Source organism: Rhineura floridana, chromosome 5 (genome assembly GCF_030035675.1).
Source record: "Rhineura floridana isolate rRhiFlo1 chromosome 5, rRhiFlo1.hap2, whole genome shotgun sequence".
Taxonomy (NCBI): domain Eukaryota; kingdom Metazoa; phylum Chordata; class Lepidosauria; order Squamata; family Rhineuridae; genus Rhineura; species Rhineura floridana.
This window is the reverse complement of record NC_084484.1, coordinates 79,897,620-80,185,977: the sequence shown is the minus strand read 5'-3', so window position 1 is coordinate 80,185,977 and position 288,358 is coordinate 79,897,620. Positions and strand designations below refer to the sequence as shown.

Sequence of the window (288,358 nt, the reverse complement as noted above, 5' to 3'; positions counted from 1 at the left end):
ATGTACCAGAAGGGGGGTGACTGAAGAATCTCTACATGTATTTACTCTTAAGCCTCTGGCCTTAATGTCTTTCAATAAAGACTCTTAACATGCTCTGAAGAAGTTTCTTGCTCAACTTAACTCCAACGTAATGCATGCTGTTTCACACAACAACGCACACACGCCAACAGTGGTAGCAGAGGATGGTTGCGCTCCACAGTGCATTACACCGGAGTAAGTTGCTGGTCTGAATGGCAGACGGAGTTCCAGAGAGGGCAGCTTGATTGATTGAACCAGACGGAGGTGAGCAACATGGCTGTAAACCTGTCTGGGGGAGGCTTGCCGATGGAACGGCTTAATGTAAAGAATTATGGCAGCTGGAAGCCGAGGATGCGGGCTTTGCTGATAAAAGAGGATTTATGGGATGTGATTGAAGAAACCCCCCGGCGGTACTGACCGCGGCCTGGAAGCGTCGAGACCAGAGGGCGCAGGTGCTTATAATCTTGGCTCTATCGGATTCTCTACTGATGTGTGTGAGAGATGAGCCGTCGTCTAAACAGACGTGGGACATGTTGCAGGATTTGTCCCAGGAATGGCAGCGGAGGCAGGAGGCGCAGAGAGCCCAGCCGGTGGAAGCTGTCAGAAGCAAGGAGGAGAAATGTGCCGAACCGGAGCAGGCTGCCGAAAGCAGACAGGAAAACAAGCAGGAGCAGCAGCGGCTGAAGTCTTGTTTTGCCAGTGGGGCTCGTGGGCATCTCCGTAAAGATTGTGCAGTCAAGCAAAACTCCAGGGACGGAGGCTTGAAGCAGGGAAGTGTGAACTTTGTTTGTAAACAGAACTCTCAAGATTTGCGACCTGTGAACTGGTTGCTCGACAGCGGAGCAAGCCATATATTAATTAAAGACAGACGTTTGTTTTACATTTCAGAAGAAGTGAAAGACTTTGTTTTACTTGCTGATGGATCATGGAAATCCATAAAAGCTAAAGGTCTGGTGAAATTTGACAAGCTTGGCATAATGTCAGACTGTTTGTTTGTTCTGGAATTGGCTCATAATATTTTATCAGTTAGCAAACTGGTGAGTTGTAATTATTCATTTTTGTTCCACAAAGACCAATGTTTTATAATGAGGGGAGATGAAGTGTGCATGCAGGGAAGCCTTAATGATTCACAGTTTGTAATAAAGGGCAGTCAAGCAGGGTGTGCTGTGTTAAACGCTGAGGCACAGGTACATCAGGGCTGTGTCCATGAATAGCATCAAAGGCTGGGGCATGCAAACCTTGACACGATAAGGAAAACCCCTTTGCACAGTGAAGACATGCGTTTAAAAGATTGCGGACAGTTAATGGATTGTGATTCTTGTAATCAAGCTAAAATGACTATTGCACCAATAAACCGGGAGGCTGAGAGAACCACAACAGCTCCCTACCAGCTAGTACTTGTTGATTTAGCAGGGCCAATAAATGCTTCACGAGGAGGTGCGAAATTCTACATGGTACTGGTAGATGATTTTTCAAGATTTTGTCATGTTTTTCTGTTAAAGCATAAAAGTGAAGCGGAGCAGAAGCTGAAACTGTTCATTAAGAGAATCGAAACTCAACACTTGGTCACGGTGGGGGCTATACGCTCAGACCAAGGTGGGGAGTTTACGAGTAAAGCATTGAGTGACTTTCTGGAGAGTAAGGGAATAAACCAGAATTTCACTGCTCCACACAGCCCGTTTTCCAATGGAACTGCTGAGAGAAAAAATAGGGTGCTTGGGGAAGCAATGAGAGCCATGCTGCTGGATTGCAGTTTAGGGAATTCTTTCTGGGCAGAAGCAATTCTTTATGCGAATTACATTCACAACAGGGTGTTACACAGTGCTATTGGAATGTCTCCTTATGAGAAACTTACTGGCAGAAAGCCTAGAATACAACACATTCAAAAATTGGGGGCAAGGTGCTGGATCCACATTCCACAGAGAAAAAGGAGGGGCAAGCTTGCACCCAGAGCACAGCAAGGTTTTGTTTTGGGATTTCAGAATGCATATTACAGAGTTTGGTGTCCAGGAACACAGCAGTTAATTCTGAGCGGAAGCGTTAAAGTCTCAGAAAAGCCTTGGGATCAAAGGGAGACAGTCCTTCTTACAGGAACAAATGACACACAAACACAAACACGAACGCAATTTAAGCCAGATGTTGACATTAAAGTGGAAGGTACACAAATACCTCTCAGAGATGCTTTGAATGAGCTCATTTGTGCAAAACGCAGATCAAAGAAACGAAAAGCTGAGGAAATGGAAGCTCCTGCGCAGGTTGTGCCAAGCACAAGCACAAATGGGGGGGGCAGAGAGAGCCGAGGCTCTGGTTCCTTTAAGACGCTCCACGAGAGCGAATTTAGGCAAACCGCCTGACAGATTTACTGTGGGATTAATAACAAGTCCTGGCATGAATAAAGTTGTAGACATGGATCCTGAGACACTTTATTTGACATGTGTTGAACCAAAGTTTGAGTGAATAAAGTTTTGAACTGTACTGAGATGTAATTTTGAACTGTACTGAACTGAAATTGTATGATGCAATGTACTGAAATGTATTGCAAGAGGTATTGTAGAAATGTATGACTGTATGATTATGTATTATGGAGATGTATTGCATGTGTATTTTGCAGTCTTAATGGAAAAAGGGGAGACTGTTGGGCTGGTGACCAGTAGGCATTACTGTCTCTAGTTGTTTTCCATGAAGCCTGCAAGTTTGAAGACGTAACTGTGGTTAAGGGGGGAGTTATGTCTATGCCCTGTCTGGGAACGGTCTGCCAGGGCCGTTGCTATGGTAGCCATCTGATAGCGACTGGGAAAGTTCTAACAGAGTCTGTGTGTTGTTTTTCTTCTGAATTATGCCTCTGAGCTGAGAGGCTGTTTTTATGTTTATCTATGGAGAGAGATGTACCAGAAGGGGGGTGACTGAAGAATCTCTACATGTATTTACTCTTAAGCCTCTGGCCTTAATGTCTTTCAATAAAGACTCTTAACATGCTCTGAAGAAGTTTCTTGCTCAACTTAACTCCAACGTAATGCATGCTGTTTCACACAACAACGCACACACGCCAACAGTGGTAGCAGAGGATGGTTGCGCTCCACAGTGCATTACACCGGAGTAAGTTGCTGGTCTGAATGGCAGACGGAGTTCCAGAGAGGGCAGCTTGATTGATTGAACCAGACGGAGGTGAGCAACATGGCTGTAAACCTGTCTGGGGGAGGCTTGCCGATGGAACGGCTTAATGTAAAGAATTATGGCAGCTGGAAGCCGAGGATGCGGGCTTTGCTGATAAAAGAGGATTTATGGGATGTGATTGAAGAAACCCCCCGGCGGTACTGACCGCGGCCTGGAAGCGTCGAGACCAGAGGGCGCAGGTGCTTATAATCTTGGCTCTATCGGATTCTCTACTGATGTGTGTGAGAGATGAGCCGTCGTCTAAACAGACGTGGGACATGTTGCAGGATTTGTCCCAGGAATGGCAGCGGAGGCAGGAGGCGCAGAGAGCCCAGCCGGTGGAAGCTGTCAGAAGCAAGGAGGAGAAATGTGCCGAACCGGAGCAGGCTGCCGAAAGCAGACAGGAAAACAAGCAGGAGCAGCAGCGGCTGAAGTCTTGTTTTGCCAGTGGGGCTCGTGGGCATCTCCGTAAAGATTGTGCAGTCAAGCGAAACTCCAGGGACGGAGGCTTGAAGCAGGGAAGTGTGAACTTTGTTTGTAAACAGAACTCTCAAGATTTGCGACCTGTGAACTGGTTGCTCGACAGCGGAGCAAGCCATATATTAATTAAAGACAGACGTTTGTTTTACATTTCAGAAGAAGTGAAAGACTTTGTTTTACTTGCTGATGGATCATGGAAATCCATAAAAGCTAAAGGTCTGGTGAAATTTGACAAGCTTGGCATAATGTCAGACTGTTTGTTTGTTCTGGAATTGGCTCATAATATTTTATCAGTTAGCAAACTGGTGAGTTGTAATTATTCATTTTTGTTCCACAAAGACCAATGTTTTATAATGAGGGGAGATGAAGTGTGCATGCAGGGAAGCCTTAATGATTCACAGTTTGTAATAAAGGGCAGTCAAGCAGGGTGTGCTGTGTTAAACGCTGAGGCACAGGTACATCAGGGCTGTGTCCATGAATAGCATCAAAGGCTGGGGCATGCAAACCTTGACACGATAAGGAAAACCCCTTTGCACAGTGAAGACATGCGTTTAAAAGATTGCGGACAGTTAATGGATTGTGATTCTTGTAATCAAGCTAAAATGACTATTGCACCAATAAACCGGGAGGCTGAGAGAACCACAACAGCTCCCTACCAGCTAGTACTTGTTGATTTAGCAGGGCCAATAAATGCTTCACGAGGAGGTGCGAAATTCTACATGGTACTGGTAGATGATTTTTCAAGATTTTGTCATGTTTTTCTGTTAAAGCATAAAAGTGAAGCGGAGCAGAAGCTGAAACTGTTCATTAAGAGAATCGAAACTCAACACTTGGTCACGGTGGGGGCTATACGCTCAGACCAAGGTGGGGAGTTTACGAGTAAAGCATTGAGTGACTTTCTGGAGAGTAAGGGAATAAACCAGAATTTCACTGCTCCACACAGCCCGTTTTCCAATGGAACTGCTGAGAGAAAAAATAGGGTGCTTGGGGAAGCAATGAGAGCCATGCTGCTGGATTGCAGTTTAGGGAATTCTTTCTGGGCAGAAGCAATTCTTTATGCGAATTACATTCACAACAGGGTGTTACACAGTGCTATTGGAATGTCTCCTTATGAGAAACTTACTGGCAGAAAGCCTAGAATACAACACATTCAAAAATTGGGGGCAAGGTGCTGGATCCACATTCCACAGAGAAAAAGGAGGGGCAAGCTTGCACCCAGAGCACAGCAAGGTTTTGTTTTGGGATTTCAGAATGCATATTACAGAGTTTGGTGTCCAGGAACACAGCAGTTAATTCTGAGCGGAAGCGTTAAAGTCTCAGAAAAGCCTTGGGATCAAAGGGAGACAGTCCTTCTTACAGGAACAAATGACACACAAACACAAACACGAACGCAATTTAAGCCAGATGTTGACATTAAAGTGGAAGGTACACAAATACCTCTCAGAGATGCTTTGAATGAGCTCATTTGTGCAAAACGCAGATCAAAGAAACGAAAAGCTGAGGAAATGGAAGCTCCTGCGCAGGTTGTGCCAAGCACAAGCACAAATGGGGGGGGCAGAGAGAGCCGAGGCTCTGGTTCCTTTAAGACGCTCCACGAGAGCGAATTTAGGCAAACCGCCTGACAGATTTACTGTGGGATTAATAACAAGTCCTGGCATGAATAAAGTTGTAGACATGGATCCTGAGACACTTTATTTGACATGTGTTGAACCAAAGTTTGAGTGAATAAAGTTTTGAACTGTACTGAGATGTAATTTTGAACTGTACTGAACTGAAATTGTATGATGCAATGTACTGAAATGTATTGCAAGAGGTATTGTAGAAATGTATGACTGTATGATTATGTATTATGGAGATGTATTGCATGTGTATTTTGCAGTCTTAATGGAAAAAGGGGAGACTGTTGGGCTGGTGACCAGTAGGCATTACTGTCTCTAGTTGTTTTCCATGAAGCCTGCAAGTTTGAAGACGTAACTGTGGTTAAGGGGGGAGTTATGTCTATGCCCTGTCTGGGAACGGTCTGCCAGGGCCGTTGCTATGGTAGCCATCTGATAGCGACTGGGAAAGTTCTAACAGAGTCTGTGTGTTGTTTTTCTTCTGAATTATGCCTCTGAGCTGAGAGGCTGTTTTTATGTTTATCTATGGAGAGAGATGTACCAGAAGGGGGGTGACTGAAGAATCTCTACATGTATTTACTCTTAAGCCTCTGGCCTTAATGTCTTTCAATAAAGACTCTTAACATGCTCTGAAGAAGTTTCTTGCTCAACTTAACTCCAACGTAATGTATGCTGTTTCACACAACGCACACATGCCAAAAATAATCACCTAAGGCTAATGCTTTCATGCATAAATATATGGAGGCAATGTGCACCAAATGTGTAAGGGGTTTATGAGAAGATAGCTTCAGAGAACCTGCTGGTACCCTTGTACTCATGGAAGGGCTTTTGATCCAGTGACTGCTAATGGAACAGGAGGGCCTTTGGCCCAGTGGATGCCTCCACTAACATGTTTGCTGGTTTCCCCCTACCCCATGCAACCTCATGTGCCCATGAAAATCAGTCCCAGAGAGTTGAGGGGATCCTTCAGATCAAGTTGAAAGGTGCATGGGGGGGGGATCTGCAGGGCAAAGGGGGAATTGGCAAAAAATACCTCCCCTCCTCTTCTATCCACTGGAACAAGAGACCTTCAGCGATTACAATAGCACCAGATGGATTCCACCTATGAGCATTATATTACAGCATGCTGCCATCATAGAACATTAGAAATAGGCTGAGGGTAAAGAGGGACAATTTCACCCTCAGCTGGAAAAACAAACATCTTGTTGAAATCTGTGCGGTTCTTCATGTTTACAATAAATAAGGAAACTGAGACCTACCTAAGGCTGAGTTTTCGTGAACAGCTGTCTGTGTGTTCTGGGAAAACAGAAGGTCACAGTGAGTCACTACCTATTTAATTTACATTTTGTTAACCGAAACCTTCATGTGGGACCATCCTTCTGACAATTCCCTCATTGGCAATTAGGGAATTCATCTGCAAAACTTAAGGAAAAGATGGTGTACCTGCTGCTAAATCTGATTTCCCATCATGCATGGCACTAAAACACTTCACACTTGGCACAGTGTCAGCACTGCAAGCTGGTAAATGACACCATGATGCATCTTGGAGAATTCAGAGTGTTTTACGCTACAAAAGGAGAAATGTTTTACAGACATTTGAACTATGAGGACCCTTCCAGTCTTCTGAACACTCCCCAGGCAAATGAGTAAGGGCTAGAAGCCTGAACTTTACAGTACTCTGCAGTAATCTCCATTTTTTAAAAAAAATTTCAGTATCTGGGCATGCTTCAGCATTTTAAGGTACTTTAGTATTTTCAGTTTTCCTCTTATCAGTGTCTGATATATTTCATATGGATTTTGGACAAACTATGTCATGCAGAACATTTTTACCCATTTTTTTTTTTGCATTGAGTTGTATTTAACAAAATCATACCCAGAGTAGACCCACAGACATCAACGGACTTAAGTTTTTCAAAATGACAAAGTCCATGATATTTAGAATAGCAGGAAATAATAAATCCATTGATATCTATCTCTTCTACAAAATGTGCCCAGAGTGGTGCACAAGATATGGTACAGTTTCAAAGTTTGCTTTGGAGGAAACCTCAGAATGAGTAGCAAGCAGTACAATCCTATACACACCTGCTCAGGCAGTAAGTCCCATTGAGTTCCATGGGACTTATTCCCAGGTAAGTTTTATATCAGGGGTGGCTAACCAACAGCCCTCCAGATGTTACTCTGGACTACAGTGCCCCTCATCCTAAGTATTGGCTATGCTGGTTGGGGCTGATGGTAGTTGAAGTCCAAGGACATCTGGAAGGCCACAGGTTAGCCACTCCTTATGTATAGAATTGCAGCCTTGCATCCCCCCCATCCCTAGACAGCACGAAAGGAAGGGTGCTCCACTCTAATCATGGTGGAGCTTTTTTATTGCTTTTGTTCCCCACAGAGGATGAGCAGAGAGAGAATCTAGAACATTTTAGGTATATGCAGTTGGTAGAACACTTGTGCAGCAGATACCATATATTTATACTTTGTACCAATGGGGCAAGCTAACATCTGATCTGCTGAGTCTCATGCCGGTGAACAGTTAAGAATTACTGCATGTTAAGGGTTTGGCTCAACCTGTTGCCCAGGTCTGATCTCCCAACCATATTTATCAAACATTTTTTGCTTTGAAAAATTAACAAGTCAGAGAAACAACACTTGGTTTCCCCCCCATAACTTTAAAATACAAAGCGAACTCTATGTTTTGGCAGAGTTCTTACAGCAAGTTGCATTTGTGTGCTGCGAGGGGAGGAATTTTGCTCAGGTCTGAAGTCCATGGGGGCCTTGCAAACCTGTTACTCTGAAGGGGGAAGAAATGGAGGCTAGATCGTGCTTGAAGATCTTTATGGATACATCACCTTCAGGGACAAACAGCAGTGGGGTGTGTGTGTTTCATTCATGCTAAATCAGGGCCCCACAGTTTCTTTTTTCCTTAAAATAGAAGTGGCCAGTTTACACACGCTGTGTATCTTAGGTCTGGGGGAGGAAAGGGAGAGGAGCTTCCCCATCTCTATATGAGAGAGATAAAAGTTGAGAGAGGAAGGAAGGTGGGGGGAGGGGAGCTTGTACAGGAAATTCTAGGACTTGTAGTTTGAGACAGAGGGAGTATGCCTCCATGTTATGGTAAGGAGTGTGGGGAGCTGCTGGAATGAGAAACTTTCTTTTTGTGAAATTTCTTAAGTTGATTTTTCCTTGGATCTGATTTAGGGCAATTCTTTCTTTCCCCAGCAGCTTCCCACCCCCAGATCCCATCCCACATTGTTCAGGAATACTATCCAACTTTCCTTATATTAGGATCCAAGCCATGATTATCCACAAAATCAAAGTCTGGTTGGAGGCTTGGGAGTCTCTTGGCACACATCTGGCCAGAGCTTGGAAAAGTTACTTTTTTTAAACTACAACTCCCATCAGCCCCAGCCAGCATGGCCACTGGATTGGGCTGATGGGAGTTGTAGTTCAAAAAAGTAACTTTTCCAAGCTCTGCATCTGGCACAGTTCCATCGTGCTGAGAGAACCCAGTTGTGCATTAATACACAGGGCTCTTGAACAGGCTGTTGGTTGTCAGGCCCAGTGCCAGCAGTTGCTCAGGTTGGCCACTGGCCAAGGGCCCCCAGAGCTTAGTGCCCTCCCTGCCAGACCCCAGGATGCTTTTCAATGGCTGCTGGTTGTGCCACTTTTGAATGTGAACCAAGGTCATGGTGGATGCTCACCATTCTAAGTTACCCAAGATGCAATGTCAGAGCTCCTAGATCTATGAAATGTATAGATCTGTAGTTTGGCTAGGACTATAAATCTATCAAGTTTAGATTTTATAGATCTATAGGCCAGGACATTGCATTTTGGATGAATTAAGATGGTTGGGAAGGTATCCATTTTTGGCACTGTGCCAAGGGCCTTCTGAAGTCTGGTGCCAGTCCTGTTACTTGTACAATAGAGACTGGGCCCTCCCTACTGCATCTACCTTGGATAACTGCTAGGCAGCAGAAGGGCCCTACCCCCATTAGGCATATGCCAATAATCAACAGCAGGAACATGAACTGCAGGCCTCTGAGCAGGTGAAAGGCCAACTGAATCCTAATTCTGTCTTGTGGTGGATTCTGATAAGTCCCAGATCCCATTCAAAGTTTCAGTTCATTTACATGTTTAAACAATACAGCAGAATGCAGTATATCCAAAACACAAAGAACTCACTAGATCACATGCACTGTACAAAAATAAAAAGTTGCTATTACAGGTAGTGAATGCACCTCTCAAGACTTTAACTGCCCAGCCAGTGATAAGTGAGCAGTCCAAACTGTCTCACAATTTCACCATCTTCTCTGTCTCAGATGATCACCTTTGCTAGATACGGCAATTGTCTGGATATTCTATACCAGGGATAGCAAGCCTGTGGCCCTCCAGATGTTTCCAGACTACATAATCCATCCTCCCTGTCTGTTGGCCACAGTGGCTGAGGCTGATGAAAGATAAAGCCCAACAACATCAGGAGGATCACCCCTATTTTATTTTTTTAACATTTTAAAGAGTTTTGCTTTCTTCTGGATCAGGGCAAATGTGTTTATTTATAAAGCAGCATTATTGTGAAGGATACAACTGTGAATAATGCTGTGTTACAGATAAATGTATTTGCCCTGATCCAAAAGAAGGAGGCCATTAAAGAGCTACACACTTGATAGGGGAAGGGAGTGGTCCCCCAAATTCACTGCTAAAATCTGGGAAAGCACACTTCAGAGTGGTACCACAGTTGTTGTACCAGCTTTTCACAATTTCTCAGTCATGAAAATGATAAATTGGAAGATCCACACTGCCTGTGACAATAGAAGAGTACAGAGAATAGATGTAGAAAAAAATAAGCTCATTAGACCCAGATATCCAAATCCAGCAGCATTGTTTGCGTTTCCTCTGTCAATGGGCAAGCTTATAACAAAGTATGCATGTGTAGACTATCAACATGATGAATGATGATACACAGAGAATATGTGTTATAGACCTCTGAAGTGGGGTGAGAGACAGTTGCACTTCCAGGATTCATACATTTTAATATCCAGAAATACCCTTAGCATCAGGTAACATAAGATAGAGAAACTACATTTGTAGAACCTAGCGATTCCTTAGCAATTATCCCCTGTGATTATTTCCATATATAAAGCTGATGGATTAAATATACTAGAATGCTGCATACATCACACAAATCACCTTAATCTAAACTTTCTGTGCTCCTTGAGCCCAAAGGTGTTAGAATGACTTATTGTCAATTTGTGAGCTAAAAGTAAACATCCTTGACAGCCTGATCTGTATGGAGAAAAATGACACATAAAGAAAGATGGGATTCAAGATCAATGCTGCTGTCAGGCTGATCTGGTTCTCCAGAATAATGCTTGTGTGTTGCAAGAGCACTTTTCTAATGCCTCCTTCCCTCACGCAACAACCTGAAAACAGTATATAGATGAACTATTAAGAAGGGCACAGTTCAGCCACTCAGGGAATGGAGCTCCCAAGAGTAACTAAATTTAGAGTAACTCCCAAGAATAAATAATTTTATTTTTATTTATTAACAATAAACAAACAAACATTTGTCCTGCCTATTTCAATCACTTTTAAGCTAACTGTTACAATGCTGATGCATGGAAAGTGAACAATGTACCTCGAAATAATGGATTATGGAGAATGTTGATTTTTACACCCATCTATGTACTGACTTTATGGCTTTTTTGTTTTTGTACTTCTTATAGTGGTCTTGGTTTTTATGCTAATATTTTGATTTATGATTTTGGTTGGACTGTTTTATGTTTTATCACCGTTTTTGCTTGTTTGCTAGCAGCCTTGCATTTCTTTTGAAAAATAAGTGGGGTATGAGTTTCTAAAAATAAATATTAAAGGATTGTATTCAGCTCAGAGCTTGGAAAAGTTACTTTTTTAAACTACAACTCCCATCAGCCCCAGCCAGCATGGCCACTGGATTGGGCTGGTGGGAGTTGTAGTTCAAAAAAGTAACTTTTCCAAGCTCTGATTCAACTACTTTGAGTAGACCCATTGAAATGAATGAGCCCAAGTTAGTCATGTCTATTAATTTCAGTGGGTCTGCTCTGAGTAGGACAAGCATTGAATACCACCCCAAATAAATAATACTTCAGAATAGAATTATTTGCTTTTTCTTTTGCTAGCAGATGGCTTCTGGCCTGGAAGAGTGGCAAAATATTTTTTCCCCTACAGTAATTTTTTTTCAATTAATGCTCATCTGTATAGTAAATCTTAACAGTGTGGCTCTGTGTCACTCATTGGTGCTCTGTATGATTACAATGTCATAATAGCTACTCCTGTGCAAGATCAATGACCTCTACTTAATTAGTCCTCCTTGTTTGTTGAGTTATGATTATATTGAGCTCATAAGAGAGTGTGGCCAGATTCTTGATCGCTTTTTCATGACAATATCATAAATCCCAAATTGGTTAACAACACTGTCCAATTGGCGGTAAGTCAATAAAAAAGAAGAAGAGAATGCTATGGATTATTTCCCTCTGTGCATCAACTCTAATTTTTTTTAAACAGGACTACTTATACTGCACAATGACAAGTTCAAAAAGGCGAGAAGACCTTGTGTAGATGTTTAGAAATACAATTTGTCAGCAACAAAAGAACATTATGCTGTAAAAGCAATAGATTAAATGAAATGATGTAAGCATCATGTGCAGGGAAATGGACTGAATCCAATAGGCAATGTGCAAACTGATGTTATTGGCATAAAAACCAAACTCCAAATGGTGGGAACCTGAGGATTTGGCCCAGAACAGTCTTGAAAAGAATCATGTTCCCTATAGTTAGTTCTTGTGGATAATGTCAGGAAGCTTCCTTAGAATTTAAATCTATGGTAATGTTAGGAAAAAATAAAAGAAAATTGCACCAAATGTTGGTGTCAAATGAAACAAAAAGGCAATTTCCCTAATTTGTCTAGTGGCTATATACACATGGAAGTAAAGTGGACGATGAGTGATATACACAAATGTGATCTTGTACACATGATTCTGCTCTCCATCCTAAGCCAGAGTTGTATATTTGAAGACTTTAATCCCTCATTAAATCCCCTTTAATTGGCTGAGAGAGGGAGTGGGTTAAATAAAAAAGGATCCCCCTTTCTTACTAAAAAGCCAACTGAAGGAATTTTGTTTTAACCCGTTAAAAATGTTCTGTGTGCACTGTGTTGGATTGGAGCCAAAATCTTTTACAATATTGAAATCAGTTTATGAATCAGGATGACCAGGGCTGTAGTCATCCAGGGTCTCGGGGGTGGTCTTAGACCCCTTAATTTTTTGAGAACAGGGTCCTGCAGGTCCCTTTGTCTCCAGCATCCTGTGAGTCAATAAGCAAGAAAGGGAGTGTGTTGGTCACTGGGAAGAGGCTTCTAACATGCTTCCTTGTCCTTTCCTGCTGATTGGCGTAACTGGTTCTTCTCAGTAGCTAACATACTCCCCTTTCATGCCCATTGAAGGTTGTATGATCTTAGAAGGTGATGTGGCTATGTGGCTTAGAAGGGGATGTGGCTGTGACTATCATAAGTGACCTTGCACTTCTGAATTTGCCACTACGCTACTGAAAATGACTGTTTTGGGGGTCTTACAATTTAGCTGAATTGATCTGGAACACTGAAGCATTGTTCAATGCTTCTCTGGTCATCTACACTGGCCCCTGCTTGGGGCTGGAGAATTTCAGTAGGGCAGAGAACATAGTAGAGGGACCAGAGGATGCTGTGACTGTGAGCTTGAAATTGCTGGGCCTGTCAGTGCCAGTGCATCTTCCTCCAGGTCCAGATCTATTAAACCAATTTAACCTTCATCATGGACTAAATTCATCAGAGTACCAAACCTAATTCTTCCTAGGGATGGAAAGATCTGTCTATTTCAGTTCTCTCAGTTTCTCATTTTGCCAATTCAGTTCTCTACATTTCTGCAACAATCTGCAAATTTTTTAAAAAAAATCCTCATGAAAATTCTCCACCGTTTTAGTGTGATTTTCTCCAAATAAACACATTTTTGTAGGCATTTTTGACAAAGGTACACATTTTTGCAAGCCATTTCTCATAATTGCATGCCTTTTTGCATGTTACTTTCATTCATGTATTCATTTTTATGCACACCTTTCCCTAATATATACATTTTTGTAAATGTTGTTTAGTTGACGAACTGCATCCCAAAATTCTAATAAATGCAAATTTTGAAGGATGGCTGTATTTCAGTTCTCATATTGTTTTGGAAATTGCAAATTTGATAAATTCTGCTTGAAATGTGAACTGAATCAAAATTCTCACCCTTCCCTAATTCTTCCAGACTAGCTTTATGAATAATCTCAGTTAAGTAATAGAATAAAGCAAGTGGAACCTGCAACAAAATGTAGCAGTGTGGAATGTAACTGCTTAGGACACCAGGTATGCCCTTTTCTGGATACTCTGTTCCATTTCCCCTTCCCTCCAGTTTTCCATTTCTCTCTTGTGAAAGTAAGCATTTCATGCTCATTAAGTATGCTCAGTCCTCATTAACCTTTTAGGATTTTTTTGCTAAATAGTTTTTCTACTTCTGCAAATCTGGGGCTCACGTAAGCATGCTGGTATCTTCCTCTTATGCATCAGTGGTGCCAGTTTGGCTCCATAAGCAATGGTACTCAGAGCCTGAAGATAGGAGACACAGAAGAATATTTTAGCCAAGATGTGACATTCTTTACGTCACAAAGATCCTAGTGCAGTTGCCAAAAAGATGACATCATCACCACCTCTATAGTTCACAACAAAAAACTAACCAGGATTTCCTTTTGGTTCTTTTTTTTAAAAAAACACTTTTAAATCAGCCACAGGACTGAAGAAGAAGAAATCAGGCAACTTTCTACACACATTCCTCTCTATTCTCCATCCAGGTGTCACTCTCCAGGGGGTGTCTCAGGGGCTAGGATCTCAGGGTAGAGACACCCTTACAGTTGTGCCAGTTCCAGTGCATATCCACCTTTGTTTTCTGAAAATGGGCACAAAAAGCTAGTCAAACCACCCCTTTTTATTCTAAAACCTAGTTGGATCATTGTGAGTACATTTTTTTTTTGCAAAAATCAGCTTCAGACAGATTTTGCAACTGATTGGTAGATCAGCCAACTCCAGGTGTGGCCTATGGAAACACTTTGTTGTAGGCTCAGGCAGAGAGAGTGATTGGCTAACGCTTTGCTGTGGGCAGTCCTGAAAGACACCTTGCTGACCTGAATCACTGGGTAAGGGAGATGTGTCCAGATGAGGGCAGAGTTGCTTCAAAATGCAGCCAGAAAAACCCTTCTTACTGCTTTTGAGGCAACTAATGTGCCCACAGCCTCAGTCCCAGGAGATATAAGCCTCTTAGGAAAACACCAAGCAGAGCCAGGGTGAAGGTGCAGTACAGGCCATACAAGCCAAGCCTAAGCTCAGGAAATTGGGCTAGGTCCAAAATGTGATCTAGAGGCATGGTCAGGCAACAATCCAAAGTCAATATCGGGGGGGGGGGTTCAGGCAAGCTACAACACTGGAGCCAGTAAAAAATCATTTCACCTAGTGGCTATCACCATATATGGGAACAAGGCTCTTATCTTGTAAAAGAGCTGTGTGCCATGGTCTCTTGACATTCTATACCTGAATTGTGGGAAAGGGAATTAAGGGGATGATTTCACAAAATTTCTTCAGTGAGAGGAGAAAATCCCCAACAGTTTCTCAGAGATGGGGCTGAGCATTAGCAATGGCAGTAAGCACAGTCCCCCTCTCTCCCTCCCTCTCCCTCTTCCTCTCCCTCCCTCTCTCTCTCTCTCACACACACACACACTCACTTTTAAGGGGTTTTGTGTGTGTGTGCCACTTCAAGCAGCAGAGAATGCCCTCATTCCTGGCATTATGGGAGGTGGGAAATGACAACCCCTACACCTCCAAAAATGGTAGAGAATATTAAGAGACAATCTGCAGTGTGGCCTTCTTTGGATCCACAATATAATGTGGATCATATCCACAATATAATGTGCTGGAAAGAGTTAATCTGTTGCTGGGACTTTGTCTTACTTAAAAATGGGTAAAGCAAGAGGATGGGGTGAGTGGGTGGGGTGACTGCCATGGCATTATATTGCCAGGGGTTGACGCTGAGAGTTAAGAAAATAAGCCTTAATCTATAACAAGCCCTGTATATTCATTTTTAAAAAAAAATGTTTAAGGGTAAAACAAGATGTGATTTAGGACATCTATGATCAGGATCTCTCATCGTTATTTTTTTTAAAAATAATACCAGCTGTAGAGAACCAAAATCTGATTGGACAGCAGTGCTGGGGAGCAAGAGGTAGGGACCAGCTCTTCCCATCTCATTGTTTCCCCAGTTGCCCATTAGTTTCAATCAGGCAGCATATGCATTTTATTCAGAGGAAAAAAGTGTAGGAGGAAAGGGTTACATGCCCCCCCCCAGTGCTGTGGTTCTGATCTGATGCCCTCTCACATGGCTGCTATTAACCTTTTTTTTTTTTTGACTACAGGTGGCCCTAATCATGGTTATCCATCTAGCTACATCCTTATTTTCTCTGTGTGTGGTGCACTCCATTTCTCTCTCGCTGCTTCTCCCTTAGCTTTTTCTTGGCTCCTTGAGGGATCTTGCTTAATTTCCCTTGTCTGACTGGCTCTTGGAGAAACACAATGTTTATATTCCTTTCACAATTTTACAGACCTGCTGAAGAGCCAGCCTAAAGAGTACACCCACTGCACAAGTGCTCCATCTTGCTGATGGAAGAGAGTCACTCTTTTTGATGAGCATAGCAATAAGGACTCAAACAATGCTCTTCTATCCCATTTTCTTGGCTCCAGTGAAGTAGAGAATTTGTTGTAAGAGGGAGCATTTGTCTCTGCTCACAATATTGGAGTAGGCATCCCTTGCAATATCTTCCATTTGTGGCATTGTTCTTTCTTCATATATGTGTGCCAAAACCTGTGGAATTGAATTGTGACCAGGGATTTGTTTTGTTCAGTCATAGACACTTTGGCATAAGGCATTAAGATGGATCACAGATAATTTCATGTGGTGAAAGAAGTTGTTGGAAAGACAACATTTTGCCACAAAGTGCATATAGAGATACTGATGGCTAATCAAGAGGTTCTGCTTTCTTCTCTGAATTTTATATTCGGTACGTGGGCAAAACATTTGATCAAGACGTGATTTTAAAAAATATTTCTAGGCCAGAACAACATAGCTAAAATCTGTATTTTCAAATTTGGTGTGTATTTTTTTCTAGAAGGTTTGTAACTTAAATGGAAGTTATGAACTGAAATTTCCAGAAAGAGTATAAACAATGGAATGTGCAATTCATATATAATAGAGTGTCAAACTACAGGTTACACACAGTTGCAAGTTTCTTTTTCCTGTTGTTTTTTTTAATGAAAAGCAGTCTTGGAAGAGCCATTCTTAACTTTTCCCCTTCCTGTTAGTTGTCAACCCCAAATCCATAGCTGTTTTCCTGCCTGTGTAAGAAATGCATAATGTACGCTTAATGTTTTACCTTATTTAATTCCATTAAACAAACAATGAAAATGCCAAGGTGAGTGCAGAATCCAACAAAAATGTTCATCATAACTAATTTCTCATTGAAATTAATGGGACTTCTTTTAGTCATAAATAAGTCTCATTCCAGTGCTTTCAGTGGGACTTGGTTCCAACTAATTTATGCCAGACTCTGTGACTATGCTGCTTACTCACAATACATACAGTAAAAATTGGGATAGTTTTCACTGATAGCTCAGCCATCACTAGGAACATGGGAGAAATTTGGTTCAGTTTGCATTTAAAGCCAAATCGATCAAATTTGGACGTGAGAACTGAAACACAGCCTTCCTTCGAAATTTGCACTTATCCAAATTTTGCAATGCACTTCTCCAACCAATATTTACATACATGCATCTATTAGGGCAACGTGCATAAAAATGAGTATAATAGTGAAAATAATATAAAAATGCATTATATTAGGAGAAATTGCTTGCAAAAATGTGTATATTAGTAAAAACTGCATACAAAAAGGTATATTAAGAGAAATTCACAAGTTGAGGAATTAATATGCTGAAGAATTTTCATGAGTTTCTTTTTTAAAAAACGCAAATTGCTGAAGAAATGTGGAGAACTGAATTTAAGATTGGAAAAATCAGAAAATGACAGAATTGAAATTGTCATGCATGATCCTAAACTCATTACTCTACAATAATTCCTTTTGATTTCAGTGGAACATACACCCATGCAGTTTTATTCCTTTTTAAAAACACTGATGTCCTACAATCATGGCTCAGATAACCACTGGAATTTTCCCATTACATTGATGAACGCTTCCCCAACCTGGGGCTATCAACCCTAGCCAGCTTGGCCAATAGTCAGGGATGATGGGAGCTCTTGTCCAAAACATCTGGAGGGCACCAGTTTGGGGAAGGATGCATGGATGAATTCCTTCTGATGATGACTTTCCCACACCATCTTCATAAATCTCTTTAAGGCACGCATGGGGATGGTAACCAAATTGTCTCACCAAATATGTAAATCTCTTGGAGGCACACACACACATATATACACATGCACAGAACCCTTCCATTTAAAGCTGTGCAAGAGAGATTTTCAGCTGTGGCTATGATGACCTACTGCAATAGATAGCAGGTTTCATCTTCTCTCCTTGTATGCACATTAGGGAATTTTACTAGATGGTTGTCATCATCAGGCTATAATGGTAGGAAACAGTGTATTAGCCAAAATCCTCACTATTAATGTTATATGGACATTCTTCTTTGTTGCATTTTTGTGCACCTCGCGACCTGATTTTTAAACCCATTTAATTGTGACAACACTCCTTTAAAATACTTGGAATAGACTTGCCAGCACAATGATCGGAACAGTATTTCAAATACTCATATCTAGCTTGTTTTCTTACATTTTATTTCTTTATTTATCTGATATATATTACGCCCTTCCTCCCAGTAGCAGCCCAGGGTGGCAAACAAAAGCACTAAAAACACTTTAAAAATCATGAAAACAGATTTTCAAATATATTAAAACAAACATCTTTAAAAACATATTTAAAAAAGCTTAAAAACATATTTTTTAAAAAGGTTTAAAAACATATTAAAAAGAAATTCCAACACAGATGCAGACTGGGATAAGTTCTCTACTTAAAAGGCTTGTTGAAAGAGGAAAGTCTTCAGTAAGCACTGAAAAGATAACAGAGACGGCGCCTGTCTAAAGAGGAGGGAATTCCAAAGGGTAGGTGCCACTAAACTATGTTTTGGAGAATGGACCACCTGATAAGATGGTATCTGCAGGAGGCCCTCACCTGCAGAATGCAGTGATTGACTGGGTATGTAAGAGATAAGACTGTCTTTCATGTATCTTGGTCCCAAGCTGTATAGGGCTTTGTACACCAAAACTATAACCTTGAACTTAGCCAGGTAGCTAATAGGTAGCCAGTGCAATTCTTTTAGCAGTGGGATGACATGTTGGCAATACCCTGCCCCAGTGAGCAGTCTCACCACTGCATTTTGCACCAGCTGCAGCTTCCGGACCAACCTCAAGGGCAGCCCTGCATAGAGCACATTACAGTAATCCATCCTGGAGATTACCAATGCATGGACAATACTGGTCAGGCTATCACGGTTCAGAAACAGCTGTAGCTGTCTTACCAGCCATAGCTGGTAAAAGGCACTCCTAGCCACTGAAGTCACCTGGGCCTCCAGTGACAAAGATGGATCCAGGAGCACCCCCAGACTATGGACCTGCTCTTTCAGAAGGAGTATGACCCCATCTAAAGTAGGCAACGGACCAGTTATCTGAACTTGGGAACCACCAACCCACAGTGTCTCCATCTTGCTAGGATTCAGACTCAGTTTAATTGGCCCTCATTGAGCCCACCACCGAGTCCAGGCACTGGTCCAGGGCTTGCACAACCTCTCCCGATTCAGATGTTACAGAGAAATAGAGCTGGGTATCATCAGCATACGGCTGACACCTTGCCCCAAATCTCCTGATGACTGCTCCCAATGGCTTCATATAGATGTTAAACAGCATGGGGGACAAGATGGTACCTTATGGCACCCACAGCACAATTGTTGTTCATCAGTTGTTCATGCTCTGGTAACCTCGCGTTTGGACTACTGCAACGCGCTCTACGTAGGGCTGCCTTTGAAGACAGTTCGGAAGCTACAGCTAGTGCAAAATGCGGCGGCCAGATTGTTAACAAGGACCAAGCAGTCCGAGCATATAACACCTGTTCTGGCTCACCTGCACTGGCTACCAATATGCTTCCGGGCCAGATTCAAAGTGTTGGTATTAACCTATAAAGCCTTATACGGTGCAGGACCACGATACTTGTCGGAACGCCTCTCCCGATACGAACCGGCCCGTACTCTACGTTCTACTATGAAGGCCCTCCTCCGGGTTCCAACTCATAGGGAAGCCCGGAGGGTGGTGACAAGATCTAGGGCCTTCTCAGTGGTGGCCCCCGAACTGTGGAATAGTCTCCCCGAGGAGGTGTGCTTGGCGCCGACATTGTTATCCTTTCGGCGCCAAGTTAAAACCTTCCTCTTTTCCGAGGCATACTAATTTAAGTTAACTTAACTTTAAAATCTGCTGTGATTGATTTTAGATTATTTTATTTTATATGTTTTTGTTGTATTATACTATGTGATTTTATTGTATTTCTTGTGTTCACCGCCCAGAGAGCTATTGCTAGTCGGGCGGTATAAAAGTCTAATAAATAAATAAAAATAAATAAAATTGGGTTGCCGCCCTGGGCTCCTGCTAGGAGGAAGGAGTCATACAAGTTTAAATTTTTCCTGGGCTGCTGAATAGGGCAGTGTGTCTAATTCATATCCTGTTTGAAAACCTTCCCAAAATGAGGCTTTCATGCTGTACTCACTTTTCTGGGACTAAAACTGCAATCTTAATCCCACAGACCTCTTTCCTCCCCCTGCCCACCAATCATATTTTTAAGGCAATTAGGCTGGGCTTACTTAGGTATCACTGCTGTTATTCAGTAGGAAACTAATACTGATTTTCTATAATAGTTTCTATAAAACTAATACTGAAGTTCTATAATGGCCAGCTGGTTTTGACAATAATCTATTACATAGAGTGTATGTGTTTTTACATCTCCAGTGTGTGCGCATGCATATGTAGTATTTCCACTACCCAGTGAGCACATGCTTAGACTATTTGTGTGTGTTGGCAAGTGGGTGTTGTTGTTTTTTTTTGGTGGTAATTTGGTGTAAAACATCAGGACTGGGGAATGTTGCAGTTAAAGCAATTGGGGGGCTGCCTTTGTGCATGTCTCCCCACCACTGCATGGTTTGTGAATATGCCATGATATATTTGCACCTTGCTTTTCTTCCTGGGTCCTCCCTCCCTCTTTTATCGTTGCAATAACCCGGTGGGAGGGGTTAAACAGAGTTGGATCCGTCAAGTTGCAGACGTTTTTAGCCGTTCCTATTTTTTAAAATGTTCTTTCAAGGTTTAAGTGTTGCTTAACAATTATATGATCATGGTTTTTGAACTATGTATAGCTGTTGTAAAATGCCTTGTGAGGGCAGGAATTCTGAAAGGCAGATTAAAAATGTTCTATAAATGCATCTTAAATCAACACTGTGGAATCAAAATAACTGTTCCTATTGGTAACATATGTGAATAAGTAGCAGTGCTTGCCAGTAGATTGCTGGGATGTACCAGGCCCAGGGAAACCTGTTGGCACCCCTGAGTATTATTTACAATGGCTGACAGCAGCTCTCCAAGGTCTCAGACAGAGGTTGCTCCCAGCCCTACCTGGAGATGCGAGGGATTGAACCCTGGACTTTCCACACGCAAAGCTAATGCTACAGCCAGAATAAACATTCTGTGCTCTGTCAAAAGAATACCAAAATAATATACGCCTATTTGTTCCAAATGTCCAACTATTAATAAATGCATACATCAAATTATACAGTTCTTCCAGGCGTCACTTGTGTAGTATGATAGCCATCCTGACAGAGGAATCGCTGAGATCTTTGTGTGAGTCTCTGGTGTTAGTCCCACATGGCTGATGTGCACGGTTTGTAATTACTAGAAGTGGAGTTGGCACAGGTCTGTGGTACTCCTTCCCAACTGAGATTAAACAGGTACCCTCCTGGCTCAACTTCAGGCCAATGACTAAGACTTCCTTGTTCCAGAAGGCATTTTAAGGTAGTGTTTTGTTTTATAATGAATTTTTATTGTTCCATTTTCCATTTGTTTTGCTTTTATGTACACCGCTTTGAAATGAAGTGATTAGGTGGGATATAACATAAATAAACAAATAAATAAAATTACACAGGTGGAATTCTTTGCCACAACCATACCACCAAAGACATACACAGGGGTCTAAGCCTATCAGTCTGAAATTGGGGATAGGATAGCTATGTGTCCTACTTTATAGGAGACAATCCTCTGCTTGGTTGTCAGAGGAGAGTCCTCTATTTGAAGGAATTCTTTCTTTGAAGGGCTTTCTGGTCCTAGTCTGGTTAAGAAAGGGAGAGTAGGGGCCTTGAAGTTGCCTGTCCCCTGGTCAGCAAGCCAAGCAGGCGCACAGTCTTCCCCACTATGATGAGATGCATTGTCTTTCTATTTACATTATAGCAATTGTTTTAAAATTTGCACCTGGACAAATTTCAGGCAAATCTGTGTCCCCTTTTGCCCTCTTATTTCGTGTTACATAGGAGGTCACTCTGAGACCCAGGCTTCCAGACCAGACGGTGTACCTTGTATATCTTGAGGCCCAAGTTCAGCTTCTTTCCTCTTTGCAAATTAACCATGGTGTGGAACAGTGCCTTTTGATTTTCCTAAAGAGTTGATCTACTTGAAGACAAATGAGCTGTGCAAAAGGTAAGCACTAGGAAACAATTGATATTACTTGCAGAATTTGCAGTCCTTTCTATTTCAAAACACAGTCAGAAACTCCCTTTGGCACAATATAGTACACCTGTTTGTGACAGTGGTGCTTACAGTCTTTGCATTACTCGTGTTGAATGTTTCTTAATATTGAGCGTGAGCCTTAAGTTGGCAGGCTGGGTATCTTGGACCCAATCCAAATTTTAATTTGATGAGCAGGGCTGGAATGAGGCAGTTGAGTCTGTGTCAGTAAAACAAATAAAGCTATTCTCCTGGCACTGTGTTCTTGTTTACAAAAGCATTAAAATCATTTCCCCCTAATGACAGGGAGCCTTACGGCCAATAACACTAAATAATCACTGGATGCTGCTGCCATCACAGTTGAAATCAAAAACAATATCCCATTTGTGTGTGTGTTTATATATATATAATAAATACTTAGTTCTCCTGTCATGGAGGAGAACCAGAGCTTGGAAAAGTTACTTTTTTGAACTACAACTCCCATCAGCCCCAGCCAGCATGGTGCTGGCTGGGGCTGATGGGAGTTGTAGATCAAAAAAGTAACTTTTCCAAGCTCTGAGGAGAACATAATAATCCTTAGTTCTCCTGCCATTGATACCATCTTCAGGGATATTAATATGAAAATACTATAAAATAAGACCAGTATTTTTAACTTCATCACCATTGATGTCTCTTTTACTATTGCTTTTCAAAGACAGGTGACTGGAGAGATGCTGTCATTTATTGGTTCAAATTTATAGATTTCATTTTAAAAGCCTAAACAAAAGCCTTCTCTTTTGCCCCAATATATAGAAAGACAAAATGTCTTTGTGCCGCCAGACCAAATCAGGCTTTCAATACTGCATGTGATTGTGCTGGCATGCACCGAGATTTTTTCCCTCTCAGGCGTTGACTGTATTTGGATCGTGATTTATCATTATGGGAACAAACCGTGCAAGCCTAGGGCTCACACACTGCCTCCTCCTCTTTTCTCCATCTGCACAGACATGAGAAAGAGTTTGGAAACTTCTGCTGTCATTTTTTGATTAATTGCAGTTAATAAAGTCCAAATCTGACTTGTTAATCTTAACAGTGGTTTGTGGTTTTTGCTTTGTTTTAGACAAGATTATCCACAGTTTGTTGGGTTCAGATAACACGACAAACCATGGTTAATAAAAAACAAGCTTCTGAACTGCAGCTGCACCAGATAGAGGAGAAAATCTTGAAAGGCCAAAGCTTGCAGATTCACATCATGATAAGCTATGTTGGTCATGACATACAAACACAGCTATTGATTCAGCATGTCTTTTATTTTGATGGTGATTCCTGGTCTTCTGTGATGCTCACCATTTTAGGCTGATCTCCTAGCCCGAGGGATTTGGCAGCTATTTCTGTACTGGTTGCACTTTAAAGTTTATAATTGCAAGAAGATAGCTGCACTAAAACAACACTTTTCATTTCATTTACAAGCATAAAATAGCTATTCACCATTTTGGCCACAGGAATTTATTTGTGCCAGGAATTCATAATCCTTATTTCTCCTGTCATGGATACCAACTCCTTCTCATCCTCCCTGCCTCCTCTTCCATCCATCCCCAGAAATATTTTGTTGTCGTATCTGTGGAGTGTTAGTTATTGGATAGTTGCCATGGTTTCCAATGGAAGAAGCATGCAATTATTACATACAGCTGGTCTGACAAAATCCTGTATGGTACTTTGTAGTAACGTGATAAACTGAATCCTCTTTGTAGGAGGAAGATGAAAGGGTTTAAAGGAATAACCAACAAAACGACAGAAGCAAGGAGAGTGTGCTGCAGGGATATCGATTAGGGGAAATGAGCCTCTCTCAAGCTCAACATATCTTACTGTAAATTTCAAAGTGAAAGGGATGGAAAGAAGCTTTTGTGCTCCATTTTTAACATGCACGTCAGGGATTCCCGAACAGTGGGTCAGGGCTGACTAAAAAGTCACCTGTGAGCAGGGATGGAGGAGAATTTTGTTCAGTCCACATTTTTGGTGTTCTGATATGTTATTCACATCTCCTGGACTAATACATGGATTGGTGCATAATTACCTTTCAGATTTTACACTTCTCCGAATTTTGCGGTATAGTTCAATATATTTAGTACTGTGTACACTGAGATAAAATACATGTTTATATATTTTGTGATAAATTCATGTTTAAATACATATCTAAGTACACATTTGCATACGGATTAAAAATAAATCACAGATTAATGCAGAAATGGGATGGAATTAACTTGTGAAAGAGCACACGTGAAATTGAAACAGACCAAAAATAGACAGATCCATCCTCCTCACCGGTGAGCCACAGGCAGGGATGGAAGGATTTGTCCATTTCATTTCTGTTTCTCATTTTTTCCAATCTTAGATTAAGTTTTTCACAGTTCTGCAGCAATTTGAGTTTTTTTAAAAGATACTGATGAAAATCCTTCAGCATTTTAGTGCAAATTCCTCCTAATAAACACATTTTGTATGCAGTTTTGACTAATGTACACATTTTTGTGAGCAATTACTCTCCAAATAATGCATTTTGCATATTATTTTCACTCATATATTCATCATCATAATCATTATTATTATTACTATTATTATTATTATTATTATATCCCACCCTTACTCCCAGCAGGAGCCAGGGCAGCATTTTATGCACACTTTGCCCTAATATAGTCATTTTTGCCCTAATATATTCATTGTTTGGTTGGAGAACTGCGTGACAAAATTCAGATAAATGTGAATTTAGAAGGATGCCTTTGTTTTGGTTCTCATATTATTTCAGAAACAGCAAATATGATCGACTGGACTTTAAATGTGAACTGAATCAAATTTCTCCACCATCCTATCCCATAGGAAATTTTGGTATGTGTGCCAGTGAGTGGGGCTTTTTTGAGGTCTTTTATTTTTAAGATGCTTTAAACTGTTTTTGGTGTTTTTGTTTGCTGCCCTAGGCACCTTCTGGGAGGAAGGGTGGGATAAAATAAATAAATGAATAAAAGATAATGCAAAATAAGAGGCTGAAGATAAGCACATTTGTAAAAGACAGGGCTAATGATCTTTGACTGCTATTTTGTTTTGTAGTAACTTCCTATGGTATCTAGCTCTGATATTTGCAATGACATCTCACTTTAGAGAGAGCCACCTGGCTGCCTATATTTTAAAATGTTGTAGAATATCAGCACTGAGAACTCACCATGCATGGATTCCCAGAAAAGTTTCTAAAAGTTAAAGTAAGGTTGCAAAACAAACTCCAAGGAAATCACATGGTTCACAAAGGATTGTTTGAGAACAACATAGCTGTTGGTATTTGTTACTTTTTGAATTTGAATGTTAACATTTTATCTACAAATCTATATTCACTATATCATAATGCAAGACTCACAACCCTGTACTTCGCACCCTGCTTTTCCTATCCTCCATATCCAGTTCTTCCAATTCTGTGATCTGCGTTCTTTCTTGTTGGCCTCTGCAACTTTTTGCGTTCTCTGTCCTTCAAACTTCTGATTCCCTTCCCCTACTATTCACTGAGATTTAGTAGCAGCATGTATTGTGTCATTGATGCTAACGTGGACTGGGCTGGGGTGCAGTAGTGTCTGCACAGTTGTATTGACAGGAATGCCCAACTGGTGGCAGCACTTTTGTCAGTGCAAACTCATGGCTGCAATCTCACAATCGCCCAGCCAGTCCAGGTAAGCAGCAGAGACACTGGCATTGGAAGGATGATTCCATGGCTCACCACCATCATCCATGCCCAGTAGTGGATGACATGGTGGGATGGCAGTGCCCACCTGACCTCCCGACAGCTGAGTTGCTGCTGCTTACTGGGTGAGAAAGGGGGTGGCTGCCAGAAGGTCAACATAGTGCCAATCAAGCACACCTGCCTGTATGTTTGCACCATACTGACCCCCGCTGCCTCTCCCTCCTCCTTTCCAGTAAGCAGCGGCCACTTGGCTATCAGGAGGTCAGGTGCCCCAACATGATGTCTGCTACTGCACATACTATTACGGCTGAGGTTGCTACTGAGAGGGCAGTTTCTACCTGAACATCACTTAGCAGCCCGCCCTCTCACTATCCTAGCACCACTGACAGGAGGATAGGACTGCGATGCTATCCCGCCCCCCTCCTGGCCACTTCTGCTGTATAGTATTCTGACATGTTGGCTATGGTTCATGATGTCTGTATCTATTTATTTACAATTCCAGATAAGATCTGTTATGAATGGAGAATATCAGTACCTTAGGGCATTTCCCTCCTTAGTTCACATATATCTTAATAGGGTCTAAACTGGTGATGACGGACCAAGAATGAGATACACACTGACGATGTCAACTCAGTGTGTGGCAGCTATGAAATCGGTGAAATCCATGTGAGGGATCATTATAAAATGAATTGAAAATAAAACTGCCAGTATCATAATGCCAATATACAAATCTCTGGTTTGACCACACTTGGAATGCAGTGTTCAGTTCTTGTTGCCTCACTTTAAAAAGGATATTGCAGATATGGAAAAAGCTCAGAAAAGGGTAGTCATAATGATCAAGGGTTTGGCACAACTCACCTATCAGGAAAGGTTACATCTTTTGGAGCTTTTTGCTTTAGGAAGAAAATAAGTAAGGGGGAATGCATGATAGAGATGTATAAAATTATACATGACACAGAGAAAGTGGACAGTTTCTTTCTCTCCCCCCCCCCACATAATACTAGAACCTGCAGCCATCCAATGAAGCTGAATGCTGAAGATTCAGGACAGACAAAAGAAAGTACTTTAAGCTCTGGAATGTGCAGTGATAGCCACCAACTTAGATGGCTTTGAAAGAGTATTAGACAAACTCATGGAAGATAAGGCTATCAAATGGCTACCAACCATGATGACTATGTTCTGCCTCCAGAGTCAGTATGCTGGGAATCACAAGGAGGGAGAGTGCTGTTGTACTCTGGTCCTGCTTGGAGGCTTCCCATAGGCATCTAATTGGCCACCGTGAGGACAGGATGTTAGAGCAGATAATACCCATATTATCTCCAAAATTTTAAAACAGCATGGATATGCTTTTAGTCCGAGTGTAGTTTCTCAAGCTGATGACAAAACAAAATGCCCAGATATGGTTTAAATACTGGCCATCAGTACATCCTGAATGTAAGAAATTCTTATATTGAATACATAAACCTTGGAAAGAATGATAAATCATTCCCTTTTACCTGACACCAGTAAGATTCACCTCAGTCCTGAGTCTGCACATGTGAAACAAAATCACACCAACTGATCTCTCACTTTGCCAGTGACAACTTGGGAAAATATTTCCATCTTTAAGTTCAGCAATAACTATCTATATGTATGTAGGGGGAAACAAAGATTTTCTGATAATAAGACAGAATACCTGATGGAACGCCTCTTCCGACACGAACCCACCCATACACTACGCTCAACATCAAAGGCCCTCCTCCGGGTGCCTACTCTGAGGGAAGCTCAGAGGCTGGCAACAAGGGAGAGGGCTTTCTCAGTGGTGGCCCCCAAATTATGGAATGATCTCCTTGATGAGGTGCACCTGGAGGCAACACTGTTGTCTTTTTGGCGCCAGGTCAAGACTTTCCTCTTCTCCCAGGCATTTTAACATGTGTTTTTAAATTGTTTTTTTTAAAATGTGTTTTTAAATTTGTATATTTGCTTTTAATGTTTTTAATGGCTGTAAACCGCCCAGAGAGCTTCAGCTATGGGGCAGTATATAAATGTAACAAATAAATAAATAAATATTGTTTAATGATAACATATTGGATGATATCCAACATTAGTCTTACTCTGAGTAGACTCATTGAAAACAATGGATTTAAGTTACTTGCCCATTCATCTCAATAATTTTACCAACACTTTTTTTTTTTAAATACATTTTAACTATAACATTTGTATTTTCATTTTTTGGTAACAATTAAGTCTTGACAATGAATTGAAACTGAATATTTACAAATACTGTACACTGCACACAGCAATTCTTCTTCGATGAGTTGCATAAGAAACTGGATCTGAGAGCCTCCTATCAAATCTGCCCACTGTTCTTCATCTTATTTATATCTCCGACTTTACTCTAAAAGTTTTAATTTGTCACCTAGAGTTAACTAATTAGGAAGCTGACACTATTTTGGCCTTTCATCAACAGGGCACACTACAGGTAATATGAGCTGAAAGTTTAATTTTTTCATTACATGTAGCAAAACTGCCAACTGTTTCTGTCCTTTGCCAGATTTATTTACTTCTCTCAAAGGCAGTCACCAATCTCCTCCATGAGTGTTAATCTTCTTTGTCCCTTTGATAAACTCACCTCCTAATCAATTAATCACATCTCTTGCTTTCTGTTAACCATGTGATTCAACAGAGGTCAGAAGTAGGTCACCAGATGAAAATGGAGAGAGTTGGCATAAAATACCCAGGAGAAACTATTGAAAACTTTCAAAACACAGTTTGCAACCATTTAGCCTATCTGCCAGATAACTGTGATGAGGCAATAGATGCTGTTCCTACTGCACTAAAGCCAGACTCAAAAAGATTTCTTCCCCTACAAGAGCAGCTTCTGTTTTTCTACCTCATTCACAGGGTGTTTTTCGTCATTTCTTTATAATTTTGGTGGGTGTAGCTTACCTTGTCATTGCAAGTTGCTGAGGATGGTGTATGTCTTTTACATCCCACTACTATTTCTCCAGTGCTGTGCAACCACCTGTGTTTCCGATCTGATAGAGCCTCATGGGACAAGTTATCTCATGACATCTTCCCCAGTTATTTAATCGATGTGTGGGGAGCTGGGGAGGCTGGTTACCAAACACCTGAAATTGGTACATGCACATTTTGTATTTAACGGAAGTCCTTTCTTTTATATCTTTTTTATAAAAAAAATTGAACTGATTTCTTTGAAAGTGAAAAGGTGTCATTAAAAAGAGCAACAACAAACAGGTGCCAGGTGCAGGATAGGCAGCCTTCTCAGCTTTTTGTGCTTACAGAGAAGTCCAGCTGAAGCCATCACAGCATTTTGGGGAAGCGCAGGCACCTGGGAAGGCTGAAGGGTACAGCCCAGCAGAGAGATGATTGGTAGAATGAAAGAAAGGATTCGCACAAAACTCCTCAGTCTCTAAGGTAAGCAGAACAAAACCTTTCATCCCACCTATGAGAATATTTATTTATTTATTATACTTGTATTTCACTGAAATATTATCTTCCCTTTGATAATTTTCAAATGCAGAAGAAATTTTCAGCCCAGTCCTGGCGTTAGTTGGTAAATAATAGAGCTGTGCACTAGCTCTAGACAAATCCCAGATCCTGAACAGAACTGGGCCAATCGGAGTGGGTTAAGTTAGCCTGGATCACCCCAGGTCCATGTGGAACAATCCAGGGCTGTCTAAAGGGGAGAGGCATCAGGCAACTACCCATTTAATCAGGGTTTTAGCTCCAGTTAAACATGTGGTTGGTGGCAAGGGGAGTGAAGAAAACACAGTCAGAGACTCTCACTTGTCCTTCTCACGCCCCACCCCTTGCTGCCATCCACATGATTAATTAGAGTTTAGAACCCTAATTAAACTTTGGGTTGTGCAAGCCCCCAATTCAGTTCTGGGTAGGGTCAGATTGGACCTAATCCTAGGCACTGAACTGGGCTTCAAACCGGATATGAGTGGGGTTGTGCACAGCCCTAGTCAGGGTTGCGAAAAAAGATATAGCGAACCAGACTTCACAGTATACTGAGAAAGAGGAGTGGTGGGACCCCACTAAAGAACATGAGCCCTGGAGGATGAGGACAAAGACCCATCTAGTCCAGCAGTCTATACTCACAGTGGCCAGCCAGTTTCCTATGGGAAGCCCTAAGGAGGACCTAAATGGAACAGCGTTCTCCCCACTTGTGAACCCACCAACTGGCAATTGTGAAATGCTGTCCTTAGAGAGGCTCACAGAGCACCTCCCTTATTGCCTTCTTGGTGCAAGGTGAAGTGGTTTTCCTCAGCTTTTTAGGCAGCAATCGTATTCACACTTACCTGGGATTTACTTCTGAGTAGACAGGATTGCACTGTTAATAATAAGCTTATTAGATTTGTAACAGCAGTATTTTTATTTCCCATGTTGGTCTATGATGAACCACCCCCTCCACTGAAAATCTCCCTGCATCTCATTAAAAAAATAAAAACAGATACCAAAATACATGGACAATCACGGCTATTAGAAACTTTATCACACTATATTATTATACAGCCATGAGAGTCACCCATGGCGGTAAGGTCAAGGGAGAGGAACCAGACAAAAAACGATCCAAGAATGTCCTCAATGGGAGAATAGGCGGAGGATAACAATGTATATGTTACAACGGCTGTGAAGGCGGATGAAGGCTGCAGCAGATAAAAGACTTCCAATCGTTGTGGTATCCATGCCATTGGATCAAAGCCTTTTTCTGTCAAGATTGTGTGTTGATCGTTGTGCACCAATCTCCCCACATAAAACAAATCCACGCAGAGGTGTCTTCCAACCAAACCAAACAAAACCAAAAGTCCCATGGTGATGGGTGAATGGCAACAAGGGCAGGACTGGGAAATCTGGAAGCCCTTAGTCATGGACCGGCACATGGGCGGTGGATGTAGACTAAGTCATCCTGGCTCAAGGATCGAGGCAGTTGAGTAGTTTAGCAACTATATCCATGACTGAGGAGTCCTATTCAGGATCCACTCTGCTCACCCTGTATGGGGAGGGGGCTAGAAAAGGTGCCCTAAACTTGGTCTGCCCCATCTCTCTCCCTGACTGGATTACTGCATCCAGTGGGGTCACCACTTAGCGGTCGCATAAGACAATTGAACTTTGGAACATGGAATATACGGACATTGCTGGACAATACAGATAGTGAATGTCCTGAACGCAGGACTGCCAGTTGGCAGTTGGAGTTGAGACATTTTAATATTGACATAGCAGCACTCCAAGAAACTCGAAGAGCAGGAGGAAGAAAAAGGAGGTTATACCTTCTTCTGGAAAGGACTGCCTGAACAAGAACGACAAATACATGGAGTAGGCTGTCATGGCCCCGTCAGAGGACTCATCAGACGAGGATGACTCAGGAGTAACAGCAGCAGACCCAGAAGGAGAAACGGAGGAAACTCCTGAGAACCCAGCTCCTTCTCCCCCTCAGCTGCAGAGCACCCCAGACACAGCTGAAGCCCTTCAGCCAGATGCAGACAGTGAACAGGAGACTCCCCCCTCACCTGCAGAAGGTCAGGCAGAAGAGGGGCAGGCCTGTCCACTTAAGGCCAAAACGCTGATGGCTCACACTGCAGCCAACTCAGAAGGGACAGGAAGGGGGGAGGCATGAGTTTCAGGCACCTCCGCAGCCAGAAGAAGCAGAGTTGGGGATTGTTGTGTCTGAGCAGGAGCGAACGGGAGGGGGGCAGCCTGCTCTTCAGCCAGTTCCCACGAGTAACGCCCTTCCCAAGGAGCCGAGCCCACCACCCCCAGTTGATGCCGAGAACGGGGGGGGGTGGAAGTTCCAGAGTCAGTGCCAGCTCCTCCTTTTCCAAGCTGTTCCCAGGAGGATTCCAGTGCAGCACCGCCCTCTGACCTCGAGCCTGTTGCTCACGAGCAGGTGTCTTCTGATGAGCAGTTGGATGCGCATCCTCTGTCTCCTCGTTCCTGCCGGCACGAGAAATGGACAGGGCAAAGACAGGAATTACGAAGGAGCCAGAGATTACATTCAAAAACATTTCCTATATAAGCCTGCCGCTCCGAGTGGGGGGGGGGTCATTGAGTCAACTTCCTTCACACGCTGCAGAGCATGTCTAGAGTATAGTCAGGGATTTTAGTGAGTTAGCGTAGGGCTTCCTATGAAGCGCAATGCCTTTGATGTATCCATTACTCTAATAAAACGAGATTTACTCGCACACACACTCCAGCCTCATTCTTTTGGCTCTGGACGGGACAGCTTGACTCAACCACCATCCCTACTCGAACCTGTTCCCATGGCAGATGACATGGACCAGAACGGAGCAAGAGGGGGAGTACCTATCACCATGGAAGCCTTGTATGCCGAGATCCAGAACCTCCGAGTGACTACACAAGCCCTACAAGCCGAGAACCAAACCCTCAGAGCCACAACGCAAGCCTTCCAAGTGGATAACCAGAATCTCCATGCCTTGGTCGCCCAAGTCCAGGCTGCGCCTCCCGGGGCGGCAGCTCCTGTGAAATCTCCAGTGGGGCTCCCCGTGCGATATGGGGGCCAGAGTGAACAGTTTGCCATGTTTCTAGCCCAATGTGAGTTGTACATTCAAGTGCGCAGAGCTGAGTTCCCAACTGACGACGCGAAAGTGGTGTTTATCATCAGTTTATTGGAAGGGGAAGCGGCAAAATGGGCCACCCCGTATTTGATTCGCAATGACCAGATACTGTGCCAGTTTGACGCTTTCAAGAACGCGATGGGGGACATGTTCCGAGACCCCCAGAGGAAGGAGACGGTTGCCCGCCAGTTAGGGACCCTGAGACAGGGAAAGGGGTCTGTAGGGCAATACACGAATGCTTTCCGTGTTTTGTCTCAGGAGATGGAATACAATGACCCAGCCTTGATGTATTTCTACCGAAATGGACTGAGTCCAGAAGTGTTGGATGAACTGGCGCGCTCCACCCCCCCGACTCACTGAGAGGTTTGATTCAACTGAGTTTGCAGATAGACAGCCGCTTAGAAGGAAGAAAGTTGGAGCGGAGAATGGAGCCTTCATGGAGTCAGGTTGCTGCTCCGCCACCCCGTGCGCACCCCGTGCCCAATCCTGGCATCCCTACTGTCTTGGGTGAGGAGCCCATGCAGATTGGGGGGGCTAGACCGCGATTGACAGAGGAGGAGAGGGAAAGGCGCCGGAGAGAAGGACTGTGTCTCTATTGTGGAAAGTCTGGACACCTCGCCAGAAATTGTGCAGCCAAATCAGGAAGATCCCAGCCGCCAGAAAACTTCACATCCCAGCTCTCGTAGAGGCTAGAGAGTTGGGGGGGTGCTACAGACACTGAGCCTCCATTACGACCCCTTCCCTCCCAAGGGGCCCTTCTGTTGCCCATTCGCATCACCCTATCCTCAGGCGAGAGCTTCTTAGCCAAGGCTATAATTGACAGCGCAGCATCCTCTTGTTTCATAGACCGAGAGTTGGTGCTACACCACGTTATTCCCACAAGAGAACTGAGCCAGCCGTTGGCAGTGGAAACTATAGATGGCTGGCCTCTGAAGTCGGGGGGGTAACTCGGGTGACTGAGTCCGTGGAAGTGAAGGTCCCTGGGCATCGGGAAGACCTGTCGTTCTATGTGGCATCCTTGCCGCGTTTCCCGGTGGTGTTGGGTATGCCTTGGCTGGTTAGGCAGAACCCCACAATCTTTTGGGATGAACCTGTGGTGGTTTTTACCTCCAAGTACTGCCATCAACATTGCCAGCCTAAAGAGGAGCCACAGGTGTTGGCAGGGGCGTCTCCCCCAAGGGAGATAACTTTGCCCGCCAAGTATGGGAGTTTTCAGGACGTCTTCAATAAAAAGGAAGAGGAGCAACTCCCTCCTCACTGGCCCTATGATTGTGCCATTGATTTAGTGCCGGGAGCATGCATCCCCGCCGGGCGGATCTCCTCTCTATCTGAACCAGAGTTGGCAGCGTTAAGGGAGTTTCTGGACACCAATTTGAAGAAAGGCTTCATTCGCCCTTCACAGTCCCCTGCTGGTGCGCCCCTGCTGTTTGTGAAGAAAAAAGGGGGGGAGCTCTGTCCCTGTAATGATTATCGGGCCCTAAACCAGCTCACTATCCCCAACAGTTACCCGCTGCCGCTCATTAGGGAATTGTTGGAGAGGTTGCATTCTGCCAAAATTTTCACGAAACTGGACTTGAGAGGAGCTTACAACTTGGTGAGGATTAAGGCAGGCCATGAATGGAAGACTGCGTTTCAGACCCGTTATAGTCAGTTCGAGTACTTAGTAATGCCATATGGGCTGTCGGGAGCATCTGGAGTCTTCCAAAGTTTCATGAATGACATCTTCCGGGACTTTGTGGACCGCTTCATGATAGTTTATCTGGATGATATTTTGATTTACTCAAATACTCCCGAAGAACATGACTCACATGTGCGTGCAGTGCTGCAGAAGTTACGGGAGCACCATCTTTATGCGAAGCTGGAAAAGTGTGGGTTTGACCTAACCACGTTGGACTTTCTGGGGTATCGGATCTCTCCAGCAGGAGTAGAAAAAGTTCGTTGTGTACTCACGTGGCAACCCCCCAAGACCAAGAAGGATTTGCAACGCTTCTTGGGCTTTGCGAATTACTACCATTGTTTCATAGCCAACTACTCCCATCAGACCGCACCGCTCACGGATTCCCTGAAGGGCTCAGGACCTTTCCAATGGACAGAAGCTGTACAAGAGGCTTTCGAGAGCCTGAAACAAAGGTTTGCTACCGAACCCATACTACAACATGCCGACCCAGCGCTCCCTTTTGTGGTAGAGACAGATGCATCGGACTTCGCGATTGGGGGGGTTCTTTTGCAACCGGCCCAAAAAGGGGGAGAACTGATGCCTTGTGCTTACTTTTCCAGAAAGCTAACTGACTCTGAACAAAACTACACTGTGTGGAAAAAGGAGCTATTAGCCATTAGAGATGCCTTTGAAGCCTGGAGACACCATCTGGAAGGGGCGCACCATGAAATTGAGGTGCGCACGGACCATCGTAATCTAGAGAGTCTTCATACCGCCCGTAAACTCAATCAGAGGCAAGTGTCCTGGGCTCAGTTCTTCGCACGGTTCCATTTCAAAATTCATTATATCTCCCAAGCACAGAATAAGCGGGCTGATGCCCTCTCAAGAAAGCCAGAATTTCGGAGGGATCCCACCCCAAGACCGTTACAGTACATAATCCCTTCCGAGCGGGGAGTAGTAGGGGCCTGCCAAGATTCTTGGGAAGCTGAAGTGCGTGAAGCGCAACAACAGGACCCTTTCATGCAGGAGCAGCGGGTCGAAGAGGGCGCGTCACCCCAGGCAGAACAGAAGGACCTTATATGGAAGGATGGCATACTGCACCATCAGGAAGCTGTTTATGTGCCCCCCGGAGAACTGCGAGGGAGAGTACTACGTCAGTGCCATGACGCCCCCACGGCAGGCCACTTTGGGGTTTTTAAGACCATTCAAGCTGTCACTCGGGAGTTCTGGTGGCCCAAGGTGAAGAAGGACATAGAGCATTACGTTCGCTCTTGCCCCACTTGCATGAGGGCTAAACATGCCACTGGGAAGCCACCGGGGCTACTGGAACCCCTCCCTACTCCAGGATGACCTTGGAGAATGATCACTATGGATTTTATAACAGACCTTCCACCTTCGCAGGGGAAAACCACAGTTTTGGTGGTCGTTGATGCCTTCTCGAAAATGGCTCACTTCACTCCGTGCGCAGGGCTCCCAAACGCTCAAGACACCGCCAAGTTGTACGTGCAAAATGTGTATCGGCTGCACAGTCTGCCAGACAGCCTGGTTTCCGATCGGGGCACACAATTCACCTTGCGTTTTTGGCAAGCGTTGTGGAAGTTGCTGCAAAGTGAGTTAAGACTGTCGTCTGCCCATCATCCCCAAACGGATGGGCAGTCCGAGAGGGTCAACGCAGTGTTGCAACAATATTTACGTTGTTTTGTGGGGTATCAGCAGGACAACTGGATGTCCTACCTGCATTTAGCAGAATTTGCCTATAATAATGCTGTGCATTCGCACACGCAACAGACTCCTTTCTTCGCCAATTTTGGCTACCACCCCCGAGCCTTCCCTGTCCCAAAAGACAGTCTCTCAGTCCCAGCTGCTGAGGATTACTTGCAGGAACTTCACGCTATGCAACAGCTACTCCAAGAGCAACTAGAACAGGCCAAAGCGGATTACAAACGTGCAGCTGACCAGCATCGGAGAGAGGGGGACCTCATACAAGTGGGAGACCAGGTCTGGATCTCTACACGTTTCCTATCTATGCTTGGCCGGTGTCGTAAACTGCAGGATCGGCGTATAGGGCCCTTTGAGGTGGAGGCTCAGATTAACCCCGTGGCTTACAGACTAAAACTGCCACCCACCTTCAAGATGCCCCCAGTCTTCCACAGGGCATTGTTGACCAAGGACGCTGTCCCCGACCCTCACCGTCCACGAGTGGAGCCCGCGCCACCGTTGTTGGTGGGGGGGAGGAGGAATACGAAGTAGAACAGATTTTGGACTCGCGAAAACGACGAGGGCGTCTTCAGTACCTAATTCATTGGAAGGGGTACGATCCAACTGAACGTTCCTGGGAAACAGAGGAGAATGTGCACACTCCGACTTTGGTGAGAGAATTCCATGAGGCTTATCCAGAGAAACCTAGACCTCAGGGTGGGAAGGGTTAAAGCATGGAGGTGGGGATGATGTTACACTGCAGCCAACTCAGAAGGGACAGGAAGGGGGAAGGCATGAGTTTCAGGCACCTCTGCAGCCAGAAGAAGCAGAGTTGGGGATTGTTGTGTCTGAGCAGAAGCGAACGGGAGGAGGGCAGCCTGCTCTTCAGCCAGTTCCCACGAGTAACGCCCTTCCCAAGGAGCTGAGTGCACCGCCCCCAGTTGATGCCGAGAACGGGTGGGGGGAAGTTCCAGAGTCAGTGCCAGCTCCTCCTTTTCCAAGCTGTTCCCAGGAGGATTCCAGTGCGGCACCGCCCTCTGACCTCGAGCCTGTTGCTCGCAAGCAGGTGTCTTCTGATGAGCAGTTGGATGCGCGTCCCCTGTCTCCTCGTTCCCGCCGGCGCGAGAAACGGACAGGGCAAAGACAGGAATTACGAAGGAGCCAGAGATTACGTTCAAAAACATTTCCTATATAAGCCTGCCGCTCCGAGTGGGGGGGGTCGTTGAGTCAACTTCCTTCACACGCTGCAGAGCATGTCTAGAGTATAGTCAGGGATTTTAATGAGTTAGCGTAGGGCTTCCTATGAAGCGCAATGCCTTTGATGTATCCATTACTCTAATAAAACGAGATTTACTCACACACACACTCCAGCCTCATTCTTTCGGCTCTGGACGGGACACCTGCTGACAAACCTGCTCCTTAAAAGACAAGCCTTGGCTTCAGCTTGTTGCTGACTACAACGTCAGGTGTGGCTTCATGTGTTTCTAGTTTCCCTGAACCTTATCTTGGACTGACCCCTTGGCAGTTGAACCCGGACCTCTACTGACCTCGCTTCTGGACTCCTGGCTTGGCACGTAAACTTAGGAAGGGCCTTGCCCTTATCATGCTTCATCCTTGTTAGCCTGGCAGATTTACGACCAGACTGCCAGCTAAGGACTTTCCCGCCCTGATAACTACCCAGGAATTTCCAGCCCCCACTGCTGTCTCAGTGCAGAGCTGACATAGGCTTTGCTATTAAAAATAATCTTGTGAAGCTCTTGTCAGAAGTTCCTACTGGCGTTAATGAACGACTCTCAACTCTCTGGTTAAAACTTGCAAAAAACCAGTAGGCAACTATTCTAAGTGCTTATGCACCAACATTAGATGCTGATGAAGACATCAAGGAAATTTTTTATACCCAGCTGGACACCATTTTATCAGAGATACCTGAGGAGGATAAAATTACCCTCTTGGGCAATTTCAATGCAAGAGTTGGGCATGATTTTAATTTATGGCCAGAAACTAATGGGAAAGGAGTTGGCAATAGCAACCTGAATGACATTCTACTTCTGACTAAATGTGCAGAGCATAATCTTGTTATTACAAACACACTCTTTTGCCAGAAAAGTAAATTTAAAACATCATGGAAGCACCCTCGGTCAAAACATTGTCATCTCCTGGATTACATAATTGTCCGTGCCAGAAATCGTCATGACATACTCCTCACTAGGGCCATGACAAGTGCTGATAACTGCTGGACAGATCACCGATTAATTCAATCCACTATGACCATTAATATTGTTCCTCAACGTAGGCTCCAAGGAAGAAAACTAAGGTGTAAATTGAACATCCATGCCCTTCAAGATCCCAGTAAGCGAGCCTGCTTTCAAACAACACTCAAGAAACAACTACCGATGGAACTCCCTGAAAATGTAGAGGAACACTGGATTAAACTGAAGACATCCATTATTGTAGCATGTGAACAAACGATTGGATATCAAACTAAGAAACATCAGGATTGGTTTGATGAGAATTATAGTGAGATTGAACATAGCATTGACAAGAAGAGGAAAACCTTCCAGATATGGCAGAAAGACATAAACTGTGCTGCTAAGAAAAAAATCTATGCCAGTGCAAAGGCTGAGGTCCAAAGAACTAGAGAACTTAAGAACCCCTGGTGGCTACAGAAAGCTCAAGAAATCCAGCACTTTGCAGGTGCTCACGAAGCACAGGACTTTTTTAATGCCACAAAGGCCACCTATGGACCAACAAATTACAGTACAAATCCCTTACGTTCAATGGATGGTACCAAACTTCTTAAGGATAAAGAGTCTATTGCGCTGTGCTGGAAAGAGCATTACCACGACCTCCTTAATCATAACTCTGTTGCGGCTGGTGAGGTCTTCTTGCAAATTCCACAACAAGAACCTAGAGACGAGCTTGCAGTATTCCCTAATTTGGATGAAGTCAGTAAAGCCATCAATCAAATGAAGAACAACAGAGCTAGTGGACATGATGGGATTCCTGCTGAACTCTTTAAAGAAGGTGGGCTTAAACTTACACAACAACTTCATAAGCTCATCAAAAAAATCTAGATCAGGGAGGAGATACCAGAAGACTTTAGGGACACCATAATTATCACCCTTTTAAAAAAGGGTGATAGAAGAGATTGTGGGAATTATCGAGGTACTTCTCTTCTTGCTACTGCAGGTAAAATCCTTGCAAGAATCCTCGCAAATCTCTTCCTGCTGATCCCAGAATCTCAAAATGGTTTCTGCCCTTTCAGGGGGACAGTAGACATGATCTTCACTGCACGACAGCTTCAAGAAAAATGCCAGGAGCAGAATCGACCTTTATATATGGAGTTTATTGATCTGACTAAGGCCTTTGATACTGTGAATCAAACCGCTCTCTGGACCATCATTCTGAAAACTGGATGCCCTGATAAATTTGTGAATATTTTGCGACTCCTTCATGATAACATCAAAGTAACAGTTTTGGATAACAATGGCTTTCAGAGCAATCCATTCAGAGTCAGATTAGGCGTAAAACAGGGATATGTCATTGCTCCTACCTTATTTGCTATCTTCATTCCTATGATTCTACACCTTATTGAGGAGAAACTTCCTACTGGTGTGGAAATCATATATCGAACAGATGGAAAGCTTTTTAATCTCAGTAGGCTGAAAGCAAAAAGTAAGGTAATGTCAACCTCTGTCGTAGAACTTTAATATGCTGATGATAATGTAGTCTCTGCACATTCAGAGAAAGATCTTCAAACTATCCTAAATGTCTTCCCAGAAACATATGGAAAGCTTGGGCTCTCACTTAATATTAAAAAACCTAAAGTGCTTCATCAACAGGTGCAAACTAGTTCCTCTGTAGCACCATCAATCCAGCTTAACGGTGTGACACTGAAGAACATTGATCACTTCCCCTATCATGGCAGCCATATCTCTGTAAAAGCTGACATCGATGCTGAAATTCAACATCGTCTGAGCTCTGCGAGTGCCGCATTCTCCCAAATGAACCGTAGAGTGTTCGAGGATCAGGATATTCGCAGGAAGACCAAAATGCTTATTTACAAAGCCATTGTACTACCAACCTTACTGTGCACCTGTGAAACATGGACCATTTATAAACACCACTCCCAACTTCTTGAAAGATTCCACCAATGCTGCCTCCAGAAAATTCTGCAAATTACTTGGGAAGACAGACAGACTAATGTTAGCATTTTGGAAGAAGCTAAGACTACCAGTGTTGAAACAATGATTTTTCAACCTAAACTTTGCTGGAATGGCCATGTTGTTTGAATGCCTGATCACCGTCTTCCAAAGCAGCTACTTTAGTCCCAACTTAAGGATGGCAAACAGAACATCGGTGGACAGCAAAAGAGGTTTAGAGATGTTCTTAAAGAGAATCTAAAAAAATGTGACCTGAGCATCGAAAACTGGGTAGTCTTGGCCCATGAACATCCCAAATGGAGGTCGGCTATTATCAAAGGTGCTATGGACTTTGAAGAAGCGCGAATACAAGGCGAATGGGACAAACAAGCTAAGTGGAAGGCATGGCAAACAAATCCTCATTGTGACCATCTTCCATCTGGAAACCTATGTCCTCACTGTGGGGGGCTGTGTGGATCCACAACTGGCCTCAACAGTCACTTGTGAACCGACTGTTAAGACCTTATCTTGGAAGACAATCTTACTCAGCCACGAGTGATCGCCAATGAATGAAATGATACTAAAGCCAGCATGGATTTTTCTCATTCCACAATGTTAAATTGAAAATACACCCCATGCCATACTACTGCTTCCCATAAGCTCATTTCAAAACAAAACCTTACAAAACATATAGTCCTGAACTCAGCAGCGCTTGCTTAACAACCCTCTCAATTTTCATGGCAATACACAAAACGGTCAGAGAGAATCGACAGTTCAAAGTGTAAAAAAGAGAAAAAAATTGAGACCTCTGTTGGACTTTTTTCTGTCAGTGGTCTCATAATATGTTGAAAAATCAGCTGTGTTCACAGAGTACCTGTAATCCTATTACTGGCCTTGCCCCATAGTCTGACCTTCATCTTCTGCAGTTTAAAAGTTTAAAAAATGTCTGGCTGATTTTTAATTAATTTAAGAAATTTAGCATTGGAGTCAATAATAAGCTTAGGCATGCTCAGTCAGAACCAACTGCGGGTTTTCTAAAGCCAGACTCACAGCTGTTTGGCTTGGCTAATCAGGTGTCCACACCCACACCAGACCTTTATTTCACTTCAGACAGTCATGGCTTCCCCCAAACAATCCTAGGAAGTGTAGTTTGTGAAGGGTGCTGAGAGTTGTTAGGCGACTCCTATTCCTCTGCTACAGCTCCAATGGCCAGAGTGGTTTAATAGTCAGCTGCTCTGACTGAAGTTCTGTGAGGGGAACAGGGTGTCTCCTAGCAACTCTTAGCACCCTTCACTAACTACACTTCCCAGGATTCTTTGGGGGAAGCCATGACTGTCTAAAGTGAAATAAAGGTCTGGTGTGGATGTGGCCAGGGACAGCTTTGGTTTAAATGTGGATGGGAGACTACATGTGCCTGCTGTAGAATAAAAAGATGGGGGAAACACCGAAAAGCAATATTGTTTACGTTTTCCTTTTTGAAAGGAATGAGGCTTTCCCTCTGTTCAGTGCCCACCCATCCAATCTCCTCCCCTCCCCCTCCCCTCCCCCTCCCTGCCCTTCCCCCAGGTTAGTTTCACCTACCCTTCCCCCAGGTTAGTTTCACCTATCCTAAGCATGATTGCACAGGAGTAAATCCCACTGAACTCAAAAAGCATGCAAATGATCAAACCTGCCCTCCCCTCCTCCATCCTCCTATCCCCTCCCTCTTACCCCTTCCCTGCCCCTCCTTCCTCCTTCCTCTCCCCTCCAATCCCCTCCTCTTCCTTCTCCCCTCCTCTCCCCTCCCCACTCCCTCCCTTCTTCCTTCTCGTCTCCCCTCCTCCCCCCCCATGGTCAGTGTCACCTATCCTAAGCATGATTGCAAGGGAGTAAATCCCATTGAACTCACTAAGCATGATCAAACCTGCCCTCATCCTCCCCTCCCCCCGCTGCCTGCTCCCTCCCCCCTCCTCCCCCCATCCCCTGTGGTCAGTTTCACCTATCCTAAGCATTGCAGGGGAGTAAATCCCATTGAACTCAATAAGCATGCAAATAATCAATCCATTCTCAGCAAACTTGCACAGGATCCCATTTCTTATCTCCCAGATTAAAAAGCAGAGAAATTCACTAATAGGCAAAAACCTTGCAGTTTAAGAATGTACCTATAGCCAACAGATATTTCTATCAAACTTTAAAAAGCAAGGAAATTGGGCAGCTATAGTGAATGCACCAGGGGAGCAGGAGCTGTACTCACCATATGGTTAGAGGCATATGTTACCAAATTCTTCCAAGGAACACGGGAAGTATTTTGTTTGTTCACTGCCCTGAGAGCTATTTCGCTAAGGGCGGTATATAAATTGAAATAATAAAATAAATAATAAATAAATAAATAAACTTACTTCTATTATTTTTATACTCTGTGATAAATATTTGAATTTTGATATATTGGGACTATTTATCTGATGATATTTGATTATTTTAACAAGCATATTTGGTTGTCTTTAAGACAATATCTTAACAGAATGGAATTCTTAGGATCATATTAAATGTTTACATTGATTGCTTGAATGCAATCAACATTATTTTAAAAGAAGAAGTAAATAGCAGCTACAGTGGGACAACAGGAGGTGGACAAGAAGAGTTTGATGCTTTTGACTGGCCGTGCAAACACTACATCCCTGAAGCTGCTATTTGCACTGGAAAGGAAGCCTCCACTGGCATTAATGATGCTTTCCTCCCTGTTCACATCTTTATAGCCTAATCTGTATGAATCAGAGAATCTCAATCAGTGGCCCTGGGCAAGTGAGTGTAGAGAAGATGCATTAAGGCTCCAATCCTAAGTATGCTTACTAACTATGAAATAAGTTCCACAGAACTCAGTGGGACTTGTTTCTGTATAAGCATGCATAGAATTGCACTCTACATTTTTTTAAACAAATTAAGGAAACCAGGCAGTATAGCTGAATACTAAGAGAAGGGGGAGATCTAACTGGGAGGATAAATACGAATTTTGCTGTTACCAACATTCTTCCAAGCTACAGAGGAAGCAGATTGGACTGTGAAAGACCAACCCAAATTGTGTTTGCATTTTTTACAAATTTGTAGGGCTGTACAATATCTCACAGAGGAGGTCAGATTTCCTGCTCCCCTGGTGCATTCACTATAGCTGCCCAATTTCCCTGCTTTTTAAAGTTCGGGAGAAATATCTGTTGGCTATAGGTACATTCCTTAAACTGCAAGGTTTTTTTGCCCATTAGTGAATATTTTTATGAGTCACACTGTCATTACGTCACAGCATGATGGTGGGGGTGGGGTGAGCCGGTGAGCTACATAGCGACTGCAGCCTGGTCCTGGTTCTTGGTGGCCATGTCCTGAGCAAAAGACCAAGCAAGAGGCCAGGCGGGAGGCTTGTAGTGATGGCGGCTGGTGCAGGTGCAGCCTGGATGGAAGGCCGGGCAGGAAGCTGGTGGTGATGGCAGTGATGGTGGCAGCAGCAACACAGAGGTTGGGCGGCAGGTTTGGCAACCCATGGGGAAGGAGCTTTGGTGACCTGTGGGGGAAGTGGGGGGAGCTGCAGAGACCTGTGAGGGAGGGAAGGGGAGAGCTTTGGTGACAAGTGTGGGGCTGAAGGGGGGAGTTTCATTAACCCATGGTGGGAAGGCAAGGAAGGAGGAGAATTGACAATGGTAGGTGGGGTTAGCGAGTGAAGCAAGCAGGGGCAGAGCTTCTAGTAAAATAATAAAAGCTCAGAATCATGATTCTGTTCTGAAACTGTTCGCCAATCTCTTTCCCAGCTCAGTTCAGAGTGCTGGTACTTATCGTTAAAAGCCCTTGACAGCATAGGCCCACTTGGGTTTCTAAAATCTGACCTTTCCCCATTTGTACCTGCCTGCCTTCTTTTGGTATGTGAAGTTAGACAGGTGACAACCTCTGAGGAGGCCTTAGTGGAATACTCCAATCGCAGGGGCTGTCCTGCTCATACATATTTTTGGAGCCAAAGACATTTTTATTGTTTCCCCAGAACTTTTCAAATACTTATTGAGAGCCAAACCACATGTTATTATCATCACATGGTTTGCCTTTTAGTGCTGGATTTTCCTTTCAAAGATAGCTAGTGCAGGGGGCCCAATCTGGTGTGTGTGTGCGCGTGCATTTGTGTAGGTTTTTCTAACCATTTGTCCTCCACTGTGCCATGCCACCACCTGCTCCCGTGTGTGTGTGTGTGTTAAATCATTAAATCACAATTAAAACATAAATAATATGTTTGTATTTGCAGAGTAAATTTTTAGTTCTGAAGGTGCAGGATTTAGTGAGAGCTAGCATGGTGGGTAAAGTGTCAAACTAGGACTAGGCAGACCTGGGTTCAAATCCCCACTCAGCCACAAAGCCTAGAGGGTGACCTTGGGACAGTCCTCCCCCCCTTCCTCAGCCTCATGTACCTTACAAGATTGTTGTGAGAATCAAATTAGAGGATTGGGTGGGTGGAGATAAGAGTGTATGCCACCCTGAACTCTTTAGAGGGATTTTAAAAAAATATAATGAATAAATAAATTAATTAAAGGTATAAACCCCTCCTTTCCCAAACATTATCTCATTCCTTACCTGTGGCTGTTTCTGAGGGGGAAGCATTCAGCAAGGCTCATCATTGTTCTTTATGCTTCAGGCACCCATTATTTTGCTGCTTGGGAGTGCCATATGGGATAAACTTGGCACCCTAAAGATGGCTGCTGCTAAGACACTCTTTCACTATAATAGCACCACAGAATTGGCTAGTCTTGTGCTCAGTTTAAATCCTGCTGCAGCTATAGGGAGACTTTCTGTCACACCACTTCGCTGATTTCACCGACAGATTGGGACTGAAAGAGTCGAGGCACCAATGAGGCAGCTCTTCACTTAGGAAATACCAGGGTTTCCCTAGCAACAGGTTGAAAGCTTGGAATTATAGCTAGGAAACCATGGGGTTTCCCTAGCTACGGACTGCTACTGACGAGCATAAGAGCATCACTTGATTCAGGGTGGCAGTGCAAAAGCACACAGAAGCGTTTGTGTCTCCCCCCCCTCCCTCAATTGCAATATGGGAACAGAGCAAGTAGCAACCCATGTTTCCATGGATTTGGGAAGCATCTGACAGAAGAGGTGTTACTGCGAAGATGTTTCGCTGCAGAATCTGGGCTCCTGGAAACCCAAATGGCATATTTCTGATGAAAACAGCTGACTCAAAGAGCTAGGAGCATGGCTGAGTGGTTAACTCCCCATGCCCATCAAAAGTTACAAGGTAAGGGAAAACTGCATGCATGCTGCAAGGAGGACACTTGCTGAGGGTGTTTCCAAGTAGCCAGCCAATGTTCACCCTGTTGTAACGTGGCCTGCATTGTCTGTGACACCACCACATGGTGAGCTTTTAAAAGGTACTTAAAGTGTTGTTTCTGCACAGACTCCCCGCCCCATCCAGTTTTGGTAATCTTATAATTTTTTTAAACTTTTCCCAAAATTCCTGAACTGGATGTTTTGGATTCACCTCAGATTTTACTTTAGACAAAATTCCGTGGCAATTTGACAATGTACGGATCTGTCTTCAGAAATATCACTTCGAACAGACATTCTTTACAAGGAAAGCCTATGAATATTTATTCAGCATGAAGTCTCACTGTGCTCAGCAGGGCTAAATGCTTATAAGGTGCATGCATACAAGCCATTACCTTGGTGTAAACCAAATCATATTAAATTTTTTCTCATGAGCAGAAATGTATGGGATTGCTCTGTAAATTTCTTTTGAATTATTTACTGGTGTTTAGCCTTAAACCCTTATAATTTACAATGCTCCCTCCTTTGAATCAAAACTTGCTTATCTCTTTACTCTGAGTGGCAGGAGGTTGACCTTGATTTATTCTAGGATAGCTAGGGTGAAGTACAGCCCTGGTCCCTATCCACATATATATCCTGGCTGCAGCTGCTTCCTATAACCCACGAGTGGGAAACCTGTGGCCTGTCAGACAACAACTGTTGGACTACAACTCCAATAATTTCTCACCATTGACCATGGCTGGCTGAGGGTGATGGGAGTCCAGCAAGATCTGGGGTGCTAATGGTTCCCCACCCCTACAATAATCCCATATAAATCAAGCAAATGATAAAATCGACTACATTAGCCAGCAAGCAGGTCCTGGTTGAATAAATTTCACTCTTGAGTTAAGGAGAAAAAAGGATTTGAAACCAGAAATTTGCTGAAACAGAAAAGTAGCCTTTCAAGGTCCCATCCTCCACCTTTTAAAGGGCTCTTTGAGCCCTCATTATTTAATTTAGTTTTTTTAAACAACAACAACAACATTTGCACACCACTCTTCAGCAGTTGATACCAGGGCATTTTACAGCATATGTACTTGTGTGGAATATAGCACTGATATTTTCATTAAAACAAAACAAACAAAACAAAACAAAAACTTTACAAAAAGTTCAAAGACTACTCTGGATGCTGCACGGTGGGGTGACAAGTATGTTACTTATCATGACCATTAGGCTCCAGGCTACATCTCATAATGCTTGTGCATGTACTGTAGTTTGAGGCAAGTTCCACCCTTTCCAGGCTATAGCTTGAAGTGCTAGGGATATAGGCTCTTATGGAAGCTGACTGAAGCAGAGTTAGACCATTGATTCATATAGCTCAGTACTGACTACACTGGCTGGCAGCAGACAGGATTCTTTCCCAGGCCTATCTGAAGATGCTGGGGATTGAAACCTGGAACCTTTTGCAAGCAAAACATGCTGTGTGCTAGTGATGAGATCCGCTTGTTGGTGCCTGTTTGATTACTTTCCACTGAACAATCAGGCAGTTGTTTGGGGTTATTTATTTATCTGCTATCCTTTGTTTTTACTGTTCCGCTTTCCACCCTCCTAAAAAATAATGATATTGTTATCAATGTTTTCCTTTCAAAAAGGAAAAGAAAGTGCCCACCCACACAATCCCTCCCTCTCCCCCTCCCCCTCCCTCTCCCTCTCCCCCTTCCAATGGTAGTGGATCCTTCCCTTCAGCCCTGGGAGAAAGCGAGAGATCTCTTTAATGCAAAGCGAAGACACAGTCTTCTCAGTTTATCCTTACCAAAGCAAACACACAGGTTGGTTGGCACAGGCTGGTTGGTGTATCCTTAGCAAAGCAAACCCGCAGGGAGGTCATATTCACCTTAGCAAAGCAAACACCACAGGCTGCAAAGCAAAGAGCAGGCTGCTGAAAGCAAAGACAGTGCAAAACAAAGACACAGGCTTGTCAGTTTAACATTTAACAAAGCAAACACACAGGCTAGTCAATTTCACCTTAGCAAAGCAAAGACATAAGCTTGTAAATTTCAAATTAGCAAAGCAAAAAAGCAGTCTAATCAGTTTCATGTATACAAAGTAAAGTTTGATGCCTTTGTTTTTTTTAAAATCCAATATCTGGAAAAGCTGGAGAAACTCTCAGTATTCAGGACCAGTCTGCAAAGATGGTGAACCTGTGGACTATCAGGAAATCTGGCGCCAAATTGATTTTAGCAAAATTTTCACCCATCCTTGCTGTGCACCCCCCAAAAATCCTGTAAAACCAGTTTGCTTAGAAAGCATGATGGAAAACACAAAGTGAAGGAGTGTGTACGGGGCAATGAAAACCCTAAAACATCACCTCCAAGGCTGTAATCCTGTGCACACTTCCCTGGGAATAAGCCCCATTTATTATGGTGGGACTTGCTTTTCTCAATGTAAATGATTGGATTGGATTTCGCTGAAAAACTATTTGAACTATTTGAATTTCTAAGGAAGATTAGAAATGAAGCTAGGCTTCTCTTGCTGCTGCAAGCCTGTGAGCAGACAGCTTTTCTAAGAAACAGCCCTTCCACATCCTGAACCCAATATGCAGAAGGTCCCTACAAGGTGCATCTAATGTGAACTAAATTCTCTTCTGTCTGCTGAATTGTCTTTTTGAACGAAAAAGGAAGATTGATGGTGACACTTTAAAATAATCCTTAAAAATATCTGCCATTACTAAGGTGCCTCCTACTTTTCAAAAGAAATAGGTCTGGAGAATTCTTTTTTAAATTCTGCAACATATCAAATCTGTAGAAACATAAAAATGGGAAGGAGAACAGCATATCTGTGGATTGTAAAAATGTTCAATCTGTCAGGTCATTTGTTCATTAAGATGGTGCAATATCTTTGACTTGCTTTGAAGATTCAAGATGTTATATGTGATGGCATTCTGATCAGAAATTATGCGTTGATATTCAAGTTGCATTGCATAATTAATTCCATCAGATGTTCAAATGAAAAATAACTATGAACACTTCTAGTGACAGAATTAGGATCCTCAAATAAAATTATTATGGGTAATACTTTATGGGAAGAAAAGTTTATCATTATAAGACCGTATTGATTTTTGTGCAGAAGTTAGCTATGGAAGCTTGAGGGTAGGTTGGTGGGGACATACTTCTCCCAAATATTTTCATTGTGTTTCTCCAGAATATTTACCTTTGATCCTGTTTAGGACTTTTCCAAACTCACTCCCAGATGCTGTTGCTAAGGAGCAATTTTATTGCTTGTAAAGGTTTTTGTCTCATTCCCACATTATTCACATGTATACTCCCAGTTCATCACAAATAACAAACTGAATGTGATGTCATGACATAGCCAATTAGATTTGGCTAGATGCTGTCATCACTGAGGAGAAACAAAGTAAATAGGAAAATACTTTCAAAGCAATTACAAAATAAGAAGGTGCCTTTCAACATTGCCAAGCACGTTCACAAAAACAATGAACATGTTCAGCTTAGTTATAGCATTTATAAAGAAACAACAGATTGTGAATGATGATAAATTATGATGTGGCCATTGCTTGAAATATGCAGTACACATGCAATCATGTGGAAAATTGTTTTCTGGCTATGGAGACCTATTTTTACCATTCCCCTGGTTTCCTACATCTCAGATTACTTGGAAACACAGTAAAAATGGGTTCATTGTGTGATAAGATAGCAGAGACTATTTGCTATCCATATCATATACTTCAATAACCTTATAAGTGGTGGCTGTTCTTGTTTTATTGCTGGTATTAATTGCATACCACTTTTTTAGTGGCTTTGAAAGTAGTGTACAAAAAAGATATTAGTTTAAAACTAGCTAAAACAAAACAACAAAAGAGATATATATGCAAGCAAGAGATACTTACAGGTCAGGAAGAACAGCAGCTATGAAAGGCTGAACAAGGATAAATCTTTAGTGCCTCAGGACAGACAGCATAACAAAAGCTTCTGCATTTTGGCCATAGTCCACAACCCAAAATATGTTCATCACAATCCAAATACATGAACTAAGACATAAGAATAAGGCCTATTGGATCAGCCCAAAGACCCGTCTAGTCCAGCACTCTGTTCTCACAATGGCCAACCAGGTACCTAAATCTTTTTGGACTAGTGGGTACATGTTGAATTTTGAGAAAGCACTGTGAGCACCAATCACAAAATGGCTGCCATGAGGAGCATGGCATAACACATAATTACAGAGAGTACAGTCATTGCTGCTCCCCACTTGGAACCTCATGTTTACCCATGGGAAGTTACCTATGTCCTGCTGGTCCTGAGTGTGGAACTGCAGCTGTTAAGGCAGAAAACCCTGTTTTCCCCAATGTCAATCCTAAATCAAAGTCTAAGCTCTCATCCTGTACGCACTTACCTGGGAATAAGCCTCATTAGACACAAAAAGGCTTACTTCTGAAGTAGACATGTATACCATTGTACTGTGAGTTAACTATACAGTGAATTCTTAATGAGTGCATGGACATCAACTGCTGCATAGCAGGAAATATGACTAAGTCTCTTTGCAAAGATTTTACATTTTGCATTTGCCATTTGGGGAGGGGATTCTTTAACATTCACTTGCATTCACTGTGTAGTAGTATTTACAGAAAATAACTTATAGGAAGTACCTGATCTCAGATGAACCCATTACAGGAAAGATGCATCCTGGTTGCTAGAAAAAAAGAAAGGGCAAACTATAGAGATTCCAAGGACTACTAGAAAATAAAACTTAAGCAGGGAAAGTGCACTTAATGGGAGTGGAAAACAGTAGCAATTTAGGACCCAGGGATTCCTATTGCCTGGTGTCCAAACAACTCACTTGTCAATCACAGCTCTGACTTCACTCAGCTGAAAACACTGACAGATGCAGCAGCCAGGCTGGCTCATTTCACAGAAATCACTTAGAAGGGTAACCTGCACATTTTGCTTCATAGTTTTCTTACTAGGAGGAATAGAGACTTATTTTTTAAAAAAATGAAAGCTCAGAATCTGGGATTCCTGCTTGATGGTACCAATGAAGGCCTTCATGGATGCCATGGCACACACGGGTTCTGGGTTGGTGCCCCCAGCCTATGGGGAACCCACAACCAGGACCTGAGTGCAAGAGCTCCCCTCTCCTTCTGATTCCCAGCAACTGGTATTCAGAGGCACAGTGCCTTAGACAGTTGAGGTAGACATAGAACACAATTATTATGACAAGTAGCTACTGACAGCCTTATTGTCCATGAATTTGTCTAATTCCTTTTTAAAGCCATCCAACTTGGTAGCCATCATTGGGTCTTATAGGAGCACTGTGTGAACACTCTTTGTCCTGAATCTCTTGTTCTAAGTGTGAAAAACGTCTCCCTGTCCACTTGCTACATACCATGCATAATTTTATACACCACTGTTGTGTCAACTCCTTCCTTGCTGTTTTTCAACACTGAAAAGCTCCAAGTGTTGTAACTTCTCATGGGGGAGTTGCTCCAACCCCTTTATCACTTTGGCTGCCCTTTTCTGAACCCTTTTCACAGTTGCCACACACTGAGTTGACATTTTAATTGAACTATCCATCACAACCCCAAGGTCTCATTCCTGGTCAGCCACTGCTAGTTCAGACTCCATTAGTGTATATGGGAAATTTGCAGTGGCAATACAGTGCTCCTGCCAGTGCAGCACAGCCTCACCCTTGTTGCCAACTTGCCCTCCCTGGTAAGTTGCAGTGACTCTGCTGTTGGGAGGCTATTACTGTCGCTCTGCCCCAATGGGTAAGCCGCTCCTGGACATCTTTCGTGAGGTACTTTATCAAAAGCTTCTTGAAAGTCTGAGTACACATTTCACAATGTCAATTGGATCACCTCTATATATACCCGTGTTGATACTCTCAAAGAACTCTAAAAGGTCAGTGAGACACGACTTATCCTTGCAGAAGTCATGCTGGCTCTGCTTCAGGAAGACGTCTTCTGTATGCTTTGTGATTCTATCTGTAATAATGGTTTTCCCCAGCTTTCCCAGAACAGACATTAAGCTAACCAGCCTGTAATTTCCCAGATCCCGTCAGGATCACTTTTTATTTCCTACTGACTTTAATGGGACTGATACTGAGTAAGAGTTTTAGTACTCTGCTCATAGAAATAGGATGATTACAGCACTATTGTTAGTTTTCAATAGCAATTTTGTTCGGCAAGGTTTTAGCTTCAACAGTGAAAGTAAAGATGTGCACCAACCTAGCATGATGACAAGAGTTTCCACATATTGCCTTCCACAAGTGGTAAAGAAAGACTGTAAAAAGTCAAGTACTTGTATAAAATATCTGTGCAAAATGAAGCCTTTATAATCAGTGTAGTGGCAGATTCAGAAGTGCTGGGTCCCTTCATGTTAGCCACAGCCACACACCCTGCCTTTTTTTTCTTTGGGGTTAAAAATTAGATTCTTGTTAATGACTTCTCCCACAACAGACATCCCTAGGAGCCAACAAGCATGAAAGATGAGAGTGTTAGCTACTGAGAAGAGTCTTCTCAGTGGCTGACTCACCTCCTTTTACTCTGATTGTCTCTGAAAGGACAAGAAACCATGTTACAAGAGTCTTCTTTTATGCTGATTGTCTTGTAGGATGCTGGAGACATTGGGACTTTGCTCCCCAAAAAGTAAGGGGTCTAAGACCCCGATACCCTGGACAACTACACCCCTGTTTAAAATAAAAACAAGTTTGAAATTTTGGGGGAAATAATTCAAAAGATAATCTCTATGCATAGAATCATAGAATAGTAGAGTTGGAAGGGGCCTATAAGGCCATCAAGTCCAACCTCCTGAGCAATGCAGGAATCCACATCAAAGCATTCCCGACAGATGGCTGTCCAGCTGCCTCTTGAATGCTTGCCAGAGAGCCCACTACCTCTCTAGGTAATTGATTGCATTGTCGTATGGCTGTAACAGTTAGGAAGTTTTTCCTGATGTCTAGTCGAAATCTGGCTTCCTGCAACTTGAGCCCATTATTCTGTGTCCTGCACTCTGGGACGATCGAGAAGAGATCCCGGCCTTCCTCTAGGTGACAACCTTTCATGTACTTGAAGAGTGCTATCATATCTCCCCTCAGTCTTCTCTTCTCCAGGCTAAACATGCCCAGTTCTTTCAGTCTCTCCTCATAGGGCTTGGTTTCCAGTCCCTTGATCATCCTTGTTGCCCTCCTCTGAACCTGTTCCAGTTTGTCTGCATTCTTCTTGAAGTGCGGAGACCAGAACTGGATGCAGTATTCAAGATGAGGTCTAACCAGTGCTGAATAGAGGGGAACTAATACTTCATGTGATTTGGAAACTATACTTCTGTTAATGCAGCCTAATATAGCATTTGCCTTTTTTGCAGCCACATCACACTGTTGGCTCATATTCAGCTTGTGATCAACGACAATTTCAAGATCCTTCTCACATGTCATATTGCTGAGCAAAGTATCCCCCATCTTATAACTGTGCATTAGGTTTCTTTTTCCTAAGTGTAGAACTTTGCATTTATCCCTGTTGAATTGCATTCTGTTGTTTTCAGCCCAATGCTCCAGCCTGTCAAGGTCCCTTTGAATTTTGTTTCTGTCTTCCACGGTATTAGCTATGCCCCCCCCAATTTTGTATCATCTGCAAATTTGATAAGCATGCTCTATACCTCCTCATCCAAGTCATTAATAAAATATATGTCAATACACACATAAAGCCACTTTTCATGCATGTATTATGTGCGGATGATGGTGGGGAGGGATGGTCTGCAGGCATGAAAGCATAGGCTAGCCCTGCCTCACTCACTCACTCACTCACTCACTCACACATTCTTTAAACACATTAGGAAACCCACTAGTGGGATCACTGTTGGCTGGTGCCCATTGGGACAGGTGTGGCAGAAGTCAGGGAAATCAATAGTAGGTGGAGCCAGAGATAATGACAGGCAGAGTCAATTAATTCTGGTTTTGTCCCCATCTTCCTTCCTGCTGAGTTCTACAAGGGCAACACGGAGACCAAGGAGGAGGAGGAAGATGACAGGCATTACCACCCCTAGACTGGTTGTAAGTAAGGAGGTAAGCTGGTGGGAACTATCTAAGGGCAGACTGAGCATGGTGGCCCGCCTGCACTGGCTGCCTATTTGTTTCCGAGCCAGATTCAAGGTGCTGGTTTTGACCTATAAAGCCTTACACGGTGTGGGACCACAATACCTTGTGGAACGCCTCTCCCGCTATGAACCTACCCATTCACTTTGTTCAATATCCAAGGCCCTCCTCCGGGTACCAACTCATCAGGATGCCTGGAGGATTGTTATTAGATCTAGGGCCTTTTCTGTAGTGGCCCCCGAACTGTGGAACAGCCTACCTGTGGAGATACACCTGGCGCCTTCGGTACTTTCTTTTAGGCACCAGGTTAAGACCTGGCTATACTCCCAGGCATTTTAATGTTCAATGTGTTTCATTTAATTTTTTTTTTTTGTTTAACTTGTTGCTGATTTTATTGTAATTTTATCGTAATATTGTATTTTAATCTTGTTTTGTTCACCGCCCAGAGAGCTATTCGCTATGGGTGGTTTAAAAATGAAATAAATAAATAAATAAAATAAAAATGCCCCATCTGCCCTAATGGGCCAGCCTCCACTGAATGTGATCCTCATACAGATCTCTTCTTTTTTAAATATTTGTTTCTTAAATAAGGAAAACAAAAACAGGGATGGATGGTGACATAAAGTGACAAGACAAATAGTCCAAAAGCAAATTCCCAGAGTCCCAGATTTCTCAAAAGGCCGATGACTGCTGCTGCTGCATTTGATGTTCAGAGGTATTCAAAATTAAGCCCTACCATGCCACATGAAACGTGTCCAGTTTAGCTCTGCCTTGAACCACTCGCAAAGATCTCTTCCACTCTCATCTAATCACATGAAAGTCATAGAATCATATAACTATTTCCCAGTATAAGATGAAGATGTTATGGTGGCTATCAGTGTGAAAGTCATTCTTGGAAATGCTTCATCCTTCCAGAAAATGTAAAATATAGAATCATATTAAAATATTCTGCTAAAGATATTTTCAGACACTGAGTCCCATTGGTTAGTCAACCTACATTTTAGCTCTAGTTCTGTGTTGTATTAACAAATCCATGTTGTTTTAGTGGTTTTCCAAAAGCTTCTGTGCATATGTGAATTTTAACCCCAACATATACATAATATCTTACCCAGCTCCAATCCTATACACATTTACCTGGGAGTAAATTCCATTGAATTTACTAGATTTTACTTCTGAGTAGACATGCATAGGATTGTGCTGCCTGTTATGTATGTTGACATAGAACTTAATTAAAAATTACAAAGCAGAGGTTAATCTCTTGATTTATTGTTTGAATTGTTTGACATTAATCTGTCACAAATACATCAGGCTTCACTAAGGCTTAACACTGCAGGCTTGCCTTGTTAGTTTAATAATTTAATACCCACTGCCGGGAACAAAGAAGAGAGTTGGCGGTCTGTTTCATAGATCTTTCATTTTAGGCTTTAATCTTGTAGATCACACATTAGCTAGTTGCTGGGGAAATTATGGTGCTGGCTATTAGTAACTGAGTTTTCCATTTTAAAAGCCCATTTAATTGGCAGTTCAGAGCCAGTAAATATGGAGTTTCCTTTTCTCCTTAGCAGTGAAGGAGGCAGTACAATACAATAGATTGCTAAACTATAAAGTGTGCTCTAATCTCTCATTTTGGCTAATGCCTAGGGAGGATAATATGTGCTTTTCAGGCTACATCAGGGTGAGGTTTTGCTAAAAATCTCCAGCTGACTTGTGTAGATACAATTACAGTCCAATCCCATGCATATCTCCTTCTCATGGACTTCAATGGGACTTGCTCCCAGGAGAATGTGCATAGAATTGCAGCTTTAATGGCTCAAATAACTTTATGCCACAGCCACATTTCTGAAATGGAACTCTCAAATGACTCATGAAGCCCTCCATGTCAAAGAAGCATTAGGTTCCATCCTGAATTGTGTAGTATAGAATCTTCCACCCACGTCATAGGTGTTAGGAACATGTAACAAAACCATTGATATAGTCATGTTGGTATGGTCTATAGGGCAGACAGTTTTATAGACTCACTAGTACTATGATCAACATCTAAACAGTGTCTCTGGACACTTCTATTGGATCAGGTCATGTCTTCAAACACTCATTCTTGGCTGTCACCTGAATAGTATCTGTTCCATGACTTGGCAGTGCTACTTGTTTGTATTTGAAGCCACATCTGATATAACTTTCCTTCCTTCACAAGGGCCTCAATTAGGGATAGGGGAGAAATTCAATTCAGTTTCCAAAGAAAACTGAATCTATCAAATCTGCATTTTCCAAAATAATATTCCAAAACAAAACGGTATCTCCAAAACAAACAGCCAAGCTTTAAAACTTGAACATATCCAAGTTTTGTAGTGTAGTTCCCTAATAATCAGTGTTTACAAAAATGCATAAATTAGGGGGAAATGTGCATAAAAATGAATAAGCTAAAATAGAGGTGGGAGATAGATTGCAGGAGCCCACTAACAAGAATAGTGCACTCAGTCTGTCTCTGGCTTCAGGAATGTTATAGTTAATATGTAACTTCTTTTTAAATTTAAAGTATTTATATGCTGTCTTCATGCCTGTAAAATACCTTCTTCCCACACCTTTGGGATGTTTCTGTTGGTGCTCTAACTACAAATTAAGGGCTTTACAATGCCACAGGAAAAAATATCCTTTCTCCAGTCTTTTAATACTTCTGTTAAATCGGCTCTTCAGATGCCCCTGAGAGGCTATCCTAAGGCAGGAATGTTTAAAACATCTAAAAACAATGTAAAACATCTTAATTGCTGTAAACTGCCCAGAGAGCTTCAGCTATGGGGCGGTATATAAATGTAACAAATAAATAAATAAATAATAAGAAAAATCACATACAAAAATGCATTATATTAGGATATATAGCCTGCAAAATGTGTTCTGAAATTTGCCCTAAAATGCTCAAGAATTTCCATGGGGATTTTTTTTTTAAAAAAAAAATTACAAACTGATGCAGAAATGTGGAGAACTGGGTTTAATATTGGGAAAAATTGGAGAACCAAAACTGATCGAGCCATCCATCCCTAATTTCAGTAGAACAGCATGTGCACAGCAGGGGGAGGCAATATGTGCAAGGATGGTTAAAAAAGCTTCATAGATTCATAGATGACATCTCACGCCTTTGCCTCTGGCACATATCACTGGTTCTAAAGGATATACTTGCTGGTGGGGCTGTGGGAGCAGAGGTTCATATATGCATGTGTTGGGATTGTCCCAAAATTGCAGTGTTTTGGACATTCGTTTCTACAGAAATTATTGTTATCGCAAATCAGAATGTCATTTCTACTCCACAATTGGCTCATCTTAATATATGGGAGGAAGGGAATGAAGACTTAACATATAAGTCTTTGATTTCCTTCATGCTTTTGGTGGCAAGGATAGAGATAGCCAGAGGATGGAAATTTGTAGAATGAGGCTGGAACATGCAAAGCATGGACAAGCAGGTTATGCAGTATTGCCATGTCAGAAAATCTGACTTTTGTATTAAAGCTAGTGAAAGGAAAGGCTAAGCCACTGGATTTCTCTGTAGCTTGGCATCTATTTATGGACTATGTTACATTACACAAATCCTTGGAAATGTTGCCAGCTTTTCTTTGACTATCGGGTAAACTTTAATTCTTCCTCTGCAGTTGGATATGTCCGTTTTGCTCTCTCGGCTTTGAATATTTGGATCTAAGAGACTCCATAGATTTCACATAAATTCATTGATGGTGAACCGGGTGGGGAGGATGAGAGTGGGAAGTTATGTACCTTACTTACCTTACTCCTACCTGCAGTGTTTCAATATTGTATACTTCAGCCATTGGTGAGGGATATTCTTTTTGATTTGTTCATTATTTATGACAATTCCAAAACAAAAGCATCTTATATTTTAAAAATCTGGACTCCTACTCTCTTGAACAGCTGCATGTTCTGGCTTTGTTTGTGAGGATATTCATATTTGCACTAGGGAATTATGCCAGCATGTACAAATCCCTATCCAGTGCATGGAAAAGCCTAATTCTGCTCCATATGAATGAGGTGTTGGCATAAATGGCTGGAGGCACATGTTTATACTGTCTAAGGCTATTCTAAAAAAAGAAAAAGAAAGTCAGACTTGCTTCAGCTTACATGTACTTCAGCAGGCATCCATGTTGTTCTGAGAAAAGTATAAAACTGAAAACTGATTTTGCTATATATCCAGGCTGATGATTATCTGGCTATTTAGAAGCACATTGCTCTAGTGCAGACTGCAAAAAAGCAGGTCTTGTTCAGAGACTGCTCAGGTTTTCAAAGGTAATTTCCGAAACAAAATGAGATTAAAAAAAAAACCAACAAGTAAAAATTGATACCAGAAAATAAAGCAGGTCAAACCTCTTTGCACAATGTGGTCTTATGAAATGTTTGTAGGACAGAGAAGAAATAACACGGGATAAAATATTGATAATTGATAACTGATACTTGAAAATATTGATGTGATAAATATTGAAAATAATGGTTTTAATAATTTATAGATTGATTTTAAAAGAATGTTAAGCAGACAATAGATTCAGTGAAATCTAGTGTTTACAAGTGCCACCAAGAAGATTTGATTCTGTGCCTTATAACACAGTCCCATCTCTAAGGCAATTCCATTGCTGTGGATGCTCATCACCCCTTGATACCACCTGTCTGGAATCCTGCATGAATTAAAATGCTCTGGGAGAGGGGGACAATTTGTAGTGCAGAAGGAGCAGGCAAGGAAAGGGTTAAGCATACATACACCCATATGTGTGGAGGTTCTCTGCTCCAATCACCCTTTCCTGAAGGAAGTTTTTGTCATGCTTTTGCTATGCTATGCTGCTGTTGGGCTTTACTTACACATGTATATATACATATACAACACAAAGTAATTGGTTGAGTCTCCTCAGACACAAACATTTCACCCAATTACAGGTGATCATCCATCCTTGTGTCCCCAGGGTTTCTCATGTTACCATGGGTGCTGTGAGCAAAAAAAAAAATCATCTGACATTGGTGTACTAAACGTTTTGGTACCATTTGTCACATTTCATTTGTTGCATGTAGAGATTGAAGGATCTGTCCATTTCAGTTCTCTCAGTTTTTCATTTTTCCAATCTTAAATTGAGTTTTCCACATTTCTGCAGAAATGTGTGGTGTTTTTTTTTAAAAAAATCTCATGAAAATTCTGCACTTCAGTGCAAATTTCTCCCAATACACATATTTTGGCTGCAGTTTTGACTAATGTACACATTTTTATCCTAATGAAGTTTTGTCATTTTCACTGATACTGTCTTTGTGAAGGGACGGTACTTGCCTATACACCCTTGCCTTGTTCTGCATCAAACATGTGGACCGTCAGATGTCGTTGGACTGCAGCTCCTATCCTCCCAGACCACTGGCCATGCTGGATGCAGCTGATGGGAGTTGAGTCCAGCAACATGTGATGGGACACAGGCTACCCAACCCTATCCTACGTGAACCACCCACTACCTATTTAAATAAGAGTATGGATACTTTATGCTCTTTTTTGATGTGTATGTGTCACTTTGTATTCGCTTTTAATATTTGGCAATATCATGTAGGCTCTTTAGATTGAACAGGAAGGATTAAGAACATCCATCTCTTTAAAACAGAGGTGGGGAAGTGTATCAGGCTGGCCATGCCTCCCCAGGCCAAGTTTGACAAGTGGGAGGGGCCACCTTCCTGTCAATCAGCTGACATCACAATGATGGCAGGTCAGCCGTTACTGCAAAAAAAAAGTGTGCAATGCTTCCCATGTGCTGACTATGACCTGATAGTCAGTGCTTGGGAAGTGCTATGCACGGGCTTTGCAAGCACCACTGATCAGCTGTTTGGCAATGCCTACAAAGCTCCTGTCATCCAAGCCCCGCTTTTACCTGCCCTATACCTGATGTCACATCTGATGCAAGGTGTAGGGCAGGTGGGTAAAACAGCCTTGTGGGCCCAATGGGGAGGCCTGCTGGGCCTCATTAGATCCAGGGGGTAGAGGTCCCTGCCCCTGTTTTAAAATGAATAAAGAGATGACTTACCTTTTAAGCCCTTATGCTTAAGTGCTTAGCAAGTCTCCTGACACCAATGCTATCTATCTATTTCCATTTATTTATTTATATACTGCTTAATATTTTTAGGGGGGGGAATCTAAGCACTTTACAAGTATTGTAAAATGTTACAAATAAAAATCAAAAATAACAAATACATTATTTTAATAAGCCATTGATTAAAAACATATCAGCTGTGAGATGGTAGCAATGCAGACTGCATAGCCTTGTGTTGGCCCTTGCAATGTGAATGGACCAGCAGAAACAATTACAAACCATACTGCTCAGGATTCAAAAAGTGCAATTAGAGTTGTCTGCCTGAGTCTGAAGGGTGCCTTAATCCACACTTCTCAGATGTGAGTCGAGCCAGCCTGTTGCTGTTTGACTGACAAGAGCTGCTTGGGTGACAGGGTGCATAAAGTTGAAAATCACCAGACATTTTGCCCAGACCCTGAATTTTTTTTGGGGGGGGGAAGGTGAGTCCTTAGGTGAAAACCATGAGCCCTAACTCCCAATCTCTCCCCCACCCCACTTTTATCCAACTCATGCCCTTCCTATAGCCAAACATCAGCGTCTTTATCCTGGTTGAGTCTGTGTTGAGTTATTAAAAATCTTATTTTGTCCATAACAAATCAAACAAAAGGCAAGAGCCAAATTATTATTATTGTTATTGCTGTTGTTGTTGTTGTTATTTATTACATTTGTATACCGCCCCATAGCCGAAGCTCTCTGGGCGGTTTACAACAATTAAAAACAAATATACAAATATACAAATTTAAAAACACTTAAAAAAAACACAATTTAAAAACACATGCTAAAATGCCTGGGAGAAGAGGAAAGTCTTGACCTGGTGCTGAAAAGATACCAGTGTTGGTGCCAGGCGCACCTCGTCAAGTAAATCATTCCATAATTTGCGGGCCACCACTGAGAAAGCCCTCTCCCTTGTTGCCATCCTCCGAGCTTCCCTCAGAGTAGGCACCCAGAGGAGAGCCTTTGATGTTGAGCGTAGTGGATGGGTGGGTTCATGTCAGGAGAGGCAGGCATTCCATCAGGCATTGTGGTCCCGAGCAGTGTTCATATGCCTATAGGACTGTGGTACTGTAGATTTCCTAGAAACAATGTGTATATATATGTCAATGCATGTTGTGTGCCCTTTGCTTTGTGGAAAATATGCTCTTGTTACATATGTATGCTGAGAATAGTGCAGGTAACTGTATCTCACCCCCATCTCCAATAACTACTCGTTACCAATAATATCACCTAACAAATTATTAAAATAAATAGTTTTTATTTCTGTAAATAATGTATATGTGTATAGTATTATGTACACATAACATTAATCATGATTTTGGCACCCCCTTGAATCAGCCACCCATGACAAGGACCCTGCTCACCCCACCCTACTTCCAGCCCTGGTGAGAACCCCCCTCCCCAGCAAATGCTTTGGAGACGGATTGCTTAGACCAGCCTTTCCCAACCGGTGTGCCTCCAGATGTTGTTGGACCACAACTCCCATCAGCCTCAGCCAGCATTGCCAATGGCTGAGGCTGATGGGAGTTGTGGTCCAACAACATCTGGAGGCACACCGGTTGGGAAAGGCTGGCTTAGACTGTAAAGAAAGGTAGGTGCCCCCATTAGAGGAGATCCACCTCTCACCAGAACCAAAGAGCCCGTTTTGATCCTGGGAAAGATATGAAGATAATTCTGCAACATATTTATTTTTAGCTTGCTTTAGGAAAATAAATAGAACTCTTCTTGGCTTCTGTATTTCCAGCCACATTCATAAATTTCAATTATAGTTCCACTGAAAATCAATGTATAGAAAGGACAGAGAAAATTCTGAAGTTATTTTATGCTCTGACAAACAGCTTGCTTCTAGCCAAAAAGAATACTCTGCAGAGTGAAATAGCATTCTTTATACATAGTTGTACACACCAATATATTCTCGTGCTCTCCACTTTGTTCTACAGAAGTCTTTCCCCATAAGACTTTGTACTAGTAATTGCTGCTTGTAACTATTTGCAAAGGTGGACAAAGTCTTCTCTAAGTATCCAGTACATGGCTCACCACACCACTCTCTTGCCACAATCAAGTCCCTGGAGAAAAATGTTAATTTCCATTGAAGACAACAATTATATGTCCCTCCTTATTCCAATTGTGCCTGAAGCCACCATGACATTCCTGTCATACCACAGCAGAAGTGATGGGAAATCTACAGTGGTCTATCAGTTGCATGCTTCTGGTGAAGGTAAGGCATGTACAACTACCCATCTCAGTGCTTCCCATAAAAATCCTGTTCTTGCCCCCACTTATTTTTCACTCCACTACCAGCATGTTGAGAACATTTCTTCAACATTATTTTCCTTCCTCCATTGTTACAGAATCTGCCACTTTGGACCAGGAAAACAAGACAATGCTCGAACACTGAGGGTGGTTCCACATTAGGGATAAGGGAAAAATTCAGTTAGGTTCTCATTTTAATGCAGACCTACCCTAATTTGCACTGCCCGAAATGCTACATGAGCCAAAATGTACCTCTCTTTCAAAATTCACACATGTTGGAATTTGCGATGCAGTTCTCTAACTAAAAAAAGGTGTACAAAAATGCATATATTAAAGGAGAGTGTGCATAAAAGTGCACATGTTGGTGAAAATAACATACAAAATGCATTATATTAGGGGAAATTGTTTGCAAAAATATGTATAAGGCAAAATTTCATACAAGTAAGGTAGTATTAAGAGAAATGTGTGCTAAAATGTTGATGAATTTTTATGAGAACTTTTTTGGGGGGAGGGGGGAATCACAAACTCAGCAGCAGCACCACCATCATATTTATAACCTGTCCTTCATCAGAGGTCCCAATCTGAAAATGTAGCAAAATGAAATTAAGATGAGAAAAACGGAGAGAAACCACAATGGATGGATTGACAGATTTGTCCATCCCTATTTATTTTACTTATTATTTATTTATTTGATATCCCACCCTTTCCCCCAGTAGGAGCCCAGGGTGGCAGTGGGGGCTTAATATTTTAAACAGGTCACTGAAATACCATAAACGGGGTTTTCAACAGGGTTTTTTTTAACTAATCAGATTTTCGTGGAAAAGGTAACTCTGGATTAAAGGGGGGAATAAGGGTGGAATTTTGATGACAATTTCATTGTGTGGATGCTGCAAAAAACTTGCATACATCCCACAATAAATGACTGCCTGGAAGCATCCCAACAACGACTTGCATCCACAGAACTCTGCACAGTGTTCTGTATATGTGCCAGTCTCTTCTTGTACCCTATCCCACATCAGTCGCTTACTCCCTCTGGAATTATGTGCAGGAATGTCCCACACAATCAAATTAGTACTTTTGTTATTGAAGTCTTTTGCTTTTTGTTTTAATAATTCCAGATTAGTAGAATTAGATTAGAATACTGTGTCATATATTCACAGGGGTGTAGTCGTCCAGGGTCTCAGAGAGTCTTAGACTCTTTACATTTTTGGGAGACAGGTCCCAGCAAGGTCCCTATGTCTCCAGCCCCCTATGAGCCAGTCAGTATGAAAAGAGAGTGCACTTGCCACTGAGAAGAGTCTTCTAATTGGCTTCTTTGTTGTTTCCTTCTGTCTGGAGCCAATCAGGGTGAAATGAATTTCTATTGGTTCCTACTTCAAAAAGCCAAGTTGTGGAGAGTGAAATTCTGTAACCGCAGAAGGAGAGACAGTGAATCCTGATGATGGCACCCCATCTACATCATCAAGCAATTTCATAGCAGCAGGAGATAAACTTTCTTTTCTTATATTAAATTTATATCCTGCCCTTCCTCCCAGAAGAAGCCCCAGGGCGGCAAACAAAAACACTAAAACCATTTTAAAACATCTTAAAAACAAAAAAAACTTTGAAACATATTAAAACAAAACATCTTAAAAACATATTTAAAAAACAACTTTAAAAACAATGTTAAAAACATCTTAAAAAGCAATTCCAGCACAAACACAGACGGGGATAAGGCTAGTAATTCAAGCAATATTTCTGACAGTGAGAAAAGATAGTCATATGGTTACAGTGATGGAGAAGCAGAAAGCTGTATTCAAGTCTGGCCAGATTATTCTATAATCTTAGAAGGCTGTATAATCTTAGAAGGGAGTGTGGATGTGAAGGGGCAGGGCTGTGACTATTATGAAGAGGCCCTGCACTTCTGAATTTGCCACTACACTACAGTAATTTATCTAGGGTTTCTAACTTTTCCTGACAAAATTGAAGTGAAGATAAGGGAGCAGCGAAAGGAAAGACTGAAAAAGAAAAAAGAATAAAACTGTCCCAAGTGGTTTCAAAGCATTAGACAGCCAGAGAGGGGACAGGAAATGCAAATGTGTTGCAGTTCTGTTCTGGGCATTTCAATACACTTCAAAAATAAAATTTTGTCTTTGTCACCGAAGATGTGCCTCAGCAGTGAAAGGTACAAGATTTTTGGAATTCTGGACAATATGGAAAAGCATGGATGACATGAGGCACTTAGGCTTCCCTTTCAACCCATTTCTCTAGAATCTGAAGCCCCTTCTTCAGCTGTGGCCTCAGGGGAGTCTAAAATGTAGTATGGAGTACTACAGGGATGCAAGCCAAAGAAAATTAGGTAAAGGTGTCCCCGCACTTGTAGCGCGAGTCGTTTCTGACTCTTAGGGTGATGTCTAGCACGTTTACAAGGCAGACCGTATATATGGGGTGGGATTGCCTGTTCCTTCCCCGGCCTTTCTTTACCCCCCAGCATATGCCGGGTACTCATTTTACCGACCATGGATGAATGGAAGGCTGAGTGGACCTCGACCCCTTTTACCGGAGATTCGACTTCCTCCTTCCGTTGGAATCGAACTCCAGCCGTGAGCAGAGTTTTGACTGCATTACCGCCGCTTCCCACTCTGCGCCACGGTTAAATTGTGTTTTACTCAATGGAGTTTGGGTGGACAGTTAAGCCCTTAAGTCTTGCTCATTTCAATAGGATTTAAGTGTGCCTAACATTCTCTGGACTGTGCCTAGTGAAAACACTCTTGGAGTCCTGAAAGCTTTAAATAATATGGGCAATGCTGTGGGTTGGATTAGCAGGATCCCATTCATTAAAGTATCTGTTGTATTAAGGCAGCCTCACATAAATAGCTCCTAAACATTTTGTTCTGAAGTCACTGTGCCAGTGATATTTTGACTTTGGGAATGATTTTTAGACTGCATCTCTTTTTCCAGATGCCCTTGTCTCGCCTGTAGAAGCAGTGTGAGTTGGGTCAAGAAGAGCCTGAAGACAACAAAGTCATAATTTTTTTTGTATCAATTTAAAAAGCACACACCATTCCTGCAAATTCCATGCAGGTTTAGTTTAGAAATTGAGGCACGGTTTTTAAAAAAATGATCCTTCTATAAATTAAGAGGAGTAGAATATTCTTTTTTGACATATTCTGAGGTCAAACCCAAAGTGACTGTGAACCATTTCCTGCCAATAGTGGCCAGTGTGCTGGGGGTGAAGATAGTGGTAACAGTAATCAATGGCAGAACATTTCTTGGAAAACTGATTTGAAAATGGTATTTTAATTTGAGTTTGGCATAATTTAATTTTAAAATGGCACTTTAAGACAGGCTCCAATGGTCAGCCAATATTAGCAGTACCGTTCAGAGGCACAAAAATCAGGATAAGGCAACTGGTCTACTGACCTTCCCCTGCTTTTTATGTTTTTGCTGGTTGCTATTAGAGGTTATGATTTGACTGTTAGAGACATCAGAATAAACTGAGGCAAACTGAGACCCTTTGTTGAAGGGTTAACACCAAAATTTAGCCATTGTGGATACATTTACTTACTTTCACATCCAAAATGTTCTGAAGAAAGTGAATGTTATAAACATTTTTGTGCTACTAGCAATCTTTTTCTTGAGGAGCTTCTGAAGAACTCTCCTATGAATAATTTGAAAAGAGGTTGAACAAGGGCAAAAAAGGAATACAATGGGGACAGTCCTCTTACCCCATTTCCTTCACTCTAATTATTTATTTTTATTTATTTATCATCCGATTTACATCCCGCCGTTCCTCCCAGCAGGAGCCCAGGACAGCAAACAAAAGCACTAAAATCACTCCAAAACATCATAAAAAGACTTCAAAAGACATTAAAATAAAATATATTTAAAAACATTTTGTTAAAAAACTTTTAAAACATCTTTTTTTAAAAAAGGGTTTAAAAACATATTAAAAAGCAATTCCAATACAGACGCAGACTGGGATAAGGTCTCAACTTAAAAGGCTTGTTGAAAGAGGAAGGTCTTCAATAGGCACCAAAAAGACAACAGAGATGGTGCCTGTCTAATATTTAAGGGGAATTCCACAGGGTAGGTGCCACAACAGTAAAGGTCCATTTCTTATGTTGTGTGGAATGGACTTCCTGATAAGATGGTATCTGCAGGAGGCTCTCACCTGCAGAGCACAGTGATCAACTGGGTATATAAGGGATAAGACAGTCTTTCAGGTTAATTAGAATAGCCTTCTCCAACCTGGTGCCCTCCAGATGTTTTGGACTACAACTCCCATCAGCTCCAGTGAGCTGGGTCAAGGGTGAGGGATGATGAAGGCTGTAAATAAATTTTTAAAAATCTGGAGGGCACAAAGTTGGAAAAGGCTGCATTAGCCCTTTTCAGGCATTCTTTTCCATGGATAATAAATAAGAACATAAATGTGACCCTTGCACATTCACTGGAAAGTTGGTAGATTGCTCCTGCATATACTTTTGAATGTACATAGATCTACACATGATCTGGAACCCTGCAAAAGCAAGGTTCTCGCCCACAGGGAAGAGCTCTTCATGAGTACAGAGGCCTTTCTACAAAGCCTGCTGCCCCCTTCTACATGGTCAATTTATCAATGGAAAATGAGAAAGTGATTCCAGTCTGAGTGTAGATAATTCTACACTATTATCTCTGACCCTATATTCATGAACAAATATCTGAACAGGGCTTTTTTTTTAAAAAAATGAAATGATACTTTTCTGAAAGCAATGTCTGAAATTTGGTGATGTCAACATTTGCATGCCAAATTTAACAATTTTAGACAAATATTTTCAATGCCTTCATTCATTTATATGTATGTTTCAACTTGTCAGCCACAGTGAATGTTGACAATCTCATTTTTAGGTGACTCACAACATTCACTACAATACCTCTTCAGTCTGGAGACATTTACAAAATTTATCTGAATTCACCACAGTTTGGGCATTGTCTGTAACATAAGGATCCTATTGTAAGAAGACTCCATTTTGTTATTTAGGGGAAACCTTGGCTTCACCTTTCAGAAACAGTGAGAGTGATCCTTTTTTCCCATTGTATTTTCCATTCATCTGGGCAACATACAGTCTCCCAGAATATATAACCATGAAGGTAGTAAGCCATTGCTATAATTCATAGAAAGTATTTGACAATAGTATTCTGTGATGATGTATTTTCATGACAAGCAGCAGAGAAAGCAAGACATGTGACTAATAAATTTTCCTAATGGCTGAACAATTAGATAAAGTAGCTAAATTTTCATGACAACAATTTTCACTGTACAAAAGATAACCTAGAACCTGGACAAAAAGCAAACATGAAATCTGCCTTGTATTAAAACATTATCATCTGAGATGTAACTTTAAAGCTGACAGTGAGGACATTGAACATGTCAAGGATTATCAGTCATTAACCAAAATGGAAATCAGAAGAAGGCTTGGACTGGGAGGGCAGCTATGAGAGAACTAGAAAAGATCCTCAAATGCAAAGATGTATCACTGAACACTAAAGTCAGGATTATTCAGACCATGGTATTCCTGATCTCCATGTACGGTAGGGTTACCAGGTCTCTGGTTTTCAGCCGGAGTCTCTGATTTTTGGGGGGCCCTCCAGCTCTCCGGCTAGCACCCCTTAATCTCCAGACTCTCAGCTTCAATTAAAAAAAAAAGTTTCTAGGTGGTCTGGTTCCCAAGATATACACCAAAACATCAACAGCCCCCACCACGCGACTGTTAAATCTATTTTACAGATGTTTAGAACAGCTCTTAGCTCTAACTACAACTCCCATCAGCCCAATCCAGTGGCCATGCTGGCTGGGGCTGATGGGAGTTGTAGTTTAAAAAAGTAACTTGTTCAAGCTCTGGCTCTAACCCCGCCCTTTCAGGATTGTAGCCAATAAATGAAGCCAGGTTGTGACTTCTTGATCCAGGCATGCCTAAGCTTAATTTCAACATCAGAAAATGGAGGCTTTGTGCAGTGTGTGTAAGTAATATGGCTTAAAGTTTTTTCCCCTCTTCTGTGCAAGAGTCAGATCCTGGGCTATGAAATATGAAAGTATTTAATCCAATACTCCATTAGGATTTACTTTTGAGTAGACATGGTTAGGATTATATGGGGTGTATTTTTACACCTTTCTCTGTGTGTGTGTCCTTTCCAACACCCTGTGAGGTAGGGTTGGTGATTGCAAACCAAGGCAGCTCACAATAAGAAATAAATAACTTTAAAAACCAATAACCATAAAACAAGTATAAACAGTTGCAAAACAGCTTAAAGTGGCATGATTCTGAATTTTGGGTTGAGTGAATGAAGTTTATTTATTTATTTTATTTATTTATTATTTGATTTATATCCCACCCTTCCTCCCAGTAGGAGCTCAGGGCGGCAAACAAAAGCACTAAAAACACTTTAAAAATAATAAAAACAGACTTTAAAATATATTAAAACAAAACATCTTTAAAAACATTTTTAAAAGCTTTAAAAACATTTTTTTTAAAGAAAAGGTTTAAAAACATATTAAAAAGCAATTCTAACACAGACACAGACTGGGATAAGGTCTCAACTTAAAAGGCTTGTTAAAAGAACAAGTTCCTTATCACTTCAGGGTACAGTTTTCGCTGGTTAAGTAAGCCCCATTGAATACATTGGGACTTGCTTCTGAGTAAACAAACATAGGATTGCACTATAAATATCTTCACAGGTTGTATAAATAATAAACATATTTGATAGTCATGCTTATATAAATATTTTGTCATACTGTGTCCCAATAAGTATCTGATTTCACACTATGGTTCTATAATACTTCTTTTACATTTTAAGTATGCCTTGGGGTGGTCATGGTTCTCCATTGTTTTCATCGTGAGGGCAGATAGGCTGAGAGATGGTGAGTAGCCCATGGTCACCCACTACAGTTTACAGCTCATTTCCATTTTGAAAAATTAATTAAAACAATTTACATGCAGGCAAAATTTACTAAGTGGATTCACACAATACGTTTAAAGCACATCCAACTCGCATTTAAAGTGCATGACGTCCCCTAAAGAATCCTGGGAAGTGTTGTTTCCCCCTCACAGTTATAGTTCTCACCACTCTTAACAAACTGCAGTTCCCATGATTCTGTGGTGGGATTCATGTGCTTCAAATGTGTGTTGAATGTGCTTTAAATGAATGGTGTGGATCTGCCCTAGGTATGATGTGCACTCAAGAGTGAATTGAAAAGAACAATTTTAAAAGATACTTCTTACTCTTACTCATTTCTCAGACCTCTTTCTGAAGTGAAGGGTCAAATCTGTAAAGAAGTTTGGAGTAACCATATTAAAAGATAAGGGCAGGGCATTCCAGGCAGGGGGTTGCCAACCCTGCTTGGATATGGATGTCTTGTAGAGGAACCCTAGTCAAGGTTTACCAACAGCACAATCCAAACTATATCTACTAGAAGTCAGTCTTGTTGAGTTCTATGGGGCTTAATCCCTTAGTAAGTGTTTTTAGAATCGCAGCCTTCAGGAGCATCCATCTTTACTCCCCAAAGCTCCCATCAAACATCTCCACAACACTAGGCTTCTTTCTTCCTACAGTGGCCTTCTGGTGACTGGCTTGGCCTGAAGGCACTTAATCCTTCTTGCTGAAAGCAAGTAGGCTGGATTAAATGTTCCCTACCCAGGCTCCATCTTTTAGCTAAGATTTCTATCTTAATTTCCAATCAGATTTTTTTAATTGTATGCTCCAAGTAACTGTGATTGATGCTTAATGTATCATGCTTAATGACATCACTAGGGCCCGCCATGTGACATCACTAGGGCCCACCCCTCAAATCTCAGGTTTTGGTTGCTTCTGACCTGGCAACCCTAATGTACGGATGTGAAAGTTGGACAGTGAAAAAAGCAGATAAGAGAAAAATCAACTCATTTGAAATGTGGTGTTGGAGGAGAGCTTACTTTTTGCATGGACTACCATGAAAAAGACACATAACTGGGTGTTAGAACAAATTAAACCAGAACTATCACTAGAAGCTAAAATGATGAAACTGAGGTTATCATACTTTGGATGATAATGAGAAGACATGGTTCACTAGAAAAGAAAATAATGCTGGGAAAACAGAAGGGAGTAGAAAAAGAGGAACAAAAGATGGATTGACTCCATAAACGAAGCCACGGACCTGAACTTACAATATCTGAACAGGATGGTTTACAACAGATGCTATTGGAGGTCACTGATTCATAGGGTTGCCGTAAGTTGTAATTGACTTGAAGGCACATAACACCCCCCCATACCATACAATAAATGGTAATAACCAGGTATTCTAAAGTTTAGAATAAGCACATTATATTTTGCTTAATAAAACAGAGACATAAACCATTTGGTATTCACTGAAAGTCAAACTCTGATATCTTGCTTCAGTTTCAAAACAGGGTTGGGCTGTTGCCTTTGATTTCAGTTGCAATCATTTCCCAGTGCTAGTAAGTAAATAGTAGACCTTAGTTTTCAGTGATGCCAACAGTTTTCAAATTAAAATAACCATTAGTTGAGGAAGAAAGTGAGAATAAAGCACACAGCAGGGCTGAGTCAAAATGTCCCAGAAGACAATTTTCTGAGAAAATTTGAGATTTTCTGTTTTCCTCACCACCACCCCAGAAAAAGGAGGCAGCTTTCCAGAATGTTCTGCAAGAATTCTCCACCATTTTTATGGCAGCTGCCAATTCCACCCCTGCCACATGACATACAATGCCCCTGAATGTTGCTAACTCTGAGGGATTGTGGAAGTATATGTAGAATTGTAGCCTCACAGCACAATCCTACGTATCTGTCCTCAGAACTAAGCCCCACTGAACTTAATGGGGCTTCCTCCCAGGTAAACGTGTACAGGATTGCAGCCTTAGTGCATTTTTCTATAGTTAAACTATTATTTGACCATGACTGTATTTTGCATTTATGTGGGCTCCTGCTTTGGCTAAATTTAATCAGTATAGGGGTGCCATCTAATAGTAATTTCAAAGCAATGTTTTAAATTTATTTAACCATAGCATTCCCCCTGGGTTATGCTATTGATGAATGTTGAATACAATCCTATAACTTCAGTGTAAGAGTGTTTATAAAGGTGTATGGAAGGAACTTATGGTATATGCATCAATATAGGTGCACATCTGGATACACATTGTCAGCTTCCCTGCCATACTCATCCAAGTCTCACTGGAATAGCTGACTATTTCTTTTGAAATGCATAGAAATTTACCATGTATCTGCATCTGGGACTACTAGTGGTTATTCATAACTATTTGCCTATGATTAAAGAGGGATTTGACTCAATGCTTTTGGCTTTATCTTCACAATATTCAGTCTCTATTCTCTCCAATATTAATATGTTGTTAGTTTTGATCTTGCAAAGTGCTGGGATAGGAGAGCACTGGTAAAATTTGATTAAAAGCTAGACCTGTCAGTCACAACAGAGCATATTGTGGTGCTATGGCAGACTTCAAACATTGCTTTTACTATCAGGAGATGCTTGTGTGTAGCATTATTTTGTTGTCTGGATCTCCAAGGTTCCATGAAGTACTTCAGGGATTACTCTTTGACTCGTGCTACCTCACAGAGACCCACTCTGCTTCTGACAAGACACAAATATCTCTGAGGTATCCCACTTCACTTCTGGATTTGAGATTCATCTGAATCCGATGCACAGCCCTACATAAAACTACATAAAACTCCCTTCCTAGGGAGGCACGAATGGCCCCCTCCTTGCAATCCTTCCGTCGCCAAGTAAAGACTTTTTTTATTCCGACAGGCTTTTGGGATAGAAGGTGTTTAGGATTGGGCTTTATAAGGCTTGTTTTATTGTTTTATATTATTATTTGTATTATTTTAAATTGTTTTTAGATTTTTAAGTGCCTTTTAAGGTTTTAAGGTTGTGCATAGTTTAATTGTATTTTAATTGTATGTTTTTCTATGTTTTTAACTACATGTAGTTCTATTTGTAAGCCGCCCTGAGTTCCAGTTTGGAAAAAGGGCGGGGTAAAAATAAAGTTTCAATCAATTCAATCAATCAATTTTCAACACTTATGTCAATTTTCTCTTGTTGAGTGAAAAAGGGGGAACTCTTAAATGTCACGGAGCTATATCTTGATGTTTATTGATGGAAAATCTGTTATGTGAATTCTTGATTGTAGTTAGATCTGATTTATTATTATTATTATTATTATTATTATTATTATTATTATTATTATTATTATTATTATTATTATTATTATTATTATTATTATTATCTTTATTTATACCCCGCCCTTTTTCCAAACTGGAACTCAAGGCGGCTTCCAGATAAAAACAAGTACACATCATTAAGAACCTATAAAAATATAAAACATATAAACATATAAAATCAGCATTAAAACAGGATTAAACTATTAAGATGTTAAAACCAATTACTCTTAAAATACTGCAACCCAGTTTAGGAGCATACAGGCAAAACAATAACATACAGCATCCTCTTCAGTCACTACCCTTAAAATTCAGTTCCAAAGGCCTGCCGGAAGAAAAAAGTCTTTAGCTGTCGGCGGAAAGACTGCACAGAGGAGGCCATTCTTGCCTCCCTAGGGAGGGAGTTCCAGAGCGCAGGGGCAGCCACCGAAAAGGCCCTATCTCGTGTCCCCACCAGTCGCACTTGTGAAGGTGTTGGGATCGTGAGAAGGGTCTCTCCTGAAAATCTCAGGGCCCGGGCAGGTTCATATAGGGAGATACGGTCTGACAGATTTAGGTGAACATCTTTTGAAAAGTTGGATGGATGACAGAATATAATGTATGTATAGATAGATATCATTCCAAACATTTCCTGTGGATTTATTGGAAGAACCCCATTCTTAATCTACTATTTACTTAAAATAGAAAAAAGGCCACCTTATTTTTCCAGCTTTGATTTATGCCCAATTGTTTTTATAATCATTATTGTACGTCTGTCTTTCCCCTGTTCTACTGGATTAACTGAGTAATGTAATTTATAAGCTAGCACCCACCCACACAAATGAATGTGAAGCATTTGGCATTTGACTAAGGAGCAGTTGGCAACTCTATTTTTGTCACCAGAGCAGCATGTCAAATACAGCAGACTTAATCACTTTCCTTCTTCCTTACTTTTTGATCTATAAAATGAGATCTGCAGGATAGCTTCTGATCATTTTGCCAGGCCACCTGTCCTTTACAGAAGTACCTCAGTCATTGTTTCCAAAAATACTAGTGTAGCATAAGCCAAATACTTGGCTGAAATGGCAGGAAAACCTTAAAAAATTACAATCTTGTGGAGTCACAACAGAAGCTCAAGCTGTATGAATGAATGTGGTTTGGCACTCTAAAACCACACACAGGAAGTAAGGGTTCACAGCCAAAACTGGAATGGTCCGGCTAAATCTAGCTACATTTCATAGGCCTTTGTATAATTAAAGATATTAAATAGGTTCACCTGAGGATCCATTATGATAATATCAGAATGAATCCTGCTCACAAAGATGATTTATTTGCAACTGCTATTTGTTCTTGTGCCTGCCCTTGTTTACTTCCAGCTTTCTGTTTTTGGCTTTTTGGCAGGAATGCTGGTGACACAGCTTCCATTAGTGTTTATGTCAAGTGACCCACACTAGACTCTGAGCTGTTGCAAAATGATGGACAGCTATTCTGGGATCAGAGAGCACATAATGAATTGAAGTCACAAGGCACTGGTGGAAGAGCTGAGATCCTGTTGAAATGAAGAGAAGATCCTCATGTAATTGGTAGTTACTGGAGTGACTTGCCAAGAATGTAACCAAAACAGACTGTAAGAACAAGTAGCTTGTACCACTTCAGTTCTGGGTGATGACATGCATCAGATGAAGTGTGTGTGGGCGCGTGCGTGCATGTGTGTGTCAAATTTTACAGTAGGAAAATATTTTTCCTCTTGACAATAGTATGCTATTCAGTGATGGGGCTTACAGGTCAACATGTTTCTGAAGTGTGCTGCTGTGCTTGTGGCTGAATGCATGGTGGCTTAGGGTCAAGGCTACTGCTGTCGTGAGCAAAATGATAAAGTGCCATTGTGGAAAAAGAAGAAGGACACAATATTCAAAGCAGCAGGAGAATTATTCACTAAATATAGACAGCTTAAATATTTGTTTCAGTAGCAAAGTGCTGGGCAGAACAAGGCAACCTTTCCACACCCACACTCAGCTTTCAAGATTTATCCTTTGAGAAAATGTCTGTAGTGAGATGGTCATGGATGGCATGCCGCTGATTTATAGGGATGGTAAGAAAATTCCTGAAAGGAAAGACATTGTTTTTCTAAAGAAAAACATTAATTTCCAATGGTATTTTCAATTTCAAAAAATTCAGCTTGGTCTGGGTCATAATTTAAATACATTTCAAAAAGGCAGCACTGTAAGGCATTGTGAGAGTTGTGGTTTCAAGTCTTCTGTATTGCAAATTATTTTCCCAGCAACAAACTTTTCATTGATATAGATGCAGTACGATGATGCCTCATGGCAACTAAGATACAGAAAACCTTTGGGGCAACTTGACTGATGTGCATTCTATTGTGACTTCACTATGCCAAAGCAAGATGGCATAAATGCTGGCTCATCCTTAAAAGAGCTCAAAGGATATACAACTCTGAATATGAAGAACTTGTAGCAGTTTAGATAAAAAAGATTGTCAAGAAATTAGAGCTGTGAGTTCTCCTTACCTCAGTATTTCCAAAGTATATGGCTCCACTCCATACATGTGCCTGCTGGACCCTTATTTAAAAAGCTGGAATCCTGCCAATCAGCTGTCTGCTAGGAAAGGAGAAGCAGAGGTGAGAGAGTCTAAATACAGCCTCCAGTTTCACGTTCCAAACAGCATATCAGAGAGATGTTGGCTTCTTTTACAGGGCTATTGGATTAGGCTAGAGCAGGAATGAGGAACCTGTAGCCCTCCAGATGGTTTGGATTATAACTCCCATCACTCCTGACTATTGACCATAAAGACGGGCTAATGGGAGTTGGAGTCCAACAGTATCTGGAGATCTCCATTCCTGAGCCAGAGAAGTATACATGCAAACAATGGATGGCTAAACAGGTTGCATTTGAATAGCCAGGAGAAAGAACAATATTTAAGAATATTAGACTAAGGCTGCAGTCCTAACTATGTTTACTCAAGTAAGTCCTAGGTAAGTGAAAATAACTGGCCTTAACAGTGAAGACTCCACTCAAAAAAGAATGACTTGATTAAGTTGCATATTTTTTCTTTCCACAAGGCAATTCAATTTCAAACCCGAATTCACTTCAGAGGATATGGCTGATGTCAAAATGACCACTTTTCTGTCTTAACATGAAATACAGCTTTATAAAATGATAATCAAATAATAACTTGAGAGTTAGTAGGTTGGAAATTCTGTTGGGCTTCTCCAAGGTTTTACCTTCATAACTATATTTTGTGTGCAGAGAAAGCTTCCATGAACTGGGATGCATGTCCTAATGAGAATCAGGCTGCCAGCCAATATCAAATCATTTGATTGCTGGAGGAAAATGTGTTCTTTCAACAGCTAAGGCATTGATTTTTGTTTGCGTTTTCATCCATCATGAAACTGTGATTTGCCAAGAATCCCATGCTTCATATCAGCCCAAAAGATAAAAGTGATTTGATATCCATTTGGGGGGTGGGGAAGGTGGGAGCTGCTTCTGTGAAAATCAAGATTACAGCTGCAAGTTCTTATCCGCCTCCCTTTTTCTTCTCAGGATCCCTTATGCTTCAAATATGGCCATTTGCTTCATTATTAATTGATTGATTGATTGATTGATTGATATATCTCTGGCTGCATGTGAGAAGTAGCTAGGAATCTGGAGAGAAAGCAGCTCTTTGAAATGAGATGGTATCACTAGAATGCTTTAATTAGAGAAGATCCCCCCCTTTTAAAACAAAATTGTTGTATGATTGAGGGTTTGGACAGGAGAGGGTTTATGCACCTGCAGATTAGCTTAATAGTTCTAGCAAGGTTGCCAACTACTTCTCTTTTGTTGGCTGATTGCTCTCAACAGATGGCCTTGAAATGGCTAGGATATACCTGAAAAGGGGTATTTCCTCAGCTAATGATGACATGATCTAGATGTCTGGGTGAGGAGAGGCTGCTGTTTCATTGACACAAAGAAAAATAATAGAGTTTGGGCCCTGCAAGCATCTTATGGTCTGATGTGGAAGCAGTGGACTTTGGTTGTCTATTGGTTTAAACTGTGCCTCCATCTATACTCAACCTGTAAATTTGTACATGACCGAAAATATAACAAAATGCCATTATGCCTTCAATGACCTCCTTCTAAAGGAATCCCGACACCTGGATTACCACCCCACTTGGAAAAATGGAGAGTGTGTAACAATATTCATGTGGCTGAATGAACATGCTGTTCCTTTATCTTCTAACAGGTTAGGCACCACTCATAATGCTCCGGTAGTACTGTTCATCATGTACTAGCACTGCCCCTATATTCTTCCTGTGGACATCTTTATTAAATGGCCCCATCTGCACTATACATCTAAAGCAGTATCATACTACTTTAAACAGTCATGGCTTCCCCCAATGAATTCTGGGGACTGTAGCTTGCTAAGGCTGCTGACAGGTATTAGTAAACTCCAATTCCCCTCACACAGAGATTTAAACTTGTTGTGGCTCTAAGCTATAACATGAGTGAGACCCTTCCCTCTTCAACAAATAAAAAAATTAAATGCAAAATACGGGCTGTACAATTAAACATAATTTGATGGTCCTGTAATATAGGTATTAAAAAGACAAGTTGTATGTGTGCACATTCTTTATTTAGGAGTTTGTCAAACACATAACACAAACAATTGCTGGTGGCAATATTGTAAACTTTTTCTTTCTTTCTAATGCGAGGCCCCTTGTAATGTGAGGCCTTAAGCTATAGCTTGTTTAGCTTATACGTAAATCTGGCCTCTTGATTTTAAAGTCAATCCAACTTCCTAGGGAACTATGGGAACTGTAGCCCATGTGAGGGAATAGGGGTCTCCTAACAACTCCTAGAGTCCGTAACAAACTACAGTTCTCAGGATTCTTTGGGAGAAGCCATGACTTTTTAAAGTGATATGATACTGCTTTAATTGTATAGTGCAGGTGGGGCCCTTGACCAATAGAAACATACCAAACTCTTTTCTCCAGATTTTGTTGTTACATGCCTTCAAGTCGATTGCGACTTATGGTGACCCTATGAATCAGTGGCCTCTAAAGGCATCTGTTATAAACCACTCTGTTCAGATCGTGTAAGTTCAGGTCTGTGGCTTCCTTTATGGAATCAATCCATCTCTTGTTTGGTCTTCCTCTTTTTCTACTCCCTTCTGTTTTTCCCAGCGTTATGGTCTTTTCTAGTGAATCATGTCTCTCATTATGTGTCCAAAGTATGATAACCTCAGTTTCATTATTTTAGCTTCTAGTGATAGTTCTGGTTTAATTTGTTCTAACACCCAATTATTTGTCTTTATTGCAGTCCATGGTATGCGCAAAGCTCTCCTTCAACATAACATTTCACATGAGTTGATTTTTCTCTTACCCACTTTTTTACTGTCCAACTTTCACATCCATACACAGAGATCAGGAATACCATGGTCTGAATGATCCTGGCTTTAGTGCAGTGATACATCTTTGCATTTGAAGATCTTTTCTAGTTCTCTCATAGCTGCCCTCCCCAGTCCTAGCCTTCTTCTGATTTCTTGACTGTTGTCTCCCTTTTGGTTAATGACTGTGCCGAGGTATTGATAATCCTTGACAAGTTCAATGTTCTCATTGTCAACTTTAAAGTTACAGAAATCTTCTGTTGTCATTACTTTAGTCTTTTTGACGTTCAGCTGCAGTCCTGCTTTTGTGCTTTCCTCTTTAACTTTCATCAGCATTTGTTTCAAATAATTACTGGTTTCTGCTAGCAGTATGGTATTGTCTGCGTATCTTAAATTATTGATATTGCTCCCTCCAATTTTCACACCCTTTCTGATTGGGAACCATTTGGTTTCTCCATATTCTGTCCTTACAGTAGTCTCTTGTCGAGAGTATAGGTTGCGCATCAGGACAATCAGATGCTGTGGCACCCCCATTTCTTTTAAAGCATTCCATAGTTTGTCATGATCTACACAATTATGCTGTAATCTATAAAGCAAAGGGTGATTTTCTTCTGAAATTCCTTGGTCCATTCCATTATCCAACCTATGTTTGCGATATTATCTCTGGTACCTCTTTCCTTTCTAAATGCAGCTTGGACATCTGGCATGTTTCACTCCATATATGGTAAGAGTCTTTGTTGTAGAATCTTGAGGATTACTTTACTTGCATGGGATATTAAGGCAATAGTTTGATAATTACTGCATTCCCTGGGATCCCATTTCTTTGGAATTGGGATGTATATTGAATGCTTTCAATCTGTGGGCTATTGTTTTCTTTTCCATATTTGTTTACAAATTTTTGTCAGAATTTCAACAGATTCATTCTCAGTGGCTTGTAGCAACTCTATTGGTATATGCCATCTATTCCTGGTGATTTGATTCTTCAAAGTATTTTAAGAACAGCTTTCTCCTCACATTCTAAAATTTCTTGTTCTTCATCATACGGTTCTTCCATGAATGAATCTGTCATCCTTGCATCTCCTTTATGGAGTTCTTCAATGTATTGCTTCCATCTTCCTTTTATTTTATCTCGGTCAGTCAGTGTGTTCCCCTGTTGATTATTCAACATCCCTACCCTTGGTTTAAATTTCCCTTTCATTTCTCTAATCTTTTGGAATAGGGCTCTCGTTCTTCCCTTTTTGTTGTCCTCTTCTATTTAAAAGACCAGCACTCTTACTTAACCTGAGCCATTATGTGATTTTGTGTGTCATCGCCCCCCCCCTTCCTTCTTGGTGTAGCTTTTCACTGCTTTTCTTCGTGAAAGCTAATGAAGTGGCTGGGGAAAATTCTGATGTGGAATGCCTAATAAAGAGCTGCATTAAAAGTACCCAGCTAGATGCGCTGCATGATATGGGAGATAAAGCAGCCTTTCTGGCCAGAAGGAACCAAGGCAACCCAAGAGAATTTAATATATTCATAAGACTTTGCAGAAAAAGGTGAATTTCTTTTAAAAGGAGACTGAGGGAAAAATGGACACTAATGGTAACTGAACAGGAAGTTCAGAGTTTATAATCGGTTAAAATGAGGGATGGGGAACCTGTGGCCCTCTGGATGTTGTTGAACTACTCCTCTCACCATCCCTGGCCAGTGGCCATGCTGTCCGGGAGTTACATTTCAGCAACATCTTCAGGGCCACAAATTAGCCATCTCTGAATTAAATATATTGAATTAGGCATGTCTACTCAGTCAGTAAGGTCCAATGAGTTCAACAGGGGTCAGACAGGAAAATAAAAAATTGCAAAAGAATGGACTGTTAAGATAAAATTATTGTTGTTGTTATTATTATCCATAATCATCACAATTAAGATTTTAACTTAGGATGAATCCAATTGAATTGATGAGTTATTAATGAAAATATCCAAATATTTGATTTTATGGTGAACACTCAAATTTCCAGATTTACTGTTGTATAATTCATTGGAATGTAACTAAGAAATATTGATAACTGAATTGTGTAATTGTTTGACAAATGTTTGTTGATGCTATTTGTTATTTTATTAACAATTTTATATATATATATTTAAAAATCCATCTTTAAAAAGTGTCACCTTTGGCTTTACTTTTCATGGATCAATGTAAACAGGACAAGCTTCATCTTGAAGAACAAAATAGGGTGTCAGTGCTCCTGGATCGATGCTTGTCATGATCATCTTGAAAGTGCATAGATAAGCACCATCTCCTTGGAGGGAAAAGGGGGACTATATATAAGCTATGTCTGGCCAGACACCTGGGGGGCAGACCACTTCTGAAGTCTTTGTTAGGGTTAGCATTTTTTTTCCTGTCAGGAAAAGGAAGGAGATTGAAACTAAGGAGATTTGAAGAAGCCAAAAAAGAAAGAAAAGAGGCTAAGAGGGTTGGGGGAGAAATCTGATTCAGTTTGCATCTAAAGCCTAATCTATCAAATTTGAACTTTCTGAAACAATATGAGAAACAAAACACAGCCATCCTTCCAAATTTGCACTTATCCACAATTTGTGAAGTAGTTCTCCAACCAAATAATGCCTATATCAGGAAAATGTGCACAAAAATGAATATATTAGTGAAGATAATATACAAAATGCATTATATTAGGAGAAACTGCTTGCAACAATGTGTATATTAGTCAAAACTACATACAAAAATGTGTTTATTAGGAGAAATTCACACTAAAGAGCTGAAGAATTTTCATGAAGACTTTTTAAAAAAATGCACATTACTGTAGAAATGTGAACTGAATTTGACTGGAAAAATGAGAAAAAGAGAGAATCAAAATTGACAGATCCTTCCATCCCTACTAGCACGGCACTCCCAACCATGTCAGCAGTAAGTCCTATTGAATTCATTGACGCTTACTCCCAGGTAAGTACAGTTAGGATTGCAGCCAAAGCCTCTAAATGATGCCATAATCTTCTGGCATACCACCTTCTTCAAGGGTAAAGAGATTCCAAACTGTGTTGATTCGTTCAAACATGTTGCCTATGAATATGCCAGACACAGGCATTTCATATCTTTGAATGTTTGTTCCACTCTGAGCATAATTTAGAACAGGGTTGTGAAACCTTAGGCCTAGGGGCTAAATGCAGCCTTTCAAGCCTCTCTGTCAGGCTTCAGGACTCTCCCCACACTGTACCCACCTGCAGCCACTCCCTTCTTGTCAGGACCCCTCTTAGTGATTTTGCATGGGTGGAATATGTCCTTGAGCCCTGATGTTGTTGCTTGCTTCCCTGGATAGCAGATAGAGAAATGTGTGTGTAAAAATGAGCCTACTCTACAAAGGTAAAAATTTTGCATTTGTTGCTCTGCCCACTTTTGCCTCTGGCGCCCTCACTGGCTTGTGGCCCCTGGCAGGTTCCCCAGAAGGGAATGTGACTCTTGGGCTGAAAAAGGTTTCCCACTTCTGATGGAGAGGCTTCACTTTTTTTTCTTTTTGCTTCCATTTTTTTTAACTGACTGCATTTCTGTGGCTATGACAGCTGCATGACAACATAAACGTATCAGGTGAAGCTTTCCCACCACCTATATCTATGCCAGGAAAAGCCTTGCCTGAAAAATGCCTGTGTGTTGTGCAACTGCTACAAGCACAGGAGCCTTGCCAGGAAAAAAAAAGTTAGATAACCTAGCCTCTCCCTCATGGTCTGTTAAAATGGCTCTTGGGGCTTGGAAGAAGTTCCTTTCTGCCACTTTTGAGACAGCTCCCTTGTATGGAGTTCTACAGAGTTTTACAGAAAATGAGATGATCCTATTCTCTCTTGGAGACACTACACTCAAGAACTGTGGCTGGATTTCAGTACCCAACACAAACTGACCCCTTTTCGTTTGAGAAGGGGTGGGGGAAAGATGTCTCCTTCTCCTGTTCCCCTCCCACCCATATGTCTGATTAGGATTTTTTAAAACCCTAATTAAACATTGGCCCCACCCCTGACCTTTTTCAGAAGAAGCCACAAGGCGCAGCAGATGGTCCACAGGTTGAGCCAGAATGCATAAACCAGGAGCCACGGTGCAGATTATGGGGCTGTTCACAATACAAACTGGCTTTCCATAACTTTCCCAGCTTGAGTACTGACTGAGACTACTGATAGGCCATCTGATTCATGTTTGCTCAGAAGTAAGTCCCACTGAGTTCAATGGAGCTTATTCCTAAGTAAGTGTGTATAGGATTAGGCTGCAATCCTTTACATACTTACACTGTAGATACCTGGAAGTAGCTTCAATTGAACAATGGGACTTGCGTAAGATTGCACTATACAAAGCAAATATATTCCAATTTAATTCTGTTCTTTGTGATGTTTATATTAATGAAATTTATCATTCCACAACAGCTGTCTCTCTTGATGTTGCAATCTGAATACTGGAACAGCTATGTTGCAATCTTTCCCAGAATATCTGTAGATTTTGCAATCCAAAATTTTAAAAAATGAGAAGAGAAACAGTGTTGATAACTAGCAGATTTTTTTTGTAATGCTATATAAAAGAAATCAAAGAATGTGGAGAATCCTTGACCATTCATATGTCAACTTTGATCCCAATTCTATGTATTCGTAAGTAAGGCTTTTTGAATTTTAATATGATTTACTCCTTTCTTTTTGCATTTGAGTGAAAGACAGTATCATTGTTGCCACCACTGGGATAATTTCAGTTTTGTATTAAAAAAGAAGTCTTGTGGAAAATAGGTGAATCTCTATGCTGGTGCAGCTCCAGACATTCCACAGCCACAGCAGGATGACATCCTTGGGAGGGGGGATGACTCATCACATTTGGGGAGAGAGGCTTTAAGAACATAAGAACATAAGAAGAGCCTGCTGGATCAGGCCAGTGGCCCATCTAGTCCAGCATCCTGTTCTCACAGTGGCCAACCAGGTGCCTGGGGGAAGCCCGCAAGCAGGACCCGAGTGCAAGAACACTCTCCCCTCCTGAGGCTTCCGGCAACTGGTTTTCAGAAGCATGCTGCCTCTGACTAGGGTGGCAGAGCACAGCCATCATGGCTAGTAGCCATTGATAGCCCTGTCCTCCATGAATTTGTCTAATCTTCTTTTAAAGCCGTCCAAGCTGGTGGCCATTACTGCATCTTGTGGGAGCAAATTCCATAGTTTAACTATGCGCTGAGTAAAGAAGTACTTCCTTTTGTCTGTCCTGAATCTTCCAACATTCAGCTTCTTTGAATGTCCATGAGTTCTAGTATTATGAGAGAGGGAGAAGAACTTTTCTCTATCCACTTTCTCAATGCCATGCATAATTTTATACACTTCTATCATGTCTCCTCTGACCCGCCTTTTCTCTAAACTAAAAAGCCCCAAATGCTGCCACCTTTCCTCGTCATAAATGTATCATAAATGCAGGGTGGGAAAAAGGTGCAAATGAACTGAAGGAACTGAAAGCTGCCGCAAATTGCGCATGGTCAATGCTCTGAATGTTGTTAAACATTCAGAAATAAAAATCAAACAATGGAGAATTGCAAATGCTTGAGTTCCACATTGGAAACAAACTAGATAGTTTAGAAGTCCGTCTTCTGTGGATAAATTCAGATCGAAGGTTTGAAAAGATTCCTAGAAAGAAGTAATCAGAGGCATCTTTCATGGTTCAACTTTAGCTTATTTCATTCAATATGAACTATAGTGATGGAGAAAAATGGTATACGAGTGTATTGATGAATTTTGCAAATGATCAGACAATCATGCAAGAAAAACTTATTGAGCTGGAGTAACGGAAATAGAGATGCAAGAGTTCAACATCAGATGTTACCCTTCTGGAATAAATATGGTGAGGAGCTGGTCTGGATTGGGTCCAGCATTTGCTTCCTCCCCAAATCCTTTATGCCCTCTTTCTAGAACACACTTTCGTCACTGGGAGAGTTAAAATCATTGCTGAGAACCACAGAGATGACAGAAGGTTATCTCATCACAACCTCTGTGTCTGCCAGCACAAAATATCAACCATGCTGGCAGCTTCAGGGATTTTGTGTCTTGCACTTTTTCAAGCATCCTGCTGTAGCTGTCTTTTTCCTGGGCTGCTCACTATCAAGTGCATCAACTGAGGAGGTACTTGCTATTAGCACAGCAGATGTCACAGTGACTGACAGGCAGGCGTACCGCTCCACAGGGAATAAGGAGAAGCTCACCTTTTTTTTATTGTAGCTTTTGCTAAGATTACGTTTTCAGCCAGCATCCCATGCTAAGCAGGGGAAATTAAATCAAGGCAGGGTGTAAAGTGGAATTGCATCGTCATCTTAAATTTTGACAGCTTTCTATCTTTGGGGTGGTTGGAAGCTTCTGAGTTAAAGCCAAATTTCCATATTGTTTCAAGCCTTCCAAATGTCAGTTTGTTATGCCTTTTGAGATCATCTTCTTATTCTTAACTTCAATGAAAGCTTTGCTTGTAGCAGCAAGCCCAGGCCTCTGTCACCGATGCATTAAAGTTACCCTAATAATATTTCCCCCTCTGCTCTATCTTTTCCAATGTACTCAGATTGGGGTGTGAATTTGTGCAATACATTTTCACCAATCTTCAAAGGCAAAATAATACATGTGGTATTTGAAAGCTCAAGTAAGACATTCACTTGAGAATTATAGCTCCATGTTATGAGTTCCCAGCATGGAAATATTTCTACAAATAATTCTGCCAAATTGTGGTCCGCATGCTTCATTCAGGTGGTCTGCCGCATGTCCGTGGATTTGTGGTTGAAGACTGGAGATGGCCCATCCATCACATTAAATGTTCATATTGATTTTTAATTGTGCTTTTATTTCCTCTTTCCTTTCAAATATTGTATTACTATATGAATGCTTATGTAATACGGTGTATAAGAAATAAAAGAAGCAATAAAATACAATTAGAAATCATATAGCATATAGCATAGCACATTACAATTGCTAATACTGGCAGAAAAACCATTAACTGCTCCACCAAGACCCTCAGCCATCTTCAAGTTGTCCATGGGGGAAACGTTTGAGAAATGCTAGCACGGACAACGTAATGTACAAACTCAACAAACACTGAGATTTGGAACCCCCTGGGAAACTCACTAAACTAAATCCGCTGTAGCCTGGAACTGGGTGTGTGCAGTGCAGCTGATTGCTGAACGGAGCACAGCAGGAATCAGCCTGAGGAAGCGCCATCCACTTTGGTGCCTGCCCATAAAAACAAGCCTAGAGTAAGAGACTAAGATGCTGTCAGCAGTTTTCAGAAACTCTTTTTGTTGTGAGATTGTGGGGGTGAGCTGTGTTGAGCCCTGGGTCAGAGCCAGGGTGGGTACATGGAGTCCTGGGCGGGAGCCAGGGGGCGCATTGGAAGAAGGAACTGATACTGGGTTTATATTTATTAGTAATTTGTATTAGTGTAACATTTGAATATGCAACATTGTGTATTTTTATAACATTTGTTGTTTAAGTTGTCTTTTGTTGTTTTAGTTTTCTATCAGGATAACTGGGACTGCCCGTAGAGAACAAAATGTCACTGTGAGAACTGGTCCAGAGTGGTTACATTTTTTAAAACAAGTTATGTAACCAATGAATATTGTTTATTTGTCTTTTTTTTTTTCAAATGGTCATGCCTGTTTTTGAAAGAGCTATTACAAATCTAATCACTTTCCATCAGAAAGCCATGGATTTTGCATCTTATTTTAGACTGTACTATCACAAATGCTTTTTAGATAGCAACACCAACAACCAAACATTAGTCAGATATAAATACCTTGACATTCAATAGGTTATTGCACTGACAATAACTACTGATTGAAAAAAAGGTCAGTATCAGTATCTTTCATTTTGTAGTGTAAAAAAAAATCTAAAAGGTTAGGACTGGTATCCTTCAATCTGTGTTGCAAAAATAAATCTAGGATATCTATTTTAGGAAGTCTTATCCTTAAACATCCCTGTTCCCCCATCACAATCCATTTTATGGAGCATCCATGAGCAAGAGTACCACGTCTAAAGACTTTTCAATTATCTATATTTTAGATCAGCAGTAAGCTCTCTGCTCTTAGTTGGCCCACAGAGCCATTTAGGACACAAGCTGGCAATAAATTCCTGTATTCTCTTTCACCCTTTCTATTAGTTATTGTAGTTCCAAGGGGACAAGTGTACACCACTATAATCAATTGCTGTTTCTTAGAAACAGTGCTGAATTGAGTTGATAGCCCTCAAAAACGAGAATAGCTTGTATCCAGCAAAGGTCCTCATTTATTTTGATATCCACACCCAAGCATGGATTCTGTTATGAGTTTTTCTGTAAACAAGTGTAAAGTGATGCACGTCAGGGCAAATAATCTTAATTTCACATATATGCTCATGGGGTCTGAACTGGCAGTGCCTGAGCAGGAAAGAGACCTTGGGGTCATAATGGATAGCTTGATGAAGATGTTGACCCAGTGTGTGGCAGCTGTGAAAAAGGCAAATTCCATGCTAGGGATCATTAAGAAACAAATTGAAAACAAAACTGCCGATATCATAATGCTGTTCTATACAAATCTATGGTGCAACTGCACTTGGAGTACTGTGTATATTTCTGGTCACCTCGCCTCAAAAAGGATGTTGTAGAGGTGGAAAAGGTTCAGAAAAGGGCAACCAAAATTAGCAAAGGGATAGAGCAACTCCCCTATGAGGAAAGATTGCAGCATTGGGAGCTTTTTATTTTGAGAAAAGGCAAATAAGAGGTGACATGACAAAAGTGTATACAATTATGCATTGTGTGGAGAAAGTGGAGAGAAAAATTTCTGTCTTGCATAACACTAGAACTCGTAGACATCTCATGAAGCTGAATGTTAGAAGATTCAGGACAGACAAAAGGAAGTACTTATTTATACAGCACATAGTTAAACTATGAAATTCTCCAAGAAGACGTCATTAAGGCCACCAACTTGGATGGCTTTAAAAGAAGATTAGACAAATTCATGGAGTACAGTGGCTAGCCACTAACCCCAGTGGCTATGTTCTACCTTCACAGTGGGAGGCAGTATGCTTCTGAGTACCAGTTGCTAAAAACCGCAGGAGAATGCTATTGTGCTCAAGCCCCGCAGGTTTTCCATAGGTATCTGGGTGGCCACTGTGAGAACTAGATGGCCCATTGCTCTGATCCAGCAGGCTCTTCATATGTTTTTATGTAAGGAAATATCTTAAATGTTTGATTTAGATTCTGTGTAAGAGAGTAATGGAGATATTTGCCCTTTGTCTGGCAGAACAAGCAACAGAGAATATAAAAAAATCTTTTTATTAACCAATGAAACAGTGTTATGAGTTTTCAAATGTTATGAGAATTTATCTGAAGTTGAGTTGCTCCTGAATTTGCCTGAAATTAAATTTGTGGAGAATTTGGAAGGCTCTCCTCAGGCTAAGTCCAGTTGAAATTTTGAGGAAGCTTTAAATTTTTTTTTGTCTAATACTGTATTAGCAAATCAAGAATCTTATAAGGTTTGATCATTGTTACACTTCACAAAATGCTTCTCTGATCCAATAAAAAGATATCAGAGATATCTGGAACATCATGGGATTAAGTAGGAGCTTTGGAAAACTGGTGTAGTATTTCAGCCTTACAGGATAGTCTTTTAAAGATATGTGTTTAGAGCAAATGTCAAGCTCATGACCTTCTTGAATGAGTATTTCCTTCTATTGGATTATGTCACTGTCAGTTCTGTCTGGCTTGCGTTGGTTTTCCAGTGCTGAACCTTTTGGCAGTAGATTATGAGAGAGAAAAGGACCTAGGCATATTACCAGGATGGCCTGTGGCCCTCCAGATGTTGTTGGAGTACAAATCCTATAATCTCTGGTCATTTGCTGTGCTGTTTGCGGGTGTTGTGAAATAAGAGTCAAACAATATCTGAAGGGCCACAGGTTCCCCAACTGTGGTATATAGCATTTTAAGAACTAACTGAAACATGGTGAGAAAGGCACTCCCCACAGAATGCTGGTGGAAGTGGGTTTGTCCTTGAGAGAGGAAGGCACAAGACCGGTTAGGGGTAGGAAGGCATAGCAGCTGTACCTGGTGCAACAGAGCCGATGGGAAGAGAGTGACATATTTGTATTAGGTGCCCTTCTCTCCTCCAGTGCTTTACAACACAACAACTTCCCACCCCACTAAGACAGTGTAGAACTAGCCAGTCACTACTGGTCATTTTTTGGGATTGTTACTACCAGACTGGCCTTGGGACTGACGCTTTTTCTTTTGCCCACTCTGCACTGCCAAGACGTGGCCCAGCATTGCAGTTTGGCCTACTGCTATTGATTTGACTGGTTAGGCCCTAACTAGAAGTCACACAACTAGCAGACGTTTGAATCATGTCAGTATGAGGCTGCTGAAAAATGTTCAGTGTCTAAGCTGTTATAGAAAGCACTGTAGTGTCATCATCAGTGCAACATTTAAAAGAATTTGTTAGTGCCAAACTGATGTCTGCTTTCACAGGTTACGACATTTTTATGGGAACCTGAGTGGGAGAAATGAAATCCATTGTAGAGGTGAAAACACTTGTGGTTGTGTTGATTTGCAACCGTGCTTTCTCCCCACTTTGGGCCACTTTCTATGCACTATGGTAGATTAGCTCAATTACAATTCAAACTAGAGAGGGATTTGGCTGCTAATGCATAGCAGTGATGTTACTGCTGGGAAGCTATTACTATGGCTCTGCCTGACTCGGCTGTTGGTCTTTCACCAACTGATCTTAGACTGGCAGTACTACATTTAGTGCAAGATCAGGTATGGTATTTCGGTTGTGGGGTGGGGGTGGGCAGAGGTCAAAAGAGAGAAGATTTACAGCGACCAAGCTTCAGATGTCTGTGTTTGGATCAATTCAAGATTAAATTGTGTATTCTAAGAGCATTGGTTGCAGTTATTCATTTATATCTCATAATAACTGCAGCAATGGTATCAGCATGGGTCAAGCAGCCCCCTCTTTATTTCTTTGTTGAGCAAAAAGGATTTGCATGACTATACCCATTTAAGTACTTATACCAGCAGCAAAACCCACCCCCAAGGAATCTTCCTATTCCACTCCACACCATGGGTGGGAAAGCAATCTCTCCCACAGGAGTGCAAGCAGTGAAGTAAGATTCAGCTGCCAGCCGTTCAGCTTCTATACCTGGAATGGATGGATGCCATCATGCCCTTTGCCTCAGACAGCAAAATGTCTTGGGTTGGCCCTGTTTCCCTCCCTCCCCTGGTAGTTGCTGCTACAAACAACTTAATAGCTTCTCTGACTTCATTTCCCTTTGTTAAAACAAGCACACTGAGACTAGATAACAACACTACACTACACCGCACGGTTGTCATATACTCCTTTCTCTTAGGCCTCCTCTCCAGCAATATTACGATAGAAGCGCTGTGCTACTTGCAGGGCTGATGTAGCCCACACTGTGTCAACCACAATATCCAACCTTACTGCATATGAGTATATTTATTTATTTAATTTATATCCCACCTTTCCTCTGAGGAGCTCAAGGAGGCATACAAACATCACAAACTCTCCTGATTTTATGGTTACAACCCTGTGAGGTAAGTTAGGCTGAATGATAATGACTGGCCCCGGTCACCCAGTGAACTTCATCACTGAGCAGAGATTTGAACCCTGGGGTCCCAAGTCCCAGACCAGCACTCTAACCATTATGCTACACTGGCTCTTCATTTGTATTAACAGTAAACTTTCAATAATGACATACTCAGAAACATAACTTTTTTTTGCATGACATTAAGCTTGAGTTAGAAAGAGGATGAACACCTGTCTTTATTGCTACAATTTGCTTTAGGTAGACACTTGACTACCTGGCCACTATTACACTAAAATTCTGAATTTCTCAATTATTTTCTCTGGGTAACAATTACTTCTCTACCAGGAGAGATTAAAAAAAAAAGCTTCAGAACCAGGAAGTCCCTTCAAAATGAAGCAGACCGTCCATCTCCGTTGCTGGAATGTATAAAACAATGTAGAGCGATCCAAGCATCAAGGAAGACTCAAAAAATGAACCAGGAAGTCAAAAGCGGACTTCCTGAGTCATTTTGAAGATCTCATAAGAACATAAGATGAGCCTGCTGGATCAGGCCAGTGGCCCATCCAGTCCAGCATCCTGTCCTCAGAATGGCCAACCAGATGCCTATAGGAAGCCCACAAGCAGGACCTGAGCGCAAGAGCACTCTCTCCTCCTGCAATTTCCAGCAAATGGTAATCAGAAGCATGCTGCCTCCAACAGTGGAGACTTAAATATGGTTGAGTGGAGAATTGAAATATGGGTCTTCTCCAAGTTAGTCTGATATGATAATCACGATGCTACATTGTTGGTTCTTGAAGATGACTCATTCCCCAGCATTCCTGTGTAGTTCCATTTTAGTACACTATTAGAGACTAGTTACCTTTTTAAAAAAATTGCAGAACGTCAGCGCTATCTTATAAAGGTGAATGGGCAATTTGCCTTTACAAATAAGCAAGTTATATAGACCTAGAACTATGGGTCATTATGGCCCATTAAAAAAACCCTTCTTTCAGTCTTTGCTTAAAAACTATGTGGGGTGGTAAAGATAATAGGCTTAGTGCTCATTAAGTATGTCCAGTGGCAAAAATAGGGGTAAAAAAACCATTCAGCTGCAATAGTAGCACACTATTCTAACTGCTTAACTGGGAATCCAATTAAGTAGATTACAAAGGAAAGGAAAAAATGTAATTATTGGTTCACTTAAAGTGATCATCATTAGTATTTTAATACGCTTTTTTGGGTAATTTTTTTTGCTGGTTTGCAAAGAAATTAAAGTTTAGATTAAGCAATTACAGCATAGGTTCTCCACATATTGATTCACTGAAAGCAATGGTACCTCTAATGTTCCATCTCATGGAATTCAGATTATCACCGCTTTTTAAAAAAAATGTAGTGCTGTTTTGAGGTTCCATTAATATGCTTTCAATGGGAGAGTTACAACACAATCCATTGCAGAGATAAGCATGTTTGAAGCCATTGAAATCCAGAGCTTGGAAAATTTACTTTTTTGAACTACAACTCCCATCAGCCCAATCCAGTGGCCATGCTGGCTGGGGCTGATGGGAGTTGTAGTTCAAAAAAGTAACTTTTCCAAGCTCTGTTGAATCAATGAGGCCTGCCTAGCACTACATTAGGATTGGGCTGCAAAGCACATGTTTAAATCTCTCCCATTGAAATAGACTTGAAAGTGCTTAACTGGCTGGAGAGGCTGTAGTTCAGTGGTTTAGCACATGTTTTACATACAAAAAGTTCAATATTTTTGGCATCTCTATAGATAGGGTTGGGAGATGCTCTGATCTAAAAAATGCTTGCCTGTACATCTAAACAACACTGAGCTAGGTGGACCATTGATCTGACTTGGTATCAAGCACCTTCCCAATAGTGAATCATGTTTCTGTAGCAAACAGTATTATTACATGAGGTACACCTCTTGTGATAGGCTATTTGAATGGTACTAAAAATAAAGGAAGACCTTCCACAGGAAGTGTGGCAGTTTCCATGTGCCTCAGTTGGATCACAAAACAAATGGACCAGAAAAAATATTTGTATCATTTTCTGTCTTCAGGATTAAAACCAGGAATACAGTCACAAAGTAAAAGAAACATAGGGCTCTTACAGGCAGAGATCTATTTGTGCTGTCTAATGGTTGCTTTTCCAAATTAGTTGCATCCAGAATTTCAGCAAAGCATCTACAATAGCAGAGCTTGGAAAAGTTACTTTTTTGAAGTACAACTCCCATCAGCCTGATCCAGTGACTATGCTGGCTGGGGCTGATGGGAATTGTAGTTCCAAAAAAGTAACTTTTCCAAGCTTTGTACAATAGCATACATATTTTATCATGCACATTCTGCTATGTTCTGTCCACACCATGAATATGACTCGGCTTCCCTTTTCCCCAGCCCTTAAAGGTTGCTTAATCATTTCCAGAAGTTGTTCCCTCCTTCCAACGTGAGATTGTACAGGAGCTTATGCAGTGTGACTTTCCTCTGGCTGTGCATTCCCTGTGCTAAAATAAAATAGAATTTTGTCTGGCTTGAAACGTCAATTCCTCCCATCTTTGCAGTCAGAGTAATTGAACACACGCACACACGCACGCACACACGCACGCACACACGCACGCACACACACACGCACACTGAACTCTCTAATTAAGGGGCCAATCAGATTAGCATTGGTGAAACAAAAAAACAATTAATCAGGCAGAAAGAATCAGGCAGGAAAAACCACAAAAAAGAAGGGGTAACGGTGATAAGAAAATCCACATCTGTAGAGTTTCTGCTACTGTTCAATAATTGTGTTAAAATTTGAATTTTCCACTGTAGTGGAAAACATGGGATAATCACTGTTTATGGGAAAGCATAGGCTGATTGCACAAGGATGGCAGCAAAGCCATCTGGACCCCATGAAATATGAGTGAATGAGGCATGGCTATTTCAAATCAATGCCTCATCAGGAAAAGCCCATAGTCTTGCACATAGAGGACAGCATCAAGAATATTTTTTTCTAATTATAACACTAGATACATGCTTTGATGGTGAACTTTGAAAATGCCTTATGTATTTGGATTGTTATTAATGTCAGTCATCTGAAATTGTGCTAATTGTGTATTTATGTATTGTGATACACCTGAATTTTCCTTACTGTAAACCGCTGTGAGATCTGTGGATAGGAAGCCATCCTTAAATGGACTAATAAATAAACTTAGAAGCCACCTTGCACAGTAACTGGGTATCATATGTAACTGGCTATCATATAACTGGGAATATATGTTTCTTACAGAATAAACAGGTGCTTTGCAGGAATTATTCATATATTGGTATTCAGTCTTACATGTAATGATCCACAGGCTAACCAGTCTTTTATATGAGGTTATCTTGGATTCTTGCTTGTCAAGTATTCAGCCCTGTAGCCAGGGTGAGACAAATGGGTGCACTGCCCTAGAGCTGTGCTTTGTCCCCCCTCCAGGATTTTTTTTAAATTGCCATTTTAATTTGTGACATGACAGACAATGATAGCCTCCATCTAAATAATGACAGCTTGTTTTAAGAACAGGAGCAATTTAAGAATAGGACCCTCTGAAAAATCCAGTGAATAAAGCTAGGATGAGTGCACAACAAAAGCCTCATCTGGAAGAGCCCCCAAAGGTCTGCTCATTGGATTTGTAATGATCACTCTATAATTACTTTAAGTGATCCTGAAAAACAGCTTGTACAGTAACATGACCCTTGAAGATTTAAATATTAGAAATTTGTATTATGGGCTAGAGTTAGACTCCACCCCTTGGACTTTCCTTTGCTCTGCTTTTCAGTTTCAGTTTTAGTTGTGCTTTCTACCTAGCCAGCAATGTTTGTTTGTGAGCAGTAAGAAGTGAGACTTTCTTTATTCTGCAGTTATTATGATGAGTAGTTCAGTTCAGTTGCTATTTTTTCTTATTCTTGAGTACTTGATGGCAATGGATAATAACAGCCCTAGAGAAATACAAACACTGCTGTGCACACTATAGTTAGTTGGCTGGCTGGCTGACCACCTTAGCTGTAACTCAGGCCTAATTTCAGATTTTCTCAGTGTGTGCAGCTATGCATGAGGCCTGCTTTTCTCTCTCTGAAAAGATGTGAACCTACCATTCAGAAAACTTTCTTGCATGTTAATCAAGCATTTATAAGTTTACAAAAGGAAGTCTATTATGTAATGAATGTGTAGGAGAACATTTGTATTTTAGGGCAAGATATGTTTAGAAATGCATACAATGAGATAAATTACATGTTCAAAAATGTATTTAAATATTAATTTAAATCTTAAACAATTTTTTAATGTTGCAGATTAAAGAGGAAAGGACAAAATGGGCTAATTAATGAATAATATGTGAAATCAGCTGGACCAAAAGTAGACTGCTCTGTCCATCCCTAGGCATTTGCCAGCATCCACTGGGAGCAACGGAGGCTTCTTTTACAGAACAAAACACAATTGGAATTGGAATTAGCATGATCTTCATTGGCTCTTTTATTTGCTGCTGGTTTGCACAGTGGTTCATGTGCGGCTTCTTTCTAATTTATTTAGTGCCAAACCCCACATGACACTAACAGTGCAACCCTATCCATGTCTACTCAGCAGTAAGTCCTACTGAATTCAATGGGACTTACGTGTTAGTATGTATAGGACTGCAGTCGAAGCTGCATATAATTCCCCCTGATTTAAAACAAAACAAAACAAAAAATCCAGCCAAGAAGGAACCTGTATCTTTTTTCCCAGGGAGGAAAAAGGTCTGGAGCTCATTTTCTATAGAAAATTTATTTATTTATTTGATTTATATCCCACCCTTTCAGTAGGAGCCCAGGTGGCAGAGCAGGAAAGGTTTAACATCCTCCCCTCCAGGCACACATTTGCAGGTTTTCTGAGACAGATTGCGATTTCCACACTGCATTTTGTAAAGGGAGTGGCAGTAGCGTAACTAGCTTTTCATGTGCCCTGTGCAAGGTTTTATTTTTGGGCCCTTTAATTTTTTTGGGGAAAAAATAATAATAAAACAAATACGATATAACAATTGTTTATAAATAATTTTCATTTCAGCAAATCCATTTCAGGGCCCCCTTCGTCCTGGGCCCTGGGCCTGTGCACCTGTTGCACCTGCCTAGTTACGGCACTGGGGAGTGGCATGAGGGAACTAGAGGAGATGATATGCAACTCAGGGCTCACTGTAGTTTCACTCTCAGATAAACATTTTCTGTTGTGGTTAGTAAGGCAAAAACATTTCTCTCCTGTTGCCAATGTTACATAAAAGTGCCACGTAGTCTCTGTTCCAGATAATTTCAAGGGCGTGTACTGCAGTACCAGCAGTTTGCAAAGTGCAGTCCAACCTGGCCAGATTTAAAGCTACCATAAGTCATTTTATCAGGCTTGTGTAAAGCAGGAGTGCATAATAAACACTGCTTAGGCAAGACATTTATAAAGATGACTTAAATACAGTCCTTTTTGTGTTCCTACACATAGGCCTCCCAATAAGATTTGTTATGATTATGTGAAGCCATTAGAAAGTGATTGCTTAAATGGAGACAAAACTAATTCTGAGCAACATCATGCAAAAATATTCAAGTTAGCTTTTAAAATAACAGGAATCTGGCTCGCTGCTATATCTTACAACTTAAAATATCACTGGCTATATCCAGGGCGTCCTCACTGAATCCAAGTACATTCTGTGCCAATCCAACACTGTATATCCTTGAAACAGGGCAGCATTTCCTTCACTTCTCACTTAGGATCTTTTGACATGATTGTAGAAGCCACCATTTTGTACATGTTCACTGCTCTTGCAAAATTACTTTTTTAATGGCAATAGTGTGCAGAACTGATGGAGTGAGCAATACTTCCGAATGCACAAGCTGGCTGCAATGGGGTAGTGGTGCTGAAATGCAGCAATGATTTAAATACCAGTTTGGCCACATGTGTTCTCTAACACAGGAAAAGGAAAGTATGTAACTCCAAAGAATAAAACAATTATTGAACAAAATATCCTGAAAACTGTTTAGCATTGTAGATGGTGAAGTGTAAGTAGCTCCCATTTATTCCATTATTTAATTGAAGTAAAACAGCTCAGAGCAATAAGTAATAAGGGCAGCCCAAGATCACCCTGAGCTAGGAGCCAAATCCTGAAAGAACCTATATCTTAGGAGACAGATCCTAGGAGAAGGAAGCCCATAGAAAGCTAGTTTTCAACACCACCCTAGCAGGAAAGCTTCAGGGGACACTGTAAACAAGGCTAAATTCCAGTCGGAGAGAAGGGGGAAAAGGAAACTCCACCGACACATACAGGGAGAGAGTCAGCTCAGTCCTTGCTAAAAAGGGCAGCTTCAGCCTTCCTGAAACACAACCACAAGCTCTGTTTCCCTAGGTTAAAGAAAGGTCAGGCTGTTCTAGGTGGGAAAACAACAAACACAAAAGACTTGCCTGGAAGGCGCAGCCCCTTGATTAGATTAAAAGCAGCCAAAAACTTAAACAGCCCTGCCCCTCGCTCAGGAAGGAAGGAAGCTTGAGAGAATACTAAAGTGTTAAGCCCCAGCTGATAGCCATCAGCCTCAAGTAACACATCATTGGCTGGCAGCAGTAGCTGGGAGGAACCAGCCACACATATAAAGTCAGAGCACCCTAGCGAGGGAGCCTGCTCCACGAGCTAGAGGGAGCCCCAGCTGACGAAGCGTCAAGGCGAGTTAAGCAGCAGAACGAGTTCGGCAGCAGGGCGAGGAGGCCAGGGCCCCCCACTCTGCCCGTCTGTTCCCTGACCTCAACTAAACTGCAGTCTCCAACCCATTGACGTAATAAACCTTAAACAAAACTATGCAGGTAAGAAGCCAGCAGGGGTGTGGGGGCTTTCCAGTGTTTTGCACTGCCTGCAGCATGTACGACTATCTGCCTGTTGGACAGAAGTCGTGGGTGTGCTCTCGGTGCAATGAGCTCCTGGCTCTCCGGGAACGACTTCATTTCCTTGAGGCCAAGGTGGCGGACCTGGAAAAGCTGAGAGAGGCAGAGAGGTGTGTGGAGGAGGCCTTCAGGGACGTTATAGCTGTGTCCCACTCCAATGATGATAGCTCTCCTGCTATCATGGAGAACGATGGTCTCGGGGAAGGAGAGCATCCAGCTGAGGAAGAGGGAAACGATCCCTTAGAAGGGACCCATTCCTTGGGGGATGAGCAGCTATCCTCTCGTGCCGAGGATATATCTCCAGGGGGTGGAGGGATCCTTGTAGTGGGTGATTCGATCATTAGGAACATAGACAGTGGGTGTGTGATGGGCGTGTAGACCGCAAGGTGTTTTGCCTGCCTGGTGCGAAGGTTGCGGATATCGCCCATCGTTTAGATAGTTTGGTAGACAGTGCTGGGAAGGAGTCAGTGGTCGTGGTGCACGTTGGCACCAACGACATGGGGAAATGCAGCCGTGAGGTCCTGGAAACAAAATTTAGGTTGCTAGGTAGGATGCTGAAAGCCAGGACCTCCAAGGTGGCTTTCTCTGAAATGCTACCAGTTCCACGCGCAGGACCAGCCAGACAGGCCCAGCTTCGCAGTCTCAATGCGTGGATGAGACGATGGTGTCGGGTGGAAGGGTTCGGATTTGTTAGGCACTGGGGAACATTTTGGGACAAGCTGGGCCTGTACAAAAGGGACGGGCTCCACTTGAACCAGAATGGAACCAGACTGCTGGCACTTAAAATTAAAAAGGTAGCAGAGCAGCTTTTAAACTGACTGAGGGGGGAAACCCGACAGGAGCTGAGAAAGGTCCGGTTCGGAATAAACCTCCCCCCTGGGATAAAAACCAAAGAAATGATGAAATTTTAAAAGGGGTAGGCCTAGAAGTAGGCATTGTGAGAGCAGGGGCACAGGATATAAATTCAGAAGAGCAAAATTACCACAGGCCTAACCACAAGTGCCAAAGACACTTGAAGAGAGACACTGCTTACAAGTGCCTGTACGCTAATGCTAGGAGCCTCCGAACCAAGATGGGAGAACTGGAGTGCTTGGTCTTAGAGAAGAGCATTGATATAGTGAGCATAACGGAGACCTGGTGGAATGGAGAAAACCAGTGGGATACGGTTATCCCTGGATATAAACTATATCGGAAGGACAGGGAAGGACGTATTGGTGGCGGAGTCGCTCTATACGTGAAAGAAGGCATTGAATCCAGCAAGCTCGAAACCCCAAAAGAGGCAGACTCCTCCACAGAATCGTTGTGGGTGGTGATACCGTGCCCCAGGAGGGACTTAATACTGGGAACGATCTATCGTCCCCCTGATCAAAATGCTCAGGGAGACCTGGAGATGAGATATGAAATTGAGGAAGCATCCAAACTAGGAAATGTGGTAGTAATGGGTGACTTCAACTACCCGGACATAGACTGGCTGCATATGTGTTCCAGTCATGACAAAGAAGCAAAGTTTCTAGATATTCTAAATGACTATTCCCTAGATCAGTTGGTCATGGAACTGACCAGAGGGACGGCAACCCTGGACTTAATCCTCAGTGGGGACCGGGACCTGGTGCGAGATGTAAGTGTTGTTGAACCGATTGGGAGCAGTGACCACAGTGCTTTTAAATTAAACATACATGTAACTGGCCAATTGCCAAGAAAATCCAACACGGTCACATTTGACTTCAAAAGAGGAAACTTCACAAAAATGAGGGGATTGGTAAAAAGAAAGCTGAAAAACAAAGTCCAGAGGGTCACATCACTCGAAAATGCTTGGAAGTTGTTTAAAAACACTATATTAGAAGCTCAACTGGAGTGCATACCGCAGATCAGAAAAGGTACCGCCAGGGCCAAGAAGATGCCAGCATGGTTAACGAGCAAAGTCAAGGAAGCTCTTAGAGGCAAAAAGTCTTCCTTCAGAAAATGGAAGTCTTGTCCGAATGAAGAAAATAAAAAGGAACACAAACTCTGGCAAAAGAAATGCAAGAAGACAATAAGGGATGCTAAAAAAGAATTTGAGGAGCACATTGCTAAGAACATAAAAACCAACAACAAAAAATTCTATAAATACATTCAAAGCAGGAGACCATCTAGGGAGGCGATTGGACCCTTGGATGATAAGGGAGTCAAAGGTGTACTAAAGAACGATAAGGAGATTGCAGAGAAGCTAAATGAATTCTTTGCATCTGTCTTCACAGTGGAAGATATAGGGCAGATCTCTGAACCTGAACTAACATTTGCAGGAAGGGATTCTGAGGAACTGAGACAAATAGTGGTAACGAGAGAGGAAGTTCTAAGCTTAATGGACAATATAAAAACTGACAAATCACCGGGCCCGGATGGCATCCACCCGAGAGTTCTCAAAGAACTCAAATGTGAAATTGCTGATCTGCTAACTAAAATATGTAACTTGTCCCTTGGGTCCTCCTCCATGCCTGAGGACTGGAAAGTGGCAAATGTAACGCCAATCTTCAAAAAGGGATCCAGAGGGGATCCCGGAAATTACAGGCCAGTTAGCTTAACTTCTGTCCCTGGAAAACTGGTAGAAAGTATGATTAAAGCTAGATTAACTAAGCACATAGAAGAACAAGCCTTGCTGAAGCAGAGCCAGCATGGCTTCTGCAAGGGAAAGTCCTGTCTCAGTAACCTATTAGAATTCTTTGAGAGTGTCAACAAGCAAATAGATAGAGGTGATCCAGTGGACATAGTGTACTTAGACTTTCAAAAAGCGTTTGACAAGGTACCTCACCAAAGGCTTCTGAGGAAGCTTAGCAGTCATGGAATAAGAGGAGAGGTCCTCTTGTGGATAAGGAATTGGTTAAGAAGCAGAAAGCAGAGAGTAGGAATAAACGAACAGTTCTCCCAATGGAGGGCTGTAGAAAGTGGAGTCCCTCAAGGATCGGTATTGGGACCTGTACTTTTCAACTTGTTCATTAATGACCTAGAATTAGGAGTGAGCAGTGAAGTGGCCAAGTTTGCTGACGACACTAAATTGTTCAGGGTTGTTAAAACAAAAAGGGATTGCGAAGAGCTGCAAAAAGACCTCTCCAAACTGAGTGAATGGGCGGAAAAATGGCAAATGCAATTCAATATAAACAAGTGTAAAATTATGCATATTGGAGCAAAAAATCTTAATTTCACATATACGCTCATGGGGTCTGAACTGGCGGTGACTGACCAGGAGAGAGACCTCGGGGTTGTAGTGGACAGCACGATGAAAATGTCGACCCAGTGTGCGGCAGCTGTGAAAAAGGCAAATTCCATGCTAGCGATAATTAGGAAAGGTATTGAAAATAAAACAGCCGATATCATAATGCTGTTGTATAAATCTATGGTGCGGCCGCATTTGGAATACTGTGTACAGTTCTGGTCGCCTCATCTCAAAAAGGATATTCTAGAGTTGGAAAAGGTTCAGAAGAGGGCAACCAGAATGATCAAGGGGATGGAGCGACTCCCTTACGAGGAAAGGTTGCAGCATTTGGGGCTTTTTAGTTTAGAGAAAAGGCGGGTCAGAGGAGACATGATAGAAGTGTATAAAATTATGCATGGCATTGAGAAAGTGGATAGAGAAAAGTTCTTCTCCCTCTCTCATAATACTAGAACTCGTGGACATTCAAAGAAGCTGAATGTTGGAAGATTCAGGACAGACAAAAGGAAGTACTTCTTTACTCAGCGTATAGTTAAACTATGGAATTTGCTCCCACAAGATGCAGTAATGGCCACCAGCTTGGATGGCTTTAAAAGAAGATTAGACAAATTCATGGAGGACAGGGCTATCAATGGCTACTAGCCGTGATGGCTGTGCTCTGCCACCCTAGTCAGAGGCAGCATGCTTCTGAAAACCAGTTGCCGGAAGCCTCAGGAGGGGAGAGTGTTCTTGCACTCGGGTCCTGCTTGCGGGCTTCCCCCAGGCACCTGGTTGGCCACTGTGAGAACAGGATGCTGGACTAGATGGGCCACTGGCCTGATCCAGCAGGCTCTTCTTATGTTCTTATGTTTAAGTGTGAGTTGCTGACATTCATCACATTATTCATTTATTTTTAAGTGTTAATTTAGAATAATTTGCAACATGTACACAATACACTTTAACACCTCCAATCCTCTGGTATATTTCCTGATCCTCACACTTACGATTCCATTATTTAGTGTTCAAATATATATAAAAACCTTTCCACAAATCACTTATATACTATACCAATCACAAGCAAAAAGATGGGAGTCAACACTTTTTTATCTGCTGCGGATCTTGTACCTTTAATAGCTGCATAACAGGTAGATATTCAACAGGCAAAACTTTCCCTTACTGCATTTCCATACTGGAAAAAGCTTCTGGGGGAGAGCGAGAGAGAGAGCACCTATTAAAGACAAATTCTACCCACACAAGACAGATCAGGCAGCTTTCCATTCTTGTTCTCTATTAAGAAAAAACACATCATTTTTAACAATCCCTAGAGATCAGAACTATTTTTTTTTTAAATGTGAAATCGTAAATATACTAAACTGGATGTATATTTTATTGAAATGGGTGGTACTTCTGAGTAAATCAGAGCTTTAATGTGAAATGTAGACTTGTTTCCCTTTGGGAAGTTTAAAAGCATGAGACAGAATGAAGTAGATTCAGAGGTGGCAGGCTCTTTCTTCCAGCCCCTAATATTATTTGTTTCTCATTCTGCCACTCATTTCTTTATCTTGTGGCTAGTTAGGATAGATTCCCTTCTGCCTCCCCTCTTCTGGATTAGCCCACCCACCTACTTTTATCTTGAAATCATTTTATCATGGGACAAATGATCATACACTGCAGCCGGCTAAGGTGACTTAGCACCACAGGATCATATTCCGGTTTATGCAGGCTGTTGGGCAGAGCCAATTGGCTTGTAGGAAGGATTCTGCAGGCAAGCAAGTCTGTGTTAAAAGTCAGAAATGGTGGCTGCTAAATTCTCCCATGAAAATTAATAGAACTTGAAAGTGTTTAACTTTGGCTGGAGTATGCCCCCAATTTGGAAGGCACTTGTTGATTTTGATTTCTCTCTGTGTCTTATTCTCTCTCTCCTGTATTCAAAAAGCAAAATCCTCCTCGCTTCTACCTGAAAGTAGGGAAGTTGGTTGCTGCTTTGCTTGATCATGCCCAGTGAAACAACTAATAGAGGCAAACATTCCTTCCAACCCATACTCATCTTACCTCTAGACTAGAGCAATGCAAATCAAATGCTCTTGGTATGATTGATACATTCTTGCCTAAATAGAAATCTGCTCTTATTGTACTATAGGTGGCCAGAATAAGCTGGCAACTGCTTGAGACTGTAGCAAAGATACAAATCAAGCATTAACTTAGAGTTGTGCTGTCCTGATAAAACTGATCCTTGGCACAGAGACACATCCTCTAGACTACTCAGCCATCTGTAAGACTGAAGAATTTCAGCAGCTAATTAATAAGAATAAAAAAGTTCTTACAGTAAATAATACTAGTAATAATGTATCCTCTTAGGCTACAGGAACTTCCACCATTCTCCTGAATGACTGCAGACAAATTAACATCACTGCAATATCTGAAGGACATATGTAGGCTATATAAGAGGCTGGATTGTTTTAAAATATGCTTTGTGGGCCTCTTAAACTATTGTAACATAAGGGTACTTCTAATGAGAAAGCTCAAGTGTTAAAAACTTCTCTGAGGCATCTGTTTGGCAGTGGCTGATACACATTTAATCTAATGGGCCACTAGTCTGGACTGACTTTTCTGGGCAAACTAATGGCCATTAGATTAAATGTGTTTCAGCCGCTGCCAAATAGATGCCTCAGAGAAGGTTCTAACACTAGACCTTTCTCATTAGATGTACCCTTACATTATATGTTTTCTCTGGAAATGCATGGTCTAATCCCATATCAACTAATGGAAATACTGAGGCAGGGAGAGGCACACTTGTAAGACCGTTTAAGAGAAGATTCATGGGCAAGAGAGATGGCCGCCTCAGGTACAGATGCTGTGAGACAGAGAGCAGTGGCAAGCCACTGGAGGACAGAGCTGTGTGTGCCCTGTGCTGGGGTCGGGGAGAAACTTGGTACTGTTCACATTTCTAAATGCAAACCTAATTTGTACTTCCCAAAACAATGTGCAAACCAAAACACAGCTATCCTTCAAACTCCACACTTTTCCACATTTTGTGATACAGTTCTCCAACCAAAACACACATATAAAAATGCATTGTATAGGGGAAATTGCTTGCAGACACATGTATATTATGTGCACTAAAATTCTGACAGATTTTAACAGGGACTACAAATGGATGCAAAAATGTGAACTTAAAATGTGAAACTGAGAGAACCTGAAACTGATAGACTCATACATCCACTGATTTCTGAGGCTCGGTGCTTCCTTATGATTCTGGATTCTTCAGGGTTAGGGTTAGCTTTTGAAGATAAAAGACTTTTTACTGACATTTGGAACTCTTATGGAATGCCTCACACACATGAATTGTAGCTGAAGCCTTTTTTGGGGAGCGCTTGTGGCTGCTGCTAGGCTTGTTTCCTTTGGTGGCAATCCTAGGCCAGACCTATCAAGATCAGGCCATCATTTTTTGGATAAGAGGGTGTTAAAAAGGAAATGATGGGGGACTATGGCAATTCCATTGAGAGGTTGGACATCTTAATGATCAAAACTATTTTTGACAGAACTTTATGAATGGTAAAAAAATAGCTTTTTTGAAAGATAGCTAGCTCTTTTATCTGTTTCAGATGACAGATAGATATGACTTAAGATGCCTTGTATATGAATGTGTGCAATAAAGGCATCATTTTAATGGCATGCTAGTTGAAGGCAACTGACAGGAATAAATTACTTTTCTCTTTTGATGTAAAGAGATTATGACCTCTTGCTAGAAGTCAAATTCCCCATAGCGCTGGGAGGGGGATCATTATTTAAAGATGGGCTTATAACAGTGCTCATAATAATGTGAACTGTTAAGCCTGTGTGAATATTAAAATGCTGTGCACCTTTTTGGCTGATTAACAGCATAATCCTATGCTCACATTATGCCAGGGCCAGATATATGCTGTTGCTACCTTGGCAAAATGGCCACAGTACCAGATGTATTCTCAGCCTGAGAGGGAAGGTGGTAATTAAATATACAACTAGATTATAGGAAAAGGGCATAAAAATGATGGACATGCTGCCGCTGCCATCACTTGGGGACTGGGCTTTGCTTGTGAGTAAGTAATGATAGTAATTGTGGATAAGGCTTCCTTACTCTTTAGATAAATATTCTGCTCCATTCCAGTAAATACAGGAGTGACTCACCTAGTGGGGTGGAGTTCACGGCAATAGCCTCTGGAAGTGGCATCAATGTTGCTTACTGGATGGAGAGGCAAGGTAATGACAAGATCAGGGCTGTGTGGCTGCACTGGTAAGAGCACCAGATTTCAGGACTGACAAAGGAAGGACTTCTTCACAGACCACATAGTTAAATTATGGAATTCACTCCCTCAAGAGGCAGCGATGACCACCAATTTGGATGGCTTTAAAAGAGGATGAGACAAAATCATAGAGGACAAGGCTATCAATGGATACTTGCCATGTTGGCTATGCTCTGCCTCCATAGCTGGAGGTAGTATGCTTCCAAATACCAGTTGCTAGAAACCACAAGAAGGGAGAATGTTCTTTGTAATCAGGTTCTGCTTGCGGGCTTCCCATGGCCAATTGGTTGGCCACTGTGAAAACAGGCTGCTGGACTAGATGGGCCATTGGCCTAATCCATCAGGCTCTTCTTATGTTCTTAAAGGAATATTTTAACTCATATATTTCTCAAATTAAAATAAGTATCCAAAAAATCCATAGCTTCTGAATCTGAATTTTCACTTGGAGCTTCCAAGAGTTCAGAAGGCTTTCATAAATTGAAAAAAACCACCCTAATTCTTTTCATATGTTAGTTTGTTGGTTGATCGTGTATGTGTGTTTTCAAATGTTTGTCAGGTTCACTTACTTAATATAAAAGATGGACAAACCTGAAGCAAGAAAGAAGGTATGCCACAATGTTGCAGGAGTATGCTTGGCTAACTCTCAGATTACACTCCTGCATCAATACTTGATATTCCGTATTCTGCAGCATTTGAAAGTTCTTTCCAACATCAGATCTTGTTGCTTGTTTAGCAGTCATGTCAAAAGCAGTTGCAGTGCTATCATCACTAACATTTACTGCCTTTGAATCTTGGATCTAAAAGATTCACAGCAGTGTGAACTGGCTATATATCAATATTATTTTAAACACTGCTTAAAAATGTATTTCACTTCTTGTTTTCGGAACAGAAAATGTTTCATAAGACCTTTCCATCTCCCATTCCTTTTCCCCCTCTTCATGCCTCAGAAAAAATAGTGAATATGTTTTTGCCCATTTTTCCCCTCCAAAACTTCATATCTATACTTGAACAATAAAAATATCCAAATTATATATGGTGCACACATTCAAGGACACAATTCTATATTTCAAGTGTGAATATGAGTCTGTCCATATACATTTTCAAATAGGGGAAGGAACGTGCAGTATCTGCCTCAGAACTGGAGGCAGGGTAGAGTTTTGTGAAATGTATTTTCTGGCTTAAAATTTCATATGTAAGAAATTTTCAAGTGGGATGGACAATGTATGTGAAATACATGTAATGTAATATCTGAAGCAGGTCCCCTCATACACTGTTTTACTAGTGATAAACCTGAGGAGAAAAGTATTCTAACTGGTGCTGTATGACACCATACAGACCCTGGGTTTAGATTGTATTTTTAATTTTATTATTTATTTATTCAATATATATCCTGCCCTTCCTCCCAGAAGGAGCCCAGGATGGCTATACGTGACAAGGGTGGGAAGTTTACAGTGTGTCAGGGATAATATTCAGATTAATGGGGAAAGGCGCTTCCTCAGACATCCGGATTGAATGTTTGGATAATCACCTATGAAAATTATCACATAAGGGAACAGGTTAAAGTATTCCTCTGGCATGCTAATTGTGTATGCACGGTAAAGGTTTTATTTTTAAAAAGATGGAGAAGCCTTCAAACATGCAGTTGTTGACTTGCAGCACAAAATGATATAGTCCAGGAACAAGCCATACCATTTAATCCTACTCAATCTGTCAAGCAGCTCTTCTTCTGAATTATTGTATTTCAGCTTCACTCCAAAACTCTTCAGATTCAGGCCTCTATATGGAAATAATATCTCCCTTGTGCAAGATGGCCATCACCTGGAGGGCTTCCTTCTTTGTGGAGAGCAGACAGTAGGCATATTGGAGGACTGGCAATGTGAAAAGAGAACATGCAGGCAAGTAAAAAAGGAAAAGGAAAAGAAAATGTTTTTTCCCCCATTGAGGTGTCCTTGATCATGTTTTTCAGTCTGTGTTCTTAGTTCAGGATCTTGGTAAAATAAAGCAGTGCCTCAAGAGTTCTTAATATGCTCCAAGTACTTTCTCTGAAAGCTCCTTCACAAGTACTACCAAATCGCCAGAGAGGCATCCACAGGCTTTTAACATCATGGGTGACTATGTGTTTCAGCTTCACTCTAAATCTCTTCAGACCTGGTTACCTTACATAATACCCTTTCAAGGACATTTTCTTACATGGCAAGCAGAAATCATAATTCATGATTCGTTTTGATGGGAGACCCATGTGACTGGAAGGGAAATTATTACTTATATGTAGTTTTGCTCCTTTGCTTGAGGATGACATGAACATAATTCTTAGTTATTCTTTATTTTTCTGCTCAGTTCTCTCTCCCTCCCCTCTCCCCCCCTCATTTTGTGATAAACAAGCACTGTCAACTGTGGACATAACCAAATAACCTTCTCCATTCATCATACTAATTTGGCTTAATGAGCAAAGGCCTGAAGCTGGAAGAGTTGTTGTCTACTCAGTATATTATTGGAGTGTAGCTCCTTAAGATAATTAGTACAGTCTGCAATTATTAGGTCTGTTAGGTACTGTATTTATCATAAAGATTTAGTGCTACAAAAACTCTTCTTCCTAAAATGGTTGTACTGTTCATAAGGACTGCAGTTTTAAATCTCCACATATCTCGGGAATTAATAAATGCAGCATTTAAAGACCTCTTATTTGATGCCATGCTTAATCAAGATGATGTGAATTATTGGCACATTATATTATAAAGTTAAAAGGTGATTAGAAGCAGCACTATAACATCTTACAGTGGAAATCATAAACTAGATGTTCCAGGGCCAATCTGGTTCCCTGAGCAGTACCAGTCAGGGCCCCCAGTTACCAATCCAGAGTCAGGTGTATAGATAAAGTGGTGGCTTTTGTGAGAGGACTTTCTGAGCGTTCATTTAGATGGGGCGGGGGGAATGGAGGGTATCTTGGCCCATCCACTCCATCTCCTCCTTAAAATGGCCCTGCTATAAAACTAGCTGATGACTAGGACCTTGTGTGTTACTTTAAGCTGATATTTGACTCTTTTTTTAAAAAAGTAAGCCTATGTTCTATTTACAGAGCAGTTTTGCATTAAAACCAAAAGAAGGGCAAAAATTCAGGTTTTGGATTTGCACAGCTGATCTTGACTGATATCCTCTCTTCTCCTAAAAGAAGAAATGTATTTATGGGAACAGCAGAGTATCTGAGATGTGAGAAATGACTTTCTCCCCCAGATGCCATCAACCACCTGCTTGTCCTAAGATAAACATTATTTTGCAACTATTCAGCTCAAAAGCCTCCCCAGTTATGGGAGAAGGCTAACTTTTTTTTTCATTATTAAAGCTATGTAGCCAGTGCAGAGGAATAGCTTGTACCAAAACCCTAATGGATTATAATGTTCATTGGGTGACCCTGGGCAAATCTCAGGGTTATGATAGATGTGAGGTGGTACAAGTAGATTATTTGGGAAGGGAAAGCCTCTCATATATCAATTTAGAAAGGTATAATATGCTTCAGACAGTTTCCCATTGGTTGTAATTCCCAACCTGTGATTTTCCCAGAACATTTTCTAGAGCTGATTCACGAAAGGAATTTTTTGTCAACTTTTTCTTCAGTTTGTTGTTAGGCGTTGTACTCAACATCTATTGAATGCAGTCTAGTGATGACCTATGGGGAAATATTCCATGCAAACCTGCTGTCCTTGTTTGGAAGTGCTTATTAACAATGCAATTGTATCTGTGACTCCTCAGAAGTAAGTTCCACTAGGTTCAGTGGGGCTTACTCCCAGGTAATTGGGTGTATCATTGCAGCCTAAGGAAGCTAAAAATTACAGAGATAATATAGGTTTCTAAAATTTAGCAGGGCTTATTCTTAAATGTTCCATCCATTTTACAGGCAAAATTTGCTTGAAATGCTAACTTTTAAACTATTGTGATTATACATAAAATAGTCAACTACAAGATATCATCAGAATTGGCATTTGCAGAATTTCTTCTGCATCAGAGGTTCCCAAACTGTGCTCTGCGGACTGCCAGTGGTCTGCAAGCTTCCTTCAGGAGGTCTGCAGCATGTCTGCATTAAATATTCATATTGATTCTTAATTGTATTTGTATTGCTCCTTTTATTTCTTATATTTATTGAATTTTATGGAATGCAAATTGTAATTTAATACACTGCTATGTAAGAAATAAAAAGAAGCAATAAAAATACAATTAAAAGTTAAACAGAATCTAGCACAGTGTATTACAATTGCTTTAACAGTCAGAAAAATCTTTTAAGTGGTCCTCCAAAACCATTAGAAATTTTCAGTGGTCTTGGGAAAAAGGTTTGGGAACTAATGCTCTACATTATTGACACATCCATCTCTGTGCCCTTTGCTGGCTTCAGCTGAGCTTAAAAGAGATTCCTAGAAATTCTTCTTTTAAGAAAATAACAGAGGGTAGCCTGAAGGAAACAAAGTTGCTTATATTTATAACAGGAATATTTTTTTCTGAATGCTAACAGAATTTTAAAGACATAATTAGAAGAAAGAGGGGATAATTATATCAATTTTACAATACCAAATTTACAGCACAGTCCTAAACATGTATGTTGTTGTTATGTGCCTTCAAGTGGATTATGACTTATGGCGACCCTATCAATCATTGACCTCCAAGAGCATCTGTCATGAACCACCCTGTTCAGATCTTGTAAGTTCAGGTCTGTGGCTTCCTTGATGGAATCAATCCATCTCTTGTTTGGCCTTCCTTTTTTTCTACTCCCTTCTGTTTTTCCCAGTATTATTATCTTTTCTAGTGAATTATGTCTTCTCATGATGTGTCCAAAGTATGATAACCTCAGTTTCATCATTTTAGCTTCTAGTGACAGTTCTGGTTTAATTTGTTCTAACACCCAATTGTTTGTCTTTTTTGCAGTCCATGGTATGTGCAAAGCTCTCCTCCAACACATTTCAAATGAGTTGATTTTTCTCTTACCCGCTTTTTTCACTGTCCAACTTTCACATCCATAGGTAGAGATTGGGAATCCCATAGTCTGAATGATCCTGACTTTAGTGTTCAGTGATACATCTTTGCATTTGAGGACTTTTTCTAGTTTTCTCATAACACTCCTCCTTAGACCTAGCCTTCTTCTGATTTCTTGACTATTGTCTCCATTTTGGTTAATGACTGTTCCGAGGTATTGATAATCCTTGACAAGTTCAATGTCCTCATTGTCAACTGTAAAGTTACATAAATTTTCTGTTGTCATTACTTTAGTCTTTTTGACGTTCAACTGCAGTCCTGCTTTTGTGCTTTCCTCTTTAACTTTCATCAGCATTTGTTTCAAAGCATTACTGGTTTCTGTTAGTAGTATGGTGTCGTCTGCATATCTTAAATTACTGATATTTCTCCCTCCAGTTTTCACACCTCCTTCATCTTGGTCCAATCTTGCTTTCCATATGATATGTTCTGCATATGGATTAAACAAATAGGGTGATAAAATGCACCCGTCTCACACCCTTTCCTATGGGGAACCGATCAGTTTCTCCATATCCTGTCCTTACTGTAGCCTCCTGTCCAGAGTATAGGTTGTGCATCAGGACAATTAGATGCTGTGGCACCCCCATTCCTTTTAAAGCATTCCATAATTTTTCATGATCAAAGGCTTTGCTGTAATCTGTAAAGCACAGGGTGATTTTCTTCTGAAATTCCTTGGTCCTTTCCATTATCCAACGTATGTTTGTGATATGATCTCTGGTGCCTCTTCTCTTTCTAAATCCAGCTTGGATGTCTGGCATTTCTCGCTCCATATATGGCAAGAGTCTTTGTTGTAGAATCTTGAGCATTACTTTACTTCCATGGGATATTAAGGCAATTGTTCAATAATTACTGCTTTCCCTGGGATCCTCTTTCTTTGGAATTGGGATGTATATTGAACGCTTCCAGTCCATGGGCCATTGTTTAGTTTTCCTTATTTGTTGACACATTTTTGTCAAAATTTGGACAGATTCAGTCTCAGTAGCTTGTAGCAACTCTATTGGTATGCCATCTGTTCCTGGTGATTTGTTTCTTCCAAGTATTTTAAGAGCAGCTTTTATCTCACATTCTAAAATTTCTGGTTCTTCATCATATGGTTCCTCCATGAAGCAATCTGTCATCCTGGCATCTCTTTTATAGCTTATTGCTTCCATCTTCCTTTTATTTCATCTTGGTCAGTCAGTGTGTTCCCCTGTTGATTATTCAACATCCCTACTCTTGGTTTAAATTTCCCTTTCATTTCTCTAATCTTTTGGAATATGGCTCTTGTTCTTCCCTTTTTGTTGTCCTATTTCTATACAATAACTATTGTAATAGTTCTTTTTGTCCCTACGAACTAGTCGCTGTATTGTTGCATATAGGGTTCTGACCGTGTTTCTATCTCCTTTTGCTTTCCTTCTCTTTTTAACCATTTTAAGAGTTTGCTATGACCCTATGAACAGAGTATCCAAACATGTATACTAACAAGTAAATTTCATTGAGGTCAGTGGGCCTTATTTCCTAATAAATGCATCTAGGATTGCAGCCTTCATCAGCAGCAGCTCCGTGTAGGTCATAGATTGCAAACCTTTTAAAACCTGTGGTCACTTTTGGATTTTGCAGTGAATGCTGTGGGTGCTAACCCTTTGGACACTTCTTTCCTCCTCCCCTCAATACCCCTCCCAGAGACACACATTTTGTCTTTCCAAGAAATCTGGGTAAAGGTCGAATCCTGTATAATCCAACTCTTGAAAAACATACAGAGCTGAAAGAGGAAGTGGGAAAAAGCACCACTTTTCCATCTCCTTCCTTCAGCTCTATACACTTTTCAGGGGAGAAAAAGGTAATCACTGTCACCACCAAGGGGACAGTGAGTGGAGTGGGTGAGGTCAAAGGTTTCATGGGTGACAGGGGAACACTTCAAGAGTGTCATTGTACCCACGGGCACCACATTGGCAATCCTGATGTAGGCCATGTCCAATTTAAGTTATTAATCTTTACAAAAAGTATTATGTCATTGCTGTTGTTATTGTTCTGAAAAAATATGTAATAATCTTTACCAAACAGCCACTAAGGACCATCCTGTTATCTTTATGTTCTCCAAATAGCCATTGTTTTGCTGTGTAGCATAATATGGACCACACAGTAGGCCCATTTTGGAGTGATTTAACTTTGAGATACTGAATTATCTATAAATTCAGCTGTTTCCAGATGAATGCTTATTATGGGATCAGTGCTGCCCATGCATGTGTGATTTTTTGCAGTGTCCACATGATGGCATTGTTATCAAAATTCTAGCCCACATCTTCCCCCATTTAATCCAAATTTACACAGTCAAGATCAGATGAGGTTGTGAACATATCATTTGTGGTATCTTAATGACCTGTTTACAATATTAAGTCACTGTTTAGAAGCCAGAGCTTGGAAGATTACTTTTAAAAAGTAATAAATTACAGTTACAATTACACGGCCCAAAAAGTAGTAATTATTATCATTGCAATTATAATTGCTCTGAAAGTAACTGATTGCTTTTTCTCAAAAGTAATCACTACAATTACATTTCAGTTACTTTTTTAAAAAAACGCCTACAAGGTGCTGGTCTTGGCTGCTGCACATCTAAGTAGCCTAAAACAACTTTAAAAATAAACACATACATACAGAGGTAGTAGAACAATTCTTTTTATTCGTAAGATAGCGATGGTGGTCTCTCCGCTGGTAAGAGAGGTGGGGAGGGAGGCTGAGGCCACAGCTCAGATCTTTGCACGTCAAACCAAGTGCAACCCCCCCCACTCAGCCAGCAAGCATAATATCTCTCACTTAACCACCTCCCGGACCCTGCCCTGCCACCAACTAAGGGACGCTCACCCAAGCAAACATTTTCCCGAGATGCAAAAAAGTTAAAATACTGCAAATTCAGCACAGTAGCCAGAGAGGGTGGTGGAGGCCACTTTGTGTGCCAAGTGCAAACACACACACACACACATGTTGTCATCCTTCACCTCCACAGTTCTTTATTTCCATTCTGCTGCTGCCTCCTTCTCCTCTATCAATGTTCTTGCCCTACGGTTCCTTTTCCCCTCCACTCCATTCTTCACCACCATCATCCATTCTTTAAAAAAAAGTTTTCTCCACTCCACCCTGCCTCACTCTCCACCTCCTTCCTCATCGCCTCCTACCCACCCACAGAACTTGAGGGAAGAGCAACGCTGCACAGAAGCCCAGTTTGAGGCACATGATTTTCATCCACAAATCAGAGGAGCAGAAGACTTCCCCTGCTCCCCCCCCCAAAGTAATGCTGGAAACAGTACAATTACTCCACAAAAGTAATAAAATTCTCCTAGTTCTATTGCAATCAAAATGTAAATTACCCACTCATTCCTCAAAAAAGTAATGAATTATAAGTAATTCATTACTTGTAACAAATTACTTCCAAGCTCTGCTAGAAGCACGTCATCTTACGTTTTCACTTTTGTTTCAAACTGAAAACATCTGAGGAATCTTAGGAAAGGAGTTTCTGTAAGAGTAAAGAAATATCATAGAGAGATTCAGCACTTTCCTATTCAAAGTTCATGTTATGCTATAAATCTATTTTCTTTCTTTCTTTCTTTTTCTTTGTTTCTTTGGACCTGATGCTATATTATATTTCTAACCTAATATTTTTGTGAAAACGTTCAAGTGAAACACCTGTGATCTTGTAAACATAAGTGAAATCAATCATTATGAACTATCTATTTTAGGATCATGGATTCTTTTGGGGTGTCGGTGCAGAAAAGATTATGGATAACCAGGTCTAACATAACATGTCAATGAACCTGTGAGCCCAAAAAGATAATTGTTTCCAGTTGTGTGGCTCCATTCACTAAAGGCTCTTTGCTCCAGATGAAGCTTCTGTGAAGAGAAAAGGAGGGAAAATCTGCAAATTTATCCTGCAGCTTCTTGTGTCTTCTCCACCCTCTGGAGTAGATTTGGGGAGCACAGGAGTTTGCAGAGGGAAGGAAAATCAGCAAAATCACATCGAACAGAATATTTCTTCCATTCAAGGAAGCTTCCACTGGATTGACAAGTCTTCCTTTAGTAGAAGGACACAATTGAATACAATCCAATTTCAGAAGAAGCATTTAATCCAAGGTACAGTCTATTTGATTACAAATGCTTCTGCCCTTCTTGGCATTGGAATACAACACCATTCACTGTTATAACCTTCAATTTTCTTTCCCTCTGATTGAAACATCTCATCATAGATATACGAGGTTGTAAGAGGATATACCTTCACCATTGGAGTAATTGATCTGAAGACTACAACAACTTGCTGAGTTTCATAGACCTCTGAGGACCAATGTTCATGTAGTATGTTGCATAGAAATGTTCTGTTGTGTTAAAAACCAAAGCAAAAACTGAGTTCCATAGTTTTATGGAATATCACTATTTGAATGGGTTTCATATTTGTAGAGGACTTATAGAAGTTCATACTAAACATCAAGTCCATTGTGGTGTTGATGGGGAATTTAGGGGTCTGATGGACCGGGGGTCCTGAAGAAATTGAGGAGATAGGCTTGCAGCAAAAAGGTAGGCCTTTATTTAGTAAGGAAACGTACAGGAAGTCAGTTTCTCATGATGTTCGATGAAGCTCTCACATGTTCACAATTTTATACAGTCGAAGGCAAAGAAATTAGCACCTTCCAATCCAAAAGTTACACATAAGTATTACCTAGGGCGCTTTCACACTGCAGTTTATTCCATCATTCTGACAGTTTCTTACTTGTTAATTTCCACATTATATTTGGCTTTTCACATGACGCACAATCTAGCTCCCGAATTCTGGTGGAATGTAGTGGAAGTGTAACGCTATTTTCAGTGACAAATGATACCACAAATAAAATGTTAGCAAGGCTGGGAATACGGAACATTGCAGGAGTTTTCCGCTAGTTACAGTCGCTCATGTGACAGGCATCGCAGCATGCAGTGTGGAACAGAGGGGAAAAATGAGCAGGAGCCACCTTAAAACAGAGGGGGGAAATTAGCAGGAGCCACCTTAAACAGAGAGGGAAAATGAGTAGGAGCTGCCTCTGAGCTGCAGCCAAGCTGCATTAACAGCCACCAAAGGACTGGGGCCAAAGAAGGGTGAAGGGAGATACATCATCAGGCGCTTCCCCACCGCACAGCTGCAGCCGGGAGCTCTGGTATAGTCCAGCTGAGATGGGGAGAGCAAGGATAAAAGGAGCCACCTCCGCGCACTCCCAACAGCCGCTGAAGCTGGCGCCACCACCCGCCGCCCCCAAAATAAAAATTAAGAACAAGGAGAGCCACCTCCATGAGCTCCTGGTGGCCGCAATAGCAGGAGCCCCCCCCAACCTCCAGGGCCGCCTCCAAGAGCCTCAAAAACCAAGTTGCAGGGGAAATACACCAAACCGCCTAAAACGAAGGGGGGGTGGAGAAAAACTGCTCTGTTCATTGTAGCTCTCTCTGTGTGTGAAAGACCGTTGCTTGAAATGCCGGTATAACAGGTACTGCAGTGTGAAAGGGGATTTAGAAATCGGGACAGAAGCGCTTCCTTTTTAATCTGTTAAACTAACGCAATCAGCCCCATGTGTGAAAGCAGCCTTAGACATTATGCTGCTTACATTAAAATCTAGCCAACCGGATAATAGTCAGAAACTCTAATACCAGCCCATCATTTCTCTGAGCTAATACATTCCAAAGCTGACCCTTTGGAGACACTGAGGCTGCTTTAGCAAGGTCTTACCCCCTTTATCTAATTTCCAGGGCCTTCCTATCCTAGCATACTGAACATTCCAAAAAGGGACCTTGGAAGGGACCTCAAAGAAACAGAATCAACAGAGAAGAGATTTTCAACTTTGATTTACCTATTAACATATTGTAACTTCATCATTCCTAAAGAATATATAGTTTATTAGTTTATTATAAAAATTCCACATCAATATAAAGCTGTTGTCACTTCTTGACTAAAAATATATATTTGTTAATAACTGCAAACAGAGCTTATCAAAATTCAGGTGCTTAAACAGGGACATGCAAACTCAACAAACTCCCCCTCCTCCATAGGATATGTTTTGCTTTAAAGACAGCGGTATGGTTTTAGGTTTACAGCTATTTTAAGTGTATGGATGCATGTGCAATGTCTGTTTTCTCCAGATAGGATTTCAATAAATGCAGCATGCTGCCACCTTCTGCTGTATTAATACTGTAGCAAGCTTTTTATTGACAACCTTTGAAACTCTGCAAACAATTGAAGTGATGCACATGTGTTAAATTACAGTTGATTTGCAGTCCTACAAAAACAGCAATTCTCATACTAAAATCAAATAGACCCCACAGGAAAATAAGTATAACTTATTTTACATAGCAGTGAAGTATATGTTATACGTCAGACAGCCATAATACTTCTTTACTATTAGCTTACCTTCTTGGATTTCACAGAAGGTTCCTGAATGAGATGATCAGTTATGGATAGTTGACAAGCTTTCCCCCAAAAAACTAGCCTAATACTACTATTACCATCACCATCACCATTACTGATCTTCCCTTAGCATGTACAAGTTGCTTAAGGTCCATTCTAGGGGTCACCTTTGAGCAATGGTAAGACCCAACAAGTGAGGCCAGTGTACTAACTGAGCTAAAACCATACCCTAGACCGTTTGATTATTTAATTATTATTTTATTATTTCTGCCCCATTTTCCTGTTTAAAATCAAGCAAAGATGAGTATGTGGAGTCTAAAGGCAGAAAAGTATCCAGAACTACTGGATTAGTATATGGATATACATGACAGTGCTTGTGTTTTGCAGCACCTCTTGGGTGGTTGTAAGTAATCAAGGCCTCAGCAAGGGAGAAATTCCACATCGTGACAAATGAGTACGGTTTTCCTTCTCAACTCCTTTTCTTTTTAGGTTCTTTGCAGCTTAAAATCATTGGGTTGGATCCAGATGAATTTAGTTGAACTTCATCTGAAATCCAATTGAATTTATGTCTTAACTAACTTATCCATATTATTTCACACTGTTATCAATGCTCTGACCTGGTATTTCCATATGTGCAATTCAATAGGTATCAGGGAAATGGCAGGAAATAAGAGACAATGTCTGTCAATGGTAGTGTGTTCGTGTGCCTGAATTTCCAAGTCCGTAAATCTTTTTTTGTAAAAACTAGTCAGAACTTGGATTCTGGCCCAGAGCTCTGATCCTGGCCATATGCTCATAGTCACCAAAGCCATATTTGGCACATTTTGTATTCTGTGGCTTGCTTCATCTGATTCCTTAGGTGCAATTTACCTTTCAGCCACTTTGGAGAAGTATAACTATAATGTTCTTTGTGACATACTGTGGTCTGTGCTACATAGAGTTCTGATGTGTGGAAGATGTTTTCAATTAAAACATATTATACAGAACATCATCTAATAAGACTGTGGCACTTGTATAAAGAATAAATAAGTTTGCCATCAGGTTCAATAGCAAGAACACAGCCTCACCCCAGTTTATTTTGAAAGGACTCAAGAGATTTCTGTACAGCAACCCTCCTAGTTCCCTGCTACAAATGCTTATCAGTCCATCAGGTTGACAGGTTGTTTTTTTTTACTAAGCATTGTACTTGTGTAATAAACGGCATCTTATCTACATTTACATCATGGTGAGTACCCTTGATTTTGACCTATGTCAGTGAGGCTGGCTTATCACAAAAGTGTAGATGGTAGCGAAATGTTTTTCTCCCATTTTGACTCTATTAATCAGGCCAGCATTATAACAGGTCAACATAAAGTCACTCAAGTAATATTTCATTCTTCTCTTAGCTGCTCCCCACCCACTGGTTGCTCCTGGTGTTTTTGCAAAGGATGCATTGAACTAATACTAATATTTATAGCTTCATCTTTCATGTAACTGAAATGGCTTGGTTATTATAACATAGACCTTAAATTATGTCTGTGGTGTCACTGTTCTTTCCGCACAAGATAACAAAAATGTCAAGTTTTCAGCATAGATTCCTTAAAAGTGATACTCCCAATAGCAGCTTTTGTCAAAATAAATAATAGAATATTTAGAAATGTAATATATAGGACCCTGCTTCAATAGATTTCAAAGTTCTCACATGCTAAGATGAAAAAACCTCTCTGATGCTTGTTGCAATGACATGTTTATTTTAACAAAGAAATAATTTTTCTTATGCTTTTTTCATTTTTAAGAACAATTCCTTTACACCCAGGGCAGGCCGGTTGTATTCACCTTGACAAAGTTTCCTCTCCAGCCTGTATGTTAGATTCCACAGAAACCTAGGAAAGCCAAAGAAAATGTGGTGAGAGCAAAGCAGAATTTTATTTAAATGATTTTAGTAGAACCCAGTACATACAGCGAGGCCTATTAGAATCTTTTATGCCTACCCAGGCCTGGCTTGTAAACAGAGTCCGAAGTCCTATTCAGTTGTTCCCCTCATGCGCAATTCTAATCATTTGAGGGGACGTGTGGATGTGTGCTTGTTGGTTCTGGTCCCTTTGTCATGTTCCCAACAGTCTGTCTCTGCAGCCTTCCATATATTTGAGCTGAACTTCTGCAGCAGGGAGTTTGTTTTACTTATGCAGAGAGCCATTGAGAACCAAGTTCAACTCGAATGTGTGGAGGACTGCGTGGAAAGGCTGTTGAGGGGGCAGGACCAATGAGCACACCCCCACTCTTCCCCTCACATGATTGGGGACATGACAGATGGGGAAAGGACAACAAGCATACCCTGATCCCCCCCATGAGTAGGGTTGCCATATTCCAGTTCCGCAAATCTGGGCAGGCTAATTTGCACACACACTGCAGATGTATAAATACGTACAGCCCATATAACAGTTTATTGTCAAACCAGTTGGTCATTGCAGAAAAATCAGTATTAGTTTTTAAAAAATCAGTATTAGTTTCCTACAGAATAAAAACTGTAATACCTAAGTAAGCCCTGCCTACTTGCTTTAAAATAGGACTGGAGAGAAGAGAGAAAGAGTTAGAACACAAACACAATTCTTTTTTACATTCACTCCAAAGTCCCATTGATTTTCAGCAGATTCATAACCATGTCTACTCAAAAGTAAGTCCTATTGAATTTAATGGGATTTACTCTGGGCATATGGGATTAGCATTGCTTTTACAAAAGCAAGTATTGGGAAGGTTTTCAAAACACTGCCCAGGATCTGACTCCTGCACACAAGAGGAAAAAAACTGAAATGTATATACTTACCCAATTTATGAGATTTTCAGATAAATGGGGGGAAACCACCATTTTCTGGCATTGCAATGAGGTTTTCTAGACACTGCCTCAGGGCAACCAAATGCAACCCTGGCTTCACTGATTAGCTGCAATCCTGAACGGGCGGGGTTAAAACTACGAAGTGCTATACAGTACTGTTTAAAGAAAGATTTAACAGTCAGGGGCAGCTGACATTTTTATGTATATCTCGAGAACCGGACCATCTAGAAACTTAATTTTTTTTTAAATTAAAGCTGAGAATCCAGGTCACCTGAGGGGCTAAACGGGCGCTGGGTGGCATGCAAAGAATCCGAGTAAAACCCAGCTAACCGGGCAATATGGCAACCCTACCCATGAGTGAAATCTGGGTAAGTCAAACCTGGGTTGGAACTGCTCCAGAGTCTGGTATGTTAGGACTATGGTATTTTAGAACTGCTATGGTAAGATTCTGGTATGTTAGAACCATGAGAAAAGCATGGAGTGGATTTCTAAACATTACACTGCAGCAGTCTACAGAAATTTCTGGGTTGCCACCAGTCATGTCTTTTCATTGAAAGGGTTGTGGTGCTTGCAGCTATCTGTAGAGGTCCTTTTTCTACTACATCAGGGATGGGAAACCTATAGTCCTCCAGAGATTGACTAGCCAGTATGGCCAGGGATGATTGGCATTATAGTCCAGCAACATCTGGAGGGCTACAAGTCTCCCAGTCCTGAACTACATGGGCTCTCTATTGTGGGCAACTCTTTTGGACATACAGTAATTCCTCAGTGAACAAATCCTCCAGGAAAGGGGGCATGGGGGGTGTCCACTCTGACATAGTCAGAATGTGGCTCCTTGTCTACTGGATTATGGCTGCTGCAGGCAGATCTCTCAAGCGTGGCTGGAATGGCACTCCTGCCAGGCGGTGCAGGCACCTGCACATAAACAGTGCTTTGGGTGCCCTGAAAGCGCTGTTTATTGCAGATGCATCTGCTCGAGTGCAGGGGAGGACGGCAGCGAGAGAGAGAAAGAGAGCACAAGCACAGGGTGGTGGTGACAGCTTCCTCTTGCCTGCCTGCTCGAGTGTACAGAGAACTGTGCTCAAAGCTTTAGATGGCTATAGCAAGATGCTACATGATAAAATAAAAAAGGCGAGACATGCATCCCTGGATGCATTTTGGAAAAAGCTTTCAAGTGGTTTGTATGCAAGGCTTACCTGACCTGGTTGTTTCATTTCAGACATGTGTATTGTTAGTTTTGAATAAAAAGTTTGCTGAAATATCATAGAATCATAGAATAGTAGAGTTGGAAGGGGCCTATAAGGCCATCAAGTCCAACCCTCTGTTCAATGCAGGAATCCAAATCAAAGCATTCCCAACAGATGGCTGTCCAGCTGCCTCTTGAATGCCTCCAGCATCAGAGAGTCCACTACCTCTCTAGGTAATTGGTTCCATTGTCGTATGGCTCTAACAGGAAGTTTTTCCTGATGTCCAGTTCAAATCTGGCTTCCTGCAACTTGAGCCCATTATTCCATGTCCTGCACTCTGGGATGATTGAGAAGAGATCCCGTCCCTCCTCTGTGTGACAACCTTTCATGTACTTGAAGAGTGCTATCATTCCTCCCCTCAGTCTTCTCTTCTCCAGGCTAAACATGTCCAGTTCTTTCAGTCTCTCCTCATAGGGCTTGGTTTCTAGTCCCCTGATCATCCTCGTTGCCCTCCTCTGAACCTGTTCCAGTTTGTCTGCATCCTTCTTGAAATGCAGAGACCAGAACTGGATGCAGTACTCAAGATGAGGCCTAACCAGTGCTGAATAGAGGGGAACTAATACTTCATGTGATTTGGAAACTATACTTCTGTTAATGCAGCCTAATATAGCATTTGCCTTTTTTGCAGCCACATCACACTATTGACTCATATTCAGCTTGTGATCAACGACAATTCCAAGATCCTTCTCAAATGTCGTATTGCTGAGCGAAGTATCCCCCATCTTATAACTGTGCATTTGGTTTCTTTTTCCTAAGTGTTGAACTTTGCATTTATCCCTATTGAATTTCATTCTGTTGTTTTCAGCCCAATGCTCCAGCCTATCAAGGTCACTTTGAATTTTGTTTCTATCTTCCACGGTATTAGCTATGCCCCCCAATTTTGTATCATCTGCAAATTTGATAAGCATGCTTTATACCTCCTCATCTAAGTCATTAATAAAAATGTTGAAGAGCACTGTGGCCAGGACTGAGCCCTGTGGTACCCCACTTGTTACTTCTGCCCAGTTTGAGAAGGAACCATTGATAAGCACTCTTTGAGTACGATTCTGGATCCACCTGTGGATCCACCTGATAGTTATTCCATCCAGCCCACATTTAGCTAGCTTGCTAATCAGAATATCATGGAGCACTTTGTCAAAAGCTTTGCTGAAGTCAAGATATATTATGTCCACAGCAGTCCCACAGTCTACAAGGGAGGTTACCCGATCAAAAAATGAGATAAGATTAGTTTGGCAGGATTTATTCTTCATAAATCTGTGTTGGCTCCTAGTAATCACTGCATTGTTTTCAAGGTGCTTACAGATTGCTTTATAATCTGCTCCAGAGTTTTTCCAGGGATTGATGTTAGGTTGATTGGTCTGTAGTTCCCCGGTTCCTCCTTTTTGCCCTTTTTGAAGATAGGGACAACACTAGCTCTCCTCCAGTCATCCGGCACTTCACCAGTCCTCCACGATTTCGCAAAGATAATAGACAGAGGTTCTGAGAGTTCTTCAGCCAGTTCCTTCAATACTCTAGGATGCAGTTTATCGGGCCCTGCTGATTTGAACTCGTTCAAAGTGATTAGGTATTCCTTGACCATTTGTCTGCCAAGCTCAAGCTCCAATCCTGCCCCTTTTACTTCATGTTTCCCAGGAGGGTCATAGACGGTTTTTTGGGAGAAGACTGAGCCAAAGTAGGAATTGAGCACTTCTGCCTTTTCTTTGTCATGTTATCATTTTGCCTTCCTCATTGAGTAGCTGTGCCGCCATTTCTTTTCTCTGTCTATGGTGAACTGCTCTTCTTTTTTGTGGTGTAGAAACCTATCCCTATTCTTTCCAGGTTATCTCTACCTCTGGTACCAACGTTCCTATTAAAGAAGTGATGTCCAGGACCATATGTACTTTGTTAACGGAGGTATTATGGTGTTCAGATAGTAATTGCCAGTGAGAGAAATGTTTGCCCATGTGCCATGAAAATATGTTGTTTTTCTGAACCATCCTTTTATCATCAACTAATATCATATCAACTAACTTTTGTCTGATATTAAGTAATACTGAGCTGGCATCTCTTTCTGCTTGCTTGTGCATAGAGGAGCATAGGAAGCTGCTTTACACTGAGTCAGACCACTGGCCCATCGAGCTCAGTATTGCCTACACTGACTGGCAGCAGCTCTCTAGGATTTAGATGAAAGACATTCCCAAGTCTTACCTGGAGATTCCAGGGATTAAATAATGGGACCTTCTGCATGCAAAGTAGATGAGTTATCAGTGAGCTATGGCCTTTCCCTATGTAGCTTATTTTGTAGCTTTTATTGTACTATTGTCTTTTTATTGTCTACTATTCTGCAGCACAGATGTCTGAATCTTGGCTTGAATGAGAAAAAAATACAGATTATGCAAAAGGAAGATCCCCAGTGCCATTTAGATGAACCCTTTTCTACTGTGACACTCCTTTCTTTGCAGTCACAAAGATCTGCAGAAAATAAATATATGAGGCAGAGGTTTACGTACACAAATTCAAAACAGTCAGATATCTGATTGTGTGTCTTAACAAGAAGTCTAATTAAATGCTTTGTTTAAAAGCAATCAAGAACCCAAGGATGGAGGATTTCTCTCAATCCATACACCATTCAAACTAGAAATCCCAGGGCTTCACCTTCTAAGTAAAAATTAAATCCTTGAACAAGCGTACATTTACTTTCTGAATCAGACAGCTATACAGTTGTTTCCTCAATTAACCCTTCTGCCCTAAAAAATAGGATTATACACATGTACAATCAGTAGATTTGCTGCCATCATATTGTCAACCCTGCCCCCAACTAATAATTGCAAGGGTTTTTTGTTAGTCCTTTTGTAAATTGAGAATGGTTTCCTCTGAGCACAGTGCAGTAATTTTAGAAGCTTTGATTGAAGTGTATTGTTTCCCCAGCCTAATTAATTGGATACAAAACATCAAGGAAGCTAGTTATAGAAACATGACTTTAGAAAATTGTATTCAAATAGGAAAGCATCAAATGTACACTCCTCAGTGTCCTTCCATGAATAGTCTAATCTCTCATTGCCCTCATGCCTAGCCCTCTCCACTCCAAGCACAGTTGTTCAGAAAGTATTTTCAGTATACAGATCTGCTGCATCTCCAGCGAGTTGCTTTCTGTTTTTTTCCATGTACAGAAGACTAGCTTTTATAACTACCATGTGGATCTTGAAACTGGAGGGGTTGTAGTTCATTGGTAGAACACATGCTTTACATGCAAGTGGTGTCAGGATCAATCCCTCACATCTTCAGATAGGACTAGGAAAGACTCCAGTCTGAAACTCAGAGGAGCCACTGCCCAAAAGGGTAGAAAAGAGCAGATAGCATGGTAAGGCAACTGTGCTCACCTAACTCCCCGACAACTAAGTTGCTGATGCTTACGGGGAAGGAGAGGGGGACAAGCAATGCAACAGGCAGGTTGATGCGGTGCAAGCATACCAGTGGAGCCAATCTAACGCCAATGCTGATTCTATTGTGTTTGCACCCCACTGACCTCCCTGGCACCTCCCCACCCCCTCTCCTTCCTAGTAAGCAGCAGCAACTCAGCTGTTAGATCAGGTGAGCTCTTATGGCTGGTACCACCTCACTAGGATGAATGCAGGTATGCCAGCAGAAGAAGATGCTTCTTCAGATAGAAATTTGAGCTCTAGTGATTAGATCTTTGGAGTTGATTTTATTGCATAATAGAAATCTAGGGAGCCATTGGAAGAGGTACTATGGAGCCTCCATCCCTTTTTCTATGAAATTATGTAGAAATTAATTTTTATGTAGAAATGAATTCCACATGCAACAGAAAATCAAAATGGCTAAAAGGGGAAAGATCCATATTTATTATTTTAAACATATGTGATCATTCTTTTTGATATATGTGATGATTCTTCTTGCTGAAATGCATTTTGCTGAATCAGTGCTTTCTTCTTGTCTAGGACAAATTAACTTTGCCTGGGTAGCACATGCTGACTTGTTTTTTAACGCACTTGTCACCTCCTGTTTGAGAAGCAATTGCCACAGACAGGTATCAGTCTGTATCCTCCTTACAGTATATTTCATTCCTTTATGAGCTGCACTCTTAGCCTCAATTCTTCTGAACTACAGTATGTACTGTAACCTCTAGGCTAAGCGTGTCTTCATAACTCACACCCTGAGTGCTAAATCGTTTATGTTCCTCTCAGCTGCAATCTCTTCTGTCTTCACTGTTCTCTCTATGAGAAGCCAAATGGAATGGCAAACAATGTCAGAAATAGGTGACTGTAATTGTAACTCTTGCCTGGCTATAGACTACTATACCTCAGAACCCCCAATGGATTTGCTGAGGGGATCCAATTTTTGCTAAGTCCTGCTGGCCATCATAGACCTATTTATTTATTTTATTTATTTATTATCTTTATTTTTACCCTGCCCTTTTCCCAAAATTGGAACTCAAGGCGGCTTACAGATAAAAGTGGATACATATAATAAAAAGATACAAGTATCTGCATTAAGCTAAAAACAAACTGTTTGCAACGTTAAAACATTAACATGCACTCAAGATACTTAAAAACAATTTAAAAATAGTGCAATTAAAACCGTGAGCAATACCTTTAATGCTAAAATCCATACTCATATTAGCCACAGGGAAAATATTAGCCATCTGGGTACAAGTAATTCCATTAAGCTTTTTCATATTTCAATAAAGCTTCATAACACTGGGCTGGGACAAGTGAGACCTGGTAGCCACTGGCCCTGTGTGGGTTTGTCAAGTGTACAAAATTGATTTATCAAGATTCAGGACAAATCATGGGCCATGATGAGACTAGGAAAGCTGGGTAAAATACTAGAGGAAATCCAAGATCAAAATTTGCATCTGCTGGGTCTTTCCATAGGTATTTTCATTTTATTCCTTTAGGAGTAGGCTAGCAAGGTAATATGTGTATAACATAGACTCTAAATGGTGGCATATGGCATACTTGGGATTTGCGTCAGCTCAGCATGGGGAATGAACAATAAGGAGAAATAGAGTGATTCAGGGATCTCCCCCCACCTCGAGTCAAAGCACAATGTTAATCTCCTCCCAAGTCAGATCAGGACCCCTCCCCCCCAAAGCCTTCCTGTATCCCTATGTTTTTCTAGATCCACAGGCTTTACAAAAAGGAAGCATGTCTAAACTGTTACCTGCAGAGCAGTCTTGTTTGTTTGTGTTAAAGCACAGCAGTGGAAGGTTTGTTTTAAGTTAAAGCATTCATTTAAGTTTTTGAAAAATCCTACACTGCTCTGCAGAAACAAACAAACAAAAACACTGGAGCCCTTCACAATTTTGCAGGCAACATTTTGGAAAGCCTTATGTTGCAAAGCTTATCAGATGCCTGTAAGGCTTATTAGAAAACACAAACAGGTGCCGGAAAGGAAAGGGCAAAGCAGCAAAGCTTTTTCAAAAATGTACAAGTAAGAATACATTCCATCTGGCCACCTCTTAACTATTTTAAGAAAGAGCAAAAGACAAACCCATGCCCCTCAAGCAATCATGGAGGAAAATGAATCCCTTTTACTTCCCCCACAGAAAGCCCCTGGACTTATTTGTCTGCAGTTCAACAGGCTTAATCCTTTCTGGAGAGACTCCTGTGGCTATACATTTCCTCCACTTTGGCCAAAAGGGAAAACGTTACGGCATTTTCCAATTCCCCATTATTGTGAATGAGGACCACAGAGCTTAGTTTAAAGACAGCAGCTCAGAACACAGATCAAAGCAAAAAAAGCACAGAGCATCTAAGAAATGGATCAGAATATTAAAATCAAACAAGTTTGCCCCTGTACGTCTGTTGATGTCGAATCATTGGTCCATATTCTTTTCTCTTCCAATTTCTATAACACTGAACGCTCCAGACTTATTTCTCCTATAATTAAACGTTTCCCAGGAAGATTTACTGACTGGTATTTGCAATACCTAATGTCAGATTCTGACAAACTAATCTCAGAGACAGTTGCAAAGTTTCTTAATCTAGCCCAGTCTTTACATAAGAAGGACACTTTTTAATCTGTTTAGGATAAAATTATTTTGTACCATTGTGCTGTATTATCATATGTTTTATACTGCTTGATCAATCAACTGTATGTTGGGTCTGTGACCGCACAATAAAATTTGATTTGATTTGATATTAAGATCATACACACACACAAATTACAAGACGAATCTTGGGGTTCTTACCCATGTATGCCACTAGTATATATGGTAAAAAGGAGTATAGCTAAAGACATTTCCTTTTAACTGCTAGACATGTGCTCCCTGGGAGTTTAGGAGCATCTGTGTTAATTACTATAATATCTAAGAGCTGTCTATACTTTTTAAATATATATTTATATACATTTTGTGATCTATCTATCTATCTATCATCTATCTATAAGATAGTATCTTACTGTGTTCCGTATTAGCTTTTATTGGTTTGTATTTTTTCTGTTGGTAAATGCACTCCACTATAGGTTGAAAGCAGTTATCTGATTTCTCTCTCATTCTGTTGATTAAAAGCATCTCTTTGCCCTTTAGGAGTGCACAGTTTTCTTTTTAAAATGCCAGAGAAACATACTCATACTCATCCATGTCTTCTAAAGACAGCATGTGATCTAAAATTTTACCTCTCGAGACTATACCAGTCTCCAGAAATAACAGGGCCTTTGTATATATTTTGTGAATCTGGTGCCAGGACCTTTTCAGAATTAGAAGCTATGGAGACCACAAACAGGATAGCCACTTAAACATCACCAAGAAGAGGGTAAAAGTGGGTCCCTATTTGCATGTGTTAATTTATATCTATAATTGCAAACCTATTTAATTACTTTTAAATAGAAATACAGTGTATTTCATCATGGTAAGGAAGACTGTGATCAGATAACTTGTTTGCCTGCTCTTAGGTGCTAATGGTTGAGGGGCAGCTTCAAGAGTCCAGCTCTTTTTTCTTAACTGTACTTGGACCAAACAGCCCTTCAAACAGAAGATGACTTCAAAGAGGGGGCTGTCCTCTGACACCCCATTGTGTCCTCTGTAATGTAGGATACATGGGCACCATAGTCACAGCACACAATCCATCCAGTTTGATTTTGTGAACTTGGTACCAGGACCTTTTCAGTATTAAACACTATGCAGGCGTCAGTGCAAAACCTACATTTAATTTTTGAATTACTGTTATGCAGCATGTGTGCATGTGTATATATGCACTTTGGATATTGTTACAATGTTTGTTTTAGGTAATAGGGAAGTGTAATTTGTGATTGTGCCATTGAAAGCATAGATGCAATCATATTTGCATTAACTCAGGATACAGCCTCAGGACAAATATAATATCTATGGTACCATTCTCATGGTGCATACATGAAGTTCCATTAACCCATAAGGAACTTCAAGCACATAGTAAACATGTGCCGTGAAATAATATCACTATTGACAACATGACACATGTCTAAGAAAGAATAGTCCATTAATAATGGATTTAAACAAACCACATTTCTGAGAGTTATCCTCTGTCTAGTTGCTATGAATGAAGGCTACATCAAATATTTCCCTGCATAGGCTTCCTCCATGGGCAAGGTGTGTAGAAGATTTGCTACAGTATATAGAGGTTTTCAAGTCTGGTGCTGGTTTTTTTAAATGACCATTTTGTCAGAACAGCTGTCCTCATTTTCAAAATCTGCCACTCACTACATATATAGTGGTACAGCTCAAGAGACAGAGATCCAAAATGTCTTTTTAGAATGTGGAAGCAGTTGCATGGTTCTTTGGAGCACTGTTTCAAAGTTTATGATTGTAAATCTGGAAAACAAACATGCATAAATTTCTGCTCTGTCACAAATTGTAGAAAAGTGTTAAGATTGAGCTGTTGAGCTGGACCTTGAATAAAATGTATATAAAAGAAACTACTGTTTACAAGAAATAGGGAAAAGAAAAATGGGACCAAGTTCTTTGAAAATGAGTGAAGGTTTCCAGAATATCACATCAGAACATAGCATGGTTATTGATGGTCACCAATTGTGTCTAAAGTATGGTATTGTCTTCAGAGCATGGACATAGCATGGATATTGATAGTCACCCAATTGTGTCCAAAGGGCAGGAAGGAAGCAGCTTGCTGGTCTTGACTGTCATCACTGACACATTAAAAGCAAATAAATGTGCTGTCTTACCGTAAGCACAACAAGCACATTGTAGTATTCAAGAATTCCCTTTTCATTAACTACAGGCCTATTTTCCCAATCCTCCTTTGGCACTCAGATAATGGTACTCAGAGGGGGGAAATCCATTTGTTGTGAATAAGAGCATGATCTTGATTGTTACCTGTTAAAATGTTTCAGCAAGTAAATAGCAAGATACTTAAATTGCCTCTCAGTATTTCCCCTGACTAGGCAAAACAATTCCTTGCTGAAAAGTGGAGCTCGCTGTCCTGATATATAAATTGCTGTGCCTCAAAGCACAATGGAAAAATCATTCTGTGCTATCTCAGAGGCAATGCAGACAATGCAGCTAAAATTTACCTTCCACAGGTTAAAGAGACACAATTGAAGTTTTTGCAGAGATGAAAGATAAACAGAAATGCATTCTGATGTACAAATCTTATTAAACCCCGAGAAAAAGTAAATACAGGTTTTTCCTTGAATTGCTATTTTCTTTCATCTGCAGTAGCATTTTGCTGATATGCTCTGTGCTTGCTGTTGATATATAGTCAATGTATTTGGCTGCGCAATGGAACGAAGTGCCAAAATGTGGCTATTACTGTGCTTGTACTATAAGCGCAACCAGCAATGAGTGCAATATAACATAAATTAAATGTGTATCACAATTTCTATGCCCTGGGGAAAAGCTGAGCAAAGTTATCCAGTGATTACACTTCCATCACCATGTCATTAACAACTCCAGATGGCAGTACTTTAACTGCAAAGATTGCCAGGTGTAATGAGAGGGCTAAAAATAACTAAATAGCAAAGTGTGACCTGATGACAGGCTGATTTACAAAAGGAGTTGCTTAGTACCAGGTAACACTGGGTCTTTTTTTGAAAGATATGGGGGAAACAGTAACCAAAAACATAATGTTTCATTTATAAACAAGTGATTATAGTGTAATTGTGTGCGTATTTTTTTAACAGAAACATATACAATCCCTCGTATTTTCTCAATGGATCTGCAGACCTTTTCTCCTCCAAATACATGTGTTTTCCCCTCAAGGTGTAGTGCTTAGGAAATAGATGCTGTGCTTGCTTTAGAAATAGCAGTAACTGACATATTTGGCAAATAGAGATTCTACTGAATCTGACTTGCATTTTGATGTCATCATCACCATTTCTTTGCAAAATGGCTTAATGCCTCCAACTAACCATAATCAATTGCAAGAGGGAGCAGGGACCTGGCCATAAACTTAAATGAATTTTCAATTAGTTCATCACTGCCAGCTTTGAATTTGAAGAGTGCACACTATAGGCTATAAGAGAAGGGCTGGATCCTGTCAACCATTCAGTTGCTTGGCATTTCTGGAACCATGACCTATAGTGTTTAGGAAAGCATTCCAAAACAGAGAATACCATTGATTGCAGGTTGGATCCTCATCATTCTTTGGCAGAGTGCCTTATGACACAAAGATTTGCCAGTGGCAGCGAACAGAAAATTAGAGCCCCTTCAATCAGCTGCAGGGAACATTCCAATAATAAGTTGACAACAACACTAAATTTTCATGTTCTAAGTCATACCCAGATATATATCCATGAAAAATGGTAAAATATGTGTCTCTAATGAAAGAATGATTAATTGTAATATTGGGCATTTGTTCATAGCTCCCATCTCTTTTTGTTTTCCTGCAGATTGCTATTTGCTGTTTTGAAGGAACACAGAGATACATCCAATGTTGTTCTCTGTTCCCCCAAGGATCTCCATCGTATTCTGGTCCTCTGCTTGCCCATTTATACTTCAAAGTCTTGATGACTGGAGAGATATTATGTTATAGATATCCAAAAGAAAAGGTATATTTATAGTGTTAACATGCACAATCCAGTTCTCTGAACTCCAGTGTTTACTTAGAACCTGTTTCTTTTGAATGAGGTAACTGGAGAATTGTGATGTTGTTAAATATGCACATAGAGACAGACCGAGCATAGGTTAACTCCAACAAATGTCCCAAAATCACTTCTTCCTATGAGATTTTTGGGGAAATGCCAGCACTATCAGATCTTTACAAAGCACAACTCAGCCACCTCTCCTTTCTTCAGTCTGACCTCAGTCTGAATCCAAAACTCCAGGCTTCCTTCTGGTAAGGCATTGGACAAAAGAATAAATAACTTCCTTCCTTTCTGGCCCATCATCAAAAGTAGAAGTTGATATGATAAACATCTGTTAACACATAGGAACATAGGAAGCTGCTTTATAGTGAGTCAGATCATTGGTCCATCTAGCTCAGTCTAGCTCAGTATTGTCCACACTGACTGACAGTGGCTCTTCAGGGTTTCAGACAGGGCTCTCTCCCAGCCCTACCTGGAGATGCTGGGTACTGAAGACAAGGCAGATGGACTACTACTGAGCTATGCCCGTCCCCTGAGAATATGCCTGAGCCAACTACAGATGTACAGGTTTGGGGAGGAGATCCCTGAGAGAACATTCGGCCAGCCCCATCTCTTTAAAATATTCTGTAGGTATAACCACTGCCTGTGTGGCCTTATGAGGCATAGGCAACAGGGGTCGGAAGGGAAGCACAGACAGGGCAGTGTTGTGCACTTGGCTTCCTGCTGCCAAGCATCGCTGCCACTTAACAAGAGGGAAGGCATGGTATGGGTACGGTGGCAGGAGTGTTGGGTTGGGTCTACCGCTGTACCCACAGTGTGTTGAGCTCCCCGTGCCTCACCTCTCCCTCACTTGGTTAGCGGCAGTGACACTTGGCATCAGGAGGCCAAGTGCACAACACTGCTCTGCTGACTGCTGCTGGGCTTGGGTGAAGTACAACTTTCACAGGAGTTAATATGAACCATTTTTCTTAAGTTCTGTTCCATAGGGAATAGTTTTACTTGTTTTACAATTGTAACAGTTTTATTGAGTTGTATAATTGTGTATTATAATGTTGTAATCTACCCTAGGCCTTCAAGTGAAGGGCAGGTAAGAATTAACAAACAAATAACTTGGAACCATAATTATACAAAAAAAAAAGGTAAAGGTCTCCCCGCACTTATAGTGCGAGTTGTTTCTGACTCTTAGGGTGACATCTTGCGACGTTTACTAGGCAGACCGTATATATGGGGTGGGATTGCCAGTTCCTTCCCTGGCCTTTCTTTACCCCCCAGCATATGCCGGGTACTTATACAAAACAATACAGCAATTGCCCAGCAAGAACTTAATGCATAATTTGTACAACACAAACAATGCAAATCATCACTCCGAGTCCAAAGAAGTAGTTAGATAATTCTGGCTTGCATACTTGGTAATCAGCTAGTCAAAATATCTCTCTAAACCACCAAGGTGCTGGATGCTTCAGAGCTGCTTCTTTGAAAACAGCTTTTGTCCCAAAGCAACAGGACAACCACAGCAAACAGCAAACTTATAATGTGTAGCTTGAAGGACATAGACCTGAAATTATAACAAATAATTCCAGATATATAAAATACAAAAGATTTCCCATCCCCTTCTTAATTAACCATACATGTACATGAATTTAATTTACCTTATACAAGGTAGTGAGAGCCCCAAAATATCATTCAACCCTTCAGCAGAACAAGTCTAATATCCCTCCTTCTAGCTCTCCACCAGAAGCAACTTGTCCAGTGCGGTGGAGCCAAACGAGCAAGGGGCAAATGAGCAAGGGTTTATATTGCTGAATTTTCCATTTGATCTTGTGGTTGTGTGCATACAGTGACACAGAATTGTGTGAACTGAGCTGCCTGCATAGTAAGCAAGCAGCCAGTTGCATGATGGAAAAAGGTAACTGACCTTAGTCATAACTTTCAGCCAGAGCTTGGAAGTAACTAGTTACAAGCAACGAATTACTTGTAATTCATTACTTTTTTGAGTAACTAGTGGGTAATTCCTTTACATTTTGATTGTAATAGAACTAGGAGTACTTTTACTACTTTTGTAAGGTAATTGTAACATTTCCAGAATTACTTTTAGGCATTACTTGGGGGGAGCAGGGGAAGTCTTCTGCTCCTCTGATTTGTGGATGAAAATCATGTGCCTCAAACTGGGCTTCTGTGCAGTATCTCTCTTTCCACATGCTCTGTGGATGGGTAGGAGGCAACGAGGAAGGAGGTGGAGAGTGAGACGGGGTGGAGAGTGGTGGTGAAGAATGGAGTGGAGGGGGAAAGGATCCGGAGGTCAAGAACATGGATAAAGGAGGAGGAGACAGCAGCAGAATGGAGATAAAGAACTGTGGAGGTGAAAGATGACAACTTGTGTGTGTGTGTGTGTGAGAGAGAGAGAGAGAGAGAGTGAATACTGTGTTTGCACTTGGCACACAAAGTGGCCTCCATCACCCTCTCTGGCTACTGTGCTGCGTTTGCAATATTTTAACTTTTGTGCATCTCAGGGAAAAATGTTTGCTTGAGTGAGTGTCCTCTAGTTGGTGGCAGGGCAGGGTCCGGGAGGTGGTTAAGTGAGAGAGATTATGCTTGCTGGCTGAGGGGGGTGTGCACTTGGTTTGACGTGCAAAGATCTGAGTTGTGGCCTCAGCTTCCCTCCCCACCACCCTTACCAGCAGAGAGACCACCATTGCTATCTTATGGATAAAATAATTATTCTACTATCTCTGTATGTGTTTAGGCTACTTAGATGTGCAGCAGCCAAGGCCAGCACCTTGTAGGCGTTTTTTTAAAGTAACTGAAATGTAATTGTAGTGATTACTTTGGAGGAAAAGTAAAGTGATCAGTTACTTTCAGAGCAATTGTAATTGTAACAATAATTACTACTGTTTTGGGCCATGTAACTGTAACTGTAATTTATTACTTTTTAAAAGTAATCTTCCAAACTCTGCTTTCAGCTCCTATTATGTACAGTCTGGTCGAAATCAACCATTCCCTACAGGAGGGGTAGAGAACCTTTGGCTCTCCACATGTTGCTGGACTACAACTCCCATCAGCCCCAGCAAGCATGCCCAGTGTCCAGGGATGAGAGGAGCTGTAGTTCAGCAACATCTGGCAGGCCAAAGGTTCCCCACATCTAACATGCAATTGTATAACTACAGACAAAATCATGTGACAAGTTATACAGTCTGAGCTAAAGTTATCGTGGTTTTCTCTGAGGCTTGATTCTTTCTGGGAGTGGCATGACTGCAGTTGCCCCCTTGGCCCATCCTGCTGCAATTCCTCATTGGAGAAGCTGGGCCACATGACAAGAACCACAGTCTGTGTTGCTAGGATTGATTTGATTTGATTTGTTAGACTTGTCTCAAAGTAATTTATAATATATAAAACAGAATAAAATGTGATAAAACCACATTGAAACAATACACATGATTGGAAAAAGTACAATAAAGAACACTCCCTAAAGCCTGGATTAAGTAACTGTCATTCATTCATTCATTCATTCATTCGTTACTGAGTAACTGTAACAACAATATCATTAAAGCTGCCCATATGCCCAGGAGGGGGGAAAACGTTTTTTCCTGGTGCTGAAAGTAGGTGCCATGTCTCCCTGGGGACCATCAGCAATTTTCAAGTGGTCCATGTGGGGAGGGGGGAGGGAGTTTGGAGCCACTGGTCTAGACCAGGATAGATTTTGTGAGATAACAGGGTGGCATACAAGATTATAATTGGTGAAGCTGTTACTTAGAGTACTTCCAGAAAGACGCTTAGTGTGGGATGATGGTCCTCATGCATGCAGGGGTTTTTGTGTTTTTTTACAGCATGCATACAACACTGTCAGCATCAAAATGCCAGCTTATATTGCCTCCCACTTAATCAGAATTTATCCTTTCTTGGGAAAATCCGATAAGTTAAAAGAACCTGTTTCCAGTTCTTTGTGATATCTGAATGACCTGTTTACAATATTTCTGGAAGCATTCTTTTACAAGGTCTAAAAGCTTAATTCAGCTGTACTCTGATGAAGATTCTTCTGACAAAGATTAAAAAATTCTGATTAGAGAAAAGGCAGGGACCAGCATTTTGATAGGAGAACAGAGATACTGGTGAATATATGGTTTAAATCTGGATAGGTAACTGTGGCAAAGGCCTTTCATTCAAAGCCCTTAAATCTTACAACCTGATCAATTTGGTATACATTTGCTGCAGAGCATGTCTCCTATATTACTAGCACTAAGTCCCAGGCTCCCTTTAAAATACTCTTTCAGCTCATTACAACAGTGATTATCCATCACCTGCTAAGATGTAGAACAATTTATGAGATTGCCAAGTTCCAATTTGGTGTAGCAAATCGTTTTCATTTCTCATTATTGGTAAGCATTTTAAGGAGACTTTCTTCACTGTACTCTCACCTCAGTATTAATTCATTTTACGCAGTGCAGGGGAAAACACCAGAACAATTTCCAAGCAAAGTGCACTGCTATGCACAGAGCTACTAGAATGCTATAGATGGTCACCATAGTGACTGCATATGTTTTCAAAATTTAAAGGAATGATAATTCATAGTTGTCTTCTCTTAGGAGCATGCTGATTAGAATACTTTTACTTGTACCCAAATTTTAGAAATAGGATCAATTGTTAAGAGTACTAACTCAGTGGTATTTCTTTCTCTTTTTTTTTTCAATTAATTTTTATTCAAATTTTCAAAACCAAAACAATACAAAAAAAAACAAATCAATAACTAATACAATAAAAAAAAGAAAAGAAGAGAGGAAAAAATATAAAAATATTGACTTCCAATTTGTCATAGTTCAGCTATAAATCTATAATATATAACAAACCTATCTCTTAATAGATTATAAAATCACCTTCCTCCAGCAGTTATCTTAATTGGTTTCAAATCTCATTAACATCATATCATTTTAATCTTCCACAAAAAGTCAAAGAGAAGTTTCCAATCCTTGAGATATATATCAATCAATTTTTTTCCTAAATAAACATGTCAATTAATCCAACTCATCAAGTCTACTAAATCCAGTAATTTCAAATCGCTCTTCTGTCTTTATCCGTATTAGGTCCATCTTCCATCTTCCATCTCCACACATCCAAAAATCTTGCTGTCATAGTCATATAATAAAAGTCTGATAGGAATTTCCTCCATCACAGATATTTTCTTGCCATGAATTCCGAACATATCACTGAAGTATTGCTGCAAAGCTGCATCTCTGTTCCTCTTTTCCACATGATACACTAGTACATCTCTTGAAGATTTTTCCATTGACACAAAACAGGGATTAATTCTGTTAACTTTCTCCATTTCAAATTCCATCAAATCCTTCCAGTCCAGGAATTTTTTTGAACCGATAATATCTTTATCTCCAATCTCTTCAATTCCTTCAGGGACAGCGCTGAATTCCAAACTATAATATTTGTCTCCAGGATCCGTCAGAGCCAGGAAATCCAAATCTTTTTTCATGTCCATATTTAATCCAATCTCCAAAGTTTGAACCTTGCCTTTAATTTTTCTTTCATCTTTTTTTGGTTTTCCAGATCTATCTTTATTCTCCTTTCTCATAGAATCCTGAATTTCTTTCAGCTCCTGTCTCATTTCGTGAAATTCAATTTTCCACGCTTGTCTATTATTTCTCAGTTCTTGTTTTATTGACTTAATCTCATTCATTATTTTCTGAAACATGTCTAAAGATAAAGTCCCTTCTTGTACATCCATAATCTTCTTAATTGTCATTCTTAAAGCCAAAGGAACAAAACTCCTTCAATTTTCAATGTCCCAAGCAAAGAGCAGTTTATTTCTTTATCCAGTTACAAAGGAGTTAATCTTTCCAACCAACTGACATCACACGCTAGACAGTCCTTATCTCTTATATGCCCAGAAGTGCAAAAACAGCTTTAGTTCACAGCGTCCAAATAACTAGTAGCAGAGAGAATGAGCAGATTCGTCAAAAAAAAAAGTAGATCGGGAAAATAGTCCCATGCATATATTACACAAAAGTCTTATAAATCAAAAAGATTTTTCTTATCTCTTCCAATCAGAAATCCCTCATCCGTTGTAATCTTTAAAATGCTATTTTCCATATCAGCTTTTTGCAATAAAAGAAAAATAGGCTATTTTTGTTTTCTTCCCCCTTAGTTCCATGAGTAAAGAAGGAAAGTCGTAACTCACCTAGGTTATCTTAATTGCTGTTACTTTGACAAATCTCTTTAGCTGTATAGATAAGAAAATGATAAGCATAGACAGGAGGATGTTTGCCTGCTAGTCCGTTGTTCTTTAAAGAAAAAAAAGGGTCACTTATTCAGCTGAGCTAGCATAGAAATCCTCGCTCCGTCTGAGCAGCTGGAAGCCTTTCTTTCGCAGACAATTCTGACGAATTCCAGACTCCCACAGTCACGACAAAGCTATGTGGGAAATCTCACGTTTCTTCCTTATCCGGAAGAAATTATCCCCAGTCAGAAAAGACCCTTCTGACTGAATTTATAGCTGAAAAAGTTTCATCTAAGACGGGAGCCCGTCTCAGAGCTACACAGGCGGAGGGATCCTCCTGGGAAAGTCCCAGTGGTATTTCATTCTCAATATATAAGGTACTTTAGAAACTTCTGTACATCATTATTTGACAAGCATAGCAAAAAACAGGTATAATTTGTTATTGATTGGATACATTGGGTACCTTTGAAAACTTCTGCATGAAATCAGTTATCAGAGTCAACAGAAGGCATAATATTCAATACATAAAATGCATTTGACAAGACTCTGAAGCCTTGCCTACCAAAATAGGCCAAGCATTCTTTAGAATTTTTAAAATTGATGCAGACAGACTTGACACACCTCCCTTATTTATCTAACAAGTTTTTAGACCGTTTCATAACATAAAGTTAATGAAGTGGTGTATAAGATAAAAACAGAACAAAACACAATTTCTGAAAATCTATTGTTTTTAAAACTTGTGTTTTATTCTGTTTCTGGAGGTGCCTGGTCTTAGACCCCTTTTGGAAGGAAGTACAAACCAGAGTCAATTTCTTGGAGTTAGAATTTAATCAGCTGTAATCAGCCACATACGTATCAAATTGGGAGCTGTCAGAAAGGCAGAAAATAGGGTTCTATTAGACCATGCTAGCAGCAAAACAAATAATCCTTAAATGTTGAAAGTCCCGGATCAGACCAGGCATCAACAGTTGGGTACAGGACCTTTTGTCACTGACAGCCCATAGAAAGTCCTATTCAACAAACTACAAAAAAAAGCAAACTTTCAGGAAATTTGGAGTGGATTATTAGAACTTGAAGGCCAAAGAAGTCTATATACACAGTGCAGAAATTGGAACTTTTCAAATTTACCATTTACCAACTGGGATTTCAATTCTTTATAGCTATTTATTTACTTAAATCCTTACTCGACTCATTTACTTATTCATTCACATGACTTGATAAATGGTTGAAGGGCTTGTATAAGACTAGCCTTGTAAAAGAGGTCACTGTATTTGGGGGGGAGGACACAAGTGGGAAGGAGAATTGTTATACTGTATAAAAAGAACGTGAGAAAACTGTAATAACCTATTATTGCAAATTCGCTTTAGAATCAACTGAGGCACAATTTAGAAGCAGTCTGATCCAGGACAGGGAGATTCTTACATTTATGGGTTGTCTCTATACAGGAAAGAGTTTGCTGTTCACAGATAAAGTGTGTGTGGGGGCCAATCTCATGAAACGCTGCCCTCTAAATACAAATGCAGGTTGCTTTAAAGAGAGAGGAATGCAGAGAGGAGAATGAAACCCTCTCTACCTTGCCTTGCTGTACTTTATTGCTTGAAGTCAAGGGTGGGGAACCTTAAGCCTAGGAGCCAAAAATGCAGTAATGCTTCCCAAGCCACACCCTTTCCTCAGGCCATACTCCTTCCTGTGGCTATACTCCTCACCAGCCTTGCTTCAAATCCTCCCTGAGTATTTTTGTCTGGATGGAATATGCCCTCGAACTGAGATAATAACTCTTTTTTGTCTAGATGGAGGATAGAGTGGTGTGTGTGTGTGTGTGTGTGTGTGAAGAAACTAGCCTGCTGTAGAAAGGCAATTATATGTTCATTGTTCTGCCCACGTTTGCTTCTGGCCCTGCCCACCACTATCATGTGGCCCCCAGAAGGTTCCTCAGAAAAGAATGTGGCTCTTGAGCTGAAAAAGATACTCCACCCCTGCTTTAAGCAGTTTTCTTCCAGGCCAGCTTATTTTGAATACAAGTAAGCAGGTAAATATATGAACATAAGAAGAGCCTGATGGTTCAGGCCCTTGGCCCATCTAGTCCAGCATCCTGTTCTCACAGTGGCCAACCAGATGCACACCAGGGAAGCACACAAGCAGGACCTGAATGCAAGAGCACTCTCCACTCCTATGGTTTGTAGCAACTGATATTGGGAAGCAAACTGCCTCTGCCTACGGAGGCAGAGCATACTCATTATGGCAATAAGCCATTGATGGCCTTATCCTCCATGAATTTGTCTAATTCTCTTTTAACAACTGGTATTCAAAGCATACTGCCACCAACAGTGAAGAAGGAACCTTGTCATCGTGATTAGTAGCCATTGATAGCCTTATTGTCCATGAATGAAAAAAAAAACACTTAAAGGGGCCCTCTAGATGTAGCTTGACTTCAGCTCCATCATTTCCAACCAGCATGGTCAATAACACAACAGAAAGTATCAACATAAGATGGGGAGGCGCTTAGCTCCACTTCCCATATGCTCCTTTTCATGTAAAGGAGCTGTTTAGGTGTGAATGAGGCAGATATGGATGGTTGTGTCCTTTGGCCCTCAGACTCTTGACTATGAGGTATAAGCTGGAGAATTTTCATGGTGAAGCACTGTGCTAACATTATTTGCATACATTGTCTGCATATGTCACTAACATCCTCTCATTATAGTGTTCTCCTGCCAAATATAGGTTTCCATTCTTCTCTTTTTTTTTAATGGTCCTTGGTTTTCCTTCTTCTAGTGAACCAAATCAATCCCTTGTCTAACCACAGGAGGACATTATAGCTTATAGTACAGGAGTGGGAAAGTCAGTCATTTGGTAAAGAAAGGTTTGCATAGACTCATGTCATCTAGTTCCAGTCTGAGGCCTTACTTAACCCACAGTGAAGTTTGGCTGGCCTACTCTTGTTTTGTGAGACATCCCAGAGTGATTCTAAGACAAACATACAATGTTGTACACAGCAACTGCACAGCCATGATAGTTACCAGAACCAATTTCTGAACATCTCAAGTAAATTTATTACCATTTTCTATTTCACAAATTCTAGTTAACAATTCCCTTGTATTTGGGAAGAAGGAAGCAGGCTTTACTGTGTCAGCAACTTGGGACCTCTTTGGAGCCTTATAAAATGGCCTCTAAGGGCCATTTTATACCACCTTCTGAGGAGACTATTCTTGTTGACCCAGTTTATTGACTTTTCTTGTTGACCCAATGCACAACAACTAGTCACATCAGTAGTTTTACCATAGATCTTAGTGCACAAATGACACATTACCTTAACTGTGTAGTTCTAGCCTTGAATACAGTTCCCCCACAACTTTCCAGTGTGTGTGGGGGTGATCCAGACTGGGACCTTAGAATGGGGAGTAGGGTGCCATCTACTGCAGTCTTGATCTCGCTCAAGTTGCCCGCACCTGCAATTTACATTGCAAGAAAAGATCTATTGAAATGAACAAGACCTTTCCTTGCCATGCAAACTGCAGGTCTGGAGCTCCCAGTCTGGATTTGGATCACTGTGTGGGGGACTGTGTAGGATGCACACCTCCTCTAGGATGCACACCTTAATGTGGTGAGGGGGTTGAGAGTGTTGAAGAATCTGAGAGCAATGCCATCAGATGTCTAGACTAAGAGGCTAGACTGCTAGCAGGGTCACCCAAGGTGCAATGATCAAAGCTGAGACACAAGACTAAGATGCATCCAGACTCAGAGGAAGGCAATGGTAAACCACCTCTGAATATCTCTTACCATGAAAACCCTATGAACAGAGTATCCAAAATGCAACATGAGATAGTGCTGGAAGATGAGACCCCCAGGTCAGAAGGCACTCACCAAGCTACTGGGGAAGAACAAAGGACAAGTCCGAGTAACGCTGTGACTAATGACACCACTGGGTCAAAGCCGAATGGAACACCAGAGGCTGATGCACACAGATGCGAAAGGAGAGTCTGGAGTTGTACGCCATAAAGGAAGCCACTGATGTAAACTTACCAGATCTGAACAGGGTGATTTATAACAGATGCTATTAGAGGACACTGATTCATAGGGTCGCCATAAGTTGTAATCGACTTGAAGGCACATAACAACAAACAATATGGGGCAAAGGATTAAAGCCCCCCTACCCTTACACTAGATCAGACCAGATCAGACCGTCTGCTCTGGCAATTTATGGAAGGGAAACTCTGCACCCATGGGCAGAAGTGCACAGTTAATATTTGTGGACAATTATGTTCCAATCCTTATGTGTGAAATTATTTATTCCCACAACTAGTTGCCATGTGTGGATGCAAACTCTGTTTCCAAAGCATAAATCAACCAAGTTTGAAATGAACTCCTCAAGAGTCATACAAATTAGCCATTACAGGCCATAGGGTAGAGATGCAAACATGAAGCCTCTGCAGTGCTGAGGATCATTAAGAACTGTTGACATTAAGGCTGTGTACGCATTACTGTTCACTTTGCCTCCAGTGTACTCCCACTGCTGGTTTCTGGAGCCACAAACACACAATGTTATCCACAATCCATAATGATCCTGCTGTTTCTTGAGAAATGCTGCTGTTTGATGTGTTGCCCACAAACTAGCTTCAGTCCATCTAGAAGACTTAAGGCGCATTCACTTTGCAGCTAAGCCAGGTGTGTACGTTTGAGGTAGCTGTTTCACATGAGCAGATGAGCACACATGCACAGATGACAGCTTCATCAATAGGAGTTCTGGGAGGAGGGTTGCAGGGGTGGGGAAACCAAATAGGCAATGTGCATCAGGTGAAGACATCCCCACCCCCTCTCAGCAACATGCAAATGCAACTCAAAACACAGCAGGGGAAATGATGACACTGCATTTTAAGCCACTAGTGTACAATGCCCTAAATCTGTCACAGTCAGCCAGCAGGCACCATATCATTCACATGAGCACCTCATTATTATTATTTTGCTTACCTACCAAAATTCATTTACTCCAGTTGATATTTCTATTTGTTCAACACAGGTGCTATGCTTACTACAGAGGTTGCAAATTATTTCCCTGGGGTTTGTAATGCTTAATCAGAGCTTCAGGTTCAGTATGAGTGGCTTTGCAGCAGTGCATTCATTTAGTTGAAACTGTCTAGCATCTAGCTACATATGTCATCAAAGCAGGGACAAGTTGGAGTTCCAGGTTCCCAGCAAATTCACATGGGGAAAAAAAGTATATTAGGATTCACTTTATCAGGCTGATACAGATAACATAAACCAGGCAATTTGAAACATCCTATATATTAATATGTGTTCTGTTTTAAATGTTTCATTAGCATTTTACCAGGCAGTAGTCTTGAATTCTTGGATCTGTTTTCTTTGACTTTAGACATACTTGGAGGCATTTTAAGAGTACTTTGTGTGCATATAAATAGGATGTATTGCTACAGCTGAGAATAAAAAAATCACTGTAAAAGGCAATGGCTTTTATATAAGTGGCATGTTTAGGCAGTAAATTTAAAAGATGATGTAAGCTGCCATCTGACTGGTGAGAATACATGTTTTATACTGTTCCAAATCTGAATGTGGAACTTCTTTTTAAAATGATGCTTTAATAGGACAAGAAGCTTCTGAGTCCTTTTCTTATACCAACATTATTATGATATGCCACTTCTGATTGCAGGATTCTTCTCCCATCTCCCATCAGCAGCCCCAGATCTGGGGGATAAAATAAAGCTCCTTTCCTATTATTTTGTCACCCACCGTCATCCATTTTTTCAATCTGCTTTTTATTAATTATTTTATTTGCTTGGTCTTATCAATGTTTTTACTGCTCATTTTAAGGCGGTGCAGGTATATATTTTAAATAGTTGATTTTATGTTTTATGGTTGGTTTTGTACACTGCTTTGTGAGGACATGTCCTGAAAAAAAGGGGAGATATAAAACTGTTGATAAAATAAATGCATACATAAAATGTAACAGTTTGATGGTGGATCTTTCATCCAATTAAACAACTTTTTTTATTTTGAAATGAGAACAGCCTGAATTAACTTTGGAGCCTCTTCAGGAGAGACAAGGCCATAAATGCAGAAGGAGTTACAAAAAGTTGTACATAACTCAGTCTTACAAATGAGTCCACAAATGTTACAGTCAGAGATGGAAGGATCTGTCAATTTCTGTTCTCTTTCATTTTTCCAACCTTAAATTCATTTCTCCGCATTTCTGTAGCAATTTGCATCTTTAAAAAATCCTTGTGAAAAATTCTTCAGCATTCTGATTGCAGATTTTTCTCCCGTCTCCCACTGAAGAAATTCCTGCAAATTTCTCCTAATAAACACATTTTATATGCAGTTGCCGTTGAGGGGCGAAATAAAACACTGACACATCAGCTTCGGTTGAACAAGGGCCACTTTATTAAATTACAGCAGACAAACCCAATTTTAAAGTGACCTGCAGAGGGAAAATCTAGGTGCGGGACTATCTATGAGCAAGTAGCTTGCCATACAGCTCTTGGGCGACCAGCCCCTGCTGGGGCAAGGGCAAGCCCATCCGCTTACCCCTTACCCCGGCCACACCTTGTAGGTGAGTAGGGGGGCCTTCCTACGTCATCCCCACCCGGGGTTGAATAACCCTTGGGTAGATGAGATAAGTTGGCCCCAGAGGCAGCCCATATCCTGTCCTCGAGCCTCAAAGCCATGACAGACAGCCCTCCGGAACCGCCAATCACCTCCAAAGGTGCCTAAGGGGGCCACCTAGCTGTCCTTAACTATTTCCCTTCCCGCACCTTGCCGCCACAAAAGGGGGACAAATCTCTATTTAGTCCCCCTTTGCCCCACTGCTGAGAAGCACCTCTTGCAGACACCCCTGCAGGTCCCCAAGAAATATATCATTACCTGTGTCAGACAGGTGAATGCCATCTGCCCTGTAAAGTTCACCCTGCCAGTGCCGAATGCGTGGATGTGGGATGGTTAACCCACCACGTGGAAGAAGAGCCAAGCGAATCCATTGGTTGACCATCTTCCATGCCCAATCTATAGCCCGTGGATCCCAAACCCCACGCCACTCCCTCCGCGGGAGCATGTCTGACCATATCAGACGTATGCCAGGCCACCTTTGCCTGATAAGCTGCATGTCAGTACAGTGGCATCACTAGGGGGGTGTGGGGGGTGCGGACCGCACCAGGTGACACCATCAGAGGGGAGTGACTCTCAGCTTTAATTAAAAAAATATTAAGTTTCTAGGTTGTCCGGTTCTCGAGATATACATAAAAACGTCAGCCGCCCCATTAAATCTTTTTTTAAACTACTGTATAGCACTTCGTAGCATTAACCCCGCCCATTCAGGATTGCAGTCAATCAGTGAAGTGTTTGTTTGACCTGTGGCAGTGTCTAGTAAACCTCATTGCAAGGCCAGAAAATGGTGGTTTCCCCCCCGTTTATCTGAAAATCTCATAAATTGGGTAAGTATATATATTTCAGTTTTTTCCCCTCTTGTGTGTAGGAGTCAGATCCTGGGCAGTGTTTTCAAAACCTTCCCAATACTTGCATTTGTGGGGGTAAAAGCATTGCTAATCCCATATCTCCAGAGTAAATCCCATTGAATTCAATAGGATTTACTTTTGAATAGACATGGTTATGAACATGCTGAAAATCAATGGGACTTTGGAGTGAATGTAAAAAAAGAATTGTGTTTGTGTTCTAACTCTTTCCGTCCCCTTCTCCAGTCCAATTTTAAAGCAAGTAGGCAGGGCTTACTTAGGTATTACAGTTTTTATTCTGTAGGAAAGTAATACTGATTTTTTAAAAACTAATACTGATTTTTCTGCAATGACCAACTGGTTTGACAATAAACTATTATATGGGCTGTATGTATTTATACATCTGCAGTGTGTGTGTGTGTGTAGTCTTTCCAACAACCCTGTGAGGTAGGGTTGGAAACCAAGGCAGCTCACAACAAGAAATAAAGCCATTTAAAATCCAATAACCATAAAGCAAGAATAAACAGTTGGAAAACAGCCTAAAGAGGCATGATTCTGAATTTTGGGTTGGGTGAATGAAGTTTATTTATTTATTATTTGATTTATATCCCGCCCTTCCTCCCAGTAGGAGCCCAGGGCGGCAAACAAAAGCACTAAAAGCACTTTAAAACATCATAAAAACAGACTTTAAAATATATTAAAACATCTTTGAAAATATTTTTTAAAAGCTTTAAAAAAACATTTTTTAAAAAACAAAGAAAAGGCTTAAAAACATATTAAAAAGCAATTCCAACACAGACTCAGACTTTGATAAGGTCTCAACTTAAAAGAACAAGTTGAAAGAACAAGTTCCTTATCACTTGAGGCTGTAGTTCTCTGCACACTTCCCAGTTTGAGTAAGCCCCATTGAATACATTGGGACTTGCTTCTGAGTAAACAAACATCGGATTGCACTATAAATATATTTAAAGATTGTGTAATTCATAAACATATTTGATAGTCATGTTTATATAAATATTTCTTCATACTGTGTCCTAATAAGTATTTGATTTCACACTATGGTTGTAGATGATTTTTTCCTCTACATTTTAAGTGTGCCCTTCTTCCTGGGGGTGGTCATGGTTCTCCGTTGTTTTCATCCTGAGGGGAGGATAGGCTGAGAGATGGTGAGTAGCACATTTAAGGTCTCTTCACCTCCCCCCCTTTTTATTTGTATTTATTTTATATTTCTCCAATATCTTCCCGTGGCTGTTTTTATGTATTTTAAATATTTTTAGATTAATAAATAGGAAATCATAATTGTGAACCTCCCCAAAAGCAATTTACCTATCCTTATGTTTTGGCAAAGTGATGGTGTGAAGGCATGCTGGTAGCACAAGAGACCATGTTTGAGGCATGTTATAAGGTGTTTGAGGACTTTGTCACACATTACTTTTTGAGACCTGTAGATTCATGTTGGAAAGAATACGTGCATGTATTGAATGGTGGCTTGGGTGCTGTTTTTTCAGTCTACCCTGCATGCGTAGGGAAGGTGATACATCATCTGGCAGCTAGCTTCATAACGTGAGAATGAAAAACATTTGGATCACCATTCACTTGTTTACTTTTCTCACTATTGAGACCACTTCATATATTACTTTTTCATACACAGAAATTTAATCTTTGTATAGGAAAAAGTATTTTGTAAAATGTGAAGGACGGTGGCTGCCCAGTCAATATAACCACTGTACAAGATCTACTCAGCCACTGTAATTACCTTTTTGTTTTGCATGCCCTTTTGTCTGGGTCTTGGTTCAGGTGTGTATCCAACTTTGATGTGCTTATGGAAGGGGTGTGCAAGTAGTGCCCCCCCCCAAGTGTGGAGGCTTGGACAAACATTGTGTTATGGAAAACCAACGTCTGTGTGAAAGTACATATTTGGGAATGCCATCAGTGTAATCCTAAACACACTTAATAAATAATGTTGAACTTGCACGTCACAAAATATATTACGGTCATGTCCATAAGCACCAGGAGGGTAGTCGCCCAGGGGATCTTAGTCCCTCTGCTTTTTTGGGAGCAGGGTCCCTATGTCTCCAAGCATCCTACAGTCAGCATGAAAAGGGAGTGTGTTAGTCACTAAGAAGAGTCTTCTAATAGGCTTCCTTGCCTTTTCTGCAGATTGGAGCCAATCAGAGTGAAAAGAGGTGAGCCAGCCACTGAGAAGACTCTTCTCAGTTGCTAACGCTCTCCACTTTCATGCTGATTGGCTCCTAGAGATGTTTGTTGTTGTGAGAGAATGCATTAACAAAGATCTCATTCTTAATCCAGGAGCAAAAAAGGGTGTACGTGGCTATAACTATCATGAAGGGACCCTGCAGCTCTGAATTTTCTACTAAACAACTGATAAATAGCTATGTAACTTTGTGTCTGGAGACTTATTATTAAGAATCACTTTCCATAATTGTAAGGAGGTGTGTCCACATGCATGCATCCCAGGCACCTAAATGAGGGGAGACAGCAGCACAGGGACATAAGCAGGTGTCTTATTCCAGGGGTTCCCAAACCTTTCTTCTACATAGACCACTTGAAAATTGCTGAGGGTCTGAAAGTATCTGAAAATTTACTATGGGCATATGCAAGATAATTAACTCTCATTAGTAATAAGAGCAAGAATTTGAGCTGTGCGTATAATATTGTAATTTAAAGGTGTAATTTTAATTTTGCTAGTTGTTTATGTCACTACTATTGCCATTACATTCAGTGATATATGGGAATTACGATTTATGAGTAACATTAGTACAAAAAACATTACTAAGGATTCTGTATGGTCTGATATGGGAGGAGGTCCATGGGGGTGACACCATGAGTTACCGCACCGGGTGACACCAACCCTAGTGACGCCACTGTGTCAGTACATGCTTGAATGATGAGGGCCTTACCCTGCATCAAGCCAAGGTCATTCCCACCGAGGTGGATGACCAGTACCTACGGAGTAATTCGCATCACACGTTGCTGGAATAGTGTGGGTAGGAGCCCCTCCCAACGCATTCCTCGTCGGCCAAGCCACTGTATCGCCGCCCATCTGCTCAGGCCCAACTGTGAGCCGGCGCTTGAGTTCGCTGCCCTTCGAGCTGCCCAGAACACCATGCTGTGGCCGCAAATAAGGATGCGTGTCTGCTCCGTCCCCGACCAGCAACCTGTCAAAAATGCAAATGTTAAGCTTCCACAGTTCCCATCTTCAGAAGGGGCGAATATAGCCCTTAAAAGCATCAGAAGACCAACGCCCAACCGCCTGCTCCTGTGCCTGGGGAAAACCAAAACCTGCTGCTGTAGAAGCAGCTCCAATTCTAAATGAATGGGTTCCAAACTATGCAGGGTTGTGGCCAATCCCTTGTAAAGCACTTTTAATCAAAGCCCAAAACTGGTAAATAGATAGTGGGTCCTGGTTAGCATGTATAAACAAATATCCATCCATAGACCCCCTGTCACCTAAGAATACCTGCAAAGACCGTACAGGGCAAAGTTCAGGCACCGAAGATGGGGCCAAACGCACGCGTCTTCCCTTACACTTCTGGTCTGTTTTAGACCTTCTCAAGACTATGCAGGCCCCACCTCTGTCTATGGAGACGTCTGAAAACTGGAGAGCACGCCCAGACAGATCTCGCTTAGAGCAGGCCACTACCTCTCCAATCCTGAAAGCCCCAAAAAACAATATAAGGGCCACTGCCTGAAATAGCTTGGTTTCATAGCTGGATGAGCAAATTGCTTCCAATTGCTCAACCATGCCCAGTAACATGTCCAGAGAGATAGGGCGACGGGAATCCTGTGTGACGGGTTGTTCCCTGGCCCACCCTGTCAACATGCGGCGGACCCTAAAGTCCCCCGCATGATCCAGAAAGCCACCTGCCTTGGCTAAAAAGGAAAGCCCAGCCAGCTTACCTTGCAGGGCACTGACTGACAGGCCATGTCTCCTGTCGTCCACCAGGAATTCCATGATGTGACTTACCGGAATAGGCCACTCAGGAGTATAGCCCTTGGTGGCCCAGAATTCTTGCATCGCCCTACCTGCCCTCCGGTAACTGGCGAGCATGCTGGGGGCAATGGAAAGGCTTATGGCCCTCTCCGACTCTGCTCTCCAATCTCCCAGATCACAGAGGGCACGGCTTCTGGCTGAGCCCTGGCCCACGGCGCCAGCTGACGGAAGCGATCCATCTGGTTCCGTAACAGAGCATCAGCAACACCATTATTAATGCCCGGAACATGCCGTGCCCGAAACAGAACATTAAAGCACAGGCATTGGAGAACAAAGGAACGGATGAGACCCATAACCCTGGCATTCCTGGATGTAAGGGAATTGATAACCTGGACTGTAGCCATGTTATCACACCAGAAGTGGACCATGGAGTTCCTCCCCAGCCCACAAATATACTGCAATCACTATTGGGAAAAATTCCAGAAAGGTCAGATCCTTGTTGCACCCATGTCTGTGGCCATTGTCCTTTACACCATGAAGACCCGAAGACTACACCAAAACCATAACCCCCAGATGCGTCAGATTGTACTTGTAATTCTGCCTCTAAAAGTCGGTCCTGCCTCCAAAAGGATATCCCATTGAAATCCTGTAAGAAGGAGGACCACACCGCAAGGTCAGCACGTAATGCCGCTGTAACCCGAAACCTATGGTGGGGTTGTGACAGCCCCACCATGGCGTCATAGACTCGCCTGAGGAATGCTCTGCCGTGTGCTATGACCCGGCATGCAAAATTTAGGTGCCCCGCCAACTCCTGAAGAGTGGAAAGAAAAACTTTCTTGGCCCCCGTGACTTCTCTGATTTTCCTATGTAGCATAAGAAGCTTGTCATGGGGCAGCTTGCAGCATTGTTGGTCAGAGTCAATTTCAATGCCCAAGAAGGTCAAAATGGTGGCGGGACCCTCGGTCTTCTCCATGGCTAAAGGGACCCCGAGTTCCTCTGTTAAGTCATGGAACTGTGGCATTAAATGTTGGCATACACCAGTGCCAACACTACCCGCAATCAAAAAATCATCCAGGTAATGCAACCGAATCAAGCCCAGTCCGTCTTCTAACAGCCCATTCCAAGAAGGTACTAAAACGTTCAAAAAGTGCGCAAGAGATTGAGCATCCCATTGGCAATGCTCAATCCATGTAAAACATTTTTGCAAAGGCAAAACCCAGCAGTTCAAAATCTTCTGGGTGGACTGGTAGAAGGTGGAAGGTGGATTTAATGTCGCACTTGCCCATGGAGGCACTTCGGCCACAAGCGCGCACCATGCGCATTGCAGCATCAAAAGAAGTGTAGTGGACAGTGCATAGGCTGTTAGGAATGAAGTCATTGACTGACTGTCCACGCGGGTATGACAAGTGGTGTATTAATCTAAACTCCCCAGCTGCCTTCTTGGGCACAATACCTAAAGGGGATACCCTAAGATTAGGAAGGGGGGGCAATTGAAATGGGCCAAGCACCTGCCCTGCCTGCACTTCTTCATCAATTTTCGCTTGCACAAGTGCCTCCATGCCCATGATAGATTTTAAATTGGGTGACATGAAGGCGGCTCGTGGGCCGTCATAAGGAATGCGGAAGCCTGACAAAAACCCATGTAATAAAAGGCGGGCATCCCCAACTGCCGAGTAACCAGCTAGTAAGGTTCACAGAACGTGCAACTTAATTGGGGAGGGGCCCTTTTCCTTGAGTAACTCCAGGTGGGGGCTGCTTTCTGCCCCCTTGCTGGTCCTTACTACCTCCCCTGTAGAATCTCTGTCTGGGGCAGGCACTGGAAGGGTGCGCAGCTCCGCAATTGGCACACTCGTGTCGGAAACGACATGGGTTGCGTGCACATACCCCCGGGCATTAAAGTCCCAGCACAACAGCTGTGGTTGAACCCCCTGCCCCGCATTAATGCGGGGAAGGGTAGCAGCCGACTGCCGGCTGAGAAGATGCCCACTGTCGCACCTGTCCCCAGTCATGGCCCTGGCTGCAGACATAAACTGCAGCCATAATTCAGGTTCTTTCTTGTCCCATGGCAGAGACCCATCGCATGCCACCCGCATACGAAAGGCCTCATCATAAGGCAGCCAAGCTGGGCCTGAAAACTCTATATACGCTCTGTATATAATGTCTAACTAAGTACTTCAGGAGAGAGAGCCCCCTCTGGGGCTGCCTCTCTATCAGTACCCCAGCGTAAATCAGGTACGCCGGTAACCAATTGGCTCAAGTCCAGTCAACCTTATGCCATCTGGGCTGCTCCACATCGCCCTCCCCGTCCTTATCTTTATCCCTCTTGGGGTGTTCCCGATACAACAGGGAAAAGACATCGACATACTCCCCCCACCAAATTTTTTCTTTTGTCGCGGGAAGTAGGTGGAATCCGAGGGTGACGGATGTATACCCAAAAGGGATGGCATTCGCTGCTATTGATCCTAAAGGGTCAGTCAGCACATTTGGTGCCCCTGCTGGTTGTTCAGCAGGAGCATGTGTTGCATCCAGCTCACCAGGTGAAGCAACTGATGCAGCCACCTGTCCAGTACCTGCATGCTGCCAGATTTGGGTGCACGCCGCCCGGAGTGGGGGCTGCAACGGGCCAGAAATCATCATCTGGAAGGGAGTAGATGTCATCCCTGACACAGCAGCAACTGGCTCCTGGGGGGGGAACCTAGACCCATCCACCCAGGTGCAGCAGCAGGCCTGACAGACTCACCTGCGCCCACTAGCGGCCCAGCCACGCTCGGGACCTGGCTCGTCACCGTTGCTGTGGATGCAATGCCAGTCTCAAGAGTAGCCAACTTGCCTCCAGTTCCTGTTGCTGCTGTTGGTGCCACAGGAGTCACTTGCCTCTCAGTCCCTGTGTGGTCAGAGTCAGGGCGAGCCTCTAATGCGTCCAGCTGGGCTAGAATTAATGTAAGGACATCCACGTTAGCATCCTGCCGCTGCCCCAGAGTTGTATTACCCCCGGCCATGATTTTAGCCCGTTTTGGCCTAGCAACAACACCCGTGGACGTACCCGGAGTGGCTGCCTGTTCTACTGCAGCCAGAGGTAACCCGGGACCAGGATCCGGCGCCACTCGACCCCGCTGCTCTAAAGCCTCTAGGCGTGCCAAAATAGCAGCCCAAGGTGGCGCCTCCTCCTCATCGGAAGAGCCAGGCCTTCCCCTTACCTTTCACCCCACCTTTCCCTTTTTTGGCATGGCTAATAAATTCAGCTCAGGCTTATGATACTATTTATTATTAGTATTGTATTATTATTATTATCAGTAGTAGTAGTAGTGGTAATAGTAGCAGCAGTATCAATATTATAAGCCTCCAATACAAACTAAAACAATGCAATGCTATCAGCTGCCAACTGTAAGGTACCAACCCTATCTTATGCTAAAAGGGGGAAACGTGTGTATGGCTTGCTTAACTAGATGCTAGATAAGCCTGAATATAAGCAAGCCTTGCAGCTCTGCCACCAGCAGGGGCTTGAGGAACTGAATACAATTAAATGTATGTGCTTGTTGAAACTGGCTACTGCCGCGGAGGGGGGGGCAGTCGCAGCGTCCTGCTGAGCAGGCCCCGTTGAAAAGGCCCACGTCAGCTGCTGCGCTGTTCCTGCACCCCGCCGCTCAGCCGCAATCATAGGGTTGCCATATTCCAGTTCCACAAATCTGGGCAGGTTAATTTGCATATTATGCAAATTATTTGCATATTATTTGCATATTATGCAAATATTTGCATATTAATATTTGGATTGTCCAGTTGTTTTGTTTTTGTGCCTAGGAATTACCACCAAAAACTGGGGAAAAATGTGAGAAATCTTTTTTTTTTAAGCAACATTTTCAGCCTTAAATGCCTAGACTCTAGTTTCCAACACTATGGAGTATTTATTGATTGATTAAGAGAATTTATATCCTGCCCTTTTGCTGTTAAAAACAGAGCTCAGCACAGCTTACAAATATAATAAAAACAATAAAAATACACAATCAATATAAAAACATAATAAAAACACAAAATAGCAACAAACATAAAGTAAGTCAGGGCAGCAGCACGGTTAACCATAACATATACAATATATTTCAGAGATGTGGTGGGTGGAGAAAAACAAGCCAAAATGTTAGGAAAAGGAGTCTTTCACACCACATGCTCAGTTCTAACTTGCAGCAAGTTTTACAAGTTCCTCCAGTATTCCACTGGTGCAGGCACTCAGACATTCAAAGTATCTGTATGTTTCTTAGGTTTTATAAAAGCAGAGCTTTGCTTAACTCAAAATTTCTCAACCACATCTACACAGGTTCCACCTCCATACTCAAAATGAAACTGGGCCTGGAAGTGTGCAACAACCCCACACATACCTTGCTAATTAGATTACCAATGCCAGAATGTCTGTCTTATCGACTACTCTCCTGCTCCCTGGGCATCATGAAAGACCCAGTCCTGGGCTCAGAAAGAAAATAAATATCTGGTCCTCTTCAAAGTATTGATAAGCCCCTTGTTTTAATTGAAATAATAATTATAAATTCTTGTTCTTATCACTAATGGGAGTTAATTACCTTGCTTATGCTGCTGTTGCTTCTATGGCTGTAACGGAGTGAGGTTAAAGATAAGTGAAATGCAAATAGGAAAAAAAAACACAGAAGGCAGTAACACTTTCCTAAATGTAATACCATACCAACCACAACAAGATTCCTATGAGTAAGGCAAAAAACTAAGCATCTCACAACCAGTCAGGATTCCTAACCAAAAACCAAAAATATGATAAATGAAGAAATATGTATATAAGCATGACTATCAAATATATTTATTATTTACACAAACTGTAAAGATATTTATAGTGCAATCCTAGGTTTATTTATTCAGAAGTAAGTCCCAGTGTATTCAGTGGGGCTTACTCAAACAGGGACAGAACTGCAACCTCAAGTGATAAGCAACTTCATTCACACAACCCAAAATTCCGAATCATGCCACTTTACGCTGTTTTGCAACTGTTTATACTTGTTTTTATGGTCATTGGATTTTAAATGGCTTTATCTCTTGTTGTGAGCTGCCTTGGTTTCCAACCCTACCTCACAGGGGTGTTGGAAAGACTCCATACACGCACACACACTGCAGATGTATAAATACATACAGCCCATATAATAGTTTATTGTCAAACCAGTTGGTCATTGCAGAAAAATCAGTATTAGTTTTAAAAAAATCAGTATTACTTTCCTACAGAATAAAAACTGTAATACCTAAGTAAGCCCTGCCTACTTGCTTTAAAATTGGACTGGAGACAGAAAGAGTTAGAACACAAACATAATTCTTTTTTACATTCACTCCAAAGTCCCATTGATTTTCAGCACATTCATAACATGTCTACTAAGTCCTATTGAATTAAATGGGATTTACTTTGGGCATATTAGCATTGCTTTTACAAAAAGCAAGTATTGGGAAGGTTTTCAAAACACTGCCCAAGCTCTGACTCCTGCACACAAGAGGAAAAAAAACTGAAATGTATATACTTACCCAATTTATGAGATTTTCAGATAAACGGGGGGGGTGAAACCACCATTTTGTTTTCTAGACACTGCCTGAGGTCAATGAAACTGAAACACAATCCCTGATTGGCTGCAATGCTGAACGGGCTGGGTTAAAGCTACAAAGTGCTATAGTACAGTACTGTTTAAAGAAAGATTTAACAGTCGAGTGGAGTGGCTGACGTTTTTATGTATATCTCGAGAACCGGACCACCTAGAAACTTATTTTTTTTAAAAATTAAAGCTGAGAATCCAGGCCACGTAAGGGGCTAGCCGGGTGCCAGGTGGCATGCATAGAATCTGGGTAAAACCCGGCTATCCGGGCAATATGGCAACCCTATGCAATCACCACCCCCTCCGGGGTAAACCAGGCCCAACAGGCCAAAGAAAATGGCCTGAGCTGCCCAAGGAGCGCAGAACAACTGCCTAAATGGCCAAAAATTGGCGCCGCAAAATGGCGCCGATCACTCCGACTCGCGGCCGAATAAAATGGCCGCCGCTATCTTCTCTGCATCGTCCTCTTCGTCCCTCGTTGTCAACGCGTGACTTTTGCCCATTTCCAAGATGGACGCGGCCGCTTCGCCCCCGTTGGCAACTATGCCCCGCTCGTCAGCTGTGCGGCGCGCGGGGCGTCATTTTTGACTAATATACCCATTTTCCCAAGCAATTTCTTCTAATGTAATGCATTTTGGTATGTTATTTTCACTTATAAATATTTTATGCACATTTTCCCCTAATATATGCATTTTTATAAGCAATGTTTTATTGTAGCACCGCATCACAAAATTCGAATAAGTGTGAATTTTGACGGCTCTCATCTTGTTTCAGAAACTGCAAATTTGATAGATTCGGCTTTACATGCAAACTGAATCAAATTTCTCCCCCATCCCTAGTTATAAGCCTGAAATGTGTCCATGCTGGCTGTAGAAGAGAGGAAGCACTGTCATCTGTGGCCAGTGTGGAAATGAGGCTGGCTGGTGGAGGAGAGGAGAGAGAGAAGGAGCATACTTTCAGCCTGTCTTTCTTTTACATCAGGGGTGGCTAACCTGTGCCGTGCATGTCACATGCAGCCTCCTAGGAGGTTTATTGGTGGCAGCTCCAGGACATCCCAAAGTTGTCTCTTTTTTTTTTACTGCTCCTATCAGTCCCCAGCTATGATCCCAGGATGCCAAAGGTTTTTTGTAGCTCTATTTTTTAAAAATGTTATTATTATCTTAGTGAGTGCTGTGATAGATTCCCTGACATGATTCTGTGATGAGAAAAGGTTTTCTGGGGCCCTACAAGACCCCCCCATTTGTTAATTTTTAAAAATCATTTTTGGTATGGAGTCTTCCCATAGGTACCCCACTGTGATGACAAAGGGTATGGAGCCCTCCAAAATGTGTCTATTTATATATATATATGTAATTGTTTTACTGACCCCTCCCAGGGGTCCCCTGTTGTGATTCTGTGATGCCAATTTTTTGTGTGTGATGTCTCCCAAGGCCCCTAAGATGTGTCCCTTAAAAGAAGGAATCAAGTAGAGTTGTGGAGGTTTTTTTGGCTATATTCAGTTTTACAGAGCAATCCAGATCATGGGAAGCCAGTGGAGTGGGGGCCGGTGGAGGAGGAGCTGGTGGAAAGCTCAGTCAGGAGCCACGTGTGGGGGCTGGAAAAGCAGAAGCCAGCTCCCGCAAATACCCCTACCAAGGAGTAAGCACTCCCCATTGACCAACATGGAAATAATTTTAATCTGCTGGCCAACAAGATCAGGACCCACAGGAGCACTCTGAACATGAGGAGCATGCTTTAGAACTGCCCCCCTCAGCTCTTCTTCCACCGCACCCCTGGAAAGCCCCATTTTCAGGCCTTCTAACAGCTTCCATCAGCTCTCTGTCCACTGGGCTGGGCTCAGCCAGAGGTACACCACATCCAACTCTCCGCAGCCCAGTACAAATACAAGTTGGATTGTGTCCTTAGTCTTCAGCCACATCCACTTGGACATGTGGCCCGCAGAGGGTAGATCAGCCCTGTGCCTGAAAAAGGATAGCCACCCCTGTTCCACATGGAAACATTGATTACTGTCTGGAGTATGAAATTTCCAGTTGTTTCCCCCAGAAATGAAAAAAACAAATAATGCAATGCAAGATTACCTAAAGGGTCTCCAAGTGACTTACATTTGAAAACATAAACATAAATACATAATACCATAGAAAATGTTAGCAAAACTACTGAGATTCCTAGTGGGTTTAAAAATAAAAAATAAAAGATCCTTGGCTCACCTATGATGAATTTACATGAGTGTTTTTAGGAATGTTTATGTATTTATTTATTAAATATATATCTTGCCCTTCCTTCCAGAAGGAGCCCAGTGCAGCAAACAAAAACTCTAAAAAATCTTAAAAACAGACTTTAAAATATATTAAAATAGAACATCTTTAAAAATATTTTAAAACATCTTTTAATGAAGCTTTAAAAACATCTTAAAAAGCAGTTCTAACACAGATGCAGACTGGGGTAAGATCTCTACTTAAAAGGCTTGTTGAAAGAGGGAGGTCTTCAGTAGACACCAAAATATAACAGAGATGGTGCCTGTCTCATATTTAAGGGGAGGGAATTCCACAGGGTAGGTGCCACAACACTAAAGGTCCACTTCCTATGTTGTGCAGAACGGACCTCCTGATAAGATGGTATCTGCAGGAGACCCTCACCTGCAGAGTGCAGTGATCAACTGGATATATAAGGGGTAAGACGATCTTTTAGGTATCCTGGTCCCAAGCTGTACAGGGCTTTGTACACCAAAACCAGAACCTTGAACTTGACCTGATAGGCAGCCAGGGCAATTCTTTCAGCAGCGGGGTGAAATGTTGGCAATACTCTGCCCCAGTGAGCAGTCGTGGCACTTCATTTTGCACCAGCTGCAGTCTCTGGACCAACCTCAAGGGCAGCCCCACATAGAGTACATTACAGTAATCCAGCCTAGAGGTTACCAGTGCATGGACAACAGTAGTCAGGCTATCCCAGTGCAGAAACAGCAGCAGTTGTCTTACAACCGAAGCTGATAAAAGGCACTCCTAGCCATGGAGGTCACCTGGGCCTCTAGCGACAAGGATTGATCCAGGAGCACCTCCAGACTATGAACCTGCTCTTTCAGTGGGAGTACAACCCCATCCAAAGCAGGCAACCAACCAATTATCTGAACTCAGGAACCATCAACACACAGCACCTCCATCTTGCTAGGATTCAGACTCAGTTTATTGGCCCTCATCCAGTTCAGGCACCGGTCCAGGACTTGCAAGGCCTCTCCTGATTCAGATTTTACAAAGAAATAGAGCTGGGTATCATCAGCTCTGATGTTAAACAGCACTGGGGACAAGGTGATACCCTGCAGAACCCCACAGCACAACTGCCATAGGGCTGAAAGACGATCACCCAATGCTATTCTCTGAAAACGACCTTGGAGATAGGATTGGAACCACTGTAAAACTGTGCCTGACCTATACCCATCCCACTAAGTTGGTTCAGAAGGATACCATGGTCAATGTTATCAAAAGCTGCTGAGAGATCAAGTAAGAATAACAGGGTCACGCTTCCCCTATCCTTCTCCCCCGCAAAAAAAGTTCATCAGAGCAGCCAAGGCCGATTCAGTCCCATAACCAGGCCTGAACCCAGACTGGAATGGGTCAAAATAATCTGTTACATCCAGGAGTACTTGCAATTGCTGCACCACCACTCTCTTGATATTTGTTGTTATGTGCCTTCAAGTCAATTATGACTTATGGCGACCCTATGAATCAATGAACTCCAAGAGCATCTGTCATGAACCACCCTGTTCAGATATTGTAAGTTCAGGTCTGTGGCTTCCTTTATGGAATCCTTTGTTCTTCCCCAGTAGCTCAATGAATGCCTTCTGACCTGGGGATCTCATCTTCCAGCACTATCTCATGTTGCATTTTGGATTCTCTGTTCACAGAATTTTCGTGGTAAGAGATATTCAGGGGTGGTTTACCATTGCCTTCCTCTGAGTTTGGACACATCTTAGTCTGGTGTCTCAGCTTTGACCATTCTGCCTTGGGTGCCCCTGCTAGGAGTCTAGCCTGATGGCATTGCTCTCAGCTTCTTCAGCACTCTCAAACCCCCTCACCCCCTCACCTTAAGGTGTGCATCCTAAAGGAGGACTCTTGATAACCTTCCCTAAAAAGGGAGTATTTGTGACCGGATGGTAATTGTCACAAACCAAGGGCTTTTTCAGGAGTGATTGGATCACTGCCTCTTTCAAGATGGCTGGGATCACCCCTCCCACAAAGACATGTTGACCACACCCTGGATCCACTCGGTCATGCCCCCTCAACAAGCTTTAATAAGCCAAGAAGGACAAGGATTGGGAGGACATGTTGCTGGTTGCATTGTCACAAGCACCTTGTCCACATACTCAGGCTGCAACAACTGAAACTGATCCCATTGGACACCTCACTAGGGACTACAGTTGATGTGGATGGGGCATTAAGATTGCTACGGAGGTGAGCAACTTTACCCTCAAAATGTCTTGCAAACAATTCACTGTGATCCTCTGAAGGGTGTAAACTCCATTTCCTGGAGTTGATGTCAAGAAGAGAAACGTTGCAAGAAGATTCTGAATTATAAAATAATAAAAATGCCTAGTAAGCTGAAGTTACTGGAAATCGACCATTTGGTTGTGTTAGTGATTGATTAGCTTGAGGCTACAATGCTTTAGTCCTGGACGATAAAAACCAGAATTAAATGTAGTGTGTTTGAATGACATAGAATGAGAGAGAGAAGAGACAGGGAGGATGCTTTGAGCTCAATATATATATTTCATAATATTCTGCATTTATATTTTAATTGCATTCATGATATATTCTGTAATAATTGCTCAGCTGCAGCAAACTGCTAAAGTATGGTTTGTCATACACATTCCATACACATCCACATACCCAAGCTCCACATATCTAATACTGAAGTAGCTTCTTTGGGAGAAAGGGGGGGATATTATTATTATTATTATTAATAATAATAATAATAATATAAAAAGAAAAAGAAAAAGAAAAAGAACTTATAGTTATCCAGAACCCATATTTCTATTAAAGCTATTCCTTAAACAAAATCTTTAGTTCAGTGCAGTGTGTGTGTTTTACACCCACACTGGGATCTAAAAATATCTCCTTCACTACTGTGCATGAAACATATGTGATTTGTTTGACTTTAGGGCTGGTGATTCAATTTCACATTCTGTGACCTATGTAATCAAGGTACAGATCCGCAACACATCCAGCATGTGGAATTCTAATGGCATTAACTGATATCATGATATGATAAGCTAAGCAATTTGGTTATATCTCCAGTTTTGTTCTACAGTCTTTGCCCCAGTTTTCACCCCAAAGTTGTGCTGAGTCCAAAGCCAACAGGAGACAATTCATTATTGGTCAGCTTTAGAATGGAGCCCTCCATTCAGGTGAGGCAGGTCTACCATTTGCTTCCTGGTTTGGAGTCTTCTATAGACTGAGCTTGTTTCTAGTAATGTGAACAGATCCACTATCTTCATGGAAATCTGCATGATTTTGCAAGTCTTCAGTGTAGGGGATGAGAACCTCAGGCCCTCCAGGGCTCCCAATGTGGCCCTCAGTTCTCTCCTTAAGCCATGCCTCCCTTGCTGTTCAACACGTTCCGTCCTCCGCTCCTGAGCATGTAGAGAATTGTGACCCAAAGAAGTCTGTCATCTATACAGTCCTGTGCAGACAGCATGCATTAGTTGCACTAATATAATGATAAGAATTAATCAAACTTATTTGGGCAACCACTTGGTATAAAAGAATGAGCCATCCATGCATCACATTAACTAGGTCATTGTGGATAATAAACTGCAGTATTAGAGTAGAGAATGAAAGTTTTATAAAGTGTATGGACCTATTTTGAAGTAATAATAAAAGTCCATTATTCTTGTTATAGAGTAGTCCTGTTAGGGTATTAAAATAAATGCTAATCGAGTCTAAATTAAAGATGGTAACAGGTTAATAGTTCAGGTGTAAGTCTAATTCACAACTGACAGGGGTTCTTGTTATTAGACTTGTTTCATACTACTTTAAAGTTGTGGGAGAAAGTCTTGTCATTGTAAATTAATGCTTATTGAGGAATTATTGTTAATGTAATATTTATGAAATACATATTTCCATGACATGTCATTTTAATTACTGAGCATATGCACATTTTTCTGACTGAGTTTCTGGGTCATGCACAAACTTGTCTTTGAACTTGTGCAGTGAAAAAAGAATTGCATGAGATTATTTTCCTTACCATGTCACCGGTCTTTGGCTTCAGTGACAACTTCCTTTTCTTCATTTAGAAGACACAGATAATCAACCTGATGGCCCTGAAAATGGTTGCAAATAATGAGAAACTCATTTAAATGTGCTGCCACTTCAGATCCTGAGCGAGGAATATTTTCAGTATTAATGGAGTGCATTAAAAAGATGCCTGTCTCTCACCCAACTACCAAACCAATACTTTGCTACCATCTATAAAACTGCACGTATTGACACCTACGTAAGGGGACTATAAAAATACTAAGTACTGCTGTTGCATGCTGTGGATATAAAAGAGCCTCTGTATAGAAATAAATGTTTGCGGCCTATTGCCGAAATAAAACACAAACACCATTCATTGGGTTAAATCATGGGCCACTTTATTAAACGGAATCAATTAGAATAATGAACCTGCAGAGGGGAAATCAAGTGCGGGAGCATTCTGATGATCCAGGCAAAGCCTGCTTGCAGCCATAGGGCGACCAAACCTTGCCTGAGCCCGGGGCTGCCCTGTGCCAGACCCCCAGCTCAGGCCACACCCAGAAGATGTGTAGGGGGTCCAACCCGCATCACCGCCCCCCGGAGCCGTGAAACTCCGAGCGGATGAGGCACGTTGGCCCCAAAGGCGGCCCGTGTTCTGCCCCCCGGGCCGTATAGCCCTGAGCTGCAGGCCCCCGGACCGCCAATCACCCCCAAAGGTGCCTAAAGGTGTCACCTAGCTGCCCTTTCCCTTTAAACCTTTTCCCGCACTTCTTTGCCACAAGTGACCGTTGACATATTGAAGCTAAAAATACACCAATCAGCCTATTAACCCCAAAGGCACCCGTGCTAACCCTTGACCCGTCCCCCCAACCACAGTGTGGAGTAGGCAAAAGAAACCTGCCAGCAAAGCGAGGCAGGCAGGCCAAAAATTCCTAGTCAGCCCCGTAGCGACCAAATGAATCACACTGCAGTAGAGGGAGGGTCGGGCGGGCGCCGCCAAAATTCAAAGGAGGGCGGGAGGCTGGTGGAGTGCCCTTAAATGGCCTTCAGCTGCCCCGCCTCCTTACTGTGCGTCACGACGGCGCGCTGGCGCGCCACGTGCGCACGCACACACCCTTGATGGCGGCCTGGCTTCGGCAGCAGCCGCAAACACGCCCCTTTGCCCGGCAGGTACCGGGCACGGAACGGGATTGCGGCCTATTGCCGAAATAAAACACAAACACCATTCATTGGGTTAAATCATGGGCCACTTTATTAAACGGAATCAATTAGAATAATGAACCTGCAGAGGGGAAATCAAGTGCGGGAGCATTCTGATGATCCAGGCAAAGCCTGCTTGCAGCCATAGGGCGACCAAACCTTGCCTGAGCCCGGGGCTGCCCTGTGCCAGACCCCCAGCTCAGGCCACACCCAGAAGATGTGTAGGGGGTCCAACCCGCATCACCGCCCCCCGGAGCCGTGAAACTCCGAGCGGATGAGGCACGTTGGCCCCAAAGGCGGCCCGTGTTCTGCCCCCCGGGCCGTATAGCCCTGAGCTGCAGGCCCCCGGACCGCCAATCACCCCCAAAGGTGCCTAAAGGTGTCACCTAGCTGCCCTTTCCCTTTAAACCTTTTCCCGCACTTCTTTGCCACAAAAGGGGGACAAGCCTCTGCTTAGTCTCCCTTTACCCCACACCCGATAAGAATCTCATGCAGACCCCTCTGCAGGTCCATCAGGAGGATGGCATCGTTGCCTCCCAAACTGCATGTCCAAGCATGTCTGCCACTGAGGGCCTTGCCCTCCATGTCCGACCACAGCAGACAACCCAAGGCTACCGAGGCCTCAACTGCATGTCCTCACATGCCTGCCACTGAGGGCCTTGCCCTCCATGTCTGACCACAGCAGACGACCCAAGGCTACCGTGGCCTCAACTGCATGTCCTCACATGCCTGCCACTGAGGGCCTTGCCCTCCATGTCTGACCACAGCAGAGGACCCGAGGCTACCAAGGCCTCAGCTGCATGTCCTCACATGCCTGCCACTGAGGGCCTTGCCCTTCCTGTCTGACCATAGCAGACGACCAGAGGCTATTGTGGCCTCAACTGCATGTTCTCACATGTCTTGCCCTTCAGTAACCTTCTGCCCTGAACCCTGCTGGAACGACATGGGTAGGAGACCATTCCAGCGCATACTCTGTCGACCCAGTCACCAAACCATGGCCCACCATCAGAGGCCCAGCTGTGAACCAATGTGCGTTTGCGGCCCCAAGGCCAGCCTATGAGCTCATGCCATGGCTGCAGAGTAGACTGCGCATCTGCTCCATCCCCGTCCAGCAACCTGCCAAAAACAGAAACAATCGTGAACAGTTGGGTCCCAGACCTTCAGACTCGCCCCTGGGGTGAATGTATTCCATGCGCCCCCTACTTCCACCTCCTAACGGCCTGCACCTGCATATACAAAAACCAAATAGACCGTCCCAGGTAGGCAATTCCACTGCCGGGTAGGCAACCCCAATTCTGGAGGGGCATGACCCTCAAACCCCCATGGGTCCGCTCCCAGGCATCGCGACACTAGACCGAAACTTTATGAGGGAAGATCCCTCCCCCTGAATATCAGGCAACCAGGCCTGTAGCTTCAGGCCAAAAACACTATGACGCCGTCATGGGGAAGTGTCCAGTCCAGGGGAGGGTAAAATAATGTGGAATGACTCTTGTACCCCTGGTCTGCCTGGAAACAAACCTTGGACCCCAGGATGGCTCGAAGGGAAGTCTGACCTGGCCCCAAACACCCCCACCCCCCATCCGGAAGGCTCCAAAATTAAGTGTGAGGGGTGCTACATGTAACTGCTGAGCTTTGAAGCATGATGGTCACAGGGCACCTCCCTGATCAACAATCCCTGGCAGGTCAGGTGAACATGGAGGGTGAGGATAAGGGGTATGGGGGTGTGCATGGGCCAGCTGGCCAGCACATGACATATCCCAAGACATGTGAATGGTCCTAAAGGCCCCCTGCAAGCCTACCTTGCGACACACTGACAGACAAGCTTTACTCCTACCATCTGTGATGAATTCCAGGACGTGATTCCTAGGAATAGGCCACACTTTGCATAGCCCCTGCCATCCCCCAACTCCCAGGAATCCCCTCCTGCCCTGACCATCTCTGACTCCCCTCCCCCATCTCCCAGTATGCGGTATGGGACTAGCAGAGTCGGTCCTTCCTCTAACTGAAACACCATTGACGCACTGCAGGAACGGAGGGGGCCACACCGCAGGTTGGCGCATAAGGCAGCCAAAACCCTGAACCTGTGGTAAGGCTGTGAAATCCCTGTTATGGCACTATAAACCCCACCGCAGAAGGCCCCCAATACCTGAAGGGCAGAAAGCAAACACTTTCCCAGCCCCTGAAAACTTCAGGATCTTGATCTGCAACAATTCAAGCTTTTCCCAGGCAGCCTGCAGCCCTGGGTCCAAAAGTCAATTTTAATACCCTGGAAGGTGAACACTGGGGCAGGATCCTCCACTTTCCCAGCTGCCAAAAGAACTCCCCAGTTCATAGCTACGCTATAAACTGTGCCATCAAGCGCTAACATGCACCCAAAGTCTGCCCTACCCGAGAACTGGACATCATGAAAATAGTGCCCCACCGCTTCTGGGGCCTCTCGTCTCCTGGCTGTCCCTTCCAAGAAGGGGCTGAAGTGCTCCATGCAAGAATACAGCAGTCCATAGGTAATGCTCTGCTGCATAGTTGACCTAAAAGGCAAAACTCAGCAGCTCAAAATCCACCATGTGTAACAGCTGGCAACGCAGGCAGATTAGCTGCCACACTTGCCCATAAAGCATCTCTGCCACAGGTGCGCACTATATTGAATGAAGTGTAGTGCACTGTGCATAGACTATCTGGTATGAAGCCATCACTGACTGACCCCACTTGTATGACGGATGGTGAATCAGGTAGACTTTGCCCACTGCCACTTTGGGCACTATACGGGGGGGGCACTGAGAGAGCAGAGGTAGGGGATGATGGGAAGGGGCCAATAACCCTGCCCAACTGTATGTCTTCATCAATTGTCCCCTGGACCAGTGCGTCCATAGGATCCGGAAAACCGCATAATAAAGAAAAACCACATCATAAAATGAGTCTCCCCATAACTGGACAGTCTGCAAGCAAGGTCCATAGCCCTCGAGCGTAGCTGGGAAGGGACACTTTTCTCAAGCAGCCTCTGCTGGGGGCTGCTTCCCACTCCTTTGGGGGGCCCTGGCCCCACATATCCTTCTGGCTTGTTGTTGTGCCTTTAATAGCAGGTTCGTATTCAGCAGTTATTAGATGGCATGGAGTTAAGCAATGTCATCTTCTAATGTCTGCAGATCAAATGACTCTTAAAAGCACAGGACTAGAGGCCTGTAAAAAAGGTGGGCACCTTATCTACAGACCAGTTTGTAAACTAGCTAAAGAGAAGATGCAAGCAAATGTGCAGCCTGCACGTGATTAATTCCATTATGTTTAAATAATTTACTCAGAGAAATATGAATTGGACCAATTCTATGCATACTTACTTATGAGAAAATCCCCGAGTGTATCGTTACTTCTTCCCCCGGAAGGGTGCATGTGATTGCACACATACAGCAGAATCCTATGTGTGTTTACTCAGAATACCACAGATTAAATGGGTTTTAGGACAGAGGGTTATGGGACTTAACTGATGGAAAGGTTCATATATTTTTACCTGGGTTTTGAAGAACGTATTTGGGGGGGGAGAAGCTTGACAGTGAAAAAAGGGGGGATGAGTTCCCTTTGCATTTGGAGTTGAAGTAGTTTTGGAGGTGAGGTTGCAGCACTAACTGGGGGTCCCTACTGGCTCCTGCAGCCTCCTTTCTGTCTCCAGCTGCCCCCCACCCTCATCAAAAAGCCTCTGCTCTTTGTAATTACATTGCATTGCTCCAATCCAAATGGTCGCTACGTTATGACAGAGCATCTTTCTAGGTTATTCTGCAAAAGAAGTGGCGGCCACAGGCAGCAGGAGGGTGTGGGAGTGCAGGCAATTTTTTTTTGGGCCCTCTCATCTCAAGTTCTCCCTAATTGACTAACCCCTTCTCTGAACTTTCCTGGTTTGCAAAACAGTGAGGAAGTGGGATGGCCTTCTCAGTACATCCCTTAATAAAAGCATCCCCTCTCCAGCTGCCCCTGGAATGCCCCCAGTGTCAGATAGCCCACTACCTCTCTAGGTAATTGGTAACTGAAAAGTAACATTTAGTTTAAACTAAAAATACACTTCAGTATCAAGAAAAGGAGTCTATTCCTATTTTGCTTTCTGTAATGGGAAGGGGACCCCAATAGAAGTATCTCCTGGCCCTAACTGGAGGTTTGCCACCCATTACAGCATTGTGAGAGACATGTAGTGAGCAAGCGGCAATGTCAATTGCCACATAAAGTGTGGAACTGGACCTAAATACATAGAAGAGGAGAGAGACAGCTCTTCGTCTATGCATCATCCCTTTACCTGCTGCATTACTATGCTTAGAGAAACAGACAGGAGCTCTCCATGAATACTTGCCTCTATGTTCTGCGCAGAAGCCTGCCTGCATAAATATTTTGTTTAGTTTAAATAGAAAATCCTTAAAATAACCTTTTCCCCTACTGTTCTTTTCAAATTATATTTAATCCATAAAAATGCTGACTGTAATTCACCTTCAGCTAAAGTAAACATTTCTCTCTGCATACTTAAAACACACACACACATGCCCTGGGTTGCAAGACATATTTGGCCTTTTCAATCTCTCTTTTACTATCAGCATAGAATTAAATTTTAAACATTGTCTCTCCCCCTACTCCACATATTCCAGGTTTATGATAGAAAGTCTAGGGTACTATTTAACTAGAAGTAGGTTGTTGTGTTTCCCTTAATCCCAAACATTATTTCTATGATAAATGATGGAATCAGAAGGTGATAGTTTGAAGGAAAGAAACAGGAGAGAGCAGAAGAGAATCAAAGGTGCCCCCATAGCAGTGCAGTTTGTTTAGGCCTGACATGTTCTGAATTAAAGATTCTTCCTCAGGGGTAACTGAAACTGAAACTGTAACTGGAAAGCCACCCGTGCCCCGCCGCGGCTGAAAGTCCTCACGCGTCTCGTCGCAGCCGCAAGGCCGGCCCATCAGAGGCCTCACCGCGGCTGAAAGTCCTCCCGTGCCTCGCCGCCGCTGGAAGTCCCCATGTGCCTCGTCGCAGCCGCGAGGCCGGCCCATCAAAGGCCTCGCCGTGGCCGGAAGGCCTCCCGAGCCTCGCCGCGGCCCGAAGGCCCCTCGCGTCCCGCCGCCGCCACTGCCCCCGCTAGGCCGGCGCACCAAAGGGCCCGCCGCGGCCGGAAGGCTCCCCGCGGCGCGCAGCAGCCGCCGCCACAAGGCCTCCGCCGCCAAAATTCAAAGGAGGTCGGGAGGCTGGTGGAGTGGCCTTAAATGGCCTTCAGCTGCCCCGCCTCCTTACTGTGCGTCACGACGGCGTGCCGGCGCGCCATGTGCGCGCGCACACACCCTTGATGGCGGCCTGGCTTCGGCAGCAGCCGCAAACACGCCCCTTTGCCCGGCAGGTACCGGGCACGGAACGGGATTGTGTTGAATTCAAATACAAGTTGCTGCTGCAGAGAGTATGCTCACCAGACTTCCATGGTAGCCTGGCAATCATGCTATTGCTAGTGTGAGTAATGCAGCAAAGGTGAACAGATGATGGAAGAGAGGATCCATATTGGATCTGATGGTATTTTGTGTCTATTAAGGTCTTGCCTAAACCTGCTGGGTCCAATAGATTAGGACAGTGTGTGAGTGCTGTCTCAAAAAAGGGTCACTGGATGGATTCCATCCAACTATCAAATGAGAATTACCAAGGATGAAATATTCTTTGTGACTAAAACGCCTTGCTGCACACTTACATAACCATGTGGCTCTTTTTAATGTGCTCCACTTTTGGAACAGAACAGAAACAATTAGCTTCTTGTTTAAAAATATCCAGCTCAAAACCGTGGGAGTGTATGCTATGCACAGGAAACAAACTTTTATGGGGAGGGGAGAGAGAGAGGCAATTAAATGAAAATTAGATAGACTTCAGAATATCTGAGAAAACGTTATCTATTTGGGGTAAATTAGTTAGTATATCTGCCTGCATAAAGAGAACATAATATATTTCTTACAGCTGTCTGTGATTTGTCAGAATGCAAATCGGCATCTAGAGGAACCCAAACTGCTTGTTACATGAGAACACAGGCTTTCTGTGCAAGTCAAGCACAAAATGCGTGTCCAAATGAAATACTGAAATCATTTATTTCAGCCTGAGGGAAGGGAAGTTTACCAAGAAAAAGGAACCTTCTGTTCTATAGCAGGAAAATATTTTTCTTTCATTTTTTGATGCCGGAGAATAGAGCCAGTGTGGTGTAGTGGTTAAGGTGCTGGACTACAACTTGGGAGACCAGGGTTCAAATCCCCACACAGCCATGAAGCTCACTGGGTGACCTTGGGCCAGTCACTGCCTCTCAGCCTCAGAGGAAGGCAACAGTAAACCGCCTCTGAATACCACTTACCATAAAAACCCTATCCATAGGGTCGCCATAAGTCGGAATTGACCTGAAGGTAGTCCATTTCCATTTTGTATATGTGAGTTATGATAGCTGAGCAAGAATAGAATTGTTGTTGATTTTCCTCTGTGATGGAGAAATTCACCAAACCATAACAAACCAACGGAGCACTACAAGCACATGGAGCAACAAATGGGGAGAGTGGGAGCATGGAGCACAGCTTAGGAAGAATCCTATGCTTCCTCACTGCTCATTCCTGTCCTCTGTGATGGTGCAATGTTATCCTTCCAGAAGTGGTGGCACTCCCATTAGACAGTCCCACAACTGCTCTCCACCTTTTTCTTTCTGTCTCCAATCATGCATATGAACAAGGTATCAATAATGATATATATGACCTAGCCAGAGAACATAGATTTCTTCCGTGCAATTTGGCATATCATACAGAGATCCATCACTCTGTCCTAGGTAGGGATGTGCTAGAATTCCACCAACAGATTTGGTACCAAATTTTCCATTAATTCACTTATTCTCTATCATTGCTGACCAGATTTTTATGTAGCAATTTTCTGCGACTATTTTCAAAGATGTAAAATATTAATATTATTTATTTATTTATTTCTTATTTCTTTTAAAATTATTGATGCTTCTCTTAAAGTGTCACTATTAATATCAATATTTTTCACAAGGGAAAAAATGGATCAGTAAAAGCAGTGGCTGACGGACAAAGAACAGACTCAAATTGATACCAGTCTGTTAGGTCTACAGAATGCTTTCGAACTGGCACCATCCAATGTATCACACCCCTAATCCTAGGCCCCATCTGTACTATACATTTAAAGCAGTATCTTACCACCTTAAGCAGTCATGGCTTCTCCCAAAGAATCCTGGAAATTAGTATAGGAGACCCCCTATTCTCACAGAGCTACAATTCCCAGAGTTTCCTGGGAAGAGGAATTGACTGTTCAATCACTCTGAGAATTGTAACACTGTAAGGTGAATAGCAGTTTCCTAACAACTCACAGCACCCTTAACAAATGACGGTTCCCAGGATTCTCTGGGGGAAGCCAAGATCATTTAAATACTGCTTTAAATCTATAGTGCAGATGGGTCCTCAATGACAATAGAGCTTAGAGCCTGTTCAAAAAACAGAGTTCCAAATCACACACACAACTATAAATGTACAGGGGGCTATAAAGATGCACAACAGAATGTGTGTAGATCCCTGCCCACACAAGATCACTATATACCACTTGAACATCTGGATAGGGCTTTTGTTATGTGAGTAGCTACATAGCAGGACCACAGGATTGCACTGCCTTGTATAGAAAACCAGCAGCACCACAAGCAAGGTGTGTAGCATTGTACTAGTAATATCAGAAGGGATGTTGAAACCATGTTCATCCTTAAGAAGAACATTTGAATTGGGAGTATGTTTATGGAGTTGGAAATAACCAAAAGAATGAAAATTAAAGGTCTCTTTCACATTGTACCTTGGAAATGCTGAGCTATTGTTGAAACACAGTTCTTCAGTATTTATGATGAGAGCTATTAGATCTGTTTGAAGCTTTTCCCCTCAAGATACCCATCCACACCCACACCCATCCTTTTATTTCAGATTGATTTTTAAAATAAATAGTTGGAAAATTCATTTTGTGATAAGCTTGGAGTCCAATCAATCTTGTGAATGCTTTTAGGGTCCAGATCAGATGCATTAACACAGATGCAGGTGGGTGGATTATACTCTTCTTGGCAGCCTTTGCATGTAATGAATGCATCTTTACAGTCCTCACTGTCCACTGCCAAATTCTGCTGTAACAGCAGAGCTGAGAGGAGTTCAGCACAAGTAATGAAGAGCCCAACATTTTGGAAATGTTCAGTGGTGGCTAACATGGAGCATCAAATAAGCTTATTAGTGAATATTCCATTTTATGGGTTGTCTTGTTTTGGTCTTATCATAATCAACAGTTACAGTTTGTATTCAGATCCCAGATCCTCAAATAAATGGAAATGTAGAAGGTTCTTATCTGCTCTTTTGACTTTAAAAGCTCTCAGGTCACTCAGCACATGATTTTTTTCTTTCATGGAAGTAGTCGTTTTAGTATGTTGCAACCTACAAGATCTTGTTCTGTCCTCGAAACACTGTTTTGGCCAGATAATGTCTGTCTAGTGAATGTACTTGCAATAAAATTAATTCATGATGAATCGTATAGGATGACATACGCATTTTCCCCTATACATATCACACACTGCCACTATACTGAGATCTGCTTTTTAATAAAAAAAAAATTACATCAGTCTCAATGCAGTTAGTATTTACATTTGGGTTATGTGGGGAATTGAGGGGAGTGGACTTTTCCATACTTACAGGCTTTTTGATGTATAAGCGTCCCCCCCACCCAAATAATTATGATACTACCAGACAGGATGAACCTCCTGCCACATCCTAGTCTGTCCAGCTGCTTGGGAAGTTCCAGAAAGCCCTTCCTTCAGCCTAACTCTCCATACAACTAAACAATAAGAGAAGCTTTAGAGTTATATTCCCAAGGCCCAGAGAATCCAGAACCTAACAAAGCCTTGTGAAATAACTTAAGAACACAATATTTAGAATTGTATAGGGAAAAGGGGAAGGCAACAATCCTACACATAGGCTTGCAAGTAACTTTAATAAAGTCAATTTAGTTACATGTTACCACCTTGAGCAGGATTTCAGTGCATGTGCAGAGTCCCTTGGAGAAGAGAGGTTCTGAGAGAGATCATCTTTGGACTCGTGAGCAAATGTTTCCAAGAAAATGCAGACTGAAGGTAAAGCCTCACGTATTTATAAAAATCTGAAAGTAAAAGCCTCCTTCCTAAGACAGTGTTGTTTTGTACAATGTTAAAATTAGCCCCATTTCTGATGTCAGTTGTCTGTGACAAATCAGAATTTTTCCTAGCGGCTAGGTCCACTTCCTTAATTACTTTGAATTTACATTACATAGCCCTGACCAGTTCTGGGTGCAATATTGTGGAAAGAAAGAAAAAAGATTAACTCCTGAATGTTCATTCAGAGACAAAGCACTGGATAGCTGTCATGTTCAGGGTTCACTGCAGGGAGTAAGAAATCCTAGATGCTTCAAGGGCACTGCTGAGTTGTATTTGAATATAGGCACTTGTAATTACAGGGTAATGGTGGCACTGCCGTAGATGGGCTCTTTAGGTCATTAATTGGTGCTCAGCTGTATAAATGGCTTCCAGCAAGTGTTCACTCTGGTGCTCACATTCTGGGCCTTCCCACCTGCTGCTGGGCATCAGTTGTCCCTCCTTACACATTTGAAATCCTATCCTGTTCCAATCACCCCGAGAGCTATGGAATGCTGGACAAGGTCTGATGGAAAACTCATCTGATTGGAAGCTAAAGATGAATCAGCAGTAATCAATCAGAAGCTGAACATGAGTCAGCAGTATATTGGTAAGATTCATGCAATTTTGGGCTGCATTAATAGAAAAAAGATTTAACACACTTTCTCTCTTTCCAGTTCCTACTGCAATTGCCCTCCCTTTCTCCTGAAAGCCTCCTTGGCAGCCTCACCCTCAATTCTCCTGGATGGATTTCAGGAATTAACCCATAAGAGATAAAATTCCATTTCTTGAAAAGTTCTGATCCAAAGTTCTGAAGTTTCCATTGCTCCCTTGAGCGCCTGCACTTTTACTGAAAGTTACACATGCTCTGGTCTTGCGTATATCAATAAACATGCTGGTTCCAGGGTCAGATCTGCTAGACGGATTGCAACCTGTCCACTGGCAGAATAGAGCCAGGTTTGCAGTGGTAAATGCTCCCCCAAGTGCATTGAAACTAAATTTCCCTCAGTCATTCGTGTTTAAGAAGAACTTATTACCTGACCACAGACAAGCAGCTTGCAGACGTGTGTAGAGATGCATGTTCTGAGCATGGTGGTAACATTATGGATAGGACTGCAGCATATCCCAGTTGTATTTTTTTCTACTTAAAATAGTTGGAGAAACTATTCTTAACACCAAATGAAAGTAATCAAGCTAATTTACTAGCATTTAAATGTTTGCTTTGCTTTGAAATAAACATGCATAGTTTTTTTAAATTGTTTTATATTCTGGAGGTGAAGATAATTGTTCCTTGCTTCTGTGACTGATAGAAGTCTTTGATTAGTTGTCAGCCATATCTGTCCATGGGTTGTCAGATTATTATGGAATGAACATAAGCCAGTGACAGGTAGATGGTTGGAAATAAGAGTGTGGAAGCTGAAGCTTTGATAACAGTGGCAGAAAAGTGTCAACAGAAAATGGAGAGAAATCCCAGATGAATTGCCACATCTGATATATAAAGCAGGACTATTAAACTTGCATGTCTCCTCAGTGCACTGACCTAGATAAAGTTTGCCCCCCCTGGGCTCCTACTAGGAGGAAGAGTGGGATATAAATCTAATAAATAAATAAAGTTGTTAATTTTTGCTTCATGGCTACTGGAATTGAAATGTAATCTGTGTTATAAGGAAATACTTCATAGTTTAGGAAGAATTCACTAATAGGCAAAAAAAAACACCTTGTGGTTTAAGACCTATAGCCAAAAAATATTTCTATCAAACTTTAAAAAGCAGGGTAATTGCACAGCTATAGTGAATGCATCAGGGGAGCAACAGACCTGAACTCCTCTCTGAGATATTGTACTACCCTGCAAATTTGTCAAAATGCAAACACAATTTGGGTTAGTCTTTCACAGTCCAATCCACTTCCTGTGTGGCTTGGAAGAATTTGGTAACATTCTTAAACTGCAAGGATGGGGTTTTTTTTTTGCCTATGAGTGAATTTCTCTACTTTTTAATATAGGAGGTAAGAATGCTGAGAATGCATTTGCATGCTTATTGAGATCAATGGGAGTTACTCCCCTGCAATCATGCTTAGGATAGGTGAAACTGACCACAGGGGATGGGGTGTGGAGGAAAAGGGAGGGGAGGAGGAATGGCAGAGGGGAGGAAGGGGATGAGAGCAGGTGAGAGGGGGAGGGAGGAGGAGGACAGATTTGAGCATTTGCATGCTGATTGAATTTAGTGGGATTTAGTCCTGTGCAATCATGCTTAGGATAGGTGAAACTGAAGTGGGGGAGGAGGAGGAGAGGGAGGGAGGGCTGAAGTGGTCAGGGAAGGAGGAGGTAGGAAAAGGAGGGGAGGGGAGGGGAGGAGGAGGGGAGAGGAGAGGGGAAGGAGAGAGGGGGAGTAGAGGGGGAGGAGGAGGGGAGGTAAAGGCAGGTCTGATCATTTGCATGCTTATTGAGTTCAATGGGATTTACTCCCATGCAATCATACTTAGAATAGGTAATACTGACCATAGAGGAGGAGGGGAGGGAGGGGACAGGAGAGGGAAGGTGGGTGAGGGGAAGTAGGGGAGGATTGTAAGGGGAGGGGGAGGGCAGGATCAAAAGGGAAGGGATGGAAGGGGATAGGAGGTAGGATGATGAGAGGGCAGGTTTGATCATTTGCATGCTTTTCAATGGGATTTACTCATGTACAATCATGCTTAGGATGCATGAAACTGACCTGGGGGAGGGGCAGGGGGAAGGGAGAGGGAAGCGGAGGAAGGGGAGAGGGAGGGGCAGGGGATTGGGTGGGTGGGCACTGGATAGAGGAAAAACCCCTTTCCAAAAGGAAAAAAATTGTGAGCAGTTGTTGTTATATGCCTTCAGGGCATATATATATATATATTCATAGAGTTTTCACGGTAAGAAGTATTCAGAGGTGGTTTACCATTGCCTTCCTCTAAGCCTACGGCACCTGGTATTCCCAGGCGGTCTCCCATCCAAGTACTAACCAGGCCTGACCCTACTTAGCTTCCGAGATCAGGCGTGTTCATGGTAGTAGGCCATAGGCTATTGTGAACAGTATCATTGTTTTTCAGGGTTTTCCCCACCTTTTTATTCTACAGTACTCTCCCACCCAAATTTAAACCCAAGCTGTCCCTGGTCACATCCGCACCAGACCTTTATGTCACTTTAGACAGTCATGGCTTCCCCCAAAGAATCCTGGGAAGTGTAGTTTGTGAAGGGTTCTGAGAGTTGCTAGGTGACACCCTATTCCCCTCACAGAGCTACACTCTCCAAAAGTAGGGGCTGACTGTTAAACCACTCTGGCCACTGGAGCTCTTGTCAGCGGAATAGGAGTCTCCTAACAACTCTCAGCACTCTTCACAAACTACACTTCCCAGGATTCTCTGGGAGAAGCTGTAACTGTCTAAAGTGAAATAAATATCTGGTGTGGGTGTGGCCCCATGATTAGCTGAGCCAAACAGCTGTGACTCTGGCTTTTAGAACACTGACGGTTCTTACTGAGCATGCCTGACGTTATAATAGACTTCAATGTTACATTTCTTAAATTAATTAAAAATCAGACATGCTTTTTTAACTTTTAAACTGCAGAAGATGAAGGTCAGAGTATGGGGCAAGGTCAGTAATAGGATTACTGGTACTCTGAACATGGCTGATTTTTAATTAATTTCAACAAGTTATGAGACTACTGACAGAAAAAAGTCCAACAGGTGTCTGGATTTTTTTATCTTGTTTTACACTTTGAACTCTTGATTCTCTCTAACTGTTTTGTGTATCGTCATGAAAATGTAGAGGGTTGTTAAGCAAGCATTTCTGAGTTCAGGACAGTTTTGTAAGGTTTTGTTTTGAAATGACCTTATGGGACGCATCAGAATGTCACCAGGGGTATTTTCAATTTAACACTGTGGAATGTGAAAAATCCATGCTGGCCATAGTATACAACCACTCTCGTGTATAAACAGTCTCATTTTGAAAGGCTGAATGTTCAGAAATACACTTCCTTCCTTCAAAGCACAATGTGAACATTTGTCAAAATGTCATGTTACATTGAATCCTGAGTTTAAGGTTAGATCTGTTCTTAAATCAGCACCAGTTGTGCCCTGTAGAATTATCTGTTTGCTGAAAAGATTTTGTTCCTGTGGTACCAGTGCATGCTTGATGATGAACAGCTTAACTTTGAATGGGAGACAAGTATTTTGTTACACATGGGGATATGGCTGTGGATACACACAGAGTGACACCATTGGCTGCAGATCCCTAACATATATCCACTACCACATATGTGTGCCAACTTGTGTTTCTTCTTCAAATGGTGTAGAGTTTAACATTGTGGCCATATGATGGATACATTAACTACACGTCTGTCATGTTTAATGGTAGGCAATCCTCAACCAATGACTTAAAAGCCTGTGCTTACTGGAGAAAGGCAATGAAAAATACTGATGAACAGCTGCTGGCTGTTGCGTTTGGGAGAAGTGAGGAAATCAAGGTGACACATTTGGGGAGGGACAGTCCATGCGGGGAAAACAGGAAAAGAGGAAGTGCTGTAGAGCAAGAACCCTTTGTGAGGGCAATCTACGTAGGAGAGATTATGTGGCTGAACTGAGCATCTTAAAAGATGTGTTTTTAAATTTTATTTTACCTCTTCAAAACTGATAGCAGTCATAACTGATAGCTCTTCCTTCAATAGGAGTTGGCATTTCTCAGAGGCCTGACAAAGCTGAAACTTCCCCCCTTCTTACTCTCAGCACAGACAGTATTTTAAAATCTGTCTGTCAGGTAAATTATGAGGTAATACTCCTCATCCTTTGAAAGGAGCAAGTTGCTTGCACTGCTAAATATGGGGATGGATCTAGACTAAGACGGCAGTCCTAACCCCACTTATCTGGGAGGAAACCCTATTGAATTAGTAGGACTTACTTCTGAGTAGTACTGAACAAAAACAACAAAAGGAATGGACCCTGACAATACCAAAAATGTGCAGCAAAATGAGTCGAGGGTAACCAACTGCAAAAAAGATGAGTGTATTAATAATAACAAAATGAACTTAATATAAAACAATATAACAAGAAAAGCTGAAAATAGGTTCAGCACTTTGGACAGCTCCTTGAAAGTTTGGACTAAAACCTGGAGCAGATTCAACTGCCCCAATGACATGGAGCCACTGCAGGATAGGATACTATATAGTGAACACATCGTTATTAAGATACATTACTCTGATCTCCGTAGAAGGAAGATCAGGATATGAATTACTTTAAATAAATAAGTATGCACAGGATTGCTGCCCCAGAGAAAGTAGAAAACCTGCACTAAATCACAGCAGAGAGCAGAAGTGTGACCAGGTGCTTGGCAGGGAGCTTAGAAGGAAAATCAGATCCAAAGATTTATAAGGCCACCAGTCATGCTCATATATGGGTGAGTGACAGGTACTATAAAGTAAAAAGGAAGCAGTTATATCTCAGTAGTTGAACTGACATCTTATCCATGGGCCAATACAAAATTGCAGAAGACAAAGCTGTGAGCGATATTCATAGGGCAAGGCAATAATTTTGTTCACAATAATTCTTGAAGTAGCATCCATAGTGCAGCAGAGTGTTTTATACTGGTTTCTGTCCACTTTCAGAGCAACATGGGTGGATAGTTTGTGTGGTTTATACTATAACAATAAATAGCTATGGAAACTTTTCTTGAAAGCTACCTTAGAGTGGAGGCTTGTTTTTCTGCGATATCTGTAGAAGAGAAGCAGCTTTGGTGGCCCTCAGGGACCTGCACAATGGAGCGCCTTCAGGCACAATTGCGGAGCCACAGATCACACTAGTGACACTTGGAAGAGCCACTGAAGGCTTTTCCTCATTTCTTTAGCTTCATCTTGGCTGTCAACTAGGCAGAGGTTTCTGCCAAGCTACCCAGAGGGTATGCTAAAAGGCATTGCTTAGCCTCAGAAAATCTTCCATTTGCTCCTTGAGGGGGAAAAAAGGTCTTGAACTGAAGGTCTCAGGGGGAAATTTCTTGAATTTTCTTTCCATCATCTGTAGCATTTGTTAGTTCTCATTGTAGCATACTTGTTAAGAGAACAAAAAAAGAAGGCACTGAGATGCATCCCTACTGCACTGCTTACACATTTTCCAACTCACTCCAACAAACAGGCTTCCCGATTCCCACCAAGAAACTGCTGGAGTTAAGTTATTATTGAAGACTGTCAGCCTGGGTGTTCTTTGGAGCTTGTCCGGTGAAGGCAAGTCAAGAACAGGACCTCAGACAGCAGGCACCCTATTGGATGAGCCATTCTCCTCTGTAGGCAGCTACAGAAAGATGTCTCCAAAGGGAGCTAGCCAGCAGCTTCCAGCATAGTGGGGCAATGCTGCTTCTGATAGCAATGTTGTTGCTGCTTGTCTGGATGGTGTAGAGAAGGACAGGGCAGTGGAGAAGGTGGGGCTCCACGGGTGCCCAGTGAAACCAATCTGGAGCTCCCACTGGTGCACACACACAGTCCTGCTCCTGCAACCACCCTGCCTCATCCTTGCCCGATCCAGGAAAGTGGCAGTGATGGCACTGTCAGGAGGGTGGCTCAGCAGCACTTCTCCACCATGCTGGCTGCTCCCAGAGCTAGTGACAAGAGAGAAATTTGTTCAGTTTGCATTTTAATTTGGAGCTATCTAATTTGCACATCCTGCAGCAATATGTGAACCAAAACACAGCTCTCCTTCACAATTCACACTACTCCAAATTTAGTTATGCGGTTCTCCAACCAACCAGTGTGTCCAAAACAGTATATATTCATGAAAATCATCATCATCTTCATCATCATCATCATCATCATTATCATTTATTTGTATGCCGCCTTTCCATAGCAAGTCATGCTCAAGGCGGCTCACAACATCAAAAACCTACATCATGCTAACAGTTGCAAAAACAAAAACAAAATATAAATAGTGAAACAATAGCCATAAACAAAGTGATGAAAACATCTCAGTAAATATACAATTCAGCAATCCCCACATCCCTTCACAATAATGTCTGACAACAAAAATACAAAGCCACAGCCCCAATAACAGCAAAAATGCATCTTCATAATTAAATGTGATACAGAAATGTGGCAAACTGAACTTAAGGCTGGAAAAAATGGGAAACTCAGAAAAAAACCAAACTGACTGATTCATCCATCCCTGACCAGGAGCTAGAGTCAACTGAAGCCTTATGAAGGCTGGCAAGACCTATCGAAAGTGCCATCTCCCAGGAGAAGCTGGTTGGCTGGTTAAAGGGCCCTCGCCTTATTTTGAAGTTTGACTTCTATGAGGCTGCGGAGACAGATATACTGCAAGGGATTCATCCTCTGTGTCAGAGGATGGTGGCAGGCCTGTACCCTCTAGCTGGGAGGGCCCCAAATAAGGTACTGATTGTTCTCCTCCCCCCACTAGCTCCTCACCCCACTAGCAGACTCCGCTGCCAGGCACTGCAAGGTCCCTGGGTTATGGGAGTGTATTTAGGCATGTTATCTTCACCACCGCACACACTTTCCAAATATGTAAAGTGCTTTCTATGTCCATCCTGCTTCTAGTATAAAAGAACTTAATGGAAGCCTTTAAAATCAGTTCTGCACATAACCCAGTCCTGAGTTCTATAGCTTAGATATGCTGCGGTATGTCACTAGAATGTGTGGAACTCAACTAGCTGTTGCAAATCTAGATAATTATTCCCTCTATTTCAGGATACATTCCCTCTATTTCAGCCTACTTCAGGCTGGAGTGCTCTTGTCTATGTGCCAAAATGGCTCCATCCATGTAGAAGATGGAGGTATCAGCAGGCTTGGGAAGATCCTAACATTTGCAGGTTGGGTGGTGGTGGAATGGATGGAATCCTGAACAACTGCACTCCACACTGCAACATTTTGTTGCAGGCTCCACTTGTGAGTAGATAATGTGGTATATTTTAGTCTCCTCAACAGTATTGGCTGGCAGGGTGAAGCAGGGTGGAGTGACGTTGCTCACCTGGCTTCCCAACATGGATGTCACTGCTGGTAACCAAGTGGGAGAGAGGGAGGAAGGAGGCAACAGGGAGGATAGTGCGGGCACATCAGCAGAGCCAATCTAAGGCTCCCGCCACTCTGCCTGCACTGTGCCAGCATCCTCACCACCTTGTTCCTCCTCCGCTCATTACCGGCAGTGACCTCTGTGTTGGGAAGCCAGTTGACCAACGCCACCCGCTCTGATTTGCCCCACTGTCTGCTTCACTTCCTCAGACAGGTACCAGTTTCATTGTGCTAAAAATTCTCTATATTGTGCAAGTCACATGCCTGCTAGATGTGGCTCTGACTTGCTCTGTGCTGTGAAAGATCTTTAGTGTAGATGAAGTTGCAGTTTTTGCTTCCAAAAAAGGGGGTAGGGAAGAATAATTCATAAGAAATGCATGAATACTGGCAGCCATGGACAGCATGGGTACACTGAACAACTTCTTGCCCCAGCTCTATTGTCATTAAATTCCAAGAATTTATGCAGCAGTAAGAAGGCTAATTTGCAACTGCTATGAGATTTGCCATTATTTATGCTCTCTTGGCAGTCTAAATATTACCATTAATAAGAATCACAGAGGGAATTATAATCACTTTGCAAAGATGGTATGTTCTCTGCTCGCTATTGCTATTCTTAGCAGGGTTCAATTTTATTAGGTTCCTGTGAAATTGTAATGCGAATTAATTCTCCTTCTTAAAGTAGTATATGATATAATGCTTGGGTCATTATACCTGTGGGCTATGACTACAACTGCTGTAAGCTCAACGACACTTTCCTACTGCTGGCTGCAGGAAGGGCTTGTTTAAGTAACAAAGAGAACTAACTTTCTGGTTGGAAGAAGCATCAGTCCTAACAATGGCAGATGTATCTGCAATTGTTCATGCTTTAGTAACTGGACTACTCTAATGTGTTCTACATAGGCCTGCCCTGGAAAAACATCCATGAACTTCAGCAGGTCCAAAATGCTGCCACCAGGTTATTGTCTGAGACTGGAGGGACAGATAATCTAATTTCAGTGGCATTCCATTTGCATTTTGTTTCATTATCTGTTTCCAGGCTCAGTTCAAGATGTTGGTTCTTTAATTTTATTCATCCCTAAACAAGTGGGGCTTGGGTACTTTAAGGTCTTCTGTCTCCTCTATGTTCCCCCCATGATTTTCATTCAACATCAGGAATCCAGTTTCACTGTCAACTGGTACCAAAATTGTGAAATGATTTCCCCAGGGAAGCCTACCTGGCCCCGTCCTTAAACATTGTTTTACTACTTGGCTAAAGCATAGCTTTTCCAGGAGGTCTTTTAGCTGGTGCTTATTGCTGCTTTCTCTGATGATGTAATGGGCTATACCACTTTTTTTTTTACTGAGTGCTTTTGTTATTTGCTGCAGTATTATTTTCCTTTACTGTTTTTGATGTTTCTGATTTTTTTAAAAAAATGCTACTGTTTTTGTTAGCTGCTTTGGTTTCTTCACAAAGAAAAGTGGAGCGCAATTTTGAAAAATAAATAAAAACAACACTGCAAAAAGGTAGCAATTTGTTAATAACAGCTCTGTCAGCTTTGTGGCTTGATTCAAAACGTTTGAAATGTCTCACTTTAGCATTTCAAAGTTTCACAGAAATAAAGTCACCAGAGATCTTTTTGAGTCTTTTAGTAACAATAGAGAATTGTGGTGCAATTCTATGCAACTTTACTCAGAAGGAAATCCAACTATCTTCAATAGGATTTACTCTCATGAAGGGATGGGAGAATTTAGCACTTTTGGTTTCTCTCTGTTTCTTATTTTTCTAGTGTTAAGTTCAATTCTCCACATTTCCACGTCAGTTTGATTTAAATAAATAAATAATCAGTTGAGTCTGAAAGATGTACCATTAACTTCTCAGATGCAATTTTAGATAGATGGGTTGGCATAGTTTCTATTCTTATTCATCAGCAGCTTTTATTGGGGGGGAGGCTACTCTGAGAAAGGAATAGAAACTGGAATTGCGCTACAGGGCTAGGGACCCACCTATTCCCCAATGTGGATTGCCAGACTATCCTGTTACCAAGGCTACCACTTCCACACACTTTCTCTTGCCTCTGCATTGGCACTGCGGTGGTGGCACTATGGTGGTGGTGAAACTATCCACGGTGCTAGTAGTGGCTGCTTTGAAGAGTCAGGACCCACTTACTTGATAAAGTCTCTTCTTTCATATAGATCTGCCCATGCATTCCATGCAGGACACACTCTTAACTGTGCCACAGTTGACTGAAATCTGATGCGTGGCAACATGAAACAGAGCCTTCTTGGAACTGGCCCCACATTTGTGGAATCTCTTCCTTCTCAGATGGCTGCCATTGACTCTTATACGTTTTCAGTGCCACCTGCAGACTAACTTAATTGCTTCAGCACTACTCCATTTTATTTGTTGTATACTTCCCCCCCCCCTTGAACATTCTTTTCAGGCAGCTTTTTTTGCACTGCTAATGCTGATTTTGAACTTGGTTGAGTCAGCATCACTTGGGACTGGCACACATTGGCCACTGATTGCTTCTTGAACAGGACTTTTGCCTTAACCATGATCTCGACTCGATTTTAATGTGTATTATGCAATTGATCTTAATGTAACCCACCCTGGGGTTGCTTCATCAATACAGGATAATTAAGAAATAGTTCAAATAAAATAACTTTAAAAATGCCTTGGGAAGAAATTACAGTTTAATAGCACCTTTCTTTCATCCTTGTATTGAAAACCCCCTTATAGTGTTATGAGTGTTAGCTGGATGAAATGGTGAAGGCCAAGTTTCTAACATGACCAAACAGCGCTGAGAGGCTGTATGCCAATGCTGTCAGACTTTTAACTTCATTGCTGATTAGTACAAATGTATCGTGCAGTGTTTGCCTTGCGGCGAGAATTGCAGGGAGAAAGAAAAAAGGCATTCAAAATGTTTTTTTATTGTCCCTATGCTAATGGTGTGTATGCAGCTGTGCCCATCTCAATCACATATTAGTGCCTAATCAAAAGGTATTGTATTCCATTTAGCTTAATTTCAGCTGCTGTGTGTTGTGCTGCCTGCCTTGTTCTAATTCATCATAGGATTAGATGACTCACTGGGCATGGAGACATCTTGGTATTCAGAATAATGCCTTTTCCTCTACTCATTTCTCATCCCCATACAAAACAGAGTGTCATTCACAATTAGCATTTTAACGTGATTAAAACCATACTGACACAAACAGCAATCTATGACATTCCTTTAACTTTAGGAAGAAAGACTATGTGGTCTACTGTGTGCTCCTATTACTATTTGTATTAACTCACAAGGATATATAGCACTCTACCAGCCAAGAAAAAACTCAGTGTTAATTTAAAGATATTTTACAATATGTGTGGGAAAGATAGCATTGTAATCATAACATTTACTCATATAGTAAAAGAAAAGGGGCCTAAAATGGGTGCCAGATTCTTCCATGGTGATATGAAATTAGAATTCATAGTTTTCTTCAACAGACACAGGACATAGCTACTGAAACAGCAGCTTTCGAGAAAGTACCTCATCAAAGACTCCTGTCCTGAGTAAGCTTAGCAGTCATGGAATAAGAGGCAAGATCCTCTTGTGGATCTTGTGGAAAAGTAACCAGTTAATAAACAAGACGCAGAGGGTAGGAATAAATGGACAAAGAAACAGGAAGCAGAGATAGGAATAAATGAACAGTGCTCCTAATGGACAGATGTAGAAAGTGGAGTTTCCTAAGTTTCCGTATTGGGACCTGTGCTTTTTAACTTGTTCATAAATAATCTGGGGTTAGGGGTGAACAGTGAAGTGGCCAGGTTTGCTGATGATATCAATTTTTTGGGGATGGTTAAAACTAAAAGGGATTGTGAAGAACTCCAAGAGGATCTCTCCAAACTGAGTGACTGGGCAGTAAAACGGCAAATGTAATTTCAGTCCTATATGAAGAAAGTTGTGAGGAGTGAGAGAAAGTATGTGTTTAATGGCAAATGTAATTCAGTGTACAGTAAACAGGTATAAACTGATGCACATTGGGGCAAAAAGATATTAATTTCACATATATTCTCATGGGGTCTGAATTGGTGGAGCCTGACCAGGAACAAGACCTTGGGATCATAGTCAATAGCTCAATGAAGATGTCAATTCCATGTAAAGGAGCTGTGAAAAAGGTGAATTCCAAGCTAGGAGTCATTAGGAAAGGTATTAAAACAAAACTGCCACTATTATAATGCCGTGTTAAAAAACTATAGTGTGACAGCACTTAGAGTACTGTGTACAGTTCTGGTTGCTTCACCTCAAAAAGGATATTGTACAGTTGAAAAAGGTTCAGGAAAAAAAAGAATTAACGAAAGCTAATACATGAATATGAGAATACATGAACATGAGAATATGAGAATTTAAATAATTCCAAAGGCACTTATATCACCAGTTATTTAGACAAGTACATATTTGTAAAAGTGCTCCTTTGGTGTTTTGGCCAGACACGTTTCGACAACTCGCCGTCTTTGGTGGCCAAGTGCATGACACTCAGGCTTTTAAACAAAAAATCATTTCAAACTAGAAACATTATATATCACAGTCTAAGGTGGAATGCCGCAAATCACCTTTAGAGTAAATTCTAGTGAATAATGAATAAATATTATAAAGAAGCCATGGGAGACACTGTAGAGTTGGGAAAGGTACAGAAAAGGGCAGCCAAAAGGACCAAGGGGAAGGAGCAACTGCCCTGTAAGGAAATATTACAACCCGTGGGGCTTTCTCATGAAGAGAAACGGCAAGTAAGAAGAGACATGACAGAAGAGTATCAAAGTATGCATGGTATGGAGAAAGTGGAGAGAGAAAAGTTTTTCTCTCACACACACAACACTAGAACTCGTGGATGTCCAATGAAACTGAATGTTGGAAGATGCAGGACAAAGACAAGAAAGAACTTCTTCACACAGTGCATAATTAAACTGTGGAATGCCCACAAGAAGCAGTGCTGGCTACCAACCTGGATGGCTTTCAAAGAGGATTAGACAAACTCATGGAGGATAAGGTTATCAACGGCTATTAGCCACGATGGCGATGTTTTACCTCCCCTCTTGGAGGCAGAATGCTGCTCAGTACCAGTTGCTGGGAATCACAAGTGGGGAGACTCTTGCACTCAGGTCCTGCCTGGGGGCTTCCCCCAGGCATCTGGTTAGCCACTGTGACAACAAGCTGTTGGATGAGATGGGCCTCTGGCATTACCATCAAATAATACAAGGCTCAAAAGGCTAAAATGTGCAATGTAGTCCAAAAGTTCTGAGGCTGCATTCATTTTTCACATTAATCTTCCAGAAATATTATAGCTGATGATTGCACAGTCATTCAAATAAGTGTTAATATTACACTAACTCCAGCACAGAGAAGTATTAGCCTCTCTCATATAATCTTTATACTGTGTGTGTGAGCATGCAGGTGAACAGGAAAATGCATACATCTTATGCCTCCTTAGAACTCAAATAGAAATTAAAATCTGATGTTTCATTTGTTTTTAAAAAATCTTCCTGCTCAAGCTGCATCTAAATCAACATTTGCCAAACAAGGCTATTACATCATTTCTATCTATTTTATTCATGTCTTACTTATCTCACCACCTACTACTTGCTAAAATTTACTTATAGGTGAAGTAAAGTGATCACAAACATATCCCCCTTTCATTTTGTGATAAGTTGAAGTACCCTTACTGCAAATGTTACCTGGAATAATTGTTAATCGTTTTCTGTTGTAATCTATGGTTAAAACATTACAGACTGGCGAACAATACCGGGAAACACATTTTTTTTTATTTTTCTGAATTGAAATTGTAGGTAGTGGCACCTCTTACAATCCATTCATTCTTATACCCATCCTTACACTATCTTACATTGATTATCACACAAAGAAATACATGAGCAGCCACCAGCACCATAGATAGGCATCCCCTTCAAATACCAAAAGGGCTTTCTCTGTTGTCTTAAAGATCAAGTCTTGATCTAATGGGCTTAAGTTATAGCAGGGCAGCAACTTTTTAATAGTAAGAACAGTTCAATAATAAAATGAGTTACCTAGAGCAGAGTTGAAGAACAGGATCTGCCCTGTGGGTCACATCCTGAGTTCCCCTCCCAGGTGGGTGGTGCCAGTTGCCGGTAAATCACCTGATATCACCATGATGACAAGTGAATCATTTTTCCTTTCCAGGAAATGTTGAACTCAAGCTGTGCTGCAAAGGAAAAATATTCCTTTGGAGGCATGGATTGGATTCAAACCCACATCTGCAAAGGAATTAAATGGGGCTTGAAGTCAGTGCCAATCAGCTGATTGGCAATGACTTCAAGCCCTGCTTTCAGCAAGATCAGCTGTACTGTGGAGTGTAGTCAATCCCAGTTGGGCTTGCATTTGGCACCAAATTTTGAGGGAAACCATGACTGTTAGATGGTATGATACTGCTTTAAAAGTACAGTGCAGGTGGGGCTATAAAATCATTCTCCCACATGTTAGCTGCATCATGGGCTGCATCAGACAATCCCAAAAATGTGTCCTTCCTTCAGGGTGACATCACTGCCTGTAGAAAGATGGAATTAAAGCTGCAGGGGGACTCCTCATTTCTATGGACATCAAGTACGAGGATCATCAAAGATGGTGGTTTAAGTTTTCAAGGCACACTTCAGCCCCTCTTATAGCTAGGGCTCAGATTTTGTGAAAATCTCTATGTCCAGTTTATCTGCATAGATTTTTTCCCCAATTACCATCTTGCTCTTTGATCTGGATGAGAAATGAATTATTTACCCATTCCACTGAAAATACAAATATATGCATTATTATACATATAGTATGTGCATTTACACTCCAGGTTTCCTAAAGTAACTACCACATAAACAGATACAAACGCCAGTGTATATAACTGTATAAAAACACTTATGTTTTAATGCTTATACAATTATGTTGCAGGAGTATAGTGCCACAAAGGGTTTGACTATTTTATGTGTATTAAGGTATATTATACCTATTTTTGTGTACAAGTTTGTATATAATTAGTTAGGCTTTTAAAAAAAATGACAATGCACAAGGAACTTGGACATAAATGGGCGCTCAGTGCAAGAAGCTATCCAATGCAGGCTAAGTTCAATTGGCTCAGAACCACCAAATTCAGTGCATGAATCCATTTAAAATGGATTCCTTCTCCATCCCTACTTGCAGCACTTCTGTGAGCCCCAGCACAAACAGTTTGGAATTGTCTTTCTTACTGTATCAGGTGTGAAAACACCAGGGGTAGCCCTGGACCCAGTGACAAACCAGGTAATAGCACTTCAGTATTCCATGTTTTATCATTTAACTTTTGAAAACCTTATTTTTAATTGCCTTTGTGTAGTTCCGTTTCACAACTTTTATGCACAGCTTTATCCTTGTCCTATAAAGACAACCAATGTGCATGCATGGATCTGATCACAATCACTTTCTCTCATACACCATTTGTTGAATGGGCACATTAATGTTGCAAATTTCCATGGGAATAGTACTAAAAAAGTATGTTAATGCAACACTCGCTGTGAGGGTCAGTGTCGCGAGCTTTATTAGTGAAAAGCAACTGTTTGTAATATTTTTATTTCAGCTGTTCATTGGACAGTTGGGTAGGTAGCCCATGAAAGGTGCCCCCTGAGCCCAGTACCACCACCCTGATCCAAGCACCCTAGAAAGTCATCTGGGTTGCCTGCCCCAAAATTTGACCCTGCGAAGCACCTTTGGACTTTATTAGGAAAAAACTCAAAAGCTTTTGGTGATTGCTAAATCTAGAAAATGTCTCAACCCATTTCTCTCTGTCTGTCTCTCTCTGTCACTCTCTCGTCTTGGATTTAGGACTTCAGGCGTGGGGTAGAAATCTTGTGTTAATTGAATTGAGTCTTTCCGGTGGATAGACAAACAAAATAGTTCCATTTGAGGCCATGAAAGTATCAGGGATTTTGTTAAAGTTCATCCTTACCAGCTGTCATCTTTCAATATGAAGTCACTTAACCTCTGCCAGTGTTGCTCGCTGCTTTTAGAGTGAATGATCCCAGACAGATGCCCTGGCAATGAATGTGCAAACCAAAACAAGAATATTTATCTTCAGCTACTGCAGCTCCATGTAATCCATCTTTCTCAGGTGCAGTTCCTCAGATGGTTTGGAGGGAATATTAATCTATGTTCCCCCAGCAATGTGATGTGTGATTCTTTTTCTGTGCGATGTCATAGGAGCTGAGAAAATGCAAACTATTATTCTATTGGAAACAGCAGCGGCAGCCAGATAACTCCAGTGACATTGCAATTACATAGCTGTGTAATCTTATGATTGACAGGAAAATAATGGTTACTAAAGGGCTGTTTGATTTTAAAAGAGAATTGTGTTTACTTAGATAAAGACTGTTTTCAGAGGCAGGGGCAATCAGAAGCCTTTCAGTTAGAAAATTTATTGAAAGATATTGTTTATTGCTATTATTCCATTGAACATTTCACTGAATGGCTGATGCCTTTAACAGATGGCATTTCGCCCCTTGTTATCTTGTTTTCATGCCTGGATATTTAATGTAGGTAGTGCCAGTGTGGCGTAGTGGTTAAAGTGTTGGACTACAATCTGGGAGACCAGGGTTCGAATCCCCACACAGCCATGAAGCTCACTGAGTGACCTTGGGCCAGTCACTGCCTCTCAGCCTCAGAGGAAGGCAATGGTAAACCTCCTCTGAATACCGCTTACCATGAAAACCCTATTCATAGGGTTGCCATAATTCGGAATTGACTTGAAGGCAGTCCATTTCCATTTCCATTTTTTCCAGTGCAGTGGATGTGTATGTGTGGGGGGGAGGATATCCATTAGCAGAGCTTGGAAAAGTTACTTTTTTAAACTACAACTCCTGTCAGCCGCAGCCAGCATGGCCACTGGATTGGGCTGATGGGAGGTGTAGTTCAAAAAAGTAACTTTTCCAAGCTCTGTCCATTAGCAGCAGCACAGATGATATTTTAGAAGGAAAAATCTTGTGATGCCAAGACTGAAAAAGTAGAAAGCAGAGCTTGGAAAAGTTACTTGTTTGAACTACAACTCCCATCAGCCCAATCCAGTGGCCATGCTGGCTGGGGCTGATGGGAGTTGTAGTTCAAAAAAGTAACTTTTCCAAGCTCTGGTAGAGAGTGGAGGAACTCACCTAGCTAGTCTCCAAAGTTTCATGGCTTGAAAGAGGGACATGGTCGCCACGTCCCAGCTGTTCTCATCCTACTTCTCTCTCTCATAACACTAGAACTTGGGATCATCCCGTGAAGCTAGATGGTGGGAGATGCAGGGCAGACAAAATGATGTCCTTTTTTCCTGTAGCACACACATTATTTTATTTGTTTTTAATTTCTATTGTTAACACAGTCCCAGAATGAGAAACAACTTTAAAACAATATTTCATTGAAATGCAACTTAATGTAACAGCAGATAATATATGAACACTGTAATGACATCAGCCAAATGAAGGGCACTTCTTTAGTCAAATGCTTGGCTGAATAGCCACAGTTTTATCTGGCACTGAAACTCCATCAGCGTGCTGCATAGTTAAACTGTGTAATTTGCTATTACAAGATTGTCTAAACCCCTTTTTAAATGGCTTTAACGGGGGATTAGACAAATTAATGAAGGATAAGATTATCAATGGCTACTAGCCATGATGCCTATCTTGCCTCCAATACCAGAGACACTCTGCTTCTGGATTCTGATTGCTGGGCAGGAGAGTGCTATTGCCTTCATGCGCTGCTTGCGGGCTTCCCATAGGCATCTAGCTGACCACTGTGGAAACAGGATACTGGATTAGATGGACCATTGCTCTTATCAGAAGGGCTGTTCTTATGTTCCTTTCAGTGTGTGAGCATGTCTGCTCCACTATTATATATTGCTATGGGTTTGGGGTTGAGATGGATGATTTCTATGAGTCCCCTTCCAGCCTCTGATTTAGAACCCTGCACCTGGAGGTGGACTCTGCAGTAGAGAAACCTGCTCCTTTTGTCAGATGAGTCTTTTTGTTAGTCTAATAGAGTTACAGGTGAACTAAAGGGTCTATCAAGTGCCCATTAACTAGGCCAGGGAGATGCCTAGGGAGATGTGGGTTAGGTTTTATTATTGTTGTTGAGTATTTTAATGTTTTAATGTATTTGTATGTTTTTATTTTGTATGTCGCCCAGAGTGGCTGGACAGCCAGCCAGATGGGCGACTAATAAATTTAATAAATAAATAAATAAATAAATAAATGCCATTGTTATTGAAACTCTTCAGGAGAGCCCCCACTCCTGTGGCCTAAGAGAGTCTTGTGTCTTTTAATTGAGTCTGAGGAAAGGCTGGGAACTGGAGGCAGGCAGAGAGGCTGGCTCCCTGAAGCATGGCTTTAGGGTGCCTCTTGTAAGCCTAATGGAAAAGCAAGCCTGCTGATACCTTGAACCCCTCCATCTTAAGCTCTGGTTGGAATGTGTGTAAATAAATAAATAAAATTTCAAAAAGACACCACAATCTCCACTAACCTCCTTTCAAGGAAACCAAACCCTGGGTAAGTGCAGGGATCCCTGGAAATGTCTCACCACTCTGAGATTGGGGTAGCGTGCAACAATATTATTGAAGACTCTTCAGTGCTTGCTGTATGCTGTATTTATTTATTTTGTAAAAGTCTTGTCTTCTACTAATTAAAAAAGGGTACTCCATACATATAGTGTATCAATAAGCTCCCCATGGACACAGCAGAGATTTCCACAATTGTGACAGCAATTTTTTAGATATTTGTTGTTGTTATGTGCCTTTAAGTCGATTATGACTTATGGCTGCCCTATGAATCAGCGACCTCCAACAACATCAGTCATGAACCACCCTGTTCAGATCTTGGAAGTGCTTTGCAGCCTAATCTTAAGTATAACATACTTGGAAGCCAATCCTACTAAGCACAATGGGACTTATTGTCAAGAAAGTCTGCATAGGTTTTTGGGTTGAGGTCTTTACAACAATTTCTATAACAATACTACAGGTTGTTGTTGTTATGTGCCTTCAGTTCGATTACAACTTATGGCGACCCTATGAATCAGTGACCTCCAAGAGCATCTGTCATGTACCACCCTGTTCAGATCTTGTAAGTTCAGGTCTGTGGCTTCCTTTATGGAATCAATCCATCTCTTGTTTGGCCTTCCTCTTTTTCAACTCCCTTCTGTTTCCCCCCAGCATTATTGTCTTTTCTAGTGAATCATGTCTTCTCATGATGTTTCCCAAGTATGATAACCTCAGTTTCATCATTTTAGCTTCTAGTGACAGTTCTGGTTTAATTTGTTCTAACACCCAATTATTTGTCTTTTTTGCAGTCCATGGTATGCACAAAGCTCTCCTCCAACACCACATTTCAAATGAGTTGATTTTTCTCTTATCTGCTTTTTTCACTGTCCAACGTTCACATCCATACATAGAGATCAGGAATCCCATGGTCTGAATGATCCTGACTTTAGTGTTCACTGATACATCTTTGCATTTGAGGACCTTTTCTAGTTCTCTCATTTCTGTCATCCCCAGTCCTAGCCGCATTTTGATTTCTTTTCCATTTTGGTTAATGCCTGTGCCGAGGTATTGACAATCCTTGACAAGTTCAATGTCCTCATTGTCGACTTCAAAGTTACATAAAACTTCTGTTGTCATTACTTTAGTCTTTTTGATGTTCAGCTGTAGTGCTGCTTTTGTGCTTTCCTCTCTAACTTTCATCACCATTTTAAATTATTACTGGTTTCTGCTAGTAGTATGGTATCATCTGCGTATCTTAAATTATTGATATTTCTCCCTCCAATTTTCACATCTCCTTCATCTTGATCCAGTCCCACTTTCCGTATGATATGTTCTGCATATGGATTAAACAAATAGGGTGATAAAATACACACCTGTCTCACACCCTTTCCTATGGGGAACCAATCAGTTTCTCCATATTCTGTCCTTACAGCAGCCTCTTATCCAGAGCATAGGTTGTGCATCAGGACAATCAGTTGCTATGGCACCCCCATTTCTTTTAAAGCATTCCATAGTTTGATCTACACAGTCAAAGGCTTTGCAGTAATCTATACAGCACAGGGTGATTTTCTTCTGAAATTCCTTGCTCCATTCCATTATCCAACATATGTTTGCGATATGATCTCTGGTGCTTCTTCCCTTTCTAAATCCAGCTTGGACATCTGGCATTTCTTGCTCCGTATATGGTAAGAGCCTTTGTTGTAGAATCTTGAGCATTACTTTACTTGCATGGGATATTAAGGCAATAGGTCGATAATTACTGCATTCCCTGGGATCCTCTTTCTTTGGAATTGGGATATATATTGAACGCTTCCAGTCTGTGGGCCATTATTTAGTTTTCCATATTTGTTGAGAAATTTTTGTCAAAATTTGGACAGATGCAGTCTCAGTAACATGTAGCAACTCTATTGGTATGCCATCTGTTCCTGGTGATTTGTTTCTTCTTTAAGAGCAGCTTTCACCTCACATTCTAAAATTTCTGGTTCTTTATCATACAGTTCCTCCGTGAATGAATCTGTCATCCTGGCATCTCTTTTATAGAGTTCTTCAGTGTATTGCTTCCATCTTCCTTTTATTTCATCTTGGTCAGTCAGTGTGTTCCCCTGTTGATTATTCAAATCCTTACTCTTGGTTTAAATTTCCCTTTCATTTCTCTAATCTTTAGGAATAGGGCTCTTGTTCTACCCTTTTTGTTTCCTCTTCTATTTCTATACAATAACTATTGTAATAGTTTTCTTTGTCTCTACGTACTAGTCTCTGTATTGTTGCATTTAGGGTTCTGACCGTGTTTCTATCTCCTTTTGCTTTTGCTTTCCTGCTCTCTTTAACCATTTTAAGAGCTTCTTCAGTCATCCATTGAAGTCTTTCTCTCTTTTTAACGAGAGGTATTGTCTTTTTGCATTCTTCCCTGATAATGTCTCTGACTTCACTCCATAGTTCTTCTGGTTCTCTGTGAACTAAGTTTAAAGCCTCAAACCTGTTCCTTATTCGATCTTTTCGGTTGCTCGAAAAATGTGTTTGCCAGAAACAAATTATTGGCTTCACAGAATTCAATAAGTCTTTCTCCTGCTTCATTTCTGTCTCTTAAGCCCCATTTCCCCACAATTCCTAATTCTTCTCTGTTCCCTACTTTTGCATCCCAGTCCCCCATGATTATTATCACATCTTGTTTTGGTGTGTGATCAATTTCCTCCTGTACTTCTGTGTAAAATCTCTCCAATTCTTCTCTGTTTGCCGTTGAAGCATAGACTTGGATGATGGTTATGTTAATAGGTTTCCCGTTTAATCTCATTAATATCACTCACTCAGACCTTGCATTGCAGCTCCTAACTGCTTTTGTTACATCACTTCTCACTATTAAAGCAACCCAATTTCTTCTTAATTTCTCATTTCCTGCATAAAATATTTTGTAGTTGTCCCATTCCCGTCCATTTTAATTCACTAACGCGACATATTGTAATGTTGATACATTCTATTTCTTGCTTGACAATTTCTAACTTTCCCTGGTTCATGCTTCTCACATTCCATATTTTGTGCATCATACAACTTCGGGGTCTCCTTTCGCATCTGTGCACATCAGCCTCTGGGCTTCCTTTCGGCTTTGACCCAGCTGCGTCATTAGTCACAGCGCTACTCGTACATGTCCTTTGTTCTTCCCCAGTAGCTCGGTGAGTGCCTTCTGACTTGGGGGTCTCATCTTCCAGTACTATCTCGTGTTGCATTTTGGATACTGTGTTCATAGGGTTTTCGTGGTAAGAAGTATTCAGAGGTGGTTTACCATTGCCTTCCTCTGAGTTTGGATGCATCTTAATCTTGTGTCTCAGCTTTGATCATTCCGCCTTGCATTCCCCTGCTAGGAGTCTAGCCTCTTGGTCTAGACTCCTGACGGCATTGCTCTCAGCTTCTTCAACACTCTCAAACTCCCTCACCATGTTAAGGTGTGCATCCTAAAGGGGGGATATTACAGATATTTCAGATATTACATTGCTGGAAATCGCAAGCAGGAAATTATGTCTGTGGAGGACTTGGTTGCCTGTTCAAAGGAATATTTGAGAAGATCTAATATGTGATCTGTTTGCCTGGAATGGACAGGTGTATTTTTCAAATGTTATCATAGTATAGTTATATAGAGGTGGACTTATCAATCTCCTGGTTTGTGTCAGTTCCTCATGTTTTCTTTCTTTCTTGTTTCCACATTAATCTGTGAATATATATATGAATCCTTGTAAAATTTGTATTTCAATAGAATATGTTCAGAAACGCATATGTTGAGATAAAATATGTGTTTAAATTTATGTTTTGTCTCAATGTATGCATTTCTGAACATTCATTCCTAAAATATGCATTTTGTATGCATTTTCATGCACTTTTTGAGACTGGCACGGTTTCACAAAATTCAGAGAAGTGCAAAATCTGCGGGATAATTCTGTTTTCATGTGTATTAGTTTTGGAGGTGTGAATTAGTTTGGATCACTTGAAAATGTGGACCAGATGATATTCTCTTCCATCCCTAAAGTAGACAGTTTCAAGCATGCTGTGGAAGGGAGTGCAAGTTACATATTTATGAGTTTTACCTCATACATAGTCATCCTCCTCCTTAGAGAGGGGATTAACCAATCCAGTACTTCTTGCTTCAGTAGGTTACTATTTTCAATAGCCATCCATTAGGGGGAAAGAATGAATTAACTTTTCTTCTGATGTAAGTTCTTAAGCCTTTCTACTCCATTTATTCTGCCCTTAGGATACTATTTATAAGGCATCTTCCCTGTGATATACACTCTGTAAAGTACACTCACAGATCACATCTGAGTCTCAATGTCCCATAAAGAATACCATCCATAACACTCTCATCTGTGAATGTAACATTAGTTTGATACTGGCTTTTATATGCTAGTTCTCCACAAGCCATTTTATTCTTGCTATATATATTTATTAGCACATTTTGACATTGCTTAGAAAGCATTTTAAACACACTAACAAAATTATGTCTCTTACATCTCTTGTACTTCTGTTTTCTTGAGAGTTAAAGAGGGCCAAAATCTATTTGAAAACATTTGAATAAAAGGTTTAGGAAGTCACTTTGAAGAAGAACAATCAACCTGAAACAGGATACTGGAAACTGATAGCATTACTATCAGTAATATCAACTGATGATATTATAGCATTAAGTGCATTGAATGTTCTTATACAAAGAAGACCATTTACCTATAATTGTTCTGCCTTTTTTAAAAGGCTACAGCAAAACATAAATAATATTGGCCAAAATCTTACACATATTGTGAAAATTAAACAAAAAGGGTTGCATCCAATGGTATCGCTCCACTGATGCAAAGCTTCCAACCCTTCAGAGAATATCACCCACAACATAAGTGACACTGGTGTTGGGAGGCCAGGTGCACACCGCCACCCCTCTCCTCTGGTTGCTCCTGTAAAAGACACAACGCACACAAAAAGGGATGAGGAGAGAGGAGAAAAAAGGAAACTCAGGACACTTATTACACAGTTCTCCTACTGATCAGCTGAAATGGAAAGGCTTCTCAGGCATTAGCTGTCTCTGGTCTACAGTAGCTAATCCTACAATAGATTCTACAATAGCACTACACATTCTTTGTTTTTGTTTTTGCTATAACAGAGTAATGTGGCTACTCTTCTGAAATGTAAAGCAGGAACTCCCAGTAACATGAATGTTAAAGAGCCCAATCCTGTGATAATCTAAGTTAGGGGTTGCCAGTGTGGTGCCCATGGGCAAAATGACATCCCTTCAGGGTTTTTTCTGGTGCTCATGAAACCTCTAAGTCCCTCCCCACTACCCACTTAGTCATGAGGTGGTGAGGGTAGTTATCTTTTTTCCTTTTAAAAGTACATAGAGGTGAAGGAGAAAGTTGGAAGAGTGACACTGTTTCCCACTTCTTCTTTCAGCTCTATGTGCTTTTCAAGGCTCAGATTCTACTAGATCTGATTTCAAGAACATAAGGAGAGCCTGCTTGATCAGGCCAGTAGCCCATCTAGTCCAGCATCCTATTCCCACAGTGGCCAACTAGATGCCCATGGGAAGCCCACAAGCAGGACCTGAGTTCAAGAGCTCTCCTGTGGTTTCCAGCAGCTGGTATGTAGAAGCATACTGCCTTCCAAATACTTTTACCAGATACCTTTGGAAAATGAAGTTTGTGCACACCCTCACACTCTCTTTTGTTGGGGGCGCTGATTTGGGGGAGGGAGAGAGGGTGGCACCCATCGCACTCACTCAAATATCCAAATGTTTCCACATGCCTTAGAAGGTTGGCAACGCCAGTTCTGAGCATGTGCAATCACCCCAAAATATGTGATAAAGTCTTCCTGGAGCAATGTAACACCTTTCTGGGACATTCCAGAAAAGCACAATAGTATTGACAAATTGATTCATACAAACTCTGGACGTTTGGTTACCCTCAAAAACAAAATGACCTTGCTACAACGCCTGCAGTTTCGAGAGAAAGAGGTGGCCAATGTATACTGTGCAAAGCATTAATTAATATTAATCTGGCTGTGTAGATGAACGTAAGTGATGCCGTGTGCTGTCATAACACTTTCTCTCTTGAGTTTCACTTTAATCCTCAAGCAATAATGTCTGACATGGTATTTGCTTTATTCAGCGAAACTTTACATGGAGTTCAACAGGCTGAAGGGCGTTTTTCCATAATGCACACATCTTTTTTCTTCTCTGCTTCATTTTATCATTAGACTAGGAAGTTGGTCCTTTGTGCTATTAGTCCTTTCTAGAACCCTAAAGTATGCTGAGGAGTCCCATTTCCTTGCTTCTTTTAATTTTCTTGCTTCTTGAGGATCCCAGAGTGCAGGACATGGAATAATAGGCTCAAGTTACAGGAAGCCAGATCTCGACTGAACATCAGGAAAAATTTCCTAACCGTAAGAGCGGTATGACAATGAAACCGATTACCTAGGAAGGTGGTAAGTTCTCCAACACTGGAGACATTCAAGAGGCAGCTGGACAGCTATCTGTTGGGTATACTTTAACTTTGATTCCAGCATTGAGCAGGGGTTTGGCCCTGAGACCTTATAGGCCCCTTCCAATTCTACAATTTTATGATATTATGAATTGCCGTGTGGGAACCCCACATTGCATTTTGTCTTATTTACACTTCATGAAACTGAAACAAATGTTTTGTCTTACCTGCTAGACACTCAGTGTGGCCGAGTTTAGGAATCCTGAAATCAATTGGTCCTCCATAATTGTGATCAATTTCACTGTTTGTTTAAATCAACTTCCATATAGAACACTTGTCAGGAGTGTTTTGCAGACCTAACCAGCTTGACAGGAGTGCATGTGTGCTTTACATAAACTGTGGTGCACCTGTTGGACTTGTATGTGCAAGACCTGGCTTCAGATCCCCACCCAGTCATGAAGCTCACTGGGTGACCTTTGGCCAGTAACTCCACCTCAACCTAATCCACCTCATTGAGTTGTTACGAAGATAAAATGCAGAGTGGAGGGCCATATAGGCCATCTTAAGCTTCTGAAAGGAAAGGTGGGATATAAATGTAATAAATGAATAAAAGGGAACTGTGTGCAAAGCCCAAATCAAAAAGCTCAGTGTTGTCACAAAAAGCTCCCGAGTCACTAGCCTAGACATGGCAATGACTAGCCAAGCCCCTTGATCAGTCATCAGCTGGTGCACACAGCTACTTGCAGATTTACTTGGGTCAGAGCCATGTGCTTTCCAAATGTACTATGCTTTGGATCTGGGAAAAAAATCATTTTTCAATAACCACAGTCTTCAGTATTGTATTTCTCTGTGAACGTTTATTCTGAAAAATATGCTGGTTATTGCAAAGAAGAGCAACTGCACATGGCATCAAGGTATTGATTTCTGAGAGAGATGCACTTGGGTTGAAAATAAAAAAAGTATCAAATAAAGAACATGTCTTGGGTTACTGCAACTGCCAACCATTTTGTGAAACATCAAGAACCATGATATATTGATAGCTGTTTTTTAAAAGAAAAGAAAAGAAAAGGGTACTTATCACTTTATGTCTTGGAGAATGAAGATTACCCTTCACTCACACAGTGCCCTTCCAGAATATATATATTCTCTCTCTCTCTCTCTCTCTCTGTGTGTGTGTGTGTGTGTGTGTGTGTGTGGTGTGATGGTACTCATCTGTACAGAATACTGCCACCCACACAGCAGTTTTATCAAGGTATGAGTACCTACACCTCATTTTTTAACCAAAAAGGGCAATTATCTGTACTTGTGACAAGCTCCCTTGAAAACAAACTAGAAGTGTCACAAACTGGGACAGGAAAGCCTGGGTTTCTAGTCCAGGAGTGCCGCCAAATGAGCAAAAGCTTGTACCAAAGCAGCCAAAACCTTTTGTGAACAAACAGAGGTAAATTCAGCTTCCAGCAAAAATAGCTGCACTTGTATGTTGTGCGAGGCTTCAAGGGGTACACAGTCTGATCTACCCTATGTCATTATACAATAATAATTAACCTCCTGTGTTCTTCCACCTAATGTTACCCTCCCAAATTCTTGTTTACAAGGCATTCCTGGTTAGAATATATGTGTTTCACGACCTCACCGTTTGCTGTTCAGCAAAGATTTGACTACTGCAATGTGCTCTTTGTGGGACTGCCTTTAAAGACAGCTCGGAATCTTCAGATGCTCCAAAACGTGGCTGCCAGAGTCCTGATGGTTGGATCCTGGTTGGGCAGGGTAGTTGGATCATGTGACACCTTTATTATATCACCTGTGCTGGCTCTGGATGCAATTTCAAGTCAAATTTAAAGTGCTGGTTGTTAACCTTTAAAGTTTTAAATGGTCTGGACCCAAGTTATTTGCATGGCTGCTGACACCCATATTAACCTACCCACACACGAAGATCAACAACAGAGGAAACTGGCAGGCACAAGCCAGAGAAGCTAAGGAGGAAGTTGTAGCTGGCACATGCAGAACTAGCCCCAATGCAGTTTCGACACAAGCCTAGTGTTCCTAGCACAGCAGAGAACATCACTTTGTTTCTTCCAAGTGATTCCCAGGAAGCTTATCATATCCCTCTAAAAGCGCTAAAGCAGCAGCAATAAATGATCCAAGGTTGTAATAATGGCATGGTTGTGATGCTATCTATTTATATGGATCTTATTTATGTAAGTAGAGCTTGAGAGTGAACAAAAAGAGTGACAGGGAGCGAGTATTTGCATATGGATGGTGATTGGCTAAGAGAGTGGAGAGGAGGAGACATGTGATATGTTTAGGGGTAAGTGGTGTTTAAGGGTTGAGAAGAAACAGGGGTAGGAGCCAGGTTCAGTTAGATCTGAGGTGGTTGAAGAGTTAGATAAAAAGTCACAGGGTATAGGATTTGAATGGGGTCTAAGGAGAGACTGAGTATGAATGCAAGAGGGAATCACTAGTAGTTAATATAATTAGTAAAACCTAGGAACTTGAATATATGAGCTGGAGGAGGATAAAGTGGCTTCTTACTGTGTAATACCTTTCAAATGTGAAATGTTAAATACACTGTTGTCTTCATTATCTCACACCTATTGCTTGATTACTACTAAGAAGGAAAGTAACGTTGATGAAATAATAAGATTAATACACGTCCTCATATCATAAAGAGAACAAACACGACCTGGAGTAAAAGTCCTGGTGGCAGCTTTACTCAGTATGTGGTGGAAAGTGTTGCCTGCTGAGGTAAAGGGCTGGTAAAACACGGTGTTGTCATTAAAAGAAAAGAGCAGGGATGCCAGAGTAATGGGTTCATTTCTCCCAAGTGCATTAAAGTTCATTGGAAAAGGAGGCACTTCATCCTCATCTTCACAACTGCCAGCAGCTTCATCCTTCACTAACAGCTAAAGAACCTTACTTTAGACAGTGATGCCATAGCCTAATCACATCCATATCCCCTACTGATTGTTAGTACTATTAACAATGGACTATGACTAATCCTATCACTATTAGCAAACTCATTTTCAGTGTGTGAGTCATGATGTAGCCAAACTGGCACCACCCATGGACAAGAGGATGGACAGCAGGTTCTGGGGAACTCTAAGGTTTGTGAAAGTACAAAAATAAGTGGAAGGGGGGAACAAAAACCAGCTCAGTGATTATTGGAATGCTGGCTAACTGCTGAGGGGGGTAAAGAAACTAGGTGAGGGGAAATTCAATGGCATAAGTTCAAGAAGGGTTTGGCTGACATTCAGAATAGGACCACTCTGCACTGCAACATTTTATTGCAGATCCCACTTATCATGTCTGCATCATGTCATGTCCAAGCACAGCCTTAGAGGTGCCCTTGCTTGGTCTTTTCCTGTCCGGTGAGACACCTGTATATCAACTCTCTCTGAAGTATACCATGTCCATACGCAGACAGTGCACAGTTTAAGAGAGAAATGTACTGACAAATATAGGAGGGATATCCCATCTGGCTCTTTGTTTGGGCCAGGATAATATTTGGCTTCTTTCCATTAATGCAGATTCTTGCTTGCGATTCTATGCTGTAAGCCTAATTACTCTCAATTTATTTACTCAGCCCTGCATTTGCTGTCTGCTATTCCATAAATATGAAATTATCTAAATCCTTTTATATCTGGCTGCAATACCAAATTATTTCTCATTTGTTTTTATTCTCTCCCAATTTAGCATCCTCTGTAAAATTGGAAATCATATTTTCATATCATAATAAGAGCTCTGAGATGCTGAAGAAGAAGAAAAAAGTCCCTGTCTCCCCAACTTCTCTTAGAGAAAATGAGAGCTATGAAATGATAGGGGAAGACTGGGATATAGATCCACATAAATTCAGTAAAAGTAAAAGAACCAAATAACAAGAGAACCTGATGCTACTGTCACCAGCACCCATAGAAAGGCAGTGATGAAGTATGGCAAGGAAACACAGTATTTGGTGATCTGCAGGACCAGCTCCACTATTAGGCAGAGTAAGGCAGTTGCTTCAGGTGGCAGATGCTGGGGGGTGAAGGCTGGAGTCCCTCGCCAGGGCTGGATTATCCATTAGGTTTAATAGGCTGAAGCCTAGGGGCCCGGAGCTCTTGGGGGCCCATGAGGCACTGGCCTGAGGGCCCCTGGAGCTACAGGGGGCCCTCCACTCTCCTTCCGCGATCTGCGGCAGCATCCGCAGACCGCCATCCCCTTGCTATTCCCCCACTTTACCTACCTTTCCATTGTTTTTTGCAGCGCACTGATTTGCCATCAATAAAGATGGCAGCCAAGGTTTCCTTAAGGGGCTGAAGCCTCTGCCACCATCTTGGCTGATGGCACGCATGGATGCTACACATGCGTGTTGCTGCCATCAACAAAGATGGCGACAGAGGCTTCAGCTCCTTAGGGAAACCTCGGCCGCCATCTTGATTGATGGCAAACCTGCGTGCACTGCAAAAAACAATGGAAAGGTAGGTGAAGCGTGGGGATAGGGGCCCCCAAACACCAATCAGCCTAGGGACCCTCCTCAGCTTAATCCGACCCTGTCCCTCACCATTCCCACTTAGCAAGCACACCCTAAGCTAGCTGCTACTCCGGGTGCTGTGCAGGATGCTGTCCCGTCCTTAATGTTGAAGTATGATACAGCTGCCAATCCAGCTGGATTCTACATGTGGAATGGGAAGGCCCCATTTTGTCCTTTTGCCTCAGGCAGCAAAATGCCTTGGACTGGCCCTGGTGATTGGTCAAATCTCTCCATTCAAGATAAATGAGATTCATTTGCTCTGTAGAGATTGGTTGTGATTTTAATCTGTTAATGTTTTTATGTTACTGTTTAACGTAATTGTATATCCTTAGCTGTACGTCGCCCAGAGTGGTTGGACAACCTCCCAGATGGGTGACTAATAAATTCAATAAATAAATAAATAAATAAATAAATCATGCATTCTCCTTTTAGTCATAAAATAAAAAACCTTCCATGTGCAACTGGATGCAGGCAAGCTCTGCATACAGGACAGAATCCAAAAGAGTGAGGCTGGCAGACTAGGAACCTGAAATAAAATAATAATAAATCCCCAAGTGGTTCACACTCACACTTGTTGCTACCTTTAACGTGAAAGCTAACAATTAAGCAATATTTCATTCATTGCTTCCTCTGTTTGGCTAATGCTATGTTTAAAAATATTGTAAAACACAAATGTCACAAAGGGTTATCTGGCCTATAGCAAGATGATCTCTCTAGCAGAATGCAAAGTTCTTCCAAGGAATGTTCCAGTTTAGTCTGTGCAGCCGCCACATCCCGGTGCAGGTGTGACAAATTTCTGCCAAGAGGCTTATTACTATCATCATTCTTAAGAATATCCTCTCCTCTCTCTCAGGTGCAGAACACGGCACCTGTGTTAAATTGCCATCTCACACTGGTCTAATAGCTCTGGCTTCAATCTCTGCGAACATAAACCTCGAGAGGAGTCCATGGGGAAGCTGGCTGTGTTCAGATGATGGCTGCTGCTTTGTTTTCTTTGTGAATCAAAACGTTAACATGAGTGCCTGAGGACTGAGACGAAAGTCTGTATTTATTTTATCTTTTCTTGTCAATACTGCCTACTTCATAATATGAAATGTTTACTTGACAATCAACTGATACACGGATGATCCTTGCGCTGATTTCAGCAATCTTGCTATATCTTGCTTTGTTACAAAAAATAAAATAAAATTGGACATAAAAACCAATCTATAATAATTATTGTGCTAGTTATCTTGTTAGTTTCATAGCTTATGTCCAAGACAACATGGAAGCTGCTCAAGCAATACGGTGGAAAGGCAAAGACCCCCAGGTTTCCTTATGAGAAACAAGTCTTCTTTTCTGGCCTGTTTATTTATTGTCCCCTGTAGTATTTTCTGAAAGCACTATTGCAGCAGCCCTGTAGCTAGCCTTCCTTGTCAGATGGAGCAGCCACAATTCTAGGTGGGGCATAAGGATGCAGTGAACAAGGGGATACCAAAAGGTATAAAACAAACCAAATAGTTTATACTGTAACTAAGAAATTTAAAACAAGAGTGGTGTTTGTTTTCTCAAAAATTCAATTTTAATTTTGTATCATGGCAACATGATACAAAAAAAGCAGGTTTAGAAACAGAGTAAGAGTGTATTACAATGCAACCATACTCAAGCATTTAGGGAGAGAATGATGGTGAGAACAATATGTGTAACTTTCTTGTTGAAGTCAATGAGGTTGAAACCTTAACTTTGTAAAATACTGACCTTTAAAGTTATAAAAATGCTTGATAAACATGCAGGAAAGCTTTCTGAATATCAGGTTCACAATACACCTTTTCCAAGGGAGAGAAAAATGACCTTCAGATTTTTCTTCCTATTGGATAATGAAGGAAAAACTTTTTAACTATTTGTAATATAAAGGGCTAACTAAGCAATTGGAAACTAATTGTGGAAAGTAATTAGAATTTCTTTTACTGGTTGCTGCATTGATTTTTATGCCCAGAAACCCTGAAAAGGCTTCATGCGGAGCTGCACACATTGAGAAAATAAGAAATTAGTCCTGAATAAGACCCAGGTGACCAGCCAGCCAGCTAACTGTAGTGCACACAGCAGTGTTTCTGTTCTTCTAGGCCTGTTTTCATTATTTCCAATCAAGTATTCAAGAAAAGGAAGACAAAATAGCCACTATGATTGAGCGTATAGTGAATGCTTTGAAAGAGTAAAGGGTAACTTGGCGTAGATATTTTTTTCAGAACACTTTAAGTTATCTCTTTATTTCACCCTTTAGCAATAAGCACTCAATCCTGCTTTCGTCATTATAATAACTGCAGAATAAAAGATCTCTTACTTCTTGCTTAAGGCAAATATGCTTCTTTATTGTTGGCTGGGTAGAAAACACAACAAAAACTGAACAGCAGAGCAAAGGGAAGTCCAGGGCGAAGTCTATCTCTAGCCCATAATGTAAAGTTCTAATATTTAACTCTTTAAGGTTCACGTTATTATTTAGGCTATTTTTTCCAGGATCACTTAAATAATTATAGGATGATTGTGATCATGAAAAGCCCACCCTCTGCTTCTGTTGTTAAAACAATCTGTAATTCTTTAAATGTCATTGTCTGTCATGTCACAGAAAAAACCATAGGAGGGTGAAGCACAGTTGGGGGGCAGTGCACCCATTTGCCCCACTCTGGCTACTAGGGCTGTATTTCAAGGGTAGCCAACCTGGTATCCTCTAGATGTTGTGGCCTCCAATTCAAATCAGACTCAGCCAGCATGGCCAATGCTTACATGCCTGTCACTTTTCCTATCTTTGCATAAAGTCAAAATGGTGGGTGGTGGGAAATGCAAACCAACAACATCTGTAGGGCAAGTTGGCTTCCCCTGATCTATTGTTTTGTTCATCCAACAAGCTGTAGAGAGGTTTGAAAATGTTCACTGGTGATTACTAAAAACTGCATTTTCATTTTTCGCATATTATACTAGTTGCTGTTGGAAAAGATGTTCACATTTTCAAAACAGAAAATAAAAGGATTGGCTGAAGAGCAACGGGGATCAAGTGCAAAACTGCATGTTTCTTTCATTTCAGTGGTGCTAGTGGGGTCTTGCATATAGCTGCATACAAAGACTGTATTTGCAGAGCCCAACCCAGTGGCCATGCTGGCTGGGGCTGATGGGAGTTGTAGTTCAAAAAAGTAACTTTTCCAAGCTCTGTTTTTGTACTGTATGTAAAAGACTGCATATCAAGACAAAATTATTGGAATTTGAAAGGTTGCCCAATCCAGTCCCCTCCCTCCAGTTATGAGTACGTGTATAAAACTATAAAGAACTGTTAATCTGCAGACAAAAAAAGTAAAGTGAAGGACCAGCAGTGTCCAGTAGTTGACAGTTAACACACTAAAGGCCAAACTACATGTCATGTGAATCATGTGAATCCTCCTCATCATCACAGCTTAGATTTGTGGTCCAGCTATAACTCTATCTGGACAGGAATAACTTGGCTGCAATAATTTATGTTCTGGTAATCTCACGGTTAAACTATTGTAATGCACTGAATGTGGGACAGTCTTGGAAATGGTTTGGAAGAGTGAGTTAGTGCATTATGTGGCTGCCTGACTGTTGACAGATTCAAGGCAAACAGATCATATAGCCCCAATTCTGTTACAGGTACACTGGCTGCCTATATGCTTCCAAGCCCAATTCATAAAAACATAAGAACATAAGAAGAGCCTGCTGGATCAGGCCAGTGGCCCATCTAGTCCAGCATCCTGTTCTCACAGTGGCCAACCAGGTGCCTGGGGGAAGCCCGCAAGCAGGACCCGAGTGCAAGAACACTCTCCCCTCCTGAGGCTTCCGGCAACTGGTTTTCAGAAGCATGCTGCCTCTGACTAGGGTGGCACAGCACAGCCATCATGGCTAGTAGCCATTGATAGCCCTATCCTCCATGAATTTGTCTAATCTTCTTTTAAAGCCGTCCAAGCTGGTGGCCATTACTGCATCTTGTGGGAGCAAATTCCATAGTTTAACTATGCGCTGAGTAAAGAAGTACTTCCTTTTGTCTGTCCTGAATCTTCCAACATTCAGCTTCTTTGAATGTCCACGAGTTCTAGTATTATGAGAGAGGGAGAAGAACTTTTCTCTATCCACTTTCTCAATGCCATGCATAATTTTATACACTTCTATCATGTCTCCTCTGACCCGCCTTTTCTCTAAACTAAAAAGCCCCAAATGCTGCAACCTTTCCTCGTAAGGGAGTCGCTCCATCCCCTTGATCATTCTGGTTGCCCTCTTCTGAACCTTTTCCAACTCTAGAATATCCTTTTTGAGATGAGGCGACCAGAACTGTACACAGTATTCCAAATGCGGCCGCACCATAGATTTATACAACGGCATTATGATATCGGCTGTTTTATTTTCAATACCTTTCCTAATTATCACTAGCATGGAATTTGCCTTTTTCACAGCTGCCGCACACTGGGTCGACATTTTCATCGTGCTGTCCACTACAACCCCGAGGTCTCTTTCCTGGTCGGTCACCGCCAGTTCAGACCCCATGAGCGTATATGTGAAATTAAGATTTTTTGCTCCAATATGCATAATTTTACACTTGTTTATATTGAATTGCATTTGCCATTTTTCTGCCCATTCACTCAGTTTGGAGAGGTCTTTTTGGAGCTCTTCGCAATCCCTTTTTGTTTTAACAATCCTGTACAATTTAGTGTCATCAGCAAACTTGGCCACTTCACTGCTCACTCCTAATTCTAGGTCATTAATGAACAAATTGAAAAGTACAGGTCCCAATACCGATCCTTGAGGGACTCCACTTTCTACAGCCCTCCATTGGGAGAACTGTCCGTTTATTCCTACTCTCTGCTTTCTGCTTCTTAACCAATTTCTTATCCACAAGAGGACCTCTCTTCTTATTCCATGACTGCTAAGCTTCCTCAGAAGCCTTTGGTGAGGTACCTTGTCAAACACTTTTTGAAAGTCTAAGTACACTATGTCCACTGGATCACCTCTATCTATATGCTTGTTGACACTCTCAAAGAATTCTAATAGGTTACTGAGAAAGGACTTTCCCTTGCAGAAGCCATGCATTCAAAATGCTGCGTGTGACCTAAAAAGTCCTTTACAGCTCAAGACCCCAATGCCTTCTGGAATGACTCTCCTAATATGAACCTACATGAGGCCAGGTCCCCTTTCTAAGGGAGCCTTGGAGGGTGGTAACAAGTGAGAGAGCCTTTTCAGTTGTGGCTTCCTGTATGTAGAATGCTTTCCCCAGTGACATCTTTTCAGTACTTGATAAAGATTTATGTTTCCCCCAGGCATTTGAGCAACAATATTATTTTGTTATTAGTGTGTTGCAAAGCCTCCTATGGCTTTTATGCTGGGTTGTTCTGTTTTTATGGTATTAATGCTTTGATTTGGATTCCTGCATTGAGCAGTGGGTTGGACTCGATGGCCTTGTAGGCCTCTTCCAACTCTACTATTCTATGTTTTTTTATTTATGTTTTTAATGTGTTATAAGTTGCTTGGAGAACTTTGGGTAACAGAAGATTAACAAGTCTAATAAATATCAATAATCATGTGGTTTGCCCTTAAGTGAAGGATTTATTTTACATAAATATCCAACATGGAAAGTGAAATCTGAATCAAAAACTTTGTTTGGATTTCAGGATTTTTTAACACACACTCCTTATATACATACGCTACAGTCATAATTGGGATTGATTCTCCTGATCTTATTTTTTGAATGGGAAAAACATCCCATTGAAACTAATAGGAGCTTTTCCTCCAGGCAAATAGCGTGGATTGCACTACAACAGAAGATCACAGCAGGATCTTGGTAGGCATACACAGTAAACAATTTTTATAATTATAATAAAAGTGTACATGTAAGGTTTTTTTAATTACTTGCAAAAATGGCATATTATACATTTCATCTTTCAAATAATTTTTTAACAGAAATTTTAAAAAGTGTACATGCTGCAGTGTTATACTTTTCTAATTAAGGAGTTTTACTGGACTGTTGAAGAGGGCAGTTTATTTGTCGTATTCATAACCTGTTTTGAAAACCTTCTCAATATGAAGCTTTTCTGGGAGTAAAGCTGCAGTGCTAATTCCACATATCTGGGAGTTAACCCCATTGAATTCAGTAGGACTTACTTTTGGGTAGACAAGGTTAGGATTGTGCTGCAAATCAATGGGACTTTTGAATGAACATAGGAAAGGATTGTGTTGTAAATCTTTCTCTCCCGCTCGGATCCTTAAAAAAAAACAGTTAGGCAGGGCTTACTTAGGTGTCACTGGTTTTATTTGGCAGGAAACTAATACTTTAAAAAAAATGTTCTGCAGTAGCCAAATGTTCTGCAATAGCCAATGGTATTAACAATAAACTATTATATGGGGTATATGTATTTTACATCTCCAGTGTGTGTATATGGAATATTTCCAATAACCCTGTGAGGTAGGGTTGGAAGCCAAGGCAGCTCACAAGAAATAAAGCCATTTAAAAACCAATAACCATAAAACAAGTATAAAACAGTTGCAAAACAGCTTAAAGTGGCATTATTCTGAATTTTGGATTGGGTGAGCGAAGTTCCTTATCACTGAATTGCAGTCCTGTGCATGCTTCCCTGTCTGAGTAAGCCCCATTGAATACATTGGGAATTGCTTCTGAGTAAACATGCATAAGATTGCACTATAAATATCTTTACAGGTTGTGGAAATAATAAACATATTTGACATTTATGCTTATATAAATATTTCTTCATACTGTGTCTTGGTATGTATCTGATTTCACATTATGGTTGTAAATTATTATTTCCTCTACATTTTAAGTGTGCCATTCTTCGTTGGGTGGTGATGGTTCCCCTCTGTTGTTTTCACCCTGATTATAGTTCCCACTACCCTTAACAAACTACAGTCACCATGATTCTGTGGTGGGATTCATGAGCTTCAAATGTGTGTTTAATGTGCTTTAAATGCATGGTGTGGATCTGCCCTAGTATGCTGTACATTCATTAGTGAATTGAAAAGAACAATTTGAAAAGATACTTTTTTAAACAGCGGAAGGGCTGTAGCTCAGTGGTAGGGCAGATGCTTTGCAGGCAAAGGTCCAAAATTCATTCTCTAGAAGAGATGATTGCTTGGAATCCTGGAGAGCCAACACTAGTCCATGTCATCAGTACTGAGACAGATGGTACCAAATGCCCTGACTTGTTAAAAAAAGAGCCAAGAGACTCAAGGGCTACAGTGACACTGAAATTTATTTATGTATGTTATTTTCAACATTTATGTACTGCTTCATGGTAAAAACCCTCAAAATGGTTTATAGAAGGAATTAAAACAATAAAATTACTGGAAAAAACAGTTAAAACAGGTATTTAAAAACATTCAAAATAATAAAATCAACAATGATTTAAAAACAAATGAAAACCATAACAGCTTCTATATGCCTGGGAAGGCTTGCCTAAACAAAAATGTTTTTAGCAGGTGCCAAAATGAGTACAATGAAGGTGCCTAATGTAAATAGGCAGGGAGTTCCAAAGTATAGGTGCTGCCACACTAAAGGACTGATTTCTTACAAGAGCAGAACAAATACTATATGACACCCATAGCATGGAAAGCACACCTTGAACTTGGTCTGGTAGCAAATCAATGACCAGTGCAGATTTCAGAGTAGAGGTATTATGTGCTGATAGGGGCTTACTCATGTCAGCAATCATGCCATAGCATTCTGCACTAAGTGCAGCCCCCAGGTCAGGTTGTGCTGCATGGGGATTTCTGTGACCTTGGCTGACTGGATGCCAGGATTTTTTAAATTTTAGTTAGGAATGCTGACTGGTTGTGGGATGCTGAATTCTCTGTCTTACTCATAGGAATCTTGTTGTGGTTGGTATGGTATTGCATTTAGGAAATCATTACTATCTTTTGTTTTAGTTTTCTATTTGCATTTCATTTACCTCTAAGCTTACTCTCTTACATCCATAGAAGCAACAACAGTTCTTTGGGCAGTTCTTTCTTGCCCAATAGTGGTAAAAGAGAATTCATATACTGGGAAGTGTGGCTTCAATTGCTGTTGTTCCCAAGCTACTGCCCGTGAAAGTAGACCAAACCATGTGTGTTTTCTCTCTGTCAATTATTACTCACTGGAATTGGGTTGGCTGTCAAAGTGAGTTTATAGCAGCCCACAGAGTAGGCAAGAAAGAGCAGAGAATCTTCTTAACTCTTACTCATTTCTCAAACCTCTCTCTGGAGTGAAGGGTGAAGTCTGTAAAGAAGTTTGGAGGAGCAACATTAAAAGGCAGGCAGGGCATCCCAGGCAGGGGGTTGCCAACCCTACTTTGATATGGATATCTTTGCAGATTGTCTTTCCCTAGTTAAGCCTTACCAACAGCACAATCCTAACAATATCTACTCAGAAGTAAGTCCTGTTGAGTTCTATGGGGCTTCATCCCTTAGTAAGTGTGTTTAGAATTGCAGCCTTCAGGGGCATTCATCCTGAGTGCTCCCATCTAACATCTCCACAACACTAGGCTTTCTTCCTACAATGGCCTTCTGGTGACTGGGATGGCCTGAGGGCACTTAAACCCTTCTTGCCAGAAGCAAGTAGGCTAGATTAAATGTTCCTTATCCAGGCTGTCTAAGCAGGTGAGAAGGAATGATCCCATCACTTCAGCTGGATCTGGGAACACCCTCATTTAGCTAAGATTTCTACCTCAATTTCCAATCAGATTTTTTTTGGAGTGGTATGCTCCAAGCAACTGTGGTTGCTGCTTAATGTATCATGCTTAATGACATCATGAGGGCCCACCTCCATGACATCACTAGGTGGGCGTCCCTGAAATCTCAGGATTTGGAATGCTTCTGACCTGGCATTCCTAGTCCATTCATAAGAAGAGCCCGGCTGGATCAGACCAAAGGCCCTTCTAGTCAGGAATCCTGTTCTCACAGTGGGCAACCAGAGGCCTATAGGAAGCCATTAAGCAGGGCAACAGCACTTCTCCTGCTTGTTTCCCAACAACTGGTATTCAGGAGTAATGTATTATCATGATAGAGGTTTTAGGTAAGTAACAATAACGTGGTTGCTATATAGTCAACATTATATATCTATTAATAACATTATACCAACTAATATACTGTTGCACTGCAAGCGCAAGGGGAGTTAGATCAGGGAGAGGATGAGGAGGAGGTCCCTGGGGACGTTGTAGAAGAGAGGCTCTGTCAACCCACAGACTTCCTTGTCCATCCCTCCTGTCAAGGTAGATCCCGCCCCGTCTGCAAGTTTCCCATCTGAGCCATTGGGAAGCGACCCTTCGTGCGCGCCAACCCTGCCTGCTCCAGAATCCCCGCCTGGCACTTCAAATGCTTCCCCGCCAACCAGCTTCCCGCTCCCTGAAGTTGCACCATCACCTAGCAAACCCCCACTGTCGCATGGGGCATCGGAGGATCGCCCCCCTTCACCCCGTGTGAGAAGGCACAAGAAGCTGGACTCTCAGAGGTGAAACTGCGGAGGAGCTGTTGGTTACGGGCGAAGAGCTTCCCTACTTAAGCAGGTGCCCACCCAGACTCTAGTGCTGAGTCAACTCTCCCCACACGCTGCAGAGACTGCTTAGATAGAATAGTTAGAGCAAGTAGTGAGTCAGAATATACAGGTGTATGAAGCGCACTGCTTTGGATGTAACCATCACACTAATAAAACAAGAATTAAACCAAGCCTCGCCTCCATCTCGGGCTCTGGGCAGGACATATACAGCATTACCATGTAACATCCTTGATCATGGCAAAATAATATTTAACTTTTTCTTGTATGCTTTTGTAAATAGTGCAACATATGCATTGTGTCTTTTGTTACAGAAATATTTTTAGAATTAAGCTTTGCAATACATTATTTTGACTCTGTCATAGGTAAAATATGCTAAAAATCTACTTGCATTTTAAAAAAGATTAAATTTGGTCCAAATTAGCAAATAAAACAAAAAATAAAAATAGATTTTCAAACGAAAAAATGGTAAGCATATATGTATGGTTTATTGCATCAAAAAGTAAAGTAATACTCATTTTTATGGAGCAATTTGGGAATTCTATGAAGTCAACCTTGGATCCTGCAAGGCAGACCTAATTTCCATGTACATAATTTAGATTCTATTGAGTTAAGAATGATATAATAAAATGCTGAAATACAAAAGATGGAGAGATAAGATTGATTCATTTATGCTTAGTCTACATAATTTAGAATAAATCTACAGAAGTAAATTAGGAATTTTTCAATAAGCTAGAAAACATCATCAAAAGCAGGTCCAACAAACACATGGCAAAATTCAGTGCTGTGGTATTAGCATTCATGCTGCAAATTCTTATCTTGCTTTTTTGTTGTTACTAATGTGGCATTTTCGTTTCAGTGAAAGATATTTTAGGTGCCATTTCAGTGTTAGTTTCTTCACTGAAGTTACAATTCAGTCTGGGTAAGTGAGATAAATTTTGCTGGTCATCTGTGCAGAATTAATTTCTCCACTGGCTGTTGGCCATATAAGTAACATCCCCCATCGCACCCCAGCAAGTATATTTTCTAGTTCTGACACTCTCTTGTTAGATTTAGGATGGTATATTTCTTTTTTATTCTTTAAACTCATTCATATTTCTAATGGTGCTTTATACAAGAATAATCACAAGGCTAACAGTGAAATAAGTCTGCTTGAAGTTTCTGGGTCACTCCTTTTTTGAATTTCATTCATTGCAATAGCAAAACCCAAACAAATGTAGGAAACTAACTTTATTGTCATGACTTGAGAATGACACCAGCTAGGAATAACTATTTGTGTTACAAAGCAGTAAATACACCTAAATATAATAACAACAGAGCCTATAGTCTCTGATGTGACCTATTGTTATACAGACACAGCTTGCTAGATGGGGCAGAGCTGTTGTGATAGTTTCCCAGCACTCTTGCTTCCTGGGAGGGAGACAGCTGAGGTGGCCAGGAGGTCAGCCCGTGCCAGTGCATTTGCCCCACACCGACCTCTCCAATACTTCACCCCTTTGGGTAAGTAACAGCAACCAACCTGCCAGGAAGCTAGTGTAGTGATTCTTCCTTACTTCTGTTTTTATGTGACTGCATTCAGGCATAGGGTTTATTGCATTCGTTTTACTGATTAGAATGGTAGCACTTCTTTCCCCAACTTTCATCCCTATACTCATGCAATTCTATGGGTTAATGGGGTTGTCAACAGATTTTTTTCTAAAAGCAATTGACACTCTCCTTTCAGCCAAATCTGCTTCACAGGGTTGTTGTGAAGATAAATGGGGTAATGTGGTCTATGTGGGGCTTCCCTTGGGATTGGTCCAGAAGCTGTAGTGTGTGCAGAATGCTGCAGCCAGGTTGTTGAGTGGAGCACCTGGACATGTACATATTACACCTGTGCTGAGGGAACTGCATGCTGATCAGCTACCAGGCCATGTTTAAGCTCTCGTGGTTAACATATAAAACCCTGAACTCAGTACCAGGTTACCAGAAAGACTACCTGAATGTCCCTGTATAGCCCTGCAAGATCACTTAGATCATGTAGGACAATTCTACTTGGGGCGCCATGTTCTACAAAATATCACAGGGTGGTGATCCAAAAATGGGCATTTTATGCAGTTGCCCCTGTTCTATGGAATGCCTTTCCCTTTGCCATATGTGAAGCAATATCCATTGTTTCAGCTAACTTCTAAAGACTTATCTTTTTGCCCAGACTTTCCTGGATCCATAAGATTGGATCCTAATTTAGGTATATGAATCCCCTGAATCTCTGTTTTACTTGCTTTTATATCGCTTTATTGGTTTTAGGTTGTATTTTTGTTTTAATTGATTTTGTTTTCATATTGTACATGGTGTACATCATTTAAAGATTTTTGAAATGTTCAGCAGTTCCAAAATGCTTTTAGATAATGAAATAAATAATCTGTGCCACCCATAACTCCTTGGAGAAAGGATGAGATACAAGGTAAATTGAGAGATATATAGATTTTCTAAATATGCTACATAAAAGAGCAAGATCAGGTTTCATTCTAGGCACAGCCTGAGGTGCACAGTACCAGAACATGACTGGCTTCAGTGGCTGGCTTGTTGTCAAAACTACACATTATCTTGAATGCTTTCCTTGTCTTGTTTCCTTGCCATCCTCCTCCCATTTTTCTTCTAGTACCTGTCCAACCTGTCCTGGATGGGGTTGCACTCCCCATGAAGGAACAGGTTCGTAGCTTGGGGGTTCTCCTAGAACCATCTCTGTCACTTGAGGCTCAGGTAGCCTCGGTGGCATGGAGTGCCTTCTACCAGCTTTGGTTGGTGGCCCAGCTACGCCCCTATCTGGACAGGGATAACCTGGCTTCAGTTGTCCATGCTCTGGTAACCTCCAAGTTAGATTACTGCAATGCACTCTGTGTGGGGCTGCCTTTGAAGACGGTTTGGAAACTGCAGCTTGTGCAAAATGCAGCGGCCAGATTGGTAACAGGGACCAGACGGTTTGAACATATAAAACTGATTCTGGCCCGCTTGCATTGGCTGCCTGTATGTTTCCGAGCTCGATTCAAGGTGCTGGTTTTAACCTATAAAGCCTTACATGGCTTAGGACCACAATACCTGATGGAACGCCTCTCCCAATTCGAACCCACCCGTAGACTACGCTCAACATCCAAGGCCCTCCTCTGGGTGCCTACTCCACGGAAGGCTGGTAGGCTGGCAACAAGGGAGAGGGCCTTCTCAGTGATGGCCCCCAAATTATGGAATTATATTCTTAATGAGGTGTGCCTGGCACCCACACTGTTATCTTTTCGGCACCATGTCAAGACTTTCCTCTTCTCCAAGGCATTTTAACATGTGTTTTTAAATTGCTTTTAAAAAATTTGTATATTTGTTTTTAATGTTTTTAATTGTTGTAAACTGCCCAGAGAGCTTCAGTTATGGGGCGGTATACAAATGCAACAAATAAATAAATAAATACCTTGACATTGTGGTGGAAGCCATTGTGTAACTGGACTGCTTTTACAATGTTTAAGGTGTTTGTACAATCACCTAATAGAGTGGGGGTCCAGCCTGGCCTGAGCTGCTACTCATTTTCCAATATGCCCAGTCTCTTTTTCAATACAATAGTTGCATGATAAACTCAGACAATAAAAAAGTCAGCAAAGCAGAATGTTTATCTGTGGAGTACTAAACATTTGATGCTTACATTTTGCACTAGGTGGTGAATAGGTGAATGAATGCAATATTTAAACAACAAAGTAACAGAGAAAAGATTGATTCATAAAGCAATACTTATGGTAAGCATTACCATAAAAAAAAGTCTGGTTCCTACTATGAATCCCTGCCATGTGGAACTCAGGAACCGTCTCCCTTCTTTCAGATGTCTTCTGAAAACCATATTGCTTAGACAAGTGATGGGGAATTTTGGGATCTTGGACTGGGGGTCCTTGAAGAAATTTGAAGACACAGGCTTGAAGCAAAAGGTAGGCCTTTATTCTTTACAAGCATATGCAGGGTCAGCCTCCCAGATAGCCTGGTGAGGACAGCAATGAGGCACTGTCTGCATGGCTCTTTTTTACAGTAATAAGTGCAGCATGTGACATACACCAATCATACAATATCCTCTAAATATTCCATAAAAGTTACGCCTTTCTGCAGTATTTCTAAACCAATCAGATAACATTATTAAAACGCGCACATGTATATTCATAATTGGCAAACATCTCCTATTCTACTGTTTTCTTGACTAATGTTAATCCATCCCCTTGACTAATATTTCATACCCGTCTCCTTGACTGATGTTACTACTATTCTGCTGTCCCACTTTACTGATGGTTTTTGGGCCAGTTGAGACCAGTTTCTATCAACCTTACCATTGCACTATTCTAATTGGTCTGCCATGCATATCTGAAAAAAATGAAATGAACTGCCTTCAAGTCAATTCTTGAATAAGGTTTTCATGGTAAGCTGTATTCAGAGGTGGTTTACCATTGCCTCCCGCTGAGGCTGAGAGGCAGTGACTGGCCCAACGTCACCCAGTGAGCTTCATGGCTGTGTGGAGATTTGAACCCTAGTCTCCCAGGTCGTAGTCCAACACTCTAACCACAACGCCACACTGGCTCTCCCATGCATATCTAGCACATAGCATATTCCATTGTTCCTGATTGGCCAGGCGTATCCAGTCCATTTATTAATCATACATGAACCTGTCACTGCTTAAGTCAGGGTCGTTAAAAGTTCAAGGCAAACATACATGTTGCTTCTTTATGATTTTCCTTGGTTCCTACAGCTCTTAGAATATATTTCGTAACTTATATATCTATATCTATATAAGAAACATATGAGGCTAGGAATATATGAATTCCCCATAATATTAACTAAAACCTTCCATCTTTACCATTGGAAGATCTAACCAGCACATCCAGCACTTGTTACATTCTCACTATATGCGTGCTTGCTCATAAACAATATACCCATTAATCAAAAGTTAATCATACACACAGGCCTGTTTGCTTCATTTCATGAGTTGAGAAGTTCAGGGTGAACTTCACTTGCCTCTCTGTGAGACTGGATTTTTAGATGGTCTCAAAAGCCTGTGGGCCTTTTGCTTAGTTCCCTGTGATTTTCTTATATTTCATAAACATATACCTTCTAATATCTATGCTTATATGTGTGATATAAAAATTCTCCATTATAGGCCATTGTAATTTGCATTTTTTATATTTACTGATGTGTGATGTTTTTGATGATGTTTTTATGGTTATTTTTAGATCTTATTTTCATATGTTGTACTCTGCTTTAATATAGTCTTAAGAAAGTGCAGATTATAAATACGTAAATAAGAAGGAAATGAAATTATATAACAATACTGCCTGGTTCACACCACATCTTTGTTACCAAGTAACTGTAAGATCGATGAAATTCTTGCTAAGAGCAATCAAAGACCTAACAAGACAGGCAGAATTCATATAATAATATATTTATTTGCATTTTTTAACAGTGTTGTAAATCTCTTGAAGACCTTCAGGTAACAAACAACTAACAGATGACAACAACAACAATAAGTGAGTTTACTCATTCAAGGGATAGATGTACATGTGTGAACCAGCTGTTAGTTGTTGGCTTTTCAAAGAAATTAAGCTTCCAGATAGCCTTCTCTGTTTGATTCCTTTTGTGCTGGGATTTGACATTGTATCAGCAACAGGAGCTATTGATTTAAGTTCTGCCAACATCTCAGCTGCCATAGTGCCTCTCTTCTTCTCCCATCCTTGCATCTAATTGTTTCATTCCAGTGGCTCTTGTGTTTCTTTTTTATATTGATCTCATTAGTATTCCAATACAGTTTCCTGCTGTCAGTTTCCTTCTCTGCCTTTTGCTCTTACTGTGGTTTTCGTTTCTTTGTTCACTTTTCTGTCATGTTTCATCTTCCCTGTCTATTTCAAGTACTTTACCTACCATTTTTAACACTGTGCTTCCTTTTACAAATCCAAATTTTCCAATATTTAAGCCATTTCAGTCATGTTGGGTCTGGATTTCATCTTGTTTCTGCTGTCCAGTGGACACCAGAATCAGCACTCATAGGAATATAGCAACTCGGGAAGCTGCCTTACACTGAATCAGATCATTGATCTATCTAGCTCAGTATTGTCAACTCTGCCTGGCAGTGACACTCCAGGATTTTATAAAGAGGCACTAGCTGGAGATGACAGGGATTGAACCTCAGGCATTCAATATGCAAAGCAGATGTTCTATGACAACTATGGCCCTTCCCCACTCAAGGGGCCTCATTCAAGTCACCAAAATCTGTGGATAATTCTTCTCTTTACACAATAGTGAATAAGCAGTATCTTAAAGATCTCAGTCATTTCTGAGGTCCTTATAAAACTTCCAGAGCTAGAAGATCAACTGAAAGTGGTGATAATAGGGTGTTTTATTAACATAGGTTTCTCCATATTCTGTTCTTACAGTAGCCTCTTGTCCAGAGTATAAGTTGTGCATCAGAACAATCAGATGCTGTGGCACCTCCATTTCTTTTAAAGCATTCCATAGTTTTTCATGATCTACACAGTCAAAGGCTTTGCTGTAATCTATAAAGCACAGGGTGATTTTCTTCTGAAATTCCTTGGTCCGTTCCATTATCCAACATATGTTTGCGATATGATCTCTGGTGCCTCTTCCCTTTCTAAATCCAGCTTGGACATCTGGCATTTCTCTCTCCATATATGGTAAGAGCCTTTGTTGTAGAATCTTGAGCATTACTTTACTTGCATGAGATATTAAGGCAATAGTTTGATAATTACTGCATTCTCTGGGATCCCCTTTCTTTGGAATTGGGATGTATATGGAACACTTCCAGTCTGTGGGTCATTGTTTGCTTTTCCATATTTGTTGACAAATTTTTATCAGAATTTGGACAGATTCAGTCTCAGTAGCTTGTAGCAACTCTATTGGTATGCTATCTATTCCAGTGATTTGTTTCTTCTAAGTATTTTAAGAGCAGCTTTTACCTCACATTCTAAAATTTCTGGTTCTTCATCATACGGTTCCTCCATGAAGCAATCTGTCATCCTTGCATCTCTTTTATATAGTGTATTGCTTCCATATTCCTTTTATTTTATCTCAGACAGTCAGTGTGTTCCCTGTTGATTATTGAACATCCCTACTCTTGGTATGAATTTCCCTGTCATTTCTCTAATCTTTTGGAATAGGGCTCTTGTTCTACCTTTTTATTATCCTCTTCTATTCTAATTGTATAGAATAGAAGAGGATAATAAAAAGGTAGAACAATAGAATAGTCAAGAAATCAGAAGAAGACTAGGACTGGGAATGGTAGCTATGAGAAAACTAGAAAAGGTCCTCAAATGCAAAGATGTATCACTGAACACCAAAGTCAGGATCATTCAGACCATGGGATTCCCGATCTCTATGTATGGATGTGAAAGTTGGACAGTGAAAAAAGTGGATAAGAGAAAAACCAACTCATTTGAAATGTGGTGTTGGAGGAGAGCTTTGCGCATACCATGGACTGCAAAAAAGACAAATAATTGGGTGTTAGAACAAATTAAACCAGAACTATCACTAGAAGCTAAAATGATGAAACTGAGGTTATCATACTTTGGACACATAATGAGAAAACATGGTTCACTAGAAAAGACAATAATGCTGGGAAAAACAGCAGGGAGTAGAAAAAGAGGAAGACCAAACAAGAGATGGATTGATCCATAAAGGAAGCCACAGACCTGAACTTACAAGATCTGAACAGGGTGGTTTATAATAAATGCTCTTGGAGGTCACTGATTCATAGGGTTGCCATAGGTTTCCTCTTCTCCCAGGCATTTTAGCATGTGTTTTTAAATTGCTTTTAAAAAATGTGTTTTTAAATTTGTGTATTTGTTTTTAATGTTTCAAATTGTTGTAAACCGCCCAGAGACCTTCGGCTGTGGGGCGGTATACAAATGCAATAAATAAATAAATAAATAAGTTGCAATCGACTTGAAGGCACATAACACACACATTAGTGTAGGAGATTTTTGGAGAAAAAAATTTGAATAATTGAGATTAGGAAAGAAGTTGAGAGTAAGCAGATGGAGTCAAATTTAAAAAATATAATTTAGAAATGTAAGAAATGCAATTCAATTATGATATTCTTACAACTGTGTTGAGATTAGAAGACAATTACGATCCAAAAACAGACAAAATTTAAAAACTGTAATAAGCCACATTGACAGGTGAAGAAAGAAGTTTGCAACTCCCAAAATTAGTATTTTTGTTGTGATTTTTGATTCACAAATAGTCATTTATTATCGGTGTTTGTGTGCTTTTCTCTGTGAATGTCATACTAGGAAACTGTGGCTTCACTCAGGCCATTAAGTGGCACAGGGTCTAAAGATGAAATGGAATTGATCTTTTTTGAATTGGTTACCCATAAGAAATGAAAGGGTCATGGACTAGATAAATTAAGATCGATTTTAGCTTCTTAAAAAATGGTGCCTTTATCCAACCTAATAATATTGTTTTGACAGTATGCTTCATCACAGAATTATGCAAAATATCTCCAAACTGAAGTTTACTGTCAAATTTGGAGCATGTGCACTATGTCTTAACAGCACATATAAGCAGTTTCCAGGATTACAAATTTCCCACACACAATTTATGGTTGCATATGTTACCACTGCCTGGTTTTGCTAATCTATGTGGAATCACTGGTTAGTTTTGCAGATAATATGGTCAGGAATGGATTTGTAAACTGTGATTTGGACTAACCATAGTTTGCAAAAATGTTGGGGACCACAATTATCACCAAAAAGGAGGGGATGTATGTTGAAAGATTTGCCCTCCTCCTTTCTTATAGCAAGCCTGTGATCAAACAACATGCCTAGACATGCCCCAGATTTCTATAGATACCAAAGCCTGCATCATTCCATATTCAAAAGTGGGCCTTCCATTCCCCTACCCCCATGACTAACCAAACTATTAACTAAGGTGTATGCAGGACTAGGGTGGGGGACTAATTCCATTCAATTCTACCCAATTCACACTTTCTGAAACAATATACAAACTGAAACACAACTATCCTTTGAAATTTGGATAAATAAGCCCTCCTGCCTCGCCTCTCCCTTCTGCCAAGTCGTGCTTGCGTCATAGGCGCGACGCGCGACTTTGCCCCGTTTACAGATGGAGGCAGCAGCTTCGCCCCCATCTGCAATTATGCCCCGCCCATCAGCTGTGCGGCAAGTGGGGCGTCATTTCCATTCTATTCCTACCCAATTCACACTTTCTGAAACAATATACAAACTGAAACACAACTATCCTTTGAAATTTGCACTTCCCAAATTTTGCAGTTTGGTTCTCCAACCAAGTAATGTGTACTAAAATGACTATACTAAAGTATTGATAAAAATGCATATATTAATGAAAATAATATATGAAAACTGAAAATTGTGTTGCAAAAATTTGCATATTAGGCAAAACTGTTGAGTAAGCCTGGCCTCAGGCTTCCTCAGGGATCAATGGAAAATGCCTGAATTTCATGTAATCAATGCTTATCTCGTAATAATGATAATAATAATGTTTGGAGTGGCTTACAGTTAATTAGGACATAAAGAGGAAGTAGGCAAACAGCACAATTGAGAATCACTGTGTACCCGAAAGCAGAAGTGGTTAGAGAAAGATTTGCAATAGCGGAAAGTTTTACAGTAAGAAGCGGAGTCATCAGGTTATGCTGGAAAACATATTTATGACTTGTGACTTGTACCCCAACCAATATATGAAGACTCTACCTCATGTATAACTTTGCTTCCAAATACAGTAACCTTGATGCTTGTGTGCCATCCCTATAAAACTGTGTGTAACTATTCTACAGGCAGAGAGACTTCCTTTTCATGTTCAGGTAACTGGCATTGGGCTCTCTTCCCTGATGACTATCAGTACTTTCTTTCTATTGCAATAAACATCTGTCCAATCTCCTAAATTCATTGTGAAGAGTTTTTCTTCGACACTGTATACATAGGAGAAATTTGCACTAAAACACTGATGAATTTTCATGAGGATCTCTTTTTTTAAAAAAATCACAAATTGATGTGGAAATGTAGAGTACTGAACTCAAGACTGGAAAAATAAGAAGCTAAGAGAAACTAAAAATGACAGATTTGTCTATCCCTAGCTAGTTAATTCTCTGTGTTGTTTTATTTTAAAAAGCTGTTTCCCATTCTGAATCTCTGTCTTGATTCTTAAATAAATATACTTAATTGGAACTTTTGAATTAATTAACTTATTTGCTTACTCTGGGTTGGTTTAACTATCCCCTCAGGCAATTTGGTGCAGAAGCTAACTTAATTTCATGGAGTTTAAAAGAAATTCTGCAAACAGGCCTATTCTTCTCTACAAGTTCAAGTCCACATGTTCAGGCCAGGGATTATTAAAATAATGGATGGTGGCAGCTCTGAGTTAGATTAAGGAATAAATGATGTCTTGCAGTGTGTCTTTCCTCATGGTAATAGAGGATGTGTGAACCCATTTGTCACAGTGGTGATTCCAGTGGTATATACCTACATGCCAAACCATGGTTTACTAATCAGGAGGCACTACTCTTGTTCTGGATCAATATGTCATTGCTACACTTTAGAGTCATGAACTGAAATGGGATCTCACACCAAAATCCCTCAAGCAGCAGCCTCTTTGGGGCTTGCATGGATCACATGTCCAGAAGCTTGGAACTTGGGGAGGGTTGGGATTTACAATAGCCTCCCTCAATCCTAGAAAGGTATGGCCCAATGGGAAGGATGCAGAAAGTACACTGCTTCTGGCTGAAGGCGGGATCAAGTTCACCTTTATTTATTTAGAAAAGTATTTCTATACCGTCATATAATATATCAGTGCAGTGTACAACATTAAAACAAAAAACACCATTAAAACAATACAGATAATCGTTAAAGCGACTGGCTAATAACAAAATTAAAAAAATAACAGTTGCAAAGGCTGTTGGCATAAAAACTCTCCAGGAGATGCCTAAAAGTCAAAAGTAAGGGTGCCTGCTGAATCTCTCCTGGAAGAGGGTTTCACAGCATAGCACCGGCCACAATTAAGCAAGCAGTTGCAAGGCACATGCTGCCTTGGCCAGTTCCTGCACAGCTTACAGTATTCATTGCAGATTTCTTATGTTATATTTAAACATATTTATTAAAGAAGTTGTTAGTCTAAAACAAATGTATTGTGTTGGTATTCCAAGTGTGGGTACAATCAGCAACAGGAAAGCAGATATATCAATCACTTCTGGGCAGTGGAGGGACACCGCTTGCTGGCCAGAAGAGCTATTAGATGGGGGTTTTTGGAACTGCCCTTTAACAGCTTCCTCCAATCTAAAGACATGTTTTGTGAGTTTGCTGCAACAGGAGCACAACTCTGTAGGCTCAAGGAGCATGAGAGGTACGGCAATCTCAGGAGGTTGCTAACTCTAGATTCATGGGTTTGGCTGCTGCTGTTGGTGAATTCCATGCACATTCCATGCACATAATATTTTAAGAAAATGGCAATTACTTCAGTTTAAAGATTGAAAACTATACAAAAGAGACAGTTATAGGGGAAAGGAAGACTGTGATGTTTGGTTTCATGCTAGAAGAGTAGCATTCTCAGATGAGATCTCATATTATTTTTTGTCCCTCATGGTACAGTATTTCTTAAAAAATAAAAAAGGGAAGGTTACATCTGGAAGGCTGGAATATATGTTCACTTGCAGAAGATGTCAGATGTCTTATGATTTTGCCAAAATACACAGTTACATAAAACAATTTGACAAGACACCTCATGCAGATTAATTACATTCCAGGATTCTAAAGGGAGCATGTATTAAAAAGGATTTGAGAGTGATTTTTCATATTTTGTTAAAGGACATGAAGAAAATATCAAAGGAATAAAGGGTACCTGATCCAGTTCTTGTACTTTAAGAGATGTGTCAAAAGAGAATTCAGGAAATATCACATCCCTACATCTGACTTAAGTTGTCTCAAAGTATTACTTTCAAAAGGATTATGCAGAATTTAGAAATGTATAAAATAAGGAAGAAAAATCGTGGCTGATATATGAAAGAACCTCCATATTTTATTATGCATGATTTCCCTCTGGAAATGTTTAATGGCTCAATAAAAGTAAGCAATAGAATATACATTTTAACAGAAGTTGAGTTTAAAAAATAGTAATAGAACCTCCCATCTATAGCAGATTATCAAAAAAGCTGACTAATAGTGACATGATGTAGGAATGCTTGCTAATGTAATATTTCCCATCAAGATGAACTTTAACAAGTGTAATAATTGCATTTGGGAAAGGGAAAGCAATAGGCAGGCATGAAGAGCTATAACTTTATTGAAAGAACATGGAACAGAACTAAGACCAGTGTGGAGGGTATAACATATGAAGAGGCCTGCTGGATCAGACTAAAGGCCCATCTAGGCCAGCACACTGTTCTTGCAGTGGCCAATGGGAGTGCTGCCTATGGGAATGCTGCCTATGGCAATGCAGTGTGTGAGGCGTCCTTCCCTGGCTCTCCCTGTCAGGTTCCTACCTGCGCGTGGCTACTGCCTGTCACTAGGCACCACCAGGGACTCCACCAGTCCGGACTGCTCTCTCTTATGGTTTCTCTCCCCGCTCTAGCACAGATCTCAACAGATCCCCCTGCTAGGCAACCACCAGTAACGTCCCAATACTAGTATTCCCAGAGACTCTGAATACTGGTATTGTTATTCTCTTCACCGCTGCCACCATTTGTTACAGTTCCCCTTCAGCCTTGGTCATTACCTTACCCTCCCTTCTGGTCTGTGAAACCCCAGCCAAGGATCAGGCCTTTGGTAAACCAAATTAAGTATTTATTACAGATAACAAAGCTAACAAGATTAACAAGATTTCTTCTTAAGGCACATAAGCATATGGTTTTACTCAATACTAATCCGAACTCCACCTCCCTCCTGGCAAACAACTCTCTAAACCCCACCAAGCAACCCACTCAGTTTCACCTCATCCACCCCCCAGATTCCACTCTCACTCTTCCTTTTATACATTCAGCCATTTTAAACACTCAGCCAATCATCTCGCATTCTACTGCCCATTCACTCCCCCTCTTTCACTCCACTTACCATGTATCTTCTAAACAACTAACACTTACCATATATACATTAATATAGGAACATCACACAGTGCTCCCTATGGGAAGCCAGCAATCAGGACAGGAGCGCAACAGCACTCTCCCCAGAACTAGTGATTCCCCACAACTACTATTTATAAGCACACATACTTCAGTACTGGCTAACACTCATGAAGAAAAACTTTTCATGGCAGGGTGGCCATCCACAATGTCCCCTTGGCAGAATTTAAACTTAAGCTTGAGCTAGCCCTGATGGGTGGCAGTAACCCATTATCTTTTGGGAAGACGCTTGTGAAGTAAGTTCTCTGTATGAGCCAATGAACCCTCTGCTGGTTGAACCCTACTTTCACAACCCTGTACATCAACCCCACTTTTGAGTCATGCCAGCCTTGTGAGTGCCCTGTTATCCACCACCTCAGCTGATACAGACCTCCTAGTTGGCACACCATCTTATGCAGATTGGCCTTTCTATCAAAGCTGGGATGAAAAAGAAGCCATTTGCAAAAGCCAAGTTGAGCCAACTGAACCAAAACACAACTTGGGAGAAGGAACACATTAAAAAAGGGCAAAGACCTACTAGTTCAGCAACTGATCAAGGCTAGCATAATAAATTTCTTCCAAGCTGTCACAAAGACTTATTCCCAAGGAAGCATACATAGGATTGCAGCCAAATTTATTATGGCATGAGCTTTCATGGACTGGAGCCCACATCATCAGATGCTGATGGAGTGAACTTTAGTTTGTGAAATCATATGCCACAATAAATATGTTAGTCTTCAAGGTGCCACAAGTCTCTTTGTTGTTTTTGCTGCAACAGACTAATATGGCTACATCTATGGGCACTGTCTGGTAATCAGATGTTGTTCATATCCTTGTCACTAAATCAAAAGATTGTTTAGCAACTTCCTGGTCCCCTCCTTAAAACTGTTCATAATTCTCTGATCAGCAGCACTCAGGAAACCATATGCCTAAACGGACTGCCAGTGACCTGTAAATTTCCAGACTTACTGGTTTTAACAAACCAGCCATCGGGCAGCTAAGAGCATTCTGGTTCCATCTTCTCCACCCACAGCCCTTTTGTATGGAGGAGGGGCCCCCTGATCTTTATTGCATTTAGCTGAACACTGTAGTAGTCCTCCCCAAGATTGGGAATCCTAAGCAATCACGGTTTCTGACTGAGGAAAGGAATGTACCTGCATTCAGTCTAACATACTTACAATCCCCCTTCAGACCTTCCCATTAGTAGGGATGGAAGGGTCTGTTAATTTTGCTTCTCTCTGTTTCTTATTTTTCCAGTCTTAAATTCAATTCTCCACATTTCTGCAGCAATTTGCAATTTAAAAAAAATCATGAAAATTCATCAGCATTTTAGTGCAACTTTCTCCTAAGAAACACTTTCCATCCATCCATGGTCGGTAAAATGAGTACCTGGCATATGCTGGGGGGTAAAGAAAGGCCGGGGAAGGAACTGGCAATCCCACCCCATATATATGGTCTGCCTAGTAAACGTTGCAAGATGTCACCCTAAGAGTCGGAAACGACTCGCACTATAAGTGCGGGGACACCTTTACCTTTACCTTTACACATTTCTGCTGGCAATTTTCCTTAATATAATGCATTTTGTATGTTGTCTTCACTAACATATTCATTTTTATGCCCACTTTCCCAATATATGCATTTTTGTAAACATTGGTTGGAGAACTGCATCACAAAATTCAGATAATTGTGAATTTTGAAGGATAGCTCTGTTTTGGTTCATACATTGTTTTGGAAAGTGCAAACTGAATTAACTGAATACGAATTGAATCAATTTTCTCCTGCTTCCCACAAAGGATAGGAATAAGGCTGGCATGTATGCCATTCTATAAATGCAACTTAAGAAGTTGCTGCTAGTGACTACTGTGTGTGTAAGATTCTTCACCTTCTTTGTTTTTATACATTAAAACATTTAGTAAATGTAATATTACAGGAGAGGGCAATCACCCTTTATCCCTGAATTTCCTGGTGCAGCAGATTTGCACCCATGATTCTGCTGCACCAAATTATGTCTGTTTGCCTGCTTCCATGTTCAGCTCTTCACTGAATCACCTTCACACAAAAACGTTTGCAGATTGAAATGTGAAGCCTATTGTTTTTGAGAGTCCTTTAATCTGTTCTTCCCCTCAGACTTTCATGAACGCAAGTGCCACACTGCTCCATTTGTTTTGTTTGTGTCTGGTATTTCCCAGGAAAGCTTTTCTGTCACCTGTTTACACTTACTTTGATGATCATTCTCATATATTTGCTTTTTGTCTCATCCTCCTTGGAGGTGTCCCCCATTGAAAGGAAATCTTCCTTCCGTGTTCACATAGGGATGGACGGATCAATCTATTTCTAGCCTGGGCCAGTTTCACTAGGTGTTCATTCATAATTCCTCTCTGTCCTGTTTCCACATCAATCTGCAAATTCTTTTTTTTTTTAAGAAAGAAAATATGTACAGAAATCCATATTTATTTATTTATTTATTATTTCTTTATCACATTTATACCCTGCCTTTCTTTATCATAGCACCCAAGGCAGCATACATGTGGTTCCCATGTGATCCCTCCTCCAGGCACTAAGCAGACCCAGACCTGCTTAGCTTCAGCAAAGAGGTAGCCTTATGTGCCTTTGGACCATAGCCTGGGACCACATATGCATAAATTCATATGCATTTAAGTGCATATTTTATCACAAACTACATCTTTGAATCCGTATTTTATCTCAATGTACACATTTCTAAACATATATTTTCTAACACGTATATATATGAATTTTGGTGCCTTTTTGAGCCACAAAATGTACTATAATATTCAGAGAACTGTGACATCTGACGGATAATTAAGTAATGGTCCATGTTTTAGTCTGAAAGGTGGAAATTAAGTCAGTTTCATTTTAAAATGTGAATCCAATCAAATTCTCTTCCACCCCTCTGTGCATGCAGCAACATAGCCTGTATCTCAGGAGAGGAGCAGTCATGAAAAGCTCATCTTTGTTATCACTCTGCTATCTCTCAGCTGAGCAGTAGAAAGGTTCTGTGGGCAGTAGCTGTGTGGATTCAGATTTATTTCGGATTAACTCTTAATATGTTCTCAAATGTGCTGTTTACCCTTCAGATCCAGAATGGAACTGATGATCTTCCTTATATTTTTAGAACTGGGTTTTTGTTTTTTAAAAAGAAACAAAATCCTCCTTTTCATGCATTGTCCTCAATAATATATTATGTATGTATAATCCTCTAGCATGGGAGTGAATATTTCAAATATGAATTTCACTGACATTAAACCTTTATGCTTACTGTCTGGGCACCAATATCGTGTAATAACTGTAGAAGTGAGAAGAATGACATCAATGTTTATGAAGAGGCTGTAGCTAGCATCTGCTGTGCACCAATGCACCACAAGCCCACAAGAGCCAAACGGCACACCAGCACAATCACAACTTCCTCCCACTTCCTGCTGTGCAAAATAGCAAGACAGCAGGACATCGAAACCGTCCTTGATTATAAGGAGAATACAAACACTTTATCAAATGTAATAGCGCTTAAATTCACATGCAAAGAGGAGAGACCATGAATGAGAACACTATCTGTGCTCCCTCTTTCTCATCACCTTTGCATGTTCAAGAGTGACTATCTGCTGTTGGCAGGCTTCCTGCACTCAGGGTTCCAAAGCACACAGGACCACAAGAGGCTTCTCTGCTGCAGACAACTGTCGTTGACCACATGAAGGGGAGTGGAGATGCGGCTACTGTGCTTCTGCATTCTCTGTCCTCCTTGCATGGTAATTTAAGTCCCATTATTAATGCCTGCATCTGGCTAGGAAGTTTGGGGATTGGTAATGTTTATGTTTATTATTTATTTATTTATTAAACTTATATCCCTCCCTTCCTCCCAGAAGGAACCCAGGGTGGCATGTTCCTACATGTACCTTGACCTTGCACGCAAACTGGTTCACTAAGATAAGGGAAAAGGAAAAGCTAATTTAACTAAATGGTGTGTGTTAATTTGGAACGCCTCAAGATTTATATTCCTAATGATGAACTGGATGTGGTTGATTGTTCAGTCAGAAATGTCTGGTTAGTACATATTGTGATCATAAGCTGCTCCTCACAGTTTGAGGATTTTAAGAAGTAAGAGGCATATTGATTCCTGTATAGACTCATATCAGTTAATCCTGTCTCAGCAGTGTCTGAAGGCATGAGCTGAATAGCCATTCCCTCTTGTTTTGCCCTTATCTAGTACAAAGTGGTACAGTAATTCAGAATGTTGAAGTTTCATTTAACTATGTGACTAACAGCATTTCATCATATACACAAAAGAGGGAGCTCTGGCAATGAATGGGGGTGGGGTAGACACGTGGGGGAGGGGATTTCTGGTGACCCCTGTGGGAAGGGGGAGCTTTAGCGACCTGTGTGGGGTGGGGTAGCTTTGGCGACCATTAATAATAATAATATTTTATTTTATTTTATTGTCCACCTCTCACCTGAAGTGCAGGTCCTGAGGTGGATTACACAAATTAAAAATACAAAATATCCATAAAAACCAAACAGAATTTTAAAAATACAAAACACACAAAAATCCTTAAAATCCTTAAAAACGTCAAAACACAGGGCTAGCAATTTAGCCACATGCTTGAATAACAAGATGAGTCTTCAGCAGCTGTCTAAAAATGGGGAAAGAGGTGGCTGATCTTACTTCACAGGGCATTTCATAGTCTAGGGGCCACAACAGAGAAGGCTCTGTTGCAAGTGTTTGCCAGTCGGGCTTCAGATATAAAAGGCACTTGCAACAGAATCTCTTCCCTGGCTCTCGTGTGATGGGCATGACTAATGTGGGGAGGCAAGCAGACAAATACCTAGGTCCCAAACCGGTCAGGGCTAAGGTTAAAACAGCACATTGAATTGTACTTGGAAGCAAACTTGGAGCCAGTATAGCTCTTTTAATACAGATATAAATCCATGCAGGGTGAGGGAACTTTGATTATGGTAGGCAGAGTTGGCAAACAAAGCAAGCAGCGGCAGCAATCCATAGTAACCTATGAATTTGTTTAATCCTCTTTTAAAACCATGTAATTTAGTGGCTACCACCACATCTTGTGGTTCTGCAAGTTAATCATGTGCTTTATGAAGAACCATTTCCTTTTGCCTGTCCTAATTCATTCAGTGCCAATCAGCTTCATTGGATGTCCCCACATTCTGGTGGAGGGGAGGGAGTGCTAATTGCTGTCTCTAACAATTCATACATTTAGTGCTTTTTTGTGGTGATACCGGTATCTCTTTTTTTGTTGCCCATAACAGCTATTTTGTACTGGCACCCATGGCACTTTTATCAAGGCATGAATACCAGTACCTTATTTTTTTAACCCCCCCAAAAGCACTGCATACATTTATAAATCTGTTTTCTGCTGTATAGCCACTAGTTGTTTTTCTTCCCTCAAATTAAAAAGCCTCAAATTCTTAAGTACTTAATACATTCACTGCAGGAACAGGGAAGAAATCTGGATGGCTTTGCATGTTAATGTGAACCTACATCACACTTCCTGAAACAACACATGCCACAATTAATTGCTTCAAAATATTACTTCAATTTTCCAAATTTTGTGATACAATTCTCCGACAAAAAAAGTGTACAAAAACATGCATATTTAGGGGAAGTATATAAAAATGCATATATTAGGGGAAATAACATACAATATGTATTATATTAGGAAAACTTGCTTCCAAAAATGTGTATATTAGGAGAAATTTGCATTAAAATGCTGAAAGTTTTTCATGAGGACTTAATTGATAAATTGATGCAAAAATGTGGGAAACTAAAGAATGGAAAATGTAGCTCTTACAACAGGCATATTTTCATCATCTGCCTTTTATCTGATAATTATATACTTTTCATGGAACCATGCAATTATATGAAGCTTGGAATTCAGTATTTCACAACCGCTCTAAATCATTCTTTTGAATCTATAGGGCACAGTTTTATGAAAACGAGACCATGTAAATAAAGAGGTAGAAATCCAATTCTGCCATACGTTGTGGTAAGCAGCAGAGATGCCAGATCACTGTGACATCATGCAACAGCCCCATTACTTCTTCCCTGAGGCCAACATGAAAAAAGAGAGCAAAAAAAATATTAACATCCTATGCATCCAGTCACATCATTGCAATAAGTATCACCAACAATCCTGTTACATTCTTTGTTATCAGTGGAGCCTAAGGTTTAATTATGTTAAACACAAACAAATTCCAATTCAGTCCAAGTTTGTGTGTTTACCCTTTCATAAGTAACATGCATTCACACTTTTTAAAAAAAAGAGGATTGTGACAAATGTGTAGGTCATCCAGCTTTGTGCATTCATAAAGTCTGTTTCCATCTTTTATCTGCATGCTGGTCTACCTCCAGCAGCCTTTCATCTGTTTTCAGTCTGTTTCTAAATGGAAGCAGCATCTTAAGAAGATAGACAATAATTAACATTGCTGCATACTAGAGAGGAGGCAATTTTGAGTGAAACTTAGGGATGTGCTAGAATTCTGCCCAATTCAGATTTGGTATCAAATTTTCCATTAATTCACTTATTCTCTGTCATTGCAGATCAGATTTTTATGTAGTGATTTAGCAGCGCACCACCTGCCCCCTTGATCCTTGCCCATCCTCACTGCTGAGAACTAGCTGTAGTGGACTGACAGGGTGGGTCCGGGAAGCAATTAATGCTTCGCTTGAGGAGGGGGAGGTACCATCTGCTTTGAAGGTGTCCTCTCCTTAAGAAGATCTCCCTGGACCCAGAAGTATTAAACAAATATCGCCCCATGGCAAATATCCCCTTTTTGGGGAAGCTGCTTGAGAGGATGGTGGTGTTGAGCCTCCGCTTCCCCACGAGGGCCAGGGAGGGGGGAGACACAAGTTCCAGGTTTCCCAGCTGTCAGAGGGCACGGAAGACCAAGGAATTGTTGAGTCTGAGCAAGACCTTGGGAGGGGGAGTGAGTTTGACTCTGGGCCAGTTCCCACGAATGGTGCGGCCTCGGAAGCAGAGAGCGTGCCGCCCCCTGACAGGTTGGAGGAGCCGTTGGAAGATGTCCCAAAGGGGGCGGTGACTCCCCCTTTACCAAGCGGTTCCCGGGATGCCTCGAGTGCGTCACCGCCCCCTGACCTCAAGCTGGTTGCTAAGGAGATGGTTCTTTCGAATGAGCCATTGGAAGCACACACCCCTTCACCCTGCTCTCGACGCTGCGAGAAGCGGACAGGACAGAGGCAGGACTTGCGGAGGAGCCAGAGATTATGATCTAAAACTTTCCCTACTTAAGACTGCTGCTCTCTGGGTTAAGTTGCTGAGTCAACTTTCTTCACGCATTGCAGAGCATGTCCAGAGTGCAGTTTGGGACTTCTAGTGAGCTAGCTTAGAGATTTCTATGAAGTGTACTGCTTTTGATGTATCCATTACTTTAATAAAACAAGATTCGATTGCACCTGTGTCTCAACCTCGTGAATCCTGCTCTGAACAGGACAGGTGGCCAGCTTCAAGCATGCTTGAAGGAAACTGATTACTTGGGTCCATTCCAGTGTGGCTTCAGGCTTGGCCATGGCACTGAATTGGTTGCCCTGATTGATGACATTGTTGGGAGAGAGATAGGGGGAATGCCCTGCTCATTCTCCTTGAGCTCGCAGCGGTTTTTGATACTGTTTGCCATGGTATCCTTCTGGAATGTCTTGAGGACATGGGGTTTGGGGGCACTGTACTTCAGTGGTTCCACTCATACCACCAGAGCCACTTCCAAAAAGTAGTTATGGGAGGCTACTGTTCAGCACCATGGGAATTATCCTGTGGTGTTCTGCAGGGTTCCATTGAGTCCCCCATGCTTAGTTTGATGTAAACTCAGACTGATTATAATATATTGCTACTTAAGCAATGAATCTAGCTGTTGGAAAAAACAAATTTGGCCTGCCCAAGATGCATGTTTTCAGCCTGCTGTGCTTAAATTACTCCACTTAAGGAAAGGTGGGCATGGTCCATTAAAACATAGAGCACCCCTAGAAATTTGCAAGAATACTGTATATTTCATCTCCCACTGTTTTATTTTGTGCAAACTGAGACACTCCTCATGTCCATTGGAGACTATTCTGCAGAATAGTCAGTGCCATTATTTCACAATTGTTTTTGGAGGTTTTTTAGTGTAAATTTGCAAAGTGTTGCTGTACTTTGCATATTCACAGAAACAGAAGCAAAAGAAAATGATTTACTGTAGGAAACTTCAATAAAATTGCAAAGTAAATCAAATATATTTAAAGTAACTATCTGAACTATATCAACTGTCTTAATATTGTTGCTTCCTCCCTCCTAAAACAAGAGTTGGGCTGATTGCAAGTATTGCCACCACTCACCACTCACCATGATTGCAAGTGTTGCCACCACTCACCATTCACCATATGCTCAGAAGCACATGTTACCGAATTCTTCCAAGCTACACAGGAAGTGGATTGGACTGTGAAAGACCAACCCAAATGGTGTTTGCATTTTGACAAATTTGTAGGACAGTACAGGTCTCCTTGCTCCCCTGGTGCATTCACTATAGCTGCCCAATTTCCCTGCTTTTTAAAGTTTGATAGAAATATCTGTTGACTATCTGTACGTTCTTAAACCTCAATGGTTTTTTTTTTTTTTTTGCGTATTAATGAATTTCTCCGCTTTTTAATCCAGGAGCATTTTAATCTGGGGCATTTTTAAAGGAATTTTTACTGGGTCTCCATTTTTTTTAATTCAGATAGCTTGCACATGGAAGCCTCTCTACCAGGTACAAGCCCTGACATTTGGATTGAGGTGAAAGTGGTTTCAAGGGGGGGATGAATACAGCCTTGCAAATGCATTTACATATAAATATTTCCAGAAAGACTGGTGGTTTGTAGAACCCTAAAAATTATTCTGTAATGTGTGCCTATTTTCTACTGTTTCACTAAAAAAATCATGCCTCTAGTGAGTGTTACACTAGCTTCCAATTTGTTTTCTCAATTCATTGATTAAATTTTATATGTCCATTTGTGTCCACTAAGTGTCCAAAAGCTAGGACTTGGTGTCCATTTGGACACACAACTATTACTTTAAAAATGTCTTGCCACAAATGATATGTAATTGATTATGTTTCCCCTGCCTCCATTTGCATTGTATTTTCTTTGCATTGAAATGAATGGGGAGGAATAACATAATGACAGTGTAATTTACATAATGTATATCATTAGTTGAGTAAAGTACAGCTGTTATGTAATTTTGCCACAGTGGACAGCAAAACATATAATGTAGGTAATGGCAGAAGATGAACTACAGTGGAATGAAAACAGTGCTGCAAGCAACAAATACAGGGTGGAATGGAAAACAATTTCTTTTTACAGTCCTCCCACATAAGGGGGAAATTTGCTCTTGGAAGTCTCTTCCTGGCTGCCATGAAAAGGTCTGCCTCTGTTGCATCTCTGCTGTCAGTGCTCCTCCAGTGGTGAGGGTGTTCCACGGGGGTGTTGGGGACAGATCAGGAGAGCTCATTCATTCCCCTGCCATGCCCGCAGAACAGGGAGGACACACACACAGAGTGACATGGAAACACAGCTTGCTGGATTTGGTGGTTTGTTCACTGTATCAGTCCCTCCCCCACCCCCATAGGACTGCTTTGCTCGTGGGTAACTTCATGCATACAACTGTGCATTCCTCAGGAGGTGTATGTTGGATGGGAACTTCAAATGCTGCTGGTATTTTTAACATATTTTTTGCTTCCTGGCAATCAATGAACTTTACAAAAACTGGGCTGGGCCATTACAAGAAGTGATGATGGATTTGTCATTGCTGATTGTTTTGTCACTTAAGCAAGTCTAATGCAACCTGTGCTTTGATGACTACACATCATTTTTAACTCTATTTTGACTTAATGTAATTGAATTGCTTCATTGAAATCAGTTTGAAGCTAATTTAAGACTATTTCTAAAATCTCTGTTGCAGTTTGCATTAATCAGTGTAAGGGCATGGTTGTAAAAAAACCATCATTAGCAGGAAATTGCTACTACTGAAATCAGAAGATTAATGCTCAGAACTACTGGAACTACAGCAGTCAAATGGAGTTCCAATTAAAAATTATAAATTAGATCTTTAAGACTCTGGAATCCACCTGTTTGCTGAGCTCTCCTGGTAGCTACACACACACACACACACACACAACACACACACACACACACACACACACACACACACACATACGGAAAGGCTTTTAAGTTCTTGCTCATATTGAGATTAAGGTAATTACACTCTTTTGCTTATTTTCAAATTTAAAACAAAAATACTTAACAGGTACTGCCCTTTAGTTTAACTAGATCCAATATGAAATAGCTATTGCCATTTTGGTATAATCAGAGACTTCGTTTGTGTAGCAAAATTTGAAATGCTTTTTTTTTTCTTGGTTATGCGTCTGGATATCTCAGCACTTTTCTTTTTTAAATATCAGTTCCTAGTAGTCAGGTAAAGAAGTAGGGGGTCTTTAAGCTGATAGCACAATATTTCCTCTTGTGATGTTCCTGTATTAATGTATATATGGTAAGTGCTGTTTGTATAGAAGATACATGGTAAGTGGAATGAAAGAGGAGGGGGGAGTAAATGAGCAGTAGAATGCTGGATGATTGGCTGAGTGTTTGGATGGCTGAGAGTATAAATGGAAGGATGACAGTTGAATCTGGGTGGACGTGAGTGGGTTGTTTGAGAGGTGTTAGGTGGACGTGAGTGGGTTGTTTTGGTGGAGTTGGGAGGTGGGTGTGAGTTGGTGTATGTCAGGAGAGTGTGGAGAAAGAGGGAGGTGGAGTTCGGATTAGTAATAAGTCAAATATCACAGTAATAGATGAAACCATAAGCTTGTACATCATTATCAAAGTTATCTTGTTATTAATGTTATTTAATAAAGACTATTTTGGTTTACCGAAGGCCTGATCCTTGGCTGGGGTTTCACAGACCAGAAGGGAGGGTAAGGTAATAACCAAGGCTGAAGGGAAACAGTAACAAATGGTGGCAGCGGTGAAGAGGAGAAGATAACATTATAAGTATCCAGAGCAACCCCGAGTTATGAGTTATCTGCATTGATACAAGGGGGTTGGGAACAGCATAGGCACGCAGTCACGAATGTAACCTGATAGAGAGACTCAGGCAAGGTCTCTGGGAACATTGGTTGTAGAACGTGACTGGTGGTGCTGCCTAGCAGGGGGATCTATTGAGATCTGTGCTAGAGCGGAGAGAGAAACCATAAAAAAGGACAGTCTGGACTGGTGGAGTCCCTGGTGGTGCCTAGTGAAAGGCAGTAGCCACGAGCAGGTAGGAACCTGACAGGGAGAGCCAGGGAAGGGCGTCACATCTCTCCCTTCTCTTCCTCAACCATCTGGCAGGTGCAAAGCTTTAATATAAAATGCAAGAAGCTTGAAAGGGGCTAGCAAGGCTATAAAGGACAAGAGCAAGAGGGCTGTTATAATAAGTTAACATTGTGCCTTCTAAAACCTGGAAGCACATGTGTCAGCTTGAGGATTTAACAAACCACATACTGTAGCTAGGGATGGGAGAATCTGTCCATTTCAGTTTCTCCCACTTTCTCATTTTTTAATTTTTTAATTCAGTTCTCCACATTACCACATCCGTTTGTGAAGTGGTAGGGAAAAAAGTTAAAGAAAAAAATTATCAGCATTTTGCTGCAAATTTCTCCTAATGCACACATTTTGAATGCAATTTTGCCTAATGCACTCATTTTCACAAAGCGGTTTTCCCTTATAATTCATGTTTGTGTGCTATTTGCATCTTTATGCACACTTTACACTATATGCATTTTTGTACACATTACTTGGCTGGTGAACTCCAATGCAAAATTATGAACTGAATCAGATTTCTCCTCCATCCCTACATGTAGCTCACTGGTGGAATGCATGTGTTGCATGCAGAAGATCCCAGCTTCAGTCCCTAGTGTCTCCAGGTAGGGCTGGGAGAGACCCCCGCCTGAAATGGAAAGTCAATGCCAGTCAGTTCAACAAAGCAGAGCTAGATAGACCATCGTCTATGTTCCAATGTAAGTAGGAACAGAAAACCAGAAGACAGAATTCAATTTTACTAAATAGTAAATCGACCACAGTACTTCGTGAACAATGATGACTATTTGCCTGTGGACTTCAGTGAAGGGCATCTTCATTTGGAAGTGAGACCTGGACTTTTCCTGATCAATCCAGGGCAAGGATTCACTAATGGGATGGGCTGATTATCCTGAAGCCACCTAAATCAGGGACTTCAAGAGCCTTTGTGCCACCTTGTCTTCACCATCACAACTGGAGCTAGTTGGATTGGATGATAAAAAACCTTCATTTAAGAGACAAGTTAAGGCTCTTTAAAAAGCACCAAAAATCATATGTGAAACATTAATTAGATATTTATTGATGGCAGCCAGAGTTGCTATAGCTAGATTTGGGAAGGATCTTAAAGCAATCTCTGTACAAAAATGGTACAATACAATATGGGAAATTGCTCTAATAGAAAAACTCAAACAAAAGTGACATATAAAAAATGGGGGGGGGAGATACCTTTGTAGGAGATCGGTGGAACTTCACTATATATACTAATGCCCCTGAATACAATGCCCCTGTGCCAAAAGATTTGAAAAATCTGTGGATTCTGTAATTATATATCCTTTACCTGTCTGAACATATTGTTCATAAACCATGCTGTCAAGTTTCTTTTCTTTTTTCCCCCTTTTCTTTTTTTTCTGGGGTTCCCAAACTGTGGTCCCTGGACCATCAGCTTCATTCTGGTGGCCCATGACATGTCTGTAAAAATACAATTAAAAATCATACAGCATCTAGCACAGCACATTACAATTGCTAGAACAGGCAGAAAAAATCATTAAGTGGTCCGACAAGAGCCTCAATCATTTTCCAATTGTCCAAGGAGGGAGGAAATTTGGGAACCAGGGTTATAAGGCATGTTTGTAAATTTGTTACTTTTATTTTCCTTTGTAATAGTTAATGAAAATAAGTAAAATTTATGTTTAAAAAGCATGACAAGTTTAAAAAGCATATACTGTTTATATGGCATAGAAGTTATGGCATTCTACAATTTTTGAAATATTAAATGGTATATAAATGATAATAATAATGATGATGATGATAATTTCTTTATTATTTGATTTATATCCCACCCTTCCTCCCAGCAGGAGCCCAGGGCGGCAATATATTATGCTCACTTACAACAGATCTCCCATATTTTAATTTCTTTTCAATGCAGCCATGGCAGGGGGGACACAGCAAACTGGGTGTGAAACTAGGTGTCTTTACTGGGTGTCTTTACTGTTGATATGACACTGAAGTTAAAGCAAGCACCTGAACATACATTTTTCACAGTGCTTGAGTGAATTTGTAAAAGTCTTCCACTGAAGGGTTACAGGCACTCACAATTCATTCTAGAATCTTTTGATTTCTCATCAATGGAGTTTTAAAACCACTTTCTGTTCTGCTGGCTGGAGGGAAACTAGGAAAGTCTCCAGTTAAAAAAATCCCACACATCAGTGCTATGAAACCCAGAAAGCTTCCTTTGCAAAGGGTAATATCTTTGTATGTGCTGATTTTGGCTATCCAACTCCAAAAGATGAGGAGCAATTTCAGCTTCTTTTTGCTGCCCACAGGGGTCATTTGGAGTCTATGGAAAGCCAGCTTACTGCAAACTAAATAAAGCCAAAGCACTTAGAAAGTGGAAAGAGACTGGCCATCTCTTGAAATCAGTGCTGATAAAATATTGTGTGAAAGCTAATCTGGAGGGGGGGGTGAGGTTTGGACAACAGTCTTTAAGCTGAAGTCTAAACACATTCTATTGCTGAATCATCAGAAGTCAATTATCAGGACCTTGCAATCAGGACTGGTCCTACCATTGGCCAGAGAGAGGGAACAACCTCAGGCAACACATGCTAGGGAGGGGGAGGCCCCTGACCATTCATCCTGAGAACACCTACTATTCCCTTCTGTTGGAGGACAGATCTGTGTTCTTCACTCCCTAATCTACCTCCTGGCCTCAGGTAAGGCAGAAGATGCTATCAGGCAGGACAAAGCACAGGACATTCCAATACAATTAGAAAAAATAGAAACAAAAAGATAGTAGAGACAATGGACAAAAAGGACACTCCAGTGGTGGTCACCTGGAAGGTGTGTGCGATGTTTGTTTTCTTGCCTAAGAACAACATTGCATCCATGTGCTCAGAGCTTGGACAAGTTACTTTTTTGAACTACAACTCCCATCAGCCCAATCCAGTGGCCATGCTGGCTGGGGCTGATGGGAATTGTAGTTCAAAAAAGTAACTTTTCCAAGCTCTGCAAGTACAAGCTGGTTGCACTGTTGGAAGAAAAAGTGACAGGCCTGGATCTGCGAGTGGCCACACTCAGGGGTATAAGAGAAGAGAAAGAGTTCTTAGAACACTGGAACAACAGCAGCAAAGAGAAGTACAGCAGCAAGTTGAAGCAGAAGAAGAGAGTGTTGAGGAGAGGAACAACAAAAGTAGAGGAACCCCACGGAAAGGGATGACAGGAGCAGAAGAGTGAGAAGGCACTCTGAACCAGTGGAACTATGGAACCACTTTCAGGCACTTGAAGATGAGACTGGAGGATAGTCTTCAGAGGAAGAATTACAGAGATCCTGTGGGTCAGTGAGTGAGAGGCTGAAGCTCAGTCAAACAGAGGCAATAAAGCCACACCCTGCAATAACAAGGAGAGTAGAGTGGGAGACTCCCTACTGCATGGGGTTGAAATCCAAGTATCCAAGAAGACCCATGGACCTATCAGGTATGCTATTTCCCTGGAGGATGGATTGGAGATTAGAAGGGTTGCCATCACTCATAAAGCCCACTGACAAGTATCCCTTCTCAGCCATGAGGAACAAATGATACTGCCAAGTGAAACTACAAAGAAATCATATTTGATGTTGAAGCTCTGGGAAGGAAACTCAATGGCTTTAGGGCCCAGATAGTTTTCTTATCCATCCTTCCAGTACCAGGAAGATTAGAAAAGAAAAATACTCTGGGTGAATGACTGGCTACAGATGGTGTCAATGCAAGAGATTTGAATTCTGTGACCACGGGCTACTCTTCCTGGCAAGTGATGGGTTGCACCTCACAAGGACTGGGAAAAATGTGATTAGCCACAACATGGAGAAAGTCATCAGGAGGGTTTTAACCTGAAACCTAAGGGGGAGGGAGATGTAAACTTGGAGGTAACAATTGATGAAGGCTTATGCACAGTAACAGGAATGGAGAGAACAGCTCTCATGGGGCCCAATAATAGTCTTCATAAAAATGTAGGAAGGAAGCCAGACCCTAAATCACATGGTTTTCGATGTCTATATGCTAATGTCCAGAGTAAGGGAAACAAACAGGATGAACTTGAACTCTTAATACAGGAATATAAATGCAACTTGATAGGTATACCTGAAACTTGGTAGGATGACTCCCATGACTGGAATACAGCAACTGAAGGATATAACTTGTTTGAAAAGAACAGAAGCAATAGAAAGGGAGGTGGAGTCACACTATATGTTAAAAATATATATTATTGCACAGAAATGCAGGATGACAAGCTTGGTAGCCCCACTGAGGATAACTGGATTAAAATTAATGCAACAAGGAATAAAAGGAACATGGTGATTGGAGTCTATTACAGATCATCTAATCAAGGAGAAGATGAGGATGAAACTTTTGAAAAGCAAATTGCCAATGTTTCCAAGAGGCATAATGTAGTAGTAAAGGGGGACTTCAGTTACCCCAGTATCTGTTGTGAGACAAATTCTGCCAAACATGACTCCTCCAAGAAATCCTTGTCTTGTGTTTCTGATAACTTTGTTCTACAGAGATGACTTAGCGGATGAAGTTGTAGGAACTCTGGGGTAAAGTGACCATGCTGGCACTCAGGGTCACCTGGCCACAGTCCTCCTCACTATGGCAAAACGTACTGTATTCCTATTTCTAAATGTGCATCTATAAAAATAAATTAGCATATGCAGATATTATGCAAATCTGTGCCCTCTTTCTTGGCAATGTGTTTTCTCATTTTTGGCAATAAAAGGGGGCTGCCATCGTATCCAACATGCAGAATTAGTGACCAATATGATGGGGATGAAGATTCTTTCCCACTCTAGATTTCCCTCATGATGACACATCTCATATATTAATATGTAATTATGTTATTTTCACTCTTTTTAGCTCTTTAGATGGATCAATTTTAGAAGCAGGCACTTGTTCATTTAATATTCATATGAATTAACACAAGAAAGCCCTGCTGAAGAATCATACCTTAGTAATCCATTTGGGATTGTTCTTTACGAATGTCAGAATGGTTTTATGGCTGTTCTCATCAGTCCCAGAACATTTGTATAGTTCTTAAAATTCTTGTAATCTAAATTCTCATTCGCAGAAGCTCTTAGTAACATTTGAATAGACTAAATGAGTCCCATACACACTTAACTGGGAGTAAGTTGTGTTGAATACAGAGGAACTTGCTTTTGAATAAATATGATAGGCTTAGGCTGCACAACTAGTGAGAAGCAGTTCACCAGTGGGATGGAGCTAATATGCTAGGTTCTCAGCAGGTGGATTGCTATTGCTTACAGGGAGGGAGAGGGGAAACGGCAAGGCAATGGGGAAGTTGGTACAGTGCAAATTCAGAAGCACCAGATTGGTTCCAATGGTGCATTTGCATCACGTCCACCACCAGTGACCCACCTGCTGGGAAACTGATGTAGAGGCTCCACCCCACCCAGTGAGCTGCTTCTGCAAGTAGTGCAATGTGATCCTATCCATGTTTTATTAGAAGTTCTTTCAAGCTCAACGAGATTTACTTCCAAATAGTTGTGCAACATGTATAGGATTGCATCATTGCAACCCTGTGCACAGTCTGACTCATGAAAGCAATGAATGCATTAGTGCTTGGGCTTATTTGGTCCAACTTAAAGGCGATAAAAAACTATTTTGAGTTTTCAGACAAGCGCAAAAAGTCGGTGGTCTAGTCCAAGCTTCTTAAATCTTTGAGAGAATATTTGTTACTCTGCTTATGCCTCCATATATATGGTGGTGCTGTTGTGGTACTTAACACTACAGACTATATAGCAGAAGGTCAAAGACAACTAAAGGATGAAACAACATATAGACATCACCACAGATCTCAATACTCATATCATTACATCTATACAAAACCTTACAAGTAGGAAACTTCTTAAAGAGGAAACTGCTGATCTCCTTGTTAATCCAAATCCCACCCCTGGAAGGTTTTACATGCTGCCTAAAATCCACAAAGCCAACACTCCTGGTCGCCCAATTGTCTCAGGTAACAACACAGCTACTGAAAGGATTTCTCTGTACATTGACTTAAATTTACAAAACATGATGCAAAACCTCCCATCATATATCAAAAACACCAAGGACTTCTTGCTTAAAATTGAGTCTTTAAACAAGCAGTATCAATTCCACAACAATACTATACTAGCTACTTTAGATGTCACATCTCTTTACACCAGTATACCACATAATGATGGGATTCAGGCTTTAAATGAGTTCCTTAACACCAGAGATATGAACAATCCTCCAACAGAGGTTCTCACAACTTTAGCTATGCTAGTCCTGACTTGTAACAACTTTACATTCAATGGAGAACACTACCTGCAACTACAAGGCACAGCTATGGGGACTCGCATGGCTCCATCATATGCGAATCTCTTTATGGGTAAACTGGAACAGGAGATCCTCAAAAAGGCCATCAACAAACCACTTATATGGTGGCAATACACTGACAACATCTTTATGGTATGGACGAATGGTAAAGAAAGTTTGGAACAATTTAAAAATTACATCAACTCTATCCATCCCTGTATTAAGTTTACATTTAATAGTACAAATGACAATCCGCACATCCCTTTTCTGGATGTCCTCACCATCGAAAACAACAAAATAGCCACTGATCTCTACAGCAAACCCACTGATGCCCACACCTATTTAAACTGGAAATCCTGCCATCCTAGGCATATAAAGAAGAACATTGTGTATAGCTTAGCTCTGAGAATCAAACTTATTTGCAACACTGAAGATAAATACCAGAGAAGGATCAGTGAACTTAAAGAACACTTTCTTCTAAGAGGATATTCTCCACATATTATCAATTGCAACATCCACCGAGCCTCCATTCTGTCCAGAGAAAACCTCCTCCATCATACTGAGGTGTCAAAGAGCAGAGAGCAACAGATTCCATTTGTGGTAGATTTCCATCCAGTATATCCTAACTATCACTGAGCAATCAGGGAGAGCTACCCATTGCTGGCAAACTCTGAACATCTTACCAGAGCCATCAGCAGGCCTCCTGTTATAGCATTTCACCGACCTTCTAATTTATGCAGACTGTTGGTGAGAGCTGTGCTTAAGCCACCTATCACCAATCCAGGGTCTCATCCTTGTCACTCCAAACGCTGTATCACCTGTGTGTACCTCAGGGAGACAGCCACTTTTACAAGCGCTAGGACAGGCAGGACATATTACATCAAACAGAACATCACCTGCAGGTCCTGCAGTATAGTTTACATCATCAAGTGCAAAAGACCAGGATGTCATATCCAATACGTAGGAAAGACCACAACTGACCTACGCACGCGCTTCAGGAACCACAAGTCGGCAATTTTGACAAAAAAAGTGGAGCAACCAGTTGCAAAGCATTTTAACATCGAGGGTCACAGCCTGTTGGACTTTTCCATTACAGCGATAGAGATGCCAGCAGATCCATCAGCATTGACTAAAAGGGAGAACTTTTGGATTTACTCTCTGGACACATTGGCACCACACGGCCTGAACCTGGAGGACAGTACCACCACTACTTAGCTTCTGCAAATGAAGCCCCTCTGAGCATTAACTGCACTTATCATTGTCATTATCATTTCATTAACTGCACTTATCATTGTCACTAGTCTTAACGGGCGCCTTGCAAGTTTATTTGATAAGAACTTGGAAGATCTCTAGAACTGATTAGTGAATAATAAAACTCAGTCATTCAATACAAGCTTCATCTACACACTGATCCAGAGATTTGCTATTACTTTGAAATAGTATGATTATTACTTACATCTTTTATGTGGTACGTTTATGTATAATGAAGACTGTGATCTACGTTCCATCTGTCAAAAGGAATGGGCGACAATTTCCTTATGGCTCTGCTCAAAGTAGAAAAATATTCACATATATATAAAATCTGGTGCAGTTTACCACTTCTACAGAAATCAATGACTTTACACAAAAATGTAAACTTTCATATCTAATAGGATGTCTTGCCAAAGGCAAGGGGTTCGTGGGATGCAGAGGCAAAAAACACACAAGTAGGGAAGGTTCAAAGCTTCAGAGCAGGCATGGAAACAAAAAAGATACAAGAAGCTATCAGCTACTGAGTAAAGATGATCTTACGTTCTTCTTTTAGTTTTTGGGATCCCCAAATAGACAAGAACGGAGAGATCCCAGGTGGTGGCCAACAGGTACACAGCACCACCGCAGTCAAGGTCTTTGTCATAGCTCACTTGAGCAAAAATCTTGGGAACTTATATAGTTAAAAGCCCCAAAGGCTGTGTGCTAATTCTCAACAACAACTTCATTAATTACACATGTTATGATGATCATGTCCTTGGTCTTATCATTAAGCACTCTTTTTGAAGTTTATACCAACTTAACTAGCATCCTTTTTGACATTTATACCAACTTAATTGTTGCACCTGGTGTGAAGATCATGTTCCCATACACGTATCAATGTTTATGAATATTTTTGCAGATGAGCCAGGAACATCAACTATCCACCTTAAATTGATAAGGACCTTTCCCACATTCCAAGGTCATACCATCCTGACCAGATGGCTACTTTTAAGAAAACAGATTATAGGTTTTTTGGTTTAATCTCTTAAAGGGCCTGGCCTGAGAGTCAGAGAGTCAGATATGAATCAACAATGGTCACAGGCCATTCTACCTCATCGATACAATGAGCCTTCCAGTAATTTTCCCATACACAGGACTTTCAATGTTGTATTTTGGAACTCCCTCCCTCCCTCTTGAAAGACACCAGGCTCCTACAGTTGTGCATATGCTGAAAACCTTTTTGTTCACTCAGGATTTTCTGATTTCAGATAGTTGTTAATTTGTCCAAAACCAGCATTTTGAATATGTCTGAAATGGTTTATTACGCTTATATAATATTTTGTTTATATGATGTATTTCTTTTCTATTTTATTTTTGTATACCACTAAGATATTTTGGTGTTCAGTGGTTTTTTTAAAAGAGTGAAATAAAATAAAATGCAATTCAGTACCAGCATAATCCTATGCATGTCCATTTACTAGTAAGTCCCACTTACTCACAGACAAGTGTGGACAGGACTGAAACTTAATTATGTTTATACTGTCCTTTTAAATAAATTATTGTGCTGTAGCCTGAGTCATAAGGCTAACTCTAAAAGGTCTTGTGTATGCTTGATTTCAAATTATAGATCACAGCTAGAAGGATGCCACCTTCTCTAAACTCTGGCGGGTATCTAATTCAAAAGAGAGATCTCCAATTATTAGGAAACTATATTGTAACCATTAGCTCCCACTGGTAAGATATCAACCTACCATCCTGGACTATTAACCAGTCGATCCATGTAAATTAAATAATGATTGGCCATTTACCATAACACTATTATAAATTTAAAAAACTGACAGTAAGTGCTCCCACTTAATGGCATCCAAAAGCTGCTTCAGTGATTAAATCAAAGAAGAATTTGGCAGAGTAAAATCTAGTTCTTGGAGGGAGGTGAAAGAGAAGTGTGAAATCCAAGACATCCGAGCTCTCGTGACCAGTTTTCTAACTTCCTTTTTATGGTGAACTTCTTATTCTTTTTTTGTGGGGAACTGATTCCAAATGAAAAAAGTCTTTTTATCTCAATTAAGGGGAAACACTTTTCAGGAAAAAAAAATTTTTTTGCTGACCAATCATCTTGGCTGTGTTATGATAATGCACATTGTTGTTATTCTTATTTGCCCACCCTTCACCCAAAGGTCCCAGAGTGTGTTATAAAAATTGAAACACAGTGTTAAGAACAAAAGACGTTACATTTGCAGGGAATAGAGTAGATCCTGGAAACATACATCTCAAGTCCTAAAGGCCAAGGTAAAGAGGGGTATCTTTAGAATTCGCTGTAAACTGTATAGTGAAGGTGTCAGACACACCTCTGTAGGGAACATTTTTTAAAACTTAGGGGCTGCCACAGAGAAAGCCCTCCCCTGGGCCAACATCCCCTGAACTTCTGAGGGTGGCAGAACTACCAAGAAGGCCCTCTCTGCTGATCTTAACACCCAAGAAGGTCTGTAGGGAAGAAGACAGTCTCTTAGATATTTAGGGCATAAGTCATTTAGGGCTTTAACAACTAACATGACCACCTTAAATTGGGCCTGGAAATGAACTGGCAACCAATGAAATTGTTTTAGAACAGGGGTTATATGAGTTCTAAAAGCAACCACAGCCAGTAATCTGGCTGCTACATTTTGGACCAGTTGAAGTTTCTGAGTCATCTTCAAGGGCAGCCCCACACAGAGTGCATTGCAATAATCCACTCTGGAAGTTACCAGAGCATGGAGCACTGTGGCCAAGTCTTCTCTGTCCAAAAGGGGCCAAAGCTGATGAATTTGCCAGAACTGGAAAAAGGCACACTTAGCCATTGAGGCTACCTGAGCTTCCAGTGACAATGTTGGATCCAGGAGTACCCCCAAGCCACAGATCTGTCCCTTCCAGGGGAGTGCAAAGTTTTAAGCAAATGGGGGGTTTTGCAAGAAGAAGAAGAAGAAGAAGAAGAAGAAGAAGAAGAAGAAGAAGCAGCAGCAGCAGCAGCTCATTTCATGAAAGCCTTTTTCTTAAGGAACTTTTGCAGAATATAAAAATCAAAGATGAAAGTTGGGGAGGAGGGAATCAGGAAAAATGTATGTAACAAATCATGGCTGTCTAATTAGGTGGTATTAGATGACTAAAATAAGATGGGGAGAAATGTAGAAATACAGTTACATTAATATACTCATATCAGCTGTGTGGATGTTTTATCCTCCATCTTTTACTGAGATACAGCAAACTCAGCATCATGGTAATCCTTTGATAATGTTTGTTTGATATCATTCAGACCATCAGATCCATTGGTAAGGTCAGGTGGTTCTTAGCATCATTACCCAAAAAACTTCAACTCTCAGACACATCCATGAAATAAAAAGATAATCGCTTTTGGGGCTGTTGGAAACCCAACACTTACCCGTTTTTGTTCTATAAAATTGTGTATGTGGGTCCAGAATTGTAATGAGCAGATACCCATCAGAGTTTTGAGAAGGTGAGCTGGAGAAAGGGGATGGGAAGGTTTTTAATTTTGTTTTTGCCAATTCCTCCTTCTCCCTACAGCCCCTGTGATGCCTGTAGCTGAAAAGCTGTGTCAGAAGTTTGGGAGACTCTTCAGAACAGCATAGGTGGTGCCATGGGACAAAGAGGAATTGGAGAAAAGCGCCTCCCTGCCCCTTCATGAGCAGAACACTGCTCTTTACAAGTCTGGATCCAAACCCCTTCCTCCAGGATGTGCTGGATTTTGGATCTTGGTTCCCCCTGTAATGGAATAAGCCCTTCCATTTGCAGAGAGGCAAATTGGATCCAACCCAAAGTATATTCCATGGAGATAAATACCATTGAAAAAAACTTTTTAAGGTACTTTTTCTCATAGGTTCAGTCAACTGAGAACTTATTATAAAGAAAAATGTGCATGTGTCAACTGGAGCTATGCTACCAATATCCCTTTTTTATTTTGACATATAACTCTTAATTTTGGACCTTCTTCAATGTTGACATCAAATGATGAAAGGTTGGATGGGAAGGTTGCGCATGAAAAAGACCAATTATTATCCTCCCCTCCTCACCCATGCAGTCTGCCGTGCTCCCTGATGCTGCCTCAGATTCTAGTTGCCAGCTGAGGCAAGCAAGTAGAGACTGGGAGATAGGTGCCCCCCATCTCTTGGCAAAACAAAAGAGGTCTTTTGGAATTTAGTCTTTCCTTTTTCACATAGCTCATTCTGTCTATTGCATATCGAAACATTAGCATAGGTTACAAATGACTAGAGTGGCCTTCCCCAGCCTGGTGCCCCCAAGATGTTGTAGAGCAGTGTTCTTCAACCTTGGGTCCCCAGATGTTGTTGGACTACAACTCTCATCATTCCCAGCCAGCTTAGCCAATAGCCATGGATGATGGGAGTTGTAGTGCAACAACATCTGGGGACACAACATTGAAGAACACTGTTGTAGAGTACATTGTCATTCACCCCAGCCAGGACAGTTGATGGGAGCTGTAGCCCAAAACATCTGCTTTTCAGTGAGAAGTTGAATGCTATACACATTAGGCCCTCACCTGTTTGACTTTTAAATCCCTGCATCGCCTTATGCCAGCTGCTTTGAAACATTTTGAAATATAGACTTTGTGAGGTGTCTTGCTTCACAGGGATCAGAAGAAAAATGTTTTGCCATCTCCCAGTGATGGACAGCTGCTTGTCTTGTGTGTTGATTCACTTGGGTTGTTACACTAAGGACTTCATTGAATATTGTTACATCAAGTACAGACTACTTATTAAAGCTTAGTCAAGGCTTTGATTTCAATCCCTAGCTGTTATTGTGCCACAGTACAAATGGGAAGAACCAATGTATGAGACATTTCCCAGGCAAGAGAATTTTCAAGTTCCGGATGGATGACACATTAATTAACTTCATTTTCTTCATCTTCACAACTGAGAAGCATACCTTTTCTTCTCCTAGAACATTCAGTTGTAATTCGAAAGCAACCAGCTGCAAATAATACCATGAAAAAGTGTGGCTTAGTTATTCTATGGTGTGACTGATGTTGTGCTTTCCATTCCAGATGGATGTCTGCAGTCTCATTTCTCTGATTTACCCTATTCTATTACAGGCTCTTAAGTATAGGATATGGCTAGGTTGTAGCCATGGGAAATGAACACTACAGGACTTACTGAGTGTATTTATAACCTCTATCTTAGAAATCTCATATTTACTTGAAGGTCTGTGTGATGAAATATGCAACACAAACGTAATTCATTTGATATAGCTTTCACAGGACCCTCTGGATTTACCCTCCCCCAAAACAGCAGGACTACCCATCTTTGTCCTAGCCACTCAACACACAGAGAGTAACACTATGTGTCACAAATGATGAGCACCACAGGGAAAGTGCCAACTCATCTCATCTAAAACAGATACAAGAAATATTAATATGGGGATTTGCTATGTATTTTATCAGGGTTCTAGGAAGCTGATCTAAAAGTTAGCAGAAATGCACATTTAATGTTCAAGAAGACACGTTTTACTAAAAATGGTATACAAATAGATCTCTATTACCATCAAAAAAAATAAGGAAGGACTATGAAAGTTATCCGGAATGGTGAATTTTGTGGGCAAATTCATACCAAGCTTGGCTATATCAAATGAATAACGTTTGTGTTGCACTCCCATCACACAGACCTTCAAGCAAGTATGAGATTTCTAAGATAGGGGTTATAAATACACTCAGCCTAGGAATAAATGCCAGCCTAGGAATTGTACCCCAAAATAACATGCAGTGGGCATGGGATACAAATCTGGTTAAGGAATTTAAAAAGCTGAAGTAATTAAATACCAACATCTCAAGTGTACTAAAATATTTTTATGAAAGAGGAACCAAGAGAAACCTTTAAAAATGGTACTGAGAGCAAGAGTAAACATTAAGGGACACCTTGAAAGAGGAAATTGGAGAGATACTATTGAAAAACTACTAAGATGTTTGGAGACCAATGGCATTTGTTTCTTGAAGAGCAAAGGCATATATTTCTGGAAACGTCATAGAATCAGAGTGCCAGAATTAGGGATGGGGGAGAAATAACAGGTCAGGACAGGTCACATTTTAAGGTAAAATTGCAGTTCCGAACCAATATACGGATTGAAATGCATCTATCTTTTGAAATTCACACTTTTCCAAATTTTGTGGTGCAATTCTCTAACAAAAAAAAAGTGTATGCATGTAAGTATATGCATGCAAATGTATGTATTACTGAAAGTAACATTCAGAAATTAATTACATTAGGGAAAGTTACTTGCAACACTGTGTATATTAGGCAAAATTCTGTAAAGGAGACGTGCATTTTAGTAGTAGTAGTAGTAGCAGCAACAGCAGCAGCAGTATTTATTCGATTTATTAGTCGCTTGTTACCTGAAGGTCTCCAAGCGACTTACGAAATTGTTAAAAACAAAAGTAAATATATCATACCACAAATAATAATAATAATAAAACAACAACAACCCCCATACAGCTGATGGATTTTTGTGAGGACTTAAAATTGCAAAGTGATCTGGAAATGTGACAAACTGAATTTGAGATTGGAAAAATGAGAAACTGGGAGAAACCAAAATTGACAGATTTATCCCTAGCCAGGGTGTTCAAAAAAACATTTTTTTTTGCTTTAATTATTGATGAAAAAAAGTTCATCTATGAAAGACCAATTGTCAAAGTAACTGGTTTCTTTTGATAACAAAGTAGCTGGGGCAGACATTTCTCCTAGTATCCAGAGACTCTTTTTCCAGCTTCAGCAATATCGATTATAAACCAGGGAATGATCTGGTAGTAGCCGGCACAGGGCATTTGACAGCAATGCTGGAGAAAATTATGACAACCTTATGTTAACTGGGAAAAGAAAAGATGGCAGACACAGTATTTAAAAAATGGAAGAAATTTGCAGAAGCCACAACAAATGGCATCAGGCAACAGCAAGTAAACAAAAGTTTGTTTACTGGCCAGGTTGCTAAATGCTTGCCTCATATTATAAATTTAAAACGGCGCAACCTGTAATTGATAGGGAATTGTTTCAAGATGATAGACTAATATTACCCCAAATGGCATGCTTTAGGGAATACATGAGGGACATCTGGACATTGAACATTGTAAAATGAGAGCCAAAGATGTGCTATAGTGGTCTGAATGAATCTGCATATTGAGCAGATGGTAAAAAAGTGACGCATGTCAAAGATACCAGCCTAGGCCCACGTGGATAAACAATGACAAACTGGAGGCATGGTACAAAGTGGGTGGTTACATCTTCATGCACTCTGGCACATATTACTTGTAGGTTTTTAAAACAACAGAGACTCTTGCAGCACCTTGAAAGACACATGGGTACTTCTACATTAGAGTCTTTAGTGCTGCTGAAGCATTGCTCTTATGCCATAAGCTGGAAGTGGAATTTTACTTGTGTTTCACACCACACCCCATATAACACTTTATCCTTATTGCAGACTTGTAAAGTTCCGTCCCCAAAGGTAAAAGTGGAAAGGCATTGCTGAGATGGAAGTGGCAACTGTACAATAAGTTCCTTCTTATGTTTATTCAGAAATATGTTCCATTCTGTACAGTGGGGCATAATCCATAGTGTGTGTACATAGAATGGCAGACTTCTGTCAGTGACTGTTTGCCCTTTGGTGGGCTTCTCTTGACATTGTTAAAACCAGGTGCCAAACTGGATGTAATTAGCATTCCCAGGTCTCCAGGTTTCACTCAGAGACTCCATTTTGGGGGGGCCCTCCCCGGGTGTCCAAGTGAGATACCCCAATCTCTGGTTTCTGGTCAGATGGGGAACATGACAGCGGGCCCAAATCTCCCTTCCCTGGGGAGATTTAGGCCCATTGTCGCACACAGATGGGTTTTCATCTGGCCTTGTTAAATGAACTCCCAAAAGAAATGGAAGAAGCATCGGAAACTATTCACAAAGAAATAACCATCATTAACACAGTGGAACTCACTTCCACACAAACATGCAAAGGATCTTGTAGTTAATGTTAATTTTGACTTCTGCTGAATTTCCTTGCAATGTTTTAGTGTTCCCAGCCATAAGCTAGGAGCATCTTTGCTCCACCACCATGAAGGAGGAAGCCTTGTGTGACTTTCTTGCAAGGGGAGAGGGCTCCAGTAATATGGACAAGATTGGCCTATAGGCTTGGGAGAATTGGTTGCCTATAAAAGGTGACCTCTCCCCCAAGCTCTTTTTTCTTGTTCTTCGCCATCCTTCAGCATCCCACCCACCCTCTGAGCAGTGTGGGTTTTGCCATTCACCATTCAGGGCTGAGTAGGCCTTTTGGGGATGTGCTGTCTCTGATTCGCTTAGGCTGCACTTTCAAATATGCACATCTTTATCACTTTCTTATGAAACAGAAGTATGTTTGAGCAGTGGATCTCCTTTCTGTTACATGATGGTATTTCATGTTAGGGGAGGAGGAGGAATCCATTTTAAATGAGGTTACACACAGAATTTGGCAGTTCTGACCTAATCAATCTTTGCTCAGATCAGAGTATCTCTTGTATTGAGTGTCTGATTATTTTTGAGTTGCTCATGCATTGTTGGTTTTTTTCTAAAAGCCCAACTAATTATATGCAAAAAATAGTATATTATAATATATATAAGTGTCAAACCCTATGATGTACTGTATTTCTGCAGCATAATTATATTAATACATACATATTTTATAGAGTAATGTGCATTGTTGTATGCATCTATTTATGTTCTGTTTACTTCAGGAAACCTGGAGTGTATATGCATATAATATGTGTATCATATTATACAGCCATGAGTGGCTGTATACTATAATCAGCATTGCACATTCTGCAATGTTAAATCGAAAATACCCCCATGCCATTCTGATGCTTCCCATGAGCTCATTTCAAAACAAAACCTTACAAAACTTATAGTCCTGAACTCAGAAACACTTGCTTAACAACCCTGTAAATTTTCATGGTGATACACAAAACAGTCAGAGACAATCAAGAGTTCAAAGTGTAAAACGAGAGAGAGAAAAACCAGAGCCCTTTTGGACTTTTTTCTGTCACATAATCTGTTGAAATTAATTAAAAATCAGCCATGTTCACAGAGTACCTGTATTCCTATTACTGACCTTGCCCCATATTCTGACCTTCATCTTCTGCAGTTTAAAAGTTTTTAAAATGCCTGGCTGATTTTTAATTAATTTAAGAAATTTTGCATTGAATTGAATGATAATGTCTGGCATGCTCAGAAGAACCAACTGTCAGTGTTCTAAAAGTCAGACTAACAGGAGCCGGGCTTGCCTAATGAGGGGGCCACACCCACAACAGACCTTTATTTCACTTGAGACAGTCATGACTTCCCCCAAAGAATCCTGGGAAGTGTAGTTTGTGAAGGGTGCTGACAAGAGACTCCTATTCTCCTGACAGAGCTCCAGTGATCAGACTGGTTTAACAGTCTGCCTCTCTGACTGAAGCTCTGTGTGGGGAACAGGGCCTCTCCTAGCAACTCTCAGCACTCTTCACTAACTACACTTCCCAGGATTCTTTGGCAGAAGCCATGACTATCTAAAGGGAAATAAAAGTCTGGTGTGGGTGTGGCCAGGGACAGCTTTGGTTTAAATTTGGGTGGGAGGGTACATCTGCCTGCTGTAGAATAAAAAGGTGGGGGAAACCCTGAAAAAGAATGATTCTGTTCACAATGTTTTCCTTTTGGAAAGGAAAGGGGCTTCCCCTCTGCCCAGTGCCCACCCATCCAATCTCCTCCACTCCCACTCCCCTTCCTGCCCTCTTTCTGCCCTCCCTGCCCTACCCTACCCTACCCTGCCCTGCCCTAGGTCAGTTTCACCTATCCTAAGCATGATTACACAGGAGTAAATCCCACTGAACTCAAAAAGCATACAAATGATCAAACCTGCCCTCCCCTCCTCCTCCTCCTCCTCCCTCCTATGCCCTCCCTCTTGCCCCTTCCCTCCCCTCCCCCTTCCTTCACCCCCTCCCTTCCTGCCCCATCCCCTTCCAACACCCCCCTTCCCTCTCCTCCTCCTCCATGGTCAGTTTTACCTATCCTAGGACTATGACCTGGGAGACCAGGGTTTGAATGGAAGCACAAACGTGTTATTCTAAAATAAAAGCTTTCCCTGTTTTTAGACTTTATTGGAAATCTTCTAAGGAGCCCAGGGCAGGAATATGACTTTGGGGTGAAGGCCATCTTAGCCACCACCCCATTCTCACCTAAGCCTGTTGTGTACTGTTCCTCTGCAAAAATGTAAAGAAGTCACCACTAGCTTTTTGCCCTGCTATCAGAAATCTGAACTCAGCTGCAATCATGCTATTGCAGATCATGGTGAAACCCAGGGTCCCACTTCTCTTTGTACTCCCTTCCTCAGAATAGTTAGTTATTAGTGCCTTGCTTCCCCTACTTTTCTCATTTCCCTGATTTCACTGTCTTTCAGCCCTCACATGGTACAACATGGTAATTCCGTGTTTAGAATATTGTGATGGGCTCTATGTGGTATTCCCTTACATTTTGTCTGGACTCTGCTGCAGATGCAAAATGGTGAATGGTATCCTGTACCTGGCAAACATCACACCTATGCCAAATGATCTGCACTGGTTTTATTATTGTTATTGTTATTCACCTAGAGGTCCCAGGGTGGGTTACAACAATTCTAAAATACAGTACAGCTTGAGGACGTTGACAAGGTGCTTGGACAGGTTCGTGCAACCACTTCTGTGCTGGATCCTTGCCCTTCTTGGCTAATAAAAGCTAGCAGGGATGGAACAGCCGGCTGGGCCAGGGAAGTGATTAATGCCTCTCTGCGAGAGGGGGTGGTCCCTGGCTGCCTGAAAGAGGCAGTAGTGAGACCACTCCTGAAGAGACCCTCCCTGGACCCAGATAATCTTAATAACTATAGGCCGGTGGCAAATGTTCCATTCCTGGGCAAGATCCTTGAACAAGTGGTTGTGGGCCACTCTTGGATGAGACCGATTATCTGGATCCATTTCAGTCAGGTTTCAGGCCTGGTTTTGGCACAGAAACAGCCTTGGTCACCCTGTATGATGACCTTTGTCGGGAGAGAGACAGGGGGAGTGTGACTCTGTTGATTCTTCTTGATCTCTCAGCGGCTTTCGATACCATCGACCATGGGAAGACTGGCTGAGTTGGGAGTGGGAGGAACTGCATGACGGTGGTTCCGCTCCTACTTGGTCGTCTCCAGAAGGTGGTGCTTGGGGAACATTGCTCGGCACCCTGGACTGTCCAGTATGGGGTTCCACAGGGGTCAGTTCTGTCCCCCATGCTGTTCAACATCTACATGAAACCATTGGGTGCGGTCATCCGGAGCTTTGGAGTGCATTGCCATCTGTATCCTGATGACACGCAGCTCTATTTCTCCTTTTCATCTTCTTCAGGTGAGGCTGTCAATGTGCTGAACCAGTGTCTGGCTGTGACAATGGACTGGATGAGGGCTAATAAACTGAGACTCAATCCAGACAAGACTGAGATGCTGCTAATGGGTGGCTCTTCTGACCGGACGGTGTATGTCCAACCTGTCCTGGATGGGGTTGCACTCCCCCTGAAAGAGCAGGTTCATAGCTTGGGAGTTCTCCTAGAACCGTCTCTGTCACTTGAGGCTCAGGTAGCCTCGGTGGCACGGAGTGCCTTCTACCAACTTCGGTTGGTGGCCTAGCAGCGCCCCTATCTGGACAGGAATAACCTGGCTTCAGTTGTCCATGCTCTGGTAACCTCCAAGTTAGATTACTGAAATGTGCTGTATGTGGGGCTGCCTTTGAAGATGGTTCGGAAACTGCAGCTTGTGCAAAATGCAGCAGCCAGACGGTCCGAACATATAAAACAGATTCTGGCCCGCTTGCATTGGCTTCCTGTATCTTTCTGAGCTCAATTCAAGGTGCTGGTTTTAACCTATAAAGCCTTACACGGCTTGGGACCACAATACCTGATAGAACGCCTCTCCCGACACGAACCCACCCGTACACTATGCTCAACATCAAATGCCCTCCTCTGGGTGCCTACTCTGAGGGAAGCTGGGAGGCTGGCAACAAGGGAGAGGGCTTTCTCAGTGGTGGCCCCCAAATTATGGAATGATCTCTGTGATGAGGTGTGCCTGGCGCCCACACTGTTATCTTTTCAGCTCCAGGTCAAGACTTTCCTCTTCTCCCAGGCATTTTAGCATGTGTTTTAAATTGTTTTAAATTGTGTTTTAAATTGTTTTTAAAATATGTGTTTTTAAATTTGTATATTTGTTTTTAATGTTTTTAGTTATTGTAAACCGCCCAGACAGATTCGGCTATGGGGCGGTATACAAATACAATAAATAAATAAATAAATAAAATACAGCATTAAAAACTATTAAAAACAACCTAAAGTCAGTTTTAAGGTCTTCTTATTTACATATAAAGCCCTATGCAACTCTCAAGCAGGACACCTGAAATACTAGCTCCCCTTCTGTTGCCTAGTAAGGGCATTAAGATCAGTAAATGGAACCCAGTTAGACTTGCCATGACCTAATGATTATCAGCTTCAGGTGATGTGGAAGCAGGCTTTTTCCCTGCTGGCACTGGTGTTATGGAATGCACTACCTGCTGAAATATGAGAGGTCCCATTCCACCAGCTTTTGAAGACGCACCTTTTGGCACAGCCATTCACTTGATCTCTCGGCCTAGTCTTGTTTAATTACGGTGTTATTTTAATGGGATTGTTATGTTTTGTTGTTAAACTATGGATGTTTATATTTGAATGCTGGTGTAATTGGTGTTTATATCTACAAACTGCTTAGAAGCCTGTTTTGACATTAAATTGTATATTAATTAAATAATAATGACAATAATAATAATACCTCAGTTGTTTGTATTCAGTCTTTCCCCCCTGGTGCATTGATGCTTCCATTGTTCCTTGCCTGATTCTCTGGCACCTGCTGTCATGGCCCCGTCAGAGGACTCCTCAGATGAGGACAACTCGGGAGTAACAGCAGCAGACCCAGGAGCAGCAGACTCAGAAGGAGACACGGAGGAGCCTCCTGAGAATCCAGCTCCTTCTCCCCCTCAGCTGCAGAGCACCCCAGATACAGCAGAGGCCCTGCAGCCAGACACAGGCAGTGAACAGGATACTCCCCCCTCACCTGCAGAACGTAGACAGCAGAAGGTCAGGCAGAAGAGAGGCAGGCCTGTCTCCTTAAGGCCCAAACGCTGAGGGCTCACACCTGCTGTCAAACCTGCTCCTTATAAGGCACACCTTGGCTGCAGCTTGTTGCTGACTGCAACGTCAGGCGTGGTTTGTGTGTTCCTAGTTTCCTGGCACCCTCTTTCGGACTGACCCCTTGGCACTTGATCCCGGACCTCTACGACCTCACTTCTGGACTCCTGACTCGGCAAGTACACTTCGGACAAGCCTGGCCCTTATCAGCTCCCCTCCTCCTAGACCTGGCAGATTTATGACCAGACTGCCGGCTAAGGACTTTGCTTCCCTGCCAACCACCCAGGAATTTCCAGCCCCCCACCGGCCCTGCTGATGCAGTGTAGAGCTGACACCTGCCTACAATCCATATGAAGCATGCTCTCTGCCTCCAGGGCCAGTGGGGCGCATGTCATCAGGTATGTGGCCATCAGGCACAGTCCCATTCCCTTCCATGCATTTATTGTATCACGACGGGGAAGAAGTGAAGGGGTCTATGATATGGTCTGCACTGAAAACAGCAGCCTATTGAGTTCTCACCTTTCTTTCTGCAAAGTTTAAGTAGATTTACTCATGCTCCTGATGAACGTCATTAACAACTGATGTGGAAAGTAACAAGTCCAAGTATACCTGAACATTATGAGGAGAGGAGGGAGAAGTTGAAATAGGCTGCTGTTTTGAGCAGCCCAGGCTGGCTTTATCTGTAGGCAGTATGAGGCAACTCCTTCAGGTGGCAGATACTGGGATGGGGGTAGCATTCCTCTCTATTGGAGGACAGGGTTGTGTGTGCCCCATGTGCTACACACCCTAGACCAGTCGGCTCCTGTATGTGAAATGAGGGGGACGCTATCTTGTCCTTTGCCTCAGGCTGCAGAATGCCTTGGACCCAGGCCTGTCAGTGGCAATCTTTGTGCCAAATGTCATGTCTATTTCTGCCCAAATGTGCAGTAGCCATTATGGACTATGACAGCATCCTCAGTGGGCTGCAGCTCTTCCTCTTGGATCAGGACAAGATGGCCTTCACACTAAGAGGGAATGAGTAGAGCCATTAAATAACCAACCAACTCAGAAACTTTCAGACTCTGTCAGATTGCATACAGCATGGTATTATTTTTCAAAACTCTGGAAGTCTGCGTAGGATACATCCCACTCTTTGAAGCGCCTCGTGATTCAGCTAAGAACTCCTGACAGTTCTTCACGTATAGGAAAAGCTGCGTTGATGAAATGTATCAGCCACAAATACTGAAATGCTCTGTGAGTTCAGGAGACAGGGCTGTGCTAAATTTGAGAGTTTCTTTTTAGCTTTTTAAATTATTAGATACATGAAGGTCTCAGTGCTTTTCATGGAGATTGTTGGCTGTGTAGCCGATTTGGGATGTAGACAGAATACCAAAAAATCCTCCCACAAGGAAACAGGCAGTTAATACTTGTTTAACTGTACCTTCTGTGGTATGAGTATGCTCTTTTGTCAAACAAATAATTTGAGACTAACATTAGAAGGAGAACAGTAAAAATAGGTGCAGCTGTTCTGCTTTCATTAACATCCCTATTATGCTGGGGTCAGATGGGGAAAATACAGTGTGATTATTGAGGCCATAAAGGGTATGCTTGATCATAAAAATGGGCAGTATTTTACCCCCCCCTTTTTTTTCCTTTTTGAAAATGTCTTTCGCAGTGTCAAATCATGGGACACTTAAAACCACTGCCCTGAAAGCTCCAAACCTTTAGTAGCTCACTAGTAGAGCACATTTTTTGCAGAGAGAAGGCCCCAAACTCAGTTCCCAGTATCCCCAGATAGGGCTGAAACTATAGGAAGCAGCTGCCAGTCGGGGTAGACAATACTGAGCTAGATGGACCGATGATCTGGCTCAGTATAAAACAGCTTCCTATTGACAGGTGGTTCTGGTCTTCAGCCTTCTCTGGGCTCATCATTGCCAACTATGAACACAGATGGGCTGGAAATTAGCTGACATGGTGATGGGGTGGGATGGAAGCATCAGACCCAACCTTATTTTTAGAGAAAGGCCCAGACAAACAGCGAGAGGAACAGGAGGCAAAACCATATAATTGGGAAGCTCCACAGCCTATAGAGGCCTGCAGCTGGAAGCCTTTGCCACTACAAGGGAGGAAAGCTAAACAACAGTTTCTGATAATGAGAAGAGGCTGGAACTTCCTGTAGGGCAGAGGTCGCCAACCCAGCATCCACAAAGACTTTCACTGGAACCCATGCAAGTAGCCCAGAATCTGACCTTGTAAAGCTCATGGATCTAGAGAAACATAGAGCTATCATACAAGAAAACACAGAACTGTATCAGCACAGAAAAATACAGAACACGCTCTGGTTTTGTGGAGGCCTGTTCTGACTTAGGTTAGGAGGTTACTGACTGTGCTTTGACAGAATCCCCCCAATTCGCCTTGTTATTTGGCCTCCAAACATAGATGGTGCACACCCCGAACACTTGACTTGGCAGTAGTATATAGGAAAGGATCTTGAATCAGCTGAACATGAATCAGCACTGTCATGTGGCTGTTAAAAAAGCTAATACAGTTTTAGACTGCATTAACAGAACCATGGTTTCTAGATCACAGAAAGTAATGGATCCTCTTTATTCTGCACTATCAAGACTTCATCTGGAGTACTGTGCTGGCCACTTCTCTTTAAGAAGTGTGTGACAAAATTAGAATGGTTTCAGAGGAAGACAACAAAGATGGTGAGGTATACTGGGTATGTTTAGCCTGGAGAAGAGAAGACTGAGGGGTACATGACAGCATTCTTCAAATACCTGAAAGGATGTCACATAAAAGCAGGCAAAGCTTGCTCTTTGCTCTCTAAGGCTAGATCTATTGCATTTATGATGCAGGAAGGTAGATTTCATCAGAACATTAGAGAAACGTTTTAATGCCAGTAGTTCAACAATGGAACAGATTACTTGGGCCAGAGTGGACTTCTCTTCTGCTGGATGCTGGATAGCTAGCTGCTTGGGGTGTGGTGGGTTTGGATTTCTTTCACTGAGCAGAGGGTTGGATTACAAGGCCCCAACCAACTCAATGTTTCTGTGCCACATTGTAAATTAGGTTTAAAACTTTAATACTTTTAAAAAGTAATTTGTTTCGTGCCACGTGAATAATATTAAAAGCCTGTTGGGGGTGAAGTCTTCTGGAATGTGACTGATGTATGAGCAGCTAAGCACAGAATTGCAGCCTTAAGGTAAAGACAGGAAGACATTCCAAGTTTCAACATCCAATTTTGATGATGAAAACCAATGTTTTGGAATGCTGTGTATGTGTTAAAACCACTTCCACTTGACTTAGAATGTCTGCCTTCATAGTTTTAAAGCCTGTTAGAGCCTGTTGTATACTGTGCAGTATTGCTGGTGCTTAATATAACTTTCCAAGTCCCACAGCAGAAGATAAAGTAAACTCTAGGGTCCATGTCAGTGACCACCAAAAAAGATATCCTACTTAGGGGCACAAAATTATATGGTCAGCTGTCCATAGCATTTTGTAACAATGTGGAGACCTCTTCTCCTTAAAAGTGTTTCCATTTAATCTCTTCAGTATGCAAATTGATTCATTTATTAAGTGGTCATTATGGATGATATCTAACATTAAATGCACTTAGAGTAGACACACTGAAATCAATGTCCTTAAGTAACATAAATCCATTGTTTTCAATGGGTCTACTCAGAATATGACTTAGTTGAAGATTAAGTGTGTGCATATAGATAGATAGATAAATAGAATCTCCACATGAGAAAAAGATAGTGTTTTTAAAAGGAGAGGGAATTGGTGCTCTCTCTCCCTATGTGAAGTTCAAGCTGCATTTTTGGAATCCTTTGTTGTATAAATAAATGTGTATGTTGCAAAATATTTGTATTTAATTGTGGTTGTTGTTTTTAAAATGTTCCTGGCCTTTTATTTTATTATTATTATTAATTATATTTATTAGTCACTTTTTTTAGAATGAAACTCAAAGTGACTTACAAAAAAACTCAAAAATATGTAGAGAAAAGATCACAGTACAAAAACAAAACAAAACAATATACCCAGCAAAACTAAAAAAATACAATAAATTTATTTATTTTTATTTATTTTTTATTTTATTAAGCTTATATACCGCCCGACTAGCAAACAGCTCTCTGGGCGGTGAACATAAAAACATATACAATAATAAAATTACAGGATCTAATACAACAAGTATATAAAAGTACACCATCTAAATAAATCACAACACAATATACAATTCAAATACAGTACAACATACAGTTGGGAGTCATTTTGTTTGAAAAAGTCAAGGAAAAGAAGTTGTCAGATCCAAATACATGTTCGGACCCACCCAGCTCTCACTTTGAAATTCACTGTATTGAACTTGCCAGATCGATATGAAGAAAATACCATACTCCAAGGAAATGTACCTTTTCCTTTCTCTGAGCTTCTGTTTTTATGTTCACGCAGCACATCTATGTGGTTTTCAGGGCTGTATGAATAAATGAAATTATTCTTAAGTTGAAAAACATCTAAGGACAACATTTCCTGTTAATACAGTCAAATGTGTGTGTATAATAAAATCCTGAGGAAAATACACATCGAGTGACATTTACCATTATTGTACATGACGAGACAAAAATCCATCGTATCAAATTCTTGTAAGCAACTCTAGCCTCTAGCTTCTCATTTCATTGTGTTTTGTGTCTTATTGAAAATTAAACTCAAGTTCGTCCTCCTTTCATCATTTTTCACCAAAGTGGAAGATGAGCGCCAATGGACTTGTAAAGATGTGCATTATGATTCCACATTAAATGTGCATAAAGGACTCTCCTAAGAGAAAATGATGATTAGAGGAACATTCTTGTTGGGTGGTAAAAAAGGGCAGGAGGAAAATATTCCCTTTTCTAAACTCCCCTACAGACATAATGCTTCTCCATACCAGGTTGTCACTTTGAAATTCATTATATTGACCAAAAGCTCCAAACATTGGAATGTCTTAAGAATAACTGACAACAAGAGAAGATATAATCACAAGGTATTGTCATCAGTGCCTCGGCAGCTCTTTCGCTTAAAAACACATTATGTAAATCTATGCAGTGCTTCAGTCATAAAATATTATGCACACATAGTGTGCAGTATAGAGATGGAGTGTAACAAAAATCTGTTTTGAGAAACAGGCTACCAATTAATTCCCCCTCGCCCTCCTACAGAACAGATCTTCACTTGGCACATTTTTGGCACATTATAGTCTTTTTAACATTTGCAAAGGCTTTTCTCTCCTGACATGTTACACAGTGTAGTTTAAAAAATATCTGCTATAACTACCACATGCAAGTGTAGCTAAAAAGGGAGGGAAAGATGAGGTCTCAGTTTCATTTGTGAATTTGTACTCTATAAGAAAGAAAGAAAGAAAGAAAGAAAGAAAGAAAGAAAGAAAGAAAGAAAGAAAGAAAGAAAGAAAGAAAGAAAGAAAGAAAGAAAGAAAGAAAGAAAGAAAGAAAGAAAGAAAGAAAGAAAGAAAGAAAGAAAGAAAGAAAGAAAGAAAGAAAGAAAGAAAGAAAGAAAGAAAGAAAGAAAGAAAGAAAGAAAGAAAGAAAGAAAGGTGCCTGGGGATGGGGTGGGTCAACCAAGACAAGGGATGCTGCACAAGGATCTTTTACAAGGCAGTATGCATTCCTTGTACCCTTGGGCTGTAGAACTTGGGAAAAGATACCTCCTGTCCTGGGTGGGTCATGTTCCTGTAATGACTAAGACCCCAGATAATAAAAAACATGATTTGACACACATGACTTTCTAGGCCAGGGCTAAACGATGTGGTGCCCTCCAGGAATCCAGATGTTGCAGGATGAGAACTCCCATCAGCCCCAGCCAGCATAGCCAATGATCAGGGGTGATGGGAGTTGCAGTTCAACAAATATCTGGAGGGCAACACGTTGGCCACCCTTCCACTATACGATCCATTTTATGAAAAGATTAGACTGTAATTATTACTAGATCAAAGGAAATATTCGAATGAGTTGATATTTAATTTCTGTAAATAACAGACTTAAAATTGTCATAAAATTGGGGGAGGGAAATGTAAATGAACTTGGAATAAGATTGGAGAAATGCTGATTCATCATGCAGTCCTAACTCTGGTAGTGGTGGTGGAATTCCAAAGGCAGTTTAACCACTTGTCCAAAAGAGACAGAAGTGAAGTTGGATGAATGCTCTTCACTCCACCGTCCCCCTTTAAATAGTTTCCTTCTCATTGGGAACCATGAGAAGGAAATAAATATGTAAAGCAGGGGTGGCTAATCTGTGGCCCTCCCAATGTTGTTGGGCTACAGATCCCATCATCCTTGACCATTGGCCATTCTGGCTGGGGCTAATGAAAGTTGAAAATCGACAACACCTGTAAAGGCACAAGATCCCCACCTTTGCTTCATAGATTTTCAAGAAGTGCAAACATGTGCTGGCTGATCTGACACTATGCATTTGATCAATCTGGACTTGCTTGCAGATCAGAATGTAGCCATCAGGTTTGTACATACTTCTCTGGATTTTGCAATGAACTTTCAATGTGCAAAAAGTGCCCACAAAAATATGTATTTCAAAATCAAAAGTGGGTACAAAGTGCATATTTTACAGATGAATGCACTGAAAAGCCCTGAAAAGTGAATATTTTATGTAAAAAGTGCATACAAAATGTGTCCAATTTAAATGCATTATTTTTGTGCATTCTTTAAAAATAAACAGGATGGAATCTACATGAAACAGGATTACAAGACTGAAATAAGATGGAATTGGGCTTCTCAGTCCATCCCTATCAGGAACCTTCCAACATTTAGAAGTCTATTCTGTGGTTTCTGTGGTTCAGAAAGTCATACAGTAAAGGTCAGTTCTTGGGGTGAATGTAAATAAGTATATGACATTGCATCTTCTGACTAAAAGAACAGCCACGTAACCTTGAAGGAAAACTCTTTGCTCTAAACCTTTGCAGGCTGTGTGTATAACAGACTAACATAAATTGGTGCTATATGGGAAATCCTAGAGGCTGGAATTAAACAGCTGAGGGGAGATCCTATAATTGTAACGATCTGTAAAGCAAGTTATAGGATGGAATTTTCTGAAAATCTCAATGTCAAGCTTATATTTAGATCTTTTTTCTAATTCCCATCTCATTCTATAATCTCAATAAAGAATGAGCCCCCTCCCTCTGCTAAAAATATGCCCAATTCTAGCATATGATGTGCATCATTGTATGCATCATTATGTATAATTCACTAATAGGCAAAAAAACCTTGCGGTTTAAGACTGTACCTATAGCCCACAGATATTTCTATCAAACTTTAAAAAGCAGGGGAATTGGGCAGCTATAGTGAATGCACCAGGGGAGCAGGAGACCTGACCTCCTCTCTGAGATATTGTACTGCCCTACACATTTGTCAAAATGCAAACACAATTTGGGTTGGTCTTTCACAGTCCAATCCACTTCCTGTGTAGCTTGGAAGAATTTGGGAACATATACCTCTGAGCATATGGTGAGTGGTGGCAACACCTGCAATCAGCCCAAATAACAGAAACAAGACATGTGCTGTGCTGTTATTGTTTTAGCAGGGAGGAAGCAACAATATTAAGAAAGTTGATATAGTTTAGATAGTCACTTTAAATATGTTTGATTTATTTTGCAATTTTAGTGACATTTCCTATAGTAAATCATTTTCTTTTGCTTCTGTTTCTGTGAATATGTGAAATACAGCAACACTTTGCAACACTAAAAAAAAAGCTCCAAAAACAATTGTGGAATAATGGCATTGACTGTTCTGCAGAATAATTTCCAAAGGACATGAGGAGTGTTTCAGTTTGCACAAGATGAAACAGTAGGAGGTGAAATATATTCTAGGAAAATTCTAGGTGTGCTCTATGTTTTTAATTGACCATGCCCACCTTTCCTTAAGTGGAGTAGTTTAAGCCCATGGCGGTAAGGTCAAGGGAGAGAAACCAGACAAAGAAAGATCCAAGAATGTCCTGAATGGTAGAACAGGCAGAGGATAACAATGTGTATGTTACAATGGCTGTGAAGGCGGATGAAGGCTGCACCACATAAAAGACTTCCAATCATCATGGTACCCATGCCATTGGAACAAAGCCTTTTTCTGTCAAGGTTGTATGTTGATCATTGTGCACCGATCTCCTCACGTAAAACAAATTCATGCACAGGCATCTTCCAATATTTTGGAGACTGTGTTACTCGGTCACAGGTGAGAGCCGCTGACTGATGACATTGAACAACAAAAGGCTTTGAAATTAATAAAAATAAATTTCTAGGATGAATAATGAGAGAAATATAATATTCTAGGTTAGATCCTCTGTAGAAAACAGTACTGACACAGAAAAGCAAGAATGTAAGAACACCAACAAACATACAAAAATGCAATTCTCCATCTTTGGAGATGGCAGGTCTTGCCACCATTCACCATATGCTTAGTGACACATGTTACCAAATTGTTCCAGGCTACACAGGAAGTGGATTGGACTGTAGAAGACCAACCCAAATTGTGTTTGCATTTTGACAAATTTGTAGGGCAGGACAATATCTCAGAGAGGAGGTCAAGTCTCCTGTTCCCCTGGTGCATTCACTATAGCTACCCAATTTCCCTCCTTTTTAAAGTTTGATAGAAATATTTGTTGGCTATAGGTATGTTCTTAAACTGCAAGGTTTTTTGCCTATTAGTGAATCAATTCATGCTTCCCACCACATAGGGGCAGGAAGGTCACAAAGATCCAATCAGAAGTCACAGGCAAGTGACTGAAACGCCCCTCATAGACAGACATGGTGATGTTTCCCACGAAATGTAAATTTAGAGTTAATCCAATTATTGATGGAAGCTTCTTGCTGGAGAAAGCCCTTTTGTTTCTTTCTCAGAGTTAATCAATAGCCCTATAGAGGTATATTCTGGCACCAGACATGGCAAAGGTTCTGGAAATCAGTTAGACATGTTGTAGTCAGTGCAAAGATAGAATTCCCTGGACAGCCCCTGCTGTGGGAGGAGATTTGGCTTACACCAACTTAGCTTTCTCTGATTCTTTTGCAATGGCACTGTGCTCATTGCATAGAGCAAAGCAAAAATAGACGCAAAGTTCTGGAGCATGTAAAGATTTTCTGCTGAATGGAGCTGTTCAGTAACAGATTTCAAGGTGAAGTCTTCTTTGAGATGCTGTTCGTTTCTGTCCTTGCTAAAAGTTCATCATAAAAAAAGGATTTAGCCATTTTGTTTAATGTTGTTATTGGTATGTTTTAGCTAGACATAACAGTCCCCCCCGATTGTCCCATTCCTGTGGGCAAAGATCTGATTCTCCATTGAAATTTTACCTAGAAACATGCATTATACTGAACCCAAAATACTTTTATTTTTCCAGCTTAAAAGTGTGCCCCTCACATATTACTGATTATTTGTACATTCTGCAATTCAGAATGAGTGCAGAAAGCATTTGTTTCCTAATTCTAATTTGGCATCTTGATGTCAATACGTAGTCACATTGCTGGCTCTTTCATCCTTTCCCTATGTGGCACCCTCCAGAAGTTTTGGACGACAACTCCCTGCATTCCTGATTGTGGGACATACTGACTGGGGCTGATAGTCATGATTCTAGAGTCCAGCAGCAATCAAGGCTCAGCGCCAGCAGTTCCAAAGCCTCCGCCTATAGAGCTGAACAAAGTTTGGGACTCTGAGCCTACTCCCGGAGATCAGGGAAGCACTGAGCCTCAGTCTGTTCTCATCCTTGGTTGGAGCAAGTTGTTCACTTGGAACTATCCATGGTCCCGCAGCTCCCAGCTTGCCACCTTTCTCATTGGGTCCAGCATCAGACCAGAACAGGACACTGATTGAAGTTGTGGACCAACATATCTGGAGCATACCAGGTCGAGGAAGCCTGGGATATTTTATTTATTTCATGTGGCATTTCTTACCCTGCTCTTCAGCTAAAAAAGGTTCCTAGTACAATAATCAATAATAAGACAGTCTGGCAGGGAGGAAAGAAGCAACCTCTCTGAAACTGGTCCTTCTCTGGCCTGCTCCCGCAAGCCCCTTTTTAAGCTCCAACAATATTTGCCCATGAAAATTTGATTCAGTCCTCACTGCAGGTATCTGAGGCCATGTGTAGGTTTCCCACACACCCCTATCATCAGCCTGATCTAAAGTCTTGATATTCACAGACCACCCCACTGAGCAGATGACTGGTAGAAGGGAAGTGGGCCTGTCTTGCACATAGATACATGGTTTAGATAAGTGACTGGATGTGGGAGATTTCCCTTCACCTTCCCCTGCATGTAGTCACCTCTGGCATTTGTGAAGGGGGCTTAATGCAGTATGCAAGGGGCTCTCAGCCCAGCCACACACACCTAGCTTCAGCAATACCACATTATCAGGCACTTCCATAAGCTAATTTTTTAATAGTATTTCATTGCAAAAAGGAAATTGAAACAGGTACATTGGTAAGTGAAGAATATGTTTTTAAAAAAGATAAGTAGAGTGAATTATAGGAGCGAGGGTGAGATTGACCAGTGATCATGATGGATGCAGTCATCCTTGCTATTAATATAAAGAACAGTACCCATACTATAAGGCAGGAATGGGGAACCTGTGGCCTTCCAGATGTTGTTGGACTTCAAGTCCCATCAGCCCTAGCAGAATAACCATTAGTCAGGGATTGTAGAAGTTGTAGTCCAAAAGGTCCACAGGTTCTGCACTGTGTTTATTTCAGTTGCACATCAGTTGTGTCAATAAAATTGTGGCCCTGCTCATCTCATATATTGCCTCATTTCAGTGTGTGAGGGTCAAAGAATTATGGATGTAATACTGGGGTGAAGGGAACTGAGGAAGTGCTATTTAATTGTAAAGAGAGTTGCTTCACCATCCCAACATCATTCAACCTTTGAAAAGAAAATGGGGAACTATGGGATAACTAATTTTATTTGCATCCAGCTATGTTTTAATGGGCTTATTAACATTTGATGTATTTTGCATAATATTCACATTATACCCTTGAAACCACTGATAGTGGCTGTTTTGGAGCAGCAAAAGGTAGAGAATTAGAACACATAGCAACAGCACAAATTCTGTCTGCATTGCAGGCGATTCAGCTTGTAGTGTTATTTATAATATAGGCTGTTTCTAATTATGAAACAAACAGTAATGGGAGCTCTGGGGTTATTTTGTTGCAGTAACAAACAAAGTAATCTGCATAATATCTAGAACTTTGTCATTCAAGTAAAGCCATAACCATGACAAAAGGGTTAGCCCAATGGCTATGGTATAAACCTCAATAGAAAGTTCATTAAACTGGCCTCTCATATCATGTGATTGTTCCAGGAAAGATTGAACCAAAATATTCCTTATTTGTATAAAACAGAATTCACATGAACAGACAGAGATAAGGAAGAGTATTAAAACTGTGAGGATGAAAGCCTAGCAGCCATTTTACAATATTTTCAAAGAATTTAAAAACCTGCTGCTGGATATATTCAAGATGAGATGTGCAAAAACTCAGTGAATGCTGACAGTATTTATTGTGGTAGCCATTTTTATGCCTCATATCCACTATGGCAACATTATCAAGACCCTTGCCCTTCCTGGCTTATAAGAAGTGTCAGAGAGGGTCTGGCTGAGTGGGTACAGAGAGCGGTTAATGCCTCCTTATGTCAAGGCAGAATGCCAGGTTGCCTAAAGGAGGCAGTGGTAAGACCTTTGTTTAAAAAAGCCCTCCCTGGACCCCTCTATAATGGACAATTACCGGCCAGTGTCTAATATTCCATTCTTGGGGAAGGTAATAGAGTGTGTGGTGGCCTCCCAGCTCCAGGGATTCTTGGATGAAACAGAGTATCTAGATCCATTTCAGTCTGGTTTCAGGCCTGGTTATGGGACGGAGACTGCTTTGGTTGCCTTGGTGGACGACCTATGCAGAGAGCTGGACAGGGGAAGTGTGTCCCTGTTGGTTCTCTTGGACCTCTCAGAGGCTTTAGATACCATCGACCATGGTATTCTTCTGGGTCGCCTTGTGGGGATGGGACTCGGGGGCACTGTTGTGCAGTGGCTCCGTTCCTTCCTGGAGGGACGAACCCAGAAGGTGGTGCTGGGGGATTCCTGTTCGACCCTTTGGCCGCTTGCCTGCGGGCTCCCTCAGGGTTCAGTTTTGTCCCCTATGCTATTTAACATCTACATGAAACTGCTAGGAGAGGTTGTCCAGGGGTTTGGGATTCAGTGCTATCAATATGCTGATGACACCCAACTCTATTTCTCCTTTCCACCTACTTCCAAGGAAGCTGTCTCGGTTTTAAACCAGTGCCTGGCATCAGTGGTGGACTGGATGGGGACGAACAAATTGAAGCTTAATCCAGATAAGACAGAGGTGCTCCTGGTCAGTCGTAAGGCGAATCAGGGAATAGGGATACAGCTGGTGCTGGATGGGGTTACACTCCCCCAAAAGACACAGGTCCACAGTTTGGGTGTGCTCCTGGACTCAGCTTTAAACCTGGATTCCCAGGTTTCTGCAGTGGCCAGGAGCGCTTTTGCACAGTTGAGACTAGTGCGCCAACTGTGCCCATTCCTTGAACCGTCAGACATGGCCACGGTGACACATGCCTTAGTTACATCCCGCTTAGATTACTGTAACGTGCTCTACGTGGGGCTGCCTCTGAAGACTGTTCGGAAACTTCAGCTGGTTCAACGTGCTGCAGCCAGGTTGTTAACTGGGGCTGGCTACAGGGACCATACAACTCCCCTGTTGAAAAAGCTCCACTGGTTTTCAGTCTGTTTCTGAACACAATTCAAAGTGCTGGTGATGACCTATAAAGCCCTATATGGCTTAGGTCCAGGCTATTTATCAGACCGTATCTCCCTGTATGAACCTACCCAGGCCCTGAGAACTTCAGGAAAGGCCCTTCTCTCCATACCCACTTCCTCTCAAGTTCAACTGGTGGGGATGCGGGACAGGGCCTGCTCAGTGGCGGCCCCTAGGCTGTGGAATTCTCTCCCTAGGGATATAAGAATAACCCCCTCCCTGCAGTCCTTCCAGCATCAAGCAAAGACTTTCCTATTTCAACAAGCTTTTGGTACTGATGGATGCTAAAGTTAGGACTGCTGGGACCTGCACTGCTAATGCCAAATATCATTATTTTAAATTGGCTTTGATCCTCTTTTAGCTATCAGTTTGAATGGTTTTAATATTGGATATAGTTTAATTCTATTTTAATGTAGATTTTGTATGTTTTAATTATATGTGTTTTTATCTGGAAGCCGCCGTGAGTTCCAGTGTTGGAAGGATGGTGGGATATAAATAAATAAATAAATAAATAAATAAATAAATCATCATCATCATCATCATCATCAACATCAACATGCATCAGGACCAGGCTTCTGTCTTCAAATGTATGCCTGCCCTATTGACTCTAAAGGGACTACAGCTTAATGCAAGATTACCAGGCACATGGGAAACATTAAAAGTCCACTGTTCATATACACCTTTGGCCCTTTAAATCATTATCTCCCACAACTCCTGCTTTAGATTTGAAAGAGGTAGTGATCCTGCCACTTCTGAAAAAGCCTAGCATGGACATGTTAGTTTGCGGCAACTACCACCCAGTCACCCCCCCCCCAAAAAAACCCCAACCTTTGGGGGAAAGTGATTGAGACGATTGTGGCAGGACAGCTGCAAGTACTATTGGCCGAAACTGCTATACAAAGCCCTATACAGCTTAGGATCAGGATACCTAAAAGATTGTCTCACCCCTTATACCCAATCAATCATGGCACTGTAGAGGCGAGAGAGACCATTTCATCAGCAAGTCTATTCCATACAATGAAGGAATCGGGCTTTTAGGATGGCAGCACCTACCCTTTGGAACTCTCTCCACTGCATATCAGATAGGCGCCATCTCTATTGTCTTTTTGGAGCCTCTTGAAGGCCTTCCTTTTTCAACATGCCTTTTGAATGGAATTTTGTATCCCAGTCTGCACCTGTATTAGATTTGAAATCGTTTTTATATATGAAATTGTTGTAACTGATAAGGCCAACTTCCAGTGGGGCAGTTCAATTCCTTTCAGAAGAGCAGCCTTGCTTTAGACCAGGGGTGGGACTCTAACTCCCATCTGCCCGAGCTAGGATGACCAATGCTCAGGGTTGATGGGAGTTGTAGTCTAATAAACATCTTGAGGACCAAAGGTTCCCTGCCTTATTTATTTATTTATTTATTTATTTATTGCATTTGTATACTGCCCCATAGCCGAAGCTCTCTGGGCGGTTTACAACAATTAAAAACATTAAAAATTTATACAAATTTAAAAACACATTTTTAAAAGCAATTTAAAAACACATGCTAAAATGCCTGGGAGAAGAGGAAAGTCTTGACCTGGCTCCGAAAAGATAACAGTGTTGGTGCCAGGCACACCTCATCAGTGACATCATTCCATAATTTGGAGGCCACCACTGAGAAGGCCATCTCCTTTGTTGCCAGACTCCCAGCTTCCTGCAGAGTAGGCACCCAGAGGAGGGCCTTTGATGTTGAGCGTAGTGTGCAGGTGGGTTCATGTCAGGAGAGGCGCTCCACCAGGTATTGTGGTCCTAAGCCATGTAAGGCTTTATAGGGTAAAACCAGCACCTTGAATTGAGCTCATAAACATACAGACAGCCAATGCAAGTGGGCCAGAATCAGTTTTATATGTTTGAACCGTCTGGTCCCTGTTGCATTTTGGCCGCTGCATTTTGCACAAGCTGCAGTTTCTGCACCGTCTTCAAAGGCAGCCCCATGTAGACCACATTGCAGTAATCTAACTTGGAGGTTACCAGAGCATGGACAACTGAAACCAGGTTATCCCTGTCCAGATAGGGGTGTAGCTGGGCCACCAACTGAAGTTGGTAGAAGGCACTCCATGCCACCAAGGCTACCTGAGCCTGAAATGACAGAGATGGTTCTAGGACAGCCTTTCCCAACTAGTGGGCCACCAGATGTTGTTGGACCACAATTCCCATCTTTCCTGAACATTGACAATGCTGGCTGAGGCTGTGGTCCAACAACATCTGGTGGCCCACTAGTTGAGAAAGGCTGTTCTAGGAGAACCCCCAAGCTACAAACCTGCTCCTTCAGGGGGAGTGCAACCCCATCCAGGACAGGTTGGACATCCACCATCCGGTCGGAAGACCACACACTAGCAGCATCTTAGTCTTGTCTGGATTGAGCCTCAGTTTGAGCCTCATCCAGTCCATTGTCACAGCCAGGCACTGGTTCAGCACATTGACAGCCTCACCTGAAGAAGATGAGAAATAGAGCTTAGACCGGTGTTTCTCAACCGGTGTGCCTCCAGATGTTGTTGGACCACAACTCCCATCAGCCTCAGTCAGCATTGCCAATGGTCAGGAAAGATGTGAACTGTGGTCCAACAACATCTGGAGGCACACCGGTTGAGAAACACTGGCTTAGACTCTTACCATAAGCTTTGTTTGTTCAGAAGTAAAGGAGCTTGCAATACGCCAGCTGCAAAATCAGTGCAGGCTGGTTCATTAGGGGAAGTGGGGCACTGCCCCACCAAATTCAGTCTACCTTCAGCCAGCCCCCACCTCCATACTTACAAGGTCTGGCACTGGCTGTCAGCCTCAACCTCCTAAGCCTCACTGTTGCCTTTGTAGGATGCAGCAGGGAGGAGAATGGGGACAATGCCAGAATCTACCTACTATTGGCTCCAGCTCTGCCGACCATTGGCTCTGACTACTGTTGCCCTCCCTGCTTTCCACCCTACCAGTCCCATTGGGCACCAGCCTACACTGCATAATATATTATACTAAACTATAAATTACCTGCACAACTTGTGACCAATGAAACTTGAATGCAGCCCATGGACTGTGGACTGTTGGGCACCTGACAGCCCATTGTTTTGCAACCCTAGTACACTCATGACACAAAACCCTTGATGACTTTTTTCTTTTTAAATCATCCCCCAAACAGGATGATTTGCATCAGGGATGGGATGTGAAGAAAAGGCGTACTTAACCCTTTCTCTGCCAGCCACTTTCCCCTGAAAATTCCCTTTGCCCAGCTGCTCCTACCTAGGCTTATTTCACATTTTGAAACAAACATGCCAGCCACTCTGATGCTGCCCTCTCTTGCCTACACGCATTCATTTCTACACAGGAAAATATGTTGTGAAATCAAGTGAAGCACATCATGCATGTATGACCATCTCTGAACATCTTCCATCTTGATCACTGAGATTCTTTGATGGAGCACTTCTGGTGGTTCCCCACACCCCTGAGGTTTGGTTGGCCTTCACTACAGGCTGAGCCTTCAGTATGGCAGGCTCTGCCCTGTGGAACTCCTTACCAATAGAGGTTCGGCAGGAACCATCCCTGCCTTATTTTAGATGTCATCTGCAAACAGTATTGTTTAGACCGGCATTCATAATATGAATTTCTCTTTTTTAACCAGCCAGTATTTATAGATGTTTTATTGATGTTTTTAATCGTGTTTTTATAGATGCTTTTACTGATTTTATGATAATTTTGTATTTCCTTGATATATTTTTATGAAAGTACAGATTATAAAAACTTCAATAAATAAATCTGCAGCGGTGAATGATTCCCCCCCCCCCCCGGTGGATTTGGATGGTGAGGGACAAGGTGGAATGAGCTTTTAATTAGTTTAATGGGGTTTATGTTTCACATTTTCTTTGCCTTGAGCATTCAGCACGGGGCAAGAAAATCAAGAATGAATCTTGGGATAATGCCTCCTTTTTTCATTGTTTTAAGATGCAGTTTTCATTGAATATGTCACTTTGATATGTGCTAGTGATTATTTGGGTTAGAAACGGTGTGTCCTTGTGTAAGCTGTTAGGTCTATCTGATTTCATTCCTACCAACTTTACTTACCATTCTTACCAAGTTCACTGCTCGGTCATGTATTGCAGTTACATAGCATTGTCTAATTATTGCTCTTACTAAGCTTCTGAAAACATTAAGCCCATATCTTTGGTCTGGTCCTTGCTTCTGTATGGCAAGTTAGGCACTGCTTTTATTTTGAATTGCTGATTTAATAGTTCTTACGCATATCTAGAATAAGCCCCTATTTCAAGATTTTATTTGGCAATACTGTGAAATTGATTTAGCATAAAGTAAAATGAAGGCAGGAGATGGTGCTGTACATGCTAGTTTAAAATGCTCAAGCTTTCTTGTACTATTTCTCAGCCAAGGAAAGGCAACAGGATCACAACATAGATTGGGAATAGGATGTGGCAGTAGGAATGGAAAGATATGTCTGTTTCAATTCTGTTTCTCATTTTTCCAGTGTTAAATTCAGTTCTCTACATTTATACAGCAATCTGCAAATTTTTGTAAAAAAAATTCTCATGAAAATTCTCCACCATTTTAGTGCGAATTTATCCAAATAAACACATTTTTGTGGGCAGTTTTGACAAAGGTACTCATTTTTGCAAGCCATTTCTCATCAGTTCATGCCTTTTTCCATGTTATTTTCACTCATGTATCCATTTTTATGCACACTTTCCCCTAATATAAGCATTTTTGTAAATGTTGTTTAGTTGGCAAACTGCATCCCAAAATTCTAATAAATGTGAATTTCGAAGGATGGCTATGTTTCGGTTCTCATATATTGTTTCGGAAATTGCAGATTTGATAATGCTAACTGAATTGAAATTCTCACCCATTCCTATGTGGCAGAAGCCATATTTGCACATGTCCTTCAATTTTAGATATTCCACTTAAAGCCAACAGTTTCTGTAAATGGGTAATTGCAAGAACAGCATAAATACTTGCACACTGTTTATACACAGCAGTGTATATGGTGTTCCTCACCACCACCACCATAAGAAAACTGTTCTATGCCATTCTAAGAAGTAACACAGACTTTGTATACTATGGACCCAGGAGGGAAAACCGGCAGTCTAAATACATTATTCTTTCTCTTTAACATCCGAAGGGAAGGCTACATATCTTTGTGTAAACTGCAGATGAAAAGACAGTTTGCACATCCCACAATGAGGAGAGATGGGTTCTATTTTAGAAGCAACTGAAGAAGCCTGGGAAAATGATGCCAAAGTCAGTTCTGATTCCCTCTCTCCCCATTTTCCCATAAAGTTGGAACTAACTTAATTTATTTATATTTTCCCACTGGATGTCCCCCCCCCCGCCTTACAATGTTGTTGCCTACTCATTTATGATTTTTCTCCATCTGAAGGCTAAAGTAGATTGGGGAGTTCACTCTTCCAGAAAGTCAGTCAAACAACATTTTATAAATATAAGGATGATAGATTCTTTAAAAAAGAAAAGTTTTAAAACACCCACAGCACCTCCCTACCAATCCAGAGGTTATCTGGCTTCCAATAAGCCTTCTTAGGTGAGCAGTTATCATTAGCACTGTGGAAGCAGCAGAGACTGGAGTGAATTCTAAAACTCTAGTTTCCTTCCAGGAGAGACAGTGAGACCATTTGGCTCCCTGACTTTGGTTTGAATTAAGCCTGGATGGACTTGATATAAGTGAGACTTAGAGAGCAGTGATGTGGGCAGCAGCAGTCAGTGGGGTCAGGTGGGGTGGGGTGGGGTGTTGCTGCTCACCTTGCTTTCCAGTACCCAAAATCACTGCTAGTTACTGAGAAGAAATGGGTTGAGGCAATGGGGAGTTCAACACAATGTGGGTGTGGCCCTGGTGCCAATCCAATGCTCTTGCTGCTGAGCCCACACTGCACCAAGCTCCCTGACAACTTGCCCCTCCCATTTTTGGTAACAAGTGGTGACTCTTAGCGTTGGGAAGCCAGGTGAGAAATACCACTCCTTTGTTGCCCCACCAACCACGCATGGGTGTGGGACGCCAGCTTCCCCTTTAAAAGCCACAGAAAGTGCTGAAGAGAAATGGGAGGAGGAAGGCTACATGATAGAGGCGGAGTATGAGGGATGAAATTTAGCAGCAGACTGTGCGTATGTGGATTGACATGGCATAGTATGGTATGGTATATTATCCATCATAGCTGAACAGGAACACAATGAGGAACGGCTGTAAGTGTCATGCCTTCCTTCAAGCGTCTAAAGTTATCTGGATTGCCACTCAATGGCTCTTGACCTTGACCTATCCAAGGCAGTTCTTACATTCTTAAATATAATTTACATAGCAGAGTGGCTAAGTGGCATTCAATAGGATTTACGTTCAAGTTGGTGGGTTCAATCCAGAGTTTGCTTCCGCTGGCGGTAACATCCCCAGAACAGAGTTCTGCTTAGGATGCTCCCTCTGGCAGAAAGGGAGAGGAGGCAATTTTTGCAGACCCAATTTCAGTCCCTAGCCACACTTCCCATGCTCTTCTGGAGGGTCCCTCTGCTCTCCAGGGCATATTGGGGGGGAAGGGCATAGGGGGCTGCAGTTGGAGGGGTAAAACCAATGAAAATCTCCTCCCCTCCCATTCTGCCAGTGGAGTTCCTATACTAGATCAGATGTCTTCCTCTGAGAGAAGGATCCCTTCCATTTCTGGGGAACAGTCTTGATATAACCCATTGAGTTTAGGTTTGAAATGAGGCTTGTTCTCACAATGATCTAACAATGATCCCAGTTTTACTAAGAAAGAACGAAGGCTGGGCAATGCTTTGCCTATGACCACCAAATGTGTCTAGGATTGATATTTCAACTTCCAAGATGTAAGTGAAACGTTCTGTTCATTGGTTCACATAGTAGCATGCAATAAAATTACATGAGTTGTCAACACCAATATTTAGAAATAGGATTAGGAAAATCTTTCACTGTTAGAGTGACCAAACTCAGTGTGGCTTACTTCTGAGTAAATCATTTCATACACTGAAAATGGGAAGTTCTCAGTTCCTTCAGTAAATAAACAGTTATAGGCTATAGCAATCAACATTTGAGCATCCCAAAACAATCTGTTTACGATTGCCCATTGAGCTCTTTCAATATATCAACAGATCTGATAGACATTAGTCATCATCCTTCTCTTTGGGCCAACTTTATACAGATCTACTTTGTTACATCACTTTTTGATTTTTTGAAGCAGTGTTTTAACCAGTTTGAGCAGTTATAAGAAGTAAAAATTGAATTTTACACATACATTCATTCTCTGGTGCAATGCTTATATCATAGACTATTACACAATCATTATCATGACTCAGTTACATAGTAATTTCAGTGTATACATGGAGGATAAGGCTATCAGTGGCTACTAGCCATGATGGCTCCGCTCTGCTTCCACAGTTGGAGGTGGTATGCTGGAAACTACGGGAAGAGATAATGTTCTTGCACTCAGGTCCTGCTTGCCATCCAAGTTGGTGGACTTCACTGCTTCTCATGGGAATGAATTCCATGGTTTAACTATGTGCTGTGTGAAGAAGTACTTTCTGCCTTGAATTTTCCAAAATTCAGCTTCATTGAATGTCCGTGAGTTCTAGCGTTATGAGGGAGAACAAAATTCTCTATCCATTTTTCCCCACACCATGCATAATGTTATAAACCTCTACCATATCTCCTCTTACTTGCCATTTCTCTAAACTGAAAAGCCCCAAAATGAGGTTCTAGAGAACTCAAAAGCTTGTCGTGCCTTTGTCACATTTTGTTGGTCATCATAAAGGCAGTGGTGTGCTGGAGCCGGCTTATACCAGCTCACGAGAGCCGATTGTTAAATTTTAAGGAATTTTGCGAGCTGGTTGTTAAACACAGCCATTATTAAAAGTGAAGCATTGCACAGAACAGGAGAACGGGAAACGGAGTGAAGGCAACAACAAGCGGGCCAGAGAAAGAAGTGACCAGAAGGTAAACTCTGGAAGAAGAAAAGTCCATTCTCCTTCCCCTTTGTTGCTGGGAGGAGCAAAAAACCCCACACATTAGAAGCGATGGCACGCAAGAGCCAACACCCAGGGAGGGAGTAGGAAGGGGAAGAGCTGCTTTCTCCTTTTCATTGGGTTTCCCGAACTTGCCTGGGAGGGACTTGGTTCTTCTTCCCTCCTCCCCTCCGGGCCTGAAGGAACTGGGTTTGAACAACTGGGAAAATCCACACCAAGGCAGAAGACGCTAACGTTGGTTATTCAGTTCCTTATTGACACCTGAATCTGGGAAGCCCATCGGCTTGTTTAAGACTTCAAAGAGAGGTTGTTACAGTCCGCCCGATCCTGTCCACATTTACTTGGGCATCAGTCTCATTGTGTACGGTAGGGCTTTGCTACCAATATACATACATACATACACATAGTATATGTAATTGTATTCAGAGGCTGTAATCCTGAAGATGCTTCCTAGGGAGCCACGTCTAAAACAAATTGCTCTGCAAACTGACTTTCTTTGCGCTCATCCAAGTGAGACTTCATATATAGGACAGTCAAGGAGAAAAGGCCTTTTGTATCCTGTTATTTTTTTGCTCTCTTCCTCACCGTTACTTATTTCTTGCCTGATGCATTTTGACTCGTTGTTATATCTGAGGAAGATGCTGAATCCCTGTTCGGTACTTTGGCTGGCTGACAGGATTCCTCCCCCTTAGCAGATGACATGTGGACTTTCAACAGGTTAAATGTTAACTGTTAAAGCTTACACATACACAAAAATACAGTGATGGAGAAACTTACATGGTTGAATTTCTACTTGTCCTATATGAGCATCCTGTTGGAAGTGGGGGAGGGGTCACACTAATGGTGACTGTAACAGTAGCAGATAGTGGGGAGTGGATACTTTATCTAAGCAAGGCTGCAGTCCTATATACCTGGGATATCCAGCAGGCTCCTTTTGAGTAGATATGCATAGACTTGTACAGTAGATGAAGTGTGTAACTTGATGCAGAATGACTACACTAAAGGTTACCAGCTTTTTTCTGTGCCTTTAAAACCTTCATAACAGGTAAAGATTCAGCAGGGGGAGCTTCCTCCCATCACCTTCATGCCAGGAACGCTTCAAAGCTGGATTTCCACATGACATTAAATGATTGAAAGAATAACAGCTCTACCAGAATCAACACTGACAACCCAGGCTTTAATTACCATTCAGAAACTTACACCCAAGTATATTCATCACTGAAATCATGCAGTTCTAGTTCTCTATAATATACGTAGGAAGGTATTTATTATATTCATAGCACATCACTCTGTGCATAGTACGTTAAGAAACAATGTGCATAGGTTGTGCCTACAGTACATCCTGTACTCCCTTGTCGGTATAAACTAAACTTGTTGATTTGCCTTAATAAGCATTTGGGTGTGCCTGTTCATGCAAACAAGCACTGAAATGCTGGTGGCTTTCTTAGTTTTAAATGGAATGAACTTCAGTGGAGTTGCTTGTGACATGCACTTTATATAATTGTAGTAGTTGTTATACATAAAAAGTGTCAACATGGAAAGTGTTTTGCAGCCTAATCTTAAGTATAACATACTGGGAAGCCAGTCCTACTAAACACAATGGGACTTATTGTCAAGAAAGTCTGCATAGGTTTTTGGGTTGAGGTCTTTACAACAATTTCTATAACAATACTACAGGTTGTTGTTGTTATGTTCCTTCAATTCGATTACGATTTATGGCGACCCTATGAATCAGTGACCTCCAAGAGCATCTGTCATGAACCACCCTGTTCAGATCTTGTAAGTTCAGGTCTGTGGCTTCCTTTATGGAATCAATCCATCTCTTGTTTGGCCTTCCTCTTTTTCTACTCCCTGCTGTTTTTCCCAGCATTATTGTCTTTTCTAGTGAATCATGTCTTCTCATTGTGTCCAAAGTATGATAACCTCAGTTTCATCATTTTAGCTTCTAGTGACAGTTCTGGTTTAATTTGTTCTAACACCCAATTATTTGTCTATTTCGCAGTCCATGATATGCACAAAACTCTCCTCCAACACCACATTTCAAATGAGTTGATTTTTCTCTTATCCACCTTTTTCACTGTCCAACGTTCACATCCATACATAGAGATTGGGAATACCATGGCCTGAATGATCCTGACTTTGGTGTTCAGTGATACATCTTTGCATTTGAGGACCTTTTCTAGTTCTCTCATAGCTGCCCTCCCCAGTCCTAGCCTTCTTCTGATTTCTTGAGTGTTATCTCCATTTTGGTTAATGACTGTGCCAAGGTATTGACAATCCTTGACAAGTTCAATGTCCTCATTGTCAACTTTAAAGTTACAGAAATCTTCTGTTGCCATTACTTTAGTCTTTTTGACGTTCAACTGTAGTCCTGCTTTTGTGCTTTCCTCTTTAACTTTCAACAGCATTCATTTCAAATCATTACTGGTTTCTGCTAGTGGTATGGTATCGTCTGCATATCTTAAATTATTGATCTTTCTCCCTCCAGTTGTCACACCTCCTTCATCTTGGTCCAGTCCTGCTTTCCGTATGATATGTTCTGCATACAGATTAAACAAATAGGGTGATAAAATACACCCGTCTCACACCCTTTTCTATTGGGAACGAATGGGCTTCTCCATATTCTGTCCTTACAGTAGCCTCTTGTTCAGAGTATAGGTTGCACATCAGGACAATCAGATGCTGTGGCACCCCCATTTCTTTTAAAGCATTCCATAGTTTTTCATGATCTACGCAGTCAAAGGCTTTGCTGTAATCTATAAAGCACAGGGTGATTTTCTTCTGAAATTCCTTGCTCCGTTCCATTATCCAGCGTATGTTTGCAATATGATCTCTGGTGCCTCTTCCCTTTCTAAATCCAGCTTGGACGTCTGGCATTTCTTGCTCCATATATGGTAAGAGCCTTTGTTGTAGAATCTTGAGCATTACTTTACTTACATGGGATATTAAATTTATTGTATTTTGGCATTATGATTGCTTTGTTTTTCTTCTTTAGCTTTACTCTGATTTTCGATACGACCAGTTCATGATTTGTACCACAGTCTGCTCCTGGTCTTGTTTTTGCAGAAAGTATGGAACTTCATCTTCCGTTTCCAATTATATAATCAATTTGATTCCTATATTGACCATCTGGTGATGTCATAAGAACATAAGAAGAGCCTGCTGGATCAGGCCAGTGGCCCATCTAGTCCAGCATCCTGTTCTCACAGTGGCCAACCAGGTGCCTGGGGGAAGCCCGCAAGCAGGACCCGAGTGCAAGAACACTCTCCCCTCCTGAGGCTTCCGGCAACTGGTTTTCAGAAGCATGCTGCCTCTGACTAGGGTAGCAAAGCACAGCCATCATGGCTAGTAGCCATTGATAGCCCTGTCCTCCATGAATTTGTCTAATCTTTTTGTAAAGCCATCCAAGCTGGTGGCCATTACTGCATCTTGTGGGAGCAAATTCCGTAGTTTATCTATGCGCTGAGTAAAGAAGTACTTCCTTTTGTCTGTCCTGAATCTTCCAACATTCAGCTTCTTTGAATGTCCACGAGTTCTAGTATTATGAGAGAGGGAGAAAAACTTTTCTCTATCCACTTTCTCAATGCAATGCATAATTTTATACACTTCTATCATGTCTCCTCTGACCCACCTTTTCTCTAAACTAAAAAGCCCCAAATGCTGCAACCTTTCCTCGTAAGGGAGTCGCTCCATCCCCTTGATCATTCTGGTTGCCCTCTTCTGAACCTTTTCCAACTCTAAAATCTTCTTTTTGAGATGAGGCGACCCGAACTGTACACAGTATTCCAAATGTGGCCTCACCATAGATTTATACAACAGCATTATGATATCGGCTGTTTTATTTTCAATACCTTTCCTAATGAACCTTAGCATGGAATTTGCCTTTTTCACAGCTGCCGCACACTGGGTCGACATTTTCATCGTGCTGTCCACTACAACCCCGAGGTCTCTCTCCTGGTCGGTCACCGCCAGTTCAGACCCCATGAGCGTATATGTGAAATTCAGATTTTTTGCTCCAATATGCATAATTTTACACTTGTTTACATTGAATTGCATTTGCCATTTTTATGCCCATTCACTCAGTTTGGAGAGGTCTTTTTGGAGCTCTTCGCAATCCTGTATTGTTTTAACAACCCTGAACAATTTAGTATCGTCAGCAAACTTGGCCACTTCACTGCTCACTCCTAATTCTAGGTCATTAATGAACAAATTGAAAAGTACAGGTCCCAATACTGATCCTTGAGGGACTCCACTTTCTACAGCCCTCCATTGGGAGAACTGTCCGTTTATTCCTACTCTCTGCTTTCTGCTTCTCAACCAATTCCTTATCCACAAGAGGACCTCTCCTCTTATTCCATGACTGCTAAGCTTCCTCAGAAGCCTTTGGTGAGGTACCTTGTCAAACGCTTTTTGAAAGTCTAAGTACACTATGTCCACTGGATCACCTCTATCTATATGCTTGTTGACACTCTCAAAGAATTCTAATAGGTTACTGAGACAGGACTTTCCCTTGCAGAAGCCATGCTGGCTCTGCTTCACGTGTACCCTTCACTGGCTTCATGAGTATTATATCCTGATCCTTCTCCATTTTATCCTCACAACAACCCTGTGAGGTAGGTTTGGCTGAGACTTGCCCAAGGCCACCAAGTGAGCTTTCATGGCTAGCCATGGAGATTTCAACCCAGATTCTAGTTAGACATCCTCATTGCTGCACTACACTGCCTCATCCCACCATCTCCTTAAAATAAAATAACCGCCTTTTTAAAATAAAGGGTATTGTATATTTTATTATTATTTGTAAATTGTGTGCTACACATCCTTTATATCAGTGAAATTTATAATAAACTTATGTACATATATATATGCATACTTTTATTTTTCCGGAGAGCCGGTTGTTAAACATTTACCAGCACACCACTGCATAAAGGTATTACTTTTTTTTAAATGTAGTGTTGTTTTTCTCCTAATGAACCAATATGATGACCTATGATTATTAGTAATGAGTGGTAAATTCTACCCATCTCTGCCATATAGTGCTTCTATTTTTTATGGGTGTGTGCGTGTGCGTGTGTGTGCATGCGCGCGCACGCGTGCGCACACTAGCTTCCCAGCTGTTCAACTCAAATGTAACTCATCTTGGAACATAATTGGTTTTTGTGTATGTAGGTCCCAACTTCCCTGAACAGTAAGAGGCTTTTGGATATTCTATGTGTTTATTTAGAAATATACTTACTGAGCATGGGGAAGAGGAAAAGCTACCAGACAGACAATGCTGATCTGTAAAACAGCACCAGTTTTCCTCAGAAGCAAACATTATATCTTTAAGAGTCCCAAAGCTTTGTTTGCTACCTACTGGAAAACTCAGTCTTGATTCGTCTTCACTGACCGTGTTGCAATTCCCAATGCCTTTTCCAGCCCTCACCTAATATGTGGGCTGTGAGTTCACCACCAACGATCTGAAAAAGTAATTAAAGAAAGATCTTCTAGCTATTAAACAAGTGAGATCTTACCTGTGAGAGTCCTATGGGGCTTGGGTGGCATAAAACTTGCAAATAGTTAAGGTAAACAAGTTTAGTTAGTATCATAATTATACAAAACAATGCAGCAATCACTCATAAAGAGCTATGCATAAGAAATGATAGAAGTGTATAAAATTATGCATGGCATTGAGAAAGTGGATAGAGAAAAGTTCTTCTCCCTCTCTCATAATACTAGAACTCGTGGACATTCAAAGAAGCTGAATGTTGGAAGATTCAGGACAGACAAAAGGAAGTACTTCTTTACTCAGCGCATAGTTAAACTATGGAATTTGCTCCCACAAGATGCAGTAATGGCCACCAGCTTGGATGGCTTTAAAAGAAGATTAGACAAATTCATGGAGGACAGGGCTATCAATGGCTACTAGCCGTGATGGCTGTGCTCTGCCACCCTAGTCAGAGGCAGCATGCTTCTGAAAACCAGTTGCCAGAAGCCTCAGGAGGGGAGAGTGTTCTTGCACTCGGGTCCTGCTTGCGGGCTTCCCCCAGGCACCTGGTTGGCCACTGTGAGAACAGGATGCTGGACTAGATGGGCCACTGGCCTGATCCAGCAGGCTCTTCTTATGTTCTTAATGTGTTTTAACATACGAACACCACCATAATCTGAGTCCAGAATGAAAACTAAAAACTTGCTTGTTGAATGCAAAGATGTATGTAATGTCATTTCTAGTTGGCCATAAGTAGCTTAGGTAGCTTTCAAGTGATCTACTGAATGCATTTACGGGAGAACAGAATTGTGGCAACAGGCCCTGTATATACAGTATAAAGTGTGCACATATGTACATGCAGAGGGCTCTCTTCTTGAATACGTAGATGGACCCCTCTGCATGTACAGTTGCTGCGCATTAGTCCTCTATACTTTAATGAGTGAACGTAGGGCAGGGGACTGAGCCTGCCACTGCAATCCTATCTCCTGTATATATATATACATTAGAAGGTCTGAAAATGACCTTTACTCATCACTGGACACCAGACGCTGTCAAAGCTAAAGGGGATTTTGAGCAGCAGGAAAGCAATGTCCATAATGCCAATGAGGATATATGAAGTTATTTTAATGTAAACATGTTGCTGCTCATGTGATTATCATGCCAAGAGAAGGCGGATTATATCACTGCCTTAGTAGGAAGATCTCTAGCAGGCAGCATTTCTTCTCTGAATATAATGAAATGGGACACAACTGGAACAGAGTAATAATAATAATAAATTTTATTTTTCAGCCGCCTATCTGTCCGGGTTAGGGACACTCTAGGCGACAAACAACAAGAATAAAAACAATACATATACATCAACATAATCAAATTTTAAGCTAAAAAACCATTCATTAATTCAGAACATAAATTAATCTGTCCCAATCTTGTAGGCCTGCCTGAACAGCCAGGTCTTCAAGGCTCGGCGATAGCTGGACAGGGAGGGAGCATGCCTGAGATCCAAAGGGAGGGAGTTCCAGAGGGTGGGGGCCACAGCAGAGAATGCCCTCTCTCTGGTCCGTACCAGCCTAGTTGTTCTCACCGGTGGGACCGAGAGAAGGTCTTGCGAGGCTGATCTCGTCAGGCGGCACAATCGGTGATTCTGGAGGCGTTCCTTCAGATATACTGGGCCGAAACCGTATAGGGTTTTAAAGGTCAACACCAACACCTTGAATTGGGCCCGGTAGACAACTGGTAGCCAGTGAAGATCTAATAACACTGGGTGATATGATCCCAGCGACGGCTATGCGTGATCAAGCGTGCCGCCGTGTTCTATACCACCTGTAATTTCCGGACTGTTTTCAAGGGTAACCCCACGTAGAGTGCATTGCAGTAGTCTAAGCGAGAGGAGACCAGGGCATGTATCACCTGAGGAAGCAGGTGAACAGGAAGATAGGGACGCAGTATGTGGAAAGCAAGGCTATAAAAGAACATTTTAAGGTGCATGTGATTTGCTATAGTGGTTGATTAAATATACCAGAAATGCAGTGATATAAATATAGCCACATGGCTTTTTTCCACTGCAAACAAGTTATTCAACTGTGAAATGGAGGCTCAAAAGAGAAGGGGGTAGTCATGGTTTTGAAATGTTGCTTACACTCCAAAAATGTGCTTGGCAGTATACTAGGGCATTGCTTGCAATCTTAGCAGTTTGTAAAGCATGGGATTACAGAGGCTTGTAAATCCCAAAACAGCAAATGACCAGTTCAAAGAGTTGGCTTAAGCAGTTTAATGAAAAATAAGAGCTGAATAAGAGAATTTATTACTGGAAGTAATAATTCCATTTATGAAAGCAAAATGTCTTCCATGGATATCTCTGAAAGTGCATGCAGGCCAGCAAGAAATGCCTGGCACTTTCATCCTGCTTGGTGTGACTCTCTGCAGGAACATTTATAAAAGTACACAGGCCAGGTCACAGTTGGGCTACAAGTGAACATGTATACAGCAGCGCCAATCTGATAGTGAAAAAGCTAGACATGTGGAAAGTATTTGACCAAGCTTCTCCACATCGATCAAGGTAAGTTGTTTGACCTTTAGAAAATCAAGTGAAAAGTTCCATTATGACTCATTTCTGTCATTATTAGGAAATGCTCCTTACTCTGAAAGTCACAGGTAATGACAGGACTATACAGCAGCAACTGCATAAAGACCCTTTAAGGTCCAGCCCTATTATTAAGGAGAGTGAGGGGGCGGCCTCAGGCAGCAGGTGTTGGAAGACAAGGAGCAGGGGCAAGATGTTGGGGGTGTGCCATGCAAGCTGTCCTGTGCCCCTAAGGTAGACAAATGGGTTCAGATGTGGAGGCGGTGGCTGCCCCATCCATCACCAATGCCAAAGTAAGCCCCTCTAGCTGGCTTTTGTATACGGAATAGGAGAGGGTACCATCTTGTCCTTCAGACAGCAAAGGTCTTGGCCTGGGCTTTTCTCTTCTCTTCCTCCATGTACCCACACAACAGCCATGCAAAAAAGTAGTTAAGCGTGGGCTCCCATCCTCTGCTCTGGCCCTTCTCCCAGGACCTGCTGTCCATTGACTCTATTCTGGCAGGAGAAGCAGCGCCCGTAGAGCTCTGTAGGGCTAAGCCCTGCGAAGTGCACACAGCAGAGCACTCGGTTTCTGCAAGGGCATAAAACAGGCCCGTATAACTTAAGACCCACAAACACAGTCAACCAGGCATGTAACGGGGGCCCACCAGGGGACTGATGAATCTCCTGTTTTGCTGCCCGCCAGAGACTGCAGCAGCAGGCAGGTGTCAGGCATGAAGCACTCTTGCATTTGCCTGGCTAGGGGAATCGGTACCAAAAGAGAGAGAGAGAGAGAGAGAGAGAGAGAGAGAGAGAGAGAGAGAGAGAGAGAGAGAGCTCTGATGCTCAATGAGGCAAAATTCTTTATGTCAAAGTGAAGAATCAGTTCCATGATCTGCCCCGTGGCCCCAATATGTGGCCCCAGACTGAGCCAATCTGCCCTTTGGGCACCACTTGCCCCACGCTGAACCATCCTGGAGACCACCTGCCCCACCCTGGACCATCCCCAAAGCAATTTGGGGTGGGGCTAAGGTTTTTTTAAACCCTATTTTGAACAGAAGGTCAGGAGGAGGCATGGAAAGAGGCGACAGACTGTCTCCTTCTCCCTGCCTCCCAACCGAGAGCAGGTGGGTTTGATCCTGTGGGGTGCTGCTCCTTTGCAAGTGGCTTTCTCACACGCAGAGATGCAGCTCCCAAAGGAGCAGCAACTGGCCCGGTGCAAAATCTATTCCTTCCACTTTCCAGCGGGCAAGCAGGAGGATTCCGTTCTGCACAGTCCTGCTCCATCACGAGCAAGGAAGCAACTCAGGAGGAACAGCAACTGGGACTGCATGAGGATTCTATCCAGTGCTGTGCTGCTTCAAGGGGTGGGAAAAAGAGAGGCCTGGCAGAAGGTGGAGTGGTCAGGTGGGGCCGGAAAGGCATTCACCAAGTCCCACGCCTACCTTCTCCTGCAAAGACACAGCTGCCCGGAAGGTCATCCTGTTGGAGGTTTCTCCTTCTTCTCGCCCACACCTGCCTCTCCTTTCTAAAGCGCCATCTGCCTTTCTGGCACAGCAGTTTATGTTTATATTTCCATTCCGGGGTGTTGATGCCTGAACATTAGTTTGGAGGTGAATGCATGCACAGTCCAAACTATAGTATGTGCTGCATGGTAACACCAGACAGGGAGGGTATCCCACTGACACAGAGGGAAGGCACAGACCGAGCGAACAGCTGTCAGGAATGGTTTAGCAAACAACATAGGGACAGAGCAGGGCAGAAGTGGCATTCTCTCAGAAAGCTTGGACTAGACCATTGGGATCCCCCCCCCGTCTGAACACTCAGAAATAGGTCTTTAGATCTTTAAGTAGGATTGAATAAGCTCAAGTGCCAATGCATGCATTGCATTCACAATTAAGATTGTGCACAAGGATGCAACTCTATGCACAGTTACTTGGGATTAAATCTCATTGAGGTTGGTAGGACTTCCAAGCAAACGTGGATAGGATCACATTGCACTCGTTGCAGAAGGGGCTCGCCGGGTGGGGCAGAGCCGCTACACTAGCATGCCGGTAGGTGGGGAGCTGTTGCTTATTGGGAGGGGGAGGGGGAGGGGGAGGGGTGAGGAAACAGGGATGTTGGTGTGGGAAAGCACCCCAGCAGAAGTTCTGGGTAGGCTCCACTAGTATATGTGCACTGTGCTGACCTCCTTTCCCCCTCCCAATGAGCAACAGTGATCCACCTGCAAGGAAGCTAGCACAGCCGGTCCGACCCAGCTGGCAGGCCACGTCTAGACTTGGGGATGGGAGGACAGAGTTTGTAGTAGGCATGATTAAGAAAGTTCTTCGTTTTATCATGCACATGCCTGATTATTTAGTGACTGCAAAAGCCGCTTGAAACATGGGCAATGGCTAAAACATCCCAATTAGAACAGCATTTTGCCATGCCACTGCAGTTAAATCCATCTGTTGGTTGACTTGAATCTATTGTGGCATATCCCTGGGTGCTATTTTGGAGGTAAGTCTGACTTGGGGGAATTCACCATAAGACAGCAGAACAAGGAAGACCTGAACTCATCGCATATCTCCTTTAATTTTGTTTTAAGGTAAAGTGGCCAAAGGGTAAAAAGTGGAGTAAAATAACATTTTTTTACATCCAACTCGGATTCCAGTCCACATCATGTGGTTTGAAGGTCAAACTCATTGAATTGGAGGTACAGCAAGGCTGTAATGAAAGAGCTCCAACAAAAAGCATTTCCAGAGCAATCCTAAATGGGGGGAGGGGAGATGACCTGGCAGATCTACCGCCACACCATTCTGCAGATTGAGCTGCCCAGGGCAGAACATTTTTGCTTTGTCATTAGGCCAGCTCCAGTCTGGCACAGCTGAGGGGCCCAGATTATAATATAATGGGTCTGATTTGGTTTATTAGATTTTAATTTTTTAAGAAACGTTAAAAACATTGATTGACTTTGGGCCTGGTTTTCTAGATGCAGTTTTGCTCCAAATAGCACTGAGTGAGCATGCAGTATGTACTCCCCAACCCCATTTAAATATTTGCAATCCTACCAATCATCTATTTGGCTGGGAAGGGGACTGGAGGTGGTTGAATCTGGAGTCCTGCTCTCCTTCCTGAAAAAGGTGAAAGCTGATTCTTTTGGAAAGGATTACATGCTCACTCAGAACAAACACGACTGAATTAACCTGGGAATATTGCACATACAGCACCCATTTGTGAACACAATTTCTCATTCAGCTATGGATATATTACTGCTTGTCAGTAACGCTTCACTGAATTAGAACATCTGTACCTCATGTTACAAAAAACCTTTCAGCAGCAAATACAGGAGCCAGTATAATTATCCTGGAGAAATATTGGTAGATTGGAGAAACATTAGTAGTTTACAAGCCTGCAGTTAGGGATGAGGGAGAAATTCAGTATGGTTTATTAATTATTATGTATTTATTTAATATATATCGCACCCTTCCTCCCACTTGGAGTCCAGGGCAGCAAACAAAAACACTAAAAACAATCTAAAATATCATAAAAACAGACTTTAAAATATATTAAAACAAAGCATCTTTAAAAACATATTGTTGCGTGCCTCCCCCAATCTCCGAGTGGTGAGATTTCAGGGGTCCCTGTGCTCATCCAGGGTTTGGTTACCTTTGGGAAGAAGGTCAGCGGAGACTGCGGTGTCTTTATGAAATATGGTTTATTTATTTACACACATTCCAACCTGAGCTCAAGGATGGAGGGGGTTCAATGCATCAGCAGTCCAATATCCAGTTTGTCCATCTGGGTTGCAGAAGGCACCCCAAATGCTATGGGGCAGAGAGCCCATCTCTCTGCCTCCCTTCAGTCTCCAAGCTTTCCCTAGACAAACTACAAGCCTCTGTTGGGCTCCAGGAAGGGGGGGGAATGCTCTCCTGAAGTGTTTCAATGACAAAAGGGTCTTCCTGGCCCATGCACCATTGCTGGGCAACTGATAAGCCCATTATCCTACCTGGCCACTCTATTTGGCTAACAAAAGACTCATTTGACTAGCAGAGAGTTCCTCATTCAAAGGCACAGGATTCCAAATCAGAGGCTGGAAAGGGGGCCCACAGGAATCATCCATCCCAACCCCCATGCTCATAACACTATTGAAACAAAACATCTTTAAAAACATTTTTTAAAAAGCTGTAATAACATCTTAAAAAGCAATTCCAACACAGATGCAGACTGGGATAAGGTCTACTTAAAAGGCTTGTTGAAAGAGGAAGGTTTTCAGTAGGTACCGAAAAGATAACACAGATGGTGCCAGTCTAATATTTAAGGGGAGGGAATTCCAAAGGGTAGGTGCCACTACACTAAAAGTCCACTTTCTATGTTGTGCGGAGCAGACCTCCTGATAAGATGGTATCTGCAGGAGGCCCTCACCTGCTGAGCATAGTGACTGACTGAGGATATAAAGGGTAAGTTGATCTTTCAGGTATCCTGGTCCCAAGCTGTATAGGGCTTTGTACACCAAAACCAGAATCTTGAAGTTAGCCTGGTAGCTAATTAGCAGCCAGTGCAATTCTTTCAGCAGGGTGACATGTTGGCAATACCCTGCCCCAGTGAGCAGTTGCGCTATTGCATTTGGCACCAGCTGCAGCTTCCAATCTCAAAGGCAGCCCCACATAGAGTGCATTACAGTAATCCAGCCTGGAGGTTACTAGTGCATGGACAACAGTGGTCAGGCTATCCCAGTCCAGAAATGGCTGCAGCTGTCTTACCAACTGAAGCTGGTAAAAGGCACTCCTAGCCACTGAGGTAACCTGGGCCTCTAGTGACAAAGATGCATTCAGGAGCACCCCCAGAATACAGACCTGCTCTGTCAGAGGGAGTACAACCCCATCCAAAGCAGGCAACAGACCAATTATCCGAACTCAGGACCCACCAACCCACAGTGCCCACTGAGTCCAGGCAGCAGTCCAGGGCTTGCATGGCCTCTCCCAATTCAGATGTTACAGAGAAACAGAGCTGGGTATCATCAGCATACTGCTGACACCACATCCCAAATCTCCTGATGACTGTTCCCAAGGGCTTCATATAGATGTTAAACGTCATGGGGGACAAGATGATACCCTTCAGCACCCCACAGCATAAGTGCCAGAGAGCCAAAAGACAATCACATAAAGCTATTATCTGAAATGACCCTGGAGATAGGATCGGAACCACTGTAAAATACTGCAACCGAAACCCATCTCACTCAGTCAGCTCAGAAGGATACCATGGTCAATAGTATTGTTGCGCAGTACTCCAATATCCGAGCAGTGAGAGATCTCCAGGGGTCCCTGAGCTTACCCAGGGTTTGGTTTCCTTGGAAAGAAAGTTAGCGGAGACTGTGGTGTCTTTATGAAATATAGTTCATTTATTTACACACATTCCAACCTGAGCTTAAGATGGAGTCGTTCAAAGCATCGCAGTCCAATAGATCTTTCTTTTCCATCAGGCTTACATGAGGCATCCTAAAGCTGTGCTGCAGGGAGCCAGCCTCTCTGTGTGTGTCCAGTTCCCAGCCTTTCCTCAGACTAATAACACAAGCCTCTCTTAGTCCCCAGGAGGGAGGGGGCTCTCCTGAAGAGTTTCAATAACAATAGGATCTCCCTGGCCCATTCGCCAGTTAATGGGCACTTGGCAGACCCATTAGCCCACATGGCCACTTTCTTAGATTAACAAAAGAGACTCATCTGACCAGCAAAACATGTTTCTCACCTCCAGGTGCAGGGTTCCAAATCAGAGGCTGGAAGGGGACTCATAGAAATCATCCATCTCAACCCCAAACCCATAACACTACCCTCTTCCCTGACAAAGGACTGTCCCAGACCTGCAAACAAACAACAGAATGACAGCTTTTTCTATAAAGAAATAACAGATACACGTTAGTAAGACATTGAAATATACATCATCAAAAACATAGTCATAGTACAGTCGCATTTCCACACAAGCCCAAAAACAGCCCATCCCTTTACAGCAAGTTTTCAATTAACTGCTCTTTCTTTAGGCTTCTTCTTTCTTGGAGGTCCCAGTCACAGTTCTGCATCCAAACCACTTGCCCAGTCCTCATACTTGGCAGTGCCCAAGATAATGAGTTCCTGACATGTTTAAGGCAGATGACAGCCTCAGTACTGGAGCTTTTTTGTCCTACATTGTGCCACTGTAGCACAGCAGCCCTCAAACAGACACACATTTCCCCCTTGCTCCCCCAAACAGTTGCATACACACAAAAAATCTAACAGGCATAGTATAGTAAACCTTAAACATTAAAACCTTACTGCAAAATCCTATCAGCGTAATTCCTAAAAAATCATTTAACAGCCCATATCCGCACAAGCATGCAATAAGCACAAATCAAAAGCATTCCAAAAGGCAATAGTAAAACCATAAGGAAGAATCCCTACAGTAAAACAGTACCCAGTCCCATAAGCACAACCCCAAACCCCAAACCATGCAGTTGACCACATGGCCCTTTGTCTTGGGGCTTCATGGGAATGCAAGCTGATCCCTGCTGATACCTGCAGGGTCTTAGGCTGCATCTCCAGGCACACATCTGTTTCTTCATCAGCACACAGCAGACTGTAGCTATTTTTCTCCTATTCTCTGCCCTGGGAAAAGTCTTTAAGCCAGCCAGTGTGGCGTAGTGGTTAAGGTGTTGGACTACGACCTGGGAGACCAGGGTTCAAATCCCCACATAGCCATGAAGCTCACTGGGTGACCTTGGGCCAGCCACTGCCTCTCAGCCTCATGAAAACCCTATTCATAGGGTCGCCATAAGTCGGAATCGACCTGAAGGCAGTACATTTACATGTTTTACTTCATCTCCTGTGCCAAACTGCAAATCATAGTCCTGCCACAAATCTGGGGCATCTTCTTCAGGACTAGCTGGCCTAGCCCACCTAGGTTGGCAGAAAGAAATCTTCCCCTCTGCTCTCCCTCACCA

General features: G+C 41.6%; 1 long non-coding RNA gene and 1 pseudogene across 1 annotated transcript; one reads left to right on the top strand and one right to left on the bottom strand.

The window, feature by feature from the left end:
- Window positions 1-67,570: 67,570 nt before the first annotated feature.
- Window positions 67,571-199,051, top strand: LOC133385853 (uncharacterized). Its single transcript, XR_009762977.1, has 3 exons — window positions 67,571-67,620; window positions 128,365-128,523; window positions 198,719-199,051. It is a non-coding gene; the product is annotated as an uncharacterized LOC133385853 (long non-coding RNA).
- On the bottom strand, window positions 171,313-171,420 carry LOC133386338 (5S ribosomal RNA; annotated as a pseudogene).
- Window positions 199,052-288,358: the final 89,307 nt, after the last annotated feature.